The sequence below is a fragment of the Talpa europaea genome, assembly GCF_964194135.1.
Source record: "Talpa europaea genome assembly, chromosome: 1".
NCBI lineage: Eukaryota > Metazoa > Chordata > Mammalia > Eulipotyphla > Talpidae > Talpa > Talpa europaea.
In genome coordinates, this window is record NC_140073.1 from 37,673,687 (window position 1) to 37,962,044 (window position 288,358).

General features: G+C 38.9%; 3 protein-coding genes across 3 annotated transcripts; 2 read left to right on the top strand and 1 right to left on the bottom strand.

Moving 5' to 3' along the window:
* Positions 1–18,130: 18,130 nt before the first annotated feature.
* On the top strand, positions 18,131–134,496 carry PDE3B (phosphodiesterase 3B; the record flags this gene model as incomplete). The annotated part of the gene is given in 17 exon segments (XM_084247483.1): positions 18,131–18,387; positions 18,389–19,154; positions 89,717–89,764; positions 96,883–97,131; positions 99,279–99,421; positions 107,568–107,674; positions 112,893–113,103; positions 113,621–113,697; positions 119,164–119,315; positions 120,087–120,224; positions 121,158–121,269; positions 122,672–122,785; positions 124,832–125,031; positions 127,298–127,501; positions 129,366–129,527; positions 132,884–133,136; positions 134,282–134,496. Coding segments are annotated over 17 exon segments (3,336 nt in total). The 5' UTR covers positions 18,131–18,202.
* Positions 134,497–153,951: 19,455 nt separating this feature from the next.
* Positions 153,952–162,443, bottom strand: CYP2R1 (cytochrome P450 family 2 subfamily R member 1; the record flags this gene model as incomplete). Its single annotated transcript, XM_084245514.1, has 5 exons — positions 153,952–154,127; positions 154,950–155,279; positions 155,868–156,500; positions 159,265–159,406; positions 162,219–162,443. The coding sequence occupies 5 exons, from the start codon at positions 162,441–162,443 to the stop codon at positions 153,952–153,954; spliced, it is 1,506 nt and encodes a 501-aa protein (XP_084101640.1).
* A 47,288-nt stretch (positions 162,444–209,731) lies between these two features.
* Positions 209,732–212,707, top strand: LOC311175180 (calcitonin-like; the record flags this gene model as incomplete). The annotated part of the gene is made up of 4 exons (XM_084240097.1): positions 209,732–209,817; positions 210,554–210,697; positions 211,453–211,647; positions 212,548–212,707. 4 exons carry the CDS (start codon positions 209,732–209,734, stop codon positions 212,705–212,707), a joined length of 585 nt encoding a protein of 194 aa, XP_084096223.1.
* Between the last annotated feature and the right edge of the window lie 75,651 nt (positions 212,708–288,358).

Below are 288,358 nucleotides of genomic sequence, written 5' to 3' on the forward strand. Positions count from 1 at the left end.
TGTAATATGGAAATGATACATCTGAGATTGAACCTGAACAGGGAAGAAGACAAATTGCATGTGCAGGTAGCCCAGACCCACATGTCACTCACTACATTTCCTTCCTCAGCTTGTTTCCCCGGGAGGTGCCCTATGTTCAGCTGAAGATGGAAAAGCCAGGTTTGATTTATAGATGGGTCTGTATGTGGGAATAAGTTGAAAAACGGATGATGGCTGCATTATCGTCACTTTCATAGAAAACTTTGAAAGATAGTGGAAAGAAAAAAATCCTTCCAGTGGGTGGAGATGTGAACAGAGCACCTAGTCATAGACTTTTTGTAGAATGAGAAGTGGCTCAGTGTATACAGCATGAGAAGTGGCCTAGAAAGAAAAGAATTAGAACATGGGAGATAAGAAGATAGAGGCATGTAGATGAACATAAAGAGTCTTGCATCACACATTACAGCCTAACAGAAAGCATTACCATAGAAGAAGAGCTGGATAAGTAAGTAGATACAATAACCAGACCAGTACACATAAGCATGCCTTTGAAATCAACCACCCTAGAACGTAATGTGATGGGCACATGAACAAAGTGGCCATGGTCATGGTGGCAGAGTTAGGACATGTTTCATTCCAATAAAATAGACTTTTCACCAGAACTGGTTTTATATCTAGTTTCTGATGCTTCTAAATGTCCAACCTGTCAGCAACAGAAACTAAATGCGATCCCATAATTTCTTGATGAATTCAACTCACCACTCAATATAGTCAGCTGCAAGAGATGGTGGTTTGTCTTCACAAGCTATGTTCCTCTCCTGAGAACAGCCTTTGGTGATTGTAATACCTCAGTCAATACCACAGTTCAGGGGCTTACAGGATGTCCCATTCATGGGTAATGAATCCCATACAACAAACATCTGAACATGACCACTAGGATTGGACTCATGACTGTGCAAATCTATATCCATGGATCAGTCTGTAAGTATACTAGCCATATCATTTACTGCACCATTTAGAAGTATCCAACTTCAGAGAACTCTGTAGTAGCCTTCTAAAGGTACAGTTGCTGTCTGAAAGCATGTGGTGCCATCCTTTTCAGAGAAAAGTGCAGACTTGTTTGTTACTTTTCCTTCTGCTGATCATATAGGAACCTTCTCCCCCTTATCCCATAGAGCCATATGTATGATCTGAGAGAAAGGAGCTGTTGGAATTGTGGTGGATGCTGTGGGCTAAATCATAGATCTCTATGGTACCATGACATGCCATGTCCTAATAGGAAGAATGCAAAGATAAATGCAAAGAATGCAAAGAAAAATCCACACCAAGGGGTGGAATCAGGGATAGCCCCATTTACAACCTCTCCCAATAACCCACAGGAGCATCTTAAGTTTTCTGTACCTATAAGTCTGAGCTCTGCATGGCTGGAGGTTCTGATCCCCAGGAGTGCACTCTTGTCATAGGACAGAGCAAGTATCTCAGTGAACTACATGCTAAAGATATTCTCAGGGCACTTTGAGCCACTTGTGTCCAGAAATCAGCAGGTAAAAAGAGAAGTGACCGTCTTGGAAGAGGTACTCAACCCTGATCATCAAGAGGAAGTCATGATGTTTTACAGAACAGGCATAGGAATGTATAGAACTCAGGTGATCTTCTTGGAAGCCTCCTGGTAATCTTGGTCCATGTAACTGTGAATGGACATGAGCAGCAACCCTAACTTGAAAAAGGTATGATTCCAAAGAACTAAAACCTATCAGGAATGAAAGTTTGGGTTACACATAGGTTAGCTACCAAGAGTTGCCAAGGTAGTAAATGAGAGTGATGGGAATTTGGAATGGACAATACAGAAGGGAGTGGATACACACCAGTTTCAACCCCAAGACCAAGTGCAGCACTGTGGGCTCTGGTTCATCTCACTCACTTCCTGCTTCTGAGTTTTTTGCAGGAGAAAAGGCCCACAAATGCCATGGAGAAGCTGTTCTCTAAATGTGCCACTCAGTTCTGCAGTAGGGAGCATGATTGACTATTGAACCCAACCTTTCCCTGCTTGATCCACCCCTGTTTTTGCACTGAGCCTTAGGCTTCCTTTGGGAGTCTTCTAGCCAAGGATACCATGATAGGAATATTAACATAGACCCATTTCTGTGAGACCAGTACTCCTTTAACAGATGAATGTGGATTGATGATTCCCCATCGGCCTGGTTGAAGCTTTCTTAGAATTGTATTGTAACGTAAGGCTCTTTTTACCTAATCTTCTTTTCTTCCCCCTCTCTTTCACTGGTGTCAGAGTTGCATCACAATCTGAAGGCTCTCCCCACCTTCTTTGGCTTTCTCTTTTTTATTCTTCACAGTCATTTCCCCCAATAAATCTCATGCATGTCTATTTCCATCTTGGTGTATACAAACTGGCATAGTTCTACTGGGGAAATGAGACCTTAACTTACAAAAATATGGTACAGTATGAAGAAAACAGACTCTACCTTACTGAACTTGTGCTCTAGAAATTGCACATGCAAATGTATACATTGAGGATTGGCCATTAGGAAACTTGTGTAGTATTCTGATCTCATCCTTGCTATTGTTTGGGCATACCTCTTGAATTTTTAAAAATCATACCTTACTTAACTAGAAAATTGGGGTAAAAGAATTTACTCCCTAGAACTAAAGAAAGACATTTCTTCAGAGTATTTTGGTGTGTGTGTGATGTAGGAAAAGTAATCTTAAGATTTGTGTCAGACGAACAGAGCTCAACACAACTTAAAAGAGATTTTGGCAAGTCTCATGGCTTTACTAAGTCTTCCTTACCTCACAGGCTATTGTAAAGTTCAAGCATAACAGAGCATGTGAAAAGTCTTTGTAATTTATAAAATGCCATGCTTACATCTGTAAGCATCTATGATAGTGATGATGATTAAGGATCTTCTTGGCATAGGTCCTGATATTTGGCAGATGACATCTTGAGAAGCAGGAAGTTAATTTCGTTGACTGTTTTAGTCTACTAGAGCTGCCATAACAAAAAAAAAACCACAGAGTGGATGGCTTAAACAACAGAAATTTGTTCTTTCATAGTTCTGGATGCTGGAAATCCAAGATCAAGGTGCTGGCCAAGTTAGTTTCTCCTGAGACCTCTCTCCTTGACTTGCAAACAGCCATCTTCTTGCTGTGTCCTCACATGGCCTTTTCTCTGTGTGGGCACATCCCACATGTCTCTTCCTCTTCTTCTAAGGACATCAATCAAATTGTATTAGGACCGCACCCTTATGACCTCATTTAACTTTGATTACCTTTGTAAGGGCCCTATCTTCAAATATAGTCATATTGGGAGTTAGGGCTTCATCATATGAATGGGGGTGAGGGGGTTGGGAGCAGAGGAAGAGACATAGTTCAGTATATAATGCCCATCATTAAGTTGTTCAAGGTCATTCTAAGTTCTATTTAATACCACTCTGATCTGTATCTTGGGATAATGTGCTTTCTAGAGCTTCTGCATCAGGATCACTTTGAGGTACTTGAGAGAGATACAGATTCTTAGGTTTATTGAATAAGAATCTTTGGGACATTATTTTTTTTTTCCTTTGGGACATTATTACCAAATGGATTAAAGTCATCTGGATGATTTTTGTGTACCAAATTTTAATAATTTCTGAGACATATATATAAATACATAGAAGTTTCGAGTAATACTGCCCAGGCTTGAATACTGGTTCTCCCAAATACTAGATGTGTAATCTTTCCCAGTTCACTTAATTTCTCTGTGTCTCAATATCCCAATATATAAAATAAGTTTTATTGTTACTACCTTCAGGTTGTTGTGAGGATTTGAGATTGCAGGATTAGAGGACCCGGCCTGCTATAGGTGCCTTATAATTTGTTAATTTTTATAATTTTAAAATTTAAGAACTTTAAATTAAAAATTAAGTTAAATTAGAATTTTAGTTTTCTAATTTTAATTTTCATCATTCTTCAGCTTTGTTTGGTAAAACAGTGCTCCCTGATGCTTTTTTCACTTAGGCCTTTTTCTTCCTTAAAATGTCATCTCTTACCTCTGAATCCTATTCTTCCTTTATCTCAGACTTGAAATCCCACTGACTTCATGTTTCCTTTCCCAATCTCCATTGCAATCTGACCATCTCTTATCATTCCATTTTGCACTATAGTTACTTGTGATTGTCTTGTTGCCCATTAACTATTGAGAACTGATCCAATCCCAAAGCACATACACACACGCAACACACACATACAATACATTCCTTGAGGACACCTAGAACTGGGTTTAGATTGATAGATGTTTGCTGAGTGGAATTACAGGGACTCATTTGTTTCTTTCAAGCTGAAGAATGGCACAATTCTTTGTATGATGGTCTTTGTATTCTGTGCTCATGATGTTACAAGACATAGCTCATGATTTAGGGGCTGCTCCTAAACAGGAAAATGGGAAGTAGAATTTTGACAAATGCAAATGTGTGTGGGGAATGCAGCTAACATTTTTCTCCTTCTCACATTCCTGTAATTGAACAGAAGTGGACCCTTTATGTCTTGTTATGAATATGTGGCCAGAGAAACTGTTTGTGATGTATACAGCTCTGAAAGAGTAAAGAGCTTGATACCAAAGTTGATGAAGGATGAAGGAATTTTGATTGTTAGGGAAACTTGGAGCCTACAGTTTATTTTGAAACTATTTTTGGTAAAGATTTAGTTAGGTTCATTCCTATGAAGGTTTGAAAATGTCTGGTCTACTTTATAGCACAATAAAACCTCATGGTTTCCTGGTTGGCTGGTATTTGTTTAAAGAGAGCGGGTTGCTGGTCAGGACAACATTTGAGAGGTTATAATGAGAGGAAATCTGATGTAAACCTTTTCACCTGTAAAAAGGAGGGGTCGCTAAGGATGAAAACTGGCCATGCCCATGAGGTTTTCTGGCTGAAAGCCATAGTGATTTGTTTAAAGTCTTGTCCATATTAGCAGGGATGTTAGTCATCCTTTCAAACATGGTTACACATCCCCAAAAGACAGCATTTAAACCTTGAATTTATATAAGGGTTCTTGTTATTTTTCACAGTTTGCACTTACATTTAATATAGTTACCAAAGCACCAAACCATGCTAGAGAGTTGTAACTGGGAACAGTCCAAGCATAATTCTAGTGACGACTGATGTTAACAGGAGTTCTGCAGTTAGTAATCCTGGTTGCTTAGCAGAACGTTAAATATGCATGTTGTTGTTTTTTTTTTCCTGAATTACCTGACAAGATTATTTTTCAAATTTCTCTATATGTACATCTTGCTTTTTATTAATAGATCTGGTTGCTTGTTTACTATTTCCAGAACTGGTGAAAATATTTTAATGTTAAACAGCAAATATTGAACAAGACCATTTAAATGAGCTCACGGAGTCTTAAAAAATGATTTCTCACTGACTTCAAAGGGATATGAGAAAAAAAGGTCAGACTAAGATGTGTTGCTCACTGAAACTGAATAATAACTACTTAGTTTTTTTTTTAATATTAAATTTTATTTTTATATTCCCCCATACAATTGCAAACGCCCCATTCTGACCCCAATCCTTCCCCTCCCGCCCCCCACCCCTCAAAAAGTGTCTCTGGTTCATAGTTTTTTGTTGATTTTGATTTTCACTTTCTTATATTCATTTTCCTGGTCCCTTATTTAAGTTTTCTAGATTCCTGCTATGAGTAAGACCATCCGGTATTTTTCTTTTTCTTTTTGGCTTATTTCGCTGAGCATGCTCCCTTCCAGCGCCATCCATGTTGCTGCAAATTGCATGTGTTTATCTTTTTTGAATGCTGAGTAATATTCCATGGTATATATGTACCACATCTTCTTGATCCAGTCATCTATTTTTGGGCATTTGGGTTGTTTCCAAAGCTTAGCTATTGTAAACAGTGCTGCTATAAACATAGGGGTGCAGGTGCTCTTTGGAATTGATGTTTCTGTGTCCTTTGGGTAAATACCTAGGAGTGGAATTGCTGGATCATATGGAAGCTCTATGTTTAGTAGGTCCAGAAATCTCCACACAGCTCTCCATAGTGGTTGGACCAGTTTGCACTCCCACCAACAGTGCAGAAGAGTTCCTTTTTCTCCGCACCCTCGCCAACATTTGTTGTTGCTAGTTTTTTTAATATGTGCCATTCTCACTGGTGTGAGATGGTATCTCATGGTAGTTTTGATTTGCATTTCCCTGATGACAAGTGATGTTGAACATTTTTTCATATGTCTGTTGGCCATTTGCATTTCCTCTTCAGAGAAGTTTCTTTTTAGCTCTTCTGCCCATTTTTTGACTGGATTATTTTCTTTGTTGTTGCTGAGTCTCATCAGCTCTTTGCAGATTTTTGTGATCAGTCCTTTATCATTAGTGTTGGGTGCAAAAATGTTCTCCCAGTTGGTGGGGTTTCTCTTTGTTTTTGTTATTGTCTCTTTTGCTGTGCAGAAGCTCTTTAATTTGATGTAGTCCCAGCTGTTTATCTTTGTCTTCACTATCACTGCTTTGGGTGATGTGTCTGTAAAGATGTCTTTGATGTGCAAATCCCGTAGTGTTTCGCCTATATTTCCTTCTATGTATTTTATGGTTTCAGGTCTTATGTCTAGTTCTTTAATCCATTTTGAGTTGATTTTTGTGTATGGTGTGAGGTAGTGGTCAAGCTTCATTCTTTTGCATGTGGCGACCCAGTTTTCCCAGCACCATTTATTGAACAACTTAGTTTTTTTTTTTAATACATTCTTGGAGCTATGTTAGATGTTTCTGTTTTTGTGTTATATAGAATCTGTAACCTCACTATCATATTTTTAATTCTTTTACTTGTAGGATACCACTACAAGAACAAAATAAATGCTAGTTTATAACATCTATTTATAGGGAACACTGTAGGCATACTATTAAGGAAAATATGTTATTATTTTTTATACTCATGTTTATATGAGAAAATGTTTGTATGTGTGGTCTTTTCATTATGTCAGACAACTATTTAAATTATGTTTTTTAGCTAAAACTAACATATATAATGAAACTAAAGGCAAAGTTTTGTTTGTTTGTTTGTTTTCCAAGCTAAACTTCCTAAAATGAAACCTTTTCTGAATATCAACATAAGTATTAATTCATTCCTCAGTCCACCGATTCTGGCTTTTGCTCCCATCATGGAATCTGTTTCATGTAAGACTGACAATAATTTCCCATGGATACTTTCCTGTCCTCTTTTTAGAATGTGTCATTTTATGTTTTTGTCCCCCTTCTTGAAACTTCCTTATTTTGGTACACGATATCACTCTTGCCTGATTCTCTTTTAATTTCGTCACTTCCTTTTCAGTCACCCTTCCAAGTTCTTCTTTTGCTTCATGGCCCTTATTGTGCTGCTATTCTCAGAGTTCAGACATATTCTCATACTGTATACTCTCACGGGAAGTCCCATTCTCTTTCCAGTGTTCCATTCTTTTTCTTTTCTTTTCTTTTTTTTTTTTTACAGATTTATTTATTTATGCATGCAAGAACTGGGGTATAGGCCACAGATACGGAGGGTGAGAGGATTCACCAGAGACAGAGCGGGGAACAGAACTGGCAGACTGACTGAAATACACTGCTGAGGGGAGTAGCCAGCGAGACAGGAGAGGTCTGCTGCATCATGTAGGTAGCTCCCTGGTGGGGGATCGAACTTGTGCTGCAGTGGCTGCGGATAGCTTCATAGGTTGCATCTTGTGCCACCAGGGGAGGTCCTCCAGTGTTCCATTTCTGTCTACATTTTACAGACTTCCAAAATGTACCTCTAGTTCACACTGCTTCTTGAGCTTTAGACTTACATCTCCAACTGCCATAGATAGGTTCACTTTCGACTTGAATTCAATCTGTTCAAAAACCCATAATTTTTACTCTCGATTCTTCCTCTGGCACTTCATATCCTAGTCAGTGACTTCAAGATATCCTAGTGACCTAAGCTAACCTGGGGAGCCTTCTTCACATTCTCCATTCTCCTCTATGAAATTTGACCAAGAAGTTCTGTAGTTGTTAAATGTTAATTCAATTCTTCCCTTTCCAATTTACTGCCACTACCTTACAAAAAGTTATCTTCCATTTGGCCTATTTTAACAGTTTCTTAAATGATTTTCCTGACTTTGGTCTCACTTTCTTCTAAACTATTCTTTATGTAGTACCTACATAGAAATTTGAATGCACAATTAAAATTTGTTATGCCTAAACCAAAACGAAAACCCAATTTTACCTGCTGCCTGCTTTAAAATGTTTATCAGTTTCTTTTCACCTACAGAGTGAATTCCACCTATAGAAAAAAGATAGCCTGTAGGGCTTCCATTTATTTGACTTCCCTCCATCTATCCAGCCTCATTTCATCTTGCCCACCTTCCCTCTGTTCTGAATCATATCAACTTGACCACCGTTCCAGAAATCCCATGTTTTACATGCCTCCCCGTCTTTGCACATACCGTTCTGTGTCAGGAATGCTCTAATTTCTCCTCTACTACTTGGGAAATTCCTATCAATTCTTTGATACCCACGCTAGTATCACTTCATCCATGTGGTCCTTTTTGTCTCACTGCTGTACTTGTTAAGAACTAAATTAGAGCATTTCATATTGTGTTGCTCTTGTTTACGTCTTTTATATTCCACCAAATTGAGGGCAGGGACTATATCTTATTCATATTTGTACTTTTAGTATCTAGGGCAATGCCTGGCACATGCTGAATGAATGAATAAACTTTTATGAACATAAATGTTTTCTTGTCTGCACTGTGTTTAATACTATTTGGATGAAATTGATTCTTAAGGCTTATTCTTTCCCCCTGTTTCTCAATGTTACCACATATAGGCCCTAAATCAACATCTTTTCAGCAGAATGAAATCTAAGATATATAGGCCCACAACATTATGAAAATAATATGTAGTCACTCTGTTAAAATTCATCTATTAAAAATTTTTTTTGCAGTTATAGAACACAATTAGAATAGCACATTAAAATCTCTGTAGCATTTGCCTTGAGATGAAAGAGAGCTGCTAATTGATCCATTTGATTGCATAGTTAGAAAGACTAATGACTTAGTTGAATAAAATGGCATTGAAGTTAAATCTTGAAAATTGGTTGGACGGATGATAGACTCTGGGGATCTTCTTGGAAAAACTCAGGATGGATAGATCCTAGAAAGTCCCGAAGGGATGGGAAAGGAAGAGGAAGAGGATACAAGAAAAAATGAATTTAAATTTATGAGCGGGCCTCCCTGGTGGCACAGGCAGTTGAACGCAGCACTGTGAAGCTGTCGGCAGCCTCTGCAGAGCTGGTTCGATCCCAGCCAGCCGGCTAGAATCCCACATGGCACAGCAGACCTCTCCTGTCTCGCCCGCTGCTCCCCTCAGAAGTGTGTTTCGTCAGTCTGCCTGTTCTGTTCCCCGCTCTGTCTCTGGTGTATCCTCTCACCCTCTCGCACATCTGGCCTGTACCCCAGTTCTTGTATAAATAAATAAATCTTTTAAAAAATAATAAATAAATTTACTGAGCATTTAGCCATTGTTAGTCATCTTACATGTAAAGTTAATTCCTAACAATGATCTTGTGGCATGAATACTGTTATCCCCATTCCAAGGATGAAGTAGGTAACATGATACATTAAATAGTGTCCAAGGTCTTGGCAGCTACACAGTGTAAGCATATTTGACTGACGCTAACGATACCTTCCTTCATGGCATGCTTCCCCACCTTTCAAATAGAACTCCCAGAGCTACTGTGTGCAATTTAGTAACACACACAAAGCCATGTTATTTGTTCCTATTTGAAATGATCTTATATAGGTGTTTCATTTATTAGTTAACAGTAATATAACTATAATTTAATTTCTAATTCCAATGCCTGTTTTTTTTAAAGAGTTCACTGATGAAAATAGTAGTCTCATATTTATTGATGATGCTAGATAGTGAATCAGCTGAATGTTTTTGAGCTTTTCCTGCAAACCAAGGTGAATGTATTTTTAGTTGATTTAGTGAAGAGCACATACATATAAACTTTTCTTTGGTGTGCTCTGCTGCTGGCTCCATTTGAAATCCAGAAACAACTGCTGTCTGGGGGAAAAAGCAGTTTGCTCTTGCTGCCTCCTGTATATTGCTTGCCCTGGCAGTTTGTCACTCTCCTGGGCAAGAATCCAGCTTGTGGTAGTGAGGTGGTTTTGTGGCAGAACTCCACAATTAACCACAAGTTCAGTGTCAACGGTAGGCTGCCACCGTCGTGGCTGTGATCCTTCAGATCTGCTAGTGTAGCCAGAGCTGAAGAAACTACTGCTTGTCTAAGGAGGGAACAGGAAAACTTGGAAAGAGTTTGCATTGCTGTTTATTGTTCAAGGTTCAAGTTTTAGGCTTAATAAAAAAATGTGGAAATTAAAGATTACTAGTTATAGACTTAATACTTTTTACTAGTAGCTTTTTTGTAAAGGTATGATAGATTTGTGTCATAGATATAATAGTTGCTCTGAAGATCAGAAATAGAAAAATGAAAATTCTGAAAGTACTAGAATATACTCTTTCATAGCAAAAGAAATCCAGGCACCATCACTTGAATTAAAAAAACACACACACACACACACATTCTCTTAAACATTTCCGTTGGAAACTAAATAACACATGTACAATGCTTTCCATAAATTTAAGAGGAATAGATTTTTTTTTTTACTGATTTTGTGCAAATGGATATTAAGTAAATTACTTTTCAAAAACAATATTTTGGGGCAAACTTGTTTGTATCATATACTAAGAATTTCTATTGAGATACATTGGCTAATAAAGCAAAAGAAGTAAAAAGACATGCAACTAAAATCTGATTAACAATTTTTGAGAAATACAAATGCACTTCAGGGCCTCCCTGGTGGCGCAGCGATTGAGTGCTGGGTTGTGAAGTTGCCTGCAGCCTCTGCAGTGCCTGTTCGATCCCCGGCCGCTGGGCAAGGGTCCCACATGGTGTGCGGACCTCTCCTGCCACTCGCTGCTCCCCTCAGCAGTGTACTTCGTCAGTCTGCCTCCTCTGCTCTCCACTCTGACTCTGGTGAATTCTCTCACCCTCCCGCACATCTGACTGTACCCAGTGTTTGTATAAATAAATAAATAAATCTTAAAAACAAAAAACAAAAAAACAAATGCACTTCAAAGTTTTTTTGCACATATACTGAATAGTGTAGGTGATTGAGCTGAGCTCAAATAAGAGAATTCTTCTGTTTGAAGAGCACATTGAAGAGGTAGCCATGTAAATAAACAAATATTGTAATAGAACATAAACCTTTATATAGCAAATACTAACAATAAACTCTAGTTGCATATTAGTGCCACAGCATCACTCTAAGCCTCCTCATACTTGACACTTTTGTTCTTTGTCCTCTCAAAGTTGATATTCCAGCCATAGTATTCTTGAAATTATCTAAGGGTACCATAGCTGCATTCTTCCAGATTTTTATTCTTGCTTGCTTCCTTTGTCCAAATTATCTTTTCTTTTTACTTTATTTAGGCATCCTTTACTCATCTTTCAATAACAAGCCCAAAAATCCCTTCCCTGCTTCTACCTGGTTGGGTTTAGGTATCCTTCCTCTTAGTACTCAGAATACCCTGAGCTTACTTACCTCTGTATCACAGCTCCTAATTACATTGGGCTCTCATAGTCTTTTCACTTTTCTTACTCCCACTATGAACACTTAAGGGTAGGAACCACACCTTTCATCATGTATCCTGTCATCAAGCATCAAGCACAGTGCCCAGCACAATGCCGGGCCCTAACAAATATTGAATGAATCCCATCACCACCTCTCTCTCCCCAATGGAATGAAATCAAGTAAGCAACTGGAAAGTGACCCAACAAAAACACAATCTGACCAGGGCCACACAAGCACATAGGAGTAAGATAAGACAGGATATTTTAGGTCCTACTGAGTCTATGGAGCGGCTTTAGAACAGTAGCAGGAAAGACAGGATAAAGGCTATGATGTGCAGATCAGGTTCAAGAAACTACTGCAAGTGCTACAGCTGGACCAAGGACACACCAAATGTGGCACATTTGGGAAAGAAGGTACAAAGAACCAGGCATGATGCTGGCCAAGGGTGGTCTAGGATATAATAGTGGAATTCCTGAGACTGTGGACATGGATTGAAGACCAAAGTGGGCACTTTGCCCTGAGAAACAAGACAAGAAACAGCACCAGAATGTAGCCTAAGATTGAAGCGTGATGCTAAGAGATAAAGAATGAGCCTAATCATTGATGAGGGATGCCTCAGATGAGCTAGACTGGCAGTAAGACTCTTCAAGCAAGAAAAGGAGTTCTCTCAGGTTTTAAAACAAATTTGTATCTGATGTCTTAAACAGGGAAACAGTGAGCTCATTAAATTTGTCTTGGCCTACTCTGGTTCTGCTCTTAGCACTGATGTTTACTAACTGGGTAACCTAGAGCAAGTTTTTGGGATTTTTTTTTTTTTTTAAAAGCTCACTAAGGGAGGGAGATTAAATGTTGGTGTTGGGGGTGGTATATTGAACTGAGAAAGTAAAAGAAGTGAGGCAATAACATACAGAGGTGAAGGAGGGGGTGGATGGGAAGGAGAGAGAGTTAAGAAGACAGCCATCCAGACATACCCAAGGGAGAGAACTGGACCCCTTAGAGAAGGAAGAAACGAACTATGAAAATAAGCTGAGAAAATACATTGAGGACACTCTGGAAAAGGAGGATTCTTTTCTTTTTTTTAATAGCTCTGAAACACTGTTCCCTATAATAATCTCTGCATGGGCCTTATCTCCCACATAAAGCTGCAGCCTGAAGAAGCATCTAACGAACTTTATAGTTTTTAAATGTTCTAAACTGCATTTAATACAGTGCTCTGCATATAATGGGTATTCAATAAATGCCTGTTGCGATGAATGAGTTGAAGTGAGGTTCAGATTCTGAGATGAGTTTTAGCTGAGATGAGGGAAATAGGTATGTTAGCATGCTTAGATAACAGAATTACCTGCACACACTGAAAGCAGAATGATGATCTTTCTAGACCAGAGGAAAGCCAGTATGCTTTTTCGGGTGTTACTTCAAAATTTTAACGTTTCCAAAAACTTTGCAGGCTTTCATGTATCTTAAGGAATAGCTCTTTAGGAATTTGGCATCTGAAGGATAATGATTTATATATTGGTTACTCCTAAAAATTTTATATTTTAAAAATTGAAATTTTGAAGTTAAAATAAACTTTAATTAAAAATTGTCATTATCCTTGAGAAATTAAGGCTGCCTCATTACTGAATTCTGAAAAGATGACATTTTAGAAAAAGTACATGGTTCTAAGTGTTTTGCCAAATCCAATTCAAATCTTTCAGAGGTTTAAAATCTCTTTTTCTCTTTGTTTCCTTTCATTCTTTTTTTACCCCAAAGTTTCCAAAAAGGGGTTTCAGGTCAGAGTAGGACTTGTCAGTTGTCAGGTACTGGGCCAATCACCCCATTTCAAAAGAGCATTCAGCTTTTATTTGCGTGGTGCTTCTATTGAAAAATGTTTGAAAACCATGTTTGAGAGGTGACAGTGCAGAATGGGAACAGTAATAAATAAAAAGCTCATCAAGAACTGGTAACCAGGCCTCCCTGGTGGTGCAGCGGTTGAGCGCTGGGTTGCAAAGCTGTCCGCAGCCTCTGCAGCGCTGGTTCGGTCCCCGGCCACCTGGCGAGGGTCCCACATGGCACGCAGACCTCTCCTGCCGCCTGCTGCTCCCCTCAGCAGCGTACTTTTTCTGTCTGCCTATTCTGTTCCCCGCTTTGGCTCTGGTGAATTCTCTCACCCTCCCGCGCTTCTGACTGTACCCAGTGCTTGTATAAATAAATAAATCTTAAAAAAAAAAAAGAACTGGTAACCATGATCCACTGCTTTTCAGCTGCTCTTAGCAAATCTTTAGAGGGTGCTCCATAAATCATCCTGAGGAGTCAGATACTGAGGAGTCACGGGATTCCTCATCATGGAACAGTAAAACTGACTGAACAGAGTCCTAGCTCTCACCCAAACACCTATATCATCACATCCTACCTATATTCCAAGATAATATAACAGAGTAATCAGTAAGAGTAGCTGCTAAGATCCATGGAAAAATATTTAGTTTTGCAAGGGAATTTCTGGGAATATTGCTCTAGAAAAGGATTTTGTTTATATCTGGATTTTAGTTAGGAAATAATCACATCTTCTTTAAAAATGATTGAAGGTATAGGTATTAAGGACATAGACTCATACTTACCAGAAAATGGACAAATAGGGAGGAAAGAAGGCCCTATACGAGGACCCCTTGTTATTGAAATTTCAATGCCAAACCAAAGGTATTCACAGAGAGGAATTTTCATTTTTATTTTTTTTCAAAGATTTATTTATTTATGCATACAAGAGTTGGGGAACAGGCCAGAGATGTGGGGGTGGGTGTGTGTGTGAGAGAGGATTCACCAGAGACAGAGTGGGAAACAGAACAGGCAGACTGACTGAAGTACACTGCTGAGGGGAGCAGCGGGCAAGTCAGGAGAGGTCTGCTTCCCCATGTGGGTTGCTCCCTGGCCAGCTGGGGATCGAACTGCAGAGGCTGCGGATTGCTTCATAGTGCAGTGCTTAACCCCTTGCGCCACCAGGGAGGCCCAGAGAGGAATTTTTAATTCAGCAGTGATGAGCACCAGAGGGCCCAGATGAAAAGTGTGTGTTCTAACAGCTGGGCTGAACCCAGTTGGGACATTTCAACTGCTACTTGTATGGTTAGAAAGGTAGGCAGGCAGTGGCATCTAGGTCCGTCAACAGGCTCCTTAGGCACTAGACTCATGTTTAGGGGTGTTTTTGGCCCTGAGTCTGGAAATACCTAGGCTGGGTTTTCTTCCATACTTAACTGGGGTATTGGCAATTTATTGGTGTGGGTACTTAAGTTAGAGAAAAAACCCCAAAATTCGCATCCTTCAAACTGGGGCACATAGGGAAACTGGGTCTTTGGAGCAGAAGGGCAAGTACCCATTTTCAGACTAGAGGAATATACAGGGGGTTGCATTGCACCAGAATGTCAGGAGTTGGGCGGTAAGCACTAGGATTCCATGTCATGGATTATCAAACTGGGAGGATGATTCTAGTGGAGATCTAATGGGTAATGATGTGAGGGGGGCAAAGTCAGATAAAATGAAACTGGGGTAGAGAGTACTGAGCAAAGTCAATGGTATGCTGTGACTCTAGGTTATTTCACAAAAGATAATGGTCATATGTTCTTTAATCTAGAGATAAGAGCTAAGTCATTCTATTGGATGTTTAAATCTTGCAAAAAAAATTAAATAATTTGAATTCTAAGAAATGCAGCCTACTAATAATCGTTGACAAGGACTATAAACAGAGAAGGGAGTTGCTATAAACATAGCTAGCTCATTCCTTTTGTGCATATTTTTAGTTAAGTAAACTGACTGTCTTTGGTCATGTCCTTACATTTTATTTCAGAATTCTCTCAGGTGCTGGAGTGGTACACTCTTATTACAAGTAATTGAAAGAGCTGGACTTCTGGTCTCATGAAAACCTGGGAAGACAGCTGAAAGAAAGCCAACACAGAACTGGGAAGAAGGATATTTGATTGTTATTTTCTGGGTGTTGGTCCTTTGATAAAAATTCTTTTATTTTTGTCACGACTAAGAATTTGCTTTAGTGCGATGGTACAAATCATTCAAAGACAGCTCTTGGTAATCTGAAACACGAATCCCATGGATGCCTATAAATTTCTGGCAAACTGAAATCAGAGATTTATCAGAGTGGAAGGGACTTTAAAGGTCATCTAAATTAAATTGATTCACTTTATAACTGAGAAGAATGAGACCTGTAAAAGCCATAAGACTTGCTTAATGCCAAACTATGAATGGCTGGACCAGGAAGGGAATCTATTAAACTGTATTTCTAATCTACTACTATTTCCATAACCATACCCACCCTACCTTAGGTGACAACTTCAGGTTAAAAAAATAACAACATGGGGCCTCCCTGGTGCCACAGGGGTTAAGTGTGAGCACTATGAAGCTATCCACAGGCACTGCAGCACGAGTTTGATCCCCGGCCAGGGAGATGACCCACATGGTGCAACAGACCTCTTCTGTCTCACCCACTGCTCCCCTCCTCAGCAGTGTATTTCAGTAGATCTGCCTGTTCTGCTCCCCACTCTGCCTGGTGAATCCTCTCACCCCTGCACCTCCGGCCTGCACCCCAGCTCTTGTATGCATAAATAAATCTTCAAAGAAATAAACAGCAACAACAAAACTTTAATCTGCATTTTTCTAATCTCATTTCAAAAGAACTCAGCAAACATTTTACAATTGATATGCACAATCACTACCAATCAAAGAAAAAAACTTAATGGATACATTCTGAGCTTGTGCAGAAGCAGATGACAAAACTAGCACCAGCATTACTGCAAATGCCCATTACATGTCCTCATAGGAAAAATAAACTATTTGTTTGCTGAGTTCTTTTGAAATGAGATTAGAAAAAAATCAATTGTTATAGTGGGGGAAAAAAAGACCCCATAATTTTTTATCTTTTAGGGCAAGCATTTGCCGAAGGGATCCTAAAACTCTTAATCCTTTTTCTTTATCCAAGAAATAGAAAAAGAAAGGGATTTCTGGTCCTTTTTCATCCTTGTGCTTATTTCTTAGTGATTTCTGCTATGTATGTGAACGATGACCATATAAGAAAATGGTCTGTTTTAGGTCATGGGCTGTGGGCAGAGATTAATTGGTGAAAAATGGGCCTGTTTGTGGGATTTACCACACAGTAAGGTTTCTCATCTCCCTGGAAAAATGTGGAATTAGCTCTTTGAGAAATGTAGGCCTCTCAGGAGCTTGAAGGGAGAGTTTCGGTGGAGGGAAACACAGTTCACTCTCTAAGGCAGTTATGATTGGTTAGATTCCAGAGCAGTCCCTTTGGTATAAGCAAAGTTCTCCCGGCTTTCAAGTCAGCATTTCCTACGTGTTGCTAGTTTCACCCGTAATTCACAGATAGCATCTTATTTGGCTTCTTTCTTGGCCAGCCCATCCAAGCTGGGAACCTGATCCTCCCCTCCCCCTCTGGACAACTTGCCGCTGTTACAGGGGAAAGGCTTCCCTGTGGAAAGAACTGCAACAGCAGATTTTCTGTGCTTGTTGGAGGGAGACACAAGATGTGACCCAGTGGGTATGCATGGCAAGGGTGAGCAGCAGAGGACGGGATGCTAGCTCCTCGCCTAGGAAGATGTTCTTGAGGACGATATTGACTTGGATACTCTCAGAGAGCACTCCACGTGCATGCTCCTTCCTGGGCGTCACCGCGGGGATCCTGGCCCTGCTCACAGCCCAAGAATCCTCCTTGAGGGGTGACCTAGCCCCAGCGATTAGGGTTTCTTCGCCGGACTCACGGTGGTGGCAGGTCCTCACCGGGTCACAGCTTGGCTGGGACAGCCCAAGGGCCCACTCTGAACTCGGATGAGGTTGGGGCAGGACCTGCCACCTCCTTCCCGTCTCAACTTGTTTCCCTACCAGGTCGTCTTCTTGGGTACCACGACGCCCTCTCCCCCTAGACTCCAGCGGAGAGAGATCTGTCGGACCCTGGCCGGGGGAGTCTAACTTACCCCGAAAGGCAACCTGCGCATCTGGGGTCCGGGGAAGGCGGACTTGCCATCCGAAGAGGCCCCGGTTCACCTCCCCCAAAGGCGGCGGGGGCGAGGGCGTCCGCCCCCGGGGGCGGCCCGCTCCGGCGGCGGGTTCGCGGGTTCGCATCCGCCCCTAGGCGGGTTGCGCGGCGGCTCCGGGACGGGGCGCGGGCGCGCGCGCGAGCTGCGGGCGGGGCGCGCGCCCGGCCGGGGCAGCGGCGGGGGAGGAGCGCCCGCCCGCCCTCAGCTCGCGCGCCCAACGGACCAGCCCGGGGCCGTGAGGTAACTGTTGCAGCCCGCGGGAGCTGGGAGGCGACGCCGAGTCTCCAGTCCCGAGAGGCGGCCGCAGCACAAGGAGCCCCTCCCGCTCTCCCCGCAGCCGGCATGTCGCGGACCCTGCCGCTGCCCCGTCCGCGCGGCGGGGACCCCGGGCCGCGGCGCCGGGCACAGCCCTGACGCGCCGCGGAGGCGGGGGGCCCCGGAACGCCGGGGCAGGGGCCGAGCGAGCGCGTCCGGCCGCGGCGCCCCGCGCGGGGCGAGCTGTGTCCCGCGGCCCCCCGGGTCCCGGCCATGAGGAGGGAACGAGCGAGACGCCAAAGCCATGCGGTGCCCGCCGCCGCCGGACGGGGCCGCCTCGCCCCCCGAGAGCCTGCGGAACGGCTACGTGAAGAGCTGCGTGAGCCCCCTGCGGCAGGACCCGCCGCGCGGCTTCTTCTTTCACCTCTGCCGCTTCTGCAACGTGGAGCTGCTGCTGCCGCCGCCGGCCTCCCCCGCGGCAGCCGCGCCGCGGCTCCCCCTGTTCCCGGGCGCGCCTCTTGCTGGGCGCCCTGGCCGCCTTTGTCCTCGCCCTGCTGCTCGCCTCGGGGCGCGAGGGCTGGGCTGCCCGGGCCGCCGCGCTGCGGACCCTGCTGCGCGTCTGCTCGCACAGCCTCAGCCCGCTCTTCAGCATCGCCTGTGCCTTCTTCTTCCTCACCTGCGTCCTCGCCCGGACCCCGCGGGGCCCCGGGCCGGGCCGGGGCGGCGGCGGCGACTCCTGGTGGCTCCTGGCGCTGCCCGTCTGCTGTTACCTGGGGGACCTGTTGGTGTGGCCGTGGTGGTCCTGGCCCGAGGGGGACGGACGCGCCGGGGCCCCCGCGCCCCCTTCGCCCACGGCGGTGGCGGGCAGGTTGTTCTTGGTGCTGAGCCTCGTGGGCTTGCTGATGCTCGCGTGGCCCGGGAGGCTCCAGCACAGCTCCGTGGTGCTGCTCTTCTCCAGCTTCGTCTGGTGGGTCTCCTTCACCAGCCTCGGGGCGCTGCCCGCTGCCCTCCGGCCGCTGCTCTCCTGCCTGGTCGGGGGCGCCGGCTGCCTGCTGGCCCTGGGGTTGGATCACTTCTTTCACCTCAGGGAAGCGCCTCATCATCCTCGGCTGTCCGCAGCCGGGGAGGAAAAAGTGCCTGTGATCAGACCCCGCAGGAGGTCGAGCTGCGTGTCGTTCGGAGAAAGTTCAGCCAGTTACTCTGGAGGTTGCAAAATGTTCAGGAGACCTTCGCTGCCTTGCATTTCCAGAGAGCAGGTAGGTCGCCAGAAAGCAAGGTTTGTAGCGAAGCGAGCGCGGTTTTATGGCTTCAAGCCCCCAGTTGAATTGGCATACTTGAAAGCATGTTAATTTCCAGGGTGAAAAAAAGTTTTATTCTGGAAAGAACGCCTAAGTACAAGAAGCCTTTTTTTTTTTTTTAAAGAAGAGTGCACTGTCCTTTATCTTTACTAGAAATGAAATAGGCTAATCATATTGCACCTTTAAAAGACTTTGTGCAACACACGAGTTCTCAGATGCGAACTTAGTTTGCGATTTAATATTGATAGAGTGACTGCTCCCACGCGGGCATACTCTGATGGGGTTCTCTTTGGTGCCACTTATCTCTTGCCTTGGTAATGCTGATGTCTCCCCAAAGATAACATACAGCTATTAGAATGAGTGACTGTGTATATGAATTTTAATCAGTGTGGTTTCATTATTTTTGGTAGTTGAGAGGAGGTTTCTGAGCTCTCACAATGATCAGCATTGGAACTGAGACTTGCTAATTAAGATGAGAAGACTTTTGGAAGTAATTTTTAAGAGGTTTCTCTTCTCTCACCGCCACCCCCCCCCCCGAATTTTAGCCATATAGGCTAATACAGTGTTTTACAGACTAACTCATGTCTTGTGTATTTGTTGCATAATTAGGAGAATGTTGTAATAATTTAACCTTTAAACTTGGTAATGTTTGGAAAGTTACCAAAAGCATTTCCATTTCTCCCTGTAGATTTGTATGTTTTTGTTTTTAAGAAATTGAAATCATCCTCAGGGGATGAGTTTGTACCTTTATATAGCCTAGCAAATGTTACCTGTTCTGCATCACCCAGAAACTCAATAACTACTATTCATTGAACATTTACTCAATGCAAAACACTTTGTATATATTGTCTTCATACTTACAAACCCCTGTATGGTGCATGACATTAACTTCAATTTAGAGATGAGCAAATTAAAGCTAATAGAGATCACCCAACTTCACACCTCTAGTAAGCGGAAGCATTGGGATTTGAACGTAGAAGTTTCAGCTTTCAGTGCTGTAGTCTGAGCAGCTAGAAGGGTGAATGAAGGTAGAGGTTTTGTTTGAGAGCAGTCGTCTATGTATATACTCTTGGTTTTCAAACTTTCTGAATAACACGATGTTTTACACTGGGACCCCCTAAGTATATTTGAAAGAAAAGTTTCTTTTACGTCTGAGGCTCCCTTATTTTTCCCCTTCTCTTCAAATAATCTACAAAATGCTTAACGTTGCTGCATAGTGCTCCACTGAGGCAGCACTTTGCTTCCTGAAAAGTGTTTTGAGTAGCTGTTTTGTGGTCTCTAGTCATTTGGCCACATGCTTGAAAAACTGTTCAAAAGTGGTAAGTCTTTTGTTTTCTCAGTCTGCTGCTACTGCTAATAGACAGTACTTAGAAAAACATGTATCAGGAGAAAGATTGCTTTGAAAGCATTCACTGTGGAGCAAAGTAGTATCAGCTATTTTCGTAGATTAGAATAGCATTTCATGATTGACTCTGTGTAAAGAGATTGCATTTCTTAATGCTGGAAAATCATCTTAGCAGTTTTATCGCATTTGGGACAGTTTTCCTGAACTTCACGGCACTATAGTTTAACATATTTTAATTGAATGTTGTGTAGTCAGTTATGACTGTTGCCTTGTAAATTGAAAATTCCTGGTCTTAATCCTAGTCTGATGCTCTTTCTATCACAACCTTTAACTAGATGCAGTGTTGTTACGCTAGCTATCTTTTTATTAGTTGTATTAGAGGAAAATAAAAGTTGTACTTTTGAAAGGGGCGTATTTTCCTAGTGGAGAAAACTCTTATTTACATTCAACTATGAATAGGAGCATTTTGATTGTCTTAAACATATAATAGTTCAAGGTTTTAGAATGGCTACCTAATGATCAGTGTCATGCTATTTTTGTATTACTAGAAGTTACTAGATACTTTTAATTTAACAGTGATTATAATAATACTTTCTACTTATTCATGTTCCTGAAGTTTAACCATGGATCTGTGGTTTTTGTTTGCATGTATTTTATATTAAAAGAAATTGAGAGGAAACTGGCACTTTTATGGAAGTGCTCTGTTTTGTCTATCACATTGTAAGATCACTTTCTTGTTTCAGAAAGTGAAGGAGCACAAAAAGGTTGTGGATAGAACTTGATATAGGGGGAAATGCTCTGGGTTCATAGGCAGCAGTTCGAGGGTAAAAGTCTTGGTTTTACTCTGTAATCTTGGAAAAGTCAATGTTTCTGAGTGTCCGTATTGTGTCAAATCAGGGTATCTCAGTAGATGAATTCTATGATAGCTTCCAGATTTAGAATTTACTTCTTTTAGTTTGTTTACACTTTTTGTGAAGTATAAATAAAACATTACAAGTTAGTAGTTCTTGTAGATTTACTTATCTGTGATGTTGACACTGCTGGCCTTTAATTTTTTAAGGTGTAATAACTGGAAAAGATAAGCAAATATTTTGTATTTTTGTAGTAGAGAGAAATATTCATTTTTGGATCGATAACACAATTATTACACTTTACTTTCTGTAAGGGTTTAAACATTTTTATTAACATCTAATGTAATTCTTAACTCTTGGGGTATTATGTTAGGCTCTGTGTTGAAAATTAATGGTATATGTTTGTAAAATATTTGATTTTTGTAATTAGATTTATCTTATTTGCTGTCAATGCTATATATGTGTCTATTCTTAACTATTTTTTTTTTTCTTAGCAAAGAGTGTAAGGGATTTAAATTTTAAATCTGGTTACTATTGACTATGTTCCGTCTTGGTGGAATGGAAAGAGGCACTAAGTTTGTAGTATATGGAGACAGATGAGACTAGTAGGAAGTTATAAAAACCTGTTGTCTATTACATAGAAGCTTGACTAGAATTTAGCAATTTATCAGGAGGTAGATGAAACTAATAGGACATTATAAAAACCTGTTCTCTACATAGAAGTTTGACTCAGAACTTAACAAACTACTTGTCTATACCATTTTAATTGTCTATTCTACAATGTAGTTTTCAGCTTTTCATCCAGATTATTTTGTATGTAATAGGCTAGGTAAATAGCCTAGGTAAATGAGGTTTTGAAAGGTGTAACTTAGCCTGTGAGATATTTTTCTATACAGAAAATGCTAAGTGTTTTATAAATGGTTAGGTAAATATTTTAAAATTCTGTGGCCTTAAGGACCATAAATATAATTTAAAGTGTTAATTTTATTTGAAAAAAAATATACATACACATGTAGTGTGAAGACTTAAAAAAAGATTTTAAAGTTTAGGTGATTATTTATTTCCCTAAGGAATTTGCAAGGCATACCCTACTGTTCATTTCTCTAAGAATACTGTGGTCTTTGTGAAATTTATTTTATGATTTCAAATGAGTGTTTTATTCTAATTTTATATTAGTATTTTGTAGTGAAATACAGCCAAGGTAAGAATATGCTCTGTTTTGTAAATATTGTAGGTACTCTGCCATCAGTTATCCTTCAGAAACACAGATTTGGTCAAAAGACTCACTCTTTTAAAAATCTCTTACGGCTTTTGGTTGTTCACAGGGTCAAATTTATGCCTTGTTTGCCATGTCCTACTTAACTTGCTTTTAGCTCTTTTTTGTTTTTTGTTTTTTCCTTAGTTTTCTGGATGTGGGAAAGACAGTTCTTTTTTTTTTTTTTTTAAGATTTTATTTATTTATTTATACAAGCACTGGGTACAGTCAGAAGTGCGGGAGGGTGAGAGAATTCACCAGAGCTGGAGCAGGGAGCAAAGCAGGCAGAAGGACCGAAGTACACTGCTGAGGAGAGCAGCGGGCAGCAGGAGAGGTCTGCGCACCATGGGGACCCTCGCCTGGTGGCGGGGGATTGAACCTGCGCTGCAGAGGCTGCAGGCAGCTTCGCAGTCCAGCGCTCAACCACTGCACCACCGGGGAGGTCCTGTTTTGTTTTTTAAAAGCCACCTATGATTATGGAACACTCCCTCCCTTCCTCCATCCTTGGTTCTAGTTCTCTATTTGAGGACTGCTTATTTTCAACTTATATGTCTTTTTTTTTCCCCTTCTGCTTTTATCATTTACCTGGTCGAAATCTCCTTTAAGGAACAAATAAGATGGCATTTAGACAGCAGTGTGATATTTAAATTAATGTGTAAGTTGAGAACCAAACACCTTATAGTACAGTTGACCATATATACAAATATAAGTTGACAAATGATATGAAGCAGTGATGCTGTGCAATAGAGTATTTTCATTATATCACCAAAATAGTAACATGTCCACAGTTTATGTTTCTCAGTCTGCGTGGAAGGCAGACAGGGCCAGCTATACGTGAAACTGTGAAACTCGTCCTCAGACTTTTCCTCTTCCTCAGTGGCAGGCCCGTCTCTGATTCTCTTTCCTTCCCCTCTTTCAGTTATTCAGTAAGCTTGTGTTCCTAGAACATTCCCATGCCTTCTGGACTCCATCCCAAGCAGGATGAATCTATATTTGCTGAAAAAAAGTTTATTTTAAAATCAACATAACTGTTTGCATAGATATAAAAGAGATTAAGAGTTTATTTAATTGAACTATGCTCATTGTATAGGAAGAAATTCAACTCCAGTGAGACAAAAACACCGTTTCCAGGTTAAGCAAGGAGGCGTTGGAACACAGGGACGAGAATATAGGTTTGACTCCTAGTCCATTTGTGCTTTCACTAAATAGCTTATGTACCTGTAGGCACAGTTTTCTAAGACAGTTCCTAGGTGGCGAATGATGTGCCTCATTATAGGAGGTTGTAGTTATCTCAGGGTGACTTGAAGGGTGCAGCCGGCTCAAGCTCAAGCACCTTAGAGGTGAGGAAGAAGGGGAGAGGGTAAGAAGAATGGAAGCGAATTGACTATTCCCTACTTACAGGCAACATAAACAAAACAAAAGAAACATAAAACATAAACAAAAGAAACCAAACAATTGTGTTAGCCACGCAAAACTTTAGGAGAGCTGAGTTCTGTCTGTGTGTAATTCCTGACGGTTTACAACATTGGATTTTTTTAATAAGCTGATTCATGTATATTTGAGTGATTGTTAGAAGCCTGTTGTTGAACTTGGTGCAGAGGAATGTATTTTTCTTTTTTCTTTTTTCATTTTGAACCTAGAATTTTCTCTCCAGTATTGATTCATCTAGCAGGTATCTTATTTTTATAGATTTTTCCCTCCTCTACCATCTACAGCATATTGTTTGACTTAAATTTACATAGTATTTACATTTTAATGAGAATTGTCGTATATAAAAGTCTGTACACAGGTATACTTTTATATGGCTTACAGAAGAAAATAGAACAAAAAAAGAAAGTTATGTATTCTCAGCTCATTTCCTTTGAATTCTTGTAACCTCTTTTACATTCCTTTCTTTCTGCCCCAGAGATAATGGTTCTATCATCATTATTTTTTGTTATTCATTCCCTTATTCATTTTTATAATTATAACCCCCATGAATGTACTTCTAAATAACGTTGTTAGTATTGCTTGCTTTTGATCTTTAAATCGAATCATATGTGAATTTTTTTCTAACTTTTTTTTGCTTGATGTCTCCTGAGATTCCATATTGAAATGGATACTAGTAGTTTTTTTTCCTTTTTTCTTTGTTTTTTAATAATTTATTTATTTATGCATACAAGAACTGGGGTACAGGCCAGAGGTGTGGGGGGTGAGAGGATTCCCCAGAGACAGAGTGGGGAGCAGAACAGGCAGATTGACTGAAATACACTGTTAAGGGGAGCAGCAGGTGAGACAGGAGAGGTCTCCTGTGTCATGTGAGTAGCTCCCTGGCCAGGGATTGAATGTGCTACAGTGGCTGCAGATAGCTTCGTAGGTTGCGCCTTAACCCCTTGCACCACCAGGGAGGCCCTGTTGTTTTTATTTTTTCAATACCATATAATAGTTCACTGTATAATGATAGTAAAATTTATCCATTCCACTGTTCATGGACCATTGAGTGATTTTCATTTCTTTTGCCTATTATGTGCAGTGCTACTATGAAAATTATTGTAAATGTCTCTTGGTGTATGTGTGCATCTAGAGGTAGAATTGTTGAGTTGCAAGGTATGCTCATATTCAAAACTAGGATACTATGAAAAGTTGAATTGCTGTTAAATATGGTTGCAGCATTTTTGCTTTTGCTATAGCAGTCTATAAAAATGGTCTCAAACAAATGATTCCTATTTTCTGACTTTAATTTTTGTTAGACTAGTAGTTATGAAATGGTATTTCTTTTTTCCTTTTTTAAAGATTTATTTATTTATTTATGCAAGCACTGGGTACAGTCAGAAGCGCGGGAGGGTGAGAGAATTCACCAGAGCCAGAGCGGGGAGCAGAGCAGGCAGAAGGACCGAAGTACACTGCTGAGGGGAGCAGCAGGCGACAGGAGAGGTCTGCACGCCATGTGGGACCCTCCTCCTGTGGCCGGGGAGCAGCCGGGGATTGAACGAGCTGCGGCAGATTCGCAACCCAGCGCTCAACCGCTGCGCCACCGGGGAGGCCTATGAAATGGTATTTCTTTTTAAAGTTTTGCCTTTCAAGTGCTTTTTGACCATATAGCATTGGGTTATATGTGTGACAGAATGTAGAGATACAGTCTCATTTTTTTATCCATATGGATAAATGGCAATACAATTTTTTTTAAAGATTTATTAATTTATACAAGCACTGGGGCACAGACCAGAGGTGAGGGAGGGCAAGAGAATTCACCAGAGACAGAGCAGGGAGCAGAACAGGCAGACGGACTGAAGTACACTGCTGAGGGGAGCAGCGGGCAAGCAGGATTGGTCTGCCTCGCCATGTGGGAATCTCCCTGGCCAGGGATTGAACTCACGCTGCTTGTTTCCTATTTTATTTATGTTGGCTGAAATATAGGTTAGTATTTCTTTGAGTTTACTTTCTTGTTATTTTCCTGGCTTTGTATTTGGGAAACTAAAGCATTAATTTTTAGCTTTTTCATTGTATGCTTTTAAGATTATACTTTCCTCTCTAAATATTGTTTTAGTTGAATCTCTCGAGATTTTGTTTTATTTTTTTAAAGATTTATTTACTTATGCATACAAGAACTAGGGTATAGCCCAGAGGTGCGGTGGGGGTGGGGGGTAGGTGAGAGGATTCATCAGAGAGAGTGGGGAGCAGAATAAGTGGATCTACTGAAATATACTGATGTAGGGAATAGCAGGCAAGACAGGAGAGGTCTGCTGCACTATGTGGGTAGCCCTCTGGCCAGCCGGGGATTGAACTCATGCTGCAGAGGCTTCAGAGAGCTTCACAGTGCTGTGCTTAACCCCTTGCGCCACCAGGGAGACCCTGAATCTCACAAGTTTTAATGTGTTGTATTGTTATGGTTCAGTCCTAAGCACTTTCTAATTTTAATTTTCCCTTTTAACTAACATGTTGTGCTTAGAAATAAAAAACAAAATGCTAATCATCTGCAGATTTTCTAGTTATTTCATGGTGTTGATTTCTTATTCAATTACCTGTGGCCAAGAAATGTGGCCTAGCATGGTTTTAATAAATATATTATGTGCTTGAAAATGACATGTATTTTTCAATTGTTAGGCACAATATTTGTTAGCTGGAAGACTGTAGGTAAAAGGTGGTAAAATGGGGCCTCCCCGGTGGCGCAGCGGTTGAGCGCTGGGTTGCGAAGCTGCCCGCGGCCTCTGCGGCGCCGGTTCGATCCCCGGCTGCTCCCCGGCCACCAGAGGAGGGTCCCACATGGCGTGCAGACCTCTCCTGCCGCCCGCTGCTTCCCTCAGCAGTGTACTTCGGTCCTTCTGCCTGCTCTGCTCCCCGCTCTGGCTCTGGTGAATTCTCTCACCCTCCCGCGCTTCTGACTGTACCCAGTGCATGTATAAACAAAACAAACAAACCAGCAAACAAATAAATAAAGCATGCCTCTATAAAAAAAAAAAAAAAAAAAAAGGTGGTAAAATGGTCTCGTCATGTCTTCATTGTCCTTATTGATTTTTGTATCTTTCTGACCCATCAGTAACTAGAGAGAGTGCTAAAAATTTCACTTTGCTGGTGGATTTGTCAATTTCACATGTATGGAGAATAGAACATTTTGAATTGGATGGAATTACTTATTAAAGGAACAACAAAAAGGTGTATGAGAGCAATTTCAAATGTCTAAAGAGTTACGGGTAGGAAATAATGAAAAATTAGCTTATTCCAAGTTCATATATATTTATAAATTGTGTCTTACATATGCCAGATCTCAGAAATACTAAAATGATAAATAATTTGTAAATATATGTTAACTCTGATCAAACTAAAACCATATTCAGGGCCTCCCTGGTGGCATAAGGATTAAAGTCTCAGCGCTATCAAGCTATAGCCAGCCATTGCAGCATGTGTTCGATCCTCAGCCAGGAGCTACCTTACATGATATGGTGCCTGTAGGGGAGACCTCTCCTGTCTCCCCTGCTGCTCCCCTCAGTATTTCAGTAGATCCGCCTGTTCTGCTTCCCACTCTGTCCTCTTACCCTCTGCACCTCTGGCCTGTACCCCAGTTCTTCTATGCATAAATAAATTTAAAAAATCTTTAAAAAAATAAAAATATACTCAAAGATGTGATCAAAACAGGAAGCTTTTATACCTTGTAGACTAAGAAACAATAAATTCGTGAAGAATTGACAAAAGAAAGGGTTTGGGCTGTACATCCTACAAAGACAGCAGTATAGTTAAGATTGTATTCTTTCCATTTGGCATCTTCTTTTAATATTGTTTGTAAGATTCAGCCATGTGACTGTAAATACCTCCTTATCTTGTCCTGTAGGCTGTAGTATTCTATTTCATGAACACTATCAATTGATTTATCCACTGTGCTGTAATAAATATTTAGATTGTTTCAAATTTTGACTATTAAAAATAATGCTACATGGGGGAAAAACTCTATGGATAAATGAGATGTTCACCATAATGGTTCAACATGAGCAATCAGATATAGATACACTGTACATCCTGTAAAGTGAAGATATATTAAGTCTGTAGATATTCTGTTTCTATAAATTTGATGACTTTAGATTTTCATATAGATGGAACCATCTAGTATTTTACCTTCACATTTGTATATGCACATATAACATAACTTTTACATTTGTCTACATACATATAACATTTGTATACACACAAGTAACATGTTATACATTTTTAAATTTGTCTACACACATATAGCATACATTTATATGTATACACACATATAACATAACTCAGTTGAAAATGAGGGACATTTCTTGTACCCCAGTGACTCCCTCATTTTCTCTCCCAGTTGATATCCTGTGTCTGGGAACGTACACAAAGGTTTTGAACAAAACTAAAATTTGCGTTTTATATCATTTTCTGTGTCATGAAGTATTCCCCTTTTGATGTTTCAATGTTATTTTTTCCATTTTTTCATGAAACATTTAGTGCTGTAGGCAAGTAGTTAATGATTTGGGAGATTCTAAGATGAATAAAACCTTTTTCCATCAGAAAACTTGGGGTCTGCTGGCAATTACATTCCTAGGGATCTACCCAAAGGACACAAAACCATTGATTCACCTGTACCCCTATGTTTATTGCAGCACTATTTACAATAGGTAAAATCTGGAAACAACCTAAAGGCCCCAAAATAGATGACTGGATCAAGAAGATGTGGTATATATACACAATGGAATATTATTAAGCAATCAAAAAGATAAACTCATGCCATTCTCAGCAACATGGATGGAGGTAGAAGGAATTATGCTCAGTGAAATAAGCCAGAAGGAAAAAGAAAAATATCGGATGGTTTCACTTATAGCAGGAATATATAAAGGTCCAGTTGACAGGTGCTTTAAGTTTTAGCCTGTGGTAGAGGGACATTGCTAACCAGATAGGACTTTTTGTGAGAGCAGGGGAGTAAATACCTCAAACTCACTCTCTTCCTGCCTTTTATTCTCCTGCCAGTGTCTGCCACTGGCTGACTCTACCTGAAGACAGGCAAAGGATACTTACCTATGATAAGTCTATTCAGTACTGATTCCTGGGACACAGAACAGAGGAAGGAAGAGTGAAAATGGATCTGGAGAGGCAGATGAACTATACCCAGCACAAGTGGCTTTTTGAGGACACAGAAAGACTGTATCAATTTCTGCAGAAGTGAAGAAATGATCACTTAGGAAGAGAGAATAGTGTAAACAGAGGTAGGGGAGTGTTGAAATAGTGTTCAAAAGCTAGAAAGTGTTTCAGATAGTCGGAAGTGTATGCCGAATAAAAAACAATAGGCCATGAAAATGAAAAGATAGGTTAGTATTTGAAGAGAAATGCTAATTTTTACACTGCTTTTCCTTTTATTAAGTGTTGTATTATATCATACTTTTTATAAATGCATAAGAATAAACATCGCCTTCATCTCTAAGTAGAAGATAATGGGTCATGTTTTTTTGCTTTAACATTGTGATGGAGTGATTTACACAGTGACCTAAACTAAATAGCAGAAGGATCCTGAGTCATTTAGAGTGAAGCTTCCAATTCAGGATGTAGACTCTGAGGTGAAGCTGTCTGCCTTTGAAATCTGGCACCACCACTTTCCAGCTTCATGACTTTAGGCAAGTTACCTAATCTAGGCCTCAGTTTTCTCATTTGTAAAGTAAGCCATCTTAGTTGCTTTATCATAGAACTAGAAAAATGATTAAATGAGTGATTCATATAAATTAGATAGCTCAGAGTGCAGCAGACACTCTGAATAAATTTGGCCTTTAAAGAAAAACAAAATTTGCATCAGAAGATATAGCTGTCTTCAAATATTTGAAAGATTGCCACATGAAGTAGGGATTAATTTTCTTATTTTCATGAGCAACTTTGGCATCCAAACTAACACTAATGTGTGTAACAGGTAAACAGGTTTTAGATTAATATGAGAGAGTTGTTTTGATCATGTAAAATTGCTTGAGTTGGAATGGGTTAACTAATGAGATAATGACTTGCATGCCCAGGGAAGTGTTCAAGAAAAGAATGGGGATGTTTGAAAGTAAATTCGTGCCTCAGGTTGGTGAAAATGAGATAAAATTGTATTCCAAATTGCATGCTTTGGTTTATTCCTTTTTATTGTTGAGTAATAGTTCATTGGTTGAACCTACCAGTTTATCCTTCACTTGTTGAAGGATATCTAGGTGGTTTTCCAGTTTTGTTGACTATAAGTAGAATTTATTGGTTGACTATAAATAGAAATTTCCATTTTGTTGATTATACAGTATAGGATTTTTGTGAAAACACAAATTTTTATTCTCTAGGTAAATATCTAAGAATAGGATTGCTGGGTCACGTGGTAAATATATGTTAAACTTTATTGGAAGCTGCCAGATTATTTTCCAGTGGCTGTGCTGTTTTTCAGTCTTACCAGTGAAGTTCCAGTAACTTCACACCCACACCAGTACTTGGGTTTTGTTAGTATTTTATTTTGATCAGTCTAATAGGCATGTAATGGTATCTCATAGTTTTAATTCACATTTCCATATTTGCTAATGATTTTTTGATATCTTTTTATTTTTTTAAAGATTTATTTATTTATTTATACATATAAGCAGGCCTCCCTGGTGGCGCAGCGGTTGAGCACTGGGTTGCGAAGCTGCCCGCAGCCTCTGTAGCGCCGGTTCGATTCCTGGCTGCTCCCCGGCTGCTCCCCAGCCACCAGAGGAGGGTCCCACATGGTGCGCAGACCTCTCCTGCCGCCCGCTGCTCCCCTCAGCAGTGTACTTCGGTCCTTCTGCCTGCTCTGCTCCCTGCTCTGGCTCTGGTGAATTCTCTCACCCTCCCGCGCTTCTGACTGTACCCAGTGCATGTATAAACGAAACAAACGAACAAACAAACAAATAAATAAATAAAACATGCCTCTATAAAAGAAAAAAAAATTATAAAAAAAATAAATGTAAAAATATTTGTATTTATACATACAAGCACTGGGTACAGTCAGAAGCACGGGAGGGTGAGAGAATTCACCAGAGCCAGAGGGGAGAGCAGAGCAGGCAGACTGACGAAGTACACTGCTGAGGGGAGCAGCGGGCTGCAGGAGAGGTCTGCACACCATGTGGGACCCTCCTCCAGTGGCCGGGGAACAGCCGGGGATTGAACCAGCGCTGCAGAGGCTGCAGGCAGCTTCGCAACCCAGCGCTCAACTGCTGTGCCACCGGGGAGGCCCAATTTTTTGATATCTTTTCATGGATTTATTTGCAACTGTATATTCTTTTTGGTGAAGTGTGGATATAAGTCTTCAAATCTTTTGTTGATAATGTGATTTACAAATGTTTTCTCCCCATCAGTAGTGTTTTTCAGAGAGCAGAAGATTGTAATTTTGATAAAGTTGAATTTATTTTTTCTTTTACAGTTTATGCTTTTGATGACATGTTTAAAAAGTCTTTCCCTAACACCAGGCCGTGAAGATCTTCTCATGATTTTTTTAAAAAACCTTTATAGTTTTATGTTTTACCTGTGGATTTATTTTGAGCTGATTTTTGTTTGCAGTGTTAAGTTTAGGTTCATTTTTTCCCTACATAGTTGTTCTAATGTCATTTGTTATAAAAAATCTCCTTTCTTCAATGAATGGCATTAGTATGTTTGTCAGAAAGCATTTTTTCTTCTTTATGTGGATTTGTTTCTGTCCCACTAATAAATGTGTCTTTCTCTTTGCCATAACTACACTGCCTTGATTACTGTAAATTGTGTAATGTGAATCTTCCAACTTTTTTTTTCAAAATCTTTTCTTTTTTAATTTTCTTTTTCTTATTTATTTATGCATACAAGAACTGGGGTGTAAGCCAGAGGTGTGGGGGGTGAGAGGATTCACCGGAGACAGACTAGGGAGCAAAACAGGCAGATCTGCTGAAATACACTGCTGAGGGGAGCAGCAAGTAAGACAGGAGAGGTCTGCTGCGCCATGAGGGTTAGCTACCTGGCCAAGGATCGAACTTGTGCTGCAGTGGCTGGGGAGAGCTTCATAGTGTGAGACTTTAATCCCTATGCCACCAGGGAGGCCCCCAAAATAATTTTTATTCTTTTTCTTCTACATATAAAGAACTTGTTTACAACTATGAAAAACGGCTGTATTTTGATTATCATTTCATTATCATAAGGATCAATTTTTATTTACCTAACAGATTGCTGTTTCCTCTTCTCAGATCCTGTCAATGGCATACAATTCAGTTTGTTAGTAACTAATTGGTTTGCATATAACCTTATGATTATAATTCTAAGGGTAAAATGGATGCTAATTGAAACATTAGGAACTCTCATCACCATTAATTTCCCTTTTTTAACTATGCAAAATAATATAGATTTCTATTATACAGATTCAAAAAGTATTTGGATAGGAAATATTCCCTTTTTACGTTTTTCTTCGAGTATTTGTTCTGTGATAGTAACTTGGAATTATGAAGTTTTCCTTTTCATTTCATGTTATTGAAATTGGTTTTGTTGTTTTTGGTAAAGAAATGAAAACTTTCACTTACATTTGTTTTTTACCATTGGGAAAACATGAATGATTTAAAAAAAAAAACTAGAGGTTTAAATTTAAAACATTTCCCTGTACCGAGCAGTCCATCAATCTTTTAACTATGAAATCTTCATAATTACCAGAGTTGCATGTTTTAAAGCTTAGAGGAAAATGGGCACACTGAATCCTAGCAACTGAAGGCAAATAGATACGTCAGTGCCACGCTTATGTCAGCAGTTTGTCCATTTGCTTGGGAACTCTTTTGTTTTAGTAGTATGTTTTACAATAAGGTCTCTCAGTGGAGCAGCACTGCATGATTGGATATGTACTATGTGTTGTACTTTCTGTATACAGACTTTGACATATGTATGTGTACATACTTATTATCTAGTTATTTGTTACTGACATTTAGTCTTATTTTGTTTCTCAAAAGTGTTTTATTTGCTTATGTCTAATAACTAGCAATAGCCTCTGCATTTCTAATTATGGTGACCTTTATGTAGGGCACTGAGTGTGATTCCAGACAAGTTATTAAAGTTAGATCTGTATGTTGATGAGCCATAGACATTTTTTAAGAGGGAAGCTATTAAATGTGGAATAATGTAGATTTTTCTTGATCAAGGCATATAATTTCATTGTGCCTTAATTTTATTAAAAGTTGCTATAAAGTTTATATACTTGGAGTTTAAAACATCTGCCTTAGTGCTAAAATGAGTACTCCAAGTGTGGTAGGATTTGTATGTATTTTCTGTGGGGCAGAAATTGTCTAGGTGGAAAAGACCAGTAGGGATTGGATGATTGCAGATTTGGAGCATGCAAAGAGAGAATGAGGTCACATACACCTTAGAAGTTAGTCAATATGTTTCCATCAAGGCTTACTATATGCTTCTGAGAACTTAGGCTCTAGAGATAATCAAAACTGATATCTCCTTGGCCATGGAGTTGATAGTCTAGTCACGCATTTCTTTTTTTTTTTTTTTTTAAGATTTATTTAGTTATGCATACAAGAGCTGGGATACAGGCCAGAGGTGAGGAGGTGAGAGGATTCACCAGAGACAGAGTAGGGAACAAACAGGCAGATTGACCAAAGTACACTGCTGAGGGGAGCAGCGGGCGAGACAGGAGAGGTCTGCTATGCCATGTGGGTTGCTCCCTGGCCAGCCAGGGGGATTGAATTTGTGCTGCAGAGGCTGTGGATAGCTTCATAGGTTGCGCCTTAACCCCAGGGAGGCCCATAGTCACACATTTCTAAAGGGAGAAATATTTGCTTAGAATGTCATAATTAAAGCTTGGGAGTGGCGGAGATAGAATTTAGTAAATCAAGGACAAAATGATTCTGTATTGTGCAGGGTTTTAGGAGAAAAGCAAAGATTATGGAAAGTACCTGTATTTAGTCATTGACATGATAAAGAGGAGTCAGTGAAGAAAACAGAGTGGTAGGATGTGAAGGATTTACTATGAAGCTAATTAAACTTAAACTCCAAGGACACTCACTTATATAAATTTCTTCCAAGACTTTGGAAAGAAGGTGTTCACATGACCATCTGTTTCTGTAGAGTTTCTGAAAGTAAGGTATTTTAAGTTAAAATTACTATCACTTTCCTTTCTTGACTCACACTTATGTCATGTAGATATCACTGAAATGACTGCAGGTATTTTGGGGATACCCCTAAGGAAAAGTTGAATTGGGTTTACATTTAGTTTGATTGGATGTATTTGTGTGGTTCATTGTCACTTTGGAACTGTTCTGCTATAGTGATGAAATCTAAGAATACTTTTGGTATTCATTGTATTGACTCAATGTTGTGACAGGAAGATGCAAGGCCAGAGATCTTAGGTGATATGATCATGACCTGCTGATACTAGAAGTATATGGGTAGGAGAAGCCAAACATAATTTGAAATATATAGAACCAGAAACTAGTCTGGAGAAAATTCTCCTAAGCACCCAATGTTGTATTTATAATTTGGCTTTTTATTATTCCCTTAAAAATAAAAATTCAAGCCCAATAAATTCAAGCCCACTGAATCATGGAGGTCAAGAGGAGACAATTTAAACATGGAGGATTCATCTTTAATTTGTTTTATTGTTTTTTTTAAAGATTCATACTTATTTATTTGTGCCTACAAGAACTGAGGTATAGGCCAGAGGTGCAGGGGGTGAGAGGATTCACCAGAGACAGAGTGGGGAACAGAACAGGTAGATCTACTGAAATACACTGCTGAGGGGAGCAGTGGGCCAAACAGTAGAGGTCTGCTGTGCCATGTGGATCAGCTCCCTGGCCAGGGATCAAACTCAGGCTGCAGTGGCTGGAGATAGCTTGATAGCGCAGAGACCTTAACCCCTGAGGTAGCTAAGGAAGGCAGTTTGATTTGGTGGTGGTAATTTTTGATGATCTGTAGGAATGAATATGAACTTGGGAGTTGAGGTAGAATAAGTCAAAGAGGAATATTTTTTGGGGAAATCAGGGTCCAGGAAAGGTGTTTGCACACATATACATATGTACACACACTCACACGCTTGTGCTTTCAAGATAGATGCCCTCTAAATATGTTAAAGAGAGAAGGATGATCCATATGGCAAAGATGGAAAAATTAGAGATAATAGCAAGAAAGATTAAAGCAGAGCAGAGATAGTAGTGAGAGCAGGGAGATAAAAGGAAATGGAATCATGACGTAGGAGTGCCCTGACAGTAGAATTCAGTGAAGGGGCAAATATTCACCCCTGCATACTTCAGTGCTGTTCTTAGTCATGATGGTATTAGTCCTTTGTTAATGCTGAATACAGTCATTGGTCTTTATAATGCCAGCCTCAAACAATGATGTTTTTCATGATATAAATGAAAGTTAATTATCTGTGTTAGTTTAACATGGTAAACTCAGTCTTCCAAGTTCTTCTATGACTGTGAAATGGTTACTCAAATCAGTTTAAAGATATATATTAATTCTTTTGCTGGCTGAGTTGTAGAAACTAATTATTGTAAAAGATATAAAATAAGATTATTCTCTCAGTTTTATAGATGTCATACAAAGGATGCAAAACTGAGTACCATGTAAGATAGTAATTATTATTTTTTCTATTTATATTTATTAGGTATCCATTATATGCCAAGCTTGGGGGTTAATGCTGGGGATAGAGCAATGAATAACATGGGCATAGTCTTTGCATTTGTGGAACATTCATTCTAACAACTGTGTCATGAAGAAAAATAAGGAGAGTGAGATTGAAGAGGAATGGAGGAAGATATTTAGATAGCGTGGTTGGAAAACAAGGCTGATATTTACATATCATTTTTGTCAGTGTATTTAGAAAACTACTTTATGCAAACCAAATGTATTTACTAAGGTCAAATCATTTGACAGTGGCAACATTTACTCACCATTATTTTCTCATTTTTGAGATGATTAATAGCTGTTCCTACTCCTTGCATTTGTTGCAGAATTTTATTCATTTTTCGTGATGAAAATATAAATATTTTTTTTTTTATAGAGGCATGCTTTATTTATTTGTTTGCTGGTTTGTTTGTTTGTTTTGTTTATACATGCACTGGGTACAGTCAGAAGCGCGGGAGGGTGAGAGAATTCACCAGAGCCAGAGCGGGGAGCAGAGCAGGCAGAAGGACCGAAGTACACTGCTGAGGGGAGCAGCGGGCGGCAGGAGAGGTCTGCACGCCATGTGGGACCCTCCTCTGGTGGCCAGGGAGCAGCCGGGGATCGAACCGGCGCCGCAGAGGCCGCGTGCAGTTTCGCAACCCAGCGCTCAACCGCTGCGCCACCGGGGAGGCCCAAAATATAAATATTTTTAATTGAGGTTATGTTGCTTTACATCATTGTTTGCATTTTGGGAGTGTAAGAAACTCACTCCCTTTCAAATGTTATTACCATAGTGCTCCCACCACCAAAGCACCCATGGGCCACCTAGTGTTGCAGAATTTTAAGTAAAATGGTGTACAAGTGCACACATGTGTGTGTAAAGGTATATTTTGGCACAGTGAGATAATTTTAACTCCCAGTAAATGTTGATTCTTCCTTTTAGCATGATTGCATTTCCTTTTTTATTATATATGCATTTATGTTTTCCAAATAAGTTTTATTTTAATTTTTATATTCCCCATACAATTGCAACCTCCTGATTTTGACCCCAACCCTCCTATCCCAGCCCCTACCCTGCCCCGCCAAAGTGTGTCTCTGGTTCATAGTTGTTTGTTGATTTTGATTATAGTTATTCTATTTCCTGGTCCCTTATTTAGGTTTTCTAGATTCTTGTTATGAGTGAGACCATTCTTTTTCTTTCTGGCTTATTTCACTGAGCATGATCCCTTCCAGCTCCATCCATGTTGCTGCAAATTGCATGTGTTTATCTTTTTTGAATGCTGAGTAATATTCCATGGTGTATATGTACCACATCTTCTTGATCCAGTCATCTATTTTTGGGCATTTGGGGTGTTTCCAAAGCTTAGCTATTGTAAATAGTGCTGCTATAAACATAGGGGTGCAGGTGCTCTTCGGAATTAATGTTTCTGTGTTCTTTGGGTAAATACCTAGGAGTGGAATTGCTGGATCATATGGAAGCTATCTTTAGTAGGTTGAGGAATCTCCACACAGCTTTCCATAGTGGTTGGATCAGTTTGCACTCCCACCAACAGTGCAGGAGAGTTCCTTTCTCTCCACATCCTTGCCAACATTTGTTGTTGCTAGTTTTTTTTAATATGCGCCATTCTCACTGGTGTGAGATGGTATCTCATTGTAGTTTTGATTTGCATTTCCCTGATTGCAAGTTACGTTGAACATTTTTTCATATGCCTGGTGGCCATTTGTATTTCCTCTTTGGAGAAGTTTCTTTTTAATTCTTCTGACCATTTTTTGACTGGATTATTTTCGTTGTTTTTGCTGAGTCTCATCAGCTCTTTTTAGATTTTTGTGATCAGTCCTTTATCATTAGTGTTGGGTGCAAAAATTTTCTCCCAGTTGGTGGGGTTTCTCTTTGTTTTTGTTATTGTCTCTTTTGCTGTGCAGAGGCTCTTTAATTTGATGTAGTCCCAGCTGTTTATCTTTGCCTTCACTGTCACTGCTTTGGGTGATGTGTCTGTAAAGATGTCTTTGAGGTGCATGTCATGTAGTGTTTTGCCTATATTTCTTTCTATATATTTTATGGTTTCAGGTCTTATGTCTAGTTCTTTAATCCATTTTGAGTTGGTTTTTGTGTATGGTGTGAGGTAGTAGTCAAGCTTCATTCTTTTGCATGTAGCAACCCAGTTTTCCCAGCACCATTTATTGAACAAATTTTCTTTGCTCCAGTGCATATTCTTTGGTCCTTTGTCAAATATTAGTTGACCATAGATCTGTGGGTTTATTTTCTGGGCTTTCTATTCGGTTCCATTGGTCCATGTGTCTGTTCTGGTTCCAACCATGCAGTTTTGAATATTATGGCTTTGTAGTACAGTTTGAAATCTGGGAGAGTGTTGCCTCCATTCTCTTCTTTTTTTTTTTCAGGAGGGTTTTGGCTATTCGGGGTTTTTGGTAGCTCCATATGAATTTCATCAATATTTTTTCTATTTCTTTGAAGAATGACATTGAAATTTTAATTGGAATAGCATTGAATCTGTAGATTGCTTTTGGTAGGATGGCCATTTTGATAATGTTAATTCTTCCGTTCCATGAGCAGGGGATGTCTTTCCATTTCTTTGTGTCTACTTCTATTTCTTTTAACAGTGTTTTATAGTTTTCTTTGTATAGGTCCTTTACTTCTTTTGTTAGGTTTATTCCCAAGTATTTGATTTTTTTTTGTTTCAATAATAAAAGGAATAGTTTTCTTGATTTCTTCTTCTTTTTTTAAATTTAATTTAATTTATTTATTTATACAAGCACTGGGTATAGTCAGAAGCGTGGGAGGGTGAGAGAATTCACCAGAGCCAGAGCAGGGAGCAGAGCAGGCAGAAGGACCGAAGTACACTGTTGAGGGGAGCAGTGGGCGGCAGGAGAGGTCTGTGTGCCATAGGGGACTCTCCTCTGGTGGCCGGGGATCGGCCAGGGAACAGCCGGGGAGCGAACTGGAGCTGCAGAGGCTGCGGGCAGCTTTGCAGCCCAGCGCTCAACCACTGTGTCACCAGGGGAGGCCCTCTTGATTTCTTCTTCTTCAGATTTATTGTTTGTGTATAGGAAGGCTACTGATTTTTGTGTGTTGATTTTGTATCCTGCCACTTTACTAAACTGATTGATGAGTTGAATCAGTTTTTCTGTGGAGTTTTTGGGGTTCTCTATGTATATTATCATATCGTCCACAAATAGTGATAGTTTGATTTCTTCCTTGCCTATTTTTCCAAATAAGTTTTAAGATGACCAACACCTCTACTAAATACCTTCTTTCCCTGCATATGCCTCCAAATTGCATATTGAAGTTTCTGATTTTTTTTATTTAGAGATAAGATTTACTTACTTGAAGCATAATGTACAAATGACAGAGTACACTGATCTTGAATGAACTGCTCAGTGAATATTTTCATAGGTGTATATACATCCAGTTCCAAAATATGACATTCATATCTCACCATAAGAAGTCTTTGTTTATCCTTAGAGATATTACTTCCTTCACATGTAACCACTATTCTACCTACTCTCTCCATCAGTTTGTCTGTTCTTGAATTTCATATAAATTGAATTAGATGATAAATTATCATTACATCTCTTTTCATTTACTGTGAAAATTATGCTTAAAGATTCATCCATGTTATTACATGTACGGCTATTTTGTTCTTTTATTGTTCTGTGTAGTATTCCATAGTAGGAATGTACCACAATTCATTCTTCAGTTTGTGGACATTTTAGTTATTCCCATTTTGAGAAGCAATTGTGAATAAAGCTGTTGTAAACATTATATAAAAACATATGTCAATTTTTGTTGACTATATGCCTAGGACTGTGGTTTACTGAATCATAGGGTAGGTGTATAGCTTTAAGAGAAGAAATTGCCAAGCAGTTTTCCAGAGTTATACTAATTTACACACCCAACACTGGTTGATAAGAGTTACACTTTTTCCAGATTCTAATCAATACCTTTAATGGGTATTTTAGCCTTTTTGTGATGTGTATAATAGTGTCATTGCTTTTATTAGCATTTTGATGCTAACAGTGTTTTGAATGCCTTTATGTATGTATAGTGGCCATTTGGATATTTAATGAAATTCCTATTTAGATCTCTTTTCCATTTAAAACATAGATTGTCTTTTTTATAGTTACACATAGTAGTTATTTATATATATTTTTTAAGTATTCTAGATACAAAGCCTTTGCTGGACTTATATATTAATGATATCTTTTTTTTTAAGATTTATTTATTTATACAAGCACTGGGGTACAGGCCAGAGGAGCAGGAGAGTGAGAGAATTCACCAGAGACAGAACAGGGAGCAGAACAGGCAGAAGCCGAAGTACACTGCTGAGAGGAGCAGAGGGTGAGACAGGAGAGGTCTGCTGCGCCATGTGGGACTCTCCCTTGCTGGCCAGGAATCAAACCCGCAGTGCAGAGGCTGCAGACAGCGTCACAGCGCTGTGCTCAACCTGCTGCACCACCATGGAGGCCCATTAATGATATCTTCTATTGGCTAATGGCTTATCTTTTTGCTCACATAATATATTTTGGGGAATAAAAATTCTTAATTTTAAGAAAGCTGACCTTATCCTTTTTTTTTTTTCATTTTGTAGGTTAGTAGCTATTAATAGGCCAGTTGCTTTAATTTTAAGTTAGCAGTTAATAGCCTTTTAATTATTAATTTAAAAAATCTTTGTTTACACAAAGATCATGAAGGTGTGCTCATATTTTCTTCTAGAAGTTTTATAGTTTTGCCTTTTACTTTTTTGGTTTGTGATTTGTTTTGAGTCAATTCTGTGTTAATGGTGTCAGCATGAGAGCAAGGCTCATTGATTGAAGACTTTTCCTCCATTCTTTCACCATTGTCACACTATCACTTCATAGTAGATCTTGAAGTTTGGGAATATAAGGCTTTCAACTTTGTTCTTCATAAAGATATAACTTGACTGTTCTAGGGTCTTTGCATTTCCACATAATTTTGGATCTGCTTGCCCATTTCCACAAAAAATTTACTGAGACTCTGATTAAGATTGCACTGGATCTGTAGATAATTTGGGGAGAATTTCTACCATAACAATATTGGGTCTCCAACCATGACTCATGGTATGTTTCTCCATTTATTTATATCTCTAAATTTTTTCTCATTATTGTTTTTTAGTTTTTAGTGTAGCTAGCTGTCTTACCTATCTTATAGAAGATTTACTCATTAGTATTTACTTTTTTGTTATTGTATACTGAGTGGTGTTTTATAAATTTCATTTTCCATTTGTTATGATTATATAGAAATGTAGTAGAAAAGTCCTGAACTTCTGTCAGTCGTACTAAATTCACTTAGTCATTGTAGTTCCTTGCAATTAGGTTCCTTTGCATTTTCTGTGTATATAATCATGTTAGCTGTGAGAATGACAGTTTTATTTCTTTTTGATCTTTATACTTTCCCACCCTTTTATTGCCTTATTTTAATTACTAGAACCTCCAATGTTAAGTTGAATAGGAAGGATGATAGTGGACAATCTTGTTTTCTTCCCAACTTTCATGGGAAAGTGTTCAACTTTTAACTATTAAGATTGATGTTATCTGGAGTTGGGGTGTGTGTGTGTATTTTTTTTTTAATAGATACCTTTTATCAGATTAAAGGTATCTATTTGCATATTGCTGAGAGGTTTTTAAAATGATGAGTGGGTGTTAAAGTTTATCAGATACATTTTTTTTGCATCTGTTGAGATGATCCTAGGAGTCTCTTCTTTATTTTGTTGACATGATGAGTTACTTTGGCTTGCATTTGAATGTCAGACCAACGTATTTTTGGAATAAATCCCACTCGGTCATTTCTTTCATACTTTTTATATATTGCTGGGCTTGCCTTGCTAAATAATTATTTTTAGGATTTTTGTCTATATTCATAAGAGATTTTGGCCTATAATTTTCTTTTAATGTCCATGACAGATGGTGTTAGGGTTAAGCTGGTTTCATTCAATGACTTATGAAGTATTTCCTTTTTACTGCTGAAAAATTGTGTAAGCTTGGTTTCTGCTCATTTTAATCCATATGATTATGTTTTTCTCTCTTGTAAGACTTACTATGTAGTCATCAGATGAAGGTATGAGTTGTCTTTTACAGTTGAGGAAACTGAGGCTCAGAGAAGTTAAGCAGGATTAAGCACCTGGTAGTTGGTGTCAAAAAAAAAAAAAAATCTGTCCTATTCAAAGCCTGTGTTAAATAATGGACATGAGGGAAAATGACTCAGCAAGTGGTGCTATGGAGGTGTCAAGAAGCACCAGACGTTGCTTTCTTGAAAGTTTTGAAAACTTACTTTTTGCTGGACTAAGAACCCACACCCCTGACAAATGTTCCTAGTTATTTGTAAGGATTATGACTTAAAGTAGCTAAATTTTATAATTCTCTGTTGTCTGTATCAAATGAAAAATCCATCCATTCCCAAACTGAATAAATCAGTTTATTTCTCTGTGGGAATAAATGGTTACTTGAAATGTGCTGGGATTCCTTTTCCCAAATCCACATAGTCCTGGCAAAAATTCTTTCACTTTGTAGAAGTTAAGATATTTCTAACTTTGACTTTCCCCACCATGTTAAGGTTAAGGAATCAACTCATCTTATATTAAAGACCCAAAGATATGGGGGGACAGCTTAATATACGGAAATATAAGGTGACTTTTAAGATTTTTCTAGTACTTTATTTTTCCCCAACGTCATTCATTCTCACCAGAGAGTCATTCTTATTTAAAAAAAGTTAAATTGTTAGTTCACTGGGAGGCATCTTTTTCTTCGGTTAAGTGATGCAAAATACATGAAAAGTTGTACCTTGTTTATTAATTACTAAGGTTCAGGTTTTAGAACAATTATTTACTGATGACTTCTCATCGTGTGGCTATTTACATTTTTTATTTTATGAGTTTCCAGCAAGCTATAATGTTGTTTAGTCACTAAAATTTGTGCAGTGCCAATAACCTTATTTTTTTTAATTCATGTGGATGCCTTCAATAAGTTTGTGTTATTTACAGTTAGCTTAATTAAAAAATATGGCTCTCTTTGAAATTGCTTCTTGTTTTTAAGCCATAAAACATTATTTAGTGAAACTATGAAAGAATAATGTTAGAAGTAGTACTTTTGAGGGAAAAATGTTCTGTATTAAGAAAAAGCTCAAAATTTCAGAACTGAAATCATTTTAAGAGTTCACTTTATCCTAGTGTCGGATATTGCTATCTTATTAGGATCATATTGTTGATAAATATAGTATTTATTGGTCTCAAAAATTCTTTCTTAATTACTGATATCTCCAACAAAGGAGACATAACTTTAGTTTAAGAGTAAATATTATTTTTAACCATGGTCGCTTTAAAATTGAAGTTAAAGTGTGGTCTGCCTGTCTTTTCCTTCTCTTCTGTTAGGAATAATAGATGTTTATTTTCTTTCTGTTCTATAGATCTAATTGATTAATAGGTGGAATCTAATCAGGTTAATTATTAGCATGAGAATTAAGTATTTCATTTTTGTTTTTTAATAAAGGTAGACGTGAATGGATCTGATAATGTGCCGAATAATAATTTGTTTTAGAGCTTCAGTGTGTTAATGGAATTGGAAATACTTGTTATATATGTTATATTAAAATTCTGAGACAGACAGAGGCAGTTGATTGGCTTTGTTATAATCTGTGAAACAGGAAAAATTTAAAAAATTTCAAGGTTAACTATCAAAAAGAAGTCTTTAGAAGGAATATTTTAACAATCCCATTGCTCATGAACTAACCATTAAACACTGTAATAGAAAAGGCTTGCGAACTTTCCCCATTTTTAGGGTAATATTTTAAAAAAATTACTAAATAATAAAAGGTTACTGAAATTCCAGTTGAAGTTTTCCCTCCAAATGAAGTTTTTCCTTTTGCTGTCTCTGTGTTTTCATTTTCAATGTTCAAGTGATACTGTTGCTGGCAACATTTCTTATAAAGAGTGAATTCATTCTCTTATTGTAGATGTGCTGATGTCATTACATCCTTTTATATATATTTTTTATGGTTTAGTTATTTCATGGGAACCTGACACAGCGAAAGATTGAAAGGTTAGCTGAAAGAGAAAAGAGATGAAACTGAAACTAAAAATGGTTAAATATACACTAGTCAGTTATCAGTTACTACTTACATGTTATCTGTGGTAAAATTTAAATTTGTTCTGACTTTTCCTTATTTCTGTAGTAGCCTGCTTAAAATAAGTATGTTACCATTTTCTGTGAGCATCCATTTCATCCATTGTGCTCAAGTCTTAGCAACCAATTTTAATAGTAATTTTGTAAAACATAGAGCTTAATGTAAATATAGAGCGTAATCTTCCCCATGAATTCTATTTTGTGTAATTTAGTGGCAACAAAATAGATTGATTCATAGACTAGCTTTCTTCCATCAGCATAGATGGTATGTTCTGTATTTGCACTGTGTTAAGCATATTTCCTGTTATCATTTTCTTGTTTTGTTGAGTTAGATGGCTAAAATTAGTAGTAGATAAAATTTGCCCTCCAAATATCTTTGTATTCTAATTTCTTACAATTGATAATCTCTTTATAATTGATAATCAAAACTTGTTTCAAAAGCTTGTAAAATTTTACCATAAAGTTTTTGTTCACTTTTTATATTTTAACGTAATATATGCACATAATTAAAAATTACATTGTGTTAAAAAATTTAAAATGAAAATTAGCTGTTTTCTTTCTAGTTCTTCTCCACACTTAAGTTCTCCCACCATTATGACTCCTAATTTTTTTCACTGTCTCTTATGGTACTTATCTACATAATTTCAAATATTATCTTTTTTTGCCAGTGTCTTGACTTAAACAATTCCTTTATGGTTACTGGGGATTTAGGACTCGTAGAATTCTTTCCTCCTACTCTTCTTCCATTCTCTTGCTAAAGCTATGTCACAATCTTAAAATCTACTTTTGGCATTTTCATTCTTTGGTTATGGAAATACTGCTTGCTATTGAAGTGGTACACTTTCTTTATTTTAAAAAGCATCTTGTGTTACTATTAAAAAGTCCAAAACAATTCTGATTTCTCTCTGAAAACTTTTAGGATTTCTTTATGCTGTTGTGCCTGACTGCATATTTTGTTTTTTTCTTCCTGACTGTGTTAATATTTAATGGGTATTCATATGTAGGATACCAATATTTTAATTTTGAAAACTTTTCCTGTGATTTTTGTAAGTTTCTTTTACTTTCTTTCAGCTTGCTCTTAATGGACAATCTACTTACTGGAAAATGTATTTCCCAGGTTGACATCAGATTTCCTATTTTAATTGCCTAATTTCTAAAATCTTTTTTTTCTGCCGCAAATCCATTTTTTTAGGCTTTTTGTTTTGTTTTCCTAGGTTTTTTTCTTTTCATCTTCCTCTTCTACTGAATTATAATTTTTTGCTACCATAATTTTAATTTCTCAGTGTTTTAATCTTTGTTCCCATTTTAATATACTTTTATTTCATGAAAGCTCTACCTACTCTTAACTCTGAAATTGTTAATGACAGTTGATTGATAATTTCTTCTGTGTCCTTTTCCTCCAGGTTTCTAGTTTTTTTGGTACTCATTTTGGTTTTTGTCTTTCTATTAAAAGCTTTCATTGGATTCTTGAAATCCTTTTTCCTCTAAGATACCTCTATCTCTGGTTAATTTGGGAGATGACTTCCAAAACTAAACTGAGATAATAGGAAAGCGAGAGAGGAAAATTGATAAACTATGTATTGATTGAGTGTGTTGCTCTTGTGGGTAGCTGGAGGGTTCAGTATTTTTGTAGACCCTCAGAGAGACTCTGTAGGAACTACTTTCTTATGCATTTTAGGAAAAAGAATATTAAAACAGAATGTCCATAGCAAACCATAGCCACTACTTAAATAAAATTTAAAATTCTGTTTTTACATATACTAATTATATTTCAAGTACCTAATAACCACTTGTGGGTAGTGGCTATTGCATTAGACAATACAAATATAGAACATACCTCATATTATATACAGTGAAGTCTGAGAAAGTTGGGCTCTTTATCTATTAACATTTATCTTTTAATTTGAAGGTTTTCCTGGAGTTATTAACTCTCTGTCACTTCTTGCTTGCATCTTACAGGAGTTGTGTCAATCTACATCTTACCTCTGTTTTCTACTGACTAGAAATGTAGAGTTTTTCTTCTTCGTTTTCTTGAGAGGTCAAAATTCTGGTCTGTCAATCTGAGAGAAGTAGTCATGCAACAGAAGATAGTGGAGATATACTTATCCTCTTTTAATTATGTAGATTTTCAAACAAACTACTCAGGTTTTAGTGCGAAATGTTACCACCCAAATCTGTGGAAATTGGTATCTTTACATTCTAAGTTTTACTACAAAATAAATTGACTTCTCATTCTTATGCTCATGGGGCATTTAGGTTTCAGTCCTCTCTGATCTTCAAATAACCCCATCTCTTTGGTGCTTAAGAAAAACATGATGTAATATTTCAAATATATGGGGCAGTATAAAGAAAGATATATTTGTAATTCAAGTAATATTCAGATAAACTCAGCAATGCCTTCATTTATTTTCTTTTTTAAAATGGGCCTCCCCGGTGGCGCAGCGGTTGAGCGCTGGATTGCGAAGCTGCCCGCAGCCTCTGCAGCACAGGTTCAATCCCCGGCTGTTCCCCGGCCACCGAAGGAGGGTCCCACATGGCTCGCAGACCTCTCCTGCTGCCTGCTGCTCCCCCTCAGCAGTGTACTTCGGTCCTTCCTCCTGCTCTGCTCCCCACTCTGGCTCTGGTGAATTCGCTCACCATCCCGTGCTTCTGACTGTACCCAGTGCTTGTACACAAACAATAAATCTGAAGAAGAAGAGATCAAAAAAACCATCCCTTTTATTATCAAAACAAAAAAATCAAATACTTGGGAATAAATCTAACAAAAGAGGTAAAGGACCTATACAAAGAAAACTATAAAACACTGTTAAAAGAAATAGAAGAAGACACAAAGAAATGGAAAGACATCCCCTACTCATGGATTGGAAGAATAAACATTATTAAAATGGCCATCCTACCAAAAGCAATCTACAGATTCAATGCTATTCCAATAAAAATTTCAATGTCATTCTTCAAAGAAGTAGAACAATTATTGATGAAATTCATAAGGGATCACCAAAAACCCCGAATAGCCAAAGCTCTCCTGAAAAAAAAAAGAAGGGAATGGAGGCATCACACTCCCAGACTTCAAACTATACTGCAAAGCCGTAATCTTCAAAACTGCATGGTATTGGAACAAGAACAGACACACAGACCAATGGTATCGAATAGAAAACCCAGAAATAAACCCACAGATTTATGGTCAACTAATCTTTGACAAAGGAGCAAAGAATATGCATTGGAGCAAAGAAAATTTGTTCAATAAATGGTGCTGGGAAAACTGGGTCGCTACATGCAAAAGAATGACGCTTCACCACTACCTCACACCATACACAAAAATCAACTCAAAATGGATTAAAGAACTAGACATAAGACCTGAAACCATAAAATACATAGAAGGAAATATAGGCGAAACACTACGTGATAGGCACATCAAAGACATCTTTACAGCTCCCCTCCCCCGCCCACAGAGGCGGCACTCTCTGACCGGCAGAGAGGAGGAAAACAACAAACCAAAACGGCCAACAAGAACAAAGGACGCAGCAAGCGGGACTGTGAGTGGAAAGGAACTATTGCAGCCACCACACCCCGTGAACGGGAGCTGAGGCGAACCCTGCAGGATTCGCCGAGGCGGTGAGCGAACGGCTCCAGGGGCCATTAGAGAAGAACAAAGACCCCAGGAGACGCGCACACAGCCCGGGCTGCCGATGACTCCTGGAGGAACCAGAGGGGAGCAGAGAAGCTCACCCAAGATGCCGGCCAGTCCCAACAACACAGTGTCCCAAAGCATACGGCAAATTAGAAAACAGACAGTAGGGAGAAGAAGAACCACACGCAACCTAGCAACTCTCCAGAGAAAAAGCACACCACAAAAAGAAAACCAGCCCCCAGATTGCAACGACAGTAACTTGGAAGAACTTCTGAGCCTTCCAGAAAGAGAATTTAAAATTGCCGTGATTAAAAAACTGACAGAAGTCATAAAGGAAAACAATGATAAGGGAAAAATAATCAACGATCAGAAGAATGAAATTGAGTCCCTAAAGAGGGAAGTAAAAGAAATGCAGGAGATCAAAGAATTAGTGGAAGAACTAAAGAATTCTGGGAAAAGCAATGAAAGCAGAATTGATGAAATGGAAGAACGAATAAGTGCTCTTGAAGACACAGAAATAAAAAGAACCAAAACAGAAAAGGAAAGAGAAGTACGAAGGAAAAAGAATGAAGAAAGACTTCGGGAACTATCTGACTCCATGAGGAAAGGAAATATAAGAGTTATAGGAATACCAGAAGGAGAGGAGAGAGAAGTAGGAACAGAGAAAATATTCAGAGAGATAATTGAAGAGAACTTCCCAAATGTGAAGAAGGAGCTGAAAATTGATATACAAGAAGCAAGAAGAACACCAAACTTCCACGACGAAAGAAAAAATACAGCAAGACACATAATAGTAAAGCTCCCTAGAATCCAGGACAAGGAAAAAATAATGAAGCTGGCAAGAGGGAAGAAACAGATAACATTCAAAGGAAAGCCAATCAGGCTGACATCAGACTTCTCCGAAGAAACACTACGGGCAAGGAGAGAGTGGAGGGACATAGTCAACAGACTCCAAGAAAACAGATGCCAACCAAGAATACTCTATCCCGCAAAGCTCTCCTTCCTCTTTGAAGAAAGAATATGGACCTTCCCAGACAAACAGAAACTCCGGAATTTCATTGCAACTAAACCCCCACTCCAAAAAATACTACAAGGAGTCCTAAAGCCAGAACCTCAGAGGGACGAATAACAATGAAAGAAGGCCAAAAAAAAAAAAAGTTATTAAAAGAATAAATAAATAAAATCAAAGGAAAGACAAACACAATGGCAAATACAGATGTTAACATATCAATATTAACTCTAAATGTAAATGGACTAAACTCTTCAATAAAAAGACACAGAGTTGCAGCCTGGATTAAGAAACAAAACCCAACCTTTTGCTGTCTCCAGGAAACACATTTAGCTACAAAAGATAAAAATAGGCTCAAAGTTAAAGGATGGAAAACAATCCTACAAGCAAATGGACCAAAAAAGAAAGCAGGAACAGCTATACTTATATCAGATAAAACAGATTTCAAACTCAAAAAGATAAAAAGAGACCCCAATGGTCACTACATTATGATCAAGGGGACAATACTTCAAGAAGAAATAACACTCATTAACATATACTCACCAAACGAAGGAGCACCAAAATATATCAGACAACTGTTGTCCTCTCTGAAAACAGACATCAGAGAAAACACATACGTAGTGGGAGACTTCAACACACCACTATCAACAATGGATAGATCAACAAGACAAAAAATAAGTAAAGAAACCAAAGCTCTAAATAAGGACCTAGAGCAATTGGGCTTAACAGACATCTATAGAACACTAAACCCCAAAAAAACGGAGTACACATTTTTCTCAAGCGCACACGGATCATTCTCCAGGATCGATCACATACTGGGGCACAAGACAAACATCAACAGATACACCAAGATTGAAATCATATCAGCCATCTTTTCTGACCATGAAGGCATCAAACTAGAAATAAACCATAAAAAGAAGGCAAGGAACTTTCCTACCTCATGGAGATTAAAAACCACACTACTGGAAGACCACTGGACTAATGAGGAGATCAAAGAAGAAATTAAAAAATTTTTTGAATTGAACGACAAGGAGGACACCAATATCCTAAATGTATGGGATGCAGCAAAAGCAGTAATAAGAGGAAAATATATAGCAATAGAAGCTCACATCAAGAAACAAGAAAGAACACAAAGAAACAACCTAATCTCGAAGCTCAAAGATCTAGAAAAAGAACAACAAAAAAACCCCAAAACCAGTAGAAGAAAAGAAATAATAAAAACCAAAGCAGAAATAAATGAAATTGAAACTAAAAAAAAATCCAAAAGATCAATGAAACCAAGAGCTGGTTCTTTGAAAAAATCAATAAAATAGACAAACCCCTAGCCAGGCTCACAAAAGAAAAAAGGGAGAAAGCACAAATAAACAGGATCATCAATGAAAGAGGAGAAATCACAACGGACACAGCAGAAATCAAAAGAATAATCAGTAACTACTATGAACAGTTATATGGAAACAAGTTTAACAATCTAGAGGAGATGGACAAATTCCTACAACTCTACAATCACCCAAAGCTAGATAAAGAAGAAATAGAACACCTAAACAGACCAATTACAATTAGCAAAATTAAAATGGTAATCAAAAACCTCCCCAAAAACAAAAGCCCAGGACCTGATGGATTTACAAATGAATTCTACCAAACATTCAGAGACGAATTAGTGCCTATCCTTCACAAACTCTTCCAAAAAATTGAGAAGGAAGGGACAATACCAAACACGTTCTATGAAGCCAACATTACACTAATACCAAAACCGAACAAGGACAACACAAAAAAGGAAAACTACAGGCCAATCTCCCTAATGAACACTGATGCAAAAATCCTCAATAAAATTTTAGCCATCAGAATCCAACAATGTATCCATAAGATAATTCACCACGACCAAGTAGGATTCATTCCAGGGGCACAAGGATGGTTTAACATCCGAAAATCAATCAACGTTATCCAACACATCAACAAAAAGAAATATAAAAACCATATGATAATATCAATAGATGCTGAGAAAGCTTTCGACAAAGTGCAACACCCATTCATGATAAAAGCCCTTGAAATTCTTGGGATACAAGGAACATACCTCAACATCATAAAGGCCATCTATGACAAGCCAACAGCCAGTATCATTCTCAATGGTGAAAAGCTGAAAGCAATTCCATTAAGATCTGGAACAAGACAAGGATGTCCACTCTCACCACTGCTTTTCAATATAATACTGGAAGTCCTAGCCAGGGCAATAAGACAAGAGAAAGACATCCAAGGAATCCAAATAGGAAAAGAAGAAGTCAAACTATCACTATTTGCAGACGATATGATATTATACATAGAGAACCCCAAAAACTCCACAGAAAAGCTAATTCAACTCATCAATCAGTTCAGTAAAGTGGCAGGATACAAAATCAACACGCAAAAGTCAGTAGCCTTCCTATACACAAACAATAAATCTGAAGAAGAAGAAATCAAAAAAACCATCCCTTTTGTTATTGAAACAAAAAAAATCAAATATTTGGGAATAAATCTAACAAAAGAGGTAAAGGACCTATACAAAGAAAACTATAAAACACTGTTAAAAGAAATAGAAGAAGACACAAAGAAATGGAGAGACATCCCCTGCTCGTGGATTGGAAGAATAAACATTATTAAAATGGCCATCCTTCCAAAAGCAATATACAGATTCAATGCTATTCCAATCAAAATTTCAATGTCATTCTTCAAAGAAATAGAACAATTATTGATGAAATTCATATGGAATCACAAAAAACCCTGAATAGCCAAAGCTCTCCTGAAAAAAAAAGAAGGGAATGGAGGCATTACACTCCCAGACTTCAAACTATACTACAAAGCCATAATCATCAAAACTGCATGGTATTGGAACAAGAAAAGACATACAGACCAATGGAATCGAATAGAAAATCCAGAAATAAACCCACAGATTTATGGTCAACTAATCTTTGACAAAGGAGCAAAGACTATGCATTGGAGCAAAGAAAGTTTGTTCAATAAATGGTGCTGGGAAAACTGGGTCGCTACATGCAAAAGAATGAAGCTTGACCACTACCTCACACCATACACAAAAATCAACTCAAAATGGATTAAAGAACTAGACATAAGACCTGAAACCATAAAATATATAGAAGGAAATATAGGCGAAACACTACGTGATTTGCACATCAAAGACATCTTTACAGACACATCACCCAAAGCAGTGATAGTGAAGGCAAAGATAAACAGCTGGGACTACATCAAATTAAAGAGCTTCTGCACAGCAAAAGAGACAATAACAAAAACAAAGAGAAACCCCACCAACTGGGAGAACATTTTTGCACCCAACACTAATGATAAAGGACTGATCACAAAAATCTGCAAAGAGCTGATGAGACTCAACAACAACAAAGAAAATAATCCAGTCAAAAAATGGGCAGAAGAGCTAAAAAGAAACTTCTCTGAAGAGGAAATGCAAATGGCCAACAGGCATATGAAAAAATGTTCAACATCACTTACCATCAGGGAAATGCAAATCAAAACTACCATGAGATACCATCTTACACCAGTGAGAATGGCACATATTAAAAAAACTAGCAACAACAAATGTTGGCGAGGGTGTGGAGAATAAGGAACTCTTCTGCACTGTTGGTGGGAGTGCAAACTGGTCCAACCACTGTGGAAAGCTGTGTGGAGATTTCTGGACCTACTAAACATAGAGCTTCCATATGATCCAGCAATTCCACTCCTAGGTATTTACCCAAAGGACACAGAAACATCAATTCCAAAGAACACCTGCACCCCTATGTTTATAGCAGCACTGTTTACAATAGCTAAGCTTTGGAAACAACCCAAATGCCCAAAAATAGATGACTGGATCAAGAAGATGTGGTACATATACACCATGGAATATTACTCAGCATTCAAAAAAGATAAACACATGCAATTTGCAGCAACATGGACGGCGCTGGAAGGGATCATGCTTAGCGAAATAAGCCAAAAAGAAAAAGAAAAATACCGGATGGTCTCACTCATAGCAGGAATCTAGAAAACTTAAATAAGGGACCAGGAAAATGAATAACTATAAGAAAGTGAAAATCAAAATCAACAAAAAACTATGAACCAGAGACACTTTTAGGGGGGTGGGGGCGGGAGGGGAGGGATTGGGGTCAGAATGGGGGGGCTGCAATTGTATGGGGAATATAACAAAATTTATTATAAAAAAAAAAGAAAAAAAAAAGAAAAAAAAAAGAAAAAAAATATTTGGAAACACTGGAGATTTTTATTCCATTTTTCTCAGATCTCATTAAAATATCTGATTAAGATTAAAAAAAAAAAAAGACATCTTTACAGACACATCACCCAAAGCAGTGATAGTGAAGGCAAAGATAAATAGCTGGGACTACATCAAATTAAAGAGCTTCTGCACAGCAAAAGAGACAATAACCAAAACAAAGAGAAACCCCACCGACTGGGAGAACATTTTTGCACCCAGCACTAATGATAAAGGGCTGATCACAAAAATCTGCAAAGAGCTGATGAGATTCAACAACAACAAGAAAATAATCCTGTCAAAAAATAGGCAGAAGAGCTAAAAAGAAACTTCTCTGAAGAGGAAATGCAAATGGCCAACAGGCATATGAAAAAAAGTTCAACATCAGTTGTAATCAGGGAAATGCAAATCAAAACTACCATGAGATACCATCTTACACCAGTGAGAATGGCACATATTAAAAAAACTAGCAACAACAAATGTTGGCGAGGATGTGGAGAAAACGGAACTCTCCTGCACTGCTGGTGGGAGTGCAAATTGGTCCAACCACTATGGAGAGCTGTGTGGAGATTTCTGGACCTACTAAACATAGAGCTTCCATATGATCCAGCAATTCCACTCCTAGGTATTTACCCAAAGGACACAGAAACATCAATTTCAAAGAGCACCTGCACCCCTATGTTTATAGCAGCACTGTTTACAATAGCTAAGCTTTGGAAACACCCCAAAAGCCCAAAAATAGATGACTGGATCAAGGAGATGTGGTACATATACACCATGGAATATTACTCAGCATTCAAAAAAGATAAACACATGCAATTTCCAGCAACATGGATGGCACTGGAAGGGATCATGCTCAGAGAAATAAGCCAGAAAGAAAAAGAAAAATACCGGATGGTCTCACTCATAGCAGGAATCTAGAAAACTTAAATAAGAGACCAGGAAAATGAATAACTATAAGAAAGTGAAAATCAAAATCAACAAAAAACTATGAACCAGAGACACTCTCTGGGGGGTGTGGGGTGGGGAGGGGAGGGATTGGGGTCAAAATAAGGGGTTGCAATTGTATGGGGAATATAAAAATAAAATTTATTTAAAAAAACATAAAAAATAAATTAAAATAAAAAAATAAATCTTAAAAAAATAAAATGCATGAAATCTTTTATTTAATTAAATTGCATTGATATCAAGGCTGCTGAGATTGTATTGTGTAATTTACCAATATTTTATTGATAATTTTGAGCTTATTTGCAAAAGAGATCTTGTCTTAAAATTTCTTCCTCTTCTAGCCTCTAGCCTCATCTGCCTTTGAAGTCAAGGTAACACTATACTTAAGAAATACATTGATGAGTGTTCCTTATTTTTCTGTTATGTGGAGCAGTCTGTATAAAATTGGATTAATTTCTTCCTAATGCTTGTTTGAATTATTCAGTAAAGGCCTAGTGCTAGGTATGTATGTGTAAGTCACATTCTTTCATTCTGTTTTAATATTCTTTTTCCTAAAATGCATAATAAAGTGGTACTTTTCAGTTTCCCTTTGCTAATGGTAATCTTTTTGTGAATCAGAAAGTTCTTTTTTTTCTTTAATGCTCTCTTGAATGACGGTTTAGCTGGCTATAGAATTCTAACTTGACAGTATTTTCCATATGGCTTTGTCTTCCCCAAATATCTCTTGAAAAACTTCTTTTTAAAGTTTGGCCTAATGACCACGTGGCTCAATATTTAGCCTGAATCTTACTTACGTAGAGTCCTATCAAATAACTAATTTTTAAAATGGATCCCATTTGCCAATTAGTTAATAGGCAAAATTTATAGCAAATGGTACATTATAGTCTCAGTATCTTTAATTATAATGATAAGAGGTTTTTGCAAACAGTTAAGACAACATTTCCAAATCATGGCTTCATAGTAGAACTTGTTGACTTAATTGATTTGAGATGGGAGTTGAAAGCTGTTTAAGAGTTTAAGTTTAAGAAACAAACTGATCTGTACATTCAATGAAAATTTGATACAAAACTAGAAGTCTTTTTTCATTTTTAAAAAGAAATTGATGAAATAATTGTAAAATTTATATGGATAGACAAAAGCCAACATAATTTTAAAAGCGCATTGTTGAACTTATACCATTTAATTTCAAGATTTACTTAAATACAGTGAAATAGTAGTGATAGAATTGACATCATGCATCAATAGAATAGAATTGAATGTCTAGAAATAGACTCACTTAAATAAGGTTGATATTTTTGGTGCCAATTGCAAAGAGGCCAATGCACTTAAAAAAATAGCATTATAATTTTTTCAAAAAATGTACTGGAATAATTACATAATCTATATGGAAATAAAATGAACACTGACTTTTACATCATAGAGCAAAAAGAATTATAAATCAAAATTTGAAAATAAAAAGCTATATAACATCTAGAAAAAATATTGAACATAAAAACACAAACCATAAAAGAAAAAAATCATTAAACTGGAATTTATTAAAATTAAGAACACTGTTCTTTGAAAACTCTCAATAAGGAAATTAAAATCTATCCCCATGCATGGGAAAAGTAATCACAATGCTTATATCTGATAAATTGCTTATACCTAGAACATTTAAACAATACTGCAGCTCAATAAAAGTGAACAAATCCAATTAAATGTTGGCAAAAGATTTGAGCAATCTGCTGGTGAAAATGTAAACTGGTACTCGAAAATGATCTGGCAATTTAGCATGTGATCTTGGAATCCTTTCCTAGGTATTTACTGAAGAGAAATGAAAATATATCCACAGAACAATTTGTTCGTGCATGTTTATAGCACTTTTCTTAAAAATAGCCATAAATTAAAAACAACCCAAATGTTCATCAGAGGTGAATGGGTGAACAAATTGCAGTATATCCCTACAATGGAATATTATTTGCTAATACTAGGGAATGAACTATGAATATGCCCAACACAATGGGTGAATCTTAAAAAATCAACAAAAATATGCTAAATGGAAGAAAGTGAATACAAAGGAATAAGTGATATATAATTCAATTTATATATAATTCTAGAAAAGGAAAACTAGAGTGTTACAAAGTAAATCAATAATTATCTGGGTAGTGGAAGGGGAATCAACTAGAGGAGCACAGGGAAATGTGCGTTGGTGATGTTTGTTTTATATTTTAACAGTTGTGTAATATTTGTGAAAAATCATCAAACTTAGCGTTCTAAGAGTGGATATGTAAATTTTACATCAATAAATTTGATTTTAAGGGGAGGAACTCTGGACTGGAAAAAACTCATGTCTAATTACCACAGTATAGATGTGTCCTTTTTATAAGCTTTTATTATGTATTCATATTACAAGTATGCACTGACAGTCTTTACTATAGAACATCTCTACTCCTACATTCCTAGCCCATGGGAAATTGTAGTTTTATTTTACATGATGCAGAATCAAGCATTCAAGGACACTTTATTATAGGTTTTGCTTTGTGACTTCAAATCCATTTGAATCGTTCAACAATAGTAGGTCTTTGAAAACCACTTTTCATTAAACTTTGTTTCATTGTAGCACTGATAAGAAAAAAATCCAGCTGACTTTGTACATTATTCTAGCACCTGCTTTCATTAATTATTTCACTTAAAGCTATGATTTCCAAGAACTTATCCACTATGTTGAGTGAAAACTTACTCTATATTGTGAGTGGTTGAGTATAGAGTCTTTATGGTTTTTATTCATTTAGAAATAATATGTTTTGACCTTTAATTGAATGTTAACATAGCACAAATATTAAGAATATGTCATGTTACATTATGTTGTGAAGTACCGGGAATATCTTTCATTACTTAGGAAGTAATAAGGTGAAAAAAACTATAGAAAAATATGTGGATATAGCTATTTCAACTCTTTAATGTGAGCCTATTAAAGCAAAAAAAAAAAAAAGGCTAAACATCATTTCAAATGTCAGTGATACTGATAGTAATTAAGTAAGATGCTTAGATATACTGTCATTTACTGTGGATGTGGGATCATTTGAAGAGTTTGACATGTAGTTATTAATATTCAAAACAACCCTTTGAGACAGATATTATTAGTATTCTCAACATAGGATCCAGGGATATGACGTACAAGAATTTTAACTAATTTCCTCAAAAATAAATAATTGATAAATGACTGTCACTGTGTTTGTATAGCTTTTGATGTTAGATGCTATTTTGTCACTACATCAGTGACTATTTTGTCACTATATTAACAAAACAAATTTCTCATCTTTCAGTTATGTTGAATACATATGCCTTTATACCTTTAGCAAATCATTTTGGTAAAGTCAAGAATTTTTTCCCCTTTGTATCTATCATATGGAAGTATGTTTTGGACTGGGTTATTGATAATTCTTTTATTTTTACAATAATTCAATTTCAGAGATAGAGGAGATATTATTTAATTAAATAAAGCCTGGAATAAAATTTAACAATCAGGTAGACCTGTTTTCTCAATTCCATTATTTTCCCTGTGTCTTTTTGTTTTTTAAGACTTTTATTTTTTTTTAAGAGTTATTTATTTATACAAGAACGGGGGTACAGGTCAGAGGTGCAGGAGGGTGAGAGAATTCACCAGAAAGAGTGGGGAGCAGAACAGGCAGACAACCGAAGACACTGCTGAGGGGAGCAGCAGGCGAGACAGGAGAGGTCTGCCGCACCATGTGGGTAGCTCCCTGGCTGGTCAGGAATCGAACCCACACTGCAGAGGCTGCGGACAGCTTCACAGCGCAGTGCTCAACCCACTGCGCCACTGGGGAGGCCCTTCCCTGTGTCTTTTTATGGTCTACTGCTGTTGGCTGTGAACTTTAGTTTTAAATTTATTTATGTCTATGACAAAACCACTATATGTTTCATGAGTAGTTTTAGTAACCTTACAAGGGTTCCCATTTTCAGAATACTAGAGTAGCCATAAATACCTTCTTTTGGATTCATGAATTCCCATTTGACAGTGATAAAAAGCATACTTCTAGGAATCATTGAAAAGGAATGCTAGAACTATTTATGTGATAGTTCCGCATAACATAGAAAGTCAATCTATCAACATACTTAGCTTTTTTTTTTTAAGATTTATTTATTTATGCATACAAGAGCTGGGGTGTAGGCCAGAGGTATGGCGAGTGAGGGTTAGGGAATTCACCAGAGACAGAGTGGGCAGCAGAACCTGCAGACTGACTGAAATACACTGCTGAGGGGAGCAACAGGTGAGACAGGAGAGGTCTGCTATGCCCTGTGGGTTAGCTCCCTGGCTGGGGATCAAACTTGTGCTGTAGTGGCTGCAGATAGCTTCATAGTGCTGAGATTTAACTCCTTGCTCCATCAGGGAGGTCCTACCCAACTCCAATCTTTAACCAGCTTTATGGAGTTGTTCTGGGGCCTTTTTAAGCAGCAATTATTGTGTTAACCATAACAGAATTTCTGTGATACTTAACTTTTTATTCACTTAGCTGTCATAAACATCTGCAGGTCTCTTCAAATATAAATACTGAGTTGCTTAAGTGTCTTATCTATCAGAGTGCTGTGGAATAATTAAAAGTAATTAAAGTATAGATCTGTCAAATGTACATGATCACTGATGTTTTTCCAAAGCTCAGACTGCTTTGATAGTGTATCTCCAGATCATGCCCACTGCCACATTAAAGATACCAATGAACCTCCTCATCTTTACCCCTGCTCAGTTCATTTATCTTCTGTAGGAGTTTCTGAATTATTTCAAATACAATTTCAGGTAAGGGAAAAATTAGACCTTTTTTTGAGATACTATCTCTAGCATTTACCTTGGAATACAACAGTAAACGCACATTATTGACTGATGTGGACAAATAAAGTATTTTAGTCCATTTATTTGATCAGATTCACAGCTCAAGTGTTGAGGAATTTCAAATAAGGTGATAGTAATGTATTAATCTGATGACTCATTTTGAAATTTGAATATACTGAATTTTGTTTATTTTTTTAATTTGCACTTTATAGCATTTCAAAGATCACATTCTACTGATTTCCCTAGTGACCTCTGACCAAAAGCAATAAAGTTCTGTCCTGGGTGGAACTTGATAGTGGTAGTTTCTAAAATTTGTATAATGAGGGATTGTACTTTTGTGAAAACAAGTCATAGTTTTCACTGCCACCTTTGTTTATTTCTGTGTTTTAACCCATATTAGTTGTGGAATTGGCTATTATATAATAAAATACCAGGATTTTATACTTTTTGTATTTTAATTTTCAAGCAAAACGTTTTTCTGAAAGATTTGTTAAGACCAAACTTTTTGAGATAAATATTGATATTGAGAAGTTGAATTTCAGAACTGTACTGATTGTATAAAATATAATTAATCTCCATTGTAAGTACACAAACAAATTGAATTAAATCATAATCTTTTTTTTTTAAAGATTTATTTACGCATACAAGAACTGGGGTACAGGTCAGAGGTGTGGGAGTTGAGAGGATCCACCAGAGACGGAGCGGGGAACAGAACAGGCAGATTGACTGAAATGCACTGCTGAGGGGAGCAGCGTGTGAGAAAACAGAGGTCTGTTGCAACATGTGTGTAGCTCCCCAGCCGGGGATCGAACTTATGCTGCAGTGGCTGCAGACAGCTACATAAGTTGTGTCCTAGCCCCTTGCACCATCAGGGAGGCCCCTAAATCATAATTTAGTTTTTCATTTAGTGGAATGTTTAGATGCCTTGTAATAAAAACATACTGCATGACTGAAATGGTTGAGTAAATTCTCAAATAGGGATATTTATTTTTATGGATTGAGAAAAATTTATTGAGTGATTTCAAATCTAGCAGTGCTTTGAAATTAAATTAAAAATTAATCATAACATTGCCTGTATTCATTTAACAAGTGGTGGTACTCACATGTCCAAGATTACAATTTTTCAATTAAACTACAGATAAGATTTGATATAGAAATACATATATGGGCCTGCAATAATGCTACAGTTATCAGGATCTGGACATCCAGACTGGAAACCTCTTCGTATAAGGAAGGGCATGTAGCTACCACAATTATTATTCTAAACTGTAGAGAGGTTATGTAGCTCAAGAATTTTTAATTAAACATGAGGGAGCCAGAAAAAATTAAGTAACCATCTTTTATTTTCTCAATGTGAAATAGATACATTTATGTCTCATATGCAGTGGGTATGGATATTGGTATTCAAATCATGGATGTCTACTCTTTAATTTATTTACCACAATAAATTAAAATAATAGATCAGTTTGTCCCAGTTCCCAGTGTTTCATGTTTAGAATTTTGTCCGTATTCTAAGTTATTATACCCTGCCACCATCATTTTACACTTGTTTGTTATGTTAATTTTTTTAAAAAAAGATTTATTTATTTATTTATATAAGCACTGGGTACAGTCAGAAGCGTGGGAGGGTGAGAGAATTCACCAGAACCAGAGCAGGGAGTAGAACAGGCAGATTGATGAAGTACATTGTTGAGGGGAGCAGCAGGCACAGCAGGAGAGTTCTGCGCACCATGTGGGACCCTCGCCTGGAGGCCAGGGATCAAACCAGAGCTGCAGAGGCTGCGGGCAGCTTCACAGCCCAGCGCTCAACCACTGTTATGTTAAAGTTTAAAAGCATTTACTTGGATTTTATCCAACACCCCCATATGTCAGCTTTATAGATGTGGAAACTAAGACAAATAGAAGGAAAATCATTTCTTTTAACCGCTAAATACTGATTGTGTGCCTTATTTAAGGATTTTTGTATAAAACAAAATCATAGCATGTTATTTTAATTATTTTTTGATAATGTACTATTGTTTAAATATTATTGCATATGTTTTCTTTTAGTAGAAATGCACTAATATTTGATACTGTTTAGCTATCAGGCTATAATTTTATTCCCACAGATAAAATGCACTCATTGGATTTATATGCTAGTAGAAGGAGACAGAAAAAAAAATTTTTTTTTAAGTCATCTGTTGATAAACAAGTGCTATGGAGAAAAATTAAGGAAGTAAAATGATAAAAGGAAGCTCTGAGGATGGGAGAGAGAAGTTGTAAGTTTAAACTTTACTAGGAAATTGACATCTGAGAGGGGCCTCCCTGGTGGCGCAGCGGTTGAGCGCTGGGTTGCGAAGCTGCCCGCGGCCTTTGCGGCGCCGGTTCGCTCCCTGGCTGCTCCCCGGCCACCTGAGGAGGGTCCCACGTGGCGCGCAGACCTCTCCTGCCACCCGCTGCTCCCCTCAGCAGTGTACTTCGGTCCTTCTGCCTGCTCTGCTCCCTGCTCTGGCTCTGGTGAATTCTCTCACCCTCCCGCGCTTCTGACTGTACCCAGTGCTTGTATAAACAAAACAAACAAATAAAAATAAATAAATTAAAAAAAATGCCTCTCTATAAAAAAAAAAATTAAAAAAAAAAAGTGACATCTGAGAGAAGGACCTAAAGGAGGTATGAAAAGGCGACATGACCTGGAAGGGCGACATCTGTAAGGTAGCTTGAGAATACAACAGGCAGAGAGAAGAACAAGGGCAAAGGCCCTGAGATTAGAGTGTACCTTACATGTTCAAGTCAAGGCAAGGGAGACTGATGTCAAAAGCTGGGGAAGCAGAGAGAAAAGTAAAAGAGATGAGGTAAAAAAAATTTAAAAACTTAAAAAAGTAAACGTGTGCTTTTTTCCCATTGTGTCTAGATTACATGCCGAAATTGTTAATGCTCAATCAGCATTTTGGGGTGGGGTTTGAGCAACTGTATTTTACAACCCTTCAAGATAACTCACTAGGATGATTCATCTGTTTGCCAAATCAGACAGAACAATTAAAAGTGTCAGGTCAGGGACCTCCCTGGTGGCGCAAGAGGTTAAGATGAAACCTATGAAGCTAACCGCAGCCACTGCAGCACAAGTTCGATCCACGAGTTTGATCCCCAGCCAGGGAGCTACCCACATGGCGCAGCAGACCTCTCCTGACTCACCTGCTGCTCCCCTCAGCTGTGTATTTCAGTCAGTCTGCCAGTTCTGTTACCTACTCTGTCTCTGGTGAATCCTTTCACCCCCTACACCTCTGGCCTGTACCCCAGCTCTTGTATGTATAAATAGATAGCTCTTTTAAAAAAAAAAAAAAAGTATCAGGTTAGCTTTCCAGATCTGCTTGTTTTGCCTTGCATAAATGATCTTGAGTTTTGTGTAGTTTCATAAAAACCTAGTGAAATTGTTATTTTAATTCCCATTTAAAAAAAAACCATATCCTTAAGTTTTTAAATGTGCGTTATAAAAAAATGAATTTTGGCAAATTGATATATTTATTTTGGAAATGTGTGTATATTGCTTTACAAAATGATAAAATGAAGAAAATGGCATTCAGATTCCTCATTCTAGGGTGCTTGAACATCTTAGTTTTTACTCATTAAGCTGTAAGTGTCATTAATATTTGTCAATAAGCAGTTACAGTAAGGAATTCATGAGGACTCTATGGAGTGTTAGGTATGTTGAAAGATTAGGAGTGAATTTTTAAAATTTATGATCTAAAAGAAGAGATAGTAAAACTCCAAGTGTGTATTATTTTTTTCTACTTTCTCTCTTGCCTCCTTCCTCTGTTTCCCTATTTTTCTCCCACATTCTCCTTTTGATTTATCTTAATGGGGTCAGAGTGTTTCTGGTATATTATGATGTATGACTTCAGAGAGCTTTGTGAATTCTCAAAATCTCAGTTGTATAGTAATTTTATTTAGGCATGACTTTTAATTGCATTATGTTTCAAACTCGAGAGTGTGAGTGAGCCTAACTGCATTTGCTGCTGTTTTCCTGTTTACGGTAACATTCATGAAGTGAATCAGATTTTTGTACAAGAACATTTTGTGGGAAATGGTCATAAAAGGAAGCCATTGGTCAGGACAAAAGGAAAAAAGCCAAGAAATATCTGACTTTAAGCAAAAAATATAAGTTGAAGAAACATCAAGAAGTGGGGTGTCTTTTTTTTGTAGCCTGCCATTTTACTGACTTACTGTTTCTAATTTATTTTTAGTAGAGTCTTCAGGGATTTCTAGGTATATTATCATGTCATCTGCGAACAGTTATTGTTCTACTTCCTCTTTTCCAATTTGGATTCCTTTTATATCTTTCCTTTGCCTACTTGTTCTCGGTAAGCCTACCAATACTGTGTCGAATAGTAGTATGAAAGTGGGTATCTTTTAGTTGTTGTTGTTGTTGTTGTTGTGTGCCTGATCTTAGAGCAAAAGCTTTCAGGTTCTCAACACTTATTATGAATTCTCAGCAGTGAGTATGAGTTAGCTATGGGTTTGTCCTATATGGTCTTTATTGTTATATGTTCCTTCTATCCCCATTTTTTAAAATCATAAATGGATGTTGAATCTTGTCAAATACTTTCTATGCATCTATTGATAGGACACTTTTGATCTTTCATTGATATGATAAATGACATCGATCAATTTGTGGTGTTGAACCATCCCTGCATCTATGAGATGAGTCCCATTTCATCATGAAATATGATTGTTTTAATGTATTATTGAATTCTAGTTGCTAAGATTTTATTGAGGATTTTTGCGTGTGTGTTCATCAGGAACATTGGTGTGTAGTTTTCTTTTTTTGGTATACCTTTGCTTGTAATTTGTTCAAGTTTTGTATTTTCCTGTTGCCAGAAGTTTTTGCATCAACATTGATTCCTTTACATTTGATACTATTAAATCCTTCATAATGTAAAGGTAGTATAGAATTGTGACTAAGACCACAGATTCTGGAGCCAAATTGCCTAGATTGATATTCAGCTATTATTTTCTTGTTTTGTGACCTTGGTCAAATTACTTAATCCTTCTGTACCTTAGTTTCCCTAGCTTTAAAGTGCAGATGAGAGTAGTAATAGCTACTACCTCAAGGATTGCCAGATTGATTTAAAATTTATAGATCCTTAGAATTGTGCCAGGTCCATAGGGGATAGCAAGCAATAACTTACAGGGCAGTTCTGGCATGTGGCCTGTTCTTGTTATTGCCAGTGAATTAAGAATGTTTAGCATTTGTAAAGGATTGTTGAAAAACAACAAAGTATATGTTTGGCACTAAGTCAATATTACCATATTGCCCTGTACAGGAAAAGTTCACTATCTCTTAACACCTTATATGTTTGGTTGTTTTTAAAAACTTACAGTATAGTTGCAGGAGAATGAGGAAGATAGGTAGAAAGTACTTTTAAATAATTTCAGAAAATATTTTTACCTTTATCCCCAAATTGTTTAACCCCACCTAATCTTTGTTAACCTTTGGTTTTTATAATTGTGATGACACATAAATCACAGACACTTTTGTTTGAAGAAATAATTTTAATACTGTGGAATTATGTTTAGATATTTATTAATTCACTTTTATTTTCTAAGAACTAGAATTTTTCTTTGATACTTCCTTAGTATTTAGGGTAGAGCCAGAAAAGTTGTTTGACTTATGACCTAATTTCTCTTTCTTCTTTGTCTTTCATTACAATTCAAGTGTAACTTGTGATAATTATGACAAGAAAAGTTTAAAATGTAAGTAGGTGGAACTAGTCTTTCAAAGACCTTAAGATTGTGTTTATTTTTAAGTGTACTGGTTAAATAAACCATTACCCAAAAGGATCTCACTGGGAGGTCTATGGAATAAGCTATGGCTGTATAGACTTGGCCCCACAAACCAAGGGAATATAAGAAAAGTTGAGAAAGAAACATGGAAAGGAAGAAAGCGGAATAAAAAAGATTTGGCAATGGTAGTGCATCACCAGGAAGCTGTTTCCAGTGCTATATTCTTGGCTTAAAAATTTTAAGAGATGTGGCAATCAAATCAAATTTTACTCTAGCCGCCTTTGAAAAACCTAGTGACTAATATGCCTCAAATCTACTGTTTTCTGAAATTTGGTGTTCATGCTTGAAATGTGCCATTGTGGAATAAAGTTCATTTCTGACGTAATATATCTGACCTTCCTCAGTTTGTGGCATTTTAGTTTTCTGAAACACGTGTTTGTCATTACTCTGTCTTTTAGAAAGTCTGTAGGCATTCATCCAGGAAAAAAAAACTAACAGCAACCAAATGAATCTATGTTATTGCCTGGGATAAAAAATATTGACTTTTGTAACTGTATCCTGGGACATCTTTTTTTCCCCTTAATCACATTTGGCATTAGAAAATTTTATTACTATGAGACCCTTGTTATTTTTCTAGAAATAACAGTTTTGTCCATCTATAAGCAATTTGGATATACTTTGGACAATCAGAATCAATATTAGACTCAGTAGTGTTCCTATTATTTCTTGCTGAGATCAGTTTTCCTTTGATTGGATTTTAAAATCTACCTTTAGTTCCATCTAACTGGATTCTTAAATTTATAGACTTACAAATTTGTAACAGTGAATTGATTTTCATGTTAAAATTAAATAATTAGTTTGTGTTGCATGGCTGATAAGCTGTAATTTATTGAATTTTAGAAACATAGGATAATTAAGGCATTGCAAATTTGTTTTAACACTTATTGAAAGTCATTAAAATGTATTATATACATACGTTCATTTACTAACATAGTATATTCTACAATGTTCAATTTTTCTTGGTAATAAAGAGCTTTAATGACTAATTAATGTACTAAAACATTAACATGTCCAAGGGATTTCCTACTACTATATTCTCATTTTGCCCCCAAAGCAGCCTACAAATGAGGAAGATAATATATAGAGGTTACACGACTTGCCTAAGTTTGCCTACTTAGTAAACAGCCAAGTTTCTGGGTTTCTCTGAAGTGCCTTTATCTAATATACTATGATTTCTATGCATTCAGAAGGCAAGAAAGTAGATTAACTTCTTCCAATCCTAATATTTCTACACTAGCTATTTTCAGTAAATTCCTAGTATTTACTGTTCTGTAATTGTTCTCACTATCGTAAGCCAGAATGAAGAAAGCACAAATACAAAAATCATAGAGTTTACACTAGATGAGACCGTAGCTTTTTTTAGTGCATTTTCCCTATACCTGGCTACACCCCAGAATCAGCTAAGTAGCAGATTAAAGTGCCGTTTCATTATACTCACTCTCTAGAGATTCTGATTCAGTAGGCATACTATGGAGTCTTGGATTTTTTACCTTTTAAAAGGTTTCCTGAATGATTTTTATGTAGTTTGGGAACCTCTAAACCCAATCCTTCATTTTCTGGACAAGAAAACTAATAAACAAGGTGGAGATAGTGCTAATAAATGGTAAAATAGACTCAAAGGTATTCTTTTAAATCTTAACCCAGTGCTTATTTCCTGTTCTCTATGTCCATATTTCTTTTAACTTCCTAAGTGTTATCTTTTGCTCAAAACACATATGGGTGCTCTGTAAGTAATACAATACTGAAGTAATGACATAATTTTTTTCTCTATTATGAAAATCATCTTGTATTTTAGTGGTATTTCCACTCTGTGTTACTCTAGCCTCCTTTTCACTATCAACCTGCTGTTGTCCCTCACATTCTTATTGTTTTGAAGTAATTTGTGACGGTATCTTTGTTCCCCTCCTTAACGTTGACTTCAAAGATTTAAAATAGTTCTTTAGAAGATATTCCATAAATTGAATGAATACTTTATAACAGAATAAAATTTTCCTAGAAGTTAGAAAGAAGTAATATTTAAATGTTATGATAGATTTTCGTGTAGTTCAACAGTTTGCAATCTGGTGACTGGGGAAACTGTGTTGATTGGTAACCATTGAGATTAATTTGTTGATAAGAACTAAACCATATGTCTGGGCAGAAAGAACATAATAGTTACAGTGAGGCAAATTAAAATGGATATAATTTTTTGAACTCTTAGTATTTGCCAAGCACTGTGTTAAGTGCTTCACAGATATTTTATGTAGTCCTTTGTTATAACTTCTTTTTTTTTTTTTTAAAGAGAGCAGTAGTCTCATCTATTTTTTTTTTTAAGATTTATTTATTTATGTATACAAGCACTGGGTACAGTCAGAAGCGCAGGAGGGTGAGAGAATTCACCAGAGCCGGAGCGGGGAGCAGAGCAGGCAGAAGGACCGAAGTACACTGCTGAGGGGAGCAGCGGGCAGCAGGAGAGGTCTGTGCACCATGTGGGACCCTCTCCTGGTGGCCGGGGAGCAGCCAGGGATCGAACCAGCGCTGCAGAGACTGCGGGCAGCTTTGCAACCCAGCGCTCAACCGCTGCGCCACCAGGGAGGCCCCTAGGTTATAACTTCTGTGTGAAATTTTTTAAAGGTAGTATACATAGAAGAAGTATGCTAATTTTTTAATAAAAGGTATGCATTATTATCTCTGTTTTATAGATTAGAAAACAAAAACTTAGAATGATTAAAATAACTTGCCTGTAGTCATGTATTTATAATAGTAAGTGGCAGAGGACTTGACCTCAGCTCTGACTTCAAAGTCCATGTTAATCACTGTCATTAATTCAGTTTTCTTTAGTAACTTATGGAATTACTACACTGTGCTTAACAAAGTACCAAACCTTAGGTCAGATGTGACTGAATATTTTGCTCTTGAGGTTAGAATAGAGAGTAATGCAGGTAACACTAGTTATTAATGGAGTTCTCCTTTAAATTCCCACACTATCCACGATACTTGGAAGTCTATTGGACTGTTGTACTAATATCCAGAGATTATGTCATTTTTCTTTCTTTGCTAAAAGTAAAGAGCATTTAAATAAATGAAGTCCAAGGGGTCCAGTCCCAGGGAGTAGAGACGTGATGCAAAGGAGGAACATTAGAAGCGTTTGTATTATGGGAGTTTTTAAATGATTACAAGATTTATCCTAAAGAGAGAGCATGTTAGATCTTCTAGTGTGAAGTGAAAGAGTAAGGGGGTTAGTCTCCATAACTGAAACGTGAAAGAAAACTCTGTACTTGCACTGTGTAGAAGAGAGCGATTATATTTGTCCACTGCTGTACCAGCTAGCCACAAATGTCTGTTTATCTTCAATTAAACTAACTGAAATTAAATAAAATTAAAAATCCAGCTTCTCAGTCATACTAGCCACATTTAAAGTGCTCAAGAGCCACATGTGGCTAATGGCAACCATATTAGACAAAAAATTTCCATCATGGAAAAAAGTTTTATTGGACAGTCCTGCCATAGACTTGATGTGGAGGTATGCCTACTTTTAGATTAAATACTCAGAATTTGGCAGAGAGCCACTAAAAATTTTTCCAAATCCTTGATTGTTATACAATCTGGTTGAATCACATGGGGATAAGTGAGAAGGAAAATACTGAAACATCTTTAGAATCCTTAGGAAAAAAGGAATAGGATGAGAATGATAGGGGTGTGCATTGTGTGTGTGGCCTCTTGTTGACACAGTGGGAAAAAGAAGGGAGGCAGAAGACAAATAAGCTATTTTCTCTTATGTTCTCCCTTGCAAGGTAAGGGCTAAGTTTCTGGTCTGAACCTCAGGTTGACCTGAGACTGGGTATTTTTAGGACCCACTCATGACTATGACCATGGAGTATAAGGACCCAAGGTGAGGATGACTTTGGAAGCAAGGAATAGGACACAACCTAATAAACAAAATGATTAATATATGCAGTATCCTCTACAGTACCATCCGCATTGTCACAAGTGACAAGTTTGTCCATTTTTATATCTGAGTAATATTCCATTGTGCATATTGTATATGTATGAATATGTATATAGAATATATGTGTGTGTGTATAATGCACACATAAACACACATTTTTCTGGCCCACACCTCTATACTTAAACACTGTTTTCATAATTTAGCTGTTATACATACTGCTGCAATGAATATAATAGTAGTACATATATCCCTTTGAATTAGGTTTTTTTTTTTTTTCTGGTATTCTTTTGGTCGATACCTTGGAGTGTAATTGCTCTGTCATGGTAGGTCTATTTTAAATATTTTGAGAAACCTTCCTGTTTTCCACAGGGGCTAGTAGAACAGTCTACATTCCCACCAACAGTGTACAAGGGTTACTTTTGCCTCACATTCATGCCAACACTTGGTCTTTTTGATGTGGGCCATTCTCACAGATGTGAGATGGTATCTTATTGTGATTTTGATAAGTCATGAAGATCATTTTTTTTATGACTATCTGTATGTCTTCAGAGAAGTGTCAATTTAGCTTTTCTGCACACTTTGTTGATTGGGGTGATTTCTTTTTGTTGAGTTGCATGATATATTTTGGTTATCAGCCCTTTGTAAGATGTATTATTCGCATATATTTTCTCCCTCTAAGTTATTATCTTTTTGTTTTACTGTTAGTTTCTTTCACTGTGTGCAAACTTTTTAGTCTGATGTAATTCTGTTTGTTTATATTTGCTTTTGCTTCTCTTGCCATTGGAGAGGAATCTCCAAAGATATTTCTAAAGCCAGTGTCAGGGAATGTGTTGTGCCTTTTTTTTCTTTGATGTAATTTGTAGTTTTGGGTCTCTCTAGTTCCATCCACATTGTCACAAATGATAAGTTTGTCCTTTTTATTGCTGAGTAGTATTCCATTGTGCATGTATGAATACAGAATGTATATGTGTATATGTATGCATAATATACATATATACACATTTTTGAGTTAATTTTTGTGTAAGGTGTGAAATGGTGGTCTAGTTTTATTCTTTTGTATGTGGTTGTCCATTTTCCCAACATGAAGAGACTCTCCTCTCCGCATTATACTCTTGGATACTTTGTCATAGATTAACTGTCCATAGACATGTGGATTTATTTCTGGCTGCTCAATTCTATTCGATTGGTCAATGTGTATTTTTGTTCCAGTGCCATATGGTTTTGGTAACTATAAATTTGTAGTATAGTTTGAGGTCTGAGAGCATGATGCTGCCATTCTTCTTCATTTTTGTCAGGGTTATTGTGGCTGCACAGTGTCTTTTGTGGTTTTATATGAACTTCAGTGTTTTTTATTTTATCTTCAAAGAACCCACTGAGGCCTTGCTAGAGATTGTATTGTATTTATATATTGCTTTGGGTAGGATGGCCATTTTAATGGTGTTCTTCCAATCCATCAGCAGGGAATATCTTTTCATTTCTTTGTGTCATTTTTGATTTCCTTTTACAATATCTTATAGTTTCCATTGTATAGGTCCTTCACCTCCTTTATTAAGTTTACTCCAAGGTATTTCATTCTTTTTGTTGCAATTGTGCCTGGTATTATTTTCTTGATTTCTTTCTTTTCTAGCTCATTTGCATGTAGAAACACAATTGATATTTGCAGATTGATTTTGTACCCTGCCACTTTACTGAATTATTTTTATGTCAATTAGTTTTTTATTTCCTTCACCCAACCTTATCCTCAGTGAGAAACACTATACACTTAGTGACTATGGAACCTGTCTGGTGGTCTGTAGATTCATATTTGGAAACCCCATTATTTTATATCACACATGTCATTTGCAGTAATGTTAGTAGAATGTTACAGTAATTAGAATTCTATAGCATCACACTAACTGTGTCTCTCCAAATTCATCTGCAGTATTCTTTAGGTTCAAACAATTATTAATTTAAAACATTGCTATGTTATAATTATACTTCTTCATTTTGAATATTTATTTCAGAAATGAAGAATTTACTTACCTCACTTCTGTGATAGGTGGCATGTAAATCATGTCAAACAGAAAATTATCACTTATTTTTCCAATGAGTTAATATAAATTTCTGATGAGTGTTACTTTACCTAATTTCACATAAAACATCCCTTTAATCCTGTGAGCCATTGATATCAACCTTGTTATTTGGTTGAACTCCTTGAGAAGTCATTTCTGAGACAAGGATATGGTATAGGTAATTTATTTGGGAAGTGATTCCAGAAAGTAGGAGTAAAAAGTGGGGAGAGGAAGACAGAGGAAGAAAAGCAAATATTAGAATGCATAGACTAGACTCGGCTGAATGTCCTGAAAAGTGCTCAGAATGCCTCATAGAATTTCTTCTTTATGGATGGGGAAACTAAAACATTGATCTGTCTTGTCCTTTAACTCTGGTGAAGGGTTGCCCTACCCTCTGAACCTATTTAAATTAACTTGCCCACATTTCCAGGCTGTGCTTGCTCACAGGATGAGTGGGGCTATTATAGTGCTGTTGAAAACCCTGAAAATGGAAAGATGGCAAGTGCCTGCTTGAAGTGACATTCTGTACTGTGAGTTGTATCATCCCAGGGCACTCCACAACAAAAGGGGACCGAAGAGCTATGACATGGGGTTCTAATGGCACCTGTTACAGTCACCTTTTGTATTTTATGGAATCTACCTTTTCCTTCTCTTTTAAAATTCAATTACATTTGTTTATAGGATTATTCAGTGATTACCAATAAGCTCATGTTCTAGTTCTTAGTATCCTATTAACTGAAATTCATTTGACAAGGGAATTGAACTTACCTGTCTTTGGCTTTAGTTCCAGCATTACAGTGTTCAAACCTTTTCAGTCCATGGCTAAATGGAGACAATGTAAGAGTTAAAGAGTTTTGCTTTCTGTTATACTATCTTCTGGGAGAAACCTATTTTTTCCTTTCTTGGTATAATTTAGCAAAAAGAAAATCCCTTTTGTTTTCTCTTACATTTTTGCAAGCCATAGATAATTTTGAGGTTTGGACTTTTTTAATTCACTGGTCAACGTAAAAGGCTTTTTCCTAGTTCTCTTCAATTTCTTCCCTCTTTTGAGTTTAATGCTATGGAATCATGACAATATTTTCTGTGAAAACTTTGAACTGTTTTCTTAAATTTAGAGAGACACATTTGACTATATTCAGATTTTTCCTATGTGACCATTGTGCACTCTGAACTTACCTGGTTACTATTTGCATTTATTCTTGGTTTTGGTTAGCACTACACCTTTTGTTTAATATTTCTGTCTTTGTGCACCAGAGAAGCTTCTCTCATTCTGTCATTCTGCTCTCCTATCCAGTCCTCTCTTCTTTTGCATTATCTGTCTTTCCTTTTTCCAGCAGTAGATCCTTTTCCTAGGATCTACTATGGCCTATTCACATTCTGAACTGTCCCTTTTGTTCTCCTTTATCCATTGCTTGGGATTCTTATTCAGTGAATATAATTAATGTGATGAATTGTTTGGAACTCAAGTATTAGAAATGATAGTGTTTGAAATGGTAATGATACCACTTTGGTGTCTTATCAGGAAGCTTGGATCACCTTTTCTTCATATCCCTGAGACATCAGAGAAAAATACATAAGAGAAAAGTAATTTAGCTTTTTGGAAGGAAAAATATAAAAGCATCAACTCACATAATTTCAAAATGAAGAAAATGTCCGTGTAGTTTTCTTAGATATTTTAAAGCCATTTCATTTTATGGCTAAAGTGAAAATTATAAGGAGAAAGGAAAGCACTGAGTACTACAGTAAAAAATATTTAAGAAGATTAGGGAAAATCGAAGAATGGTATTATGTGGTCATATTAAATAAAAAAGTGAGTTCTCTGTTTAAGGTGAAGTGGAAAAAAAGAGGGAGAGAGAGGCCAGCCTGGGTAACAGCTTTGATAACTAAATGGTGATTATACAAGTGTTTATGTGAGGGCCACATCCATGATTAATTTGGGGATTGCTAGCAAACCACACATGAAAATGTGTGTGTTTTGATTCCTGGTATAAGAGCTCTCACATAAGTTTTCGATAAATGCTTATTAAATTAATTATGGTAAATTGGCATAGATTTAATGATTGTTGTATTGATGTAATAATCTTGGAAAAAAGCTGTAATAGTAATTTGTTGTACACCGGCCTTTTCCTTGTGTGTGGAATGAAATAAGTGCTCCATTACTTTTTGAGAATTTTAACAGCACTATTTAAAAAAATCAAGCAGGGAATTAAATTTAAAAACCAGGCTAATCTCTGGTTATTTCTCTGTAATTTGAACTGGGAGACTTCCAAAATCTGCAAAAATTTCATCTCAAGAGGGTAATGTTTTGTAAACATTTCAACAGGTTGTAGTTTTCTTAGGTTCAGCACTGATAACTGACTTTCATTTTCTTAAATATCTATATAGTATCGGGTCTCCCTGGTGGCACAGGGGTTAGTCTCAGTGCTGTCAAGCTAGCAGCAGCCCCTGCACCTCTTCCCTATACCTCAGTTCTTGTATGCATAAATAAAAAAATTTAAAAATCTATTCCGTATACATTTATTTGAGGGTATTCTATGAATCATGTACTTTATAAGGGATCAAGAAAAAATAGTAATAATAATAATAAATAAAAACCCAAAATTAACAGGCAACTGTAAATCAGAGACATTTTGCAGAGTGGGGGGGAGAGGGATCAAAACAGGGAATGAAGAGCACAAGGCACCATGGTGATGGTACACGGGTGAATTGGTGGTGGGAATTTTATGGGGACTACACCTGAGAGGAGAAAGCAAATATTGTACAAAAATGAACAATGATGTAAAATATATAAAAATAAATAAATTTAAAAAATAAAGAAAATCTTGTCTGTAATAACATTTGATATTTTGATAATTCTTGTGTTTGTAGGTTGAATCATTGGGTTCAACTTACAACTATAAAGAGTTGACATATTATTCTCAAATGCCAATTTTGATTTTCTTAAACTGAAAATTATGATTGCCTGAGTATCCAGTAGCTTTGATTTTCTTAGGTAAATGTTAAGCTAAGCATGCATCCTCTATCTTCTGTATTTTCTATCATACAGAGGATTACTGGGTTTTTGTCTTAGCATAATCAAATAGATTTATAAACATGAAAATAGTCCATAAAATTAACCATAAAATTTCCTCATATTTTGTTTTCCTTAGAAGATAATGAGTACCATAATTTCTACAGTGTTCAATTAAGTATTCAACTATTTTAGTAAAATCTACATATAAAGTCTACGATCATTACTTTTCTGGGAAAACTGAAGCAGGCACTGGAGATTTTTGAAACTCCACTTGATGTTAGATGACTAAATGGTGTTTTGGTTGGAAGCTAAAGAATGAGACTTGTTATAAAAATAGTTTATCCCATACCAACAACATCATCTTGACTTATTCATTTTTATTTTTGAACAAGATAGAGTGATTGTGGAAGCTTGTATTTTAGGAACTTCCTGTTTAGATTGTGTTAAATAACATACAACTTAATATTTTTACAACAGCTTTTATAAACAGATATAAACAAAGTAATATGGGTTGTGAGTTGAGGCTTGACTCAGGCAGAAGCTTCAAGATGCATCTTAAGACAGAGGGATAGTTCTCTTTTTACGAATTATTTGTTCCTTTCTCAGGTGAATGGATGTTTATGGAAACTCAATTTATTTCCTTGATAATTTGACCATCTAATTTTAACTTGTAGTTTTAATGTTCACAGTTCTTTTTTGTAACCTGACACATACATCAAAAGAACTCATTAACATCAATGATACTAATAAATTATAACCTTTATTTAGATCAGTCTCTACAGTAATACGTAAGTCCTTCATGTGTATTATCTCATTTGATCTAACTAATCACTAAGTATGAGTATTATTATCACCATTTTATAGATGACATTTCTCTGTGGTTAATCCCTTGGAAAAATGAACAGCATTTGGGAATGTTAGTAGTTACACTCATTTTGTTTACTTTGTACATGGTTTTTTGGTATATGACAATATTCCTATTAAATTTGCTATTTCTAGATCTCTTCACCCTTAATCATTATTTTTATTATGTCTTGTGTGTCTATTTAGACTTGAACCCTCTATACATACCTTTGATTATATGTCCCTGATCTCTCCTTCTTCACTCCCTCCAAACCAGAACAGTGCAGTTCTGGAATGATAATCTCTGTACTATTTCTACCATTTAAATATTTTTTGAGTTCAGGGTTGAGATTGCAATTTTTTCTAAATGAGAACTACCATGACACTGAACAACTTTGGAAATTAACTTATACTGCAAACCTGATATTTCTTAACAAATTTAGAAATTCATTAGTTTAAAATAACAGTGATAATGCCTAAATTAAAAACTTATACTCTGCTAAACTCATTTTGACAACAATGGATGCTGTTTGACTCACAAATAATGTCAAACTACTTTGTATGCTTCAGTGATGTCAAAAGTTAAACAAAAGTGAGGTCTTCATTGCCATGGACAAATTTGCAGCAGATATATTTCCTAGATTAAAGCACAATGCTAGTGGTTTTTCAGAGCTCCATGCAAGTAAGCAGTTTTCCATATTTCAAAATTCATTTCATTGCATTCAGGGAACTTCCAAATAAAGAGTTAGAATGGATTTTTGGCAATGTAAAGACTTGTAAAAATTCAAATACTGGAAGAATCTTAATCTGTAACTATCGCTCAAGTCATGAAATTTTTTTTTTAAAGATTTATTTATTTATTTATACAAGCACTGGGCACAGTCAGAAGCGCGGGAGGGTGAGAGAATTCACCAGAGCCAGAGCAGGGAGCAGAGCAGGCAGAAGGATCGAAGTACACTGCTGAGGGGAGCAGCGGGCAGCAGGAGAGGTCTGCGTGCCATGTGGGACCCTCTCCTGGTGGCCGGGAGCAGCCCAGGATCAAACCAGTGCTGCAGAGGCTGCAGGCAGCTTCGCAACCCAGCGCTCAACCTCTGAGCCACCAGGGAGGCCCTCAAGTCATGAATTTTATGAACTAAAATCCTGTTTGTGGACTGGCACCAATATTTGGCAGGACTGATCTGTGAAAAGACTTTCAGAGGTGAAATGTGTAATATCTCATTACAGATGAGCACTTATTTTGATGATAGGCTTACCAACTTTGACTCCCAATGAAATGAAATGCTTTCTTCCAGAAAAATTCTTTTCTTTTCATTGGCAGACTTGCATTACAAAAATTTATACTCAGGTATTATTACTGTATTTTGAATTTTGCTAGTTAAGTGTGGAAATATTTGTTTCTTATTTCAAAAGTACCTATATATTTGCCTTGATTTTGTTTCCTGTTCTACAAAGCATAACCCTTTACATAAAACATTTGCCAACCCTGAAGAAAACAATTTTCATTTGTTTGTAAGTGATGCTGTAGGTATCAAAGGCAAAGAAATAAATATTTACTGATGTGGCTTAAAGTATTAGCAAGAAAAAATAATCCTTCATCATACCTTAGACAGACTTTGTATGACTATTTAATCCACCTTTCTTATTTTATAGTTAGGAACCCAAGGTTTAGTAGAAGCTAGTCATTGGTAGAACTGAAAATAGATCTAAGATCAGGATTTTTTTTTAAAATCCTTTCTATTATGCTTTATTTATGTAAGTGTTTATGCTGGGTGCTAAGGATGATAAAAAAGCAATGAGAGTTGGTGTCTGCATAAAGGGACATTGCAGTATGTCAGAGACCCAGGAAGCAAACTAGAGTATACTGAAATGAAGCAAATGAGCACCATATTTAAATGAAAACAACTCTTATTATCAACAAAGTCCTTAAGAGACTGGGGAAACTGTAGAAGCTGTAGGAGAGGGCCCCCAAAAGGAGCTGTAGCTTTTGGTGGAAGAATCTATCCCCTACCAACTTGTGCTGCCTAGGCAGGATCTGACCTCTCATCTATAAACCCAAAATTCAGTATCTTAGGGAACATTGCTATATCGACAGTGATTTTAAAAAGGAAAATGGAGGAAAGGAGCAGCATAAATTATTATATTATACAACAATACATATTAACTTTCTAAGTGTGGGTAATCTAGACAGCTTATATTTTAGATAAGAGCATATCAAAAACATGTTTTAGAGCATTTTTATAGAACTTTACATTTTACCAAGCATATTTTTATTTTAGCATCACAAATTTAAGACTGTGCATTCTTTTCTACACTGGCACCTGGATCAAATGTAACTTAGTTCTTGGTACTTTAAGTTGGTACGTCTCTTATTCCACGACATAAAGTTATCTTTTCTCTAAAGGAGCAAGATGTTGTTTCAAGTGGTTAAGAACTCAGCAAGAGGTCAAGTACTAAAAGGAAAGCAAATAATGGATATTATTATTTGAAAATCATCATTTTCACATTTTTGTAACCTGGTCTTTCCTATAGGATGAAATATGTATTAGAGATGCTTAGTATAATAAATTGTGAACATTCTAGTATATTATCATCATTAAAAATGCTAAGTTTTATAGATATAGGGGACCAAAGTTTAAATTATGACTGCCATGTAAACTTGGGCAAGTTATTGAGTGTCTCTCAGCCATAGTTAACTATAAAAGTGAGGACCACATGAAGTTAATTACAGTCAACATTGATACTTTTATAATTTTCTGTAGTATATATCCCTACTTAAATGTAATGTTCAGTTTTAAAATAAAGTTAGATAAGGGCCTAGTCAATGTATCTGTTAAATATTTTCAAATTTTGTTTATGAAAAAGTAGACTACTGATTACAAGCATATAGTATGAATATTAGTTACTATTAATAGTATTAATAGGCTCTAAAACCAAAATTTCAAATTTATAAAATGTGACAAGTGATATTTATAGGTTAATTCATTCTGTTATGTGCGAGGTATTCATTTTGCTTGATGCTGGGATCTCCGGAACAAATCAGACCTTGTCCTCCTGGAGGTTGAAGGTTATAATTTGCATCTGATTTATATTAATAATTGGGGAATTAGTAAACAGTGTCTATACTGACATACATGTTGCCAGCCTAATGGTTTATTTAGCTATCATTAACTATCAGCATACCAAAAAGACTAGGTTAGTTTATTTTTTAATAGTTTTGTGGTCAGGGATTAGCACAATTTATCACTGTACTAGACTCACTAATCTCAGCAAAGTACTAGATGGTGTGTGTTTGCCTTCTAATGAATGAACAGTTATTAATTTAGGAAAAAGACTAATGAGTTAAAAATAGAAGTTTTTTAAAAAATTGTACTAATCTATTGATCTTTGCCAGATCTTAATATAACTATCTTGTTTCCTTTTCTACACCATTGAAACTACAAATACTAACTCTCATTTGTTCAGCAGTATCAGAAAACTAATATTTGAGGGGGAAAGCCATTCCACACTGAAGTTAGTGGTTACTCTCAGTTTGGATAGGACCTCTAAATGTTACTTGAAGCTTGATTTTGATCAGTCAATTTCTTTAGCTAATCCATCTCACATTATACAGATAATTCATTATAAATAGCTTCTAGATTTTTGTGATTTTATGCATGGAATGTGAATGTTTAGTGGTCTCTTACATAGTAAAGTTTTTCTTAAAATATAACTTGAAATTTATCTCTATATTTAAAATTCACTGAAAAAAGTAATTTTACTTATGTAAAACAAAGCTTTTAGTATGTTTTGTTTCATAATTATAGGTTACTGTGCTGATTTCTTGGGAATTTGATTTTTAAAATAAACTTAAGATTCACAGTTTTCATTTTCAAATCAAGTCACTAAGGAGCTAGTGTCTTTGCTTGCATAAATATTAGTTAATATTTAAATAAGTTCAGTTTCCATGACAGAACTTATTTGTTCAACCAATTCCTTAAGCTTATTATTTAAAAATCATCATTTTCACAGTTTTGTAAACTGATCTTTCCTGCAGGTGAAAGATACTGATGTATTAGAGATGCTAAGTATAGTAAATGTGAAAATTCTAGTATATTATCATTATATTAACTAACATTAATATCAATTACATAATATGCAATATTATATATAAATCATTATATTTATATTTTTCCCAGTGCCTAGCAGTATCAAACAGATAATTAAATGGCAACTTGAATATTTTACTAATAAAGAATGGTAAATTTTTCATTTTATGTGGAAAAGATTAGTTTTTTAATAGTTTTTAAAGTTTCTTTCTTGAGAAGCTGATTAAAATCAACTTCGATACTTTTATAATTTTCTGGTATATATCCCTACTTAAATTTAATGTTCAGTTTTAAAATAAAGGTAGATAAGGGCCTAGTCAATGTAGCTGTTAAATGTTTTTAAGTTTTATTTATCAAAAGCTGTTTAATTTCACAAGTGGTAAGAAAATATTTGTTAATATACCTGTGCTACTTTCCTATGTAGTTCTTTCTGTAAGAAATGTCTTCTTTTCTTTGGAGATGTGACCATTTGGCAGAATCAATTTTTTGTTTATAGTTCTGAAATCTACCATATTGGCCATGTGCTTCTTCATATTTAATAATCTACTTTCTGATTGTTATATTCTGAGTTACTTTACAGTTGCTAGTTTAAAAAAAAAACTTCATTATTGAAAGAATATCTTCCTTGTGTTCATTAGGCAATTCTTCTGTTTTAAGAGATCAGATATACAAATTGAGATTAAGAAATGGGAAGTAGATAACAAGAACAAAGAGAAAAAGGGAGGTTTAAGTAAGATGTAGAAAGTGGTAAGCATATTTTTCTTGTAGATTTCTTACCACCCATATTGGTTTGGAGAAATAATCAGATATGAGTTTGGTTGGAAAGATAAATTGGTACACTTACAAAAGTTGTCAGAGAGATGTTTCTCTTTTCTTTGTACAATGTTTGTCTCACTTAAAACCAAATAGTTCCTTTGTTTTTACTTTACTATCTGCCTACAGGTAGATTTTTTAGTTTAGTGAGGTTAGACATGGAGGTAAGAAAGACAAGGAGAAAAAGTCACTTAATTACTCTGGTCTTTATTTTCTTTATAAAATAAGATTGGAGCTTTGACTTTTAAATTCCCTTAAGCACAAATATACTCTGAATGTTTGTAACAAGAGAGTAAGACAATTCAAATGGCATTGAAGATTGATTTTATTGTAGAATTTGGCTATCATTATGAGAGGGAAATTGGAGACCAGGCTTGCTATGATAAAATATATGAAAAATATGGTGATGATTGAAAATCAGAAGTTTCTATAGTGAATTAGATTGATATGGTGAAGAAAGGATTTTTAGAATGAGTCATTTATTCATTTAAAATGTTACTTTAACTAAGTTCCATTATATGTAAAATTACTGATCTCCCAGGATGAGTATAAAATTTGAATGTATATACTCTGGTGGAGAATATATCTCCCAGCAGAGTACTTAACATAGTGAGCACATGAGTTTTCTTTCTCTTTTTTTTTTGTTGCCTCTGGTTTGTAAGACTTGATGGTGCCTCCCCCTCTTTTAACTAGGTTTTTTTTTTTTTTACTTCTGGTTGCAATGAAACAAAAGTTTGAGAGTACTAAAGGACCGACTAAAGGGGTTTCACCATCATTTTTTCTCTTTCAAAAGCACCCCTCCCCAAATGTAGATTATTACCAACAGTACTTTCACATTCTGTCCCAAGATGGATTGGACATTACCTATGTTACAGATGGGGAACTTCAGTAGTCAGAATAGTTCAGGGTAATAGCTAACACTGATAATTGTAAAGGTTAAAGGCAGGGCAGGGTGGGAATACTTCAGAGGATTATCAAAGCCTGGATCTGAGTCCTTACAGGGAATTTCTAGCTTTTTCCTAGAAGAGTAAGTACTGCTCTTGGGGCAGAGATTACAAGTTGACAATGAAATATACTTACAAACTCTGCCCATGGTGAAATACTATTGGAACTATCCACTGTGTTACTTGGGGATTTACAGGTCCTGTGTCTGTGTAAATATATTACAGAGACCTAGATTTCAAGCATCAAGGAACAGAATCCCTTCAACATAGGGACTTCAGTGGAGAATTTACTTTTTTTTTTTTAATTTTTCCTCAATATATATATGTTAGTTTTTGTAAGTAAGGCTGATGTCTTTGGTTGGATCATTTTTCATAAGTCTAAACTCTAAAAATAAATAACAAAGGTCAATTGAAGAAGAAATATTCTCTATTTGCTTTGTTAAACAGAGGCATATGCCTGTTTAGGATTAGCTAAGTTCTTTTGTTTCACTTGAATGTCATTGCATTTTGAGGATCTCTTTAGTTGTATTAGTTGTATAGAGTAGACTGGGGACAAAAGCAATCCAACCTCCTTCTGCTTGAGTCATGAGAGTACTGGGAGGCACATGGTATAATGTCTGGGTTCTGGCATCAGTCTACCTGAGTTACTGTATATATATAGAGAGAGAGAGATGGGGTGTCCTTAGATTTGGTCATAAGATCATTATTGTAGGTATATCTCAATTTTCCTGGAAGCACCTTGTTATCACCTGTGGTTCTTTCTAGACCTGGAGTCAAGTCTATAGAACCTTCTTCTGGTTATTGAAGTGAGAGAAAAATTTTTCCTTTCGGTCTTGTTCATAAACCATGCTTAGAATTCTAGAATATGTATTAAAGTATTCCTTATGCAATCCTGAATTGTTCAAGTGTTGTATTAGTAAGGACTTTTAAATATTAGCTATTCATCTCTTTGATCTCTTGCATAAATTATACTGACAATTATAATGATAACTTAAAAGGAAAATATTTTATTTTTTGAAGATAAGAGAATAGGAATTATGTCTTTAAAGTTTGGCAATACCAATTTTAACAATTATTTTTGACACTCTTTCCATAGAATATGTTTCTCTTGGTGAAAATGTAGAGTCTATAACAGGGATGGAGATAAAATTTTTATCATCCATAAATAAGAGCAACCAACTGATGCCTGGGCTAAGGTATATATTTAAGAAGACATGGGAAATGTGGAAAAGAAATCAGTAGGTAAAAACTTGAAAAGATCTAGAGAAAGTAAGAGATTAAAAATACTGGTAAATTAAAGGCTATTTCATATACATAAAAAATGGTTTTCTGTGCTTGAATTCCCTAAGCATACTAATTAGACAATGATATGTGATACTATTTTATTATTTCAAAATAGTTTTGAAAATTTTAAGGATAAAATAAAGTAGGTGTTTTACTCATTTTCAGAACACCAACTGATGAAAGCAAGAGTCTCCTAAGAGCTAATGAACAAAAAATTTTACATGCTTAAGTCCACCTATAGTATATAGAGGTTTAAGTAGTTAGTATTTGTATGGGTTAAAGCTCTTAACTATTTCAAACGTTGTGTAACTTCATTACTTTCATATTTTCCTCATTTTTTAAAAAAAAGATTTATTTATTTATGCACACAAGAACTGGGGTACAGGCTGGAGCTGTGGGGGCGGTGAGAGAGGATTCACCAGAGACAGAGTGGGGAGCAGAACAGGCAGAATGACTGAAATACACTGCTGAGGGGAGCAGCGGACGAGTCAGGAGAGGTCTGCTGTGCCATGTGGGAAGCTGACTGGCATGGGGATCGAACTTGTGCTGCAGTGGCTGTGGATAGCTTCATAGCTTCATAGGTTGCATCTTAAACCCTTGTGCCACCAGGGAGGCCCCGTATTTTACTCACTTAACCCCTGTTTATCCTCTGTCCTTTTAAATATCTTGTATCTGGCTTTGAACTATTCACAGGGGAAAATAAAAAAAACAACCAAGGGCTATTTTACAAAAACTGAATTCTTAGCTTTGGAAAAATTATACCTGGTAAGTGTTGTATAATTTATTTCCTTTTGAATTTATTAAGAAAAGGAGGAATTAATTTCACTGAATTTCCATGGCATGTTTACACAGTAACAAATAAATCACTGTAGTTAGATTAGTGTCACCTCAAGACAGAACTACAGGAGAGGAATTAGAAGCCAGGAAACACCACTCTTAAGGAACTTGATGCAACGGGGAGAAAAAAAATGCAATAGTGATAGAGTGGAAGTATGAGAATCTGCAGCATGTTTATAATCTAATGGGAATGATTTAGAAAAGAGAGAAAATGATTTGCTGGTGAAATATGCTTCAGTAGGCAATAAGGCATGGGTATTTGATCTAGTGCATTTATGGAAAAGTTGGCTCTTGACTATAACTCAGAAAATGCATCTAAAGGGGCCTCCCTGGTGGCGCAGGAGTTAAAGACAGCGCTATCAAACTATTGCCAGCCACTGCAGCATGAGTTCCATTCCCTACCAGGGAGGTGACCCACATGGCTCAGCAGACCTCTCTTGACTTGCTCACTGCTCCCCTCAGCAGTGTATTTTAGTAGAACTGCCTGTTCTGCTCCCCACTCTCTCTGGTGAATCCTCGTACCCCCTGCACCTCTGGCCTATACTCCAGTTCTTGTATGCATAAATAAATAAATCTTAAAAAAAAAAGAAAAGAAAATTCATCTATAGTGATTGAATGAAACGTGAGGACTATGGAAAACAGGTATTGGAAAGTAAAATGATGATTCGATAAATAAAAGCAAGGTCTTTTTAGCAAGACGATCTTATAAAAAGCATAATTATAATTTAGCATGGTAGAAGGAAATAAAATTGGAGGGAAGTTTGAGTTCAAATTCTAGCTGTGATTTTCTAAGTGAAACCTGACAGAATTTAGTTGCAACATCATGTATTATTTCGGGGCAGTGGAAGAAACAGAATTCATGGTCGGGTGGTTCAAATAAAAGAATTTTCATGAAGAGTCTACTTTGAAAAAGTGAGCAAGGTTATGAGAATGGACAAGAAGTAGTTAGGAGGGCCTCCCTGGTGGCGCAAGGGGTTGAGCACGGCACTATGAGGCAATCCTCAGCCTCTGCAGCATGAGTTCGATCCCCAGCTGGCCAGGGAGCAACCACATGGCATAGCAGACTTCTCCTGGCTTGCCCACTGTTCCCCTCAGCAGTGTGTTTCGGTCAGTCTGCCTGTTTTGTCCCCCATTCTGTCTCTGGTGAGTCCTCTCACCCTTCGGCATCTCTGGCCTGTACCCCTGCCCTTGTATGCATGGATGGATGAATCTTTAAAAAAGAAAAAGTAGTAGTTAGGCAACTGGACACTAGACACTAACTACTAACTCTGGAAAGCTTTTATTTCACTTGGGCTAAAGGAAAAAGGGTGAAAATGGCATTTTCAGAGTCACAGCTGAATCTGTAAAATGAAGTCCACTGGTGAAAGCTGTGGTCATGGAGGGATACAGCTGTTTCCAGAGACAGGGGTGCATAGGCACTGATGCAGCTGAGTAGGAAAAACCTGACTTCTGGTTCTTCTCACACTCCAATTTCCTGTTGGAGGTGGTGCAGAATTTAGGGGCCAGCCTCTCTTGGGTCAAAAGAAGAGTAAAGAATGGAACTAACAGGCAAATGCAGAAAAATTAATATAAACACTAAGCCTCAACTTTTCCATATATAAAGTGGGGTCACTTGCAAAGTTGCTGCCAAGCACCTGCCACATTGTTAGCACAGAGCAGCATCCAGTAAACAGTAAGTTATAAAATGATATAAAATAATGGTTAAAGATCTATAAAGCTTTCAAATTAAGCAGATCTGAATTTAGTTTCTGTCTCTGCCACGTACTTGTCATGTGACTTTGTACAGATTTCTTCACTTCCCTTAGTCTCCGTAGTGTCATCTGGGGCATAGACTTACCACAGATAATTCTGGTAAAGATTAAAGGAGACATATATTTTAGGTGCCTGACATAACGTTGGTACATATCATGCAGTCTAAATCACCATGACCGTCATCGAACTTTTAAATGAGAATAATATAGCAATAGTAAATGAGATTCATTTCCAAGTGATAATAGTCTCCCAAAGCATACCTTTTTTTCTGCTTCAGGCTTTCTGTTTGGGTCCTTCTTTATCATGCACTAATCAAGTTCCTAACTTTGCACTTTAGACGTTAGCAAATGCAGTTTTAGTTAACTTTTTGCCTATCTGCTAATTTTGTTTGTGGTTTATGTTGAATAAATACAAAGAGTTAAATGGTTTTCTTCATTGAGCCTAAGTTGGAAGGCATAGCAAATAGAAAAAGTTGGTAACACCGAAATTCAATTTTATTAGCAAAGATTTGCACATAGAGCGCAAATGTCATCAATATGAGAACAGAGAATGGCCTAATAGTTAATTCACAGCTGTACCTTAATAAATATTCTTTTTATATTTCACACAAATATAATAGTTCTGTAAGTTTGATTTGAGGACACATATATGTTTTTCTTTTGGGCTGCATAGGGAACAATGAAATAAAACCTCATTGACGTAATTGAACCTGATAACATCTCCTGGTTGTACTGCTAATGTTTCACTGTGGTAATGGTGGTTTTGTAGAGCTCTGTAAAACATGCTGGACTTATAAACATATTCAAACAGAAACTTTTATCAGGATTCAGCTTTTTAACCACAAAGAAAAGCTGAATTTTTATAAAGGCATAGTGTTGGGTTAACTTTTATCAAATGAAATAAGTTTTTTGAGTAGTATGTACTTTATGTTAGTTACCTTAGAGAAAATGCTGTTTTAAAAATTTGTTGTGAACAGTTAACTACAATATGAAAATATGTAATTTCTCATACTATGTATTTGAGCTTAGAAAGAAACAGATATAGTAGTAGAAGCTCCTAAAAACAACAAGTTAAATTTTCATACTTTTATTAAATAATATCTTATAAAAAACAGAACCATGCTTTGAGAACATACCATAGTCACTATAACATTTATTGCCTTCCAAAAGTTAGTTCTTTTATTCTTATATTTAAATCACTTAAAGGACCTACTTTGATATTGGGATTGTAGTTTAAGATGCCAAAAATTTTGCTGATTTGGGGACAGTGTATATCCAGAGTATATATTGTTTACTTGGATGTAAAATTTTAAGAGCTACTACATGCTTTTATATAGGAAGAATGAATGCTCTATTAATTTTCCCTAATAGAGAACCATCTACTAGGTGTTTAGTGTACATGGTATGCACCTAACAATTTTAGTTAAATGTATAAAAATGATTCATATGATTTAATAATTTTTTAAAAAGAAAAAAGTACATTTTCATGTCAGTGAAATGGTTTACAATATTAAAGGTAACTCAGTGATGAGGAAATAGGTCATATTTTGTAGATTCCTTATATCCAATCAAGTTCTTTTATTTCTCTTAAAAAAAATTCCAGGCAAAATTAAAATTTGATAGAAGGCAGTTATGTGTTTTATGACTGTTCATTATGGATACTCAGAATCAATATGAGTCCTAGAATTGTAAAGAGATTTCTCACTCAAGATATTTTCAGGGCTGTGTCAATTGCTAAGTAAATGAACATTATCACACTTAAAAGCTCAAGAAGTAAAAAGCTCTTTACATTTTATGTAAAGATAAACACCATTTACTCACCATTACATTTACAATTAACTTCGTACATTAGCAATAACTTTTGAAGTTCTACGTATGCAACTGCCAGGTCCAGTTTTTTTCTCAGTGATGATCACCACATTGAATCTCTTTATACTTTCCCATACATTGATATTCCTAAAGTGTATTTCAAAATGTATTTTGTTTTACAGGCATGAAATCATAATGCTATTTGGCATTTTTATGGTTCATTCATATAATATGTGACTATACATTTACTTTCACTATTCTATTCCATTGTATGAATATACCAAAATTTTTCCATTTCATTATCATGGTTATTTGGGTTGTATCTAGTTTTCTTTCTTCCCCATCTAGTGCAGTTGTGTGTATTCATTTTATTTTTTTGCCTCCTCGTGTCAAGCTACGTAGCAAAAAAATCAAGCTTCTGACTTTTTCTCCCAATCTGTTGTGTACTGAGGCTCACATAAAATGCAATAAAAATATCTCAAGAATTTCAAATTGCTAAACGATCTGAAATTTCTAGACATTCACACTTAATTTCTGTATTTATCTTATTGTGGATCTTACTTTGAATACCACTATTTTAAAACATACCTGGCTGCCAAACCCCTAGTTCATGAATCTTCTACTTATGTAGACATTTTTTTCCCTCTTATATTCTAGTTCACATTACACAGTAGGCAATCTACTAGCAATTTATGGCTTTCACTTCTATTTATTTTCATTTCCTAATATGCAGGGAATGTCATACTAAGCCCTGCTGCTTTTAGGTAAACACATCTTTACCAAGTTTATTGCTTTTGGCAAATATATCTTTGATCATAGATATTACAAATAAATATGAGCTTAAATATAATACCTCTAACAAAGGGTTAATATCCAAAATATACAAGGAACTCTTAACTCAATAATAATAATAATAAACAACCTTATTAAAAGATGGGCAGTAGGGAGCCTCCCTGGTGGTGCAGGGGTTAAACTCTCAGTGCTATAAAGCTATCGCCAGCCACTGCCTGAGTTCAATCTCTGGCCAGGGAGCTAACCCACATGGCACAGCAGACCTCTTCTATCTTGCCCACTGCTCCCCTCAGCAGTGTATTTCAGTAGATCCACCTGTTCTGCTCCCTACTCTGTCTCGGAAGAATTCTCTTACCCCCTGAACCTCTTGCCAGTTCTTCTTTGCATAAATAAATAAAAATAAATCTAAATTTAAAAAACTTCTTAAATTAAAAAAAAAAAAGATGGGCAGAAGACCTGAATAGACACTTCTCCAAAGAATACATACAGATGGCCAGTGTGCACATGAAAAGATACTATCATCTCTTACTAGAGAATTGTAAATCAAAACAGTAAAATATCACTTCACACATGTAAGAATGGCTATTATCCAAAAGACAAGAAACAACATGAGTTAGAGTGTATGTGGTGAGAATGGAATAATTATACATGGTTGGTGGGAATACAAATTGGTGCATCCATTACTGAAGGTAGTATGCAGCTGCCTCAAAAAAATTAAAAATAGAAATTCCATATAATCCACTTACCCAACTTCTGAGTATTTACCTGAAAAATACAAAAACACTAACTCAAAGAGATATATGTACCCCATCTTTATTGCAGCACTATTTACAAAAATCAAGGACTGGAAACAGCCTAAGTGCTCATGATTGACTAATGGATAAAGATGTGATGTACATATACAATGGAATACAATTCCACCATTAAAAAAAAAGGTGAAATCCTGTCATTTGCAATAATAATGGTTTAGAGGTAATTATGCTTGGTGAAATAAGCCAGACAGAAAAAGATAAAATGTATGATTCCACTCACATATGGTACATAAAGAAAACAAACAGATGAACTAAATAAAGCAAAAACTTTTAGACTATAAGAGCGGGGCGGGGAGGGGGGTAGAATAAATTGGGACAAAGGGTCAATGGTGGGGTGAAGAATGGTGAACGTAATGTAGCAGATATACATGTTGATTCCCCATGATCCCACCTGAAACTTACATTGTAAAGCAATGTTACTTCAGTGAGAAATAAAATAAATAAAACTTAAGAGAATACTTAAGAGTTAATCAAGATCAACCTGGCAAGTACAAGTGAGAGAAAGCTATAATGGGATGAAGGGCCGAGGAGGAGTGAATTCATTAAGAGAGATGGTTTGCAATACAAGATGCCACGGGAGAGAAGCAAAAGAGTAAACAGAGGGGGGGAAATGTACTTAGTGAAGATTTTCGAGATCCCTGAGAATACAGTTACCTCCCATGTAAGCAGCAGCTTCTGAGTAAGCAGCCTAGAAGTGATCTCAAAACATTAGGGAACTTTCTCAGAGTCTGTAAAAGCTAATGTTGCTATTATAAGCAAGAAGCAGCATTACTTTATACCAGTATTTCTGAACCTCCTTTTCATATCACCTCCTTTAGGTGCTTTTTTAGACTCCTACCCTCCCATAATCCCTCCTCTGGAATTTTAATACCACAGATTTAGTGTATCTCTTTACATACCTTCATGCTTGGAGGGTCTCATACCATCTTGTTAATTTTAAGATTTTTTTTTTGCTCCCCTCTCCCCAAGCATTTTCACCTTTTTGGGAGTGATAGGACTCTCATTAAGAACACATGACATGCTGCTGTACCTCCCACCTTAGGCACTCAATTTATATCTGTGGAGGAAACCAGCCATTCTTAGTTTATTTTTTTTCCCCAGTCATTTATAGGTACTGATTTTCTTTTACTTAAATGGTAGTATACTATACACACTGCCCTTCACTTCACTCTTTTCACTTAATAAAATAAGCTGAAGACTTGATATGTAATAAAGCTGCTTCTTATTAGTGGGTGAAAATGTCCCATAGAATAGATATGCCATACGCAGCGGTTGAGCGCTGGGTTGTGAAGTTACCCGCAGCCTCTGCAGCGCCAGTTCGATCCCCGGCTGCTCCCTGGCCACCAGAGGAGGGTCCCGCATGGCGCGCAGACCTCTCCTGCCGCCCGCTGCTCCCCTCAGCAGTGTGCTTCGGTCCTTCTGCCTGCTCTGCTCCCCGCTCTGGCTCTGGTGAATTCTCTCACCCTCCCGCGCTTCTGACTGTACCCAGTGCTTGTATAAATAAATAAATAAATAATCTTAAAAAAAAAAAAAAAAAAAGAATAGATATGCCATAATTTAGTCATCCTGTCCTGTAAGATATTTTGGTTTCAGGCTTTTGTTATTATAAAAATACTGCATTAAAAAGATGAATGCATGAAATGAATATAAAGGCTCTTGTGATTAGACACAAGGACTTTAAGTGCTTTTGACAGAAAAACCTTATTGGTAAGGAAAGAGCACCACCTAGTGGCACTGGCTTAGGAGGGTGAGTAAAGATTCTTTGGAGAGCGGGAAAAGGGAGAAATTTGACTTCTGTTTCTTCTATACTTAGTACCTGAATAGGATGTTCTATGAATACTGTATTTTTAGTCTTAACATTGCTTTTTTTTTTTAAAGATTTGTTTTTATTTATTTATTTACACAAGCACTGGGTACAGTCAGAAGCACGGGAGGGTGAGAGAATTCACCAGAGCCAGAGCGGGGAGCTGAAGAGGCAGACGGATGAAAAACACTGCTGAGGGGAGCAGCGGGCGGCAGGAGAGGTCTGCGCGCCATGCGGGACCCTCCTCCGGTGGCAGGGGAGCAGCCGGGGATCGAACCGGCGCTGCAGAGGGGCAGCTTCACAACCCAGCGCTTAACCACTGCGCCACTGGGGAGGCCCTGTATTTTTATTCTTAAGATAATTATTTTGAAGATTACTGAAGTTCACTGACTTTATTATGACTCTGAATTTCTCAGTCAGGTTGCAAAATTAACGAAATTGTCTTAAGATAATTTTTATTTTCACTTTCTCATACCGCTCCCAAAATTTAACCTATCTTAGATATGTGTAATTTAAAATGATACATTTATATCTTTTTATGCATTTTCTTATTTCTGGATTGTAACTAAATATTTTGTTGTTTGTGTTTTTTTTTTTTTCAGATGATTCTTTGGGATTGGGACTTAAAGCAATGGTATAAGCCTCATCAGGTAAATATAAGTGTTATCACTAATAATAATTTTTTGTAATGAGATTTTTTACATTTAAATTAAAGTTATATTCATAATATTTCTATGCTATAAGATTTTCTTCAATGTAAATAAAATAACTAGCATGTGTTAATAAAATAACTAGTCATATGTTTATTCTATGCTTTACTACTTTCCAAGTTTTCTGAGATTTATATTATTGCACATAGTAATTTATTCATTCTCATTCTTTTTAGTATTTCATTGAATAAATAGGCTGCAATTTTTCATCCTTCCGATAGCAGATGGACATTTGTTTTATTGTCAGTTTTTTGGCTATTGTAAATGATGCTGCTGGAACATTCCTGATTTTGTTTGGGTATATATTTTAGAGTGAATTGTTGGGTCATAGGTTATGCATGCATTTTTTCTGTTTTAGTATGTAGTTCCAAATTGTAGGTTATATCAATTTTTATTCAACAATTAGCAGTGTATGAGTTCCAATTGCTCCACATGCTGACCATCGCTTGATTGTGTCTATTTTAAATCATTTTGGTAGTGGTAGCTATGGAAGTTATCTCATTGTGTTATTAATATTTGCATTTCACTTATGACTTACAGGTTGGGGATCCTTTCATACACTAATTAGCTACTCAGATATCCTAGTTAGGTCTTTTGCTTATTGTTCTGATTTTTTACCCTTTACTTAGCAATTAGTAGGAGTTTTTAAAAAGTATTTTGGACATGAATATGTCTTCTCATAGCCTGTGGGTGATTATTATGTCTTTTAATGAAATACACTTTCACTGTATATGTAATCAACCATTTCCTCTTTGACTACTGATTTTTTTTCTGTCCTATTTAAGAAATTTTTGCTCATCCCCTGTGTTGTGAAGACATTTTTCTGTTACCTCATTGAAATGTTATTATTTTACTTTCCATCTTTAGGTCTGCAATACGTCTGGAATTTATTTTTCTGTATTGTATGTTTTATAGCTTGATACTTTTTTTAAACATATGGATATCCATTGACTTAGTTCCAATTATTGAAAAAAAAATAAGCATTCTTCCTTCTTTGCACTGTAGCGTCACTTTCGTCAACAATCAAGTGATAATTCTGCCTGGTTTGTCCATCTCTTGACCACCACTTACAAATTGGCAGATTCAAACTTACTTCATTGTTCTCTCTGGGATCTTGGTTGGTCTTTAAAATGCTCCCTGACTTAATAATCCTAAATTCCAATTTTGGTCTCCCAATCTTTTGAGAAGACAGAAAGCTTTTACTCTGTTTTCTAGCTTCTTGATTGACCTGTTCTCATTTTCTCAACCCTTGCCAGTGATAAATTAGCATCAAATTTCTTGAGGGAAAAAGTAGTCCAGATTGTGAGTCATTTCAGTCTTTTGACTTAGGTTCTTGTTCTTTCAAGCCCTAAGCCCTGACTGTTTGACTGAGCTCTGATGACTTGAAATGGATACTAGCTTTTCTAAACTACTGCTGGCACTAAGCAGAAGAGTTGTTCTGGTACAAATTAGTTACTCCTAGCTGAGAAATAAGGCCAGCCAGTTAAACACCTCATTTCTAAACTGAGAATAATACTAATTCCCTCAGAGGGCATAACAAATAATATTTTGTGTCTGGAACATAATAGCACTGATAAGAATGGGAGTTAATGTTAATTTCAATAATGATAAATACTAAGCACTTGTGAATTTGTAGTATGAGACAAGAGTTAACCAAATTTCACTCTACATGGTCAAATAGTAAATATTTTGGCATTTACAGGCAGTGTACAGCTGCCACAGCCTCTGTCTCCTGCTTCTCCCCTTCTCTTCCTTTTATTCAGCAACACTTTAAGATGCAGACTGTGTAGACTATTTTTAGTGCTCTTACAAAGACAGGGTTCTGCCAAGTATACGCCAATAGAAAATAAGAATTTAGGGCCTCCCCAGTGGCGCAGGGGTTAGTCGCAGCACAATCAACCTATCAGCAGCTACTGCGGCATGAGTTCATCCCTGGCCGGTAAGGGAGCTGCCCACATGGTGCAGCAGACCTCTCCTGTCTCACCCTCTGCTCCCCTCAGCAGTGTGTTTCAGTCAGTCTGTCTATTCTGTTCCCTGCTCTGTCTCTGGTGAATCCTCTCACCCACCCATACCTCTGACCTATACCCCAGATCTTGGATGCATAAATAAATAAATATTTTTTTAAAAATAAGAATTTAAATTTAAATTTTTTTTTTAAAGATTTATTTATTTATTTATTTATTTATTTATACAAGCACTGGGTACAGTCAGAAGCGCGGGAGGGTGAGAGAATCCACCAGAGCCAGAGCGGGGAGCAGAGCAGGCAGAAGGACCGAAGTACACTGCTGAGGGGAGCAGCGGGCGGCAGGAGAGGTTTGCGCGCCATGCGGGACCCTCCTCCGGTGGCCGGGGAGCAGCCGGGGATCGAACCGGCGCTGCAGAGGCTGCAGGCAGCTTCGCAACCCAGGGCTCAACCACTGCGCCACTGGGGAGGCCCTAAATTTAAATTTTTTAACAAAATATTTGAATATTCTATTTGATCTGGCATAAGTTAAATCATGTCACTCTCTTGCTCTCTACTCTATTTCAGCCAGAATATAAAAATTCTAATCACAGAGTTAAATGACTACAAATACATTCCTTCTTTCTCTCCTCAGGCCTCATGGTCTGATACTTTCCCCTTTATTTTTCTGCTCTAACTGCACTGGCTTCCTTGTGATTTCTCAAATAAGTCAGGCAGGCTTTTGACTCTAGGTTTTCAGAACTTATTTATCTCTGCCTGAAATGTCCTTTCCCCATACTTCTGTTAGATCTCAAGACAAATATTTTCTTCTTACCCTCTCTGAGAGTTCAATGCCCTCCATCATTTGTTCTTTTTCTTTACTTGTTTTATTTGTTTTTACATGCTCAAAATTTATACTTCTCCATTGCCCATCTTCCATAGCCTAGGGTCTGTTGTCCTCAAAACTTTCATACCAACACTCCTCACCACCTTATTTTGCAAGTTTTTTTTTTAATATAGCTTTCTCTTATAATTCATGCTCTCTGTAATCACCATTTTACCACTTTTGTTTCTTTATTTATGCTCTTTACTTCTTGAAGAATGAGGTTTCCCTATACATTTGTTTCATTTTATTGTAAATTATTTTCCTGTAGTCTTTGTAAGTAAAATTCTATAGCTCAAATGGTATTCATTCCATACCATTTCTGTTAACCATTCAGATTAACAGATTATCTAATTTTTAATTATCAGATTAATTCAGATTATATCTCCCTTGCACTCATACCATTTTATCAGTCTTATCTCACTTTCCACAGTAACAATAGTATTTGTTGCACTTTACCTAGCTCTACAGTGCTTTATGTGCATGATACTATACAATGTATCATCACAGTTAGTTCTCCTTGCTCTTCTCTGCTAGGTACAATTATAAACTCTGGAAATAATGTAAAAGGTGACCAAGGGAGAACGCTGCTGAACAGCAAGAGGAGAGAGAACTAGTTAAGGGCCCCAGTAATGGGGGACAACATAATGATAGTGTGCTATCCTAAAACTCCCAACCAACAGCAGATGGTGACCCTAATCCCAGTTCCCAACCTAGCAACAGGATATGATGCAGAGAGACTCACTCTCTTGAAATTGAATGCGAGTCCCACCAACACCTCCAGGTGAGTCAGGTGGCTCCAACAACGGGGAATGATTGGGAACTCCACTTACTAATAGCAGGTGGCCAAGGGGCCCGTTACGGGGGATACCAAAACTACATCTGCTAGTCCACACAGTGTTCTTTGTTCCTATGGTGTGTAGATTCCCTTCCTCACTTGGAGGTACCAGGTGGTCCAAACTGAGGAAGAACTTCTGCCCACTCCCTCTCACCCTCTCTTAGCACCAGCATCGCACCCTCTCAATTGCATCAGCAGGGGAGAGCAAAAGACCTCTGTAAATGGCCTGACAATTAAATTGTCATTAGAACAATAGCCTGAAAAAGCAGACCAGAACCTGATGAGTGCTAAATATAAGCAGGGAGATGACCTCCTATGTGAAAGACTTTTTTAGAACCCAGATAGCACAACATTGGTCCCAGACCACTGCAATAAAACTAGTAGTATCACAGTAAAGTAGGCAGGTCACAGGAATTTTTGGTGTTCCAGTGCAAATAAAAGTTATGTTTATATTGTTATGCAGTCCATTAAATATGCAATAACATTATATATAAAAAAGTTCATAATTTAAAAACTAATGCTAAAAATGCTAACCATCATGAGAAACTTCAATTGTAAAAAATGCAATATAGTGAACATTAATAAAATGATATTCCTATGGCCAAAATTAAAAATCACCTAGCATACCAAGAGCCAGGAAAATTACAGTTTAACTGGGAAAATATAATTAATGCTAATGCCAAGAGGAATCAGATTTGAAATTCTCTGGCAAGGAATTTTTTTAAAATAGTCATAAATATGGTGTATTAATCAATTAAAAATGCTCTTGAAATAAATACGTGAAATAGAACATCTCAGCAAAGAAATAAAAAGTAATAAATTATGGTTCTGAAAAAACAATAATGGCAATTTAAAACTTACTAATATGTTCAAAATAGTGGAGATGACAGAGGGTAAAATCTGTGAGCTTGACGCTAGATCTAAAGAATATATCCCATTTGAACATAGAGAAAATATATGGAAACAACATGAAAAGAACCATATAGACCTAAGGGACAATATTCCTAGCATCTGTGTCTGAGAAAGAAAGAGGGTGGGTTTAAAAGAATATTTGAACATCTGAAGAAGTGTGATCCTATAGCTCTGAATCATAGACAGTGATGTAAATCAATATTAGCTTAATTTACAAAAAAAAACAGTAAATGAATAATGACTGAAAGCTCAAATTTTGCAAAAGATGTTATCCTACAGATTCAAAGTGCTGAACCTAAATAGGATCAAATGCCAGCCCCCTCTGAACAATCTACTCTAAGACATGTCATAATTAAACTTTTGAAAACTAAAGACAAAGAAACTATCCTGAAAGCAACCAAAAAGAAATGACGCATTACTTATTGAGAAACAGCAACTCAAGTGACAGCAGATTTTTCATGTGGGTGTTGGAAAATAGGAGCTATTATATACAATTTGTGGAAGTACAGGGAGGACAGTTTTACAGTAATGATGGACACTTAACATGTTCACTTTGGTTCAGCAATTCAAGTTATGGGAGGCTATTTGTCGGAAGTATGCCTTATTATCTATAGTGACACATACAGAGAGGCATTTGTTAAAATGTCATATATTGTACATAAAGACTACAAGTAGCTCAGCTAGGCCCCAATAATGGAAACTTTTAAAATAAAAACTAATACAAAATAAAACTTAACGAGGGAACTATAGTTCAATGGCTATTTAGGCAATTATTGGTCTATCATAATATCTCAATTCTAAAATGTGTCGCGGATGCTTTAAATAAACAGTAGCATGGCGAATTCATTAGTTTGAATAATTATGAATGCCAGACTCACCCAAATGTTAAGTTTTAAGTACAATAAAATAAACAAATGTAACATTCAGGTCACTGCTATTATCAATGAATGTGCTTATTTCAAATCATGGGATCTTTAGGTGAACTTCATATATAGAGAAAATAAAAACATTTTCATGTGAATACAGTGATTACTCTAAATTTTAAAGTATATTTCCTACCTATTTTTTAGAGCCCAACTTAATATTATCCTTCCCATGATGTTTTCTTTTAACATATCCATCAACTTGTATATTTACTCTTAACAAAATTATTTCTCTACATTCCACATGTAAGTGACACCATCCAGTCTTTGACTAATATGACATATACTACAAATGTTATCTCACTTAACAATATTCTCCAATTCTGCCTATGTTTGTGCAAAAGTTACTGGATCTTTCTACCATGCCTGTTAAGTTGTAGAAATGCTGAGTCTGATATTAATTGCCAGCGATCCCTTTTCAAGAGAGGTAACTGCCTGAAAATAAAATTGGCAAAGAAACAGCTGAGAAATAAGAGGGAATCCTATATATGTTACTTTGTGCCCCTGAAATCAGCTATGTTGAAGCTGGTGTATACAACCCCTGTTTTGTATTTTCAGGTAAATAAGTCAATAAAGTCTTCTTTTCTCTCAATTATTTCTTTAAATGAATTCTGTGTTCCTGTCTCTCCCATTTCTGGAATATCCATGATTTGTATATTGTCTTTTCTCAGGAGTAGAATTAAGTCTCAGAGTGTTTCTTCATTTTTTTTTCCTTCATATTTTCTCTTTTTTCTTTCACTTGGATTCTTTTTGTGTTACTGTCTTCGAGGTCACTGATTCAGTCTTCCACTTGGTCTATTTTGGAAGCTATTCCATACCTTCCTCCATAATTATTTCCTCTAGTCATCATTGTACACACGGCAGCTCCATTATTTTCTTACTTAAGCTTCCATTTCTCTCTTCTGCTCATTAATTTTTTTTCTCAGGACATTCGCTTTTTTTCCCGAGGTGGTTTTTTTATTGGGTGGGGGGGTACCTCTGATAAACTTTCTGTGTTTTCATTCATTTTTTTAAATATCTTTGTCATGATGATTATCTAACTCTGTATCTACCTCCTGAAGTTTTTAGCTTTTCAGTTCAATTAACACTATTTCCTTCTAACTCTGATCAATTTTTCTGTATTTCTTATGTCACCATTTCCTATAATATTTTCGTAATGATTATTTATTTCATTTTAAATACATTTATACTATATATGCACTAAATATATAATTTATATTCTTTATGTGTATTATCAGATTTAATTTTCACATCAGCCTTTAGTGAGATAGATGTTATTATCCCTATTTTACAGTGAAGAGACTAAAAAGTTAAGATGTTAAATAATTCACATACGCTGTTAGGAATAAAGGAAAGTTCACAATATCTGCTATCTACTTCATAAAATGTTTTGTTACATCATTTATGCCATGTCCACATAAATGAAAATTAATGTTTGAGTTAAATTACTTACTTAGATATTCTTGTATGGATGTTGATTTAAACTAGGTTAAATTTTCCTTAAATATTAAGTTTTCTGTGTAACAAATATATGATTTTATTTATTTTTTTCTTTTCTAGAATTCTGGAGGTGGAAGTGGAGTTGATCTTTCTGTTCTAAATGAGGCACGCAATATGGTGTCAGATCTTCTGATTGATCCAAACCTTCCCCCACAAGTCATTTCTTCTCTCCGGAGTATCAGCAGCTTGATGGGTGCTTTCTCAGGTTCCTGTCGGCCAAAGATTAATCCTCTCACACCATTTCCTGGATTTTATCCCTGCTCTGAAATAGAGGACCCAGCTGAGAAAGGAGATCGAAAACTTCACAAGGTCAAAATACAGTAATCAGCCAGCCCTATTTATCACGTTTATTGATGTTTTCAAATTAAAACAGTTCCTTTGAATCTTACATTAAAATAGAACTTATTTTTCAAGGGCCAGCTTCTATTACAGTATGAGTTGCTTGGGACTTTAGAGGCAGTTAAAATCTCAAGTAACCCTAAACAAGTCTTCAGTTATTACTCTAAATAACATGGCTGTAATGAGCAGTTATAACAACTATTTATTGTTAATGTTGCTGTGATTGTTGTCACGAAGTAGAAAACAGGAAGCAAATTTAATTCAGGCTTACACAACAAACAAGGGGTCAAATCATGTCACTATTCTATTTTGTTTTTCAGAATCCAGTAATTGTTCTTGTTGAACCAGAAGAAATGACCAAATTATAACACCCACTTTATGAATTACACTGCACTCTTTTAAACTGATTTTCACATTTCTTTGTAAATCTTTATAAATCTCCAACACCTCTTTTATTCACTCAAGATTGCTATAGCCCAATAGGCATTGATTTTTGTATCCTTAAATATGGGAATAATTTATTTTTAAAAATCAGTGCTTCAAAATAGGATTTCCATTAGAAAATAATAATATCCTAAGTAAGCATACATTATGCTTGTTCAGACTGCCTTTACTTATTTCACTTGATTCTTTTATCAATACCTGTACGTACAAATATATAAAATCATAATTTGGAAACAAAAACATCATACATTCTAGTTTACTTCATTTGATAAAGAAACTAACCCAGAAAAGATGAACTTCAAATCAGCTAATTTTTTTTATTTTAATAGTGTACATAGAGCTTAGAAAAAATTAGTTTTTGGAGGGATTTTGATTATCAGTTATTTTCCTTTTGTTAGTTCTCATTATTAGGGTTTAAAAATGTTGAAAGATTAAGACTGATTAAGACAAAAAAGATTTGAAAATTATTGATCACAAACCTGGATTATAGTTAGATAAGTGATTCTTTCATTTTTAAACAGTATATCCAGTAGAACCTATATTGGTCAAAACCTAATAAACTAAAAAAATTTTAAAAAATCTAATTAAGTATAGTACTTAGTTTTATGGCATTTTAAAGTGTTCTACTACTAAGAATGTAGTTTAATCACAGGCATAAAAAAGGGAGAGTAATATATTCATCAATAAGATAACTGTAGTGTGTACTTGAATTAGTTTTCATTTGATATGTTGCTCTTCCTTTGTATTGTCCATCAATGTTTGATTTTAGAATAATTTTTAAAACAGTATTTAAAAATCTTTATCATAAAAATCAAAGTGACATAGGTATTATATTTATTACTGTTTTACTATGTAGAAAAGTGTACTGGTGCATTTAACAGTTTAATGATATTAAAATAAACAGGATGCCTACATATCTCAACTTTTGAACATTCAGTTAATCAAGTTTATCTTTCATTCTAGAATCTGATAAGAATAAGTCATATAATAAGGAAGTAACCCTTCCTTCTTTTTAAACTTCTCATGAAATTCTAATGTCTAATTCATTCATGCTTTTGGAAAAAAATATAAAAATCCTGATTTAACTCATAAAGGGCTAGAGCATTTATGAAAAAATGTTAGGAAAGGGAGTTAAAACATATAATTTAATGTAAATGTATTATCTATGTTAAGAACTAAGGAATATTAAATGGGCCTAGATTATAACAATAGTTAATGATAAAGGCTCTGAATTTAATCATTAATTCAGAAGATTGCTGAGAATTCTGCAGATTAACTTCTATGTATATTAGCATAACCCTGAAAGTGTAAATGGTTTAGAATGCAGAACTGATCATCCCTAATTCTAAGCTTGTCCTTTGAAATTCTTTTTCAGGGTAAATTTTTCATACCTGCTATAAAATGTCAATTGTCTAGGAGTAAAATGTACAAAGGAAAAATGCAGTTAAATTTTTTGGAATTCAGAAATCATTTTTGTTGAAATAAGATAAATTCAGCAGTATGGAATGTAAAATTTGCAGCAAAGGGTCAGATTTCCAGAATAAAATGTTCTGTTTCTCCTGTACATGTTAAAAAATGTACTTTGTTTTAATATTTTAAATGCCATCTTTTAATGTCACATATACAACATACTGAGGGGTGACAGTTTTAACCAGTTTAAAATTATTCAACAGGGACTAAACAGTAGGAATAGTTTGCAAACTCCACAGCTGAGGAGGAGCTCAGGAACTTCAGGTCTGCCACTTATTGAACAGTCTTCGTCAAGGTGGGAACGCAATAATGGCAGAAGGCCTCAGCAAGAATTTGGCATTTCAAGGTAATTCCCAGAACTTTTTCAAGAAACTCTAATCTAAATGCATCCATTTTGTTTCTGTGAATGAAGTTTGAAATCATTCTAAAAGCACAACTGAGCAGTTCAAGTATTTTAGTATAGGAAAGCATGTGCAGTAATATGGCATAAGAGAGAAACTAATTTTTAATTAAAGCAAATAAACCCTGTCCCCAAAATAAGTAAGTTGGGTTCAAATCAAGCTGGGGCCTTAAAAAAACATGAACCAGGGATGAAGCTGAAGGAAACTGGGATCAATTTAAACAGAGTAGTAGGGAAACTTTTTATTATTTTTTTTTTTATAAATTTTATTGTTATATTCCCCATACAATTGCAGCCCCCCATTCTGACCCCAATCCCTCCCCTCCCGCCCCCGCCCCCCTAAAAGTGTCTCTGGTTCATAGTTTTTTGTTGATTTTGATTTTCACTTTCTTATAGTTATTCATTTTCCTGGTCCCTTATTTAAGTTTTCTAGATTCCTGCTATGAGTGAGACCATCTGGTATTTTTCTTTTTCTTTTTGGCTTATTTCGCTGAGCATGATCCCTTCCAGCGCCATCCATGTTGCAGCAAATTGCATGTGTTTATCTTTTTTGAATGCTGAGTAATATTCCATGGTATATATGTACCACATCTTCTTGATCCAGTCATCTATTTTTGGGCATTTGGGTTGTTTCCAAAGCTTAGCTATTGTAAACAGTGCTGCTATAAACATAGGGGTGCAGGTGTTCTTTGGAATTGATGTTTCTGTGTCCTTTGGGTAAATACCTAGGAGTGGAATTGCTGGATCATATGGAAGCTCTATGTTTAGTAGGTCCAGAAATCTCCACACAGCTTTCCACAGTGGTTGGACCAGTTTGCACTCCCACCAACAGTGCAGAAGAGTTCCTTTTTCTCCACACCCTCGCCAACATTTGTTGTTGCTAGTTTTTTTAATATGTGCCATTCTCACTGGTGTAAGATGGTATCTCATGGTAGTTTTGATTTGCATTTCCCTGATGACAAGTGATGTTGAACATTTTTTCATATGCCTGTTGGCCATTTGCATTTCCTCTTCAGAGAAGTTTCTTTTAAGCTCTTCTGCCCATTTTTTGACTGGATTATTTTCTTTGTTGTTGTTGAGTCTCATCAGCTCTTTGCAGATTTTTGTGATCCTCACTTAGTTGTACTTACTGACAGTCTTTGATTGGTAGGACTACCACTACTTAGTTGCAAGTAAATCCCAACAGTTGCAAGTAAATCTATGGTAGAGAAACCCATTACAGGAGCAGTCACCAGTCCAGTGCATGGTATCTGGAGGTGGGTCATCAGAGTAACTGATAATGAAAGGAAGAGCAAGTTCCCAGGGCTTATGTCAAGTTAGATAGAAGGTAGCAAGATTATTCAAACCCTGTTCCTGCTGGAGGACTAAGACTACTAACACATTCTATACTCTGTTGGGATTTACTTGCAACTAAGTAGTGGTAGTCCTACCAATCAAAGACTGTCAGTAAGTACAACTAAGTGAGGATTGGAAAATGTAAGAACTAAAGTCTTCTGAATGTAAATATACCGTTTTATCCTGATAATCACAAAGGATTTGATACTGCCTTTTAAACCCAGGAAACATCTTTTGTTTGAGTTAAAAGCTCCTATTTAGTCACCTAAAAAAAAAATCAGAAAATTAGTGTAAATTTCCCTTTAATCCACTTTTATTACTCAGCTTCTGTACTTCGGTTAAATTATAGTTACACATTTGAAACAGTAGATGGCAGGATTGGATCACAGTCACTTATTTGATAAAATTTATGTTAACATTTCTATATGAAATAAAATCAGAAAAACGTAATTTCACAGATTATTTTGTGATTGATTTGAATGTCTGTAATACATCTGAGTAGATGAACTCCTATTTTTATAATGAAAAAATTGGTAAAATGATATATAAAACAGGAATGGGTTTAAGTTGAAAAGTATAGTGCAGAAAAATAAGCTTTGGTCCAAAGCTTGTTCAGAGTCTAAACTGATATATGGCAGCAGGAATGATGTTCAAACAGAAAATGTGACTCATATTTCTTAACCATAGGAAATATCATCTTGAATATAGTGTTGGGTTTAAGAAAGAATGATATGAATTATTCTGTTTTTTAACCTCTTTACCACACTGAGGTAAAAGTATGCATTTGCAATTAAAGAAACATTTGATATATTGAGTTAAGGTCATTTTTGTTCTACTGCTTCAGATGATTCGTGTTAAAATAGAAATATGACCCAAAGAAAAGTAATCTTTAACTCTGAAAAGTGTTCATATAAAGGTAAATGTATGCAGATTCAATATATTAACCCTCATTAAAACAAAGCCATGTCTCATAAAAGGTTTAGAAATGTGAAGAATAAAGCAATTATCAAATAACAATTCCTTCAAAGAAATGAGATTAGATGTAATTTTTTCCAGTGTGCAGAAGCTGCAGTTCCTCCATAATAAATTTCCAGGTGTAGATAGGGTAAGATGGGAATATGTAATGTATCTATAGACACTGTTCATTTTGAAATTCAGTCTCTGGATCAGTTCTGCTCAACAGAAATTTCTATTATGGTGGGGATATTTCATGTCTGTACTGTCCAGTACAGTAGTGGATACATGTTGCTATAGATCACTTGAATCATGTCTAATATTGGCTACGGGAGAGAATTTAAATTTGATTTATATTTAATTAATGTATGTGAAGAGGCATGTGATATCATAATATGATAATCATATTAGACATTGTAGCTATGGATCTTTAATGAATGGTGATGCTTGTTCAGGAAGCTATAATAACACAAAACTATATCACTTATGATTCTGGAATCATGAGACATCTTGATTGCATTAGATTTCTCTAGAACTGAGATCTTATAAAATTTTTTAGTCTTGATTTGAATGCAGCTTTGAATTCTGAGCATAGTTTCTCTAACTGATTTTAAATGACCCTATGATTTAAACATCATTCCAATATTGAACCTTTCATTCCTTGAAACTGCTGAAACCAAATTTCTTTTTTTTTTTTTAAGATTTATTTTTTTAATTTATACAATAGCTGGGGTATAGGCCAGAGGCACGGGAGGGTGAGAGGATTCGCCAGAGATAGAGCAGGGAGCAAAACAGGCAGGCGACCAAAAGCACTGCTGAGGGGAGCAGCGGGCGAGACAGGAAAGGTCTGCCGCGCCACGTGGGAATCTCCCTGGCCGTCTGGAATCAAACCAGCGCTGCTGAGGCTGTGGACAGCTTCACAGTGCTAGGCTCAACCCGCTGCACCAGCTGGAGGCCCTGAAACCAAATTTCTCATCTGTTACTGTTGTTCTGGCCCTTCCTGGCATAATGCTGCTATCTTTTAGATTAATGATTACTAACAACATTGATTGACGTAGAAAGCTTGGTGTTACCTTTACCTCTTGTTACCTTCCTCTGAAGCTGTCAATTGTCAAAATTATTTCTGAATCTCTTCTCTGTTCCTTCACATTTATCACTTTGCCTACACTGTTTTCATACGTTACTCCTTACCTGGACAATTAAATTATCCTCTTAATTGGTCTTCCCGTTCCTAATATCCATAATTACCTGATCCATCTTCTACCTTTCCAACAGAAATCTCCATAAACAAAACTTTGACTAGGTTTTTTTAGTCATTATGTTTTTGGACCCTTAGTAATGCCTGTGGGACAGTGCTTAAATTCTTAGGCTGGGATTCAAAACGCTGTTATTCCCTCATGACTAATTGGCATCCTTACTTGGAAAAATTAATCCAATTAAAAGAGATGGGCAATCTTGGCAAAGAGCGAGAATGGACCTGAGGGGAGAAATCAGTTACTGTACAAAAATGAGCAACGATGTAAGAAAATAAATTTTTTGTTTAAAAAAGAAAAAATATATAAGTGAGAATAGAAAAATGACTTGGAAAACTCTCAGGTAAAAATAACAGGCTTGGAACTTGTGTTTGACTTTTCCTTGAGGTTTTCAGATATTTTGTTTTTGATTTAATTCCATTTGAAAATTCAGCTGAGTTATATTCTCCATATTTGTGTCAAGAGTAATGTAGAATTTAATTTTGCTTTTTTTCATGTTTGTTTGGAGAAAAAAATTGTTAAGTATCATAAATAAACCTCATCATAGCTATAAGAGAAATTCAATGGAAGAAAAACACAAGAGAGAAAAGAAATAGTCTGATTTTAATAGCCTGTTTTCCATACCCTTAAGGGCTTATTACCACCTTTCATCTTAGAGGACTTAAGGTTTTAATTAATTATAGGGGGTCATTTCTTTACAATACCAAAAATATTTCTCTAACATCATTTCTCTATCTGAAACGACCATCAAGATTAACTATATGAGTCACGACGTTTCACTTATAGCAGGAATACAGGGGAGCCAAATAAGAACATCAGTGTAAAAAAATAATAACAGTACAAAACACAACAAAGCAAAAACAGACAACAATAAATCAGAGACATCCTGCAGGGGAGGAGGAGGGAGAGGGATCAGACAGAGGGAGGGAGGAGCACGGGGGACTGAGGTGATGGTGCATGGGTACATTGGTGAAGGAAACTCTATGGGGACTACACCTGAGTGGGTGGGGGGAAGCAAATTTTGTGTAAAAAATAATTTTAAAAGAAACAAAATAATCTGTTAGCAGTTAACATGTTTTGGTAATTACCTCTTTGTGTGTACATAATGAAAATGGCATCAAGCAGGTTTGTAAAAAAAAAGATTAACTCTTGATATCCCCTCTATCTGTCCACTGCAGTACCCCCACCTCTTTCATTGTGCTATCTGCAGTAGATCTTCTCAACCTCATTTTTGTTTATCTTTGAAGACTGGGCTCAGATTTCATCTTCTTAAGAATAACACCCTGACATCCTTCTCCCGTGGGCCCTAGGGAAAAGTAATGTTTCACCTCTGAATTTTCTTAACATCTCTTTACCTATTTTTGGCATAATTTTCTACCTTGTATTAGACCACACTTAAGAAATCTGCTTGATTACTGTAAACAGTTTGGACTTAAATGAAATTGTATTTTGAAGATTAAAAGCTGCCTAACAAATATCCTGCAGGAGTATCAGTCCATATTAGACTGTAACAGTTGTTGCTGTCTTTTGCCTAAGTTTAACCTAGGATGAGTTTCTCTTGTCAGGAGTTCCAGGAAAGGTTAAATAATACTTTATTGGATTATCTGACAATTGAATTATCCATCTTTGAGTTGTAGTATTAGAGCTTATGGTTAAAAGGAATGATTTAAACTGTTATCTTGGACTACTTGCTACGACCCCAATCCTCCCTGAGGACAGATTCATCTTTCATAGTTCACTCCCTTTGAACAGACTTTCCCTGGGAAGGGAGGGCAGGTTAGGCAAATTACCCCCCAAACTCAAGTCTAAAGAGACTTGCTTTTAACCTATTCTCTGATTCATCTTCAGAGGTGCTTTGTAAATTGATCTAGTAACTTGTTGCTTGGCAAGATGACTTCCCCTAAATAATGTACATGGTGACCAGCATTTCAGTAGTATGTCTTATAATTTATCAGAGATTTTTACCAATGCCTGCATGCTGTTTGCATTGCAGAAATTCAAGGGGGCTAATGGTATCATTCCACTCAGTTTCTTAAGAGAATAACCCTATAAATCTAGACTTCATGCATCCAACATATTTATGCAACTCTTAAAAATATGAATGAGGTGACACAAACTTTTTCGAGGTGATTTTTGATTTGTCTAGAAGTTGACTCAGTATATCATTTAACTGGTCACATATCTTTGGACATCTGTTGTAATGTTTGCTCATTTAGATTTTAAGATTGATTCCCAAGTCTAACTTCAATTACCTGCCGACCAACTATAATCACTGAGAATTCCCCGTTTTGTTGTCTTCTTTCTCTAATACTGTTTTGTGTAATCTCATTGGGGTGTACATTTATCCAGTCTTGTGGATAGAAATTAATGAGATGATTGGGGCCTCCCTGGTGGCGCAGCGGTTGAGCACTGGGTTGCGAATCTGCCCACGGCCTCTGCGGCGCTGGTTCGATCCCCGGCTGCTCCCCAGCCACCGGAGGAGGGTCCCACATGGCGCGCAAACCTCTCCTGCCGCCCGCTGCTCCCCTCAGCAGTGTACCTCGATCCTTCTGCCTGTTCTGCTCCCAGCTCTGGCTCTGGTGAATTCTCTCACCCTCCCGCGCTTCTGACTGTACCCAGTGCTTGTATAAACAAACAAACAAACAAAAAAAAACAAATAAATAAATAAATAACATGCCTCTATTAAAAAAAAAAAGAAATTAATGAGATGATTTTGGAACTGAACTGAAAAATTATAATTTGATTTGTCCCTCTCAATTCTAAACAACTAATTGATGTTTGGCATATTTCAATTATTAGAAGACACTGTGCAAAAGCAGAATATTATGGAACAGTGCTGTGGGTCTAGTTTATAAAAGAGAAATCTCAATCTTTGTTTTGAATATTAATCAGTGAATAGACTTTAATACAGTACATAGATTTCTCAGTTTTAATATTGCCGTAGCTGGTATTGTTACTCTTCTTTCCCAGTCTCTCCCATTCCATATGTAGACCACAAATACACAAATGATTGAACAGAATGATTGAACACTGGCAGGAAGAAGAGTTTTTTGGGTGGTATTATCTGCATATTGCTTCTTTTTGTAACATTGTCAACAAATTATTACTACTACTTTGGATGTTGAATTTTAACTCTGCCATTGTGAATTTTAACTGTGAATTTTGGGACATAAGTTAGCCTCTTGAAACCTCGGTTTCAAAACTGCTATTATAATTTTTGTTAATGTCAATAAAGCAGTTTTAATCAAGTGACTACCAACTGGTTTTACGAGCTTGCCTTTTTAATACAGAACTTTTTCTCCCATGGGGATATAGGACAGTTAGATTTCTAGAAAATGGCCTTGGGAGAACCTCAAAGCAAGAGTTAAAGTGAAAGAAAAAAAAATTACATTCATTCAAAATTGGGGTACAAAAAATGTTCTCTACCATAGAAAAATTAGGAATTAAAAGAAAGGATGATTCATTTATTCCACAAACATCAGCCAAACACTTGTATCGGGTGCTGTGCTATGTCCACTGTGAATATAGAGATGTATCTTGTAGCCCCAAAGGAATTCACAAACTTGTGAGGGAAAAGAACCTGTAAGCAGTGAAATTATAACATACTATGCGTACAAGTTATAATAAAGAAACATGAAGAATATCCACTTAGATCATAAAAACAGATCTGACCTGAGTAATGGGGTATAAGAGTACAGAAAAGATGAAGGAATTGGGGAAGAATTTATTGAGAAGCTAGCCTACATTGAAAAATATTGAGCAAAAAATAGGAGAATCTATATTTGTCCTTGAGTCTGTCGAAAGTGTCCACATCAGGTGTTTAAGTAAATAGGCTAGTGAATAGCTGAGAAGGAAGGTAATATTTTTTTATGTATTTGGTATATGCATGCCACTGGGCCCAAACCTTCTTAAACTGTATTTTATGTATCATTCTGTATACTATGTTTGCCGACCTATATTTAATTTCTTCATAAGAACTCTAAAATCCATAATAAATATTTCACATATAGGAAATGGCTGATTTAACAGGTAATCAATAATTATGAAGACCAGGAACAGAAAACTGTCTATTTAGGGAAATGATTTTCAGTGAGATCCCTGGACCCAGTACAAGTAGGAACATCTGAAAATGTGTTTTCTGACTCTACGCCAGACTTACTGAATCAGAATTTCTGGGGTGGGAATAGCAATCTGGGTTGTAGTAATGACAACCTGTTTCATGCCTGGGTTCATCAAACTACTCTTTGGACTGGATGTGGGTAATTTGCTTTTATAAATAAAATTATATTGCTGCACAGTTATACTTTGTTTTATTGTTTACAGCTACTTTCTTACTACAATGGCAGAGCTGAGTGATTGTAACAGAGACCTTATGGCCTGCACTATTTGGATCTTTAGGGAAAAAGTTTGCTGACTTTAGACCATAGACACTATAGTGATGTCTAAACTCTAAATATATAAAGAGATATTTACTAATTAAATTGAAGACTGTGAAAAAAAATAGGAATTTGCCATGATTTTAATTTTTTAACCTGTTCTTTCCCTTGTAGTCAAGGATGCTATCTAAATGGGCCTTTCAGTTCAAATCTACTGACAATCCCGAAGCAAAGGTCATCTTCTGTATCGCTTTCTCACCATATAGGTCTCAGAAGAGCTGGTAAGAAAACAGTCTTTATGATATAAATATGGGAGGTCTCAAACTGCATAGTAGTGCAAATTTTTGTCATTACAGTTTTTAGCTAATTTTGAAAACCATTTGATGTTGTAAGTTAATGTAAGTAACAAATTTGGGCTCGCTATTAGTTATTTGACCATTTGCTCATTAACATTTTTGAACTATCTACCATGTTCTTTGTTAGGCACTAGGAAGTCACAGTTAAATGTAGAACTACTTAACCTAAATAGTTGAAGATCTAGAGTCACCTACCATCAAGGGAAAAAAATCTCAGGAAAGGGGATTCTTTCATATATGGTATATGGAAAGAATCTTTATATGAGTGGAAAAAACCCTGACTATATACTAGTAAAGCTATTATAGAAATGTTGACAAACTTTTGGATGAAAGATATTTTATAGGTACAATAGAGTTATGGTAAAACAACACCGATATGCTGATTTTAATATATATGCTGTCTGCCTAAACAGAGGCAACATGATACACATTCACAAAATTCTTTTATATGTGTTTGTCATACAAGAAAAATTATAAAACTTAGAGAGACAGAAAAATATTATTAATAAACAAGAAAAACAGACACTGTAAGGAACTCTCTATGACACTGATGTTAGGTCTAACAAAAACTTTAATAATGTCTTAAAAGAAATAGAAGGAAAGCAGATCAAAATGGATGGATAATTTTAACGGAGAATGGAAGACAGAGAAAAGAAACAATGGGGAGCCTAGAACTGTGAAAATTCAATTGTTTAGATTAAAAGCTTATTGGATGGTTTAAGAGCAGATGGAACACAGGAAAAAACAGGAATTGTGAACTTGAAGACAATAAAATACTCAAATGAAGCACCGAGAAGTGAAAATAAGACTTTTCCATTTCTGTGGGTAAGAAGATTGGAAGTCACATTCATCCTATAAACCAGTAAAAAAACTGAACTGACTGATAACTCAAAAACTCTTCCAGGATTTGTAACAGAGGTGAGGACCTAAAGGTCAAACATTGTCCCCCAAGTTGGAAAAACAGACATGTAAACCTAGTGCAGACTCACAAGGGAAAACCCCATCAGGAACAAGGATCTGGAACCAGTGGTGGGGTAGAAAAATCTCAACCATAACTGATATACTGCTGTATCTCAGTGTGGACAACTCAATATTGCAGGAAGACCCAGCCATAGGGGACCCCACAGTTCTGTGAGATTCACCTCTAAGAGCTTGACCAGGTTTCATGAGCAAATATCAAAGAAAAATCCCCTCATGTTTCTGGCAGGAGGGGAAAAGGAACCATTTTGAAATATACCAGAACATTATGTTCTTCAGAGGGCCTGCCCACAGAAGAAATTAGTTAACTAAAGCCTAACTCACTGAGTTATCACTGGGAAAAGGGAAATATTTAACTCTAGTCCATTCTAGCTTTTCTCTTCAACCTAAGGGAAGTTGAAAAAGAACCTAGAAACACAGGTGATGTTCACAGTCCAGAGACCTATATAGACTCACTAAAAGACTAAAGTCTAATGATAGAGCTATAGGATATTTCCACTCCCCCTGTCCCTCATCACCACTTTGCTAAAAGCCTAGCTTCTTTGTAGAATTGTCAAACTGATCCTAAAGTTCATATTGAAATTCAAAGGGCCCAGAAAGGCAAGTGGAGGACTCGCCCTTCCAAGTTTTAAAACCTACTGACAGGGTATAGTTAATCAAGACAGTATAGTACTGGCACAACTCAATGGCATAGAATTGACCATTCAGGGCCTCCCCAGTGGCGCAGCGGGTTGAATGCCATGCTGTGAAGCTGTCCGCAGCCTCTGCAGTGCTGGTTTGATTTCCATCTGGCCAGGGAGAAACCCACATGGCGCAGCAGACCTCTCCTTCCTTGCCCACTGCTCCCCTCAGCAGTGTATTTCAGTCAGTCTGCCTGTTCTGTTCCCCGCTCTGTCTCTGGTGAATTCTCTCACCCTCCCGCGCCTCTGGCCTGCACCCCAGCTCTTGTATAAAAATAAATCTTTAAAAAAAAAATTGACCATTCAAAAGTAAGCCCTTCACATGGTCAAATGTTTTTCAAAAAGGGTGCCAAGATTAATTCATTACGAAAGGAATAATGTTTTTAACAAATGAGAGGATAACTAGATACATTATATGAAAAAGGATGAATTTGGAACTCACCTGTCATCATACTCAACAAACCTTATGGACACAAATGTAATACGTAAACCCTAAAACTTGTAAAAAAAAAAAAACAATAACAACATAGTAGAAAGCCTATAACTTTGGGTGTTGAATAAAATGGACAGAGATGTCCTACAAATCAGTAACAAAAAGTTAAGTGCCCTCATTTAAAAAAGGGCATAAGATACAAATAGATGTTTCTCCAAAGATGTATAAGTTGGCTGTAATGACATGAAAAGACACTTAGTATCATTAATCATTAGTCAAATACAAATTCAAACCACTGTAATTGAAAATCAGACAATAGTAAGTGTTGGTAAAAATGTTGAGAAGTGGGAACACTCATACTGATGATGGGAAAGTAAAATGTTTCAGCCACTTGGAAGACACTTCGGCAGCTCAGTACTTGAATAGAGGAACAAAATTGCTGTATTCATACAAACAAGTTTATATGGCATTGGAAATGAGTGCAAGAGTCATATGCAACTGCATGGAAGTATTTAAATGTTGAGTAAAGTAAATGAGACATAGCAGCAATATATAGACCATTTGACTCAGTTCACAAAGTTAAAAAAAAAGGGCAAAATTAGCTTAAATTGTGAGGAGATGCACAAATATGTAATATAAATATTTTTAAAAGCCAGAAAATAGTGCCACAAGTTAAAACAATAATTTCCATAGCTTAGCTATTGTAAATAGTGCTGCTATAAATGGAAACAATGCACATGCCCAAAAATAGATGACTGGATCAAGAAGATATGGTTCATATACACAATGGAATATTACTCAGCAATCAAAAAAGATAAACTCATGCAATTTGCAGCAACATGGATGGAGCTGGAAGGGATCATGCTCAGCGAAATAAGCCAGAAAGAAAAAGAAAAATACCGGATGGTCTCACTCATAGCAGGAATTTGGAAAACCTAAATAAGGGACCAGGAAAAAGACTAATTATAATAAAGTCAAAATCAACTAGCAACTATAAACCAGAGACACACTATGGGGAGGAGGGGAGGAAGGGGTAGGGTCAAAATAGGGGGGGCAGGAATTGTATGGGGAATATAATCAAGATGAAAATGCAAAAATGATAGAAGTGCAAAATGATGAAGTGCAAAAATGAAAAATGATGTAAAAATATATAAAATAAAATAAAATAAAAACAATAATTTCCTTTAATGAAATGGGAGAGAATTTCTGTTTTATGTCTTAGCTTGAATGATGAGCATTTCTGTTGTAACTTTTCTATGTACATGTTAATTAAATTTCACAAGTAAAAATAGGTTTAAAATAAAATGATGAATTCATAGTCTAGAAAGTCTTTTTTAAGGGTTATTGGCTTTTTCCTACCATTTTTCCCTCTCCTCAAAGCTTTTCAGTATTAATTAAATTTCTATCCCAAGATTATTTACCTTTATCCTTCTCAGCTTGTTTGTCAGGATTGTGTGTGTGTGTGTATAGCTTTGTATTATATATATAATGCACATATTGCTGAAAATTGGAACTTTTGCCTCTAGTTTGTAACTAATTACTGTTATGACTTTGACAAGCAGACCACTTCTCATTTTTAGCTTCCCTTTTCCTCTTCTGAAACATAAAACATTTGACTTGAATATTTATAAAATCCTGTCAACCCTAACATATGAATTTATAGAAATCAATCTGATTAAATAGCAGTGGCAGCCTAGAAAGGGTAAGGTATCAATGTTAACTAACTCAAGTTTCTTGTATTTTTTTTGGTCACATGTTAAATGAAAATGCTATTAATCATAGGGTTAATTGTGAGGATTAAATAAAATAACACATTGTGGTAGCCAGGGTTTTCCAGAGAAACAAAATTTATCAGATGTGCCTATGCATATACATGCATACAGACAGACAAATAGACACAGACAGGGAAGGGAGTTAGAAAGATGAATTAATTTGACAGAATTATTTCAAGCAGTTGACTCACAAAGTCTGAAAATTTTAGGGAATGTTTCCAGGCTATAATTTGTAGCAGGAGTTGATGTTTGAGTTTAGATTCGGAAGACAGTCTGGAGGCAAATATTTTCCTTTTCAGAGGACATCATATTTTCTCTTAAAACCTTCAACTAATTGGATAAAGCCAACCCGCATTAGAGAAGTAAATCAGCTTTACTCAGTCTGCTGTTACTCACATCTGAAAAATATATGCATAGCAAAATTTAAACTGGTGTTTGACCAAACGACTGGATACCACAGCCTAGTTAGGTGGAGATATAAAGTTAACAATAACACCTGTCTGTTAAGTGTTTGCCATTATGCTATTATTTACTTATTGTAAGTTCTTAATAACTCTTAATTGCTTTTCTTCCGATTCACACTTTGATTCCCCCCTCACCTTAGTTCTATTCTCCACTAGACTCTAGGTTTATTGAGTTGGAAAGATGGTATCTTTTTCTCTGTTGTAAAATCCAGCACATTTTCCAGTATATAATAGTCTCTCCAATATGTGTTGAATGAATGAATGAGCTGGGTAGATTTGGATATATTTTTTAAAGAAATCTGCAGTTGTGTTATACAGTTTTATCACATGCTCAACTTGCTTAATGCTTTTGGGAACTTTGGTTTTTCAATAAAGATGGATTTTATTGTATTGAAAATATTCAAAAATATTTATTTATTCATGTAAATTCATGAATTATTCACATGAGTAATCATGTGAATCATGATTACATGTGAGTAATCATGTGAATAATCGAACTGGTAGGGACACAAAATGTGAAAAATGAAGTTCAATATGAATTAGGAAATTTGTGCCACATAGTATGTACATTTTAGTTAAGCTCTTAATGTTTACCTGCCATGTGCCATCCTCCTCCTACAGGGTATTTATTCCAGCCACTGATGATGAAAAATATGGTCTGTATTTTGCTTAAATTCCTAAATGAAGATAGCTCCACCTAGAAATCTGTTTTATCATTTAATTGTGAACATTTTGCTTTCTTTACAGGAGGAAAATGTTCTATATAAATATACAAACACATAAATTCATATTTGTCTCTTCTCTTAATTTTTAAAGGTGCTTTTTCCAGCCTAAGTCCTGTGAATTCTCCCAGTTATGGACCGGTGTCTGCTGGTTCTCTAACTAATCGATCACCTATAGAATTTCCGGATACTGCTGATTTTCTTACTAAGCCAAGAGCTATTTTACAGAAATCTCTGGGCAGTGCACCCAGTTCACCAGATTTTTATCAACAACTTAAAAATTCTGATAGCAACTTGTGTAACAAGTAAGTTACCTAAACATTTATTATTTGTTTCGAAATGTAGGTTTAACAAAATATCAGTTATTTTGTTTATATTATCACTAGATAATGGGTTAAGACTATCATCTTCTTTATTTACTTTATAGTTTTTATTCTAAATAAACTTTCTCATTTCACTGCTATTATTCATTTTCCAATTTAAGTGAAATGTAGTGCTATTCTACTTATCATAGAATATCAATAATTGCACAATGTTGATTTTAGTCTTTATAGATTTTAATGTCTATATCTATCTAGTGCCCAGTTCATGTGTTTATTCTTATTTCTGCTTTGGAAGTAATTAGTATTTACCTCTGACCTCTGGCTTTCAAAATATGTTAACACAGAAACTTTCTAGGACAATCCTGTTAAGTAGAGAGAGACTAAAATATTTGTATATTTTGCAGTTGAGATCTTGGTTAAAAATTAAGCAGATATTCCAATTCTACTTAAGTAAAAAAAAATTATTTATCATATGTGTTTATCTGTTTTATTCCATAAGTTGTGGACATCAGATACTGAAATATGTTTCAACTTCTGAATCAGAGTCTGGTACAGATTGCCACAGTGGAAAATCAGGTAAGACTGTGCAAAAAAATCTAGGTATTTGAATTTAAGAGCAATTTCTAATTTTTTTAATGAATGAATGAATGGCATCTTTAAAATAAAAATTATAGTGTATTTATCTATTATATAGGAGTCATTAGGGACAAATTATAAATAGGTGGTGAGAGTATTTTTAAGAGTAAAAATGAACCATCATAAGCAGTGAAATTAATTATAATAACATTGAAATTTATATAATACAATTTAAGCCCAAAAGGGTTAGCACATGTTTTTCTCAGGCATAGAGGAATTCTTTTAAGATTTGATTATAACATTCTGAAAGATTTTATATTTTCAAATAAGAAATATTGTTGGCAAAATTGTAAAACTGTAGTTGTTTCATAACTTTAAAAAATATATGATTCAAGTGTCCAATAGTAATTAACTAGGTAACTCACACCATCATTCCTCCTGAAGGTAGCTAGAGGAAAGCTGGAAAAATTATTAACAACAACAAAATCTGCTTGAAGCTATTGAAGTACTAACAAGCTCTTTAAATTGCTCAGAGTTACCAGTATAATATCTAGGTGGATGAGGATGATAGAAATGCAAAAAAGTGAACCTGGAGTGTGGGGCCATCCAAAAGGGTATTTGCTGTTTCCAGGGGGATCAGTGATTGATAGAATGCGAATGATGTTTTACAAAACTCCATGGGAGTAGAAGGATAGAGACTGGAGTTGAAGGATTGCCATGGTAGGGATTACTTGGTAAACTCAGCAGTGCTGCACCCTAGGACTAAAGGTAAACCAGAAATAGATTAAGCCCTTTCATAGATTATAGACTCATATCAATCCCTTCACATATCATAAAATTCACCCTTTTATAGTATATAGTTCAATAGTTTTGAAAGGGTTGTTTAGCAAACAAAGAAAGCAATCCTTCATAAACATTTCCCAAAAAATGGAAGAGTGAAAACTTCCCTACTTATTCTGTAAGACCAGTATTACCCTGATACCATGACCAAACAAGACCAAAACTTAGTCTTGCAGACAAGAAAACTACGGAAAAATATCTTTTATGTTCATGGATACGAAAACCCTAAACAAAACACCAGCATACTGAATCTAGGAGCACAATACAGGGTTACGCATGACAAATGATATTCATCTCAGGAATTCAAGGGTCGTTTAAAATTTGAAAACCAATCCATTTAATATATTACATTAATAGAATAAAGGGGGTAAAAACCACATGATATTCTAAATACATGCAGAAAAGGCAAAAGACAAAATCCCATACTTTTTCTTGATAAAAACGTTAAAATTACTAATTGCAGGGACATTCCTTAACCTGATAAACGGCATCTTTAAAAAACACATGACTAATATTCTTAATGCAGAAAGACTGATGTGTTGCCCCTGGGATTAGTTGTAAGGTAAGGACATGCTTTCAGAATCTCCAGTATTGTACTGGAGATTCTAGCCAAGACAATTAGAAAGAAAATGAAATAAAGGTATCCTGAATGGAATAAAAGGAAACAAACTGTCCTATTCACAGATAATATACTTTATGTAGAAAATCCCAAAGAAAGCAGACACATGTTACTACTAGAACTCATAAACAAGTTGAGCAGTCACAAGATAGAAGTTCAGTCTACAAAATCAGTTGTATTTCTGTATGTCAGCAATCACAAGTTGAAATTAAGAGGGCATTTCCATTCACAATAGTATCAAAAAGAATCTAGTTAGAACAAAGTTAACAAAAGGAAGCGGGAGATTTATAAACTGAAAACTATAAAACATTGCTAATAGTAAAGAAAAAGAGCCCTGAGCATTGTCAACAGGGCTGGCTGTTCTCCCAAGTTTTTCCATAAATTCAGTGCAATCCTTATCAGTTTCAGCATGACTTTGGTAGAAAATGTCAAGTTGGTCTTAATATTGAAAACACAGATGACCTACAATAGCCAAACTAGTTGGAAAAGGAAAAATTTGGAGGACTAATACATCTGATTTCAAAACTTAAAAAAATCACTATAAATAAGACAATATGATATTCATAAAGGATGAACTGATAGAACAATGAAACCAAATTGCTAGTCCAAAAATAAATTTTTACATTTATGAGCTACTGATTTTTTGACATAGATACCAAGACAATTGAAAAGAAAAAGGACATTTTGTCCCCAATAAATGGGATCGGGACAATTGGATACCTGCCAAAAAGGAGTTTTGGGCCCCCTTATCTCACCATACACACACTAAGTGACTCAAAATAGTTCATAAGCCTAAGTATAAGAGTTAAAAGCATGAAACTTGTAGAAGAAAATAAAGGACTGAGTTTCATGATCTTGAATGAGTAAAGTGTTCTTTGGTAGAATAACAAAAGCACAGTCCATGAGAGAAAATTGAGCTTATGCACATCAAAAGTCACTAATAAGAAAATGAAATGACACATCAGATTGGGAAAAATATTTGCAAAGTATACATCTGATGAAGGTCTTAATATCTGTGATACATAAAGAACTCTTACAACTTAGTATTTTTTAAAGTCACATAATTAAACTAAAAAAATCAGCAAAAGATCTCAGATATTTTAGCGAAAATCACTTGGTGAAGGATATAAATGAATATAAATATAAGAAAAAAATGATGAACATCCTTAGTTGCATCCTTAAGGAAATGCAAATTCATCCTACAATAAGACATAACACATACTAACTAGAATAGTTAAAATTAAAAAGACAGGCAATACCAAGTGTTGGCAAATATTCAGAGACATTGGAACTCTTGTGCATTGCAGATGAGAAAGTGATACAATCATTTTGGAAAACATTTTGACACGTTGTTAAAAAATTACACATAAATTTCCCATAAACCCAGCAATAACACTGCTAAGAATTTACTTTTTTTTTTTTTTTTGTGGGACCCTTGCTGGCGGCCAGGGAAGGAGCTGGTGCTGCAGAGGCTGCGGGCAGCCTCTCGCAGCCCAGCGCTCAACCACTGCGCCACCAGGGGAGGCCCCGCTAAGAATTTACACCAGAGAAAACATGAGCACTGAAAGACAGGATTGTGAATGCCTATGACATCATTATTATTGACAATAGTGCAAAACTGGAAATGATTCAAATGTCTATGAACCTTTGAATATATAAATATCATGTGGAATATCCATAGGATGTAATTTAATTCATCAGTCTAAGAAATGAACTCTTGCACATTCTACTACATGGATGAACTTCAAGACATTATTCTAAATGAAAAGCCAGACTCAAAAGATTACATTTGATGATTACATGTATATGAATTTTTAGAAAAGACAAATTTATATAATTACAAGTGACTACAGTAAAAATAGAAAATAAATATAAATGGGCATAAAGGAATATGGGTGATGAGATTATTCTAAAACTGATTGTTACAAAATGGTTGTACAGCTCTGTAAATTTACTAAAATTGTTGAAATATACACTTAAAATTGTTGGGTTTTTTTGGTATGCACTTATACTCAATAAAGCTTAAAAACAAACCAATAGTTCAGTAATTCTCTAAGTCCTTTGTATTAGTTATTATCAACTGGAACATTCTCAGTTGGGGGCTCTTCTGTGATTACTGTCAGATATTGGCAAGGGTAAATATCTGAAGGATTGACTGGGGTAAATTTCCAGGATGAATAACCCATCGAAATATGCCATTCTTCCAACTGTTATTTGGATTCCACTGAAAGGAAGAGATGGAAGCTGCCAGTCTAGTTAATGGCTCAACCCAGAACAAAGTATCACTACGGCCATATTCTGTTTCAGAACAGTCATGTGGCCTGTCCAGATTCCAAGGCCTTGGAAAATGCTCTTGAAGGAGAATACATTTCAAAAGAGTGTTGTGGACATTTATGGAAAAGAAACTGACACATTGTACTGTTTTTAGGAGTTTAGATGATTAATTTTAGGAGTTTAGATTATTAAAATACAAAGCATATACTTCATAATAGCAACAATTTTTATATTGATGACTTTTACATTATTACTGTAATTGCTACCTTTATTCACCAAGGTACCAATAGTTGAATATTCTAAATTTCATTTCTTAAAATAACTCTTTTTCATTTGTGGGCCTTCCCGGTGGTGCAGCAGGTTGAGCACAGTGCTGTGAATCTGTCCGCAGCCTCTGCAGCGCGGCTTTGATTCCTGGCCGGCCAGGGAGATACCCACAAGGTGTGGCAGACCTCTCCTGTCTTGCCTGCTGCTCCCCTCAGCAGTGCTTTCAGTCGGTCTGCCTGTTTTGCTCCCCGCTCTGTCTCTGGTGAATCCTCTCACCCTTCCACGCCTCTGGCCTATACCCCAGCTGTTGTATAAATAAATAAATCTTTAAAAAATATATTTTTCATTTGAAGGGTACAGCACATCCCAATCATCATAGTTATTTTTGTAATGCATTCCATATGGTAAGGTTCAGATTTGGCCTTTATTAATCACCTGTTATATATAATAAATAGTAAGATAGGTGTTATCCATATTTTACAGGGGAAAAAGCTTGTCATTAAATGCAAATTCAGAATTTAAATCTAGTTCTCCTGAAACTCTCCTACACTGAGTACTCTTAAAAATGTTTACTTTACAAAACACCCTACATTTTGAAAATTAATTTATAGCTTGAAAATTTTCATACACAATAAACCTGTGTAATCAGTACCTCAGACTTTCCCCTCATCCTTTCTTCCAGGTACATTCTCCAAAGATAATGTCCATCCTGTCTTTCAATACTCTTGTGTATAAGTTTTGACATGTTTTTGAACTTTTCATAAGAGAATCAGAGTACGTACCTTTGTGTCTGGCTTCCTTCACTCAACATTAGATTCCTAAGAATCATCCATGTTATTGCATGTGATCGTTGTTCATTCTCTTTGCTCTGTAGTGTTCTATTGTGTGTATATACTGCAGTTTATTCTGTTGATGGGTTTTGGGAAGGTTTCCTGTGTAGGATATTGCAAACAAAATGAATATGAATGAATGCCATTTAGTTGCTAATGCTACCTCTGTCCCATGTGATTTGGGATAAACATTAATCACATTGGTAGAGAATTTACAATTCATGATATTGTTTTAAATTTTAGGTGTACCTTAATTTCATTCATATGTAACTGCAAATTTAGTTGTCAATTTAAAATTCAATTTCAGATGCTGAAAATTTTTTATATCAAATTGGTTTTTAAAAAGTTCCTATTGTTAGGAACTGATTTTTTTTCTGTTTCTCACTTTTATAAAGAATATGCAGCCATCTCTTTCATCCAGGAATGAGTAAAGCAGGTGAAATGTTTGTGTTGCCTGAACATAAGGTACTGAGGCCAAATAATGCAATACAGCAAGATGCAAAATAACGGTGCATTCCAATTGAACACCTTAGTTCACTTTACCTGAGTATTTTTTACAAATAATTTTCCTTATAAAACTAGCCAAATAGGGAAAGTTTTATTCTTATTTATCACTTTGTTTTACTTTTTTGAAAGGTGATGAAGACAACACCATTTTATCAAGAGAATCATTCAACCTTGCAGAAGCTCAACAAAAAGAAGAAACTGAAAAGAGAGACTGTAGAAAATTGTTTTTGGAAGGTGATAATCACCTAACAGAAGCAACACAGAATGAACAGCAACTGAATGTAAAAGATAAACTTTCAGTGTGATTTTGTTATGTGAAATATATTAGTACTAGTTTTGTGTTCTTTTTGCCTAGAACAAGGTTTTTAATATAATGACATTTTAAAATTTTTACTGAGAAGTCACTATAACACTAAACAACACTTTGGATTAAATATAATTATTTGTAAGCTCATCATTCTACAGCAAAGTATTCATTTTTAAATAAATGCATTTTATAATTTTATAGTAGGTATATTTCTATATTGATATTTTCTTTATTGTTAAAATATGAAGAATATTTGCATAGCCATTAAAAACAATGAAGATGATCTATTTATTTGAAATAGTAATATTTCTTTTGTTCTTAAAGTTTAAAATATAAGTTTCTTAGGGAAAAAACCCACCCATTTCTCTTGGGATCTTATCTTAGTAAAAAATGCCAACATAAGGATATGAGTTTCTTTCTGCTATCCTTGATACTTATAAATTCTAAAATGAAAGTGACATTTTAGATTTGTGTTTTGGAAATGGAGTATTTTTAATTTGTGAAAGAAATACAAAGATTAATAAGTCTTTTGATGCCTAGAAGATATGTTTATAGTTGTATGGAGATACATACTACAAAGAGAATAGGAACTACAGGTTATGTTTGAGAATAACCATTACAGAAAATAGTACTTGTCATTTTATAATATTCAGTTTTAAGTGTTCTCTTAAAAATGTGGATTTAACAATGTTTATAAAAGGCAAGATTAAGTTACTTTGGGTGTTTTTCCCCCCTACTTGTATAGATTGAACAGGAATCACCACTGGACCTGATTTTAATAGAAGATTTTGACTCATTAATAGAAAAGATGAGCAATTGGAATTTTCAAATTTTTGAAGTTGTACAAAAGATGGGGGAAAAGTCAGGAAGGATCCTCAGTCAGGTTTGTTTCTATTCTCTAACATTTATTATAAATTAATTTTTCTTATATCTTGATAAAAAGCAAAATTAAAAAATGTATAATGGTTTAAGTACAAGGTCAACATTGTTCATTGAATTTTTTTCACAAATGACATTTTTAGTAGAAAATTAGAAAAGATAAACCTATATTTAAATTTGAAAAGAGAAACTGACATACATATATGGAGAGAGAGAGATCTATAGACAAAGAATAGTTTATTTGCCTATATTATTGGGATTTAATTTAGCCTGAAGGAGTAATAAAAATTTACTTTTTTATTAAGTCTTGAGATGAAGAAGGACATGAAACATGATCTAACTCTAACTGAAATATATACTTTTTTTTTTCACTTGCCCTCTGTATACTTTATCCTTTTCATGGTAGAAAACTGTAATAACACTTCCATTTATTTCAGAGTTTTCCCTGATGGGTCCACACTACAGCATGGGATTTAAGCTTCCCAACAAGTATCATTCTCATCAATTCCAAAGTATTACTTAATCCATACAGGAACATAAAGATAAATTATATGGAAAGCTTGTAAGTTCATCATTGAGGCCTTGAAGGACAAAAATATGATAATCATGTTCTGACTTCTTTTAACATCTAGGGCTAGAAAAGAATAGAATTCTTATGCCCGCAATAAATTATGGATAAAAAGCTAAAGAGAAGATTGTACAATTTTAAATTTGGGTCATGCTGTGGTAATTATTCTTTGGTTTTCAAAGGTTCTAGAGTGATATCTTCAAGTTTTCTTGTTTTGGAAAAAATTCATTGTGGGGAAGTTTTTAATAAATTATTAAAGATATATAAACAGTTAATAAAATTTCTAAATGCTAACCATAAAAATGTTATACTCAACTATTATTAGGAATTCTGATTTTTAAAGTGAACTTTATTTTAATTGATATTTAGGTCATGTATACGTTGTTTCAAGACACTGGTTTATTGGAAATATTTAAAATTCCCACTTCACAATTCATGAACTATTTTTGTGCATTAGAAAATGGCTATCGAGACATTCCTTGTAAGTATTAATGTCTTAGTATTTATGTTCAAATAATATTGGTTTTGAAATTATTATTTTCCCTTCTGGTAATTCCTTAAACACTTTTAAAATTACATGTTTAGAAAAGTTTTCAACAGGGATTTAAAAATAAAGTCTGTATCAACCTAGAGTTAACTGACTAAACATTTTGGTTTGTATTCTTCAATTTTTTTCTTATATGTTTATTATTTTAATGAATCATAATATTGACTCCTATTTAATCCTGCTTTTTTACTTAATTGTTATGTTTAAAATATTTCTATATTAATAATTATTATTTGAGTACCTTATCTTTTACAATGTTGGCAATACTAAGCCAAAAGTTTCAGAAAATTCTTGACTTTAAAATGTTTACTATTTTGATTTTAAAATGTTTACTATTCGCTGGTGGTATAGGGGTTAAAGACACAGTGCTATCAAGCTGTCCTGCAGCAGGAGTTCAATCCCAGCAGGCCAAAGGAACTAAGGAGCTAACCCACATGGCACAGCAGACTGTGCCTGTCTCACCTGCTGCTCCCCTCAGCAGTGTATTTCAATAGATCTGCCTGTTCTGCTCCCAACTCTGTCTATTGTGAATCCTCTCACCCAATGTCCCCCAACCCCTGCACCTCTGGCCTACACCCCAGTTCTTGTATGCATAAATAAATAAATCTTTTTAAAAAATAAAATGTTTACCTTTTACCCATTGCATTTTTTAACTATGTCCCCACGTACAGAATTTTTTTTTTTAATAGAGGCATGTTTATTTATTTATTTATTTGTTTGTTTGTTTGTTTTGTTTATACATGCACTGGGTACAGTCAGAAGCACGGGAGGGTGAGAGAATTCACCAGAGCCAGAGCGGGGAGCAGAGCAGGGAGAAGGACCGAAGTACACTGCTGAGGGGAGCAGCGGGCGGCAGGAGAGGTCTGCGCGCCATGTGGGACCCTCCTCCGGTGGCCGGGGAGCAGCTGGGGATCGAACTGGCGCCACAGAGGCCGCGGGCAGCTTCGCAACCCAGCGCTCAAACGCTGCGCCACCAGGGAGGCCCTGTACAGAATTTTTAATGGCTATTTGATTTTATGATAAAATTTAATTTTATTTCTTATTAGCAAAAGATAGTTTTCCTTTTGTGAACACAGTCTAAGTTTCCCTCCATATGGACACATTTTAGGAAAATTTTATAAATAGCCAATTATTCTTAAATTGGCATAACCCTTTGCTAATGATTCTTTTTTGTTTTTGCTAATGATTCTTAACATAATTTTTTTTTAAATAATAAATTTTATTTTTATATTCCCCCATACAATTGCAAACGCCCCATTCTGACCCCAATCCCTCCCTTCCCGCCCCCCACCCCCCGATTCTTAACATAATTTTTAAAACATTTTGGTGATTTTAGATCACAATCGTATACATGCCACAGATGTCCTTCATGCAGTTTGGTATCTGACAACACGGCCAATTCCTGGCTTACAGCAGATCCACAATGATCAAGGAACAGGAAATGAAACAGGTACTACCTTCTATGCCTAAAATCTTTTAATTACTTGATAAGGAATAATAGCTTTTTTATTTCATTACCTCTCTTCTTTTAAAATTTTAATTAGTGACCTTTGGTACATCTAAAGAATTGTTTAGATTTTTATTCATAATAACAACACGCAAATTAGGAAATCTACCCATTTCAAGAACTAGGTTAAGATCCAACATTGCTAGGCCCACCATGTTTCTTTTTTTTGTCCCTGAATATCCTGACTATCATAATGAGCTCTTTAATATTTCTTTCAGTTCTTGGTTTTTCATTTTAGCTCCGTAATGTAAATTTAAAATATATGACATTCTCAATGAAATATGTTTAAAAAGCTCACATAAGTATTTAAATGATGATATTAAAGAAAAAAAACTTTGTTAACACTCCAGTTTCACCTCCAAAGAAGTTAATCCTCATCACCAATTCATACAAATAGAATGACCTAAAACATTTATGGTATTCTTATTCTAGCTTATAAAAAGGGAGAAATAGTCCCAGACAGAATTTTCAGCTATAAATGTCTGAAAAATATTACCATACTAATCAGCGTAAATGTCATAGACTAAGCCACTGTTTTATCTTCTTGGTAGTTATGTCTAAAACACTGCCATTATTGGCTTGATGAATTTAAATTACGTCTCTTGTTTATTTTTGGTTGCCATCCATATTTACTGTTTGCTAGTGTTTTTCATTTCTGCTAATTTATATTGGTGGAAACCCGAGGAATATATGTGGGAATGGAATATTTTTCTTTTTCCTTCTGGCTTATTTCACTAAGCTTAATCCCTTCGAGCTCCATCCATGTTGCTGCAAATGGCATGAGTTTTTCTTTTTTGATTGCTGAATAGTATTCCGTTTGTGTATATGTACCACACGTTTTTGACCTGTCCTCTATATTTGGGCGTTTGGATGGTTTTCAACCCTCATTTATTATAAATAGTGCTGCATTAAACATAAAGATGCAGGTATTGTTTTGAATTCATGTTTTTGTGTTCTTTGGGTTGATCCCTTCACTAGTGTTTATAAAAGCCAATATGTCAAAAAAGGGATGGCAAATATTGAGTGAAGTGAGTTATAATGAAAATCATTTTGGACTTTGACAAATTAGGGCATTATTCCTTGATTCCTCTGATGAACACAATCTATAAAATTTTGTATCTCTTTAGCTTGTAGCTTTTTTTTTATATACTTAAATTATGTTTTTTTTTCTCTTATACTTTCAGATACTTTTAACAAAAATAATACAGTGACCATATAAATAAAGCTACCAAAATACAAAAAAAAAAAAGAGTAAGAAATGGTTAAGACATTAGGATGCCAAAAGCACAGTGCTGATAGTGAAAAGTATTGTTTCTAATTAGAGGATAATGAATTATGTTGACTGAAACATTACTCACTTTTCTATGCCTTTTCATTTTTCAGTTTTTCTTTCATTCTTTTGTAAAGGGCTTTGTGGAAAGAAAAATAAGGGAAAGAGTGGTTATAGTCAGGGTTACAAATGAAACAATCTTTCTTGAATACACTGAAAAGTTTAGTTTGTTAATATATTAAAACCCTACATCTGTTTTAATGAATTTTTTTTTGTGTGTGGGACCCTCGCCGGCGGCCGGGGAATGACGGTGCTGCAGAGGCTGCGGGCAGCCTCAACCGCTGTGCCACCAGGGGAGGCCCTGTTTTAATGAAATTTTATTCTCTAGATGGTTTCTTCCTGTCAGTTCTTATACCCTGCCATTATATCCAAACCTTAAATAACAAATGTTTAGAAATCAGAGATTTAAAAAAATTATCATTTGCCTGAGTTAGAGTCATGAGAATCATGTCCTATAAAGTAAGCAGTCTTGACTTTGCTCATGTTTGACATGGTTCTTCTCTGTCAGCATGTATGTTGGAAATAATATACGTTAAGTCCATGCTTATAGTCTATTTCTTAGGTGAGCCAACAAATAAGTTAATCTTATGGGGAATCCCCTCCTTGCCCCATTGTGAGGAAGTTATATGTAATGCTGGTTTAATTTGCTTGTTCCTCAGATTCTGATGATAGAATTAACCCTGAGCGAATTGCCTACATTTCTTCAAGGAGCTGCTCTATTCCAGATGAGAGCTACGGTTGCCTCTCTTCAAACATTCCTGCATTAGAATTGATGGCTTTATATGTGGCAGCAGCCATGCATGATTATGATCACCCAGGGCGGACAAATGCATTTCTGGTGGCAACAAATGCCCCTCAGGTAAGAAATAATATCAGAAAATATAGTGATTCTGAAATCATACAACCACTCTGTATATCCTGTTGTAAGCCACTCCTCAACTGAGTCATATGAAGATTTCATCTACATCACAATAATTGGATAACACATGGCATTGACACGTGTGCTAAATAATTACCAGAAAAATTGTCAACTAGAAAATAACCTGTTGATGAAAGAATAATTCAATATTTTCTGAAATTCTAGAGTCCTTGCTTTCAGTACTTTTGCCTTTGATCAGATTGCTAAGACTGAATAGATGTAAGACTTACTCTTCCTTCTGGCAGGAACCTTAGTATGATCTAGTCAGACTAATGATAATGATTAAGAATTATTATTTTTGTCATTGTCCACTTTTCCCCATAAGACATACCGTAATACTCTTAGCTCTGAATAAATTTGTATATGTAAGCATTCCTGTACTACCAAATTTCTTTTTTTTTTTTTTCTATCCAGTACAGTTTGTAAGATGCAATATCCCTTTTAAGGTCATAATTTGCTTAAGAGGCAGAAGTTTTTAACAGATGAATACTATAATTATAATAGCTTTAAACACAAGAACTTAGAAATACTTGATTTTGAGTAGAATTTAGTGTGGTTGTAGATGTTTGTTTAGGGTGGTGATTCCTGAAATGTCATCTTTATATGTCTAATGTATGCCCTACAAAGACTACAATGAATCAGTCTTCTTCTCTGTTACACTATGTTTAAACTTCAGGTCTGATTCTTTTTTCTTCTATAGCCATTTTGTCTTTATTCCCCCCACCCTCATTTCTTTTTCTTTTACATACTCTAAAATATAGAATACAGGAGAGGGGCCTCCCTGGTGGCGCAGGGGTTAAAGTATCAATGCTATAAAGTTATAAGCCAGCCACTGCAGCATGAGTTCGATCCCCAGCAGCCAGGTAGCTAAGGAGCTAACCTGCATGGCACAGCAGATCTCTCCTGTCATCGCCTGCTGCTCCCCTTAGATCTGCCTAGACCTAAGTTCTTATGTGCATAAATAATTAAAAATTAATCTTTAACAAAATAAAATATAGGAGATAGATTCTCTAACCAACAAAGGTGTAGGATTGAGGGAAAAAATGGGCAAAGAGAGAGAAGAGAAATAGAATCAAAGGACTAGAAAGAAAACAGGAAGAACAGGGAGTGATGGTATAGAAATATTATTTTCTAATTAAAGTTCTTTATCCCTCTATGTTGCCATTGAATGTTAAGAGATTCTCAGCTATGCAAAGATCCTAAAAACCATGTTTTATTCATCCTATCTCTGAAAGTTGCCTAAAAATGTGGGGTTTTTTGTTTTTTTGTTTTTTGTTTTTTGTGGGACCCTTGCCGGTGGCCGGGGATAGAACTGGCGCTGCAGAGGCTGCGGGCAGCCTCGCAACCTAGCGCTCGATCGCTGCACCACCAGGGGAGGCCCTAAAAATATGTTTTAATAAAACAAGGATAGTAACTAACAAATAATCTTGAAAGATATGGGATTACCAGAAATTTCAAAACTCAGAACTTCAGGGTGAAGGAATCCCAAGACAGCTGTGTATCAAGACTATTTCTTTACGGAAAAGCATCTTTTTATTCTTATTGTTATTGCTAGCTGCTTTGCTTTCTGTAGCACTTGCTTTACTACTTCTGATTTTTTCAAAATGAGCATTTTTTTTCTAAGTGGAAATCACTTGAACCAGAGAATTTGTGTTTTCACACGTTTCACCCTTATTTCTTACTCCCATGTGCTTTGTTGGAATGGGAGTACAAACTATGACCTTTCAGACACCTAGGTGTCTGACTCACCTTGAACAGTATTCCTGCTTCCCTCTTCTTCATGCACTACTACTCCGGACTCCATATACTGGCTAAAGTGCAGAAATGTATCCCTAAACCTATTCTATATTCCTCATGACTATTATTAACAGAAGCTTTATCTGAGTTTTACTGAATTAGTAAACCTTAAATATTAACTTTATCATCTCTTGGGATGCAGCATAGTGCCTACAAAGAGGATGAACTTTGGACACAGATGATCCTTTCATTTCCTGGCTGTGGATGTTGGAGAAGTGTAGTTATCCTCTTTGCACTTAAAAATCTCATTTATAAAATTATTACCACCCTTCTTTGCAGGTATTAAAATATCTGGCAAAATATCTGGCTTTAGTAGGTGCTCATTGATTGTATTCCAGCCTGATCCTAACTCTGTTCGTTGTTGAAGTTTTTAATTTTGAGATGCCTATCTCATTTTTCTTATTTTTAGGCAGTTTTATACAACGACAGATCTGTTCTGGAAAATCATCATGCTGCGTCAGCTTGGAACCTGTATCTTTCTCGCCCAGAATACCACTTCCTTCTTAATCTTGATCATGTGGAATTCAAGCGCTTTCGTTTTTTAGTCATTGAAGCAATCCTTGCCACAGATCTTAAAAAGCATTTTGACTTCCTTGCTGAATTCAATGCTAAGGTTTGTTATGCAAACTGTTTTAAAAAATGTAAATTATTTTTTCAGTGTTACTGATAAAAGGCAAATGTTTTTAATGTTAATTTAATGTTAACTCAGAAAGTTATAATCTCCGATGTAAGACAATATGTAACAATATTTAAAAAAAAATTTTTATTATGGTAACATGTCCTAAATTGCTCTTGTTTGCTGCATGTCCTGACACATCAACCTATAATGTTGACCTTCCTTCACAGAGTGAAAACCAATTAATTATGTCAAAAGCCGTTAGGGGCATATTTGAGAAAATGTGCACAGTGCCAAGTATGGAATTATAAGAAATTAAAGATGTTTTCTATGAAACCAGTTATGCCTACTCTGCCATATCTGGCACAGTTCATGTTCGTGATGCTTTAACTGGTGGTATGAAGAGAAGTATGCTTTCCTCTTCTATTTGAGAATAATACACATTGAACAACTATGTTTTGGATTGCGCACATGTACAGTCACTGTGCTAGTAAAAAATAAGGAAAGAACAGGGCAAAATCCCTGCTCTCAGACAGCTCACATTCACTACGGAATCGAGAATCGCTGCCCTTGTGTGACTGTGGTATTGACGGGACTGTGTTACATCACTCAGACATTGGGGGTGAAAAAATAAAGAACTACTCTTTAGTTTCCTAAATGAAAGATGCCCCCTTCTTTTGCCAGCAGGAAGTTGTTTTGTCTTGATTATATTTGTGACCTAAAGGAAGTAGGTAGACTTCAGGGCAGAGAAACAGGTAACAAAGGGGTACTAGTTTCAATGCCCTGGAAAGAGATGCGAGCTATGTTGTTATTATGATATTAACATAATGCTTATTAAAATCAGCAAGAAATCACCATGCCTTTTAAATTATTCCAGAGTTGTAAAGCTCTGTTACCATTAACTTTAATATAAATTCATTTATGTGCTTACATTAGAGTTACAGAAGTTTTTACAGATGAAAGTTGTCCAACCCAATAGTTTTGAATCTGTGTGTTCCACACACTTCAATTCTGTAGTCTCTCAGGGAAATACCATCAGACTGGGGCTCTAGAAGTCCAACAGTTTCAATCAGAAGAGTTCTCCTTTTAGGTGTTCTCTACAGTGATGTTCTATATAAATTTTCCTTAGACAGAAAGGTTTGGTGTCAAAAAGACTACCTCCACATTAAAAGTTCAAAAGACATTGATCTGGTCACTTCACTTCATTTTTTATAAGAGGAAATTTGAGCTCCTGAATGGCATAATAATTTGCTGAATTAATAATGATAATTATCTTTTATTTAAATGACAATGTCATTTAGCACTAATTTAGCATTTACTGTTAACTCTGGGGCATTTCTCATTATTAATCTCATGATAATATGGCTAGATTAGCATTACTTTTTCTATTTATTGATAGTTAGACTAAAAGATTATTTTTCCAGTGTTACCAATCATTCTGAATCAGGATTTAAAACCATAAGGATCGACACCTAAGACTTGTGTTTTACCTTTAACGGCTATAACCAGCCTCTCCTTAGATCCTTAAGTATTCTTTCCTACGGTAGAAATTGGTTTTTATTTGATTTGATATTTTCCACACTGTTTTGCATATATACTTATATATGTTACATACACACGCAAATTATAATTCTCTGTGGTAATCACAAATATTGAAATGTATGGTTTCTTATCTTTTCTAGTACTCTGCTTCAAAGGAAAATTTAACCCATAAATGCCCATTTTATGGCACAAACTGATTAATGAAAGCATTTACTGAAATTTCCTCCTATCATTTTGATAGTAAACAGTATTTTTTAACTTGGTTTTAAAAAAGTCCTTTGCTCTCAGAACCTAACTCAATTCTGTTTTTCCAAAATAGGCCAATGATGTAAATAGTAATGGTATAGAATGGAATAATGAAAATGACCGCCTCTTAGTGTGCCAGGTGTGCATCAAACTGGCAGATATAAATGGCCCAGCAAAAGCTCGTGACTTGCATTTGAAATGGACAGAAGGCATTGTCAATGAATTTTATGAGCAGGTAAACTGAAACATGAGTTTGGTGGAATTGACACTACTCTTTAGGATTTAGATAGCTTTGTTATGTTTGAAATATGAGTTACTTTGATCAAAAAGGTTAGAAATTCTTGTATTTGTTCTGGTCTTTGTATTTCCTAAACTCATTTTGCCTTTGCTACTGAAATTTTAAAACAGCAAGAAATAACTGCCCATCTCAAGTGGGATGAATGTTCTTGAGTTAGAGGTAAGAATAGCATACATAATGATTCCCTTTCAACCCTGAGAGCCTATAACCTAGGATAATTTATTTCCAAATGAAGTAGTTTTTAATTCATTCAGAGTATGCTTAGTTTATATTTAAAGAATAGCAGTTTCAACTGTTACTGAAAGAATGCCTTAGAAACATCAACAACTTAATAAAAGTATGGCAGAGAAAAATTGAGGACTAGAAATGTAGTACTCTATAGTTTTCAAGGATTCAGATAGAGCAACATACAATTTTCTCATGTTTTAAAATCTTGGCCTTAGACACACTACAGGGGGTTGGGGGTAGGAGCGATTATGATCAAAATAAGGGGGGTGGGAATTGTATGGGGACTATAACCAAGATGAAAAAGCATACATTGTGCAAAAATGAAAAATGATGTAAAATATATATATAAAATAAAAAAATATACATAAAAATAAAATATTAAAAAAATAAAATCTTGGCTTTACTGCATTGCAGAATATGCAATGCATATTGGGGGGTCCAAGTTTGAGGCTCTCTACAATATAGAAGTATACTGATTTCTCCACAAGCCTATCAGTTCATTATTTCCAAAATATCAAATATATCTTTTTGGCTTTGGAATTGTATTCCTTGGATATCCTTATTCAGGAATAATCAAGGAATGATCTAATGAGGAATGATCAAGTAAAACCTTGTGACAGAACTGTTTTTACTTTGAGTTGCTACTCCAGTAGGAGTAATTAAGTGAGTTCATGAGCCATGCATGCTAAATCCATTATACCTATCACCCCAGACTGTCCTGAATGACTAGTAGTTATGCAATATTTGTCACCCTCTACCTAAGCTAAACATCCCAAAACATACTAGTATATACTCTGCTACCTATAAGTTACAAAATACCATATAGTTTAATTAAGGAAATGAGTGTTCAAGATCAATATTTTATTATTGTGACACAGTGCAATGGAATTATAGGTAATTTTTAGGTAATAGTTATAAATATTTAATTTGTAGATTGCAAGATATAGTCTACATTTCCCATCCTCATTCTCAAAGATAATTGAAGCCTGCCTCAGAGTTCTCCAGTGGACTTCATGTTCAAAATTTTGTATTAAGGAAAATTAACCATTGTTATACTATCTGTACAAACAGAGGAAATAAAAAAGTAGTAATGTATGATTGCCAATTTTAGAAAATCTACTGATTTGTAAAATAACATTAGAAAAGTTCATTTAGACCCAATTTATAATGTAATACTTTGAAATATATAAATTAATGTGTATTAAATAAGCCTGAGATTGAATCCTGGCTCTTCTTCCTTACCAGCAATTAGACATTGAGCAAGTTACTTAACCTCTCTGTGCTTCCTTTCACTTGTTAGTATAATAGGTATGATGATGGTACTTACCTCATAAGGTTGCTGTGAAGGCTAAGAAGATATGCAATTTCAGGGCCTCCCCTGGTGGCGCAGCGGTTGAGCGCTGGGCTGTGGCTGCCCGCAGCCTCTGCAGCGCCAGTTCATTCCCCGGCCGCCGGTGAGGATCCCACAAAAAAAAAACAACAAAAAAGAATATATGCAATTTCAGACTGTTTCATTTAATCTTTCTAGGTTTCATATGTCAAAGGAGAAAAATGTCATCAAAGACCCTACCAGGATGGCCCATGACAGTTGAATGTATTAATCTGTTCGTATTTGAAAGTCCTAGTCACTGCTCATCAGAGCTATTAAACTTCCTTCAGATATGAATACAAAATTCTATTCTTCCCTTATTTTTTCTTTCTTTTTGTTATCCTAATTAAACTATCTTTATTATTTTTTTAAAAAGATTTGTTTTTATTTATTTATGCATAGAAAAACTGGTGTGTAGACCAGAGGTGGTGAGGAGGTGAGAGAATTCACCAGAGACAGAGTGGGGAGCAGAACAGGTGAATCTACTGAAATACGTTGCTGAGGGGAGCAGCGGACAAGACAGGAGAGGTCTGCTACACCGTGTGGATAGCTCCCTGGCTGGAGTTCGAACTCAAACTGCATTGGCTGGTGATAGCTTGATAGCACTCAGATTTTAACCCCTATGCCACCAGGGAGGCCCCCCCTTAAACTATTTTCATACCCCTCTGGCCAGTTAAGTGTCATAGAACAGACTTCAACAGGGGAATAAAAAAACTTTTATGAAGTTGTAGAGCAATTGTTTTTGTTTTTGTTTTTTTTCTCTTTTTGAAAAATGATAGTCTTCTTCCTCATAAAAGAAAAAGTCATAGATTTTTAATCATGGATAGACAGTTAATCACTGGGACCATTTCTAGTTTCCTTGGAGCTGTGTCAGCTCATCACAGATGGACACTGCTTGCCTGCAGACTTTGCACATCGTGGGATATCATCCCCAAGGCATTGGAACACTGGGAACTTGGGGACTGTGCAGCCCCGTGCTAAACACTTACATAATGTTGCTTCTCATTCTCAGCAACCCTGTAAGGTAGATTATTCAAATTTTAAACATTCATTGGGTGAAGTGCTTGCTCAATACCACAGGGGTAAACAGGTGACAAAAGTAGGTTTTAAAACCACACCTGATGTGAAATGATTCTCCAGAACCCTAGAGCCACAGTGACAGAATATCGGGGCAGGGAGTGGAGGCTCTGGGCCCAGAATCCTCACTTCAGAAAGTATTAATATATGGGTTTTCTGATTTGGATCCCTTAACGGGTCCTGCAAAAAGGAGGGGATTAGAAAAAAAATTGCAAAACTCAAATTTGTACATTTGAGGTACAACTACAACACCAAAGTATTTCCATTATACCATCTCTCCCAGAAGAGGATATTTGACATTATAGAATGTTTCAGGTAGTTAGTAAATATGTTTATATTTATTTTAAAAGATGTATTTCTCTCTCAACAGAATATCAACCATTATGGGTTGACTGGTGGGAAGAGTGTGAGAATAAAGTCTTCCTTAGGATTTCACAAATATTAGAGAAATTCTTACAGTTGAAATGATAAAATAATTAGATTCATTAATGCTTCTCTGTAACCTAATGTAGACAGTGCTTTTTTAAAAATGTCAAGAATTTTAAAGCAAAGCTATTAAAGGTTGTTACGGTTGTTTTTTCAGCAGTCAAAAATGTACTTTTCTTTCTAAAATGATCAGGGAGATGAAGAAGCAAATCTTGGTCTACCCATCAGTCCCTTCATGGATCGTTCTTCTCCTCAACTGGCAAAACTCCAAGAATCGTTTATCACCCACATAGTGGGACCCCTGTGTAACTCCTATGATGCTGCTGGTTTGCTACCTGGGCAGTGGATAGAAGCAGAAGAGGATGATGATACTGAAAGTTGTTTCGATGAAGAAGATGGTGAAGAGTTAGATACAGATGAAGAAATAGAAGATAACCTAAGTCCTAGTAAGAATATAGGGAAACCATGACTTCTTTAATGTTGTTAAGGTTCATTTAATGTGGATTTGGATCTTTTATATCTAAAGGTATTCAGTGGTCATACCTTGAGTAAAGTAACTATTCTAAATAGCACCATGCTAATGCCATCACACAAGCGTTCTTAGTTAAAGCAGCATCTTTACCTGTGCATGCATGATGAAAAGCAGTCAGCACCTCTGAATGTATATGAGGCAGGAGAGTCCTAGTGGCTAGCCTTCACCTCTCCTCTCCTCACACCACCCTCTCACCGACCCACCAGATAGCCGAAGAGCACGTCTTCTGAAGCAGTAGCCTGATAATCTGCCCTTCACCTACATTTAGGCAAAAGGTCAATATAAGTGGGAAGGAGGAAAATATACACTGACCCTAAGAGGAGAACCAAGTTTTGTGGCATTATGAATTTGAATTACCCAATTGTAAGGACACTTTTCTATATAAGGCAGTAAGTATAAGAGAAAGAAAAACTTTTGTCACCTTTGTAAGTGTAAATTGAATCAGTTATTTACTCTTTTAAATAGAATTTAAATTACATCTAATTTTTTGTTTTGTTTTGTTTTCCAAGCTTGCTGTAAATCAGAGCAGATAACTTACCAAAAACCTACCCCTTCCCTACCATGCTGTGTTCAGGATTAGCAGAGTGAAGAGTAATCTTAGGTGACTGCCATCAGAGTGTCAATTTAGGAAAGTTGACTGGCTTCTAAAAATTATTTATGGTCACTAGACTGTTGACAATTGCGATGAATTCAATACATTAAAAATATTTGTTTTTAACTGTGCATTATTAATCATTTGACATTTCAATACTATCCTCCCCTCTCTTCCACTCTCAGTATTTCACCCTAATCCCCTTCTCTGCTTTATTTTCACCCGTAATAGTGAACACCATCTAGCATACTTACGTTTCATTTTTGTATTTGATTGCCTAGGTCTCTCCCACTGGAACGTGAGCTCCATACTGCAGGAATTATTTTTATCTTACTGTTTACTACTATAACCCCAGTGCTCAGAATCGTGCTTGGGATATACTAGGCACTTAGATACTTGTTGAGTGAATGAATAAATAAATGAATCATATTACAATGATTGGAATATATTTGTTTTACATTTCACAGAACCACAAAGGCGGAAAAGTAGACGGCGAATATTTTGTCAGCTAATGCATCACCTCACAGAAAACCACAAGATATGGAAGGAGATCATAGAAGAAGAAGAAAAATGTAAAACTGACGGGACTAAACTGCAGGTGGAAAATTCTTCCTTACCTCAGGCAGATGAGATTCAGGTCATTGAAGAAGCCGATGAAGAGGAAGAGAGACAGTCGGAATAGAGGACAGGGCGGGCTGGAGAAGCCCCAGGGCGGAATTTAGCGTCAGAAACCCTCGCCTAGTGTTCACCGCTCGACGTTCAGCTGACCATTCCTATATGACCGAGCCTTAATGCTGGGAGAGGATCCTCGCTGTGCTGGCCTTTCCCCTACTACTGTGCACTTTCACCACATGGACTCGAAGATTATTTGTAGAACTTGACTTCAGTTGACTCACGTTGAAAAGCCCTCACTTACTGCCGTCACTGGTGTATACATATTTTGTCACGATACCGCTTTGCTGGGTAGTAAGCTTTTCAGGAGGGGTAGCCATAGCTGAAAGCTCAAGTGACTGACTTCAGATTCCAGAGTGGCCAAAACTTTTTGTTTTCATGAAACAGATTCATATTGTATATTTCCAAATGTGTCTTTTGTCTTTGAATGTCTGTGGGGGGAAAAAAATAAGTCTGTGCCTATCTCAAAAGGAATCCAGTGTTGCCTTTCTGAGGGATCTGTTCAATGCAATACACTGTTTAGTGCTGTCCTCCCAGGTGGGTTTATCCATGAAGGACTGAGTGACCTTTGTTATATTTAACAAAATCCAGGTGCATCAATTTCTGATGCTTTTTACTGTTATGTATTATCTACTATGTTGTGTTTGATTTCTTTTCAGAGTATTCAGGTTTGTCATGGATATCAGAAGTCTGAATTCCAGCCTTACTGACTTTATATTTTATGGTTGAATTTTAAACTGTTTGGGTTTAACAATGAAGGGTTTCATTCTTTAGTCAAAACTTCTTATTTTTACTCTTGCTCAGGATTAGTATTTTTAACCTTAGTTTAATACAAACACAGCATAGATTTGTCATAGATTTGTCATAAGAAAAAATTTTGTCCTAATATTGATGTTGACCTCTTAAGAAATGAACATTATTTTCTCTCTTCCTAGATAGATTTGGGATTCATTAAAGCCAAAGGAAAGGAGATGCCTGTCTTTTGCCTTAACGCAAAATCAAATAAAACTAATCCTATTAAGATAAAGAATAAAAAAAATAGTGTGAGCTCTAAAGGACACATGCATTGAATAAATAATTGGAATGTGTGCTTATCTTTAGATCCTTATCTTAGTTCTCATAGGTAAGTTATTGTAAAACTGATGTTCATCAATCTATTAATTACCTTCTGTCTCAAGCTACATGACAGAAATGACCTATGACTACTTTTTGAGCCCATCTGCAAATCTAATTTCTAAGGCCAAGTAAATAGTGGGAATACTTAATAAATTTTATATAACAAATCTAAATATTTTGGTAAATCATTTCACCCAAAAGCATCTTACTAAATAAACACATTAAGGTAATGCAAAGAAAGTTGATCATATTTACAATGTCTTTAGGGTTCAGATATGTAACATATTTACAAAAAATATTTGAACTATAAAGAACAGCTAAAATTGAAAATGGTAAGACTGAGTTTCCATTATTGTTGAAATATTTATTATATCTTATATGTTGGATTTGTGCAGCTTTTGTAGACAGTGAAATAAATTTTCAAAGTTACTCCTTTAAAGTATGATGTCAGCAGGTACTTTCTTACCTGTCAGCAACTTCTTACCTACCTAAAGAATTTGGCTTATCTGAAACATATCAATTACAGATCTATTCAAGTATTAGAAGTTTTGATCCTGCATAATATTTAATGAATCACCAAGTTTTATTTATTAGACAATGTTAAATGCTGATTTCCTTCCTGCTTTTGCTACTATTGCCACATCATTTGTAAACTGGTCCCACATGACTAATAAAATTTTAACTAATTTATTTAGTCTGCACAAATAATGCGTATATCCTGTGCTTCTATTTCTCTAGGTCACTATTTGCATCCTGTATAAGTACTCAGCTATTGCTTTCTCTCCTGCAAAATACAAATAGGTATAGGTGTATAAATTCACATATGTATGTGTATGCATCAAATTTCCATACTTTTATTAAAGTTTTGTATTGGGGTTATTTAGTGTGTATTTTCTCAAAAGGAGCATGCTTTAATTCCTTTAAAGATACTATTACTGAGAACTCATTTTAAAATAACCCTTCAATTATTTAAGCTTTACTAAATAATTGACATACAGTAAAATATCCCAAACACTAAAGTATCCTTGCTGAAACTTAAATTCATAAATTGTAAGAAAGGAGCATGAGGACACGTTAAGTATATATAAATGCTATTAGATGGAATCTTATGCACACTGCTGTAAACCAGATTGTTTTTGGTTATTATTAAGTAATATTTTATTATAATAATTTTCATCATGAATTTGCTGTTTTAAGTCATTACCCTTAAATACATTGTAGGACTAAATGATTATTTCTGCCATTGCTTAGTCAGAAATTTACCCTCTTCCTAGATTGCATCAACTCAGATGCATCATCTTATACAAACTTCATACACACACAAAAAAATGGACAGTGCTCACTCTGGTTTCTTTAGTTTCCAGACTAATCTGATTGGCTCTAGAGGGCGTTCGAGAGAGCAATTGGCATGTAGAGCAAGGAGGAACAGCTTAGAGGCAGGTGACTTTTATGCTGAGAACTGAAGGATTACAAGATAGCTCGGAGATGACTGCCTGGGGAGGGAAAAGATCAGTATGTGTAGAGACCAGGGGAAGAGATAGATGCCACAGTCTCCACACTGAAGGAGCCAAAGGAGATTAGTAGTGACTGGAACAGAGAACAGGAGGAAGTGGTAGAGAATGGTGAGAGTGAAGGATTTGCAAAGAAAGTATCACATGGGCCTCCCTAAGTGGTGCAGGTGGTTGAGTGCAGCCCTGTGAAACTGTACACAGCCTCTGCAGTACGGGTTCTATCCCCAGCCAGGGAGCTACCCACATGGCTCAGCAGACCTCTCCGGTCTCACCTGATGCTCCCCTCAGCGGTGTATTTCGGTTAGTCTGCCTGTTCTGCTCCCTGCTCTGTCTCTGGCGAATCCTCTCATCCTCCCGCATATCTAGCCTGTACCCCAGTTCTTGTATGCATAAATAAATCTTAAAAAAAAAAGAAAGCATCACATGCCACTTAATTTTTATTCCTAAAGGAAATGGGGAACAATTGAATTTTAATCCAGAAGCGATGTTCACATTTTAAGAGGATCATACAAATAACATACTATGTGCTCACTTTAGGTAGCACAAATTGGAATGATGCAGAGAGGTTAGTATGTCCCCTGCGTAAGGAGAACATGCAAATTCATAAAGCATCCCATCTCTTCTGGATGGAAATGGAGATTATGCTAAGCAAAATAGATCAAAATCAGAAAGACAAATACTGGATGATTTTACTCATGTGGCATATAAAGAAATATAAGCAAAGAACATAAACAAAACAGACCAAAAAAATCCAAAACAAATCCTTGAACTCTGACTGCAGAACTGAAGCTGCCAGAAAGTGTGGGAATGTCAATGGACTATGGTAGAGGACTATGCCTTGGTGGTGGGTGTGGTGTGATAATGTGTTGCAGAGGCGTGACCCTGTGCTGTGACACATATAGTATTGTAAACCTATAGTATCTCAACAAACATAATTTTTAAAAAGTAGTATGTTAAATGGAGGATTAGGCATAGTAAGACCTCAGGGCAAATAGCTACTGACATACTCATTGGTAGGTCTTTTTCACTCTCTTATGTCACCGTAGTATCACCATGTGACCCATCTGACTTCTCTAAAATTTTCTAAATGCTTTCTAAAATATTCAAGCACATACAGGTACCTGATGATCCATGTGTTGGAAGGGTGGGTGCATTCATACATGGGAAGCAAAGGCAGTCGGTGTCAAACAATGATTTAATGTTTCATGGGATAGCCATGTTAACAGAACAATCCATTTCTGACTGTCTCCTGCAGGCAGAGAAAGGGCATTCAGATGCCTCCATGCCCCAGCTCCCCACAGGCAGAGCAGGTCCCCTGGAGGTCCCCCACAGCGGGGTGGGGGGGGGAAACTTCAGCGATCCTGGTGGCTGAGGGATGGCTCGCTAAAGGGCAGGAGTCCCTTGCTCATTTCCACCCAGGGGTGCTGCTTGAGGCTCTCTAGGGTGCTGCGTCTCCGGGGGTCCAGTGCCAGAATTTTGCTGAGCAGGTCGCGGCACTGGACCGAGAGGTAGAAGGGCGGGTACAGGAGCCCGTCCAGGACGTGCTGCCTGATCTCCGCGACGCTGGTCCCCTTGAAGGGCAGTGTCCCGGTGACCATCTGGTCGTGCACGACGCCCAGGCACCACACGTCCACCCTGGGGCCGATGTACCACTGGTGGAGCGAGAGCTCCGGGGCCCTGTACTCTGCACGGCCGCAGTAGGTGCTCAGCGTGTCGTTGAAGCACCGCATGCTGAGCCCGAAGTCCGCCAGCTTTATGTGCTGCTCTCGGTCCAGCAGAACGTTCTCCGGCTTCGCATTCCAGTGGGCGATGCCTTGGGCATGGCAGTAGCTGAGGGCCGAGAGGATCTGCCTAAATATCTGGCAGGCCTCGCTCTCAGGGAGGCGCTCCCGCTAGCTCAGGTAGGCCTGCAGGTCGCCCCTCTCTGTACTTCATCACGAGCTGCAGCTCCTCCCTGGTGTCCACCACCTGGAATAATAGCTCGATGGTGTTCGGGTGGTGAAGCGCCTGCAGTCACCCCACCTCATGAGCCAGGAGCCGGAGGTCGCGCAGTTTGGCCTTCGGGATGGTTTTGATGGCCACCTCCGAGCCCGTGATCGCAAGCAGCGCCAGCCTCACCTTGGCGTGGGCGCCTCCCGCAGCGTCCCGAGCGCCAGGTAGGATTTTACTGGACGTCCCTGGGGAGTGCGACGCTTAAGCATAGCGAGTATGGATTTGGACTGTGCTGACTACACTCACAGCCCTGACTGTGCTCACAGCCCTTGCTACCTTGCTAACAACTAACTCTCCTACGATATTAACAAATGTACTATTAATCTAATTTTAATAGTACTCAAAAAGTATTCACTAAGCTCACTAAATACTAGCAGTGCTAACTTAACTACCAGCAATACTAACTTCACTAACCTTACTAGTAATACTAATACTGAGTAACTACACAAAAAATAAATGAAAATACACAAACAAAAAATTAGAAATGAGATAAAAATGTAAAAATATGATAAAAACAAACCAGTTACAAACTAACCACTAAATATAAGAATAAAACATACAACAACAAATAGAACAAACAACAGAACAAACAACTAGAAACTAAAAACTAAAAAAAAAAAAAAAACAACAACAACAAAGGGGAAAAAAGAAACAATGAAACAACAACAGTAAGGAAAATGGGGGAGTGCACACAAAAAAGAAAAATCAAAAAACTAAAAACTGAAATAAAAAAATTAAAATAAGAAAAAAACAAAAATTAAAAAATATAAGCAAATAATAAAACAATAAAGGAAAATAAAAAACAAAGAAATAAAAAGAAAAATAGAAAAAATATAAGCAAATAAAAAAACAATAAAGGAAAATAAGAAAAAAACAACAAAATGAAAATAAGATAAAATAAATAGCTAAAACAAATAACTAAATAAGTAAGAAAATAAATAAACCAAAAGAAAACCAAATACAGTAAAACACGAATCTCTCTCTCTCTCTGTCCGAGTCCACAGGTCACTATCCCAAAGCTTTCTGGCTCCTAAGGACACAGCAGCAGTCCGGGCAGGGCTTATATAGGCTCTGCGGGTGCCATCACAGTGGCTCTTTATGAAGTCAGAGGCAGAGGCCACAGCCATGGGCAGAGAGAAATCCCAGTGGTTTTTCAGCTTTAAAAAAAAAAGCTCCTGCCAAGAGGTGTGTTTATAGGACTTACTAGAGATTGACAATACCTAGGATAGACTGTAAAGCAACAGGAAAGAGAATGGACTCCATATTTAAGAGACTCAATTTGTACTAGAGAATAACTGGGTATGGTGGTGAGAAAGAGATGATGGTGACTTTCAGATTTTTGACTTATACAACCGTCAGTATCATTTACTGAGACAGGGTATACCAGAGAAGGAGATTTTGTATGTGGATGGAGAGTGAGGGGTGTATATATATCTCACCTTAAATGCCATTGATCTCTCTGAAGGGCCCTGACCGATAAAAAGCACCAAATACAAGGAACAATCATAAGTGAGAACAGCAGAAATATATAGACTCTGCACTGCATTTTCCAAAACAATATAACTAGGTATGAAATATTTAAGGAAATATGGAGTGGCAAAAAGTGAGCAAGCAGTAAGAAATAATAAAACATCACCAGGAAGGAATAACTATAAGGCTGATAATAAACTTATTATCAACAATGGAAGCCAGAAGATACTACATTATCTTTTAAGTTCTGAGAGGAAAAAACTGTCCACTTACAGTTAATCAGTACAACTACGGAAAATGAGGGTAAAATACATTTTTAGATAAACAGTGAGCTGCTCCCATCAGTAAATGTATCTTAACAGAATTGTTAATGCAGTGCTTCTAAAGTTTGCTTATAATGTGCATATAAATAATTTGGTGATCTGGTTAAAATGCATATTGTGTTTACTAGGTCTTGAGTAGGTTGCAAGAGTCTAGTTCTTAAAAAGTAGGTCCCTTAAGGGTGAGACTTTCTTAACAGCTCTCAGGTGGCATAATACTGATAGTGACCTGTTAACCATTCTTAAAAATATTAACAGAGTAATTAAGCTACTTAGGGGTCTTGTATCATTTAGGAAAAATATTACAATACTGACATTAGTAAAAATAAATATGAAAATAAATATGCTTTTAAAATGGGCAGGGAATCTGAACAGACTTTTTTTTCCAAAGGCATATAGATGGTTAATAGGTACATAAAAAGGTGCTTAGCATGACTAATCAACTGGGAATAAACCACAATGAGGTATTATTTCACACATGTTAGAATGAATGTCTGTTATCAAAAACACAAGAAATAAGTTTTGACAAGGACGTAGAGAAAAGAGAACCTATGTTTACTGTTGGTAGGAATGTAAACTAGTACGGGCCACTGTGGAAAATATGAAGGTTCCTCAAAAACTTAAATATTAATTACCATATGACCCGGCAATTCCATTTCTGGGCATTTATTTGAAGACAGCAACACCAACTCAAAAAGATATGTATATTCCTATGTTCACTGCAGCATTATTCTCAATAGCCAAAGCATGGAAACAAACTGTCATTTGCTAGATGCATTGATAAATAAAACACAGTATCTGCAGCCAATGGAATACTGTTCAGACATTTTAAAAAAAAGGAAACCTATGCCAAGTTAAGTCAGAGAAAGACAAAAACTGTATGGCCTCCCTGGTGACCTAGAAATTAAGTATCATCACTACAGCCTGAGTTCAATCCCCGGCCAGGGACCTAACCCACATATGGTGCAGCAGAACTCTCCTGTCTCAACCACTGCTCCCCTTAGCACTGTATTTCAGCACACCTACCTGTTGTGATCCCCACTCTGTCTCTGATGTATTCTCTTCCCCCTCTCTTCTCTACCCCCCCCCCAACTCTGGCCTATACCCCAGTTCTTCTATGCATAAATAAATAAGTCTTTAAAAAAAAAACTGACCTGGCTAGCACCTGACCTAAGGCTTCCAAGGGCCTGAACTGTGAAAAAACAAGCTTCTGTTGTGTATTTTATGTATACATACATAGGTATATTTTATGTACACATACAAAGGTATATTTGCTATACAGATGTACATATTTATTTTTATATATGATACAGAACATAGGAAAAACAGAATAAGAAAATAAGGACATATAAGACAAAACAAAAATCTCAACAAACACAAGCTACAACAAAACTAAGACAAAACTGGTGTAATTGTTTAAGGGGAAAAAAGTTCAAATATTAGTATTAGGAATGAGAAAGGTATAGATTAGGATGACAAAAGCTGCTTAACAATTTTATTCTAATAAACTCAAAAACTTAGACAAAGGGAAAACTCCCAGAAAAACATAAATTACCAAAAATCAATCAAAAAGTTAGAAAACCAAAGTAAGATTATAAACAGTAAAGAAATTATATCGGTTAAAAATCTTCCCATAAAAAAATCCAACCAGGTCAAGATGCTCTTACTAGAAAATTATACAAACTCAAGGAACTGAATATATCCATTTTATACAAAATATTCCTGCTTATATACAAGGATGGAATACCATCTGACCCAATCTACAAGCTGTTATTTTGATATTGAACCTGAGTATAAGAAAAAATTACAGACCAATCTCATTCCTAACTGTAGGGTAAGGTTAAAAAGTGTCAGGCTTTTCTGCCCTCCCACCATCAGGATAGATGACGGAATCCTGCGGTCCTGAATGCATGCCTGATGGCGGGCACCTGGAGTAGGGTGTGGGCATAGGTAGATGAGATTCACCTGGGCTGAGACTGGGCTTTTAGGGGCGGCGTCACGAGGACGCCAGCAGAAGCAGAGAAGCAGAAGAGAAGGAACAGGAGAGCAGAGAAGCAGAACCGTGAGAGAACGCTGGAGAGCCCAGACAGAGTGAAGACTTGCTGGGGGCTGGGAGGCCTGCCAGCGTCCAGGCCCCCCAGTACCCCTGCCTGCTTGTACCTGGTAAATCCCAATAAAAGCCTGCAGAAGCCACTGAGGACTCTGATTCTTCCTTTACCGGGTCTGCTGGATCAGAAAACCTACTCAGTGCCCCTTCCTGCCCTTACACTAACTCAGATGCAAAATTCCTAGATCAAATCTGCAAGTTAGTTTTATCCAAGGAATGCAAGGGTGAACTACCATTGGAAATTGATGAAAGTAATTAAACATTAGCCAATTAAATGGGGGGGAAAGGATGATAATATCAGTAGATGTAATAAATGATGTCACCCTTCCATCATTTAAAAGAGAAAGAAAACTGGAAGGGAAATGAGGGAGGAAGATAAAGAGGCAAACCTAGAATAAGAAGAATTTTAAGTTTTGGGGTACAAGCAAAACCAAAGTAGAGTAAAGGTCATTTAATGATGAAACGTTAGAATCGTTTCTTTAAGCAGACAAGAATGCTATCACTTCATTAGCAGTCTGGGGGCTCTCACCAGAGTATTAAGAAAAATAAAAGCCACAGTAATGGTCAAGGAAGAAACAAATCTGTCATTACAGTTGAATGTAATAATAGAACATCTCAAGGAATTCCAAGAAAGGATAAAATTAGAGTTAATAGAAAGGCTAGCACTATTGTCCTATACTGTCAGTTTACAATTTTCAACTATATCTTTATAGAATAGCAACAAATTCTGTTCTTACCAATTTTAGTTTGGAAATGGCCCCAAGTGCAGGGTCCCTTACTCACTTTATTCTCCTCAAGAAGCTTCTCACCTAGTAAAAATTCCTAGTTGAGGGTGACACAGCAATGAAGGACTTACCTCTCTGTTCCACCAGAGAGGTAAGTTCTGCCATTTCCTTTATTTACTTTCTAGGCTTTTTTTTTTTTCTTTTTATTTATATATTTTTTACATCAGTATTCATTTGTAAACAATGTTTGCTTCCTCCCTCCCCCGCCCCCAGGTGTAGTCCTCATAGAATTTCCTTCACCAATGCACCCTCCATCTAGGCTTAACATTGTTTTCTTACATCCCAAGGGAAAAGGGCATCCCTAGGAAGGTAACACCTGAATTGCTGGCCACCAGGTGACAGTGAAAGCAAGCTGGTGTTGGGCCTCCCCTGGTGGTGCAGCGGTTGAGCGCTGGGCTGTGAGGCTGCCCCGCAGCCTATGCAGAGCCCGTTCGTTTCCCCGCCGCCAGCGAGGGTCCCGCCAAAAAAAAAAAAAGAGAGACAGAGGATAATGTAAATAAAATTTAAAAAAAAAAAAGCAAGCTGGTGTCAACTGAAACCTCCAGATGTTTTGTTATAGGGCAGCCCCGATATAAAATAAAACGGGTTGCCTGGCTGTGGGTCCTCACCCACGCGCTTATTAATACTCCACTACAGGCACACACAAAAGGTTAATAAAAGGTTTATTTACAAGGGAAAGGGAATTAAGGAAATGTACAACTCAGGGAGAAAATAGGGAAATAAAGTCTTTAATGCGTCCTACCTGATCCGCTGACCTGGAAACCCAAGGGCATTCTCAGAGCTGGCGGGATGCTGCGAGCTGGCGGAGAGCCAAAATGGGGGGACATCCTCTCCAGAGCCCACTTGTCTGGCTTTATGCCAACTTGGCTGCTTAACCCCACCCTCAGGTCCCAGCCACCTTCCCTTTGGTGGTGATGGGATTTGGAGTTCCCAGTGTCTTTTGGTTTTGGCCTGGAGTGGGGGCGGAGTCCACAAAGCCTCTATGGAATTAGCTTTAGGACATCCTTTTCCCCCTAACAGTTTGTGCTGCAAGCGTGGACATGCTGACCCTTGTCCTCTCCGCCCTTACTCCCTTGTAACACTGGACAAATACTCCTGTCCTCTGCCGGAGAGCAGGGCCATGGTCTTCCAGACATGAGTTGGCTGCCCTCAATTTGTCAGCAAATTAAACTGCCTTACTTCTCCTCTAACTCTGTTTCCTTATATTGGCTAAGGGAAACGGAGGCCAGCATTTGGTTTCAAGGGTTTCCTGTTTTTTAAAGGAAAAATTTTTTTTAAAGTTTATTTTATTTATTTATTTTTTTTATAGAGGCATGTTTTATTTATTTGTTTGTTTATACATGCACTGGGTACAGTCAGAAGCGCGGGAGGGTGAGAGAATTCAGCAGAGCCAGAGCGGGGAGCAGAGCAGGCAGAAGGACCGAAGCACACTGCTGAGGGGAGCAGCGGGCGGCAGGAGAGGTCTAGCGCGCCATGCGGGACCCTCCTCCGGTGGCCGGGGAGCAGCCGGGGATCGAACCGGCGCCGCAGAGGCCGCGGGCAGCTTCGCAACCCAGCGCTCAACCGCTGCGCCACCGGGGAGGCCCTTAAAGGAAAATTTTTAAAGAGAGCATTCACAATTAATTTCACTGGAAAGTTTGTCAAGTAGGGATCTAGTTGCTAAAGCTTTGTCTCAGTCTATTTTCCCTAATAGCTGTTTCAATATAATCAGTCTGAATGAACACACAGAAAGACTCAAAAAGAAATGAAAAATCCACCATTAAAAAGATGCAATCTAAAAAGAGTAAAATATGCTGTTAAGTTCAAATAACTGATTTCAGTAAAGGGTAAATGGAGAAAGGCTGGTTTAATAGGAACTCTAATGATACCAAGTCCTGGGAGCTGTTGCCAATTACCTACAAGACTGTTTTTCTTGTTAAAAAAAAAAAAAGAAAGAAAAAAGGCAGAGGGTGGCGTACATTGTATTCTAAAAATACACCGTCTGCATCCACTCCATTCTGAAATATTCAGATTGTTACAGGGCAGGGAGAGGGGAACTTCCCCCCTTCCTGGGCACCACCCTGTCACAAGATGAAAATGTTTTAAAAGGAGCATGGTGGTAGATTAAAAGAGACCCAGAGAGTGTTAAGAACCAAATCATATAAAGAACCTAGACTATTTAGCCTGTAGTAGCAAAGATTGACAGGGGAAGCCAAGGGAGAGTTTTCTTCAAACATTCAAAGGGCAGGGTCACATATTTAAATACCTACAACTAGACAGATAAAAATTGTAAATAATGATGTGTTCTTGGTGTAGTGCATGCATATCTATGATGTAAAAAGCCAGAATTCAACTCCAATATTTTGTTACTCAAAATGCCATTTTAATATTGATATACCTTCATATTTCTCCAAGAAAACTAACAATAAAGATTTTTATAGGAATCTCAATCTTTTTGATATTTACTGGTTTTATTTTTATTTTTTTAAAGATTTATTTATGCATACAAGAGCTGGGGTGCGGGCCAGAAATGCAGGAAGGTGAGAGGATTCACAGGAGACAGAGTGGGGAGCAGAACAGGCAGACCCACTGAAATACACTGAGGGATACAGCGGGTGAGACAGGAGAGGTCTGAGGTGCCATGTGGGTCACCTCCCTGGCCAGGATCGAATTTATGCTGCAGTGGCTACGGATAGCCTCACAGTGCTTCATCTCAACCCCCTGCACCACCAGGGGGGCCCCTGAAGTTTTATTTTTCATGTGCTCTTGTTTTTCTTAATTTTTAATTTTTTTAATTTTATATATTTTTACATCATTTTTCATTTTTGCACAATATATGCATTTTCATCTTGGTTATAGTTCCCGTAAAAGTCCCGTTCCCGCTCCTTGTTTTGTTAAACTCATGCAATTTGCAGCAACATGGATGGAGCTGGAAGGGATCATGCTCAGCGAAATAAGCCAGAAAGAAAAATAAAAATACCAGATGGTCTCATTCATAGCAGGAATTTAGAAAACCTAAATAAGGGACCAGGAAAAAGATTAATTATAATAAAGTAAAAATCAAAATCACAAGCAACTATAAACCAGAGACACACTATGGGGTGGGGGGAGGCAGTAGGACCTGAAGTTGTATTTTTAAAAGTAAACCTGCAGGGGCTCCTTGGTGGCTCAGGGGTTAAGGTCTCAGTGCTATCAAGCTATTGCCAGCCAGTGAGGCATAAGCTCAATTCTTGGCTAAGTTGCTGACTACATGGCGCAGCAGACCTCTCCTGTCTCGCCCGCTGCTCCCCTCAGCAGTGTATTTCAGTAGATCTGCCTGTTCTGCTCCCCACTCTGTCTCTGGTGAATCCTCCCACCCCCTGTACCTCTGGCCTACACCCCAGTTCTTGATGCATAAATAAATTAATTAAATTTAAAAAATAATTAAACCTGTGGATTCTGGTACTAATTTCAATGTGGGTGTATGGTTTCTTCACACCACCACCACCAATTGATTCTGATACCAGGTGGGTATCTCAACAATTAACATAATCTGACCCTCCCTACCTGAAGATAGCAACAGATTTCATGAGTTATGGGCTCAGTCCTACAAGATTGTCCTCTATTTCAGATGCCAGTCACTGACCAAAAGCTTACAGATCGGAGGTTTCCCCCCAGCCATGACCTCCTCTCTTTGGACTTCAGGTGCTGTAACAGGGTGGTGCCCAGGAAAAGGGGGGGTTCCAGTTTCCTGGCCCACCCAAAGGAGGGTGGAGCTGAGGAGAGAGAAGAAGCTGGAGAGGAAAGTGAAGATGGAAGGAAGCAGGATGGAGAGAAAGGAGACCTGGACGAGGCACACGGAGCCAAGAGACACGTGAAGAAACTGTTTGCCTTTTGGTCGTGGACTGGTTGACACAGATGTGGGTGAGACCTGTGGGGAGGTGACAATGGCAGCTTTTATCTTGATTTTGATTTTGCTCTTTTCCTCTCAGACTTGCCTGACAGTTTCCAACCCCATTCTATGGGTCCCCGCCAGAAGGTGCTTTAAACTTGGGGCAGGCTTCAGGGTCTTGTTCTGGGTCAATCCTGTTTGGGTGGACTTTTACCCATGAGGGGATGGGTAATTTTGGGCATGGGTAGCTTTTCTGGATTGCACACTAATTGTGTTGAAGTTCCTTTCCATTGAAGGTCTATATGTTTTGTCTTGATGCGGCAGATGGCAGAATCTATTTAGAGCAGGCAGGTGTGGAGGTTCTGGGGTGCCCTTCTCCCTGCCCTGTAACAGTGCCAGTGGTGAGTCCAGGTGGTTGACTACACTGTTGACCAACCAACTATTAGCCAGAGGCTCCTACACACCCCTTCCCCCTTTGGATTCTAATTTGTTAAGAGTTGCTCACAGAGCTCAGGAAATCCATATATTCACTAGATTACTGGTTTATTACAAAGAGTATTAGAGGATATGAACCAACGTGGAGACACAGTGCAGGTCTGGAACAAAGGAGCGTGTCCTCATGGAATTTGGGGCCTTGCATGGTGACACATGGCAAGCATTCTAGCTCACCAACCTGGAAGGGAAGCTGTCCTAGCACCCACCCTCCTTTTGGGTTTTTATCGAGGCTAAATTATACAGGCATGATTGATTAAATAATTAGGCATTGGTGATCGATTGAACTATTGAACTTCCAGTCCCTTTCCCTCCTCCCAAATCAGGGGGTGGGACTGAAAGTTCCAACACCATTGTAGGGTAGGTAAAAGGTATCAGGCTTTTCTGCCCTCCTGCCATTAGGATGGATGATGGAACCGTGCAGTCCTGAGTGCATGCCTGATGGCGGGCACCTGGAGTAGGGTGTGGGCATGCGTAGGTCGGTACACCTGGGCTAAGAAACTGGTTTATAAGGGTGGCGCAGCAGTGTGCGGTGTGGTGGTGGTGCGGTGTCACGGGTGGAGGAGTGCAGTGGAGTGTACGGAGGAGTACGGCGACTGCAAACAATGGCAAAGAGCATGTGGCTGCTAGAACCATTAATAAACCTACCCGGAATGGGTTGGTTGCGTTACACCCCTGTTCCAGGGTTATTTGTCAAAGCTATCGCCTTCCCCCTCCAGCTTAGGTACTTTCCAAAAATTATCTCATTAACAAAAGCCCAGTTGAGGGCCTCCCCTGGTGGCGCAGCCGTTGAGTGCTGGGCTGCAAGGCTGCCCGCAGCCTCTGCAGCACCAGTTTGTTCCCTGGCTGCTGGGCGAGGGTCCCACAAAAAGCCCAGTTGTGGTGGAAAGGAGCTTGTTATGAATAACAAGACACTCATTTCACTTTCGTGGCTTAGAAGTGTTTTCTGGAATGGATGACTTGAGAATAAATCTCATAACCAAGGATGTTCCCATGGCTCTTATCCCTCAGGAAATTCCCAAGTGTTTGGGAACCTTGAGCGAGGATCCATGAACTAAAGCTAAATATATGTGAGAAGTATATTTTGGTCATCTGAATAAGTAAATGTATTTCTAATGAATCATAGTATCACATACTTTTCATTAATCGTTACTACACACAGTATTTGAAAAGTACTCAGTATTCATGCAATAGAGGCTCATCAGCTTTAGATCATTTGTAAATGAATTATTTTTAAATTAAAAATTAGTACAATGGGTAAAGACTTTAATATCTGTGAAATATACATGGAAATATACGCAGCAAAATAGAATATTATAAATACCGCTATATGGTAAACACTGCTAGCTCCCTAGAGGCCCTCACAATCCTCTCTTCCCTCTGCAAAATACAGCCACTTAGCTGACTTCTTGTCTGAAATGTCTTTTCCTTCTGGCGAGTGATTGTCAAAGTTATCAACGCGGAGTGTTATATACTAGGTTAACTACTGTCTTTTAGCATTTAAAGACATCATGTCTTTTTCTTCTGTCTTGCCGTGGTCTCCATTGTGAAATTAGCTATCAGTCATTGTTATTGGAACTTCTTCCTACTCACCCCTGTATGGCATTCACAAGGCTTCTTGAATCTCTGGATTCCTGATCTTACAGTTTTGGAAAATTCCCAGGCATTAGATTATCAAATATTATTTCTGTTCCATTCTTTCATTTCTCCCTTTCTGGGTTCTCAGTTACACATCATATTCCCTATATTGCTCACAATATATATTTTTCGTATTTTTCATCCCTTTTTTCTCTATTTCTTTTCTCTTTGCTTAATTGTAAGTTGTTCCGCCACTACATTTTAGCTGTCTTCAATCTGTTATAAAATCCACCACTAAGGTTTTATTTTATTTTTTAAAGATTTATTTATTTATGCATACAAGAGCTGGGGTACAGGCCAGAGATGCAGGGGATGAGAGGATTCACCAGAGACAGAGCAGGGAGCACAACAGGCAGATGGACCAAAGACACTGCTGAGGGGAGTAGTGGGCGAGGCAGGAGAGGTCTGCCACACTACGTGGGTTTCTTCCTGGCTGGCCAGGAATCGAACCTGCGCTGCAGAGGCTGCGGACAGCTTCACAGCATGGTGCTCAACCCGCTGTGCCACCGGGGAGGCCTTGTGTCTAACTTCTGAGTCTCTCAGTTGCCTCTTTTAGCATAGTCACAACGCTAGGGAGAAAATAAATGTGCCAGTCCATGTTCATTTCTCTGGAGTTCCTCCTTCCTTTAGATCCTCGCCATGTAATTCATTATTAGCTTGTTATGGGTTCACCTGTATCCCACTAATTGCTCTAGCTCTAGCTAGCACTTGCAAGTAGTATGTTGAATAGTAGTGAAGTGGAAATCCTCATAGTGTACCTGAACTTAGAGGGAAAGCTATCAATTTATCACCAGTGAGCATGATACTAGCTGTGGGTTTGTCATACATGACCATTATAGTATTGAGATATGTGCCTTCTATTGCCAAGAATTTTTATCATAAATGAATGCTGAGTCTTAACAATGCCTTTTCTGCATCTATGATATGATCATATGATTTTTATCTTTCTGTTAGTGGATATAGTGAATTATATTAGCTGATTTGCATATGCTGAACCATCCTTGCATCCCAGGAATAAATTCCACTTCATGATATAAAACTTTAGGTTCAAAGTCAGATCAAATTAAGGGTCTGCCAATCTAGGATACCAATTCCTATGGAGGTGCACCACTATCTCATAAGCACAGTACTCTATTTCAATTTCTACTTCAGCGCTGGGACCCATGTTCAACAGCTGCACAGAGAAGAAGAAAGAGTGGGAATAGGGCAAACTGGTCAGATGTTTATACCCAAGATTTAATCGATCAGCTTGATTACTTTCCAGTTTTTCTCTCCTTATCTACTGCTCTCCTTATTTACTGATTGTATTCATAGCCATCTTGTGAAGAGGCTCTTCTCTCTAGAAGGTCTATGCATGAGTAATCTTGCATAGGCAATTCTGTCGAGTATATCATTAATCTTCCACATTTTAGAACATGAAAGTCTCTGATTCACTCATTCTCAATGTGTTTATCCCATTTTCTATTCTCATGGTTATTGGTTATTTCATTGCCTTTTGAGGAGAATTATGTATGCTCAGTTACCCTCATACATCTCAAGTTAGATTTCCAACAATCTAAGCAGTAGATCACCATTGACTGGTGAGAAAGAAAGTATTCTCAGTGCAGTAGATTTAATACTGTCTGTTCCTATGTGGTTATATATGTATATATATATATATTTTCCCATCATGGACTACTTACTAGTTCATGTTAATTTGTATTTTTTCAAAAGTGCAATATTTTATTTTTACTGTAGTCAATTGGTTCCATAAATTCAAGAGTTGGCAATATTTGAAAAACAACCCTGTAAACTGTAAAGCATAGTGTAAATTATTAGGTGTAAGAAGAAAGTGGGATGAAAAGGATCCTGCTACTGCTGTGAACTAGAGAAATCACTTCCCCTGTCAGGACCCCTATTTCCTTGGTTATAAAATAAGCATATTATATAAGATTAAACTCTTCTACATCTTTCATAATTTTTGCCATGCTGGCATTAACTTAAGGAAAAAAGTAAACATTTTCTTAATATAAGGTAAAGGAAATAAAGAACATATTCCGCACTCTATATAGGCTTATGGAATTCTTAACCATGCTAGAAGTAATCGTGTTACTAATATTCAAGAGTTAAATAAAGATTCCCATTTTTGCTTATAATTTACTCCAATTAACTAAGTTGTTTTCCTCACGAATCCTCCAGAACCCAGTCTGTTGAGTTCAACTTAGGCACTTGTAGGAGATATGATAGTAAGCAGGAAGGACATGAATGAGAGATTTTCTGTCTCTAAGGAAGAGCAAATATCAAGGAACAACATGAATGAGTTCATTTGTCAAGAGTCAGGGAGGTAGCTTGAAAAGTTTCTTGGCTGAGCAGGTGGTCAGAGGACAGAGGCAGATATTGTAACTGGTCTCCTTGTCAGGACTTCCTCTTTTCTTCATAGCTATCCTTTTTTTTTTGCTTACATGTTTATAACTTTCCCCCAACTTGGAAGTCAGTTCCATCATGGGCTCTAGTAGTCAGGCCTAAATGAATCAAAATTTCAATCACAAGACATAGCTTTAATGAATGGGTATATAGCTAAGGGAACTCTGGGACACAAAGAGCAGTTTTGGAGGTCTATCTGAAAAGCTCCCTTACTCTTCTAGAAACAGTCCAAGCTCATTCTATTTACATGAAGGTGGGAAAAGCACATGTGCTTCTATGCTGGACTTAAGATAAAGTGGGTATAATCTGAAAGGCAAAATTGAGGAATGGGAAGAAACAGGATCTTTGATACAGCATGATACATCTAGTTCATACCAACTCTAAAACTGCCACCCTACTTGTAAATCTCTTCTTTATTATTTAAGTAAATTGGCACAAGATTTTTTCCCCTTGCAACTGGAAAATTTTAATATATCAAAGATGTAAAGAATACTGATTTCTTATACAGAAATGTGAAAATATTCAACAGATGATGTCAAATTAAGGTCAAATCCATTATGTGCATTTACTCTGAGGCAGAAATTATTCATGATCTAAGTTATAAGAGTATGAACCCTTAATTTACAACTTTAGGTAAAATAACTATAAATGGGTGAATATAATACCACTTTGTTAAGGACAGTCACGGTTTGTACTTATTTCCCTGGCATAATGATTAATAGCACCCTCTCACTTTAAAGTGCCCCAATTTATATAGTTACCCTGGCTCTAAAGCACGTTCTTTAGATCTGAATATTATTTTTTAAAAAAATAAAATAAAACAGTACTCCAAGGAAATACCTAGAGATCTCTAAAAGATAAAAGAATTTACTTTTTAATACCTATGACTAGTTTTGGGAAAAAGTGATACTGGTGGAAATAACTGTGCCTTTAAAGAATTAATAGACATGTGTCATTTTAAGTAAATTATTGTAATTTCTAATCTACAGAACTGCTATGAGAATGGATACTCAAGAGGTTATAAGGACCCTTTTTATAGAAAAAATGGCATAATTCTTATGATGACATATCAGGAAACCAGATCTAAAAGCTCTGACAGGCTCTACATTAAATATATAGATATTTCTGCCATTTATCACCATGAATAAAGTGCATCAGTAGTCCAAACTCATTTTGTCCAAACTTATTTTGGTTTCTAATTTCTTTAGTCTGTTACTAAACCAAACGAGTACCACAAAATCTATTAATGACAACACCTGCATCTGGAAGCAAAGCCTCCCTGGACAGGGGCAAGATGTAGTCAAGGACTAAGGGATACCTGATGCTCAACAACTGGCTAAAAAGTCAGGACCCCCTTAGGGCATCCACGGCTCTTAAGATAAGATTTATTAATTTATGCATACAAGAATTGGTGTACAGGCCAGAGGTGTGGGGTGGTGAAAGGATTCACCAGAGATAGAGTGGGGAACAGAATAGGCAGATTGACTGAAATACACTGCTGAGGGGAGCAGTGGGCAAGACAGGAGAGGTCTGCTGCACCATGTGGGTCACCTCCCTGGCTGGGGCTGCGCATAGCTTCATAGTGCTGTGTCTTAACCCCTTGCACCACCAGGGAGGCCCCTGACTTAATATGTTTTTAAAGACACACTGTTTTAATTTAGTTATGATGCTGTGAGTTTTGTCTGAACATACTTATTAGATTATAATATACCTATTAGATTAAATAAGGTTCAGGGGTAAGGTAAACACATCACCTTGTTCCACAAGACATTCATGCACTTTCAGCGTCTTTCTGCACAAATGAGGTAGGGCTGAGGTTGCAACGTCATTCCCAACCTGGGTTTCAAATTTGGAGCCAGTTCATGAGGGAAATGCAAGTAAAACCGCTGAAGCAATGCTGTAAAAAACAGGAACATTTCCATCCGAGCCAGCTGTTCTCCAAGACAATGTCTTCTCCCTAAATAGAAAAAGCAGACATCATAGTTTCTACAAGTCCACAATATTTATCAAAATTAATGTCTAATCGGATTCCATTCATGAAATCTGGAATTTAAAGAAAGTTAGAAGCTATGTATATTACAGGATTTTCTTAAACCCCAAAGAATAGAAACTATCACTGCAGCTCCCAGACCCATTTCTTTACCTTCTTCTGTCAGTCAAGTCATGGACTTTTGTTAAGCTTTATAGTCCCATCCTCCAATTCCCTTACATATTGCCACAATGCCCAAGATATGTCATGAAAGATCTAATTTGAGGTGTGACTTTTTTTCTATAGATCCAGGAGAAGCTTATTTCAATGAACTAAATGTGTATCATCCAGTGAAAGAAGAAGAACTCATGTTCCATAAGTTCCTGTGATCTGTGTACTTTTTCATAGCAGATGCAACATTTTTGCAGCCAAAGTGAAATAAAGTGTGAGAACTATAGACTCTAGTTTTACTTAAAATTACATGTCACTCTCCTCTCTGGGAATTGATAATGTTATTGTTACTGACTTTGAGTTCTATCAGTTTTGATTACAAGTTAAAAATCCCCAAGCAAAAAAGCTTTAGATGAAGCCAGAGCTTCTTAACAGTTTCTCTTTAGTTGATAAGTTCTTACTTTGAGTTGATACAAGTAGTAACTCTAACTAAGTCATTCTCTCTTAAAAGAATCAAAACTATGTTTTCAGAGTTGGATTATTTAATTCTACAGCACAAATGCTTAAGATTAAGATGTTATACATGATGAATCAACATTATACTTTGTCCTTATATTATGCTCTGGAAATTTCTCTTACCTAGAGAAAAAGGAACCAAAGCTTCCTTCTTGGCAAAATATCCACTGCTGTCCAGAAATCGCTCAGGATAGAATATTTCTGGATTTCTCCAGTATTTTTCATCAAAGTGTACAGAATAAAGATTTGTAATTACTGTTGTGCCTTTAGGAATGGTATAACCACGTACAACTGCATCTTCAGAGGTTGCATGGAAAATCCCTAATGGCACAATATTACAGAATCTTAAAACTTCGTGCAAAACTGCCTCAGTGAAAGGCATTTTGCATTTGTCGTCCCAAGAAGGCTTCCCACTTGGGCCCATAATTAAATCAATCTCTTTCTGAACTTGTCCTGTCAGAGAAAAAGTGCTCAAGTTATTATGCAATTCTTAGAATTATATCTAAAGTAATTTCTCTTTGGAATAAAACAGGATAATCTACAGTAAGTCAACAGGGTATGCATACACACAGATTCAGATTTTTCATTATCTGGGAATTCCATTTAAATATATGCCATATATCTTGTACTACCAGTACCTCAATGCTCTGAGTAACTTTGTTGTAAAAAACACATTAAAAATTACAAAAGTAGGGCCTCACTGGTGGCACAAGGGATTAAGCACTGCACTATGAAGCAATCTGCCTCTGCAGCATAAGTTCAATCCCCGGCCAGCCAGGGATAAACCCCCATGGTGAGGCAGACTTCTCCTGTCTCCCCCGCTACTCCCCTCAGTAGTGTATTTCAGTCAGTCTGCCTGTTTTGTTCCCTGCTCTGTCTCTGGTGAATCCTCTCACCCCCTACATCTCTGGCCTGTACCGCAGCTCTTGTATGTATAAACAAATAAATCTTTAAAAAAAAATTCTGTACTTGGTCAAAGACAGTAAAATATGTGTGAGCTCTACATGTAAAGACAGACGTTGAGGTCAAAGAAGTCCTCACCTTGAATGTTAGGGTAAAGGGCCATAAAAAGAATCGCCCACCGTAGCACATTGGTTGTAGTTTCGGTTCCAGCAATGATGAGTTCACCCACAGAGAAAATAAGGTTTTCTTTGGAGAAAGTAGATGATGGGTCATTTTTACCTTGATCCATCTCATCTAAATAAGCATCAACAAAATGCTGAGGTAACTGAGGCTGTCTGTTCACAGAAGCTTTTTCAATAAGTCCGGAGAGAAAATCATAGATCACAGCTGCATTTCTAAACAGCTGTTGATGTTTTCCAAAAGGTAAGATGCCAATCCACGGAAAGGCATTATACAGGAAGACCGAGGCACTGGCAGCTAGTTCCACATTTTCACTAAATAACTCAATCATGTGCTGAAAATCAGTGTCTTCATAAGTGAATCGTTCTCCAAAAATGATCAGATTGGTTATGTTTGAAACAGCATTTGTTGTTAACTGTTTAAGGTCAAAAGGTCTACCATTGTATGTTTCAATGGCATCGATGAAAAATTTGGTTTCTTCTAAGATTTTAGATTCAAAAGACTTTTGGCCACATCCAAAATAGCGAAAGCTGTTTACAGCCAACCTTCTGTGATCAACCCATCCTCGGCCATATCTGGAATTGAGTAAGCCTGGAGAAAAAGAGGTATTAAAAATATTTTATCATTCCTACATCTCCATATCTATAACTAAAAAACTGTGGGGTAAAAAAAAATAAGCATGTTTAGTCACTCTTTTCCAAATTTTCTTTCCATAAAATTAATACTGGACCTGTTGGGTTAAGCTTTATTCTTAATCTTGTTCTACCTGCTACTCATCAGCAATAGAATATTATGAACAAATAAAGTTTATCTACTTCTCATTTTAGACATCCAGAAAAGACCTGAAATACTTCCATCACAAGAAACCTCAACAACTTTGTGTAATCCAACCTGGGTGAACTACGCCCAGGTGACTTTCTAATCCCATTTTTATTATAAACCTACTTTACAGAAGACAAATGACTGCACATTCTATGGTCAATATTTTATCTTGGACTAAACACCTAAAAAATCATCATCCTAGGATTAGAAATTTTCTGCTTTTAAGAGAAGATTTAAGTGAACAGATGCCCTCTTATTAAAGGCATGCAAGCATGGCCTGAAAGAGGTATCAATGTAATGGAAATACTCAAGCCAAAAGGAGTAAACTATGAACTGAATGTTTGTGTCCCCACACAATCCATATGTTGACGTCTAATTCCCTATATGATGGTATTAGGAGGTGAAGCCTTTAAGATGTAGTTAGTTCTTAAGGATAGGGCCATCATGAATGGGATTAGTGCCCTTATAAGCAGAGATGGAGAAAAGTGATGCTCTCAGTCACAAAAGAACATGGGGTGAAGGTAGCTCTCTATAAGCCAAGAAGCAGGCTCTCCCCAGACACTAGATCTGCTAGCACCTTAATCTTGGTTTTCTCAGACTCCAATACTGTGGGCATTGTATGTTATTTAAGCCACTTAGTTTGTGGTTTTTTTCTTTGGTTTGTGGTATTTTTAAAGTAGCAGCAGCTCAAGGTAAGACAAAGGGCAAACATGCAGCTCAAACTTCTAGTGTTAATACTGCTTGTCTTAAATTTCAGAGTCTTCATAGTATATACTCTGCTGTTCTGATGTGGCTACCATGGAATATTTTCTTTTCCATTAACTATCAGGCAGAAGACACCATCTTAGGACATATATTTTACATAACATGTACTTCACCTGAAATTTCATTGATAGCTGGCACATAGATTTAACTTTGATGACAAATGCCATGTATTCTTGTTTATATCAGGTACCTATGTAATTTCTTCCAAAAATTTTTATGCAACAATGCTTTAGTACGGAGTTGGTTGAAAAGTTAACCATATATAAGGTGGTCTTTAGAGGTATGTAGTAATCTCATATGCTACGCTCTTATAGTCTACACTCTTTTCTACGCCCCAAGATGATCATTCGCTCAACAATACTCATTCAGCATTAATTCAGGAAGTAGCTTCTACAATCTAGGCAGTGCTCAAGTGTCAAGGATATATCAGCGAACAAAAGAGGCCCTACTCTCATGGACCTTACACAGCAGTAAAGAGATACCAACACATTATATAGTAAGGAAGGAGATATAGGGTGATCAGGGAACACCTCACTGAGAAGGTACCAAAATGAGGGTGTAAGTCAAACAGCTATCCAGGGAAGGATCACTGTTGATGGAAGTTAATGCAAAGGTACTGAGAAGAGAATAAATCCCAGAGAAATCTATGCTAGTGCATTACATGTACAACAAAGTATAGCGGAGCCTTGTGATAACCCTACTCTGGCTAAACTATATTATGGTTAGGCTAAGCCCAATACGTGGGTTGAATCACCCAAAGGGCAACTTTTTCCCATTCAAATAGTGGGTTGATGGTGGCCCAGATTTCTATTTTCCTAATTTCTTTAAAGGTCTTATATTACAATTGTGGTATAATTACTTTGCCTAATTACTATTAAATTAGAAGAATAGTTAAGAGTTTGGATTTGTTTTTTACTTTGTATCACTGCTTTCAAGCATGATTATACACTGGTCTAAGAATTTGACCTTTAAAACTGGTGTTTTCTATGTGTTAGTTGGTTTGCTTTGTGAGTTGATATTTGGTTAATTTTAGTTATATTTCTTTTCAATCAATGTCTTTATTTTTAGTCTATGTAAGCAAAATATTAGTTTTTCTTGAAAATTAAGTGTGAGTCTCTCACAAAATTGAAGAATTTTAGACATCATTATTGTAAAAACTCTTATGCTATTAAGTTTTAAAAGCACTGTATCTGACTTCAATTATCTATTAGCCTTTCTGCTGCTGTTTTCTTCTCACCAATTTTGTTGGCTTTTAGCCTTTCTCTCTTGTTGAATATAGAATCATCTGACATTGATCAATATTAAACCATAAAGAATCCTAGTTCTTTATACAAACCCCACATTATTTACATTTTATTGATTAGTAGTTAAGAAAGGGGTACTTTAAGATCTACAAGCTTATAAGCAAAACGATAGTAAAAATTTCACCAAATACTCAAGAGTGATTTCAAAAGACACTTTTTATTCAATTGTGTGTTCACTTAAGTCTACTCCTAACTTGTTTCACAAAACTTACAAATATATTAAATGCTAATTCTCTGAAACATTATTTATAGTGTTAAATAGGACAAAAATAGTATTAGCATATAGAAGTTGAAAATATGACCGCAGTTCATTCTGGAAGTTCCTCAAATATTAAGTTCTATAATCTTAATTCCTATTAATCAGTATAGCAGAACTCAAACAATATGTACTAAGGTATTCATAAAATAGGGAATGTGATTGAAAATGACTTAGTAAATCATGAAACAGGTGAAAATAAACATACCTCCCATTTTTGTCATCTTCATGAATAAAGGAAGGCATGGTCTATCTGCAAAAATTTCACTTTGATGAACAAGGCATTCCTTTACTACATCATAGCCATTTAGAACCACAGTTGATATGCCTCCAAGATCTAAACTGAAGATCTTTGAAAAGAAAAGATAAACAAGGTTAAATGGAAAAATGTATGAAGAAATATCATCTTGTTAAGGAAGAAACCCATAGTGTGGGCACAAAGTACAAATGGTAAGACATCTCTAAAACTACAAGATGCCATGCAAGAATACCTGCAAAAGATGAAGCTCTCAACGGACCTCCATGGTGGTGCAGGGGTCAAAGTTGCAGCGCTATCAAGCTATCACCAGCCACTGGGCATAAGTTCAAACCCCAGCGAGGGAGCTAACCCACATGACACAGCAGACCTCTCCTGTTTCACCCACTGTTCCCCTCAGCAGTGTATTTCAGTGGATCCATCTGTTCTGCTCCCCACTCTTTCTCTGGTGAATCCTCTCATCCCCTGCACCTCTGGCCTATACCCCAGTTCTTGTATGAATAAATAAGATAAAAACTCTTTATAAAAAGAGATGAAGCTCTCAGTGCTAGAGGAGGTAGTAGTGTCACCTAGAACACAGAAGTAAACCCAGAGAATCAGGAAAAAATGGGGCTTAGAAGTACCTTAAATGAAATAGCCAAACAAAACTGGAAAAAGAGCCTAAAGAAACAGAGATAAACAACTACTTGAGGACGAGTTCAAAATAATGGTTAACCAGTGATTTTGGGAGAAGAATGGGTAAACTAGAAGAATCAAGGAAACTCCAGACAGAAGTCATAGAACTGAAGAATATAATAATAGAACTAAAAAATGCAATAAAGGTATTCAAGAGTAAACTGGATAACTCAGGAACAAATTAAGTGAGTTGGGGAGAAAAAAAAGTAATAAAAATCACCTAGACAGAGCAGCAAAATGACAAAGAGTCGGGAAAAAAAAATGAAGACACCCTCAGAGACGTCTGGGAAACATCAAAAGGAACATTATTCACATTATAGGGGTTCCAGAAGAAGAGAAAGGGCCAGAAAATTATATTTGAGGGCCTCCCTGGTGGCACAAGGGGTTGGGACACAACCTATGAATCTATCTGCAGCCACTGCAGCACGAGTTCTATCCCCGGCTGGCCAGGGAGCAACCCACATAGCGCAGCAGACCTCTCCTGTCTCGCCTGCTGCTCCCCTCAGCAGTGTGTTTCAGTTAGTCTGCCTGTTCTGTTCCCCACTGTTTCTGGTGAATCCTCTCACCCCCCGACACCTCTGGCTTGTACCCCAGCTCTTGTACGCATAAATAAATAAATCTTAAAAAAGTGAACTTTAAATATATATATATGGAAATAATTACTGAAAATTACCCTAATATGAAGAAGAAAGCAAACATCCAAGTATAAGAAGCCCAGGGAGTTCTTGCACAGAGACAAAGAGACATCCTTACCATGAGAGACAAGAACCGGAAACTGTAAACAAACTCGGCTGAGTTCACTAAATTGTTATCCAAACCAAAACTTTCAAGAATTTCTTTGTCCTGTCTATTCCTCACAGAATTATTGCTCCTTTGTCTAAAAGCGAGATAAACAGGCTGTTTTGGCCATTCCCTATATTCCATATCTTATGGATCTCTCTGCACAAGAAATTAAATTTGTGTTTTCTCTTGCTTATCTCTCTCATGTCAATTTATTATTGGACCACTGAAAGGGACCAAAGGAGATGAGGGAGCGATCTGAAAACTGCTTGCGGCAGGCAGTGGTATAAGTCAAAAGTGGCAATGAAAGTTTTAGTACAAAGAGAGTGACTACTAGCTGAGCAAAGATGGGACGCTTTCATTTTTCATAGTAGTAGTGGAGGGCCTCCCTGGAGCCACAAGGGGTTAAGACACAAACTATGAAGCTGTCTGCAGCCACTGCAGCACAAGTTCAATCCCCAGCCAGGGAGCTACCCACATGGCACGGCAGACCTCTCCTGTCTCGCCCTCTGCTCCCCTCAGCAGTGTATTTCAGTCAGTTTGTCCTGTTCCCTACTCTGTCTCTGGTGAATCCTCTCACCCCCCACACCTCTGGCTTGTATCCCAGCTCTTGTATGCATAGATAAATAACTTTTTAAAAACAAATAGAGTCACATGTGATGGGGTGCGCGGCCCACAGTAGGCGTATGGACAGCGTTCACTGTGAAGGACTCTCCTGCCAGCAAGGACGACATTGCTCCCTCAGCAATGTAGGCCTCCATACCAACTTTTAGTTACTAATTCATTCTCTTTCACCATCATTTCCCAGAGCCCACTCTTGGGGTCATCACCTGGGTTTCTAATCCTCACAGCAAACGCTAGACCAGCATTCCTCAAATGCAAACATCTAAGCAAGTCCTAGGGACCATTAACTAGATCCTGTATTCGGACCTCATTTTCCTGAGGAACCGCCCGCGTTGGAACCTACCCCCCAAACCACATGGAGCCCCGCAAAGCTGAGAGCCGGGTACTCTTCCTTCAGAGTAGGCTCATGGGGGCCTGGGTCCCACTGCGCAGGCGCAGGAGCGCTCTTAGGCGTTGGGGCCTACCCCACTCAATGCCCCTGGAAGCACGATCTGGGCTTGGGGCTCCCGGCTGGGGGAGCAGGGGAGGGGGGGGGAGGGGGTGGACGGGGGGGGGGGGGAGGAGAGGGGACGGAGGGGACGGGGGAGGGGGTGGACGGGGGTGGGGTGACGGGGGCGGGGTGGCGGGGGCGGGGAGGTGGACGGGGGCAGGGCTATTCCCCTGGGGCGCGGCGTCTGGTTCTTCTCCCAGCCTGAGGGGGGCGGGTTCCCGGCAGCCCGCCGGCGCAGGGAGGGGCGTCCTAGCCTCTCGAGCAGGGCCGGTAGTCAGCCCCCCCCCCCCCCCCCCGACGGCCCGGCCCTCCCAGCCTGCGGCCCGCCGGGCGGTACCTCGCCGTACACCTGGCTCTGCTTTCTCATGTAGACGTGGGGGAGCTCGGCTGAGGCGGCCAGTGAGTAGATGTTGCCGAGAAGTGGCAGCCCCGACGGCCCCGGGGGGAAGCCCGCCGGGCGCCGCTGCTTCAGCAGCTGGCGGACCAGCAGCGCGAAGAGCAGCAGGGAGAACGCGCCGCCGAGCGCCCAGAGGCAGGCTTCAGCCCCGCGAGGGGCCCGCATGGCCTGGGGCGCCGAGACCCCAACGCCCTGCGCCTCGGATCGCTCAACGGCCAGCCGAGCCCCGCGCTCTCCGGCCGCTTGTCCAGAGGTCCCGCCCCGTTCCTTGGCCTTTGGCTGAGCGCTGGGCTCTTGGCCTCCTGGAACTGCCTCCGGACTTTGGCTCACAGCCCCTGTGAGGAGGCGGTTGCCCTCTTTTAGGGCTGGGCTCAGCTTTAGGAAAGCGCCAGCCTGGCTGGGCACCAAGCTCAGAGCCCTCTTCAAAGGGGTTGACATCAGGGGTTAGGCAGATCTTGCCCCTCTGCGGTCCCCGGCCTCCCCCCGCACCCCTTCCAAGATTGTGTTTTTAGGAATCAGATCTGCTTGTTTTATTTTATTTTTTTAAGAATTATTTATTTATGCATACAAGAGCCTGAGTACAGGTCAGAGATATGGGGGGTAAGGGTGAGGGGCGTGAGAGGATTCACCGGAGACAGAGTGGGGAACAGAACAGGCAGACTGACTGAAGTACACTGCTGAGGGGAGCAGAGGCAAGTCAGGAGAGGTCTGCTGCGCCATGTGGGTAGCTCCCTGGCGGGGATCAAACTCGAGCTGCAGTGGCTGCGATTGCTTCGTGGGTTGCATCTTTTTTTTTTTTTTTTAATAGAGGCATGTTTTATTTATTTATTTGTTTGTTTTGTTTTGTTTTGTTTATACATGCACTGGGTACAGTCAGAAGCGCGGGAGGGTGAGAGAATTCACCAGAGCCAGAGCGGGGAGCAGATCTAGCAGAAGGACCGAGGTACACTGCTGAGGGGAGCAGCGGGCGGCAGGAGAGGTCTGCGCGCCATGTGGGACCCTCCTCTGGTGGCCGGGGAGCAGCCGGGGATTGAACCGGCGCTGCAGAGGCCGCGGGCAGCTTCGCGACCCAGCGCTCAAGCGCTGCGCCACCAGGGAGGCCCCGTGGGTTGCATCTTAACCCTTGCGCCACCAAGGAGGCCCAGATCTGCTTATTTTAGATAGGAAAACTGGAGAGATAATCGGGTGCTGCAAGCTTCAGCTGTACCTGATAACTTACAGAATCACCATTAGAGAATTGACACCCCCCCCCCCAACTAAAAAGAAAATCTTACTATTTTGTTCTGTTTTACTCATTTGTTCTTTCCTTCTTAAGGCTCTTTTGGCGTGGGATCCCTTAAGAATTGTGATTACACAATATTTTGGCAACCTGAGTTATCAACCTATCTTCACTCCTCTCTGGTCTTCTCCAAGTGGTTACCACATGGCCGTCCCAGGTATGTAGGTGTTATTAATACTTTCTGCCCCCACTATCTAGAATTAAGCAACTGATTGCTTATTTGGAAATTCCCATTTGCTGTTTGTTTCTACTCCTGTTTGCTATTGGGTAATTCCTTGCAACACAGGCTTCTTGGCCATGGGGTCTTTTAACAGCTGCCCTCCAATTATGATTCCGCAGGAGCAAGTGTTATGGTCCTCATTAGCTTAGGGCTCATTTCTATAACAAATATTTATTGAATGCCTACCAAGTAGACACTGGTGATAACACTGGTGAATAAGACATGTTCCTGCCCTCCTAGAATTTACATTATTGTGAGGGAGAAGAGGGCTAAACACATACATAAAATTTTAGATAATCATAACAAGATGAAAATAAAAAATGACATTCAGAGAATGCCTAGGGGTGGGGAGATACTTTTAGCAGGTGAGGGGTGTCATGAAACCCTTTCCCCACGGGTTATCCTCACCACACTACCATCTCCAACAAATCAGTGTCATCATGCCTCCCATTCTGTCCTGCCTCTGAGCAAATGTTGGGATAAACTCATTCATGTGTAATTACCATTTTAGCAAGTTCCTATCCTTTGAACACTCCTGCCATCAGGATTGGCATTTTCCAACTCATTCTACTTTGATGAAGTTTAACTCTATAAATTAATTGGTAAAGACTGAACTTCAGGCGAGGGAGGGGGACCTCTTTTATTGTGGTCACTAGGAACAAGATAAGAACATTTTAATAAGCCAAGATCAGTATTGTTCATTTTTCTTTTGCCTTATGCTCCCAGCTACGTTCGTTGTTGTCAGCAACCTGCCTCCTCCACCTCACTGCTCTTGGGCTCGGTGTTAGTGGGATTCTTAGGACTCACTGAAAGTCTTTCAGAACACAGATCCTTCTCTGTAACCATTTGATATGTTATCTCTGCTCTGCGAAGAGATATAGCTCCCTATGTTCCTCCTCCTTGTATTACCCCTAGAGTGATAGGAAACAATAATATTCGTCTATGGATTTTATTATGACAGGGATGTTGGTGGAACAGGAAATGAAGGACTTCACTGTTTCGTGGCAAGGATCCTGTCTTCATTATGCAGGTTGGAATGTTTCCCTGGAGAAATGTGAAAGCCTATATGTGGGTCTGATATTCCTATGTACAAGACAGTGACGTTTTCAACAAAGGACAAATGGTTGCTGTGTTGGAGCAATGGTCTCTTGGCCTTTGGGAACTGTCCCTACAGGACTCATCCTGAGGGTCAGTGTCAGGTGACAAAGTGTCTTAAGGACTCTCTGCCAGTTCTTAAATAGCTATGATCCTGACCTGAGCCATCAATGTTAGTCTAACTGTCCTTCTCTGGCACAGAGTTGATGCAACCAGCACAAATTTGCCTCCTTCGTGCATTCCATTATAGATCCTCATAGCTGCATTTCCTCAGAGTGGCAGAAAATAAATGTCAAGGTAGTGTCAATGGTAGAGCTATATTGGTTTCAATAAAGGGATGTAGAAGAGAAAGCAGGGTTTAATGAGAAGTGTCTTTCCTTTCACAATTTTTCCAAAGACTTTATGGCCGTTAAGTTCACATTTCTTCAGGAGTCATTCCTGTGACTTCCTGGAGATGCTTAGTAGAACACCTCTGCCGTGGCATCCCTACATTAGTTCTCTACTGGATCAGTTCTAATCTGACATTCCTGGCATTTAAATCAATTTGAAGTCTAAAGTGGAAAAGCGTTTTGTGACTGTCTTGTTGAAAAACTGCTCCTCAATGTGATATCTAAGAATCAGAGACTGTATGAAGTTCTGTCCAAGGTCACACAAGACAGCATCAGTAGAACCAGAAATGAAGGCTCTGGCTATGCTACGTGTTCCTTCAGTTAATCATGACCAAATTATTGGGCACCCACTATACTAGTTAGTTTCAGGGAATGTAATGGTGAACGAATCCAGTCGTGGCTCCCACTTTCATGGGGCTTATAGCCCCATTAGGGAATGCAAACATCAATTAAATTATCACAAATAGATGCACTACTACAATCAGTAGTCTTTTCTGATGTAAAGAACAGCTCTGTAAGTATGTATGACACAAGAAATGCGGTCAGTGCCAACACTGGTTCAGAAAGTTCACTCTGGTTATACTTATCTTCCCCAGAATCATGTTCACTACAAGTTTTGTTGAAATTGTTCCTCAAGCTACTGGTCTTCTATAAGACATTGAGTTCCAAGTTGGAAGGAAAAGGAAAATGGATGTACCAAAATCACTTTTTTTTTTTGCATGTTTTTATTTATTTATTTGTTTGTTTGTTTGTTTTTTGTTTATACATGCACTGGGTACAGTCAGAAGCGCGGGAGGGTGAGAGAATTCACCAGAGCCAGAGCGGGGAGCAGAGCAGACAGAAGGACCAAAGTACACTGCTGAGGGGAGCAGCGGGCGGCAGGAGAGGTCTGCGCGCCATGTGGGACCCTCCTCTGGTGGCCGGGGAGCAGCTGGGGATCAAACCAGCGCCGCAGAGGCTGCAGGCAGCTTCACAACCCAGCGCTCAACCGCTGCGCCACCGGGGAGGCCCCCAAAATCACTTTTTAAAGCTTGGCAATATCATCCAGAAATCCACTTCAGTCCTAATATAAGTCTCTTACTCTTGCTTTGCACTGATTTTCATAAATATTCCCAACATGTGCTTCTGAAAATGTAATTTAAAGAAGCAAACAGTACATTGAATGGATTTAACATTCTTATCAAAGAAGATTAAAATTAAAAATATTCTAAATTATTCTTAGAGTGCAGGGCTAGTGTGTAATGTATTTTGAGAAGATTTGGCTAAATAGCTATTGTGATTCTGGAACCCAGTTCCATTGTGGGTGCATGGGGGTGGTTTACCATCACACCACAAAGAAATTCTTGAGCTACCAGCTGGGTGTCCTACAATTCAACTTAATTCCGACTTAGTCCACCTGGAAATATCACATTCTATACACTAAGGGCCCAGTCCCACAGGACCACCCACTGCTTCAGAAGTCAAACCCAGACTGTTACCTGTGCTTAAGACCAATTGGCTATAAATGAAAGGTCCCCTCCACCCCACTTTGGGCTTGATTAACTTGATAGAGCAGCTCATAGATCGCAGGAAATCACTTACTCACTCGGTTACCAGTTTATTACAAAGGATATTAAAGCATACAAACCAACAGCCAGATGAATAGATAGATAGGTCCAGGTCGTGGCATGTGGAAGGCATTTTGGTTCATCATCCTAGACTCCTGAAGTCCCTCTTTTTGGGTTTTTATGGAGATGTCACTAGACAGGCTTGATTGATTAAATCATTAGCTGTTGGTGATTTATTCACCCACTAGCCCTCTTTCCCTAACCCAGAGGGTGTCTCTGAAAGCCCCAACACACTAGACAAGGTTGATTATCCCTCTTAACCAGCTCCCATCTTTCGATGTTTTCCAAAACACCATAACATAAACTCAGTTATTGAAAGGGTCTGGTTAAAACAAGGTAATAACAAGACATTCATTTCACCTTTAAGACTCGCTGAAGCATTTTTAGGAACTGAGGACAAGAGAATGAGTATTATAATAAAAGATGTTCCTATTGCTCTTATCACTCAGGAAATTGCAGGGGTTTTGGTGGTTGAGAGTCAATAACTGTGGATGAAATCACAAACAAATCTGTTTGGTCCTGAAAGAACCAGCTATTAATATATTTTGAGCATATCCATTGCCCTAGAGAACCAGGTATCTTAGCAAGTATGCCAGAAATAAGTCTGTGGTTGAATTGCATAAATGTTGATCTTTAGATTTAGACAAATTTTGACTATTACTGATAAATGTAAGTTTCACAGTTCATAAACCTAAGATTCTCATTTCTGGTCTCAGATTTTAGTTTGGGAACTCTGTGTGTAGGGGTGTATGTGTGTGTGTGTGTGTGTGTGTGTGTGTGTTTTGCTATCTTTAGAACAAAAACTAACAAATAGATGCATAGTCAAACTTTCAAAATGTCCCTGTGTTTACTTGTGTTAAAGCTATAATGAACATTTTCCTTCATACAGGATTCTTTGTCTTTGGGATAATTTACTTGGTATAGATTTCCAAATGTAGTAGTATTATATATACATTATAGTGCTTGTTCTCCAAGGAAATGGAAAAATAGGATGTAGACATAGATATAGAAAAACTATCGATAAAAACACAGATAGGAGGAGACTTATTATGGGGATTGACTCACATGATCAGGGAGGCTGAGAAGACCCGTGATCTACCATCTGCTAAATAGTCAGGGAAGCCAGTGGTGTAATTCAGCCTAAGTCCAAAGGCCTGAAAAACAGGGGAGCTGATGGTGTAAGTCTGGGTCCAAAGGCTCAGAAGCCAGGAGTGTCAATGTCTGAGGGCAGCAGCTGCAGTTGTGGTCATCACCTGCTTAAATTCATCATAATCCACGGTTATGCTCCAAAATCCACCTGCATTTTGCACAGGTCAAATAGGAGTGTCGAATAGGGATGTGTGGGCATCACCACCACTGCATCTTTCAGGGGCTTAATGGAGACACTAATCCCTTTAAGTCCTCCAGGCATGTGTTATTTCTTCATTTACCATTTTTCTAGGTAAAGGCTGTTTTTAATGACTTTTCCTTGGCCTTTCTCACCATATTAGCTATCATTCCACAAGTCAGGGAACCAGTGTGGGGGCTTTGCCAGTTAAATATGCCTGTTCCAGTTATGAATTTGGGAACTGGGGAAATAACCATAGGATTGGTTCAGAGACTCACTGGACTCACTGCAAGATGGACCTGGGCTAAAAATCCATTCATGTTCTAACCTCCACAGCCCCTATTCTGATTCAAGAGCCACAATGGTGTTTCAGGTCTCCTGGAATTAGTGTCAGTTCAGACCCATCGTCCAGTGATCCCTGAAAGATCTGATTATTTCCTTTTCCCCAGTGCATAGTTATCGTTGTAAAAGCTATGTCTTTGAGAAGGCAAAGAGAAAGGTTAACAGTATAATTTTTGGGTAGTACACAGAAGTCCAGTCTCCCCTTCATTTAAAAAGTTCTGGCCTGTGAATTGGTTCATGTCTGCAAATTGAGGGGCCACGATTCTTGATTTTTATGATTCAAGTTAGATTTTTTTGACTTGACCTAGAGTTTTTCTATTTATATGCATCAAGTGAAAATTTAATAGACTTCCTATTTAATTTCTAGGAATGCCATGATTAACTAGCCAGTGCTGTAGTTCTGCACAAGTCATTACTCCTTTGACTCTACTGTCTATTAAAGTGACCATGCCCACCTTGCCTTTGACATTTGAGTTTCACCTTAGCCCCTGAACACCCCCTTGTAACTACTCCCATTGTGCTTAGGTTTTTCCTATCAGTGGTTCCAACTATGACATCTGATTTATAGAAAAGAGTGGTGGCAGAGTTCTTCAAGGATGCCAGGGCTCCCTACACAAATTTATTTCTAAGAGTATGGTAAAAGAGGGGCTCTCTGGCAGCGCAAGGGGTTAAGACACAACCTATGAAGCTAGCCACAGCCACTGCAGCATGAGTTCGATCCCCGGCCAAGGAGCTACCCACATGGCACAGCAGACCTCTCCTGTCTCACCCGCTGTTCCCCTCAGCAGTGTATTTCAGTCAGTCTGCCTGTTCTGTTCCCCACTGTCTCTGGTCAGTCCTCTCACCACCCCCATCTCTGGCCTGAACTCCAGCTCTTCAATGAATAAATAAATAAATCTTAAAAAAAAAAAAAAGAGTATGGTAAAAGATATGTCACCCGTACCCTCCCAGTGTGGATGAGAAGGTCTTAAGTGACACATGCACTCTAACATTCCATTCTTCTTAAGCCTCTTAATCTGTTCCTCTACATTAAAGGAAGTTGAGCATTCCCAGCTCACTTAATGGTGACCATCTTTTGGCTTATGTTTCAGCCAACCATTCAAATTAGTAGAGCCTTTTCTAGCTATCTGAATTGCAACGTTAAATGAAGACCCTCTGCTTGGCGAGTCTATAATCAATAAATTTGGCCTAATCCAACTTTATCCTTACACTATTATTTCTTCTCTCCAGTCCCACACATATACCCAGATTTCTTGTATAAATTAGAAAACTCAAGTAGTTCTTTTGGAGTATAGAGCACCTCCTCTTAAGTCACACTTTACCTTTAGTAAGCCTGCTGGGATTTGAGTCTAATGATAACTCTAGAGGCAAAGAGGGATTGTGGGTTTGGATCCTAAGGAGAATCAGCATTGTCTTGCATGGAAAATGCCCAGCAGTGGGGGTATTATTGTTTTCTCCTTCAGAAATGCAATCCCCTCAAATGGAGTTGGGTAAGATGATACCACTGTGGGTGGGAAGGCTACAACTGATGTGGTGGAGATGCTGCTGCCACTGGAATTGTGAAAGGCACACTACTGGAAGTAGACAGACATATTCTCCTGGCAAGGAAGACTCATCAGAATGTCAAGGTTCGGGCCTCCCTGGTGGCGCAGCGGTTGAGTGCTGGGTTGCGAAGTTGCCCGTGGCCTCTGCGGCGCCGGTTCGATCCCCGGCTGCTCCCCGGCCACCTGAGGAGGGTCCCACATGGCGCGCAGACCTCTCCTGCCGCCCGCTGCTCCCCTCAGCAGTGTGCTTCGGTCCTTCTGCCTGCTCTGCTCCCTGCTCTGGCTCTGGTGAATTCTCTCACCCTCCTGCGCTTCTGACTGTACCCAGTGCTTGTATAAACAAAACAAACAAAAAAAAAAATAAAAAAAAATGCCTCTATTAAAAAAAAAAAAACTAAACTAAAAAAAACAAACAACAGAATGTAAAGGTTCAATGGCCCCAGCCCCAGCTTCATCAGTCTTCCTACTTGTCCCTATCCCAGATTAGAGGATCCCTTAACAATAGACACCCTGAGAAGTGTCTGAGACTTCAGACTTGCGTTGTAATTCAGCCAGTTGCAGTAGAAAGGAAGGGCCTGTATTTAAGTTTTCAGCAGTTTTATCCCTATGACTATAGGAAATAAGATGTCTCCTTCAGCACATATATAGAAGCATTTATGCGGAGCTTGAGCTGAGAATTTCAATCCCTGAGTCCATCCTTTCTTTCCCTACTAATGCCCAACCATCATCATTAAATTACCTAGTTTTCCAAAAATGTTCAAAAGTATATATTGAGTCACTTATCTCCAAGGTTTTTATAAATGGTTGATTATCCAGTGGTTTTATAGGTGGTTGAATATCCAGTGCAGGTATTTTGTGTAACTATATAAATATTCACACTATGGGCTATTAGTGATGACTTTACTACTGAAATAGTGTCATTAGCATCCTGCAGTATATTAGTCAATTCCAGAAACAACAGAAATAATCCAGAAAACCCATGCGTAGAATTCTGTTCCTCTAGAACCACTCATTACCAAAATCTGCATTACTCATAATTCTTCAGAGTAACAGAACCAATTGGATGTTGTTGGGGCACATGGGAAAATTCTTCCATCCTTCTAGGTTCTTCTCAGGCTGGACAAGCAAACAAATTAACATCAGACATATTAGTAGATGTGGAGAATTAGTACATGTGGAGAATTAGTACATATTAGTACATGTGGAGAATTTACATGGCTGTAAATTCTGAATTAGAGCTAACTGGGGGTTTATATGCTATGCTAAGGAATGGGATAGAGGCCTGGGATAAAAGCACATGATAAGAAAGGAATTCTTATCCATATGTAAAAGGGGAACTGATATGAAGAAACTCAGGCAAAATTCCAGTTCAAACTGGTTTGTGCCCAACTAGCATGAATGAATGAACAAAAGTTAACAACCTGGAGTAAATGTAGACTCATTAACATCCATTAGCACATTAAACATCTCACTCCAGAGGCTGTAACACTACCATTTTCTCATAATATAATGTATGTAGAGGTATAATCCCTTCATGTAACTGATCGGCACCTGCCACTCAACAGTGTCCCAGAATAACACCAAGTTGTCCTCTATTATGTTCTGGTCTTCTAAGAAGTTGGGGAGATAGACCTTTTAGCCCTAGCTCCCTGTCTCCTTACTTGAATTAAATGATAAACTCTACCATAGTCAATCATCTTGTTTGATATATTGATGGATTCACACCAAGCAACAAACCCCTTGAGTTTGGTAACAAGATAACAAGATATAATACCTTGCCTCTATATGTTTGCCTCCTTGCAGATAGGTTTATCCATTATTTTTTGGAGATGTCTCTAAATCTAAGTAATCTTCATTCTTTAATGTTATGGCAATAGTTTCTCCCAAGACCCAGAAGGGCTTGATTGACCTTAGCTCTACATACCAGTGTGACATGTATTGGAAAAAGCCTGTCTAAACTTTTTGTGAAGACCAATCCTATAATATCTAATAACATAGATAGATAGATAGATAGATAGATAGATAGATAGATAGATAGATAGATAGATGAGGTTTATTATAGAAATTGCCTCACGTAACTATGGAAGCTGAAAAGTGGCACAACTTGCCTCCTGCAAATTGGAAAACCAGGAAAGCTAGTGGTGTAAATCCAACCTCAGTCTTCTGAAGGCCTGAGAATTGGGGGTCATGAGCCAGTAGTCTACGTTGTGATCTGAGTCAGAAGGCTGGAGAACCAGGAGTGTCAGTGTCCAAGGGCAGCTGAAGATGGATGTCTTAGCTCAAGCAGACAGAGCAAATCTGCCCTTCTTTCTGCCCTTTTGTTCTTTTCGGGCCCTCATCAAATTGAATGATGCCCACTCACATTGGTGACGACCAATTTCTTTTTCTTTTCTTTTTTTTTTAATTCGCTAGATCACTGATTTATTGCAAAGGATATAAATCAGCAGCAGTCAGATGGAAAAGATGCATAGGATAAGGTATGCGGAAAGAGCGTAGAGCTTCTATGACACTTCTACATATGCCATTCTCCCCAAATCTCCACATATTCACCAACATGGAAACTGGGGCTGGGGGATTTCCTTATTCATTCTACTGCTAGTCTTTCCAGAGACACACCTAAAAATAATGTCTTGTGCCTCCCTGGTAGCACGGGGGTTAAAGACAGTGCTATCAAGCTACTGCCAGCCACTGCAGCATGAGTTTGATCCCCTGCCAGCCAGGAAGCTAACAGACATGGCGCAGTAGACCTCTCCTGTCTCACCCGCTGCTCCCCTCAGCAGTGCATTTTGGTCAGTCTGCCTGTTCTGCTCTGTCTCTTGTGAATCCTCTCATCCTCCCGTTACATTTGGGGTATACCCTGGTTCTTGTATGTATGAATAAATAAATCTTTAAAAAAAAAAAAGAAAGCATCACATGCCACTTAATTTTTATTCCTAAAGGAAATGGGGAACAATTGAAAGAATTTTAATCCAGAAGCATGTTCACATTTTAAGAGGATCATACAAATAACATACTATGTGCTCACTTTAGGTAGCACAAATTGGAATGATGCAGAGAGGTTAGCATGTCTCCTGCGTAAGGAGAACATGCAAATTCATAAAGCATCCCATCTCTTCTGGATGGAAGTGGAGATTATGCTAAGCAAAACAGATCAAAATCAGAAAGACAGATACTAGATGATTTTACTCATGTGGCATATAAAGAAATATAAGCAAAGAACATAAACAAAACAGACAAAAAAAAATCCAAAACAAATCCTTGAACTCTGACTGCAGAACTGAGGCTGCCAGAAAGGGAGGGAATGTCAATGGACTATGGTAGAGGATTATGCCTTGGTGGTGGGTGTGGTGTAATCATGTGTTATAGAGGCGTGACCCTGTGCTGTGACACATATAGTATTGTAAACCAATAGTATCTCAACAAACATAATTTTTAAAAAGTAGTATGTTAAATGAAGGATTAGGCATAGTAAGACCTCAGTGCAAATAGCTACTGACATACTCATTGGTAGGTCTGTTTCACTCTCTTATGTCACCGTGGTATCACCATGTGACCCATCTGACTTCTCTAAAATTTTCTAAATGCTTTCTAAAATTTTCAAGCACATACAGGTACCTGATGATCCATGTGTTGGAAGGGTGGGTGCATTCATACATGGGAAGCAAAGGCAGTCGGTGTCAAACAATGATTTAATGTTTCATGGGATAGCCATGTTAACAGAACAATCTATTTCTGACTGTCTCCTGCAGGCAGAGAAAGGGCATTCAGATGCCTCCATGCCCCAGCTCCCCGCAGGCAGAGCAGGTCCCCTGGAGGTGCCCCCTGCAGTGGGGAGCCAGTCTGTCCATCAGCAGCTGCCAGTCAGTCCATCAGCATCTGCCTCCTTGCGCCATCGGGGACCTGCATGGAAGAGAAAAGCCAATAAAGCCCAAGCACAGAGTTACCTGTTTAGGAAGCTCTTTTGCCTGCGAGATCCCCTGGGGAGTGCTGCACAGACCTGATTTTACAAGGCTCAGAAGGAAACCAGGAGGCCCTAGGAGCCGCCACTAGCTGGCGGGTGAGCGATTCTCCAACTTGGAATTTCAGTTTTAAAAGGTGCCAAATCCAGGGGGACTTGCTACCATGGATGTCAGTCAGTGACAATGCTACTCAGACAGAAGAGCTCCTGCATTCTCTGCGCCATCCGTGTGCCCAGGGGTCAACAGCAGGGCTCTCCCAGCAAGGGGGCGGGGTGGCCCTCCTGTGACAGAGCCTAAGATGGGGAAGGGAGGCCCCGGGTTCCCCACCTCTGGCCTTGGAGCCTCTGGAGGCTCTGCTCAACAGCCACCCCCCGCCCCGGGGCCCTGCACCTGCTCAGCTCTCCCCAACCCCTCCACGCCCCTCCTTCACCTGCTCTGCTTCCCTCCAGGTGCTTCACCAGTTCCATTGCCCCCCTGGCCCTTCACCTGCTCTGCTCCAGGGACATCTGTGCTCCAGGGACATCGGTGCTGCCCAGACTTCTGTGCAGCAGTCCTGTGTGTCTCATGCTGCTCCTGGCCCCTCTGACTGGGCCCAGCCCCTGAGCCCTCTCCAGAGCCTTGCCCTCCCCTGGTGTGCTCCTGTTCACCATGGCCACTGGGTGGCTGCGCTTTCGGTGTGGGGGGGTGGGAGGAGGAGGGGGATTTTTGCTGCATGTGGCGCTAGATGTTCTTAGTCTCTCTTGTTGTGGGGTCCTAATGGTGTACAGCAGCAGCAAAATTTCAGGATGATATTTAGGATCCTCCTCGCTCTGGCCCTCCCACCTTGGCTGCCATTTTTTTCCTGGCTGGTTCCTTCTAATGGAGCCACTGCATTGTTATGGCGCTGGAGGCGCCAGCCACATCTTGAGGGAAATCTTAGGGTAGTGCTGGAGGGCTGGGGGCTTGACAGATGGTGTTGATCCTGCATTCCTTGTCCCCCTCTGGCTGGGGGCCTGGCACAGTGGTGGTGCTGTTTTCCCAGACATCCTCCAGCTGGGGGTCTGTCACAGAGGTGCTGCTGTCCTCACAGACGTCCTCCAGCTGGGGGCCTGGCATGGAGGTGCTGCTGTCCTCCTAGGCGTCCTCCACAAGTGGGCCTAGCAAGGAGTGTCGGCTGTTCTCCAGGGCATCCTCCAGCTGGGGCCTGGTTCAGAAGTGCTGCTATCCTCCCAGGCATCCTCTAGCATGGGGCCTAGTGAGGAGGGTCTGCTGTTCTCCAGGGCGTCCTCCAACTGGGGACCTGGCACTGGAGTGCTGCTCTGCTCCTGGGGGTCATCCAGCAGGGGCCCTGGCATGCAGGTCGTGCTGTTTTCTGGGGGAATCCTCCAGCAGGGGGCCTGACCCGGAGGTGGTGGTATGCTCCTGGGTGGAACCTGGTATTGCAGGCCTTTGAGTATTCCTGGAAAGCTCAGGCTGCGGGGCACATTCCTCGGAATCCCGGTCACCAGGGGCCGGGGGCAGGGGTAACAGCGTGAGGGAAGGGCTTGCAGAAGGTGACATGCCTCAGCCGCTCCTCCTTCTCATAGTCCTCCTCCTCCTCCTTCCTGGACCGTAGGATCCCTGGACGTCATTGTATTTTTTCCTCTTCAATGGCCCTGCGAATTTCATGTCTCTGGTATCCAAGGCGTTCCATGGTTTTCGTTATGGCCAGGTCTGGTGGCTGAGGGACAGCTCACTGAAGGGCAGGAGTCCCTTACTCATTTCCACCCAGGGGTGCTGCTTGAGGCTCTCTAGGGTGCTGTGTCTCCGGGAGTCCAGTGCCAGCATTTTGTTCAGCAGGTCGTGGCACTGGAACGAGAGGTAGACGGGCAGGTACAGGAACCCGCCCAGGACGCATTCCCTGATCTCCCTGATGCTGGTCCCCCTGAAGGGCAGTGTCCCGGTGACCATTTGATATAGGATGATGCCCAAGCTCCACACGTCCACCTTGGGGCTGATATACCGCTAGTAGAGGAAGAGCTCCAGGGCCCTGTACTCTGCGCGGCAGCAGTAAGTGTTCAGCGTGTTGTTGAAGCACCAGACGCTAAACCCGAAGTCCGGTTGGTCCAAGCTGTAATTTGAAGTTTAGAGTCTTTAGCCCTTCTTCCTCCCTACTTCTCCAGGGATAAGAGAGGTAGAATTAATACTTGATCATATGTACATGAAGAAACTTGCATAAAAATCTCAATAGCAAGGGGTTTAGAAAGTTTCCAGGTGGGTGAACACATCCAAATATTGGGAAGGTTGGTGTACCCCAATTCCACAGCAGAAGCTCCTCTACTCTGGATGCTCCCAGAACTCCTGTGTTATCTCCATCTGACTGTTCGTTTGTACACTTTATCATATCCTTTATAACCTGGTAAATGTAATTGTTTCCCTGAGATCAGTGAGCAACTAGCAAATTAATAGAACTTGGCAAGGGGTCTGGAAACCTCCCACTTGTAACTAACAAGTTACAGGTAACTTGGACAGAAGTTACAGGTAACCTTAGGACCTACCACGTACAATTGACATCTGAAGTGGGACAGGAACACTTACCCTGGGGGATTCGACATTATCTCCAGGTAGATAGTGTCAGAATTGAATTAAATTATAGGATACCCTTCTTGTGTCCCAAAGACATGTTTCGTAGAAGAAACTCCCCACACATTCTGTGTCAAAAATTTGGTAGCTTGGGAGTAGTGGGAGTAGAGGAGGCACACAAGAAAAGAACTGTTTTTTTTTTCTAATATACTGTCAAATCACTGAGCAGAATTCCCATTTGGGTACTCTGATACATGAATTTGTTAGCTCCCCAAGGAAAAGTACCATAGTTTTCTTTGTTAATATTTTAATATATGACAGACTAGCAACCATTTCATTTTCTTTCTAATTTCTTTCTCAGTAGCCCCTTTGATAAAAGGTTTTTGGCGCTCTCCTTCAAAAACTATAATGTCTGAACAGTTTGGAACACTCCAGTTAATTAGGTATCTTCAAATCCTGCCAAAATTGAGGGAGGGCCAGGCTTGAAAAATACTGTCTTGCTCACATATGGATTGTTTCAAAGCAGTATTTTAACCTAAGCTCTGAAATACAGTTTTTCAGTAACTGTTATCCCTAGAGAAATGAAAACTTTGGAAAAATGCATTTTAGCTGCTAGATATGACTCAACTTCACAACTTCATAATAAACTTCCAGCTACAAATGTAGTGATTGCCTAGAACTTACACATGAATTTAAAATCAAATTTAAATCACTTGTTTTGTCTCTTTAAAATTTTGTATGCATACACGTGTGTGTACGTGTGTGTGTTCTCCAGGGGTATTAAATTTCCAAAGAGAACAAAAATTTGTTTTAAATACATTCAGTTTATCCATTCAGATCATTTTAGAACATAATATAAAATAGAACCTCTATTTTGTGGCTCAAGTTTGAAAATTGGTCATCACTGCCTAAATGAAAGTTTATGAAAATAGTTAAATACCAAAGTACAAGTAAGATAATTATGGCCATAACACGTTTGCTGTTGAAAAAAGCTCTAAAATGTATTGAAAAGCATTTGAAATACCAAGGAATTATTAAACAAAGGGCATGAATAACTATATAACTCATTAGAGAGGAACTACAATGTAGGCTAGGCCGCTCTAAAATGTTCGGATAGGCCTCCCCAGGATGTCCAGAATAGTCCTTCAAAAACGTGTCACCTTGACTTGTAGATTATTTTGAGTGAAGGTCAATTGAGGCCTGTGGACTTCAAGAGAAATTGTTTACCATTACCTCTCCAACCTAAGAGAAGGAAGACGAAGGCCATTATCCGTATGTAGGGACAGCTCCAGAAATAGCTTTTGGTGAAAAGCTATTGGTGAAACCTGTCTTCTAGCAGAGCAAACATTTGGTTATAGGCCATCTGGTTTCATCATTTGAGTCACCATCATGTGAGTCCCCCTACTTTCTCCTTGATACCCCCAGCTCTGTGTGATTAATTCAAGGATAAAAAACCTTAATATGTCCTGTTTACTCTAAAATTTGCAGTCATTTTGATTCTCTATACACACGTAACTAAATTTTTTTTTCATACTAATCTGTCTGATGTTAATTTGATTGTCCCACCAGTCAGAGAAGAACTTCAAAGGAATAGGGAATTTCCTCTATGACCCCACAACAATGATTTGACAATTAAACTCCACTCAGGAACACACACAAGGAGCCAGTAGCAGAGTGCTGGGAGGTGTGGGTTTAGTACTTGCCAACATGAGGGTGTTTCCATACCCCCCTCCATGTTGGTACTTCCAGAGGATAGTTGGTTTTTAATTCTATTATTCAATTAAATATGATTTTATGTTCGAGAGTAGTCCCACTCTCTTACCAGTTGTATTCTCTGGAAGGTGGGTAAGAAATTTATAAAATCTCCAAATCTCCAATAACATTAACTGAAAGAAACTAATGACCAAAAGGCAAAAACCAAACAACCATCAAAACCAGTGAGAAACACAGACCAACTCTAATTACATGCAAATCCAATCAATAAATATACATAGAGCACCCACTCTGTGGCATTTGCAATGCTACGGTCTAGGGATGGAGAAGCTAGCAAGAAAGGCATGGCTTTGCCCTCAGGAAGCTTCAGTTGGGTGTGAAGAGCATTATAGAGAGTGCAGAGAGCAAGAGGGCACAAGGCCAAGGGACTGAGCCCTCCTGGGGCTCAGAAAAGCTTCGAGGAAGTAACACTCAGCTGAGGGTTGAAGGAAGAGCGGGAACTAGGGAAGAGAAGAAAGCAGGATGTGGGTGCCAGCTGTGCTACATCTTTTGATCAGTTTAAATCTCCCAATGCTCATTTCTCCTCCCAGTTTTGTGGTTTCTCCATTAATCCCTTTACTCCCAATCTTGCACCTGAATAGGATCCTACACCCTGACTACCCTCAATATCCCTGCATCCATTCCTTCAGTCGCTCAACATTTAAGGAAAAGTGTTCTGGTGGAGAGTGGCTGTGGGGGGCCAGCATGTGGAAGAGGGCATGGTGTGAGCTCAAGGCACAAAGAGGTGGATCACACCTGCAGATAAAGAGCAGGAGTGGTGAGAATTGAGACTGCGGATTTGGGAATGCAGGTCCCACAGCTCCTCAAAGTCAGTCGAGGGTGTAGGACATTATTGCAAGGCCAGTGGAGAGTCGTGGAAGATTGTCAGGCCAGTGACATTTGACCGGGTTGCCTGCCTGCTCTGAGGAGGGTGGGTGTGAAGAGTGTGTGGCATCAATCTCCAGAAGACTTAGTAAGGCCTAGTGTTGTGCCTGGATTGGGGTGAGGACTACATAAGGGCAGTCACACAGAACCTGGAATGATGTTTGGTGCACACTGGGCATCAGGAGATGCCAGCACCTTCTCCGGCCCAACAACTCAGATTTGTTTCCCCTAAGTTCATTTGTGTCTTTATTCTCCTGCCGGTATTTTGGGCTCAAAGTGATCTTTAAGAAGTTTTTGCTGCAACTCAAACTGATTACTGTGCTAAACACAGTGAACACACATGAGTAAGACCTGGCTCTTCCCTTAAGACACAGGGACAACGAGCCATAACATGGTGTCACGTGAACTACACAGGTGACAGAGCCAAAGCTTGCACGGGTTGGGGTGCTCCTCTGTCCTGACCTCAGGTGGATATTTTTTTTTAAGATTTTTAAATTTTTATTTATTTACACAAGTACTGGGTACAGTCAGAAGCGCGGGAGGGTGAGAGAATTCACCAGAGCCAGAGCGGGGAGCAGAGCAGGCAGATGGACGAAGTACACTGCTGAGGGGAGCAGCGGGCGGCAGGAGAGGTCTGCGCGCCATGTGGGACCCTTGCCCAGCGGCCGGGGATCGAACTGGCGCTGCAGAGGCTGCGGGCAGCTTCGCAACTCAGCGCTCAACCACTGCGCAACTGGGGAGGCCCTCAGGTGGATATTGATTGGCACACAGGACTTCACACAGACTTCTTGACCAAATGATGGATGCCCCAGGAGCTAAAGAAAGCCTCAGAGCAGGAGGCTTGCACACAATGAATTTTAACCTCTTAGGATTTCAGTCAGGCTTGTTGAGAACTGTGGATATCTTTTGTTGAGATTGTTATTATGCTTTTTATTTTAATTTTTAACTTACTCAAAAGTCTCTTCAGTGATTTATTACATTTTCACATTTTCAAAGTAAAACCTCCTGTCATAAAGCACACTGAAATAATATGAAAACATCAAATTCATTCTAAATGTGTGGTTTCATGATATTAAATCCTAGTTATCTAGGGTGTTGCCCTATGAGTCATAGATCACGTAAAGCACTATTATTGACTTATTCTTCCACCTACCTACATCCTACTCACCTAATCTAACCCCTAGTTGATATGTGTTTAGAAAATCATTGTAATTTTAGCTTTTACTGGAGAGCAATTTACCAGAATTCTGTCAGGCAAAGTAAATGATGGCGTGTCATAACGAACACTGCTCTCTCTATTAACAGGAGTAGTTCTCTTCGTGTCTGTGCTAATGTATTTTATTTTTGCGGCAAGTTGAGAAATGAGGTAAGTTAGCATGTCGGTTGAGGGAACACTTAGCATTGTTATAGGAAATTTAAAGGTAAAACTTTTATTCCCCTTGTTTATGTTGTTCATATTTTTATGGTGGAATTGAACTTGGTCAAACTGATTACTTTTTCTTTAGAGTTTCACTGTTCCAGATGAAAGCCAAGGCCGCTGTCCTTAAACACTCTGGAGCTGGAGGCTGTGTGTGTGAGCTCTGTGCACCAATGTGACCACCAGGGAGGACAAACGCAGTTCTAATAGTGCAGATCTCCTTTAGGTATGCTTTTAAAAGAAAACTGGAAGAGAAATCCTAATACTTTGTAGCTAATCTGTGCGCTTTAGATGCATTTAATGTATTTTTTGTTATCAAACCCAAAGTCAAAGGAAGAAATTTAAAAGTACAAGTATAGAAGAATGTAGAGAAGAAAATTTAAGTTCTCATTTCCCAAATCACTTCCACAATCTTATATCGAAGAGGTATGCTTCTTAACGATGATATCGGTCTCTTTTTAGAAATCTTTTTCTTTATACATTAGATAAATGAAGTGTCCATGATACATTTTATCATAAATGGAATCACCCAATATACAACTTTGAATTTTTTAATTTATGATTAGTTAGGTTCTTTTAGATCTTTGTCTTCTTTTTACTGTCTGTAATATGTATTACTATATATAATACATATAAACTATATATTAACTCTTCATATATAGATCTGCCATAATGTATTTTACTTATTAATGATCATTTACTTTCTTTTTTTTTTTTTTAAAGATTTATTTATTTATTTATGCAAGCACTGGGTGCAGTCAGAAGCGCGGGAGGGTGAGAGAATTCACCAGAGCCAGAGCGGGGAGCAGAGCAGGCAGAAGGACCGAAGTACACTGCTGAGGGGAGCAGCGGGCGGCAGGAGAGGTCTGCGCGCCATGTGGGACCCTCACTCGGTGGCCGGGAATCGAACCGGTGCTGCAGAGGCTGCGGGCAGCTTTGCAACCCAGCGCTCAACCGCTGAGCCACCGGGGAGGCCCATGATCATTTACTTTCTTTGCTTTTTTTGCATTCTTTTACATACATTTTTTGGGTCAAACTTAAGCAAATACTCCTGTTATATAAATTCCAAGTAGGAATCCTGGCACCACTTTGAATAACATTCTTCGGTTGAATTGGATACTCAGTTACGTCATCCTATTAATTCACAGGGTAATTAAAGAAATGTTGATATCTAGTGCTTATGTACCTTGTCTAAGAAAATAGGTATTGTTCTATTCTGGTAATCAATTGTTATATATCTGTCCACTTCAAAACTTAGTGACATAGGGCCTCCCCGGTGGTGCAGCGGTTGAGCGCTGGGTTGCGAAGCTGCCCCAGCCTCTGCGGTGCCGGTTCAATCCCCGGCTGCTCCCCGGCCACCAAAGGAGGGTCCCACATGGCGTGCAGACCTCTCCTGCCGCCCGCTGCTCCCCTCAGCAGTGTACTTCGGTCCTTCTGCCTGCTCTGCTCTCGCTCTGGCTCTGGTGAATTCTCTCACCCTCCCGCGCTTCTGACTGTACCCAGTGCATGTATAAACAAACAAACAAACAAACAAGTAAATAAATAAATAAAACATGCCTCTATTTAAAAAAAAATAAAAAAAAACCTTAGTGACATAAAACAAAAAACAATACATTTAGCTCAGAAATCTGGCATTAGAGTAGGGCTGAGAAGGAAAGCTTGTGTCTGGTATGAACAGCATCAGCAGGGGTAGCTTGACTGAGGGCTAGAAGGGCCATTTCTAAGATGGATCACTCAACTGGTTGGTAGTAGTTGCTGATTGGTAGCTCAGCTGGGACTGAAAGTTGAGAAGCCTGGGTTTTTCGCCCATGTGAACTGGGCTTCTCCATGGCTTGATGCCAGGGTATCAAGAGCAGGAATCTTGAAGGACAGAGCTGTGCAGAAGCTGTACTGCCTACAGGACTAAGCCTGAGTAGTCTCCTAGTGTCCTCTCTGCTGTACTATATTCGTAGTGCTAATTACAAAGCTCCTTCCAGATTTAAGAGGAAGGGACACAAACTCCTCTCTCTATAGGAATATGACAAAATTTAAAAAACCTATGCGATGAAAATACTGTAGTTATCACTTCGAAAATACATTCTGCTACATCAAACTATATCTTCTTCAACTCCAGATGGATAGTTCATAATATAATGGCATGGTTGGTCTTTTAATCAAGTCTATCCAATTTTTTTTTCTTTGATTTAAATCTAAACTTTTTTTTATTTTTTTTACTAGAACCATCACAGTGGTGGTTTATTACTCATGGTAGTCCCTGTTTTGACTAAAAGCTGCCACCAATATTCCTTTCATGGATAAGAAACTATTTTGCTTTACCTTTCACCTTCCATTTAGCACTCCATTCAGTTGTTTTTAGCTATTTTTCTTCTTATTCTATATGAGATATTGTATTTTTTCACTCTACTTTTGAGAGAAGCTAGATGTGGAAAGGTAAAGCAACCTTTGTAAAGTCACATTTATGTTGTAGCTGGAATTTGATCCTAGATCTAGGTTCTTACTGTTACAGTCTGCCTAAAGAATTACATGTCAGGAAGAAAATACTTATTCTTGGCTCAGTCTCACTGAGCTGTGATACCCTGACAGAAAACTCTATCTCTAGATCTTACATGCCAGGTTGTAGGTTACATACAGATTTGCATTGAATATAACTGTGACTGTGGTTCTAAGAGAATACTAGAGCTACTATAACAGAGCAGGAACGAAAGATCCAGTATGGTGAGAACTAAAATATTGTGTGTCTTCTCCATTCTTCTGTTCTTCGACCAACTCAATTTCATGGTTCTGTAAAATAACATACTCTGATTAAATGAGTTAATAGATCAAAGGTAACACAGAAATTTTGCTAGGAGGTAAGAGAAGTCACGAGAAAGCCTCTTGCAGGAAACTAACCTTGATAAAGGGAAAGAAAGATTTGTTGTCAAGACCCTGACAGTTTAGAGTTACTTCCCCAAACTGGCTGTACATCAAAATCACCTGGGGAGTGTAGTAACTATTCAGTGCTCAGACTTGACCCCTGGAGATTCAGATTAATTTAGCAGAGTGGGACCTGGGATTACATGTCTTTATCAATACCTAGATGTGCTGATGTAATAAACCTTCAGAAGTTATTTTGAAAAAATAGGTTTAGGGCATAGTTTAAAAAGTATATATTGTTAAAACTTCAATCTCCAGGTCTTTTAAAAGTTTTGATGTCATTCTCTCATGTCATCAGATTGTTTTTCTGACTTTCTTTTTTTGAAACACCCACAAGGTAATGTCTTTTCTATAATAGAAAGCAAGGTTCTGACTCATTCTTTTGCTATTATATTAGATTACTGTAATATCTCTTGTGTTGAATCAGATGGAACTCTGTTTTCTTGTACCACTGGAACAAAAATGGAATATAACTTCTAAGTATTTGATTATGGGCTATTAGATATTAATATTTACAGTTCCTTTAAATATTCAAGTTGATTGCCACTAAATTACACTAGTAGCCTTTGGTTGAAACTTCCTTTTTAGTACAGAAATGACTGCCTTCTAGAATCAGATTTTGTTTTTTTAATCCAATAATATTTGAATTTAGTTATACATATATAAAGAACCAGTGTTCTTTCTTTCAGTGTTTGCTACAACCATGAAAAGTAGATAAATACTCCAGTGACTTAACAAAAGAATGATTTCTCCAAGGAGTCTACTGTTATTATTTGGCATTCATCAGAACTTCCTGAAAACCTCTGGAAATCTTTCTACTCCTTCCTTCTCCAATCCTATAATGTACTAAGGAAATATCCCTACAATTCTATTATTGAGGATTTTTATATTGGGCCTCTTATATTCTTCATTCTCAGTAGCAAATTCATTTGCTCATTCAGTAGTTTTTTTGAGCATATACTATAATCTAGAAATTAAGTGGTGAACAAGATAGGCACCACTCCTGTTTTAGTGGTATTTACAGTGTGATGTGAAAGAAAATAGATGATATAATATAATTTGGTATTGTAATTGTATCAGGGAGTGTTCCACCAGTGAACTAGAAGAAGTACCAGTTGAAGATTTATATATACTTATACATGTCTGTCTCGGTATGTATATATCTACCATTATTATCATCTATCATCTCTCTAGATATTAATTGCAAAAAAAGTAGCTTATGCAACTAGGGACTGGCCAGTCAACTCCAAAGTTCCTTGGGCAGGTATTCAGGAAAGGAAGCTTGAAAATTCTCAGGGACAAACTGACATTAGTTCACAGGGGATTTTCTTATTGTTCAGATAAATTTCCATTCTGCTTTTTTTTTTTTTTTAAGATTTATTTATTTATACAAGCACTGGGTACAGTCAGAGGCACGGGAGGGTGAGAGAATTCACCAGAGCCAGACCAGGGAACAGAACAGGCAGAGTGATGAAATACACTGCTGAGGGGAGCAGAGGGCGGCAGGAGAGGTCTGCGCACCATGTGGGACCCTTTCCAGGGTGGGGATCGAACCGGCTCTGCAGAGGCTGCAGGCAGCTTGCAACCCAGCGCTCAACCGCTGCGCCACTGGGGAGGCCCATCCATTCTGCTTTTAAAGCCTTTCAGCTACTTGAAGTAGGTTCGCCATGATTATGGAGGATAATCTCCTTTACATAGTTAACTGACTATAGATGCTGACTGCCCCTAAAAACTTCTTCCACAGCAACATCTTGTTTAGGGTTTGATAAAGTGAGTCAGCTTAGCTGACGTCATACATAAAACTGACCCTAACAGAAATGTTTGGAAAATGGTACAGAAAGTGCAATATGCCAAGGACATGGCAGCATCTATCATATTCTGTCATCTTCTAAGAAGAATAAGATGTTTTTCTTAAAAAGGTAACAATTAAGGGAAGCCCTGAGAGAAGATCAGGTATTAGACAGATAAAGAGGTAGATAGAGAATATTCTGGATGTGGAAATAGTGTCAGTAAATGTCCAGAAACTATAGAGAGAGCACTAGAGATATTATTCTCTCTTACTTAAAAAAAAAAAAAACTCATTGAAGTAACACTGCATTATAACATTATATAAGTTTCAGTTGTGCATTATTATGTATCAGCATCCATATATACATCTTTAAGCTCATCACTAAAAGTCCATTTCTATCCTTCACTATACAATTGACCCACTTTTTGTGATTTACCCACCTCTTTTTTTCCATTTCCCTTCTGATAACCACTAACTTGGCATTATGGTCTAAAGGTTTATTTTTTATTTATTTATTCATTGTCTTTTTATCATGATGAGTAAAATCACAGTGTCTTTTCCCACCTAACTTCTTTCACTAAGCATAATACTCTCTAGGCTTAGCCACGTAGTTACAAATGTCAAGATTTAATCTTTTTTCCCCCCACATAGCTGAGTAGTGTTCTGCTGTGCACATATCCTCATCTTCTTTATCCAATAATCTGTCCATGGACACTTGGGTTGTTTCCAATTCTTGCCTATTGTGAATATGCTACAGTAAACATGGGGGTATATGTATCTCTACAAATTAGTGTTTTTTATATTCTTCAAGTAAATGTCCAGAAATGAGTAATTCCCTCTTCTTAGTGATTTTTCTGGCTTCCTTTATTCTGAATACATATGGGGTGAAGGTTATTCTAATAGAGACTATGATTTAATTCTCTTTGTTGGTAATTATTTTATTAGGTTGTTGTAATGTCTTTAGCGCTGACTCAGATAAAACTCTATTTCATGTTTTAATTTTCATTTCCAATAACCATTGAGATGAAGCAAGTTTTCATGTTTATTTGACATTCAGATTTCCTCCTCTGCAGATTGATTGCCTGTTTGTAACCTCTGCACATTATTCTCTTGGGTAGTTTTCTTCTCATTGTGGGTTATATATGACTTGGATATTGCTAGAAATAATTTTTATTTATATGCATTGCAGATATATACCCCAGAGAACATAAGTCCAAATTGGGAGTAACTTTGTACACTACAGTTTTACGTGAAAGCAAGGGACCCCACTAAGAGAGTTCTGGGATGCTGGAGAGTCTGGGGCTATCTCAATTCAGAATTCTAGCCTCCTTCTAGAACAGAAACCCCATATTAAGTAAGAATAACGGGCAAAGGAAGAAAAAGAGGAAAAGAGCACGACTCACTAAGCACAGAATTTTTCACACTTCAAAGAAATGACAGAAGAGGGAGCTCTAGAGCCATGAAGCCAGAGTAAAGGTAGGCGGACTGCCTTCCTGCTAGTGCAGGCTCACATCCTGCTGAAATAAAATCAATAGAAAAGAAAAATAGTTAAACCTATTCAAAATGATTATCTGAAAATAAAAAAGGAAAAATATTTGCAGAATAACATTCTTTAATACAACAAAACAACCTAGAAAGACATGCTGCCACATAAAGGAAAACTATATTCTATTATTTTGAACAAGCTAAGAGAATTAAGAAAATTAGAGAAATTACTAAAGAACAACTTAAATTAGAATTAAAATAACTCAGTAATAATATTATTGAAGAGCAGAAAGCAGGGATATTTGAAAGCAGAGCTTACAAAAACAAGGAGAGTAACAGAAATAAAAGAATGTTTTAGAAATCAAGACTGAACTAGAAGCAACACATTGGTTAATAAATACTATGGATTAGACATAAAGAAAAACAGAAAGTGGAAAGAAGGAAAGTTTTAAATTAAAATTATAAAATAGGGCCTCCCCGGTGGCGCAACGGTTGAGCGCTGGGTTGAGAAGCTTCCCGCGGCCTCTGCAGCGCCGGTTCGATCCCCGGCTGCTCCCCGGCCACCAGAGGAGGGTCCCACATGGCACGCAGACCTCTCCTGCCGCCCGCTGCTCCCCTCAGCAGTGTACTTCGGTCCTTCTGCCTGCTCTGCTCCCCACTCTGGCTCAGTGAGTTCTCTCGCCCTCCCGCGCTTCTGGCTGTGCCCAGTGCTTGTATAAACAAAAACAAACAAACAAACAAACAAACAAATAAATAAAATATGCCTCTATACAAAATAAAAAAAAATTTTAAAAAATTATAAAATAAATAAAAATGGATTTCAGAGAAAGTGATACAAAACATCAGCAAAATGTGTGTTGTGTATAGATGGTGTGTTTATGTAAATTCCTGAAGAAGAAAACCAAAGCAACTGAATATTACAGAATACAAAAAAAACAGTCATTGAAGAAAACTATTCTGATATAAAAGGCAATTTGATATATAAAAAAATACACTGTGTATCCTGGAAAATCAACCCAGAATGACTGACACCAACGCATATTCTAGTAAAATAACTAGAACTTAATGTAAAATAAACTAAATAAAAAAAGATATTTCATAACAAAAATTTAAAGAAGCTTCAGCTACAAATTTTAAAAAATCAGGCTCCAGCACTCATTCTGATTAAAAGCTTCAGCTGAGAGTGTCTTGTGGGCTCCTGGAAATTTTTGCATGGCTGTGGCCCTGGTCTGAGCCCTGGATACTTACCCAGGACAAAGCGATGTGCTCTCTAAGGACAGAATAATGTGACCAGTACAAATTTGTTCCCTTCGTACATTCTATTCTGTGCACTCATGAATCTGTCTCATCAGAAGAGAGAGAAGTGGGGGCCTGAGATGGGACAATCTAATTCATAATCTCAGTGATAAAATTATACAAGAGAATATATTGCATCCCACGGCAGGAAGAAATGGAAGATTGTGTCAGAGTTTTGCCTAATCATAATCACAAGGCATCAGTAGACCAAAGGGAAGATCTGAAGTGTCCTCTCATCACTAAAAAATAGAATAGTGTTTCTCAATGATGGATGAAGTTCTATTGTTAGACATTCATGCCTTTGGCTTAAATCTTATCTGGACCCACTGGAAATATTCAAAACACTTGACTATTCTGGTAGAAATGGTTTTTGCACCCTCAGAATCCTTTTAACCCTCTTAGCTGAAAAATTAAAGCATAACTCTTCCCATATTTGCTTAAAGCTACGTGACTAGTTGATGTCTTAATATGAGAATTGCAAGGCAAAGTGAGACAATTCTATCTTCATGATCTTCTATTTTCTCTGGGAGAACAGTCAAGAAACTAAGGGTTCTACAGATGCCTTCTAGGGCCCAGCATTTGGTGGGCTTTAGAAAGTAATTGTGTCAAACCTCCCTGGTGGCACAAGGGGTTAAGTCTCAGCACTATAAAGCTATCAGCAGGCTGGTTAGGGAGCTGACCCACATGGCACAGCAGACCTCTGTCTCTCCTGCTGCTCCCCTCAGCAGTGTGTTTCAGTAGATCTTCCTGTTCTGCTCCCCACTCTGTCTCTGGTGAATCCTGCCACCCCTTCTCCCTCCCTCATCTCTGGCCTGCACCCCAGCTCTTGTATACATAAACACATAAAATAAATCTTAAAAAAAAAAAAAGTAGTTGTGTTAACACCAGGGGAAGTTTTGTGACCCCTGGATCACAGCCTCCCTGGGATTTTCTTGGTGCCCACAGTTCTGTGTGGTCGCCTCAGCTCCACCTTTGTGATTATGGTAAATATAACATCTCTTAGAATGACACACAGTTTTTTAATATCTAAATCCCCATATAAAAAATTCAGTTCTGCTTTTAAAAAATCTAGAGTGGTATCTATTTCTGAAAGTGAACAGGATTGTCATAGATGTGAGTAAGCATGCTACCTAGGGAGAATGGATGAAGCAATGTCGTGGAATAAAATTCCTTATGAGGGCATGGGCTCTAAAAAAATGGAGAGAAAACAAAGTTCTCGAGAAAACCAGTTCCATTTCATATTTGACTGAAAGATAACTTTCTTGAAGTCTGCTTCTTCCAGAAGAGTTTACCAGCAACTCAGTCTGGTCTTCTTCACAAAAATACAATAATCATCATCAGTGTCTCCTAGGAAACTTCCAAGTAAATCTCATTGCCATAATACAATGTCCTTTATATGTCTATTTTGTCTTCTTCCTTGTTATGTCTATTGGGTCTTCTTCTACATCCACTCTTTTCATTCACCTCCCTATTTTAATAAAATAAAAGTATAAGATTGGAACAAAATTGCTGGTTGCAATAAACAGTTCTACAATAAACAAAAATCATGCAAAGGGGGTAATTATCACCTTAAGCACATTATAGAAATATCTCAAATAACAGACTAACGTTGTAACAACTTAAGAAACTAGAAAAAGAAGAATAAATAAACTCAACTCTATCCAAGAGATATCCAAAAGTTAGGCAGGGCTGAATGATAATGTTCACCTCTGATTTGAGGCACTCCTTCAAAACTGGGAGAGGTGATTATTTCATCTAATGCCTAGAAACCAATGCAGAGAGTGAAGTAATTTGAATAGAGGAAATGTGTTCCCAACAAAAGAACAAAATAGTCACAGAGGAAAAACTTTAATGGAGAGAAGTCACTTACCTGATAGAGAGCTTAAAGCAATTATCATTGTGACCCACTAAAGTTGTGAGAAGAAATCAACAGTGAGAACTTCAACAAAAAGATAGAAAATAGGGCCTCCCTGGTAGCAAAGGGGTTAAAGTCTCAGCTCTGTCAAGCTATCCCCAGCCACCACAGCATGAGTTCCTTTGATCACCCGGCCAGGGAGCTAACTCACGTGGTACAGCAGACCTCTCCTGTCTCACCCGCAGCTCCCCTCAGCAGTGTACTTCAGTAGTAGATCTGCCTGTTCTGCTCCCCACTCTCTCTCTCTCTCTGGTGAATCCTCTCACCCCCCTGCACCTCTGGCCTAGATGCCAATTCTTGTATGCATTAAAAAAAAAAAAAGAAAAGAAAAGTACCAAATAAAACTCATAGAGCTGAAGACTATAATTAGTGACCTAAAAAATGTACTAAGGGGGTTCAACAGCAGCCTACATTAAGCACAAGAAAGGATCAATGAATTCAAAGAGAGGGCAGTGGAATGCACCCAATCAGAAGTGCAAAAAGAAAAAAAGTAAAGATAAGGGATTTGGGGGCAACATCAAGTGACTGTCATTCACATTATAGGAGTCCCATAAGGACACTAGAGAGAAAAAGGGGTAGAAAATTTATTTGAGGAAATGACTGAAAACTTTCCTAATCTGGAGAAGGACACCGAAATCCAGATCAAGAAGTTCTAAAAATTTCTAATAGGTATGTTCTTTTTTTTTTTTTAATAGAGGCATGTTTTATTTATTTATTTATTTATATGTTTGTTTGTTCGTTTTGTTTATACATGCACTTGGTACAGTCAGAAGTGCGGGAGGGTGAGAGAATTCACCAGAGCCAGAGCAGGGACCAGAGCAGGCAGAGGGACCGAAGTACACTGCTGAGGGGAGCAGCCGGGGATCGAACCGGCGCTGCAGAGGCTGCGGGCAGCTTCGCAACCCAGCGCTCAACCGCTGCGCCACCAGGGAGGCCCCCAATAGGTATGTTCTAAAAAGAAATAAAAAGAGAAATTGAAAAATACCTTGAGACAAATGAAAATGGAAATATAATATGCTAAAATTTATGGGATATAGCAAAAGCTGTTGTAGAGGAACATTCATAGTGACAAATGCACGCATTAAAAAATAAGAAAACGCAAACAACATAACATAATAACTCAAGGGAATAAAAAAAGGAAAAATGAGTTAAAGAAGGAAATAACAAAAATCAGAACAGAAATAAAATAGAGGCTTTAGAAAAGGTGATTGGAACTAAGAATTTATTCTTTGGAAAGACAGGAAAATTTGCAATCTTTATCTAGACTCACCATGAACAAAAGTGAAAGGACTCAAAATAAGAAATGAATGAGGAGATGTTACAACTGATACCACAGAAATATAAAGGATCATAAGATACTACTATGAACAATAATACACAGACAGATATGATAACCTGGAAAAAACAGATAAGTTCCTAGAAATATACAATCTACCAAGACTGAATCATGAAGAAATAGAAAGTTTGAACAAACTGATTACTAGTAAGGAGATTGACTTATAATCAAAAACTTCTAATAGAAAAAAAGGCCAGAACAGATGATTTCACAGGTGAATTCTACTAAACATTCTAAGAAGAGTTAAAGTTAATTTTAATTTGCAAACTTTTCCAAAATAATTGGAGTGGAGGAAGCACTTCCAAACTCCTTTACAAGGCCAAAAACTAGACTAGTACCAAAAGTAGACTAGGATGCCACAAGAAAATTACAGGCCTATATCCCTGATGAACGCTGATGTAAAAATCCTCAATAAAGATATTAGCAAACTGAATTATATGAAACATTAAAAGGATCATACAGTATCATCAAGTGGGATTTATTCTAAGGATGCAAGGACAGTTCAACATCACAAATTGATCAATGTCATAAACTACAGTAACAAAATGAACGGTAAAAGTTATATGACCATTTTGCCAGTTGCAGAAGACATTTTACTAAATTCAGCATCCATTTCCGATAAAAACTCTCAACAAAGTGGGGAGAGTTGGAAAGTTCCTCAACATAATAAAGACCATATATATCAAAACCCACGGCCAACATCATTTCACTCAATGGTGAAAAGTTGAAAGTTATTCCTCTAAGATCAAGAACAAAACAAGGATGCTGATCTCACTGCTTTTATTCAACGTATTGGAAGCCCTAACCAGAGCATTTAGTCAAGAAAGAGAAATAAGAGGCACCCGCATTAGAAAGGATGTAGTAAAATTGTCACTATCAGAAGATGACATGATATTATAAAATAGAAAACCATGAAGACACCACTAACACACTGTTGGAATAAACATATTCAATAAAGTTGCTGACTACAAAGGCAATATACAAAAATCTGTTACACTTTTATGCATCTTATAATGAAGTATCAGAAAGAGAAAATAAGAAAACTATCCCATTTACATCAAAGAATAAAATACCTAGGAATAAATTTATCCAGTGAAGTGAAAGAACAGTATACCAAAATCTATAAGACACTGATGAAATAAATTGAAGGTACAAATGAATGGAAAGATATTGTAAGCTCAATGATTAGAAGAATAAATGTTGTTAAAGGCCTGTACTTTCAAAATAATCTACAGATTCAGCGCAATCCCTATCAAAATTACAATGACTTTTTTTTATTTTCTTTTTTTATAGAGGCATGTTTTATTTATTTATTTGTTTGTTTGTTTGTTTGTTTTGTTTATACAAGCACTGGGTACAGTCAGAAGTGCGGGAGGGTGAGAGAATTCACCAGAGCCGGGGAGGGGGGTGGGGGAAGCAGGCAGAAGGACCGAAGTACACTGCTGAGGGGAGCAGCGGGCGGCAGGAGAGGTCTGCGCGCCATGTGGGACCCACCTCCGGTGGCCGGGGAGCAGCCGGGGATCGAACCGGCGCTGCAGAGGCTGCGGGCAGCTTCTCAACCCAGCGCTCAACCGCTGCGCCACCGGGGAGGCCCTACAATGACTTTTTTTTTTACAGAAACAGAAAAGTAACCCTAAAATTTTTTTTTACTCTCAACCAATTTTTAATTGCATAGCAGTGCAGTATTGTTAACTAGAGATTCTGTACATTTCTGAAAATAATTCATCTTGCACAATCGAAACTTCTACCCATTTAACAGCTTCCCATTTTTTTTCCTCCCTTCTCCCAGCCACTGGCAACCACAGATTACTCTCTGCTTCTAAATTTGATTATTTTAGAAATTTTGTGTAAGTGGAGTAATACAGTGTTTGCCCTTTTGTGACTGACTTACTTCACTTAACAATTATGTCCTCCAGGTTCACCCATGTAGCTGCAAGTGGCTAAAATTCTTTTTTTTTTTTTTTTGAGGCTGAATAATATTGCATTATGTGATTATACCACATATTCTGTATGCAGTCATTTGTCAATGGCATTTAGGGCAACCCTAAAATTTTTATGGAAAATGAAAGACATGGAGTAACCTAAGTGATTTTACAAAGAAAGAACAAAGCTAGAAGCATCACACTCCTGCATTTTCACCAGAGTAAGGTGCTTTCATTGATGAGTTATCACCAGAAACCAAAAAACTGTATTTTGGTCACTCTCCCATCTCCAGGATCTCACATCCTCCATCTGGGGAGATAATTGAAAATGCTTCTTGGTTTTTCAAAACCTGAGTCTTTCCCTTCCTTTTGTAGAATAACATAGATATTCTAACACTTTTTAGCAATGCCTGTTACTGTTACTTAGTAACAGTTAAGGGTGAAGGGGTGTTGGAGGTAGCAGTTAGATGAGTAAGAAGATTGATGCACAGGGAAATAAGATCCATAATTTATCAAAAGTCTCTCTGTTCTTCCTCAGTGAGTTGATCTTTCACTGGTTACTTTTTTTTATACTGTATCATTGAATTCTGAATCAGATTAGAGATTTCAACTGCCAGCCATGGACCAGCCCCAGAGTCTTGAGATGAGCTACTTCCTGACCCAAAAAAATCTTTAAGTGATTAGTCAGATATGTTTTGCTACCTTTGAACATGTTTTGCTACCTTTGCTGTTTTTCCATCCAGGTCAGAGACTGCAATTTCTGGAGCAGTAGTTGAATATATAATAAGAATGTCAAACTCATTTTTAAGGAGATCATGGACATACCAACATTTTCCAAACCACCAAATCCCTTCCTTGATGGACTCTACTCAGAACAAATCATTGTCTATATTCTTATTGTCTACCACTTACCAGATGACAGAATACTCTTCCTTGAGTTGCTGCACTCTTAACTTTCAATTACAACATCTGGCATTAGTCTTCAGCAGTGGAATCTCAGATCCTACACACTTAAGTGTCCTGTCTATCAACTAAAGTAATCAAAACAGTGTGCTACTGGCATATGGACAGATAGATCATGGTGTAGAATAGAGCCCAGAAATATTCCCGTGTATGTGTTGAGTTTTAGAGGCTCTCTATATATTCTGGATTTTTTTTTGTTTGTTTTTTGTTTTTTTGACAAGGATGCAAAGACCAGGTCTCTGACAAGGATGCAAAGACCTTACAACTGGGAAAGAATAGTCTTTTCAACAAAAGGTACTGGAAAAACTGGATATCCACATGCAAAAATATGAAGGTGGGCCTCTGCCTAACAAAGTTAACTAAAAATGGATCAAAGACATAAATGTAAAACCCACAGCAATATCACTCTTAGAAGAAAAACCAAAGACAAAAACTTTACAGTTTTGGATTTAGTAAATATTTCTCAGATACTACACAAAAGGCACAGGTAATAGAGGAAAAAATGGACAAATTTTACTTAGTGAACATTTTTAAAAAAAAGTACATCCATAGAAACTATCAACAGAGTAAAAAGGCAATCTTTAGAGAAACTATTTATAAATCAGCTTGATATGACAAAAAATATCCGGAATATATAGAGAGCCTCTAAATCTCAACAAGAAGAACAAATATTCTGATTCGGCGTCAAGTCCTCTGACCGAAGGACTTGAATAGACATTCTCCAGAGATTTAAAATGGCTAATAAGAACACGAAAGATGCCCAAACTCTTGAATCATTAGAGAAATGCATAGCTAACATACGAAGAGATACCAACTTAACCATTTAGGATGACTACAATTAAAAAAAAAAACAAGAAAATAACAAATTTTGGCAAAAATTTGGAGAAACTGGAACCTGTGTGCTGTTCTGGCACACAATGTAAAATGTAAATGAATGTATAGTCACTATATATAACCAGAATAAAAAAGGTGGCATCATTGTAAAAAACAGCATGACAGTTCCTAAAATATTTTTAAAAGAATTATCATATAATACAACAGTTCTTCTGGATATGTAAGCAAAAGCATTGAAAACATCTTCCTTGAAGATAAAATTGTACACTCATGTGTGTTGCAGTATTATTCACAAAAGCTAAATATAGGGGTAAACTAAGTGTCCACTGATTGATGAGTGGATAAACAAAATGTTTTATAGACATAAATGGAATATTATTCAGCCTTTAAAAGTAAGGAGGGAACAAAATCGGGGTATGTGGGAGAGCACAGTGGACTATGACGGAGAACTATGGGTGTTTTGGTGTTGGGAGAGCTGTGGTGTCCACACCTGAGGGTAGAAATCCTATAGTATCAAAATATTCACGAGGATGCAGAACAATGGTACTTCATTATAGATGTAAGTTAATTTTAAAAAATGAAAGAAAGGGGATTCTGACAGATGCTACAAATGGTGGGACTTTGAGGATATTATGTTGAGTGAAGGATGTCAGCAAAAAGGAAAAGTAGTATATGATTTCACTTATATGAGATACCTAAAGTTCTCATAATCATGAGAAAGAAAGTAGAATGGTGATGCCAGCACTGAAGGGGCAGGGAGAATGGGGAGTTAATATTATGTGGGTAGAGTTTTAGTTGTGTATCATGAAGAGAATTATGTAGATGGGGGAGGTGAGGATTGCACACTAGAAATGCTTATAATATCACTGACTTTACACTGAAAAATGACTAAGATGGTAAATTTTATATTGTGTATTTTATCTTAATAAAAACAATATTTGTGGGGGAAAAACCTGCCAAACTGTAAGCACGAGTGGACTTGCGCACAGGTGCGTACACACACACACACACACACGAAATTCCTCATTATTACTCCTATGTGCTCAGTTGGGATCCATTTATTCTCTTTGCACATAATTCTGACAAGCTTTGTCTCGTCCCTACACAATATTAATTGTGCAGGAGACCCCAAAGACCCTTTTTAGAGTTCTTGACCAATATTTGCAATTTCTCAATTTCTATAGGCTCTTTGTTTCCATATCATCATACAAAGTTTGGTTTTTGTTGCTTTTGTTTTATCGTTTGTTTGTTTCATTGCATACCAAATGAAAATGCAAGTGAATGGATTGTTGCTAAGGACAGTTACAATGACAGCAGTAAGAAGTGATTGTTGACAACCTGGTAGAAAGAAATGAAATAGAATAACCATAAAATTACGTAGATATTCAACATCAAAGAGAACAGACAGCATGATATCAACTAATATGGGGTCACTGGTCCTGCTATTCTTAGGAATAGTACTGTATTCATGCCAACACATTAAGTATTATTGTTATGATAGTGTCATTGAATTTTTGAGAAAGGATTTATAATATATTCAGTTTATTGTTTGGGGAAAGGTAAAGGAACATGTAATGCATTTCACCTAGTTTTCCATACAAGTTGAAATAAGTGGCACTGTAAGGATAAGCTTTTGTTAGTGGTAAACAACAAAAAACAAAGAACATTCACCACTCTTGAGGGCCTGCTCCCTGCTAATCAATGTGCTGGGTGTTTGACATAAATTGTCATTTCTCCTGTTGGACAATGATGCTGTAACCTGGCCAGGCATGTAGCTGAGAAGTTTTGGGGAAGGCAGATTCATTCTGTGGTGGCTTTTGCAAATAATTTATTTTTGAGCATTCAAGATTAAATTCTCAAAATTAAATATTGCTTCTTAAAAAGTAGAGGAATGTACATTAATTTCAATTCACAGTATTGAGTTGACACAGTTAGAGAAAATTTTGTTGTAATAATAGCCAAGCACTCTGTTTGATCTTTAGCAGAAAATCTTCTTTCCTCTCAGGTAGTTATTATCCCTATTTTACACGTTGAGTAACTGTGGCTCAGAGATATTATCATCTGTCAAGGGTAAAAATAACTGGTAAAGGCAGGACACAAGTCCAGTTTGTAAGATCCGCCAGAGCTGCTTTCTTCCCAGTCCCAGGTGACTCCACTTAGAAGAAATCTCTTTAAATGCACCTTGTTGTTCCTGCAGTGTCCTGAGGGAGTCATCTCTCTGTGGAGCTTGTTGGTACAGTGGGAAGGGTCCTATTTCTATCCCTCTTCTACATGGAACACTGTTCTCAGACATGGAGAGGAAATACATTCTGAGTGCTATGTCTCTGAATGAAGGAGAATATTACTAATCTAAGTGGAACCACCTAGAGTATTCCTTGGTGTCACCTGCTGCTTCCAGCTACCTCTCAGAGTGATCAGCCTAGCCCTTCACCACACTCAGGTCTTTCTCTGGCACCTGAGGGCAAAATAGTTTCAAGATCTTGGAAGGATTTTTTTTTTTTTTTTTTTTTTAGTGTGTATAGCAAGGAATGTGTCTGTGGGATTGGAAAGCAGCCGCCCAGGCAAGTCAAGTTTACTCTGGAGGAAAGTCAGCTCGACCTGCTCAAAATGAGACTACCCAACTATACTTAAATATCTTAGTCCTTCTTTCCGCCATTAATACCTTTCTCATTTCTTGCCTACTCTGAAATCCAATGAAGTATGTCCTTGGTTCTATTAGATGCTTATCTTTTGTAAATAAAACTTTAATCCCAAGGATTCTCAGAAAACATTACAAATGGTAGTATGAAAAAAAATCTTACACAGCAACTCAAAAGTCTAGGTTTACAATGTGCCCTTATACTGACAGATACTGGAATCTTGAATGGCCTCAAATTACCAAATAAAGAATGTGAGGAAGAGCTATGTATTAATATATAGCAATCACATAAGGAACATATGATCTAAAGCAAAAGTAAACTAATTTTCTTGACATTTCTTAAATCCTCCACCTACTGGGGCATCCTCTGCCCAGTGTGAAGACTGGCTAGACTTTTTTAACCTGTAATTCAATGAAGCAGCTTTTATTTTACTTACTGGCTTGTGTTCACAGCATCTTTTAAAGATTGCTTATTCAACTAGAGCTATATGGTATCAGTTATGGAAAAGGTAAAAGTCTCAGTTCAATTTTGCCAATTCTGTTTCCACAGTATTAAGCACCATACTTCAGCTGGGTAGAATTTAAAGGTCTATTATCAGTCTATGTAAGAGTAAATAAAGTTCAAAGCAAAGGATTTTGCTTTGAGAGCATTGTAAAGTAAGTTTTTGATATTACGTGGCTTATATAATCCATTTCAAACCATAGAGAATTACATCTTTATGTGTCACTGCTCTGAAAGACAAATGTCAATAGCTCCAACAATCTTAAAAGTGTTTCATGTTTGTGAAGTCTCAAACAAAAGTTGAATTTTCTGTTCACACTTCTATCGAATGAAGTTATTTCTTATACACCATTTCTTTTACAAACGGGTCCTCTATTTCCTTTCATTTGACCTAGATTGGCTAGAGAAGGATGGGGGTGGTGTGTTATTTCTCTCCTGAGACAGTGATCGCTCTTCTATCTCTAGAAAGAAATGTTTTCAGGCTGTAGGAGTGACTTCTTGGGCTTGGTGATCTGTAAAGAGGTGGAGAACTTCTCTAACAATCATCCCAAGTGAGATTGTCCCCTAAAGAGAAGGGACATATTTTTATTTCTCCTTTTTCCATTCTGTAGTTTCATTTTTTTAAAAGATTTATTTATGCATACCATAACTGGGGTATAGGCCAGACTTGTGGGGGGGGGGTGTGTGTGAAAGGACTCATCAGAGACGGAGTGGGGAACAGAACAGGCAGATAGACTGAAATACACTGCTGAGGGGAGCAGCGGGTGAGACAGGTGAGGTCTGCTGCACCATGTGGGTAGTTCCCTGGCTGGGATCGAACTCATGCTGCAGTGGCTGCCGCGAGCTTCATAAGTTGCGTCTTTACCCCTTGTGCCACCAGAGAGGCCCTGTCATTTCATTCTTACATGGCAGTCACATAATATTCTCCTTACATGGCAGTCACATAATATTCTCCTATCTGGCTCTTCGACAGCACTGACTGCATCTTGGGAGGCCTTTAAATTCAACAAAAGAAAAGCTGGGAGGGGTTCTAGCAACCCACCCACTTCAGGGTGATCAATAATAGCCAAAAGCTCCTTCAATTCAATGTAGTTCTCATTGTTTCCAAGATTACCTACATGAACCTTACAGTCTGAAGTACAGGAATCATGATATATTTCCAGATCTTGGGATAAAAATGCAGAGGATCAAATTGTTCACCATCAAAGGGGTCTTCCTTCTTCCTCATGCTCTACAACAGCAGGTGCTCTCACTGACTTCACCTCCATGAAGGGCCATGGTTCTATTAGGTTGTTGATGCCAGTTGGAAGGTGAGAGCTGCCTGTAGTTAGGTAGTTCTGTGTCCCAGGTTGCTGACCATGGTAATATACCAGCAAATTAGGCTATCATTAACTGGTTTCTCCTGAAAGTAGGCATTCTTAAGAATAGAGTGCTCTTGTTTATTTCAAAATGGTTCCTTTTGGGCTCCCCTGGTGGCGCAGTGGTTGAGCACTGGGCTGCGAAGCTGCCTGCAGCCTCTGCAGTGCCAGTTCGATCCCCACCCTGGAGAGGGTCCCACATGGCACGCAGACCTCTCCTGCCGCCTGCTGTTCCCCTCAGCAGTGTATTTCATCAGTCTGCCTGTTCTGTTCCTCGCTCTGGCTCTGGTGAATTCTCTCACCCTCCCATGCCAACTGTACCCAGTGCTTGTATAAATAAAGAAATCTTTAAAAAAAAAAAAAAAGAAAATGCCTTACAAAACAAAACAAAATGGTTCCTTTCTCCCCCATGTCTGCAAGAAAAAGAGGATTTTTCTGCTTTATTTATTGCAATTACCAGGTGTGGCTCCAGAAGGCCAATTCCATCAGGATTTTTTTTCTCTCCTTTTGAGATATACTGTGAGAGCCTGGTCAAACTCCAGGAAGTAAAACTCAATGCAATTGTGTTAACTCTGAGTTAACACCCAGCCTCCAGCAGTAAATCAGGTTTGGTACCCCAGCACTGGTTCCAGGCACTGGTTCCCATGGAGATTAGCCCTTAGGAGTCTCTGTTCCAGTAAACCATTACTCGCTATATTCCCATCTCTCCAATTTGGGACTAAGGGGTTTGCCCTGTGTTTACATCTCTTGAAGATCCTACAATTGTTTTCTTTAGTCTATTAAACTTTTTGTGTTGTGAAGACAGCATGGTGACTTCCAAGCTCCTTACATGCGGAAGCCAGAACAATAAATTTTCAGTTGAAATTATCCAGTTTATTTGAAGCTTTGAATTTCCCCAAGGTTAAAATGAATGGGTCTTTATCATATATAAACTTTATAGAATTAGAGGAGTAAGCTTTTAGATATACTTTTAATTGCTTGGGAACTCACACAAGAATTTTCAAGCAGACATGGGTCTTTGGCACACTCTAATTTCATCTTTAAAAAAAATTTTAAATCAATCAATACAAAAATCTAATTTAAAAAAATGGAAATAAACACTATCGTTAGACTTTATCAGTTATTGTAAAACATTTCCCCCCAAACTAGATTGTTTACAAATGACTATGATTTCTATGTTTAAGTTGAAAGAATATTGTAATTCAAGGGCCAAATAGTCAAATGACTATCTTAAAATCATTATTTGTCATGCTGATTTTCACAAAAGCATGCTCTTTTTGGTCTTGATTTCAGAGAAGATTCAATAATAGTTGGCACAATCCAAGCCATCAGTACAGGTGAAGATCTAAACTCCTTTGCATTCCCTCAGTAAATCAGATATGGACTCAGAGGTTTTGTATTTCATTAAGGAGACCCTAGTCTTTAGGAAATACCCTTTGGAAGCCCTTACATTCCTGGAAACTTCTATCCAAAACCCACTCTAGGCACCAAATGAAATGGTTTGAAAGTTCCCTTTTCGCTAGTTCTTGCCAGCAGTTGTTTTTTCTCTCTCTTTTTTTGATAGTAGCCATTCTTACAGGTGTGAGGTGATATCTTATTGTAGTTTTGATTTGCATTTCCTTGGTTATCAGTGATACTGAGAACATTTTCATATCCCTGTTGGCTCTGTGTCTTCTTTGGAAAAACAGCTCCATCCATTTTTAAAAATATACATGATTTTATTACAAAATTTAAAAAAATCCAAAGTAACATTCTATTGATAAAAAGCTCAAAATTTATTATGAATACTAATTTCTATACATTTGCTGTGCTGCCATCCACAGGTCCAGAAATTTAAGAAATCATGAACTATTTAGAAATATTCAATATAAGCTTTAAAAATCTAACTGTATGTAGTAGCCACTCAAAAGCTACAACCTGCATTTTATAAAAATACTTTCTTCAAAGAATCTGTTCTGATATGCAAATATCTGTACAGTACTAGCTGCACCTGAATTCACAACCTTAGGAAAACAATTGCTTGAACACTCAGGCACATTCCACACACACACACACCATTAAGATAGTCACTTGACCACATTTTCTAGTTCATTTTTCTTCTTTTAGCCTGTTGGCCTGCCAGGGCCCTTCTTTCTGGCTTCATTTTTGCCCCTGGCACATTACGCAGCAATATCCTTTTCCTATTTCTCCTTGAGCTTAGCTGCTTTCTGGTCACGGGGCTGTTTGTACTTGGCTGATCAGACCACATTTCATCCATTTTCTTTGCAGGCTCCCCGGAGGATCGGCCAGGGTGTTCTCTTTTGATCTTCTGGAGAAGGCAGATGGAAGCCTTTTAGGAGCATTGGGATCCTTTTTCTTTCTTTTCTTGTCACCTTTTGGAGGAACATAATTTTTCACTCCCTGTCAGAGGGAGCTTTGTCACTTTTTGCCACATCTTCAAACTTTGACTTATCCTTGGCAAACATGGTTTTCCATCCCTCATAACATTTCTTGGAGAATTCAACTAAGTTGACAGAAGAATATGGGTGTTTCTTCTTGTGCTTTTGGAGGCAGGTCTGCGTGAAGGCATACAAGGACCTCTTGTCTCCTGGCTAACTGGGTCTCATTCCCCATGCTAACACAACAGCTGGCATCTGGTCACAGATTTTCCTTAATGTCCCACCACTAACATCCAACTGAGAAGGTTCTGCAGGTAGGCTTTTATATGAAGTGCTTTCTCTCTGCCCATTTTTAAGTAGGATTTTTTTTTCCATTTGGATTTAGTTTTGTTTTAGGTTTGTTTGCTTGCTTTTGAGCTGCATGAGTTCTTTATATATTTTGGATTTAAAGACTTTATCAGATATTTGATTTGCAAATATTTTCTGCCACTTGGTAGGTGGCTTTTTTGTTTTGCTGATCATTTCCTTTGCTGTATAGAAGCATTTTTAGTTGGGATGTATTCTGATGTGGTTATTTTTACTTTTGCTGCCTTTGCTATTAGTGTCAAATCCAAAACATTTTCTCCAAGCCCAATGTCAAGGAGTTTATTATAAGTTTTCTTCCAGGAGTCTCATGGTTTCTGGTTTTATGTTCGGTCATTTTTTTTTTTTTTCTTGGGGTGGGGGAGGTATGTGTGGAGGTAGATACTGGGAAAATAACACCTTTTAAATTTTTTCCTACTATCCCTTCTCTTTGATGCTTTCTCACCTCCCCCCAACTCACACTTAATCTCAGACACCTCACTTAATTTGTGTTCCCTAAGTCTTATAAGTATTTTGCTTTGTCAAATCATCCACTGTGTAAATGTCCAGTATTTATCTGTGTCATTCTGACTTGTTTCACTACTCATAATTCCTTCAAACGCCTTCCATTTTGCTATAAATGACATTCTATCTTTCCTTGTGTGCATATACCAAATTTTGGTGCTATAATCCTCTGCTGGTGGGAGATTACATTGTTTCCATACCCTAGCTGTTGTAAATAATTGTGTGATAAACATTGTAAAGCATATAGGGCCTCCCTGGTGGTGCAAGGGGTTAAGACACAACCTAGCTGCAGCCACTGCAGCACAAGTTCGATCCCCGGCCAGGGCAATACCCACATGGTGCAGCAGACCTCTCCTGACTCGTCTGCTGTTTCCCTCAGCAGTGTATTTCAGCCAATCTGCCTGTTCTGTTCCCCACTCTGTCTCTGGTGAATCCTCTCACCCCCCCCCACACCTCTGGCCTGTATCCCAGTTCTTATATGCATAAATAAATCTTAAAAAAAATTGTAAAGCACATAATTTTTTGACTTGATGGCTTCATGTTCTTTGGATATACCCAGATTGGTATTCACGGGTCATATGGTATTTCTATTTTCAGGTTTTTATTTTTTGTTTGTTTGTTTTTTGTGGGACCCTCGCCTGCAGCGGGGGAACAAACCGGCGCTGCAGTGGCTGCGGGCAGCCTCGCAGCCCAGCGCTCAGCCGCTGCACCACCAGGGGAGGCCCTATTTTCAGTTTTTTAAGATTAAAAAATGTAGATCACCTCTAAAATGACTGTACCAGTTTACTATATTGATTGCTATTGTAGTTCCTTTGAATCTGGAAGAGTAATACCTCCATTCTTTTTTTGTCAGAATTTCTTTGGTTATTTGGGTTATTTTTTGGTTCTGTACAAATTTCAGTAATACTTATTTCACTTCCTTGAAGAAAGCTAAGGTCATTTTGATAGGAATTGCATTCAATCTGTATATTGCTTTGGGTGCATTCAATCTATAGTCCATTTTTGAGTTATTTTTGTATGTGGAATAACAGAGTGGCCCAGTTTCATTCTTTGGCTCATGGCTGTCCAGTCTTCTCAACACCATTTACTGAAGATACTGAAGTCTTTTCATAAAGTCCATTGTTTTTTAAAAATGAAATATTTTTTGAGGTAACATTGGTTTCCACTACTATACATGATCAGGTGTATGGGTTCACACCTCTTTTGATGTAAGTTCCCATTCCACACCCACCACCGAGGCACCCATAGTCCTCTCCTGAGTCCATTATGCCCCCTGCCTCCTTACTCCCTACTCTTCCTTCCTCGCTGGTAGCCTTAATTCTACAGTCAGATTTCTAGGGATTCTTTGGTTTAGTTCTATTTGTTGCTTTGTTTCCCTTCTTTGTATTCCACATATAAGTGAATGCATGCCATTATTTGTCTTCCTCCTTCTGATTATTACACTTAGTATAATCCCCTCCGGTTCCATCACATTGTTGCAAATTGCAAGGTTTCTTCTTGTTTTCATAGCTAAGTAGTATTGCATTGTGTTTTGTACAATGCACCTTCTCTTATTCACTCATCTGTTGGGCACTTAGATTATCTCCATAACTTGATTATTGTAAATGGTGCTGCAGTGAGCTTAGGGCTGCATATATCTTTTCAAATTAGTGTTTTTGTATATTTTTGGGTCAACAGATCATATACAGATCTATTTTTAATATTTTGAGATACTGGGGCTGGACCAGTCTCTAATCCCACCAATAGTACATGAGAATTACTTTTTGTTCCCATCCTCACTAGTACTAGTTGCTTCTGGTCTTTTTGAGGCAGGCCATTCTTACAGGTTTGAGATAGTATTTCATCGTGGTTTTGATTTGCATTTCCCAGATATAAAGATGATGAACATTTCTTCATATCCTTGTTGGCCATCTGCATGTCTTCTTTGGAGAAATGTTTATTTAGCTCTTTTATCTTTTATTTAGCTCTTTTAGCTCTTTTGTTTTCCACATTTGTAGCATTTCTTTTTTGTATCTTGGATATCAGCCCCCTGTCAAAGGGATATAATTTGTTTTCTCCTATTTGGCTGGGTGATGCAGGAGTATTTTGCCTAAGTTTTAGTCTTTGTATTTTATATTTTCACCCTTACATCTACATCTGATTTTTTTCTTTTTAATTTTGTACATTTTAAAAGGACAGGTTTCTTAGGACAAGGAGAAAGAAAAAGAGGCACCTTCATATTCACAGAGATGTAGGAGAGCAGTCTTAAGTCTTGATCAATTTGGGATTGATTTTGTGCATCACGTGAGATAATGGTCTACTTCCATGCTTTTGTATGTGTATGTCTATCCAGTTTCCAAAACTATTTGTTGAAGAGACTTTCCTTTGTCATGTATATTCTTAGTTCATTTGTAGATAAACTGTTCATATAAGCATGCAATTAATTCTGGGCTCTCAATTCCATTGGTCTGTTAATCAGTTTTTATTTCAATACCATACTGTTTTGATTATGATAGATTATATTATAGTTTGAAGATACTGGTGAATATTTTTCACTCATTTTATATAAAAAATTAAGCACAAATAAGTGGGTTTATTACTGGGTACAGTAAATTGAACATGAGTTTTGTATCTGAAATTGGTCTTTGATTTAAATTGGCCCTGATTTCCAGGTTTAAAAATTATAAAATGAAAACTTACCAGGCTAATGGTGAATTGACTTTTTAAAATCAGTATTTTCTTAGTGGCTTTTACTTGATCACACTGTATTTAGTCATAAAGTTGAGAGAAGTAGCTGACACAATCCAAGCACCTGGAAAGTAGAAGGTCTAAGCTTCCTTAAGTTCACTAGGTAAATCAGGAAAGATGATTTTACATTCCATGTAAGAGAACCTTTATAGACTTCAGGGAGAAGCCTCATAGTAACCCATATCCTTTTCTCATTCCAGGAAAATTCCTATAGGAAACTGACTCTATGTTCCAAATAAAATGGGAGAAAACTAACTGCAATGGGTATGCTTACAATTTAGGAAGCCATGCACCATTCTGCCCTTTCTAACTAGGTCTGAATAATCTACAGGCTGGGATTACTAATGAGAGAGTGGTGAATTTGCCAATATGAATTTTCATTCATTCAACAAACATTGATTGAGTGACTACAGGTGTGCCAGACTTAGTGTTATGTGCCAAAGAAAGGATTTTTTTTAAACCTGGGCCCCAAGCCAAATGTTTCTTACAAGCTCAGAGTGTGCTTTAGTGATGAGACCATCTCAGTCCCTCCCCATCCTGAGATACTGACCCTTAAGATAAAGTTTGAATTGCAGAAGACTGCTCTAGCACCCTCTAGGTGCAGAACCTGATTCCGGAGCCACAGCGCCCACCCGTGGTTTGTATCACCAAAGAACAGAGTGAGAAATAGAGGTTGGCGCTGAAAGCTTAAGGCACACATGGCAGCCAGGGATAGCGTTCTGAACCCACAGAGTGACATGGCAAGTGACTGCCTCTGGGAGTGGTGATGACTTAACCCCTTTTTCAGTCATTACCGCACTGGGAAAAGCTGTGGATCGCTCATTAGGAAAATGCAATCCACAGCCACACATACTTAAAATGACTTTGGAAAGTTTATATGTTAGAAAGCTCAGGTCTTGGGAGAAGAAGTGATTTCTGCACAAGCACTTGGCAGCTGAGAGTAGAGTCACCTACCACCACTCAAGAAGCAGCGCCATGGAAACACAGCATCCGCGATGCCGAGTTTATCAATGCACCTGCACCTCCAGGTGGAGAGCCTCGCCCAGGGCTCCACCCAAACTACTGAGCTCCAAAATCCTGGCGGGGGTCTAGGTAGCAGCTGGGGCTTGTACGCTGCAGGGCGCACGGAGCTCGGTTCAGTGATCGCGAGCTCGGTCTTATTCCCCGCGCCTTTCACTGCTCTGCCTGACAGGAACCCGGGTCCCAAAGACCAGTCTTCCATTCCCAGCTTTCCCCACCCCGCTCCCTGCCCGCCTGGAGGGGAGAGCAAGTTTCAGGACTGGTACCAGGATTCCCAGCCTTGGGCTTTTTTTCCTTTGTGGCAGTGCCGCCAGAGAATTTAAGGAACAAAGTTTAAAAGAACATCATGGAAATTACCTGTCCCAAATAGGAAGCTTACCTACCAGAAGGGAAAAATATCTGATACCGGGGAGGTATGTTGTAGGAAATGCTGAGGTTTCTAGCATTGAGGATTGGGGTGAGGACCCACAGTTTGGCTCACTCTTTGAACACCCCGGTTGATTTCTGCTCCGCCTGGGTTTATCGTCTAGCTGGGGTCTTTGCTGGCAGACCGTGCACCCCGTTGCTGCCACGGTTTGCCGCGCCAGGATGTTCGTTACTATTGACTGCAGATCCAGCGCTCTGAGCTCACCCTGATATCCTGGGCACAGACAGGTCTTTTCTAGATTAAATCCGCTTCGGGCAAGAAGTCAGAATATCGGACCTTCCAGGGAGGTTGGAAGGGGTGCGCTCAGGCTGAGGGATCCAGGACCCGGGTTGTGCCAGGAGAGGTGCTGCCTAACTGGGTGTTAGGAGCCGCGCACGTTCTCCCGCAGGTAGAGGCGATCAGGTCATTCATGCGTGCAGGTGATCACACCAGAAACTCGGGCAAAAGTTCAGGGTTCTTTTGAGACTGAATCCCTGGGGATACTCCCTGCCCGCGGTCTTTCTGTGCCGTTGGAGAATGCACCGTGTTGGTAGACAGTAATGAGCCTGTGTGTGTGTGTGGAAGAGCACAGTTGGCGGTGAGTGTGAATGTTAGAATCTGCAAGGACTCGGCACCGTCAAGCCAGCCCTCCTCTCCAGTGAGGACTCAAGTGGGGGTGCGGGTGCAGACCTGGGATCACATGCCACTGGGAGCAAACAGCAGCCGGAAGCAAGGGCAGCTGGACAAATGATCAGGTGGGCGGATGAACTACAAGTGATGGATGGCTGCATAAGAAGGGGGAGGGGTAGAGCTATGCCTGGAGGGGAGGGAAGCTTCCTGCTTTAAACTCCCTCTTTTGGACCCTGCAGGGCACAGGTCCCTCCCTAATCACATATTGGACCACCCTGCTCCACCTGAGATTGAGGCTATTGCACAAGGTTGGGGAACTGCACTGTTTGAGTGTTATCCTATAGAATACCCTAGTGGGCCAGGAAGCTCCTCCAGATCTCTCACTAGCAAGGGGACAGTCCCATGCAAACCGTGACAATATCCCTTCATGTCGGTAATACCGTGTCCATTTCAAAGATGGGTATACTGACACACTCTGAGGATATTTAGCCCTAATGCGAACGCCTGGATTCGTGCATCTGGAAGGGAGTTCAGGTCTTGCTCCCTCCTCCACCTCTTGCTTCCCAGCAGCCCTCCTGCTGCCTGCATCGGACACCCCACTAGGGCCAGAATCAACCCCAAAGCATTAACCCTCCAAGGGGCAGCTTAGACCTGTGGGGCCAGGACCCCTGCAGCCCTGGATCTTGCTCGCTGAAACTTCACAACTGGGAAGGAGTGCGGCGCACGTCAAAACCTGTGGAAATAGACGTGTGAAATTTACCCAAAGGACAAACCCTCCAAAAGTTCCTGCTCACGAAAAGTTTATTCTCATCGGTCCCCCACCAGCCCCCTCCTTGCACAATGACCTCAATGCAAATACAAGTGCGATGGTCTTCCTGCGTGCTCCGTGCGCAAGTGGGTGACACAAGTGCTCTGCGCGGGAGCCCTTCCCTCATTGGCTGCCCGGATCTCCTGGACCACCCCAAACCCAGAGCGGCGGGAATAAGAGCTGCTGCCGGTGCTGGGAGGCTTTGGAGCCACTACCCAGCTCACAGTCGCTGCGGCTTCCAGTGACAACACAGCTGAGGCTCTCACCACCTCCACTGCGAGCTACCTGCTGCCAGGTGAGCCCTGAGATTCCTACCCTGCAATTCTAACCTATTTCTCTCTCCTTCTCTCGCCCGCTCTCTCTCTCCAGCAGCATTTCTCTAGGTTGAGCTCCTTGCCTGTTCGAGTCTCTGTCCACCTCTGTGTGGCTCTACGGGACACACCTCAGGTACGCCGCGCTCCGTCAGGGTCCTGCACAGGTAACACGGGACAGTCTCCGTGCGGGGACTCGAGCTGCGGTCTTCGCGGGCTGAGGCGGACTCTGGTCTCCACACTTCGGCTGCACTGGGTCTTAGTCCAGTCTCGGGACCCTGGAGCCCCCCACTCGCCCCGGAGGCAGAGCGGGAGCCCCTCGCTCGCCCCGCGGGCAGAGCGGGGTGCAGGCGTAGCTCTCTGCAGACTGTGAGTTTAGGGCTCGCATCTTGGGCTAGTGGTCACGGGGAAATTCGTTTGGAACCTGGGCTAGTGCAAGTGGGTAGAATTAGGTGCCACAATTGCATATAATGGAAGTTTTTTCCCCCGAGTTTAAGTTGAGGGTCTCAACTGGAAAGCGTACTAAACTTTCATTCATACAGTGCCTCTCCTGACTTAGCGCTAGAATTTCCATCTCTGGTTTCCCTCCTTACTATCTGGGTAAAAGCACCAAACAGGGACCCAGCTCTGTTTGTGTGTTAGGGGAACAACAATGTAGCCGGTTGCCTGAGACTGTCTTTAACAGAATTTTTTTATCAACAGATACAGGGGAGACAGCATGGGGAGGGGGAGAGGAGCTGTGGACGGGACCTCCTCTCCTGTTTCCCCTCTAGCTTTGCTCCTCTAGCTCCCCTAAAAATTATGAGCGCTACAGGTTCCCTGGATCTTCCAGCAGTCTCTTCAAGGATGAGGACTCAAAAAGTGAAGGAAATGACACGAGGAGCTTGAGGCCAGGATGCCAGGGACTTACAGTGCAGCGCCGGAGCGCAGGTCTGTGGGCTCGTGAAGGTTTGAACTGGGGAGGTGGTGACCTTATTCTTTCCTTGCAGGGAGGCACCATGGGCTTCTGGAAGCTCCCCACCTTCCTGGCTCTCAGCATCCTGGTGCTGTACCAGGCTGGCCTCCTGCAGGCAGTGCCTATCAGGTAAGTGAGCCCTGCCAGGAGCACACTTCTCCCCACTGCCCCTGAGATCAGAGAATTCGGAGCTCTGAAGTGTGGTGGACTGAATGATTAACAACTCTCTGAGGGAGGGTTTGGTAGGGGGGAGATGTCATGTATGGTTTTCTGACTTAAGGATCTGTAACACATAGCTGACAAATCATAATATCAATGTTCTTTATTTTAAATTTCATTGTGTCTCATAAAGTATATGTCTTGCTTTTTAACATTTTTTTTTCTCTGTAGCCTGACCATTTATCTAACTAAATCATGACCTGTGAAATGAATTGCATCTTAATTTGCTACCTATTTTGCCAAAACATTTGTGGTCATTTAATCTGAAATGTGACCTGTAATCTATTTCTTATCTTTACGTACATATTTATTAAACTCTAACCTTTTCAGTTTCAGCACTAATTGTAAGCTTTATCATTTAATTTTTAATGCCTGTTTAAATCTAGGCTGACAAAATTTCTGAAAACTGAATCTTTAAAGCACCTGCAAGACACACATCCATCATCATGCTACTGCTTAGAGGTCACACTGGTGCTGGGCTACTGATAATAAGTGTCCTTAGAGAAAACTGGCCCTCTGCTCTGTCCCCTGGGTGAGGGAGTAGAGGGTCACATCATTAAGAGAAGCCCTGGAACCAGGAAGCCCGGCTGCCACTTCTGGCAGTCTGTGGCTCAGAGCTAGAAATGTGTTTGCTTCTCTTCTTCAGGGCTGCCTTGGAGAGCCCCCCATACCTTGCCTCACTTCCTGAGGAGGATCGCCGCCTCTTACTGATTGAACTGGTGAAGGCCTACATGCAGATGAAGGCCGATGAGATGGAGCTGGAGCAGGAGAGAGAGACTCGGGAATCCAGGTGAGGTTCTCTATCCCACCTAGGACCGGATATCCCTTCCCCTTCCTCCTGGCATAATAGGAAGGTGTATCCTAAGAGGTAGGAGAAAAATTGGTCTGGCAGTCCTGAGGAGACCTTCCAGCACTGGAGGAGATGGAACTGGTAAGACTGGTAAGTGTAAAGCCAGTTGATTGACCCCATAGCCTTAGAAGATTTTAGAAAATATGGTTCCACCTTGTTCACCTACGCACAATATTCTTACACACCGATTAGACCCTTCTTTACACATTTGCAAGGTGAAGCCATAGGCCGTGCAGGGGGTGGGCTCAGGGAGAGCAGTGTCTGAGGTAGGTATGGGGACCTTTGGCTGTGCAGGACGCTGCAGATGTGCATGTTGCCACGGTGCTGAGGGAACACCCTTGCCCAATTCTACCTCCCTGAGCACCCTGAGCTTGGAGCACATCCCAGCCCCTGGCCTGGCCCCAGCAGTGTCTGGGCAGTGGAACTTGTTGCACCTGCATCCACCCTGAGAACCTCTCTGCAGAGCACAAAGGACTGAGCAGCATGAGGAAGGCCAGAAAAGGCCACCCCTCCCCACCGCAGCCCACCCACCCTGCCCTGGCTCTGCATGCCTCCCAGTTCTCCCCATGGAGGAGGTGTGAGCTGCCCTCCTGCCTGCCCCTCCTGTCCCTGCTGGAAGTGACTCCTCCCTGGCTTAACCTCTGTGAAAATGCCCATGGAAGCATGTCACCATTTAGCATGTTTTCTCCCCGCAGTCTGGACGGCTCCAAAGCTAAGCGGTGCAGTAATCTGAGTACCTGTGTGCTGGGCGCATACACGCAGGACCTCAACAAGTATCGCACGTTCCCTCAAACTGCAGTTGGGGTTGGAGCACCTGGCAAGAAGAGGGTCATGGCTGGCGGCGTGGAGCGAGACCACGGCCCTCATGTTGACATGCCCCGGGACACCTAGTAAATCCCTCCCTCTCCTAATTCCGTCTTGTTCCTTCCATAACTTGGCATGAGGTCCCCTCTGATTTCTTTTGGGTTGGTGTCAGTGGCTTTCTCTGTGGCAGTGGATGTCTGGAATCTGAGGTGGGAGGAGAGAGAGCAGGACCTAGGACCTACAGTCCACAAAAGAATAGACCAGAGAGGGCAGCCTAAGGACTTCATAGCAGAGCCCTCTGAGTGTGCATGTCAGGGGGGAATAAAAGTGCATTTCTAAGATACACGAGCTGTGGTGATTATTGCTCTGACCCACATCCCAGGCCTCATGGATTCAGGGACCTGTGCTTAGAAGTAGCCTTAGCACTGAGGTAGCTGGACACAAGGAATGGTGGGTGGTCCCTGTGACCAACCTCAAGTAGCAAGAACAGTGCACCCAGGCCCAGGCACAGGTAAGCACATTTGGGACAGAGGCTATATACTCTCTTCCTCTTTCAGGTGAGTCTGGGGGTATTGTTAAGAAGGGACGCTTGGTGATTATGAGTGGGATGCGGCTTCCAGACAATCCTGGAGAAGGGGGTAGAGTGTGGCTTCACTATTCTTTCTAGTCTGATAAGCCTTGGTTAATTTTCAGGTTACTTATATAAAAAAGATTGGCTGTGACAGCTTTGTGTTCCATGACCAGCCACCCAGAGACTCCTTTAGGTTTCTGACACCCCTGGAGATATCCATGGGGAGTGAGCATGGCATTTCCACTAATGGCCCTGTGATTTTCTCCTCGTGTAAGTGTGCTTAGGAGAGACACTTAAGGGTAATTGATGCCTCTCAGAATGGTAATTTTGCCATGATGGTCCTGTGGGCCGGCGCTTCCCCCTATACAACTTCTTACTGACAGGTCTTCTCTTTTTCTCTATCCTGTAAAATCAGCGTCAGTGCCCAGAAGAGAGCCTGCTACACTGCCACCTGCCTGACTCACCATCTGGCCGGCTTGCTGAGCTCATCCAGAAACAGGGCAAGGAACAACCTGCTGCCCATGAACATGGGCTACAGAGCCAATGGCCGTCGCCGCATGAACTTCAGAAACTAAACAGCAAACCGACTCTGGCAATCAGGTGACTGCCCCCATGCTGGCCCGTGGAGGGTGGAGGGTGGAGGGCTGGGGTTACAAGGGTCTCTACACTCTGAGCCTCCTGGGCTCATGTCATCAAAAAAGGCCTACGGGAAATGGCTTCCACTCAGTGTCTAGAGTACAGTAGGTCCAATTGACAAAACCCCTAGAATTTGGGTTTGTTTCTCTGTTTCTCAGTCTCTGAAGAGTTAATGAGATAATAGATGTCAATAGCTTCATAATTAATAAGTAATTAAATTCTTCATGTTGTTTTTTTCCTCCTAGATCACCATGACGCTGAACTCGACTTCCTTCAATTTGACGACTTAGAAAAAAACAAACATGGAAAATATCCATGTATGCATGCTCCCCAATATAAAAATCATTCTTCCTCCTTCAAAATAAATCTAAATGCATGATAAACGCATTGCAAGTGAATTTGTGTGATTCTTTTCTATACTTGACTCAGTGGTCAGTGAGTGTGACTGTGCGTCTCTCGGGTTGACCTCCCAGCAGATCTGGGGCCCCGGCAGGCAGCCGAACTCTTTGATGTTGGTGGCTCTGCTTGAACCTCAGGGGGCTGGGAAATTGCTGCCTTCGGGTTGAGAGGGGACACATAGTAATACTGGACCTCGGCAGAACTCTTTAAGAAAATGCCAATATAGGGGGGTGGAGGGCGGGAGGGGAGGGATTGGGTCAGAATGGGGGGCTTGCAATTGTATGGGGAATATAAAAATAAAATTTATTATATAAAAAAAAAGTTACTTGAAAAAAAAAAAAAGAAAATGCCAATATTGTCATTTTAAACTTCATCACGATAAAACAAATAATTCTGGTACACTTGAGAAAAAGTCCCTGCTGCTGTTTCTGCTGTCTGTCCCTTGAGAGCATCACGGACCTGTGAACACTTGGTTGAGCAGGTTGACTCAAAGCAGGCAAAGCCAACATAACTGGGAAGGGTTCTCCGTGTCCTGCACCTTCGGTTTCTAGGGAAACATTCCTCCTTGGAATTAGGATCCCCTGCATCTCAGGGACAATATGGTCGTCTCCAGAGTGCCCTTGTCCCCAACCCTAAGGATTATCCGTGCACTTCCCCTAGACCAAGGTTTGCCCTTGGCTATTCCTGCCTTTCCTCCCCATAAGCAGTCCCTAGTCTGCAAAGCCCCTTAGAAACAATTGCTGAGTCTGAAATGGGATCACAGATGGGCAGACCTGGAGAGGTCACAAGAGGCTCCAGTGCAACTTCTTTATTCTCTGAGGTACAGAGAAGTACCTTGATCAAGGTCCTGCAGTAAGTTTCACAGACATTTATACACTTAACAAAAACTTATTGTGACCCGCTGATGGCTAAGCACTAGTCCAGGCACAGAATATAGCAGTGAACAGAACAGACTAATCTCCCTACATCCTGCAGCTTCTAGTCTAAGTGGGGGGTATCGAAGTGATACATGCTGTGGGATCATAGACACTCAGTTTTGGAAGAAATCTGGAGGTCATAGGGTCCAAAGCTGTATTCCATGTAGGAATTTCACAGCAGCAGCATCTGCTGGTCCTGCAGAGGACGAGTGGCTGACTAACTCCCAAGGGTGACTGGGCATCAGTTTTACTGGTACACAAATAATTGGGGTTATTTCGTTAGAGAAGTCACCCCTTCTCCCCACTGACTGTAGTTATTTTTTTAGGAGCACACAGAATTATGACCCTTGGTCCATCAGCCTGTACAGTAGCCGAACTTCACTGTAACAGGGTATTGAGACCATATCTGCCTTATGCCCTAGCACGCCACTGAATCCCCATTTCAGGGGGTAAACACTTGAGGGGTTACAATGACCTACAAGTTGCGTTTCTCTTCCTCTCCTGTCACCACCATTTCCATTACCTGCCTAGTCTCAGTTCCTAGTTCTCTCTCCCACAATGGTGTTCTTACGATTCCCCCAGCACCCAGCCCTCTCAACTGTGCTCACTAACACTGCTGTGCAGAGTGCTCTGACCTCTAGATCTTTACTGAAATGTCACCTTCCCTGCCTATCTTTCCTGACATTGTACCTCACCACCCTGCCAATATAGCCTGACCCTCGTCTTCTTTTTTTCTTTGACACTTTTATCCTCTATCATATTTAGTTTATTGTTTGTGCCCCATGCCAAAATAATGTAAATTCTACAAGGACAGGGATATAGGTATTTTGTCAATTGCTGCATGCCCTACACACAAAGCAGTGTGTGTGGCACAAGACAGCACTCAAATATTTATTGAGTGATAAAGGAATAAATGAAATTAGGTCTTCTTCCCTTTTATGCATGCGGTCTTGGTTTTCTTCAGGCTTAATTTCTGAGAGGGCTTAATCTTTAGCAATGATATTGCATGGATCATGAATCCCTCAGACTCTGATGGTGGTGGGTGTAGTGTGATAACATGCATTTGTAGAGATGTATACTAGCGCATACACAGTGTTGTAAATCAATGTTATCTCATAAACATTACTAAAAAAAAAAAAACCCACCTGTATCACAAAGCTACAGTAATGATCACATAAAAGGGGGCAGATAGATCACTGGAACAAAATAGACTCTAGAAAGGGTTCCCTTATATACCGTCAACTAATTTTTGACCAAGATGCCAGGAATACAATGGGCATAAGGTTCTGCAGGCTGGATGTCCACACGCAAAAGAATGACACGAACTCATCTATTATAATATACACACAAAAATCAACTCAACATGCATTCAAGACTTAAGCTTAAGACCTGAAACCACAAAATTCCTGGAAGAATACTTAGGAAAACTTTTGACATCGTCATAGTGGGACACCAAAAATACAGTCAACAAGGGCAAAAATAAGTAAGTAGGAACATACAAAACTAAAGGGCTTCTAGGGAATGATCAGCTAAATGAGAAGGCCACCTACAGAATGGGAGAAAATATTCACAAACTGGGCATTCAATAAGGGGTTAATATCCAAAACTCCTAAGGAACCCTTACAACTAAAAAGCAAAATAAAACAAAATACCTGATTAAAAAAATAAGCACAGGATCTGAACATTTTCCAAAGAAGACATACAAACGAGTAAGGTATGTGAAAATATGCTCAAGCTCACTGATAATCAGTGAAATGCAAATCAAAACCACAATGCCACACTACTTCACTCCTGCTAGGACAGCTACTATCAGAAAGTGAAAAGAGAACAGGTGTTGGTGAGGATGTAAAGAAAAGGGAACTCTAGTGCATTGTTTTTGGAAATGTCAATTGATGTCACTAGGAAAAAAGTATAGAGGTTCTTCAAAAATTAAAAGTAGAACTACCATATCATTCAGGAACCCCATATTGGATATATATCCAAAGGGAATAAAATTTCTATCTGAAAGAGAGATCTGCATTCTCTTGTTCACTGTAGAATTATTCACAATAGCCAAGATATGGAAACAACCTAAAAGTCTGTCAACAGATGAAAGGATAAAGAAAATGTGGAGAGAAATATTTATCTATGTATATATGTGACTATTATTCATCCTCACAAGATAAGCAAATCTTGCCATTTGCATGCATGCATGAATGAGCCTAGAGCATGTTATGCTGAGTGAAATAAAGCAGACACAGAAAGACAAACACTGCGTGATGCCACTTGCATGTGGAACCTAAAAAAAAAGCTGAATTGTAGTAACAGAGTAAAACAGTGATTTTCAGAGAATGGGTTATGAGGGAAAGAAGGAGAAATATTTTGAAAGGCAAGAAAATAAGAGAATTGTCAGTGACTGGAGTAGGGGGTCATAGAGAGTTATTGTTTAATGAGTACAGAGTTTCAGTTTTGCAAAAAGAAGGGTGCTGGACATGGATGGAAGGAACAATACCACAATACCAGTGCACTTAGTATCATCCTACAGCATACTAACAATTAAAGATGAAAATTTTATGCTATAAGTGTTTTACCAATAAAACATTTGGAATAAAAAAGAAACAATTTTTTGCTCCCTGGTGGTGCAAGGGATTAAGATGCAACCTATGAAGCTATCCGCAGCCTCTGCAGCACGAGTTCAATCCCCGGCCGGCCAGGGAGCATCCCACATGGTGCAGCATGTCTCTCCCACTGCTCCCCTCAGCCCTGTATTTCAGTCGGTCTGCCCGTTCTGTTCCGTACTCTGTCTCTGGTGAATCCTCTCACCCCCCCACACCTCTGGCCTGTACCCCAGTTCTTGTATGCATAAATAAATAAATCTTTAAAAAAAATAAAGTCACTCGTTATCCTAACATTGAGGGCTATAAAGCTATTGCCACTTTAGAATACCAGATCAGGAGAAGGCAGGGAAACTAGCCATTGCCCTAAAGCGCTGGTTTACAACCTTCTGCTGGGACAATGTTGCTCACAGGAGTGTGTGTTCCACTCTCACGGAGAGTGTTTATTATAATAAACTGAGGGGTTCTGAAGTTCATTTGGAAAATAAGTGGTCTAGAGTCCTAAAAGTAAGAACTCTGGGGTGTAGATCAGGTCTAGCAACTATTAGAACATGTTAAAAACAATAATTGTTAAAATAATGTGATTCTGATACGAATAGAAATGTGTTACCTGAGAAGCCAAAAGAAATGGTAATATTAGACCCAATTATTTAAATATATGATAGTTAGATGATGGAGAGAGTTAATTAGTGCTAAGAGGAGGCCTTAGGAGAGGGGTGACTCATCCATTAGACACAATAGGTATACAGATTAGGGGCATACAAAAGTATTTCAACTTTAAATTAAAAAGTTTAAAGAATAAAAAAAGAATATGATAATAATAAACATATGGTAATGAATCTAGCTTGCATTATATTTACCTTTATAATGAGGTAGCTGTAAGGAATAACTTTCTTGTGTATTTTTATGGAATAAATCCACCAGTGAAAGTGCCTGAACATATGAAAATCATACAGGAGTGCTGGTAGGGGGAAGTTTAGCCTTCTTTTCTCTATTCACAATCTCTGTTGTGGTCCCCACCATCACAAAGCTACCACAGCACTTGCAGTATCAGTACAAATGCTGTGTTTGCTATAGAAATGCAGTTTCGAGTCAAGGAGCTTGAACTTCCTTTTAACAAGATTGTTCCCAATGTCCCTGACATATGGGCACTAAGCAGTTTATGAATTACCAGTTTGGGGAAAAATTAAGCTCCACAAAACATTTATCTTTAAACATTTATTAAGCAATTTAATGTGAATAACCACAAAATAAATTTGAGGGTTTTTTTTTGTTTTTTAGAGGACAGTGTTTATACTTTGAATTTTACAAAGAATTCATGAAGGATGATCTCAATAGATAATACCTGTATAAGAAGGACAAATTAGGGCCTCCCTGGTGGCACAAGGGGTTAAGCACAGCACTATGAAGCAATCCACAGCCTCTGCAGCACAAGTTCGATCCCTGGCCAGCCAGGGAGCAACCACAAGGCAAAGCAGACATCTCCTGACTCACCCTATGCTCCCCGTATCAGTGTATTTCATTCAATCCTCCTGTTCTGTTCCCCTTTCTGTCTCTGGTGAATCCTCTCTCACACACACACCCGTGTGCCCCCGCCCCCCCTCCCAGCTGCACCTCTGGCCTGTACCCCAGCTCTTGTATGCATAAATAAGTAAATCTTAAAAAAAAAAAAAAAAAAAAAAAGGAGGGCCTCTCTGGTGGCACAAGTGGATGAGCGCCGCACTGTGAAGCTGTCCGCAGCCTCTGCAGCATGGGTTCGATCCCGGCCGGCCGGCGAGAATCCCACATGGCAAAGCAGACCTTTCCTGTCATGCCCACTGCTCCACTATTTCAGTCTGCCTGTTCTGTTCCCTGCTCTGTCTCTGGTGAATCCTTTCACCCTCCTGCGCATCTGGCCTGTGCACAGTTCTTGTATAAAAATAAATAAAATCTTGAAAAAGAAAAAAATGGACAAATTAAAGTGAAATAAAAACAGCAGGAAAAATACTTGTGTCAAAGTTGAGAGAAATGGATTATTAATTATATTACACAAAGTTTATTCTAAATATAAATATCACAAAAGCTCAACTTAATAGCAAATGGCATCAACAAAATGAAGGGAAGGGGAGTAATGTTCAGTCGGCAACAAATTCAAATTATACACAAAGTGTGTTTTACACTGCAAGGAAGATGTGATAATACTGCCAGGGTTTACAGTGAAATTGATGAGTATCTTTCTGACAGTGGATATAAAGTAGGGACATTGCAGTGTGTGTTGAAAACCATACACATGCTCAGTCCCTCTGACGTGGTAATTTCACTCACTGTCATTTCGAGGCGATTATTCAAAAGGAAGACAAATCCCCAAGAATGAAAAACCCCTATGTTTTCCTTGCAGCATTTTATAAAAGATATTGAAAACACACTAAAAATTCAACATTAAGGACAGTGTAAACAGATGAAGTAAATTGTACTATGTTAACTGGATGGAATATTTTGCAGCTCTCACAATAATAATTACAAAAAGGATGAAATAGGATAAGGAGTTGTTTTAAGATACCATTTTGAAAAGAAAAATCCAATTATGTAGATGTTTTCATTATAGCTATGCAAGCCACACCAGGATGTAGACAAGAACTCTAAAGGAAGACAGAGAAATAGATTGTACTTGTTTCTGCTCCTTCTCTTTGAAACATGAAGTGGGTAAAATTTCTTTAGTAACTTTGGTAAAACCCCTCTACTGGCATTTTCCCCCTCTTTTTCATTGCTCTTTCTTATTTTTTATTTTTTTAAGATTTATTTATTTATTTATTTATTTATTTATTTATTTATTTATTTATTTATGCAAGAACCAGGGTACAGGTCAGATGCACGGGAGGGTAAGAGGATTCACCAGAGACAGAATGGGGAGCAGAACAGGCAGACTGACTGAAATACACTGCTGAGGGGAGCAGCGGGCGAGGCAGGAGAGGTCTGCTGCGCCATGTGGGACCCTAAAGGCTGCGGACCGCTTCACAGTGCGATGCTCAACCGCCTGCACCCCCAGGGGAGGCCCGCTCCTTATTTATTGGGTGGATTCATGGTGCTGGAGGGCACCCATGCTACTTAGTCAACAAATAAATTTTTTATTAATTATGGAGTCCTTATTTTGTATTTAACACTGTGATACAAAAATGGTTAGAATCTGGGCCGTCCCTGGTGGTGCAGGGGTTAAATCTCAGCACTATCAAGCTATCACCAGCCACTGTAGCACGAGTTAGATCTCTGGCCAGGGACCTACCCATATGGCGCAGCAGACCTCTCCTGTCTGGCCCGCTGCTCCCCTCAGCAGCATATTTCAGTAGATCAAACTGTTCTGCTCCCCACTCTGTCTCTGGTGAATCCTCTCATCCCCACACCTCTGGCCTACATCCCAGTTCTTGTATGCATAAATAAATAAAAATAAAATTTTTAAAAATGGTTAGAATCTCTTCTTTCTGAACATTGAACTTGTAGTTTACACTCAGATGGATAAAGAGATATTTGCAATAGTGGATAGAAGTTCATAAAGTGATAGTAAAAAAGGGAGGTAAGTGGAAAGCAGAACCCTTAGGGGTCAAATATGTCACCTCTTTACATGGGATATTGCATTGAAAAGGAGCTCAAGAAAGTTGCCTTCTTTAGTTTCCACCTCATCATGTTTTTCCCTTTTTTACTTACCCCGCAGAGACTTAAAATGCTTAAGTTTCTTCTGTAGGGAATAAAATAAAATTTTTGACTCCTCTCCCCTCTCATTTTGTTCTATAATTCTCCTTCCTCCTTAGTCACTGTAGGATAAGTGAATGAATCAGGCTTTTTGTACCACTAGCCTCTGAGGCTATCACCTGCGGCCTTGACTGTGCTGATGCAGAAGGTGCTTGGGAGCGTGCGCTCAGGGCGTATATGCCTGATGATGGACACCTGAGCATGGGTGTGGGCATGCGTAAGTGTGCGCACCTGAGCCTAGAGGCCAGGCATATAAGGGTGGCGTCACTCAGACGGAAGATAGCTACCAGGACAGCAACGAGTGGACGAGCGTGGTGACTAGAAGCGAGACCACAAGAGAACGCCAGGGAGAGCCCAGGTAGAAGCCTGTGGGCTTGCCACAATTCCATACTTGTGTTTCTGATTCCACACTGATCAGTGACTGTTTAGCTTCATGCAATTCAAGTTAGCTGTGATTGGGGCCTCCCTGGTGGTGCAAGGGTTAAGACGCAACCTAGGGCCTCCCCGGTGGCACAGCGGTTGAGCGCAGGGTTGCGAAGCTGCCCGCAGCCTCTGCAGCTCCGGTTCAATCCCCGGCCACAGGGCGAGGGTCCCGCATGGCGCGCAGAACTCTCCTGCCGCCCACTGCTCCCCTCAGCAGTGTACTTTGGTCCTTCTGCCTGCTCTGCTCTCTGCTCTGGCTCTGGTGAATTCTCTCACCCTCCCGCGCTTCTGACTGTACCCAGTGCATGTATAAATAAATAAATAAATCTTTAAAAAAAAAATCATGTCATTTGCAATTAAAAAAAAAAACAAAAAAAAGAAATGACAGTCTTTCTATTTCCTTCAGCCTCCTCACCTGGGGCGCTTCCTAACTCTGATGCCCAGGCCAAAGTCCAGACCAATATAATCAGAATGTGGAGAAAGGAGTGGAGCCAGTTATCAGCATCCTGTAAAGGTCCCAGCAGATTCCAGTGAGCAACCAAGGCTGAGAAGCACAGCAGGCAAGGGAGGCACAGCCAAAGGCCCTATAGGATTTTCATTTAGGAAGGACCCTCGAGAGGTGAGGTAGGGGTTCCCTCATTGCTCTCTTCCTATACTCCTCTTTCCCTTCTCCTCAGCCCTCTCCCCGCCCCTCACTTCTGCTCTCCCCTAGTCTCCCAAAGGACTCCTTGGAACTTTAGTTTTGTGTACAGTTTAAGAGAGAAGTTTCTCATTCACCCTAACTTCCTCTGGGCTCTGTCCTGCACCAGTGTTGGGGATATGAGATTATGGCACGGTCACTGGCAACTTCCGGAATCGAGGACTTGCTTGTATGTATGTATGTATCAATCAATCAATAAATAAATCTTTAAAAAAAAAAAAAAGAGTAGAAGGGAGGCATCCACCAGGGAACATTTCCTGTGTCCTTAAAATTTTCCTTCTAGAGGATTGTTCCACAGTGTTATCTTATTTATCCATTATTAATTCACTACTAAATGGATATTTATTTCTACTACAAACAAGGTAAATCCTCTTCTACAAGTTGTGGCAACCCAGAAGCAGAGATTATTATGTGCATGTGGTGGGACACTCGCAGCAGCTCAGATGACACAGATATCACCCTCCTCCTCAGTGTGCTCGAGTTCATGTTCATTTGGTCACTGGAGACCCCACCACTTGCAGTATACTTGGAGGTGACTTTTGGGAAGAAGGAAAATTGGACTGTGGCTATTCCCTGGGTAATGTCCAAGCACATTGGGTGGGATCTTGTCTTGGTCAAGATCAGAAAGCAAGAAAAACCCATGGCAGTGAGATGGTGTGGGAGAACCCAGGGGAGCACCAGGTCCCAAAGACCTGGCCATCAGCGAGAATGTTCATTCTGGGAACAATGTGCTGCTGGATCCAGGAAAATTCTAAGTTAGCAGCACAGGTGCAGGCAAATGAAGGAGGGCATGTGTGCAGGTAACTACAGCTGTTATGGGAGCACCTCAAGACTGAAACTCACGACAGAAAACTTCCCTTTCATTTAGAAACAGGACACAAGGGGTTCAGCATTACGGGAACTGTGGTTACAGCTAAAGCAGACCCACTCCCCGAGAGGCAGGAGCAGATAGCAACCTAGGAAACATTACTCACGCTCGATCTCCAGGTTGAGAAAAACAGCCGTGATGACTCACTTTTAAATCAGGTTTGCTAATGAGAAGGCGTCAGAATCATTCATTATGTTGTCGTAGAAAACATGCGGAGAATCACAAGCTTAAAAGACAAAGTCCACCTACAAGACACACATAGCCCCTCACAATGACTTAACCAACCTCTTAGCCTCTTCTCCACCTCTCCAGTTTGCTCTCTGCTGTCCATTCTGATCAAGAGCTATGTGGTTTGGGTGAGTTGGCCCCCATCTCCCTGCTATGAGTAAGGAGTTGATAGATTTTAAACCACCACAAATTCTTACAGACCCTTCCATCAATACATGGGGACTTAGTTTGGTTGATACAACTTAGTTATTGAAGACACTTGACTTGGTTTTTTTGTTGTTTGCAAGTGTAAGTGTCCAACGAGCCATACTCAAAAATGTACCTGTGGTTTCCAGCATCTTTTCACCAACAAATCCCACTTTTCAAACAAAATCTTAACCAGAAAAATGAAAAAAAAAAAAAAAAAAAAACAAAACCAACAATGGGACAGCTCCAAATCCTAACAGCAAAGTTGAAACTCCCTTTACTAGATTCCTAAGGCTGCTATTAAAAAAATTGCCACTAACCAATGACTTAGGACTACAGAAATATACTGTCTCATAGTTCTGGAGACTAGAACTCAGAAATCCAAGTGTCAACAGAGCCATGCTACCTCTGAAATCTTTAGGGGATCCCGCCTTGCTTCTTTCTACTTTGGGCTGGTTTCCTGACATCTTGGTGTTTCTTGGCTTACAGATGTACTACTCCAGTATTCATATCATGTAATATTCTCTGTGTCTCTGCCCATTGTTTTCACTCCATGCATGTCCTCCTGTCCATGCGTTTTTAATAAGGACACTTGTCATCAGACCAGGGTCCCCACCAAGGATCTCAGTTTAACTTAATTCCTTCTGTAAAGACCATATTCCCAAATAATGTCACATTCTGAGATGGTGGTGGGTTATGACTTCATCATGTGTTTTTGTATGCACAAGATTTTGTATGTGATTTTGTATGCACCATGTGTTTCGTATGCACAAGCTGGGGTGTAAGCCAGAGGTACGGGAGGTGAGAGGACCCACTAGAGACAGAGTGGGGAGCAGAACAGGCAGATGTACTGAAATATACTGCTGATGGGAGCAGCGGGTGAGACAGGATAAGTTTGCTGTGCCATGTGGGCCACCTCCCTGCTCAGGGATTGACAGTGCTGACACTTAAGCCCCTGTGCCACCAGGGAGGCCCCAATATAATTCTTTAAGATTTTTATTTATGCATACAAGAACTGGGGTACAGGCCAGAGGTGCAAGGGATGAGCGGATTCACTAGAGACAGAGTGGGGAGCAGAACTACTGAAATAACTGCTGAAGGGAGCAGCAGGTAAGACAGGAGATGTCTGCTGAGCCACATGGGTTAGCAACCTGGCAAGGGCTTGAATTCATGCTGCAGTGGCTGGCAATAGCTTGATAGTACTGAGACTTTAACCCCTGCACCACCAGGGGTTAAAGTGGCTATTTTTACACTGGACTGTGTGACCTCGATGGAAAGATTGTCACTTGTACCTAGCTTCATGCCTGACATGCGATACATAGTAAGTGTTGAATAAAATTAGGTACTATAACTTGTATTAATTGTTGGAAGGCATTATTTATTGAATTGAGAATAAGGGATAATCACTTGGCAAAAACTCAGGATTTAGGGCTCCAATCTGACATCAAAATGGAACTGGAAATGTATGAGAGGAAAGATTTGAATACTGACTGCAAGACACTCTGGTTCCAGATTTTCCCACCATTAGTTTTTCCTTGATGCTAGCAAATTCATCATTAATATACCCAGACACCAAGTATACAATAGTGTGACTTTCATTGGTCTTTTGGGGTTTATAATTATGTTCACTGGTGCTTCCCTAATATTCATGTTATGGTTAGGTAGAATAGCAAAATCCCAACTAACAAACATTCAGTGTATAAACCTGTGAAGCTGCCTCTGCACTTGTGTCTATGCTGGGGGAAGGCAAAGGGACAACATTTACGTGTGACACAGGGGACGTAATCCTGAGTGTGAGTCCAAGGGGATGAGGGGTTTGGGGAGGTAGAAGGACATGCACACTAAAAGTTTCTTCTAACTAAGCCAAGACTCTCCTGTGCATTGGCTGCTCGGGACCAGATGTGCATCTTGCTGAGCAGCACTAGGAAATATCTCTAGGTCCTTCTTCATGTTTAACAAAGGCCTTATCTAGATCTCATATCTTTGCTGCTCTCCAGCCACTAATTGAACTGTTTTATATGGTAACCACAGCCATGCCCAAACAGGTATGTGATTGGTACACATGCATTCATTTAGAAATTATTCATAATATCTGTATTATAAGTACTCTGAGGACTAATGATATATTTTAAGAATTGGTCCATAATAAGTTTTCAATGCATGGTGGATATGAGATTGGATTATTATTTCCAATTCTTCACTGTACCTTGCTTAAGATTTATATATCTAAGGCATTTGTCATGTGACTTTTCAGTATCTTATTTAAATAGATAATGGGCCAACCCCAATACACTGAACTTGGCCATAAGACTTACGATGGACAATGGAATATGAGTGGAATTAACATATGCCACGTCAAAGATTTTAAATACACTTAAATGTTTTGCTCTAACCACTTAGAGCTTCTACCCTGTGCCATGGGAATAATTTGTCCCAACTGCTCTTTGCTCTTTCAGTCTGGATACAGGAGTAGTCTCATGTGGAACAACCTGTACCCAAACTGATGTCTGGAATTCAGCCTGGTCAACCAATTCCAGCTGAAATCAGACAAACTACAACTTATCCCCAACTCATTAACAGGAAGATTAATGCTGTTTTAAGCCACTGTGAGCTTCGTATGTTTGTTATGCAGCTTTGTTGCAACTATTGCTGACTTCTAATGCAAATATGATTATTGTCTTTGCTCTAAGAAAAATTTCAAACTTTGGACTCCCCTGCAGGAAAAAGGGCAGAATAGTAGAATTAGGAAGAAAACACCTGGACTCAGATTGTTATACTTCATCCCATATCAAGAACTGATATCCAGAGATCAGAAATAGTGGCCCAAAGTCTCACGCTTATTCACTGACAGAACTGCAGCAGGCATATATACACCTTGATGGTAGAGCAAGCACACATCTCAGTTTATCCAGAATAGTCCCTGATCACACCTGCTGCCCCCATGTAATGATAATAGCTGCTCCCCCTTACTCTCTCAAAATGGCCCTGATTTGAACCATTAAATGTATTGTTACCCTAGTCACTGGCTAATTTTGATAAGTTAGTTTGCAAGTTGTTGTAAATACAAGAAAAAACGATTTAAACTAAGTAAAAAAGGGATTTATTAGTGCATGAGATAGGTGGGGACATCAAAGGTTTGGTTTATTTCCACCTGTCTGATCAACATGTCACTTTCTCCAATGGGTCATGTGATTACCTGCCACCTGCTTCCCTGTCCATACCCCAGTGCTACACATTTCTGCATTCAAGTCCCAAGATGGAAAGGATTCTCTTCTTCTGATTTTTTTCTGAAAATCTACTCAGAAAAGCAGAGACATTCCTCAGAGGCACCCAGCAAAGAATCAAGCTCCTTGACCCAATTTTGCTTGCTTGCATATCCCTTCACTAAAGCCTGGAGGGAAGGAACAAACAGGGCATACTGGTCTGAACATACATGTCGTGCCCTAAGTGCCAGGAGTAGAGCCAGCATCCCCCTGTGTGCTGGGCAGGTCTGGCGCTAATACCCAACAAACACCAGGGTTATTACCAAGAATACTGTAGCTGGGCAATCAGCCACTTGTCCCTTTACTCTAGCAATTGTCCTCCAAAGGCAAATGGGATTTGCTGCCTTTAAGAATGAATGTTTCGGGCCTCCCCGGTGGCGCAGCAGTTGAGCACTGGGTTGCGAAGCTGCCCGCGGTCTCTGCGGCGCTGGTTCGATCCCCGGCTGCTCCCTGGCCACGGGAGGAGGGTCCCACATGGCGTGCAGACCTCTCCTGCCGCCCGCTGCTCCCCTCAGCAGTGTACTTCGGTCCTTCTGCCTGCTCTGCTCCCCGCTCTGGCTCTGGTGAATTCTCTCACCCTCCCGTGCTCCTGACTGTACCCAGTGCTTGTATAAATAAATAAATGAATAAATGAATAAATAAATGAATAAATGAATAAATAAATAAATAAATAAATAAATAAATAAATAAATAAATAAAAAAGAATGAATGTTTCACAGCGCCATCCAAGAGAAGTATGCCAGTTTGGGCAGGAAACCCCAATAGGTAGGATGGTTAAAGTGCACAGTGGGCCTGAGGGGGCATTTCCTATGTACCTACTAGTTAGGGCTGGAAAGGGGTTGGGTCAGAGGTTCAGATACACCTGGATTGGAGTGCTACACACTTCTACATTCAAGTCCCAAGATGGAAAAGATTCTCTTCTCTTCAGCTGTATTACTACATAATTGGGACTGTTGATCTCTCTCTCCAAAATCTCTCTCTATTTTAGATATCTATAAGATGTCACATTTCTACATGTAATCTGTGGGCAATAATGCCTACTTCATTAAAGAGAATTAAAAACAAATTATTTTAATGATCTAGCACAGCGCTAACTAGATAGGTAATCAATAGAAAGGTCCTCTCTTTATGTGTGAGCTACTTGTTGGGAGAGAAGAGAATCAGGAAAAGGGAATTAAAATAGCATGAGTCATTATCTCTACCAATAAGAAGACTGGTCAAGTTTATGAGGCAGAATTTGGGCCTGCATCTCCCTGGCTTCTGCTGCAAGCACACTAACAAGTTCATGGTGCTTGCCTATGCAGCTTCTGAACTTGGAGGACACCTCTGAGATTCTTCCCTTATAGTGATAATTAATGGTTTCACAGTCTTCTTTCAGACAGGTTTCTTTCAAAGTCCCCACCTCCATTGGAGAGTCATGGTAGATTGTTAGGCCAATGACATTTGACCGGGTCGCCTGCCTGCTCTGTGGGTGCGAAGAGTGTGTGGCATCAACCTCCGGAAGACTTAGTAAGGCCTAGTGTTGTCCCTGGATTGGGGTGAGGAAGGCAGTCACAAGGGCAGTCACACAGAACCTGGAGTGATGTTTGGTGCCCCCTACGCATCAGGAAATGTCAGCACCTTCTCCAGCCCAAAAATCAGATTTGTTTCCCCTAAGTTCATTTGCCTCATTATTCTCCTGCCTGTATTTTGGACAGAAAGTGATCTGGATTTCATTCAGGCTTGTTAAGAACTGTGGATGTCTTATGTTTTGTTGGGGTTGTTAGTATGCTTTTTGTTTTAATTTTAAGTTATTCAAAAGTCTCTTCAGTGATTGTTTCACTATATTTTCAAATCAAAAATCCTATCATGAAACTATATAATATGAAAACATTAAATCTATACTGAGGCGCGGGGATGGATGATATTAAAGCCTAATTACCGAGGATGTTGCCGTCTGAGTCACGAATCATATGAGGCAAATTTCATTCATTATCGCTTACTTTCTCTTTAACTACCTGCTCGGTCCTCACCTAATCTAACGCCCACTGATGTGTGTTTAGGAAATCAGAGTAATTTTAGCCTCAGCCTGAGCAATTCATCAGTGAACTAGTGTGCGAAACCTGCAATGTCAGGTAAAGTGAATGACAATAAGGTTATAAGTAACACTGTTTTCTCTATTAACGTGTAGTTTCTATGCTCATGCATTTCGTTTCTGAGGCAAGTTGACAAATGAGGAAAACAATCACGTCGACTGAGGGAACACTTAGCATTACTGTGGAAAAGTGAAAAGCAAGGGTTGTTTCATTCTTGTATTATGTTTCTCCATAGTCTTATGGTGGACTCAAACTTGGTCAACTTGCTTACTTTTTCTGGAAGAGTTTACTATTCTAGATGAAAGCCAAGGCTGCTGTCTTTCTACACACTGGAGCTGGAGTCTGTGTGTGTGTGTGTGAGCTCTCATGCACCAACATAACCGCCCAGGGAGGACAAATTGCAGTTCTAATAGTGCAAAAGCCGTTCTGCTAAGAAATATTATTATAAAAAAACTTAAAAGATAATTCAGATACTTAATACTAGAAGAACTACACTATTTTTATGCATTTGAAGGTATTTTTATTATAAAACCCAAACTCAAAGCAAGAAATTTAAAAGTATAAAGGATGTGGAAAGGGAAATACAAGTTCCCATAAACAATTCAATCCCACAATCTCATATCCCAGAGGTGCCATGTTAAATTTCTGGTTCTCCTTCCAGAAATCTTCCTCCTTATACAACTAGATAAATGAAGAATCTATTTTATATTTTTACACACATAGACTCATCCTCTACACAGTTCTGTAATATTTACTTTTTGCTTATAATTATTTAGGTACATTTAGATTTGTATCTTCTTTTTTGTACCTGTATAATATTACATATATAGATATACCATTACACCATAATTAATTTTACCTATTAATCATTATATTGTTTCCTCTTCTTTTTTTGCTATTAGAAGTAGCCCTATAGAGGACAACTTTCAACATACATTTTTTTTCACACTTAAGCTAATTTACCCACTATATGAATTCCTAGAAGGAATCCTTACACTTCATTGAGTAACATTCTTCAGAATTAGATGCTCAAATACTTCATCATAACACCCTACAGGGTAATTTAAGTGACATGTAGTATTAATATAACCAGGTCAGTGAAATAAGGCAAGGTTCTGGTAATCTATTATTCTATAACAGACTATTCCAAAACTTAGTGGTTTAAGACAAAAACAATTATTTAACTCAGAGTTCTGCAACTAGTTCAGGACTGGGCAGGAAAGGCTTCTGTCTGTTCCAAGCAGTTGGAGTGGCTTGACTGAAGGTTAATGGACATATTACTATGAGGACACAGCCGTTTGGAGCTTGCTTGCTGGGTCTGAGGGCTGGGAGCTCTCGATTTCTCTCTGTATGGACCATGTGACCTTGACCTGGGCTTTCTTGTGGCACAATATTTGGAATATAAGGATGGTTTCCTAAAGGAGAAAGCTAGGCAATACCCTATTGCTTATTGTGACCTAGTTTTAGAAGCTCCCAAGTGTCCTACCTGTTGTACTGTACTCACTGAGCTAGTTGCAAAGGCCTTTCTAGGTATAAGGAGGGAACAGAAACTCATTTCTTGATAGAATATGAAAAAAAAAAAAGGAAAGTGAGTGGGAAATAGTATTTAGTCTCTGCTAGAAAAACACCATCTGCTACAGGCAAAAGATATCTTCTCTAACTCTAGATAAAGTTAAAAATATTATAATACATTGATTTTTGAAACTGAACACTCAAGGTTTAATGTTTTTCCTTTGCTCTGGTTCTGAAAAAATATTTTAGTGGAACCATCAGTTTTATTTTCTTTTTGGCACTGTAATACTCATGCTAGTTGTATTATGACTAAAAGCTGTGAAAGTTGAACCATTACCAATTTTTCTTTAATTGAAGAGAAAATATTTTGATTTTCTATTGCCCTGTGTTAAGTATAGCAATGAAAATAGTAATAACTATTATTATTATTACATATGAGATATTGTATTTTTAGCCACTGATAAGAAAATCTCAATGTGTAAAGGTGAAGCAACTTTTCAAAGTCACATCTGTGTTGCAGCTGGCATTTGAACCTAAATTTGTTATAAGCCTAGGACCTTACCGTTAGTCTGTCTAAAGGTTTCGGTCAAGAATTGCATGTCATGCTTATCAGTGAGAACAGACTTAGTCACAGTTCAATCCAAGTAAGCTCTGATACCCTCAGAGAAAACTGTGCCCTCGTATCTTTCAAGATAGAGTTGTGGGTTACATATGGATTTGCATTTGAATATTACTATGTCTGTTGTTTGGTCTGAGAAAATACTTGAAGCAATATAACAAAGAAGCATATAAAGATCCTATAAACTATGTATTACTTCTTCATTTTACCAACTCAATTTCATGGTTGTATAAAATAACACAGTCTGATTAATTGCCACATTAAAATAAAGGGTTAGTAGATATAAAGAAGCACAGGACATTGCTAGAAGGTAAAAGAAATCACAGAAAGTTTCTGCAAAAAGTTGATCTTGTGGTCAACTTGACCTTAATTAGTGAGATGAAGGAAAATCAAGTATGTTGTAAACCCCTGACTGTTGGGAGTTAGTTCCCCAAACTGGTGGTGCATCGGAATCACCTAGAGAATGTAGTAACTATTCAAAGCTCAGACTTGACCCTTGGAGGTTCAGATTCATCTGGCAAAGAACAGAGCTTGGGTATACATGTTTTGTTTATGCATACAAGAGCTGGGGTACAGGCCAGAGATGGGGGGGAGCTGAGAGGATTCACCAGAGACAGAGTGGGGAACAGAACAGAAAGATTGACTGAAGTACACTGCTGAGGGGAGCACAGGAGAGGTCTGCTTCACCATGTGGGTTGCTCCCTGGCCAGCTGGGGATCGAGCTCATGCTGCAGAGGCTGTAGATTGCTTCATAATGCAGTGTTAACCCCTTGTGCCACCAGGGAGGCCCCTGGGAATACATGTTTTTAACAATACTCAAATGATGCAGATATAATAAGACTTCTTGTTTTTAGCATTAAAAAAGTTTTGATATCTTGTCATCTGGTACTTTTTTGTTTTCTTTTTATTATTTTGGAATATCTACAGAGTAATGTCTATTCTTTATTAGAAGCCAAGATTCTGACTCAGTCATTTGCTGCTCTAATGTTAGTTTATCATAATATCTTCTGTGCTAAACCAGATGAAGCTCAATTTTCACCAGATGAATTTAAATGGATAAGATGCCTAGATTGAGTTTATGTGCTTCCTGATCTATAACACTACACTGACTTATTAAAACTTTTTTTCCCCCCCAAGGAGTGAATAGTTACTATTTGGTGTTCATCTGAGCTTCCTAGATGCTTCTAGAAAGCTGTTAATCCCGTTTTAATCTGATCCTATAGTGTGCTAAGTAGGATTCTCCACAGGTATGTTGCAGATTTTCATACTGCTACTCATATTCTGCAACACCTGTTAACTACTTGTATAAGGTCCACCCAGATTATAGGGATAATCTGTTACATGAAATGAAGTGATTGCCGATGTTAATATTACCTACAATATACCTTCACGACAATGCCTGGATTAATGATTGATTAATAATTGGACATATAAAACTATCAAATGTAATGTTCAGAAAATACAATGGTCAGGAAATATAAAGTGCCAAGGACCCATATCTTAGGGGCATCTTTCTTACTAAAAAGGTAGTCAAGTATTTCCTAAAAGAGATGATAATTAACATAAGACCTGAAGGATCAATAGGAGTTAGGTAGATAAAGAACTGAATGGACAATATTCTAGACTGTGGAAACAGTATAAGCAAAGGCCAGAGAGAGAAAATACTAAGATCTCGTCTCATCAGATTCTTTTTCTGGCTTTCTTTTTTTCAGAAGACCTATGAGGTGATTTTTTTCTTTAACAAAAGTCAAAGTGTGTGGGTTTTTTTTTGTAGTTATAATCATTTTATTAGCTTATTTTAATATCTTTGGTGTGGAATCAGATGAAATTATTCAGGTTTAATTATCATTCCCAATTAACTGGTGTGATAATGCATCTTTTTCAATGTTTACTTGACATTCAGGATTCCTCTGCTATAGTCTGTTTATAATCTGTGCACATTATCCTATTGAGGAGTTTTCTTTTCCTTATTGATTACATATGATTTGGATATTACTAGAAATTCTTTGTCTTTCTATGAATTGTAGATATTTCTCTCAGGGAACATCAGTTCAAATTGGGAGTAACTTTATAGATAACAGTTTGCAAGTGAGGGTAAAAGATAATTTGAGTGCAGGGGGCATTTTAGGGCTTGGGTCTCCTTGTAGGAATGACCCCTTCCCCCATATGAAGCAAAAACAATGGGGGCAAGAAAAAAAAGGGGAGACAGCCCATTGCACAAAGCACAGATTCTTTTACATTTCATGTAAATGATAGAAGATGGACACAAGAATCTTAAGCCAGGAAGCTGTAGAGGCTATTTTCCACTTTACAACAGGTTAAGTCATCTTGCTGAAATATAAGCAACAGGAGAGAAAAGCTGTGAAATTAATTCAAAATGATTACCAGAATAAAAGAAAATTTGGAGCAGAACACAAAGCTATCAAGCAATGAAATTAAGCAGAAAGGTAGACATAGACACGCCCAATAAAGGTAGACTGTATTATGATATTTTTAACAAACAAGCTAAAAGAAATTAAGAAAATAGAAGTCATAAAGGATTAAACTAATTTAGAATAAAAATAACTCTGAAATGATGTTGTTTGAGAAACAAAAAGAATAAGATTTGAAAAGAGTTTATAAAACCAAGAAATTTTTAGAAATAAAAGAAAAAATAGAAATGGAAACTAAATAAAAGTAATAACAGTGAATACACACTGGATGTTGTACATAGAGAGAAACGGAAAATGGACAGTATGAAAATTTTAAATTAGAAAAAAAGGACTTTGAAAACATTTAACAGAATGATACAGAACATCAGCGAAAGTATGTACTTTGCTGAAAGAAATTAAAGATCTAAATGAAAACACATCTATATGTTTGGATTGGAGATCTTAATAGTGAAAGGAAGTCAGTACAACCCAAACAATTTACAGATTCAGTGCAATTTTTATCAAAATCTCTATTTTATTTTTGTTTTTTCAGAAATGAAAACCCCATTCTAAAATTCATGTAGAATTTCAAGGGACCCTGCATAGCCAATCAGTCTTGAAAAATAAGAGCAAAGCTTTAGGTCTCACACTTCCCATTTTCAAAAACTTACTACAATGCTACAGAAATTAAAAAAAAAAAAAAGATACATACAGTAAATATAGACATAGACCATATAGAAAATTCAGAAATGAGGGAACTCCCTGGTGGCACAAGGGGTTAAGATGCAACGTATGAAGCTGTCCACAGCCTCTGCAGCATGGGTTCTATCCCCCAGCTGACCAGGGAGCAACCCACATGGCGCAGCAGACCTCTCCTGACTTACCTGCTGCTCCCCTCAGGAGTGTACTTTGGTCAATCTGGCTGTTCTGTTCCCTACTCCGTCTCTGGTGAATCCTCTCACCCCCCACACCTCTGGCCTGTACCCCAGCTCTTGTATGCATAAATAAATAAATCTTTAAAAAAAAGAAAGAAAGAAAGAAAAAGAAACCTCAGAAATGATTTGTCATGCCTACAGTCAAATGAGTTTTGACAAGAGTTTGAAGACTATTCAAAAGGGAGGAGATGGTGCTGAGAAAATTGAATGCCTGCTTGCAGAGGAGTTAAGTTAAATCTTTACCTGATACCATAGATAAAATTAAGTAAAAAGGATCACAGACCCAAAGAGAAGACCTAAACCATAAAATCCTTAGATAAATACCCAGGGACAAAGCATCACAGCAATGGATTTGACAGTGATTTCTTGCATATGACACCAAAGGCACAAAGCAATAAAAAAAAGACAAACTGGACTTAATGGGAATTGAACATTTTTTTTTTGTTCATCAAAAGACACGATCAACAGAGTAAAAAAGGCAACCTACCAAATTGGAGAAAATACTTGCAAATCACATATCTGATTAAGGGCTAATATCAATAATATATAGAGAATATCTAAAAACCGAACAATAAAAAAAAACCTGAATCAAAAATGGACAAAGAATCTGAATAGACATTTCTTTATAGATAAACAAATGGTCAATAAGTGCGGGAAAAGATGCTCATAATTAATCATTAGGAAAACGCACCAAAAACTACAATATCACCTCACACCCCTTAGTATGTCAAATATCAAGCTTGCCCGCACCCAGAAAATGACAGTATTGATGAAGATAAAGAGAAATGTCAACACTTGTGTACGGTTGGTAGACATATAAACTGGTATAGCCACTGTGGAAAATAGTACAATTCCACTACTGTTACACTGATACACACTAACACTGAAACCAGGGCCAAAGAGAGATGTTTGTACAACTATATTCACAATTCACAATAGCTAAAATGTGGCAGAAGTGAACATGTTCAATGGATGAATAGATAAGCAAAACATGGTATACATATACAATAGGATATTGTTTAGGCTTTAAAAGAAACTTGTGATATATACTACCACATGGATAAAGATGAAATTTGAGAATATTATGTAAGGGAAATAACCTAGGCTGTGTCTTTTTTTGGTCTTTTCTGAAGAAAGCGGCTATGAATTTCACAGGTGTTGTATTTTGCATTTATTATTATGAGCAAGGTTTTGCATCTGATGCAATTCATTTCTCAGATCATGGTTGAATTAGACAAATAGGCTACATATTAGACAAATTAAACTAAAGGTAGAGAAGTGTGATAAAAACCAACAAAAATATTCTGTGAGACTCAATAAGTTATATGTAATTTACAATAAAACATTTTACTATTTATATGCTAAACATCTTTGTACCAGAAAAAAATACATGAACCCTCTGCACTCCTTAGCGGGTTGTTAATCATTCAGTCCACCACAATTCAGAGCTCCGAATTTTCCGATCTCAGGGCAGTGGGGAGGAGCGTGCTCCCAGCAGGGCTCACTTACCTGATAGGTGCTGCCTGGAGGAGGCCTCCCAGGTACAGCACAAGGATGCTGAGAGCCAGGAAGGGGAGGAAGTTCCAGAAGCCTGTGGTGCCTCCCTGCAAGGAAAGAATAAGGTCACCACCTGCCCCAGTTCAAAGCTTCATGAGCCCACAGACCTGCACTCCGGCGCTGCACTGTAAGTCCCTGGCATCCTGACCTCAAGCTCTTCGTGTCATTTCCTTCACTTTTTGAGTCCTCATCCTTGAAGAGACTGCTGGAAGATCCAGGGAACCTGTAGCGCTCATGGTTTAGTGCAGCTAGAGGAGCAAAGCTAGAGGGGGAAACAGGGGAAGAGGTCCTGTCCACAACTCCCACCCACCTTGGCCACACTCAGTCAGGTATATCTGTTGACAAAGTCTCCATTAAACGCAGTCTCAAGCAATTGGTTACATTGTTGTTCCCCAAACACAACCCAGAGCTGGCTCCCCTTTTGGCACTTTTACCACATCTGGCAGTGTGCGTGAGAAGACAGGAAAGAGGTGAAATCTCTGTGGTTATAATGTCTGATAAACCAAAGATGGAAATTCTAATGCCAAGGTGCTCTGCATGTTGGGAGAGTTGCTGCATCAGGGAAGTTTAGCACACTTTTCAGTTGGGACTCTGGACTTAAACTAGGAAAAAAACTCCCAGAATACACAACTGTGGCCCGATCCCTGAGCCTGCAGAGAGCTACACCTGCATCCCCTTTGCTTTTGGAGATAGTTGGGGGGGGGGGGGAGGAATCTAATGTCCGAAGACTGGAATAAGGCAAGTGCAACAGGAGCACTGGGAGTTAGAGGGGGGGACTGGAATTTGCCTCAGCAGAGGAAGAGTGAGTCAGGGGTCCCTGGACTGAGACTGTCCAGTGCTACCTGCGCAGGACCCTGAGATACACTGTCACAGAGAAGTGTGGTGACAAAACCACACAGAGGTGGACAGAATTAAGGCTGGCAAGGAGATCAACCAAGAAGTATGTCAATGAAGAGAGAGGAAGGGAAAGAGGAGAGATACACTGAAGCAGGAATATCAGGGCTCACCTGGTAGCAGGTAGCTTAGAGCAGAGGTGGTGACAGCAGCAGCAGCATCAGTATCACTGGAAGCATCAGTGAATGAGAGCCTGACCTCCCAGATCCAGTCACTCTGGGTTTGGGGTGGTCCAGGAGATCTGGCAACCAATGGGGGAAGGGATCCCGCACCAGATCAATTGTCACCCACTTGTGCAAGGAAGCTGGAGCACGCAGGCAGACCATCGCACTTGTATAAACTTAATGTGAGCAGGACTTGTGCAGGATTTCTCCTTTGGGTAAATTTCACACGTCTATTTCCACAGGTTTTGACGTGCGCCACACTCCTTCCCAGTTGTGAAGTTTCAGCGAGCAAGATCCAGGGCTGCAGGGGTCCTGGCTCCACAGGTCTAAGCTGCCCCTTGGAGGGTTAATGCTTTGGGGTTGATTCTGGCCCTAGTGGGGTGTCCGATGCAGGCAGCAGGAGGGCTGCTGGGAAGCAAGAGGTGGAGGAGGGAGCAAGACCTGAACTCCCTTCCAGATGCACGAATCCAGGCGTTCGCATTAGGGCTAAATATCCTCAGAGTGTGTCAGTATACCCATCTTTGAAATGGACATGGTATTACCGACATGAAGGGATATTGTCACGGTTTGCATGGGACTGTCCCCTTGCTAGTGAGAGATCTGGAGGAGCTTCCTGGCCCACTAGGGTGTTCTATAGGATAACACTCAAACAGTGCAGTTCCCAACCTTGTGCAATAGCCTCAATCTCAGGTGGAGCAGGGTGGTCCAATATGTGATTAGGGAGGGACCTGTGCCCTGCAGGGTCCAAAAGAGGGAGTTTAAAGCAGGAAGCTTCCCTCCCCTCCAGGCATAGCTCTACCCCTCCCCCTTCTTATGCAGCCATCCATCACTTGTAGTTCATCCGCCCACCTGATCATTTGTCCAGCTGCCCTTGCTTCCGGCTGCTGTTTGCTCCCAGTGGCATGTGATCCCAGGTCTGCACCCGCACCCCCACTTGAGTCCTCACTGGAGAGGAAGGCTGGCTTGACAGTGCCGAGTCCTTGCAGATTCTAACACTCACACTCACCGCCAACTGTGCTCTTCCACACACACACACAGGCTCATTACTGTCTACCAACACGGTGCATTCTCCAAAGGCACAGAAAGACCGCGGGCAGGGAGTATCCCCGGGGATTCAGTCCCAAAAGAACCCTGAACTTTTGCCCGAGTTTCTGGTGTGATCACCTGCACGCATGAATGACCTGATCGCCTCTACCTGCGGGAGAACGTGCGCGGCTCCTAACAGGGCGGCACCTCTCCTGGCACAACCTGGGTCCTGGATCCCTCAGCCTGAGCGCACCCCTTCCAACCTCCCTGGAAGGTCCGATGTTCTGACTTCGTGCCCGAAGCGGGTTTAATCTAAAAAAGACCTGTCTGTGCCCAGGATATCGGGGTGAGCTCATAGGCCTGGACCCGCAGTCAACAGTAACAAACATCCCAGCGCGGCAAACACAATGGCGGCACCAGAGCACATGGGCGGCCATAAAGGACCCCAGCTAGACGATAGACCGAGACTCAGCAGAAATGGGTGATGAGGGAGGGATCCAGACTGTAGGACTGTAACACCCCAGTGCGCAACCCTACAAGCCTCAGCATTTCCTTGAACATACCTCATTTGCATCAGACTTTTCCCCCTTTTGCTTGGTCGCCTCTTGCTTCGGGCCGGTAAGTTCCATGATGCCCTTACTCAACTTTGCTCCTTCCATCCTCTGGCGGCACGGCCACAGGGAAGAAAAAGCTCATGACTGGGAACCCCACTCTCTGAAACTTTCTCTCCCCAGGCGGCGGACAGGGAGCGTGATGGGGGATCCTGGAGATCGAAGACTGGTCTTTGGGATCCAGGTTCCTGTGAGGCACAGAGCAGAGAAAGGCGAGAGGAATAGGACGCAGAGCTCACGATCGCTGGGTGTGTCCTGCTGCGCAGAAGCACCAGCAGCTACTGAGACCCCCGCCAGGGCTGTGGAGCTCAGTGGTTTGGGTGGAACCTTGGGCGAGGCTCGCCACCTGGAGGTGCAGGTGAGTTGGCAAACTCCGTGAGGACGCTGTGCTTCCCTAGCTGCCACTTGAGTAGTGTAGGTGACTCTTTGCTCTTAGGTGCCATGTGCTGCGGCAGAAATCACGTCCATTCCCAAGACCCCAGCTTTCTACCAAACTTTCTCAAGTAATTTTAAGTATGTTAAATAGGACTGTGGAGTGGGATGAAACCTGTATATCTAAGAGAAACTTGAATATTTTTCAGTAATTTAAGCATATTTAAGATTATGTCTATATGTTTATACCCTTTTTTAAAAAAAAGATTTATTGGGCCTCCCCGGTGGCCCAGCGGTTGAGCGCTGGGCTGCAAAACTGCCCACAGCCTCTGCAGTGCCAGTTCGATCCCCGGCTGCTCCCCGGGCACCGGAGGAGGGTCCCACATGGCGTGCAGACCTCTCCTGCCGCCCGCTGCTCCCCTCAGCAGTGTATTTCGGTCCTTCTGCCTGCTCTGCTCCCTGCTCTGGCTCTGGTGAATTCTCTCACCCTCCTGTACTTCTGGCTGTACCCAGTGCTTGTATAAATAAATAAATAAATCTTTAAAAAAAAAAAAAAGAGTGAAAAAAAATAATATGGTTACATTTTAAATTTTGGATAAGGAAAATTAGTCAAATGAAGACTTGGAAAATATGATTCTTTAAAAAATAATTTGCTTAGAACCATTAAATTTAGGTCTAAAATCACTTCTAATATGTGAATGTTATTTATTGTTGGACTGTTTTGAATTATGTAATTTGAATTATAGAAGTTTATAATAATTGTGTTGACATAATTGCAATTAGAGAAATCTTGGGGTGTTGTAAAAACTAGAACTTTGTTTTTAAGCAAATATCAGTGGCTTCCTTTTGAAATAATCAATGGAAGCCCTACTCATTTAATTGAAGGACCTATAAGCCAGTCCTCAAAAGTGGTGTCATCCATTATTGCCAGGAACTTATTAAGATTCTCATTAACAACACCAAATTAGTAAGTTTTCATTCTCAGTTAACTCCCAGGAGAGCCCTTAGACTCTGCCAAGAATAGAATTTATCTTTTACTAATAGAGTAGTCCTAGATATCATGACCTTATAAACATCATGACCTCCAACCTGGCAACTCTGGTTTTTGAAAACTACACCAGCTCAAGGACTCCCACCCACCCCATTAGAAAGAAGCATTTCAGATATGTATAACCAACCCACATTTCCTATTTTAAGAAGTCCTCCTCCTAACTGGACTTCTCAGATGATAACTCACCTACAGTTGAAAGTCCATTGCAACCCAGCCTCAGTTGCCCAGCCAGGATGAGAAGCAGATACCTGTAGATAAAGCAAGAAGTAGATGACTCTGCCCAACAACAAAGTGTATTTTATAACTGAAGTTTTTTTTTAGTATTTTTTTAAGATTTATTTATTTATGCATATAAGAACTGGGGTACAAGCCAGAGGTGTGGGGGGGTGAGTGGATTCACCAGATATAGAGTGGGGAGCAGAACAGGCAGATCTACTTAAATACACTGCTGAGGGGAGCAGCAGGTGCGACAGGAGAGGTCTACTGCGCCATGTGGGTAGTTCCCTGGCCTGCCAGGGGATTGAACTCCTGCTGCAGAGGCTGCAGATTGCTTCATATTGCAGTGCTTAACCCCTTGCGCTACCAGGGAGGCCCTTATAATTGAGTTTTTACACATGACTTTGATCGCAAATTTCTTGGGGTTCTGTCTACCTGAACCAACATTTACTTTTAACCCAAAATTATATTCCAGCAAGCCAGCCAAGCAGCTATTTATAGGAAATAAACCCATCATTCCACACAAGGGATTTGCTGAAATTATTTTATATAATGAATATGACAGTACTCTTTTAGTCATCTGTATGTCTTCTTTGGAAAAAATGTCTCCCATTGTTTTAATTGGATTATTTTAGTGGATTATTTATTTATTTTGGTTTATTTAGTTTTACTATTGAGTTGAATGAGTTCTTTATATATCTTGGATAAATATATATGATTTGCAAATATCTCCTGCCATTCAGTAGGCTCCTATTTCATTTTGTTGATGGTTCCTTTTGCTGAGTGAAGCTTTTTAGTTTGATAGTCTCATATGGTTATTTTTGCTTTTGTTGCCTTTTCTATTGATGTCAAATCAAAAAAAAAAAATGATGATGATCCAAGATCATTAAGAAACTTATACTAGTCTTATTCCATGAGTTTTATGGTTTCAGGTTTTGCATTCAGTTTTTTTTTTGGGGGGGGAGATATGGAAATTACTTAATTTTTTCCCACCATCATCCCTTATATCCTTTTATCCCTTTCTCCCTCTGAACCTCAGACTCTTGTGTTTACTTATTAGTGTCTGCTAGTTTTAAAAAATATTTTGGGGACCTCCCTGGTGGCACAGGGGTTAAAGACAGTGCTATCAAGCTATGCCGGCCACTGCAGCATGAGTGGCCACTGCAGCATGACTTTGATTCCCATTGGGCCAGGGAGCAACCCACATGGTGCAGCAGACCTCTCCTGTCCCGCCTGCTGCTCCCCTCAGCAGTGTGTTTTGGTCAGTCTGCCTGTTCTGTTCCCCACTCTGTCTCTGGTGAATCCTCTCACCTACCCTGCAACTCTGGCCTGGACCCCAGCTCTTGTATGCATAAATAAATCTTTAAAAGAAAAGAAAAAGAAAAAGACCGCAGGGACTGGGCCAGAGCTACCCACCCCCAACGGGGCCCCTTGTTCACTTAGACTTTGGCCAAAATTTTTATACTTGTCTGTAGTCTCTCCCCTGAGAGCATTAACTGTTCAAACAAGGAAAGAGCACAGCAGCCAGGGCCCTGCACTCCTCAAGTGTGTGTGCAAGTAAGGCACATGCCTTGCCATCTAGCCTCTGCCCTGTTAATGTGGCCTAAGTCTCAGTGCTAACACCACAATGTCTCAGTGCTACCACCACAATGGCCCACCTTGAGGCCCTGGGCCAGGGAGCTACCCACATGGTGCAGCAGACCTTTCTTGTCTCACCCACTGCTCTCTCAGTGGTGTATTTCAGTCAGTCTGCCTGTTCTTCCCCCCACTCTGTCTCTGGTGAATTCTCTCATGCCCTGCATTTCTGGCCTGCATCCCAGTTCTATGGAAAAATAAATAAATAAAATCTTTAAAAATAAAAAACTAGTCTCTTTTAAAAAAAAGTGGGCAGAGTTACTTTTCCAAAGACTACATACAGATGGCCAACATGTATAGAAAGATGTGTTCAACATCACTAGTCATTATGGAAATGCAAATCAAAACCACAATGAGATCTCACACCTGCTAGAATGGCTAGTATCAAAAGGACTAACGGGCCTGGCGGTGCAAGGGGTTAAGCACCTCACTATGAAGAAATCTGCAGCCTCTGCAAGCATGAGTTTGATCCCAGATGGCCAGGGAGAAACCCACATGGCATAGCAGACCTCTCCTATCTCGCCTACTGTTCCCCTCAGTAGTGTATTTCGGTGAATCTGCCTGTTCTGTTCCCCACTCTGTCTCTTGTGAATCCTCTCACCTGGCACATATCTGGCCTATACCCCAGTTCTTCTATGCATAAATAAATAAATCTTTAAAAAAAAAAACAAAAAAAAGGATTAACAATAACTAAGTGTTGGTGAGGATGTGGAGAGAATGTAGCCCTCCCACACTGGTAATGCCATTTGGTATGCAAAATAGTTTTTTTTTTTTAGATTTATTTGTTTATGCATACAACAGCTGGGGTACAGGCCAGAAATCCGGGAGGTGAGAGGATTCACCAGAAACAGAGTGGGGAACAGGACAGACTGACTGAAACACACTGCTGAGAGGAGCAGCGGGCGAGGCAGGAGAGGACTGCTTCACCATGTGGGTTGCTCCCTGGCCGGCCGGGGATCAAACTCATGCTGCAGAGGCTGCGGATTTCTTCATAGTGCAGTGCTTAACCCCTTGCGCCACCAGGGAGGCCCCAGAATCGTTTTCTTGATAGTAGTTTCTAGGAGCAAGAGAGGGAAGTAAAGTTTTTCCAAAGATTAGGATCACCTAAGTGAAATACAAAATACCTTTATCTTCTGAGCCCATCCATAATTTACTGAGTTAACTCAAGGAAATTTAGAACTTCTCCTGTGCCTATTGCTTAGCTTGGGCCAGCTATTCCCAAAACTTCTCTGAAGTTCATAACTAACAGAGCATGGCAGCAAAAGTCTTCAACTTCCCTAGTATTCCCTCTCTTCCCAAAGAGAGACAAGGACCCCAAGATACTGGAAAGATAGATAAATAGGGAGCACTGGCTTACTGAATAGAGATCCACAAAGGGAAACTCAGTGAGATCTAGTGTTTGGAACTAGTGCTGGGGCAGGATCACTGTAACTGTAACTGATGACTTGCTGGACAATTCCTTTTTTTTTTTTTTTAACTTTTTTAAAAAAAATATTTATTTATGCATACAAGAACTGGGGTACAGACCTGCAGTGCAGGGGGTGAGAAGATTCACCAGAGACAGAGTGGGGAACAGAACAGGCAGATAGACTGAAATACACTGCTGAGAGGAGCAGCGGGCGAGATAGGAGAGGTCTGTCTTGCCACGTGGGTAGCTCCCTGGCAGGCCAGGGATCGAACTCGTGCTACAGAGGCTGCAGAGCTTCACAGTGCTGTGCTTAACCTCTTGCACCACCAGAGAGACCCTTGATGGGCAATTCTGAGAGCTTAAAATCATAGGGCAACCATGAGGGGTATTTCATAATTTTGTGAGATTTACATTCAGGAGCACAAGCAATACCTATCAAAGAACTCCCCCTTGGCTTTCTGCATGACAGGGAGAGGAACCATTTCAAAATACACCAGAACTTAATATTCTTAATGAATTATGCCCTCAGCAGAAACTAGTTAACCAGATAATAACTGCTGAGGTATTAGCAGAGCCTAATTGAACAGAGGGAAGAGAAATACCCAACTCCTGTCATCTGTAGCTTTCCATATGGGAGAGGGGAAACACCCAACTTCAAATGATTCTAAGGCTAAAACTGAGAACCTTGTATGAGGCTCACAGTTCAGAAGTACAGATTTGCTAACCACCATAGAGGCCCTTACCATAGGACCATAGGATGTCTCCCTGCTGCCTGTATTTACAATTGCCAATACTTGGAAGCAATCAAAGATGTCCTTTTGTAGGTGAATAAAGAAATAAAATTGGTATATCCAGATATGGAATTATTCAGTGGTAAAAAGAAAATGGGCTAATAAGACAATAAAATAAGAAGACAATAAAAATATCAAAGGTTAATAGGGGCTGGGGGTGAGGGGGACAAATAGGACTTTTAGTACAGTTTCATATATGAAACAGTAATGATGAATATATATTATTATCTCTTTGTACAGACCCACAGCTCAACTATGGATTTGGGCGATTAGGATGCCTGTCAATGGAGTTCACCAGTTGTAACAACGTACAAGTCTGGTAGGGTCTGGTAGGGGCTGTTGCTGATGGGAGAGGCTATGCGTATGTGGGCAGGGGTTATGCTGAAATCTCTAGCTTCCTCTCCTTTTCGCTAAGTCTAAAATGAAAAACCATTTGGACCTCCATTTCCATATTTGCCGATGAGTCTATTAGAATGAAAGATTTCGAGTTCCCTTTTCACTGTGACATTCTACAAATGGGCGCTGTAAACTTCATGCTGTCTTCATAGTACCTTTCTACACCACCAAGATGCTATTTGACTTTCTCCATCTTACTCTGGCAGGCACTTTTGTCTTCTGAGAGAACAGATGAAATGGTCAACATAATAGGTCATGTTCTAATGAGTGATACAATCAGAAAAGGCTTCTTCTACCCACTGTTAAGTAAGGAGAATAAGGGATTTTCAAAATACATAGGAGGATGAAGGAAACAGATGTCCACATCCTTGTATCCCTGACACCAAAATGTCTAATAGTGCCCTCTGAAAGGGAAGAGTCTGGCAGCTTCTTATTTCTCTCTTCTTAATAAAATTAGATCACAGCTAATTCCTGACCCCTGCCTGGATACCATTCTTTGTACAAATTTCAAAAGACACTTTACAATGTGTCTGCTTGGTGAGTTTATCTAGAGCCTAAAGCAGGTATCAAATTGAGCCTGAAAAAGAAAGAGGGAATGAATAGGACCAATCTACTAAGAATGTGTCTGGTCTGTTAAGTAGATAATACACAAATGAAATAATTAAAGAATAATAAAAGATATGGCAAAATGTATTTGTTTTCTATTCTGCTATAGCAAATTATCATTACTTTAGTAACATAAAACAATGCAGGTTTATTAACTTACACTTCTGTGGCACAGATCTCACTGTGTTAAAATGTTGTAAATCTGTGTCCTTTTTGGAGGTTCTAAAGGAGAGTCAATTTCCTTCCCATCTCCAGGGTCTAGTGGCTACCCATGATCCGTGGCATGTGGCCTATTTCCTCCATATTAAAAACCAGCAATGACAATTTAAGCCCTTCTCACATTATATCATCTGACCTCTTCTTCTACCCCCCTTTTCCTCCTGGAAGGGCATGTGATTTTATTGGGTTCACCTGGATATTCCAGGCTAATTTCTCTATCTCAGTGTAGGTTCATCATTTTCCCTAAATTTAATCACATTTTCAAAATTTCTTTTGCTCTTGTACCATACTTGCACTTTCCAAAAGTTAGGATGTGGACATCTGTGTGTGTTGTCATTATTCTGTCTACCATAGTAAGTTAACAATGGGTTAATTGGCAAGGACTGCAAATGCTGGGTGCTTGGAGAAAGTTAAGTTTGCTATGACCTAGAGCACTGGGGAAGCTTCCACGAGGTGGGCCAGAGCCAGAAAATGGTTAAATAGAGGGAGGTAAGAAAGTCCCTGGCAAAGGAATGTACCTACTGGAATATGGGCCAGAGGGTAAGGGGACAAGACACCTCCTTTTTATATCAAGTGCCATCCTCTGGGACTGTTCTGTAGGGAAGGGGCCACTCCTCAGTAGGTCCTTGTTTGGTGCTGACTTCAGCCTAAAAATAACCAGTGTTGTGTCTGGACCAGTCCTTGTGGTTCTTACTATGATTCCATGATGACTTTCAGCAATAACATTAAGGAAACTTTGAAAGAAATAAAAGTTTATTATTTATATGACCTGAAATTATATAGCACACCTGGGGCCACACAGTGAAGTTTTAAGGGAGGGAAAGGAGAGAGAGAGGATTTAGCATGAGAGAGAGGGGTAAAGCCAGGGTATGGAGGAAGAGAGAGGAAAGAGAAATAAGCAAATTGTGGGGGTTGGGGTCCTGCCTTTACTGTGACTAAGGGTTGGGGGGTCTAGGGTTTCAAAGCACTAACTCTTTATTGGTAAATTTAAAACATAAGAACACTAATTTAATTTAATGATCAGAAAAAAAAAGAAAAAAAACCTACAAGTGGTCCCAAACGGCTAGTTATCTAATCAACCAGGATCTATAAAACAAAGGTGATTGTTGGCTAGGCCAACCTGACTCTGATCTAGTGCTGTATAACAATGCAATCCCATATGAAGGGGACGTTCCAGGATCTCTGCCCCACCAAAGGAAGGGTGGAGCTGAGCAGCTAGGAGAAACCAGCGAGACTTGGGAGAGAAGGCTGGAAGGAAGAATTTCTGGAGGTGGTACAAGGAATAGTGAGACACGTGAAGAAGCTATGTTTGCTTCTCGTCCTGGGACCTGTACCAGAGACTTGAGGGACATAGTAGGAGACCCTTGAAAGAGACGTGGGTAAGAGACCTGTGGGGAGGCTGACAATGGCAGCTGTTATCTGGTACTTTGATTTTGCTATTTTTCTTCCAGACTTGCCTGGTCCCTTCTGCCTCTTTCTTAAGGTTCCCCACCAGAAGGTGCCTTAGTCTTGTGACAGGCTTTCAGGCCTCAATGGCCCTGCTTTGGGCCACGCCTGTTTGGCTGGGCACTTACCCACGAAGGGGTGGGTAACTGTGGCTATGTCGTTTGGTGACTATATGCTTACTCTTCTAGTACACACTAATTCTGTTAAAGTTCTTTGACATTGAAGGTCTTAGGTACTAAGAGTATGATTTTTCTTCATGTGGCAGATAGCAGAACCCCTTTATAATGTGCAAGGCTTGGGGGGGTCTCCCGTACCTGTACCTTTCATTAACACTGTGTCCCGCCATGCATTTATTCTAGTTAACCCTCTCTAAAGAGGTTGCTTTCACACCAAAGCTTAAGTAAGGCACTTGCATTATAAACAGAAAAGTCAACTGTCATGCTCACACTAAGCTTCTGTCGGATATCTGCTTTCACTCCCAGGCAGGTTGTCTAGAAATCATGAAATCCCCAGAATAATGGGTTCCCCTCTTAGCAACTTCTAATTTGTTCTGTGTCATTTATTATTCAAAACCACATAAAGTATAGAAAACAGGAGCTAGTCAGCAAATTGCTGCCAACTTGGTGCAGCTCCAGTAGAGGTGGGAAAGGGGATGCTTTGATGTTACAGGACTCTAGGTGCCCAAAGATTATGTTGATGCTTCTATTTTTTTTTAAAGATTTATTTATTTATGCATACGAGAGCTGGGGTACAGGCTAGAGGTGTGGGGGGTGAGAGGATTCACCAGAGACAGAGTAGGGAACAGAACAGGCAGACTGACTGAAGTACGCTGCTGAGGGGAGCAGCAGGCGAGACAGGAGAGGTCTGCTGTGCCAAGTGGGTTGCGCCCTGGCCAGCTGGGGATCGAATTCCTGCTTCAGAGGCTGCAGATTGCTTCACAGTGCAGTGCTTAACCCCTTGGTCACCAGGGAGGCCTATGTTGATGCTTCTAAACCCTCACGTTGGGTTTGGACTTAGAGCTCCATGCCACAGGTACTAAACTTTTTAAATAATCTTCACTGAAAAATAAAGTCTCAAAAATAGTTAGATGAAGAGTTTATTAGATAATCAAAGCGAGGATTTGAACCTGAATTCTGGAAGAAACCCATCAAATTTTACTCTGAGAACTGTTCTGAATAAGAATAAAGTTTGAATTAAGTTTGCATTTCCAGAAACAACGAGTCATTGACATTAAGAAAGTAACTATTCTTGGGCCTCCCTGGTGGCGCAGCGGTTGAGCACTGGGTTGCGAAGCTGCCCGCGGCCTCTGTGGCCCCGGTTCGATCCCCGGCTGCTCCCCGGCCACCGGAGGAGGGTCCCACATGGCGTGCAGACCTCTCCTGCCGCCCGCTGCTCCCCTCAGCAGTGTACTTCGGTCCTTCTGCCTGCTCTGGCTCTGGTGAATTCTCTCACCCTCCCGTACTTCTGACTGTACCCAGTGCATGTATAAACAAAAACAAACAAACAAATAAATGAATAAATAAATAAAACATGCCTCTATTAAAAAAAAATTTTTAAAAATTAAAAAAAAAAAAAAAGAAAGTAACTATTCTTGATGGGAGGGGTGACTGGGTCTAAAATGTCCTGAACCAAAGATATGTTGATGCTGGAAGGAAAAGCAGGATCCGATTTCCTCCCCCAAAGAAAACCCTGCTGAGATGCAAATGCTTTACTCCCATTGTTAAATCTTTTTTATCTGGAAGACTGACTTACACCTTCAGGCAGTAGAGTTTTGCATAGAAAATGGAGCCTGTGGAGGTTTGTTAGTTTGCCACCAGCCCAGGGATTGGGTTCCCCAGAAAATTTTATATTATATTTATAATAGTCAAACAGCGGGATTTTAATTATTGAGCACTGGTTTAGAATTCACCTGAAAAAATACATTTAAAATAACTGCATCCTGTGTTTAGACTGCACTGAGTTTGAGTAGGCAATGGGGAATTGTTTGAACGTGGAATGTGCACTTGAACGAGGCATGTTCCACTAACCAAGCTTGGAGAAACTTTGAAGAGCCCCTCCTCCCTAGAGAGAATGTGACCATTTACCCGCAGACCTCAGGCCTTTCCAAATTTGCCAACCCCCTAGTCCCTCACCAATTGGGGCACGTAAACTGCCATTAGAGCCTAAATTTAAGGACATTACTGTTACCGAACGCTGGTCTCTGTTTCCCTTGGCCAATAAAAGGAAACAGAGTTGAGGAGAAGGAAGGTAGTTTAATTTGCCCACAAACTGAGGAAGATGGACTCGTGCCTGAAAGACCAGGGCCCTGACGTTTTGGAGAGTGCAGGGGTATTTATACAAAGGAGTAGAAGGGGGTGATGGGCAAGAGTCATTATGTCCTTTTGATGCAGGCATTTGGAGATTACTGGGGAGCCTTTGCTAAAGCCTGGTGTTTTCCATTTATCTTCTTAGGAATGTTCTTTTCAAGAAGACAAAGTTGTTAAACAAGGAGGGTAAATAAATGAAATAGGACTGCTTAGCTGGTGGGGCAGGAAGAGAGACTTGGTTTTTTTTTTTTTTTTTATCACTGTGTCATTACAGCAGTGGATATTACCATAGACAAGGAATAAGAATGTCATTTGTGGCATAAGGAAGAAATGGGATTGTGTCTGTGGGTTGTCTTTGCCTCTCAGTCTTGGAAATGAGAGGATCTTGTTATGGATACATCTCTGAAGGGGAGGTGCCATTTTTCCTCACCCCCACTTTCATGCAATATGCTATAAATTGGATTTGTTGAGCACTGGTGCTCCTGGGAGCTAGGGGTTGTGCTGAGTAGGCTGTAGAATGTGGAAGGCAGGTGGGCTTGCTCGCTAGCTTCTGCAGCCTGGCTTGTTCCATATTGCTGGGATGGACACATGGGGAGGATAGACCTTTAGAGATGCTTAGAAGAGAGAACTTGGAAGATACATGTTGGTGAGAGACATTTGGGGAGGCTTCTCCGGGGCCTTGGCAGAAACAATAGCAGCTGTTGTCCTGACTTCATGGTGAATTATTTGGTACGTTTTGAATTTTGAATCTTTCCTTTGGGTCAAGCTCTTTGGGGACTGCTGAGCCCCTTTCTTGTGGCCCCTCAACAGGAGGTGACTTACACTGGCAGCAAAATTTTGGGCCTCCGACACCCTGCTTTGGGCTGGCTGGGCTTTTTTTTTTTTTAAAGATTATTTATTTATTTTAATTTATTTGTTTATACAAGCACTGGGTACAATCAGAAGCGCACTAGGGTGAGAGAATTCACCAGAGCCAGAGCGGGGAGCAGAGCAGGCAAAAGGACCGAAGTACACTGCTGAGGGGAGCAGAGAGCAGCCGGAGATCAAACCAGTGCTGCAGAAGCTGCGGGCAGCTTCGCAACCCAGCGCTCAACCGCTGCGCCACCGGGGAGGCCCTGGCTGGGCATTTGACTGGGCATTTGACTGGGCATTTATCCAGAAGGGGATGGGTAACTTTGGTGGGTGGGGGGATTGTTGCAAAGTTTATTAGGAATATCTTTTTTTCTCTTTTTATTCATACCATTTCTATTAAAAGCTCTTTCCCACTTAAGAGTCTGCTTCTTTTGCCTTTGTGTGCGGAAGACTGGACTCGTTTTCGAGAATGTACCCCGTAACAGTTTGAAATCTCTGTTGTATGCTAAACATTTTTTAAAGATTTCTTTATGCATACAAGAAATGAGGTACAGGCCAGAGGTGTGGGGGTGAGAGGACTCACCAGAGACAGAGTGGGGAACAGATCAGGTATGGGGAGCAGCGGGTGTTAATTGTTAATTAACAATAATTAAATATGATAAGGACAAAAGCGTGAGTCAGGGGAGCGGGCAGGAGAGGTCTGCTGTGTCATGTGCACCACCTCCCTGGCCAGGGATTGAAGTCGTGCTGCAGTGGCTGCTGATAGCTTTATAGTGCTGTGTCTTCACCCCTGGAAACATCTAATTTCAAAAGTTGTGGCAGTTATTGAAAGGAAGGAAGCAGATTCTAGGAGTAGATATTTCTGTACTAGAAAGTTTAAGTACTACTGCTGTAGTTCAGTGACAGTCAACTTTGATATTTGAAGGAAATAAATATTAATAGATAAATATAAATATTAATATAAATATTAGTATACCATAGTATAAATAAATATTAATATATCAAGTACTCCATAATGTACTTGAGGAGTCTTATCCATTTTTTAATTCCAGTGAAAACATGGAAATGAAGTCCATCTGATTCAGCCCAAAAGGTAAAACAATAATTAAATATGATAAGGACAAAAGCGTGAGTCAGAATCCTTGACTTCTACTTAAAAACATTACTCAAAGGCATTCCAAAAGAAAAAAAAAAGTCAGGAAAAAAATTTGACAAGAGGGAATGACATCAAAACTTTTTTTAAAAAGCTAAAAACTGAATTAGAATAATCTCTTGAATTTTGCACTAAAGCTGTATTTTCCAAAGAAAAGTCTAAAAGTTTATTATATCAGCATCATTTGGTATTGATAAAGACATATCCCAGGCCATACTATATGCCAAATGTCTCTGAATCTCCAAGGGTTATAGCTGTACATTAAGAAGTTACCATGTTTCCTAGGTGATTTTGATGCATAGTCAGTTTGGGAAAATAACTAAACTTTCAAAGTCTTCCTAGCTAATCTTTCATTTCCTTCATTTCACTGGCTATGATCATCTTCCTGCAGGAAGCTTTCTGTGATTTCTTTTAACTTCTAGCAATTTTCTGTGTTTCATTTTATCTACTAACTCCTTATCTTAAAATGACATTTAATCAGATTGTGTTATAGAACCATGAAATTGAATTGGTTGGTAGATGAATAGAGAAGCAACATTACATTTTAGTGCTCTCCATATTGGATCTTTGGATCCTGTTCTGTTGTATTATTTCAAGTATTCTCTCAGACAGAACAGACATAGTAGTATTCAAATGCAAATCTGCATGTAACTCACAACTGTCATGAAAGAGCTAAGGATACAGCTTTCTGGGAGGCTTTCCCAACTCGTTTTGATTGAACCATGACTAAATATTTTCCTACTGACCGACTTGACATGTAAATCTTGACACAAAGTTTTAGATAGATTTATTAGTGGTAAGAACCTATATTTAGAACAAATTTCTAGATTCAAATTTTAGCTGCAACATTTGTGATTTTTCAAAAAAAATTGCTAATTTTTTTGTATTTAATTAATTGTGATTTACAGAAGTTACTTCACCTTTCCACATCTAGATTTCATAATTAAGCAAAGATTCAAAATCTTATATGGAACAATAATAATAATAATGGCTCATAATCATTAGGTGCTGTATTAGATGGTAGGTGAATAGGACAACATCAAATTGTTTCTCTTCCTTTTCTAAACAAATAGTCTATATATTTGCTTATAATTGAAAAAATGTATATGGAAGGATACTTATGACAGTCCTTTTCAAATAGAAAAAAGCTAACCTAAAGATCATTAATAAGTATAAAATGAATGATGATTCATTTGTCTATGGAATGCTAGACAGGCACTAAAAGAAGAATAAGACCAAGTGCACTGATCTGATGTAATGTGAAGGGATAAACACACAAAACTGTATGTGTTAACATATTTAATAGATACCCCATTTATAAAGTTCTAGAAGGAGAAAGATTTAGGGAAGGAAGCCCAAGAAACCATTAAGATGACACATTTGGGGTATAGCATTAAGGAAATTAGTTGGAGAGAGGACCTTATGTTTTCTTTTCTGCAATCTCAGTTTCTAAAATTTCTTATTTTGAGGTTGAGTTTTACATAAACTCAACTTTAAGTGCATAAAGCAGTAAAGTTTTGTAATGAGATGTCAGAATTCCTTTTTGAGTGTTCTTGTAATGGTATTTCTTACTTGAAGGGCACTTGCACTATCAGAACTGCATTTGTCCTCCCTGGGTGGTCATTTTGGTGTATGAGCATGCACACGCACATGCACACGCACATGCACAGCTTCCACCTCCAGAGTGTAGGACAGGCAGCCTTGGCTTTAATCTGGAACAGTGAACTCCTCCAGAAAAAATAAGCAATTTGACCAAGTTTGATTCCACCAGAAGATTGTGGAGAAACATAACACAAGATTGAAACAACTTTGCCTTTAAGTTTTCCACAACAATACTAGGTATTCCCACAGCCTATATGATTAGTTAGAAAATTTTTCAAGTTGCCTCAGAAATAAAATGCATTAGCATAGAAACTGGGAGAACTACATATCATAATAGAGGGAAAGTATTAGTTTAGACCCCATTGTCATTCACTTTACCTGACTTTACAGGTTTCTTATACTGGTTTCACTGATGAATTGCACAGGTTGAAGCTAAAATTATTCTGATTTCCTAAACACACGTCAGCAGGAGTTAGGTTAGGTAATTAGAGAGCAAGTAGTTAAAGAGAAAGTGGTAGTGAATGAAATTTTCCTTATATGATTTGTGCCTCAGATGGCAACATCCTAAGTAATTAAGCTTTAATATCATCAAACCCAGCATCTCAATATAGATTTGACATTCTTATGTAATTATATAGTGTTTGGTGATACGAGTTTTGACTTGAAAATGTGATGAAACAATTTCTGAGAAAAATGTTTAAGAAAAAGAAAAATCCCAAACAATGTCAACAAAATACACATAAGATAACATAGTTCTCAATAGGCCTGAGTGAAATCCTAAGAGGTCAAGATTCATTGCGTCCAAGCCTCCTGCTTGACTCTCTGAGCTCCCGGAGCATCCATCATTTGGTCAAGAAGTCTGTGTTGAAGTCCTCTGTGCCAATATCTGCCTGACGTCAGGAGAGAGAGAGGCGCCCCATGCCCAGTGCGAGCTTTGGCTCTGTCACCAGAGTAGTTCATGTGACACCATGTTACAGCTCGTTGTCCCTCTGTTTTAAGGGAAGAGCCAGGTCTTATTCATGGTGTTCACTGTGTTTAGCACAGTAATCAGTTTGAGTTGCAGCAAAAACTTTTCAAAGATCACTTTGTGCCCAAAATACAGGCAGGAGAATAAAGACACAAATGAACTTAGAGGAAACGAATCTGAGTTGTTGGGCCGGAGAAGGTGCTGGCATCTCCTGATGCTCAGTGTGCACCAAAACATCACTCCAGGTTCTGTGTGACTGCCCTTATGTAGTCCTCACCCCAATCCAGGGACAACACTAGGCCTTACTAAGTCTTCCGGAGATTGATGCCACACACTCCACACCCACCCTCCTCAGAGCAGGCAAGCGATCCGGTCAAATGTCACTGGCCTGACAATCTTCCACAACTCTCCAATGGCCTTGGAATAATGTCCCATACTCTTGACTGACTTTGAGGAGCTGCGGGACCAGCATTCCCAAGTCCCCAATCTTAGTTCTCACAATTCCTGCTCTTTCTCTGGAGGTGTGATGCACCCCTTGGTGCCTTGAGCTCAAACCATGCCCTTTTCCACATGCTGGCCCCCCACAGCCACTCTCCACCAGTCCACTTTTCCTTAAATGTTGAGTGACTGAAGGAATGGATGCAGGGATACTGAGGACAGTCAGGGTGTAGCCTCCTGTTCAGGGGCATGGTTGGGAGCAAGAGGATTGATTGATTTCAGGTCCAAGAAATCTTGACCTTCTCGAAATACATATACTGCTACCCTTCTCTGCATACTATTTTTAACTTCTTTCTGATTGAAGTGTAATGACAACCAACATTATTTTGGCTTCAGGCACACAGCATTGTGATCTGACACTTACATTCATTGCAAAATGAATATCACAGTGCAGTCTACTAACAATCTTTTCTTCGTAACTTACAAATTTGCAATGCCAAATTTTCAATTGTAGATTATAGCTGTATATTACATGTCCTCACTTTATTTTGCAATCCTTGTTTTCAATTTTATGAAAGGATTTCATACCCTTAACTCATCTGGCCTGTAGGGTAAGTGAAAAAAGTATCAGGATTTCCCCCCCTCCCGCCATTAGCATTAATGATGGATCCCTATGGTCCTAAATTCATGCCTGATAGCAGGCATCTGGAGTAGGGTGTGGGCATACATAGGTGGGCACTGGGCTTATAAGGGCGGCATCACGGGGACACCAGCGGGGAAGCCGAGATAGAGTAGCAGAACGAGAGAGAATGAGAGCAAGAGGAGAACCAGCAGAGAAGCAGAGACCACGAGAGAACACCAGAGAGCCCAGAAAGAGTGAAGACTTGCCGGGGGCTGGGAGGCCTACTAGCTTCCTGATCCCCCAGTCCCTCAGCCCCTGTGCCTTGTAAAAAGCTCAGTAAAAGCCTGAAAAAGCCACTGAGGGCTCCAGGAGTCTCCTTTACCTGTCTGTTTAGATCATAGAGATCCTGCTCCGTCCCTTCCTTCCTCTACATGGTCCTTTCTATCAATGGGGAGGGCAGACAGGAAGTGCCCAAGTCCATGGGGAAGTCTAGTGAGCTTCTCCTGGATCGTAGGACAACATGAGTAGAATTAACACATGTCAGGCCGAAGACTTGAATGTTTTGTTCTAGCTTCCTGGAGTCTCTACCCTGTTTGACAAGAAGAACCTGCTGGGGTGCTCATTACTCTTTCAGCCTGGACACAGGAATGGACTCATGTGGAGCAATCTAAACCCACGTCAACGGCTAGTTCAGCCTGGTCAACCGATCCCAATAGATCCACCAAACCACAAAATGTCCACAGACTCATTGGCAGAAAAATTAATGTTCTAAGCCCCCGTGATCTTTGTGGTTGTGCATTTAGTATCACTTGACAACTTAGCTCAGGGCTGGCTGGTCCTAATTCTGCCAGGCACACATCTGCTGGTAACATGAGTTCCGGGTGCTTTTTCGTGTGTCCTTTCCAGAGAGCCCTCTAGACTTCTAAATATAAGTCCCGTGAGTTGTAATTTGTCATGTTTTTATCAGTTAAAGCAAGTCCCCATCTATTGATGAAAAGGCCTGTAAGAATTTTTTTTAAATATTTACTTTTATTTATTTATGCATACAAAAATAAATGGCCTGGGGTGTAGTCCAGAGATGTGTGTGAGGGGGGTGGGTGAAAGGATTCACCAGATAGACTAGGTGGGGAGTAAAACAAACAGATCTACTGAAATACACTGCTGAGGGGAGCAGCAGGAAAGACAGGAGAGGTCTGCTGCACCATGTGGCTTAGCTCCTTGGCCCGGGATTGAACACAGTCTGCAGTGGCTGATAATAGCTTGATAGTGCTGAGACTTTAACCCCCGTGCCACCAGGGAGGCCCCCGGTCTGTAAGAATTTGTGGTAGTTTAAAATCTATCAACCTCATCCTTACAGCAGGGAGATGGGGGCAACTCACCCAAACCACATAGCTCCTGATCAGAATGGACAGCAGAGAGCAAACTGGAGAGGTGGAGAAGAGGCTAAGAGGTTGGTTAAGTCATTGTGAGGGGCTATGTGTGTCTTGTAGGTGGACTTTGTCTTTTAAGCTTGTGATTCTCCGCATGTTTTCTACGACAACATAATGAATGATTCTGACGCCTTCTCATTAGCAAACCTGATTTAAAAGTGAGTCACCACGGCTGTTTTTCTCAACCTGGAGATCGAGCGTGAGTAATGTTTCCTAGGTTGCTATCTGCTCCTGCCTCTCGGGGAGTGGGTCTGCTTTAGCTGTTACCACAGTTCCCGTAATGCCGAACCCCATGTGTCCTGTTTCTAAATGAAAGGGAGTTTTTCTGTCATGAGGTTCGGTCCTGAGGTGCTCCCATAACAGCTGTGGTTACCCGCACACATGCCCTCCTTCATTTGCCTGCACCTGTGCTGCTAACTTAGAATTTTCCTGGTTCCAGCAGCACATTGTTCCCAGAAGCAACATTCTCGCTGATGGCCAGGTCTTTGGGACCTGGTGCTCCCCTGGGTGCTCCCACACCATCTCACTACTGTGGCTTTTTCTTTCTCTTTTTATTGTTTTTAAGGATTTATTTATGCATACAAGAGCCAGGGTACAGGCCAGAGATGTGGGGGGCAGGGTGAGAGGATTCCCCAGAGACAGAGTGGGGAACAGAACAGTCGGACTGACTGAAATACACTGCAAAGGGGAGGAGTGGGCGAGTCAGGAGAGGTCAGCTGCACCATCTGAGTCACCTCCCTGGCTGGGGATCGAACTCACATTGCAGTGGTTGCAGACAGCTTCACAGTGCTGTGTCTTAACCCCTTGCACCACCAGGGAGGCCCTGCCATGGGTTTTTCTTGCTTTCTGATCTTGGACATCACCCATGGAATAACCAAGGTCCAATTTCCCTTCTTCCCAAAAGTCACCTCCAAGCATACTGCAAATGGTGGGGTCTCCAGTGACCAAATGAACATGAACACTGAGGAGGAGGGTGAGATCAGAGCTGAACTAGTTTCAGTTGAAAACTTGCTTCACTAAGATATTCAGAAATTACAATACTTTTCCCTCCATAGGAATTTATTAAATCTCTTTCTCCAATATTAAAGCTATAAACCAATTTATATCTTGCTGGTTGGGGCTTTACAAACTGACAAGAAATAAGAAACAAAATGGAGTCATTTGAGACTGGATAACTAAAACAGAGTTGGGATGCTATTGAGAATTAGGTCTCAGGCACGTCCAGGGATATCCAGGTACATCCATTTCCTAGAATGGAGCTGAGACACAGCCCACCCACTGCTTCCTGGATCAAACAAAGACAGACTGACAGACCACCCACAGACTCAAACTTGAGCCAATCAGGACTTGTCCAAGATTTTGGGGAAGTTGCATATTGCTGCACCCATCACAATGCTCGACCAAGTTTTTACCTAATTTATCTATTACTGATTGACATGTTACAAGTTTTCCCCTGACTTACATAGTGGACCTGAATGAAAACTAACTTGCTTTTTCTTTGTGATTATAAACCCTACCCGCCTCCACAGGCAACTTGGAACACAATTTGAGACTTTGAGTATGTCTTTGGGGTTGCAGTCCTAACAAAACCCCAAATAAATTATTATAATTTGCCTTAACTTTGTATAAGTCATTCTTGCATAACAGCAACAAAAACAACCCCACAACAGTCAAACTCTATTGATATAACTTTTCTTTCTTTCTTTCTTTCTTTTTTAAAGATTTATTTATTTATGCATACAGGAACTGGGGTACAGGCCAGATGTGCGGAGGGCGAGAGGATTCACCAGAGACAGTGGGGAGCAGAACAGGCAGATGGACTGAAATACACTGCTGAGGGGAGCAGCAGGTGAGACAGCAGAGTTCTGCTGGGCCATATGGGTTGCTCCCTGGCCAGCCAGGGGATTGAACTCGTGCTGCAGAGGCTGCGGATTGCTTCATAGTGCGGCGCTTAACCCCTTGTGCCACCGGAGAGGCCCTGATGTGACTTTTCAGTCACTCACAGGAGAGATTTCCAGGTTACTCCATCTTGAGGCCTGTGATGCTTTGAGTCATTTTTCCCTTATATCTCTGCATAGATAATGCCACAGTCATCCTCCCTTTTACCACCCCTATAGTTAAGAGCTGGATGAGGAGTGGATAATAAAGCTTCCACAATTTATTACTCAAGGAAGGAGAAGTCCTGTTGGAGAACAAGTCTCCAGAGTTTTGGCAGCTGGCCCAAGTTACTGCTTCTTGGCATCAAAGAATAGCAACTGGTTTCTAGACGAGGCCTGGGCATGATACCAATAAGACAAAAGGGAGGGGGAGTTTACCCGGGAGCAAAGGGAAATAAAAGACATGTTGTCCCTAGGTCAGAGGGAAAGCATGGCGTGCAGGTGTCCAAGGAGATATGAATTGAAGGGTATCAGGCTGACTAATTGCTGCCCAACATCTCCTGCTGTTAGAGGAGGTGACACTGGTGATCTCAACCAATGAGTGACACCACTGACCTAGGTCCTCCCTGGTGGCACAAGGGGGTCTCAGCACTATGAAGCTACGACCACCCACTGCAACATGAGCACCTTCCCGGCCTGGGAGCTACACAGCAGACCTCTCCTGTCTTGCCCGCTGCTCCCCTCAGCAGTGTTTTTCGGTAAATCCGCCTGTTCTGCTCCCCACTCTGTCTGGTGAATCCTCTCACTCCCCACACCTCTTGCCTACACCCCAGTTCCTGTATGCCTAAATACATAAAATCTTAAAAAAAAAAAAAAAAGAAAGAAAGAACTCACTGACCTCTCATTATAATTCCCAGCATGCCTTGAACTGGACTTCCTGAATGGGGATGTTGCTGGGCAGTAGGAAGGAGTGAGGTGGCCATTGGATAGAATGGGGGAGGAACAGGAAGACACGCAGGCAAGACTGCTTTTGGTCTTTGCTCTTTGTGGTGTTAGTGCTTTGAATCAAGCTCTATTCAGAGTCAGTAGTAGCCATGATCTTGGCCCTTTGGTAGATTCCGCTTTTACAATATTTTTGGAACTCTGGCGCTCTGCTTTCCCAGCTCTTTGAGCTCTGCCTGGCTTTCCTGCTGCTGTGTGCCTTGGGCTCATTCTCCTGGCAGTTTTGCCCTTGGGCCATGACTGCTTAGCTCTGGGTCCTGCCTGTTGGGTTTGGTGGGGCATTTGCTCCCTAGGGGATGGGTGACATCAGAGTTTGAAAAGGAGTCTGCATTTTGAAATTTTTTCCATCTCTCCCTCTGTAGAACTTCTTCTTCTTTTTTTTTTTTTTTTTTTTTTTTTTTTGTGGGACCCTTGCCAGTGGCTGGGGATCGAACTGGCGCTGCAGAGGCTGCAGGCAGCCTTGCAACCCAGCGCTCAACCGCTACACCACCAGGGGAGGCCCATCCTCTGTAGAACTTCTTACCAATTAAAAAATCTTTGAGCCCATTAATATCTGGTTACTTTGCTTTTTGTGTGTGAGTAGCACAGACCCCACAATGGGCAACATGGGTTTTTTTCCCCTGAACAGTTTGGGGTCCTTGGGCACCCCATGGTTTCACCTGGTATCATTACCCTCATTTGATGCTACTCACGCTCCCCTATGCATTAGGACTTTATTCCTCTGCATTTCTTGTTTGACATATCAACTATGCAGGAAAAATCCTAGTGCTGAAAATACAAAGTAAAGTAGAACAAAGATTCTGACCTCATGGATCTTCTGGCTTGGTTTGGAATATGATTGTATGGGGATGAAGGTGAGATTTTCCCTTATCTAGATAGAGTCTTCTCTAGCTGGTCAAACAAATTAACATTGGACAGATTAATAGGGGGAAAAGGATAAATTTAATTATCCTTATACACACATGGATAATTTACATGATTTTAAATTATAGAGTAAATAGAACAGATTGAGGTTTTTTTGTTCTTGAGCTTATGAATGGAATAAGAGTCTGGGGTGTCAAGGTGATGAGTGCACCCCACATGACAAGGAGAGGGTAGCTTATAAAAACCACAGATGCTCTGTAACTAGATATTTGCCCTGCTATAAAGATGGGTTTCTCCAACAGAAAAGTTATTTCTGGAGATAACCCTAAATCTGGGTAATCTTCATTCTTCTGGGTAGTTAAGGAAATGATAAACATTTTTTTTTTTTTTAAATGCTGAGGGCCTGGATTGACCTTAGTTTACATGCAAGTTGACATGTAAGAAAATGTCTGTTCTGGACCTTTTGGAGAAGCTTATCTGCACAATTTTGGGGAGATCTACCCTTCACTAGAACTGATTAGCTGTGGGGCTAAATCATAAAATTATAGTCTTCCAAGATTCTGGCTTAGAAACTGGGTGTATGCTTTGGTGTTGCTTTCATACTATTATAGGACTCAATAGGTTTGACACACCCAAATAGACCAGACTCACATTTTTGTTGGAGGAAGAGAAATTTATCTGCAGATAATGCAGATAGAGAGTGTGAATTTCTTTATAGACTCTCTGAGGGTAAGGGCTATCTATGACTGATCTTTAAGGAGAAGGACAGTAAAAGGGAGATGAAGGAGTTTTTGATGATTGGATGTTGGAGGTACTGTAAAGCTGAACAATTTGCGGGGAATTGACTTGGTTCATGGGTCCTCACCTGCACACTTACAACTGCTGACATGACCCCAAAAGCAGGCACAGTGTGAAATGACAGTAACAGGATTTCTTTACACTGGGAGTGAGGAGAGAGAGAGAGAGTTTACAGATTGGCATATGGCCAGTTGCAATCTGTCCCATGCCAGGTAGTGTCTGCTGAGTGTATTCTGGGGTCCAAGTGAAAGCTGTATGTGGCAAGCTGGAGGCTTCTCCACAGACAGCCCTTTGCACCAGCAGTTTAACAGCCCAAAATTTCCAGCAATTTTTAATACTGTCTCAAACCCTCCTCCTTTTAATGCTCCACAGAGGGGGATTTAACTTTGGGAAGTTAAACTACCCAAAGTCTCAGATCTGCCCTTTTTCCCATCAGCCCCCATTCAGGGGGTGGAGTTAGAAGCACCACTTTCTATAGCTGAGTTGACATTAGGGGTTGGCATTTAGAAAGCTCCACCTTCTACCAACAAGTTGGCAAGAACACCACCCACTGGCTTGGCGGGCATTCCTTACTCTTTCTCTTAAAATTGGGCACAGCTGGTCATCTGAGCATGCTCAGGAGGGGTTCATGCTACCTCATATGTGTTCAGAAAATGGTGACTCAACTCCAACCCTAGGTAGAGATTTTAGTATTATAATGAAAATGGTGTGAATTTTGGGTACAACTGGAAGAGCTGTGCCTTCTCTGTATTCTCTGTATTCTTTGGCAGCCAGCTCAACCTGCATGAGGGTGGTTGGAATCTATTGAGATGGACTATAGATGGAATTTAGATGAAATAAATGGTTTAGTTAAACATTTTTGCTTCTGAGGAAGTCAAATGGAGATAGTTAGTGACATTTTCTTCCTTAAGTAAATCAGGTAGGGACTCCAAATTGCCTTGGAACAGTCGTTTTAATATAACTTAGTGAAAAAAAAAGTAGCTCTCAATAAATCCAAACTGTCCTGTTGTGAGGTAACAATTGGGGACCTTAACTCTTTGTTTCTCAGGATTTGGAAGTCCAGGAATTATCTGTGGTAGCCATTTGTTCCCCATCTTCTGAGGTTCTGGTTTGACAATACTCATTACAAGGAAGTGGCCTCACTCACTTCTTTCAAAAGTCACCCTCTCTATATTCTGCCATGTCCTGTCCTCTTATTTTTCTTTCTTGCATCAATTCCCCCCTTTCCACTATATCATTCCAGCCAGTACACGAACATGTCAAGCCCTCCTTGACTTCTCACTTTACTTAGCTGTTTTATAGAAAAGTTGTCCGCAGTTACTTTTTCTACTTCCTCACCTTCTGTTCTCTCTCTAATCCACTCCAATCAGTCCAGTGCAACAGCCCTTTAAAAGGTTACTAATACTTTCTTGTTGCCAAATCTAGGGGTTACACTTCTGGACTCATCTTACTTGATATCTCTAGGACTTTTGACATAGCTGACCATTCCCCTTTTTATTAAAACTTCTTATCATGCCTTTTATTATTCCATCTTCACCTCAATTTCCTCCCACCTCCAAGGCCACCTTTTCTTAATTTCCTCTCCTGTTTCCTCTTTCTTTTGTAGACTTCTAAATTTTAAAGAGCCCGACTCTTTAAGGTTTTTCTTCTCTGCAATTTTCTTTAAGTGAGCATCTCTGCTGCTGTGGTTTTAAGGGTGTTGATGACTCCTAAACTTGAGTTTAGATATGTATATTGAATTGCTAATTTGACATTTCCACTAGCACTTGGCATAACAAAAAGAGAAATTGATTTCTACTCCTGTGGGCAAAATGGTTAACACAATTATCTTTCTTTCTGCTCAAGAACCCGACCTCACACTATGTATTTCTGTTCTCCTAATGACCTGAAGAGGTTAAGAATGTCAACTATGTTGTCAGGCTCCATTGATGATAGCAAAAATGACCCATGTTTGATAGTCTAAGTCTGGAGTGGGAGGGATTATAAAAGAACCATAAGGACCTGGTAGGAAAGTATACTCTGGGGCTTCCCCAAGTGTGATTCTTGTAATTCTTGTAATACGCCTTCTTGGGAAATGGAAGCTGTGCACTTAGACTTGTTACAGAGACACTGGCTCCTTTAGGTAAAGAGGCTGTTCATCCAGGGAAGTTCCTGTACATGAATGATGTAGATCTGGGATCCTTGCATCTGGGTCACTACCTGGTAAGAAGGTGGTTTCTGGAAAATGAAATGCATTGTTATTGTACTGCTTTGTGTGGAATGTGGGGCTGAGATTACCTCTTCCCTTCTTGCTTTGTTCTGGGCTGGAAAATAAACAAATTTAATCATACAGATGAAATAATCCTTATGCCAAAATGACATCGTATTTTGGTGGCAGATTTTATTTCTTGACAGTTCCAAGGACCCCAACACAGGAGAACCAACGATGTGCCCTGCTGGGAACCTGGAGTTTCTCTCCTTTATCCTTCTAAGAAGATGTATGCCATGTGTAGTTGATGGTAGATTTGCAAGTTTCAATTTTTAGTGGTACCCTAAGAAGATCCCCTCATCAAACCAATTTCTAATCTGGTATTATGCATTTTAGTAAATTGCACAAGCATTTGAAACCATGGCTGATCCTGTCCTGTCTGTAGGAACAGTTGGGTATGGTTAACTATCTACTGAGTTTGTTTTTACAGAAGCAACAAGGAAGGGTGCTCGGCTATGAGTTATTCAGACAAAACCAAGAAACCACTAGCACAGAACCAAAAAGAAAACGAACCATGTAGACCACATTCAGAAGCAAGGGGCTCACCCACCAAGAAGATCTGGTCGTTTGAGAAGGACCTTTATCTGTGTGGACTGATTTGTAACTATCTAGCTATAAAATAAAGTTGACTTCTGCCATTTCAAAAAACATGGATGGGTCAGTGGGAAGTTTGCTTCGTGAATCAAATCCTACAGAAAAAGACAAATACTGTGACTTCATATCTGGTATATAGAGAAAACAAAGAAACAGATGAACTCAAAACAAAACGAACTTTTTTTCTCATGGCAATAATAACCACAGTTTGATATTGTGATTTTTTTTTTTAGTGAGAACACACATTTATTGACAAAGTCACCATCTCCTATGGGTGAGGTTTGTGGTACCTTCCAAACTATTACAACAGTAAGATAAAGATCAGTGTATCACAGATCGCCATAACATGTACTAATAATGAAAAAGTTTGTAATATTGAAAAAAATTACCATAATGGTAACACAGAGATGTGAAGTGAACTCATGTTAGAAAAATGAAACCAATAAACTTGCTTGACCCAAGTCATAAAACAAACTTGAACTAGAAGGCCAATTAGTATTACCAGAAAGGAATAGGCAAGTGGTGGAAAACTGTAAAAAAGGGGACAATGACATGGTAAATGATAGATTTGGACTCTAAGCACTGAACTCAATGTAGTATATATACAAGTTGGCTTTCAGCAATGAACACCTGACACTTACAGAATGTTATAACGCAATGTTACTTCAGGGGAAAAAAAAATCTTTACCAACTTCTTGTTCTGAAAAAAAGGAGCAGGAGCAAACATAACCTATTTTTCTCTTCACCTTACAGTCCTACGTATGTTTTACGTAGCTATAATCAAAGCATCTACATAATTGGTTATTTTTTCTTCCAAAACATTGTTTTGAACGACTCCTTACTCTATCTCATATGCTTCATAATTAGTATTATGACAGCTGCACATTTTCCATTCGGTTCATGTACTGCAATTTGCTTCACTGTTTACACTTCCCTGTGGTTGAACATTTAGGTTGTTATCAGTTTCTGCCACTTTAAAGGATGCTACAATGAAGAGCCTCATATATAGGAATTTGCCTTCCTTTTGAATTCTCTTTAGTCTACATTACAATGAATAAAATTACTAGATCAAAGGGTATGAGCATATGTATGGTTCTTTATACCTACCGCGTTTCTATTTTTTATCCAGTGTCAGAAAGGTATTTATCAATTTCTCTGTAAACAGTGATGCTGGTATTAGTACATCTCCCTCGCCGAGGTAATAGATGTAAAAACATACCTCATTGTTTAATTTGAATTTTGTTGATACCTGAACAGGGATTTTCCTCTCTTTGCTAACTATCCATATTTTGCTCTATGTCATCATTAAGGGGGCATTGGTAATATTTATATATATTGCAATAAGTCTTTTATATATTGTACACAGCAATCCATTTCTCTTAACAATTGAGACAAAAACTTCTTCTGCTGTTTTAATTTTCACTGTGATAAGTTCTTATCCTGAAGTTAAATATTGATCTTTTAAAAAACACAAACTTTAAAACTGCTATTTTCATTGAGGTAACATTGGTTTACAACATGATATATGACTTGTGGGAACAGGTTCACACTTCTTCAAATCCATGTTGCAACACCACATCCACTACCAACGTCCCAATAACCTTCATCACAGTCCATTAGGCACCTTTGCCCTTGTGTTCCCCACCCCAACCTCAATTCTGCAGTCAAACTTCTAGAGTTCACTTTGGTTCAGTTTTGGTTCTTTCTTTTTTTTTTTTTAATTTATTTTTTTTTAATTTTATTTGTTTGTTTGTTTATACATGCACTGGGTACAGTCAGAAGCGCGGGAGGGTGAGAGAATTCACCAGAGCCAGAGCGGGGAGCAGAGCAGGCAGAAGGACCGAGGTACACTGCTGAGGGGAGCAGCGGGCGGCAGGAGAGGTCTGTGCGCCATGTGGGACCCTCCTCTGGTGTCCGGGGAGCAGCCGGGGATCGAACCGGCGCCGCAGAGGCCGCGGGCAGCTTCGCAACCCAGCGCTCAACCGCTGCGCCACCGGGGAGGCCCAGGTTCTTTCTATTCTACATATGAGTGAAATCATCTGGTATTTGTCTTTCTCCTGTCTTTTTTTTTTTTTTAAAGATTTTATTTATGCATACAAGAGCTGGGGTCTAGGCTAGAGGTGGGGGGTGGGGGGTGAGAAAATTCACCAGAGAGAGTGGGGAGCAGAACAGGTGGATTGACAGAAATACACTGCTGAGAGGAGCAGTGAGCGAAACAGGAGAGGTCTGCTGCACCATGTGGGTAGCTCCCAGGCTGGGGATCAAACTCATGCTGCGGTGACACTGATATAGCTTCATAATGCTGCTACTTAACCTCTGTGCCACCAGGAAGGCCCTTTCTCCTTCTGTCTTATTTTGCTTAACATTACCCCCTTCAGCTCCATCCAAGTTGCAAATGACCAGAGCTCATCTTTTTTCATAGGTATGTAGTATTTCATTGTGTGTATGTCTTTTCCTTTATCAATTTCTTTCAAAGATCATCTAAATAACTTCTCATCTAAATAAACACATAAAAATTCTATCATACAATTTATGACCATTAAGTTATTGAATAAATTTGTGGTTTTCGAGCATAACTTTTATATGTAACTTGATGTTTCCTCAAACTGGTAATTTAGTGGCAACTTCCTATATGGGAGACATGAGAAGCAATCTTGTTAAAGAGGAGGAAAATGCATCTTGTTCTGAAGATGCATTTTTACAGCAAGTACATTGATTTCACTGATAGTGCATCTTAAATAGCTTTATGACCATGGTGACCTAGATGAGATTATGGATAGAGGAAGAGTAAGGCTCCATTCTGCTTTAATTTGGATTTTAGGAACTTTTGTCTTCATGGGCTACTTCTGCTTATAAAAAAAGAACAATTATACTTTACAACTGTTTTGTTATAAAGGTAAATTTTTAATCGAGGCTGGATTCATGATACATATTATATGATCATCTTACTACTAAGTCTTGCTTTTGTTATCTTTAAACATTTTTGTGCACCCCTAAACTCTTCCTATAATGTCTATTGAATCCCAAAGCCACCTCTTAACACTAACTCTATGTATCATTTATACATTGTCTAAATACTTGAATCTACTTCTTGTCTTTTTTTTTTTTAAGATTTATTTATTCATGCATACAAGAGCTGAGATGCAGAGGGTGAGAGAATTCACCAGAGTGGGGAGCAGAACAGGCAGATCCACTGAAATACACTGCTGAGGGGAGTGGCAGACAAGACAGGAGAGGTCTGCTGCACCATGTGGGTCAGCTTCCTGGCCAGCCAGGGATAGAACTCATGCTGCAGTGGCTGCGGATTGCTTTGCTGTTTTGCATCTTAACCCCTTGCACCACCAGGGAGCCCTACTTCTTTTCATTAAGTTTCTCATACACATTTCTGTCTACGCCAGAATCACACCATTCTAACAATTACTGTTTTTAGTGTGTTCTAATAGTTGCTGGACCTGATCTACACCCAGAGTTCTTACTTTCAGGACTGTAGTCCACTTATTTTTCAAATGAACTTTAGAACCCCTTTGTTTATTATTATAAACCTGTTGACTGTTGCATTGGAGTTTTAAGTCATCTCAAGAGATATGGAATCTTTATGAAGATACAAGAGTCTGACACTCTGTTCCAGAGTGGGAACACCATGACCTTGCCACAAAGACAGTTCAAGACGAGTGGAGACAGAGTCAGGAAGTAGGATACAGAAGAACGGGTGCTCTGTTAGGGTGAGCTCCCAGTCAAGGGGCTCTGTGAGAGAGGAATACACCCTCCTGTGAGCAACACTCCCTGCAGTGAGTCCTAAGCCGGTGCTGTAGGGCAAGAGCTAGTTTTCCTTCTCCTAAAGTGGCAATAGCTTGATAGCTCGCAATGTCATATTATTTATGAGTGACTTTAAATGGGAAGTTTTGTTTTTCCTGCAGTTACTCTGAAGACCAATAGGTCAGTAGAGGAAAGAATGGAGAGAAGAGATTAGAGAATAAAGGATGGTGTCCTTTATGGGTCATAACTGTTGAGTGACTTAAAGAGAAATATTTCTATATCCTTACAATTTTGCCTCTGTGAGATAAGTATTTTATGTATACTTATTTTCTACATTTTCATACTTTTTAAATATGAGAGACAGGATATTTTAGGATAGACTTGCAAAATTTAGAACCCTTCCCCCTTAAGTCCAAGTCTTTAATGATGGAAATGAATAAGCACTATACTTAAAGCTAATGGCATACAGGTGTTGTCTGCTGTGACTAGTGCCACTCTAATACAAGGGCTAGTAAAACAAATTGAAGAACTTTAATGTAAAGAGAGTTTGGATGTATATTATGTTTCATAAATCATATGCCTAGAGTATACTTGGGCAGAGTTTTTCCCTTTATGAATCACTAAAAGGACCTACACTGGGAATAGGTGAGAGGTGGTTGACCTGAAGCTTCAAACTTTCAAACACTTAAATGTTTTACTTCAATTTTAATGGATTTCTCAACAGCAACAGTGAAATTGCTTGGTAGGACAGTATCTTCAAAGTGTAGAAGAAAAATAAAACATAAATCTGTGTGTGTGTTCAGACAAAATAAAATTCTTTTTTTTTTTTTTTTTGTGGGACCCTCACTGGTGGCCAGGGAACAAACTGGTGCTGCAGAGGCTGCAGGCAGCCTCAACTGCTGTGCCACCAGGGGAGGCCCAATAAAAATGTTTTTTAAAAAATAAAACTGATAATATTTGTCATAATAGACCTCCATTAAAATATTTTAAATCATTTTTTAAATTACAGAAACCCCAGTTTTTATATGCATAAATAAAATTAAAATATATCTTTAAGAAAATAAATTACAGAGCCTGATCAATTAAGGGGCAGTGAAATCGATTCATTGTGTTATTACTTTTAAAATTCTTATGCATTCTCTTGGCATATTTTCCATGTCATCTGTATGACTTGTCCTTATTACTTTTAAATACCATTTTAAATTCTACTTGTATATTACAAATTATTCAGCCAGTTCCCTGTCCATGGACACTTAGGGTTTCCTCCTATCCTTTCATTACTATCGGCAATATTGAATGATCCTGGAAGCTTATATATGATACTGTCCTAGGGGTGGAACTGTTAGACAAGTAGATGTGGATGTGCATCCTAAATTTTGTCAGAAACTAAGTTTTCTTTCAAAATAGCAGCACATTGGGCCTCCCCGGTGGTGCAGCGGTTGAGCGCTGGGCTGCGAAGCTGCCCGCAGCCTCTGCAGCGCCGGTTCGATCCCCGGCTGCTCCCTGACCACCGGAGGAGGGTCCCAGATGGCACGCAGACCTTTCCTGCCGCCCGCTGCTCCCCTCAGCAGTGTACTTTGGTCCTTCTGCCTGCTCTGCTCCCTGCTCTGGCTCTGGTGAATTCTCTCACCCTCCCGCGCTTCTGACTGTACCCAGTGCTTATATAAATAAATGAATAGATCTTTTAAAAAAAAAAATAGCAGCACTGTATATTATTAATCTTTTAAATACTTGCCAGGCTCAGGTTACACCAAGTGCTTCACCCAAAGTCAGGTCCATGAATATTCCCATGTGCCCACCCAGACATGATGCAACTCTTTGACTGCTCACCATGAATTGTGAGCCACACAGAAAGGGACACTAGTTTCTGTTCTTGGTGTTTAAGTGGGTTGGTGACTCAGCAACTTGTGCCAGATTAGTGACTCCAGAGATGTCTTTGGGGGTCACAGAATCTCAATTTCCCTCCTTTGGACATTTGCCTGCCTCCTGACTTGATTCTCTAGAAGCTTCTTGATCTTGCCTCTTTTATGACTCTTAATATAGGAATGATCCAAGGACCCCTTTTCTTGATCCTGATGCTTCTTGATTCCTGATATCCTGTCCTTCCAACGCAGTGCACGATTCCCTACTTTCTCCTCACTGTGCAATCTCGAAACAGGTACACTTAATTCTAACATCTTATACAAGGGATCTGTGCATCGCTCTTAGGTAAAACTCAGGTAATTAAGTTCTTAGCATCACTAAGTGCTGCATGCTGTGTGATGAAAAAGAAAAAAAAGTTAAGCAAGTGCTGCCTCTAAGATACTTACAATATAAGGGAGGAATAGAGGTATTCATCAGCCATACTATCCTGTAATCAGCTCTATAAACAAAGTGCTGTAAACTTTGTTATTCTAAGTGTGGTCTTCAAACCAGCATCATAGGCATCATCAGGAAGTTTGTAAGAATTGCAGAATCTCTGGTCCTGACCCAGATCTATTGAATTTAATCCATAATTTAACATAATGTGCACATGAGTCAGTGGGGAGATTAAGGCTCCTGGTACATGAACCTAACTTTGAGACATGAAGCTGTAGAGCACAAAGAAAAGACAAGTCAGCCTAGCTGAGCAGAGGGTGAATGCGTCACTTGTGTATCACAAAGGGGCATTATAAGCTCTAGGCCGATGTTTGGCCTAGAGCCATTGGCCTAGGCTCTGTGGCTATCACCTGCAACCTTGATCTTGCTTATGTAGAAGTCACGAGGGTGTGGGTCACATGTGCCTGATATGGACAACTGAGCATGGGTGTGTGCGCATGTGCAAATGTTCACAACTGAGCCTAGGAGGGAAGGAATATAAGGATGGTGGAACGGCCATGAGAAAACGTCAGAGAAAACTTAGAGAAAAGAGTGTGTAGAGATTTGTAGAAGCCCAGGTTGCTTTCTCCCTGCTGGCTTATTTCCCCTGCTTGCCATTAGAACCTGTGAAAATGATACCAAGAGCTCCAAAATTCTCCTTTGAGTGGCTAGAACCAATGGTGAACCTGCCTGGCCTGGAATGGTTGCAAAACAGCCAGGAAGGATGAAGAAGACTTAGCTAAGCATGGGGCGGTGGGGTAAGGGTGGTGGTGGTGGGTGAAGATAGGTAGCTGAGCAGTCCAGACAGTGGATAACCCCACCAAAAGACAGGGGCATATCAATATGTTTGGAGCATAGTGAGTACTAGTTCTGTCAGAAAAATGCACAGAGAAGTTGAAAATTTAGGCTGGACCCTATTGTGAGAAATCTTAATACTACGTCAAAGACAATAGGGATTTCTTAAGAAGTTCTTTGAGTAGAGGAGCAATGAAATCATATCTGTTATTTAATTGAAGATGGTAGACTGACTGGGAGGAAAAAGATCACAGCAAGTAACCAGGATGTTACTGCAAAATCCAGGCATGAAATGATTAAGGGCTAGAATGAAAGCAATGGTTATGGGAATGTATATGCCTTTAAACTGCTGTGTTCATGCTGATTTGTTATGCAGAAATAGATAATAACCCAGATTTTAGTACCTGTAAGTGGGGTCATTCTGAACAAATAACTAAAACTGGGGGAGCAGTTGAGGAACCAGAGAGTAGACAGTGGCTGAAAGAGTTTTGAAAAGTGTACACAAGAAAGTTCAAATGGCCATAAATGGATATTAGTAGAAAGCTTGGCTTTACTATGTTGCTGGTGAGAACTTGGAAGGAAGTGGGGGATAATTATTGGAAACTGGGGAAAGGAAATCCTCATTTTGTAAAGACAGTAACTTAGCAAAATTGTCTCTTGCAGTTATGTGAAAGGATAAATTGTAAGTGATTAACTCTCCTTGTAGAGGTAAAGAGATTACCAAGTACCACCTGATTTCTTGTCATTTTTGAAAATGGGAGAGGAGAGAGAAATTGAGAGAAGAATAAAATGGAAACAAGACCTAATCATTTTGAAAGTTTTCGGTCTCTCTAGATGATAAAAGATGTTAAAATTAAGAGATTTCACTGTTGGGATAGCATGCTCTAGGGAAAGGACTGAGTTCATTACACACATTTTGCTAAAACGTCAGAAAGATCAGAATATCTGAGCATTCGGTCACACTAAGGGCCCTTTCAAGCTATTCTGGGGATGCCTCACAGATTGTTTTAATCAAGTCAGAGCATTCTTAGGAGACTCAGGAGCATTGCCTCAGTTATTTTAGCTGGAGCCAAGGATAGAAAAGGATCTGAAAAAGATTTGTAAAGGATCCAAAAAGATTTGTGGGTGTACCTTTTGTCTAATGGAACAAATTCCTGTGAAATCCATGGAAGACCTACAAGGTTCTTGGAAAAAATGGTGTCAGCTGAAATACTGCCAGTTTAGGTTAAAAGGCACAGGGAAATTGTAAAATGAAGAGGTATTAGGTCCTCAACATTAATAGTTGTTAATAGGCTTATAAAACCGTTCAGTTATAAAAATGTGTTATCTTTCATGAAAAAGGAAGGATGACTCACAGGGCAAAGCTGAGAGCTAGAGAGGATTATTCTGAGACCTTGAATCCTAATCAAGAGACATTTGCTCAGTAGATTTCAGAGCTACCAAAGACCAATTCCTTTTTACTTTCCATGCCCTGTCCCTATTGAACTTCAGTGTCGAGAGCTGGCTGTTATCTATATCTGTCCTTTCATTCCATGTTGAGTGTGTTGGGGGCTGTCTCTTTAGTTTCATAGGTCCATAAGTTGAAGAGTAATTGCTCTAGAAATTGTGTTTATTTTTAATTTTTTTTAAAGATTTACATATCTATGCACACAAGAACTGGGGTACAGGCCAGAGGTGCAGGGTGAGAGGATTCACCAGAGACAGAGTGGGGAGCAGAACAGGTAGATTGACTGAAATACACTGTTGAGGGTTGCAGTGGGCGAGTCAGGAAAGGCCTGCTGCTCCATGTGGGTCACCTCCCTGGCCCGGGATCAAACCTGCGCTGCATTGGCTGCAGACAGCCCCATAGGCTGTGCCCCAATCCCCATTCCACCAGGGAGGCCCCAGAAATTGTGTTTAATGGCTTATATCAGTAGCCTCATCTACATCTGGCACTTAGATGAAAGTTTTGACTTTGATGTAATCAAACTTTTGGGAACCTTTAGAAGGCAATTATTGTGACTTATTGGGTAGACTGCTACATTAGAGGGTGACTCTGCTAACCAAATTCTAAGATGGTCCCCAAGATTCTACCATCTGGTGTATACTGACTGCAAATCCCCTGTACCTGACAATGGGTGCAACATGTGAATATAATGGATGCACCCCTGTGATTAGCTTATTTAGATAGCAAAAATGAAGGGATTTGGTATATATAATTGAATCCTAAATTTATTGATTTGAACTAATGAAAAATATATTATGTGTATATTTGACTTAATTATATGATAGTCCTTAATAGAAGAAAGGGATCACTTTTGAAGAAAGCTGTTCCCTTGTCGGCCTTAAAGAAGCAAGCCACCATTTGGGAAAATAAATACTGCTAACAACCACATGAGCTTAGAAAAGGCATGGAAACCTAGGTAAGACTGCAGCCCTGGTCAAGACCTTGAACATTGCTTTGTGAGATCCTGTGCATAGAACGGAGTTGAGCACAACCTGGACTTTTTTTTTTTTTAATAGAGGCATGTTTTTATTTATTTATTTATTTATTTATTTTATTTGTTTGTTTGTTTTGTTTATACATGCACTGGGTACAGTCAGGAGCGCGGGAGGGTGAGAGAATTCACCAGAGCCAGAGCGGGGAGCAGAACAGGCAGAAGGATCGAGGTACACTGCTGAGGGGAGCAGCGGGCGGCAGGAGAGGTCTGCGCACCATGTGGGATCCTCCTCTGGTGGCTGGGGAGCAGCTGGGGATCGAACTGGCCCCGCAGAGGCCGCGGGCAGCTTGGCAACCCAGCGCTCAACCGCTGCGCCACCGGGGAGGCCCCACAACCTGGACTTTTGACCCAGAGAAAATGTGAAAAATAAATTCTGTAATAAATAAATGTGTAGTGTCTCAAGTCACAAAGCATGTGCTAATTCACAGTCATAAATAAGCAGCATTACTGGAATCAAGGCAATGACTATGGGATTTGAAAAGGGAGACAGACTCACAGAAAACATCAATGAAATATGACATGGCTTTTAATTGGATGGGGACTGAGTGTGAGGGAGGGGAAAAGTCAAGGATGACCTCTTGCTTCTAATGTGGGCAACTGATCGGTTGGTGATATCATTAAGGGGAATGTAAATATGGAAATTTGTGAGCATAGGTTTTGATTTTAGAATCAGACAGTGTGTCCAATTTCCAGCTTTGCCACTTCTTGTGTTACTTTTATGATGCTGTTACTTCATCTGTAAAAACACCTTCACAAATGCTTACATGGATTCAATGAGCATTAAGTAAGCGGAAGTAATAATGAGTTATTATTAGGAATAATAAGACAATCAGGAACTCTAGAGGAGTAGAAATCAAATAAAGGATTAGACTTTGGAATTTAAGGGACTACTGCATGTGGAAACTGAGAAAATAAAGATAGTTATAGCAAGCTCTTTATTTAAAGTACCTGGTTGTGATTTAAAAAGAAAGAGTCTTCAATGACTAAAGTGTGTAGCATATAATAAATGGTTTTAAAAAATAGAACAACAATTATTATGAGGACAGAAATATGACAGTATTTTCCAATGGAGGGAGAAGGGCAGGGTTGGGGAGAGGTATGCATGAATGCATGTATGTATGTATTTTGTGTGTGTTGGGGGTTGACTTAGATATTTCATCGTCTGAAGAAGGAGCCAATTAAAGATATCTAATGGAGGATGTTCATGAGTGAAATAGGAGAACAAAATTAAAAATTTAGTGGTGGATGAGAAGTTGGATCTCTTACACTAAGAAATGAAATACAAGATATGCATGAATGTATAAATGCTTTTGGTAGTGGAAAGAATTTAATGGAGGTTACACACAATCTTGAATCCCAGTTCTGTAACTCATTAGCCAAGTCACTTTCCTTACCTGGCAATGGAGATAAAATATTCCCATAAAATATACCCACTCCCAAGGGTAAGGAGTGAAGGTAAATGAATCTACCGATTTATTGTCCAAGTTCTGCCAGATGTGTCTACTTGCTGGTGACATCACTTAGATTTCTTATAGGCACCAATGAACTCAGAATGTCCACAATTTCCAATGGCTCTGCCATCTTCTCAAGCTCCCATAGAGTCTGAATCTTTCCTGACTCCATGTCTACTTCTCTAGGCAATTACTAAGTTCTGGCAATATTGTCCTCTAACAGCTCTTGATTGTACCCAAATTTCAAAGTTCTAATCATCATTACAGCCTCTCCTGCATGGCCTATATAGCTAAACAGACTCTGTCACGGTGTACCTCCCCTCTGATCCTCTTTCTACAAGCAATTAAAATGAGTTTCCACAATACATATCTAACCCTCTCATTCCCTGTGAACCTTTCTGCAGTGAGGTAGGCTTGACTAAGCTTTCCTGCCTCCAAAGTTTCTGATGAAAAATCTGTTAATTTTATTGAGGATCTCTTGTATGACAAGTTGATTGTCTTTCTGCTTTTAAAATTCTCTCTGAATTAAAATTGTCTGAATTTAACAAGTTTGATTCCAATATGTCTTGGTATGTGTCTCTTTAAGAGAGACTTGTAGTTTGTTGAGCTTCTTGGATATCTATATTCATAACTTTTATCAAATTTGGGAAGTTTTTAGCCATTATTATTCCAAATATTGTCTCTGCCCCTTTCTTTTTCTTTCCCAGACCTACAAGGTATTTGTTGGCCTACTTAATGGCTTCCCATGTGTTCCTTAGGCTTTGTTCATTTTCTCTTCATTACTTTATCTTTCTATTCATCAGATTCAATAATTTCCATTGTTTTATCTCCAAATTCACTGATTCTTTCCTTGGTCTACTCAGATATGCTTTTGAACCTATTTGGTGAATTTTTATCTTAAATGATTGTACTTCTTGGCTTCTAAATTTCCATCTGGTTTCTTTTTAGGTTATCTCTTTACTGATAGTCCCATTTTGTTCATACATCATTATATTGAGTTTTCCCATACGATGATTGTGTTCCTAGTCTGTGTGCCTGGATGACCTTTAATTTTCTTCAACTCCCATCACTGCCTTGATCTTTAGATCTCTAATTAAGGAGAAGACTCTGACAAGGACACTAATACCTTTGGGTCTTATCCTCATGACCTCCTTTAAATGTAATTGCCCAAAGGCAACATCTATACATCTACATATACCATCAAATTGGGTTTTAGAACTTCAAAACATGAATTTGGATGTGGCCAAATTATTTGATCGTTTTTGGGAATGATCAATTAGGTTTAACACCATCTCAGCTGATTCCATATCACACCATAGCCAGGCTCAGCATTCCTTGGGAAAGTACATGACGCTAACTTCTATTTTCTTTAGGGTTCTGTGGGGTTATCTTTGCATTCCTGGGTCCTGCCTTACCTTCAAGAGACTGAAGGATAAATAGTCTTTTTTTTTTTTTTTTCTAGTGGACAAAAATAATTTATTTATTTATTTTTTTTTTAATAAATTTTATTGTTATATTCCCCATACAATTGCAGCCCCCCATTCTGACCCCAATCCCTCCCCTCCCGCCCCCGCCCCCCTAAAAGTGTCTCTGGTTCATAGTTTTTTGTTGATTTTGATTTTCACTTTCTTATAGTTATTCATTTTCCTGGTCCCTTATTTAAGTTTTCTAGATTCCTGCTATGAGTGAGACCATCCGGTATTTTTCTTTTTCTTTTTGGCTTATTTCGCTGAGCATGATCCTGAAGGATAAATAGTCTTTTTTTTTTTTTTTTTTAATAGACGCATGTTTTATTTATTTATTTGTTTGTTTGGTTGTTCTGTTTACACATGCACTGGGTACAGTCAGAAGTGCGGGAGGGTGAGAGAATTCACCAGAGCCAGAGCGGGGAGCAGAGCAGGCAGAAGGACCGAAGTACACTGCTGAGGGGAGCAGCGGGCGGCAGGAGAGGTCTGCGCGCCATGTGGGACCCTCCTCTGGTGGCCGGGGAGCAGCCGGGGATCGAACCGGCGCCGCAGAGGCCGCGGGCAGCTTCGCAACCCAGCGCTCAACCGCTGCGCCACCGGGGAGGCCCTGAAGGATAAATAGTCTTAATGAGCCAATGATTTGGCATCACCTTTTCTTTTGGAGTCCTCAGTTCTGACCCCTAGGATATCCTGCAATATCTAGAAATCCAGTCATCCATGATCAAGCATGCAGCTCCTTATCAGGCCTATTTTTCTCAGTGAAGCTTGGGACAGTATCTGGCTTTCTCCCAGAGCTCTGAGGTATCCAAGTGTCATCTTACAAACTCATTTCTCATTCAGTTTAAAATCTGCCCCTATCCTTCATGGGATTTGCAGTAACTTCCTGTATCTGGCTATTTGCAGAGGAGAGATACTTGACATGACCTGGATGCAATGACTGATAGGTTCATTTAGGCTTTTGTTATTTCTTACTTCCCCAGTTGCTTTGTTTACCTGCCATAATCCTGTTCGCTTTTAGAAATGTGGTATGTTATCACATTCCCAGGAAAACTTTTCTATCTGGAATATGTTAGAATATAGCCTCAAAGGTTACCATTTGTCCCGTGGGTTCTAATGTTTCTTTCCTTCATGCCACAAAATCTTACTATAGCTGACACTATGTTAAGTGTTACAATGGAGAACAAAATGGTTGTAGTTACTGTGTGAATGCAACTTTCATTCCAAAAGAGAGAACACATTAACCAAATATCATACTAAACTAAAATTGAGCTAAAAGAAAGTGTACCCACTGTTTAAAATAAAATAAGAAAGAAATATATCCTTGACATAAGAATGGCAGTCTGAGAAGGCTTCCCTGAGGACACAAAGTTTATCTGAAACATGAAATATAAGTAAGAGTTAAATGGGAACAGAGAATAAGGGAAGACCACAGTGGCTCTGTGGTAAGAAGAAAATGTGGATTCTAACAAACTGAAAGAACACCAGTATCTTTGGAGCTCAGAAGGGAGGTAGAGCATGGTAAGAAATGAGTTGGAACAAAAGCCAGCTGTCATATCCTATGTAAATTTTGGACTATATTAAAATTTTTGTACAGTGCCGGTGCAACACTGGCTATCTTTAATAGGCAAGAAAGAATTCCTGCAATCTTCCTAGATATACAATGAGCCAAGCTCTCCAGGAAGTTTTTAGAGAACTAATCATTAATCTTACCATTCTGCCAAGCCTGAATAAAAGAGATTAGGCCCAGGTTTATAGCTCATAGTTCAGGGCCTACCAGAGACAAGGGAAGATACTTGTGAGTTCTACCCATCACTTCTGTGCAGCGGCTGTTTCAGGAATACCCAGAAAAGTGTAATCAAGAACAGAAATATGTGAGGATTCAATCAATGAAAGAATCTTCTCCCATATCAGGGATACATTCTTGAGAATCAATAGGTAATTGTCTAGGATGTATCCAGTTAAAGAGATGGTTGGGGAAGAGGACCAGGGGGGACCTCCTTAGCTCTACCACTGTGACAGCCCACTGTGGCGGCCTGAGTTAGAGCCCCAGCCAGGGAACTAACCCATATGGTGCCGCAGACCTCGCCTGTCTCACCCACTGCTCCCTTCAGCAGTGTATTTCAGTAGATCTGCCTGTTCTGCTCCCCACTCTGTCTCTGGTGGATCCTCTCACCCCCCCATACCTCTGGCTATACCCAGTACTTCTACACAAGTTCTTAGAAATCCAAGTCCTGCTAGAAACTTCACAGTAAAAAAAACGTAGTTTATTTTAAATCCCCACAAGTAACAATAATTAACAGTTCTAGTTTAGCAGTTTGGTCTCAGTCACAGCCAATTCTCCATGAGAATCTGCCCATGATTGAATCAAATGAAGTAAGGGAACAGAGAAAGAATTCAGAAAGTGAATTCTTCTCATTATTGAAGGAATTTTCTGAGTCATAGTCATCCAAAGAAAAAATGAGCTGCCTCCAAAGATAGTAATATCAAATTTTCAAACATTAGCTGGAAGACCACTTGGAAGCATATTATAGGGGAAACAGTTGGTCAACATGGCCTTAGTTGCCTCTTCCCACTATGAAAATCTAAAAGGCAGAAGGTATGATGTAAAATAGGAGCTACAGAAAGGAGAGCCAGAAAATTTAGAGAGAGAAAGAAGGGGCTCATAAACAGCTGTCAATAATGAGGAACAATCAAAGGATTTAATTTACTTTGGAGTAGAAGTAGCTTATGGCACTGAAGCTAATCTGATCTGGGCATGGGAACCAGAGGAAAATATCTGGCAATGCATCGTTTCTGGGAACTGTGGTTTCCAACTTGAACTCAGGGCTACACGTATCGCTAATTCCACTGAAAATGCATTCCAGTTTTGGGGCTTGAGTAGAGTTATCATGGTTTTAATGCATATCAATTATTTATTGCTGTGTTATTTATCTATCTCAAAATCTATCTTACACTGCTTCTGGGAGTGTGCGATCTGGGAGAGGCTCAGATGGGTGGTTCTGGTTCACGGTCTCTCCTGAGGATGTCATCCAGCTCGGTTGGGTCCAAAGTCATCCCCAGGCTCACATGGGGGCAGAAAGTCCAGTTCTAATCACACTCATTTGGTTGTTGACAGTCTTCTATCCTCAGGGGCTATTGCCCAGAGATGTCTATTCCATGTCTCACGGACCCTTCCATAGCCAGTTGGAATGGTTTTATGACATGGCATCTGCCTTCCCACAGAAGTTACCAAGAAGGGGAGAAATGTGAATGGTGTGTAAAATAGTGCTCAAAGGGAAACAGAATTCATATCCAGAATATATTAAGGGCCTCCCCTGGTGGCGCAGGCTGTTGAGCGCCGCGTTGTGAATCTGTCCACAGCCTCTGCAGCACCAGTTCGATCCCGGTCGGCCGGCGAGGGTCCCACATGGCACGTCAGACCTCTCCTGTCTCGCCCGCTGCTCCCCTCAGCAGTGTATTTTGTCAGTCTGCCTGTTCTGTTCCCCACTCTGTCTCTGGTGAATCCTCTCACCCTCCCGCACATATGGCCTGGCTCTTGTATAAATAAATAAATAAATAAATAAATAAATAACTAAATAAATAAATAAATAAATATCTTAAAAAAAAGAATATATTAAGATCTCTTTCAACTCATTTATAAGAAGATAATGTATACAATTTAAAAAGGGCAGTATAGCAGAATAGGAACTTTATAAAAGAAGGTAAACAAATGACAGATAAGCACATGAGAAGATATACAATTACCACTAATCATTACAGAAATAAAAGTTAAAATCTATAATGAGGTACTGCTATAGTATTGAAGAATGACTGAAATTAAAAAGACTGAAAATATGAAGCATTGTCAAGGATGTGTAGAGCAAGGTGAATGATGATGAATTTCTGCTGGGAGTGTAAAATGGCATAGTCATATGAAAACTGACATAGTCAATTTAGTTATACAGTCATTTAGCATAAAATATCCAGCTATTTTTCCAAGTGAGATTATTTCAGTTGTTCACAGGAAACTTGCACATGAATATTCATGAAAGTATCATTTGTAATAACTAGAACTGGAAAAAATATATGTGTATATCCAGCAAATTTTGGTATACTATGGAATACTAATTAACTCTTTCTTTCCAATTATTCAGAATAAAATCTTATATAATGCCTCAAATAATTATATATGGATATATATAACAACATAAATCTTCTAAATACTATACTGAGGGCCTCCCCAGTGGCGCAGCGGTTGAGCGCTGGGTTGCGAAGCTGCCCGCGGCCTCTGCGGCGCCGGTTCGATCCCCGGCTGCTCCCCGGCCACCAGAGGAGGGTCCCACATGGCGCACAAACCTCTCCTGCCGCCCGCTGCTCCCCTCAGCATTGTACTTCGGTCCTTCTGCCTGCTCTGCTCTCCGCTCTGGCTCTGGTGAATTCTCTCACCCTCCCACGCTTCTGACTGTACCCAGTGCATGTATAAACAAAAACAAAGAAAGAAAGAAAGAAAACATGCTTCTATAAAAAAAAAAATTAAAAAAAATAAAAAAATTAAAAAAAATACTATACTGAGTGAAAGAAGCTAGATATAAGAGAATACATATCAATGGAAACACGAATCCACAATAATAGAAATCACTTCAGTAAATGTATATGGCAGGAGTTTGGAGGCTATTGATTTCAGAGTGGCATGAGGAATATTCTAGAATAATGGGAATATCCTATATCTTTTTATTTGTGGTAATGGTCACATAGGTTTTATGCAGTACGTCTGGTAGCTCTCCTGGAGCTATAACTCAAAATGTAATGCTATATTCTATATTTTATGCCTCATAAAGATAAACTTTTAAAGAAAGAAACTATAAAATGTAAACTAAAAATTTTAAAATATGAAAAATTCACAGAATCAAAATAATACTTAGAAACTTTCTTGCCCTTAGTCTTTGTAAGATCAGTTACCCAGTCAAAAACTAATACATAAGAATAATACAGTTAATTATTTTAATTACATATTCACACATATTCAGGCTTTTTTGCATTGAGGTTGACAAAGTGATCTCTATAATTTTTTGTGAGAAGTTTTCAATGAGGTTTATTAGGTAATCCTTTTCTACCAGTTTTAAAGATAATAGAAATTAAGGTATTTTCCCTGAGGTTAAAACTTTTATATTGCTATCTGTTGATCTATCTACGTATGTGTGAATATGTAATGTGTGAATATGTATGTGTGAATATGTGTGAATATGTATGTGTGAATATGTAATTAAAATATGTGTGAATATGTATGTGTGAATATGTAATTAAAATAATTAACTGTATTATTCTTATGTATTCGTTTTTGACTGGGTAACTGATCTTACAAAGACTAAGGGCAAGAAAGTTTCTAAGTATTACATAAGACAAAATTTGTGTAAATGAGTGATGTTTCAGCAGAGGTTTGAAGGAAAGGAGGAGTCAATCATGCAGACATTGGGGGAAAATCATTCTAGTCAGAGAAAGTAGTAAGTCCAAAGGCCCTGAGGAAGGTGGAAGCAGAGCTCTGTGTTGGTTGACATGACAGGTCAGAGAAAAGATATGGAGTCAGATAACACATTATCTCTTTGACTACTTAAGGACTTTTACTCTGTGTGGGGGGGAGGCACAGAAAATATTTAGAGCATAGACATGATAGGACAAGCTTTGAGAGGATCATTCCAGAATTATCTAAAAAGGTACAAACAATATGAACTTGGACTTTGTTGTTGCAACAGTTCAGGCAAAACATGATGGAATCTTAGATCAGAATAGAAGCAGTAGAGAGAGGGAGAAGTGATAGATATAAGTATTCAAGAAAAAGAGACTACAGGCAATTCAGTTTGATGATTCAGAAATCTAGACAGAGACCAGCTAAACAAATTTTCAGAATGAAATTAAATGGACAGGAAAGAAATTAGTGAATTAGAAACAAGAAAGACAGTAGAATTGAAAAATATTAAAACTTATTCTTTGAAATATCCAATAAAATAGAAATTCTTAGTAAACAAGGTAAAGAAAAAGGGAAAATACAGATACATCTAGTATAAAAAAAGAGGACATTACCTCAAATATAAAGACTGAAACTGTAGTAAAAAAAGTACGACATGAATGCATGAAACAGTCTTTCAAATGAATAAGTTTTATATTAAGTGCCCACTACATTCTGCCTTCAAGATTGCATTTCATTTATAAAAGTAAAAAAAAAAAAATGCACAAAAATATCAAATAACAAGTGCATTAAACATATATATGGGGCCTCCCTGGTGGCGCAAGGGGTTAAGACACAACCTATGAAGCTACCCACAGTCACTGCAGCACAAGTTCGATCCCCGGCTGGGGAGCTACCCACATGGCACGGCCGACCTCTCCTGCCTCGCCCGCTGCTCCCCTCAGCAGTGTATCTCAGTCAGTCTGCCTGTTCTGCTCCCCGCTCTGTCTCTGGTGAATCCTCTTACCCCCAGCATGTCTAGCCTGTACCCCAGTTCTTGTATGCTTAAATAAATAAATCTTAAAAAAAAACCACATATATATGGAGTCATTCTGATTTCTCTCTCACTAACTGGAAGATTTGTGTATTTTGTGATTTGTGTATTTACCACTAGAAAATAATTTTAAATACACTAGAGAATCCTCTTTGATATCTTTTGCTAAACTCAGTGTTTGTTTAGTTTAACATTATTTTGACAGGATGCAACTTCTATTGACCATAACTAAAATATTAAAGCTTTATAACTGAGATCCCAACCATTTTTGAATTTATGTAAGCTTAAGGCTTAGTTTGAAATTAAAATGTCAATCTCAAGTTATTTTTTTTTAAATAAACTTCAGAGCCAGATAGAACGTGGCTATTGCAGAAACTAACTGCAACCAACTATTATCCACAATAAGAAAATTATAAGTAAAAAACTAAAATAATTTAAAAATTTTAGAAATATACCCAAGACAAGAATAGCTAGAATAAAATAAACAGAACAATAGAGTAGAATAATCATGGTAGAAATTGAAAAACACATTGAGAACTATATGAAATGGTCTGTGAGAAGGTTGCAGGTGAATTTCATCAAGGTTAAGCCACACAGAGTTTTCAACTTCTTTGATAACACTGGCATAGCCCTAACACTAAACTTAACAAAGGTAGTAAAAATCCCCCAAAAATCATTAGCAAATTAAATTTGAAAGTATATTTTGATACCAATCCTCTGGCCAGGTAAATTTAGCAAGAAGGTAAATAGTGATTTAAGAGAGCAGAGTTAGAGCTGTGGAGCTAGGATCAGATTTGCATGTTGAGATGGATCTAATAGGTGTATGACTGATCAATTTATTTAATCTCTCTGTGCCTCAGTTCCCTTTCCCGTAAAATGAAGCTTATGATAGTATGTACTTAATACAGTTATTGTAAAGATGAAATGAGTTTCTCTTTGTAAAACCCTGATTACAGTGCTTAGCATGTACTAAGTACTCAAAAGTACTATTGCCAATTTCTGTATTTGAAAATTTATCACTCATAGGTCAAAGGAGAAAAACCATGAGACAATTTTGTTAAATATCAAAAGATATTTTGATAAACTTTCAAATTCATTTATGATTTAAAAAGTCTCTTAGTACACGTAAGACAAAAGATGCTTTCTTAAGATGATAAAGAATCTCCTTCTGAAATTAGCAGCCTTTGTCATCAAAAATGCCTGCTATCATCATTTTTATCTCACCATTGTTCAAGAAGTTCCAGTTGGTTTAAGAACAGAAATATGAAAATCATTACTATTATTTATACATGATACCATTGTCTGATTATCAATGCAAATAGAAATTGACAATTATCCTAACTTATTTCTGGAAAACAAATGTGTGAAAATTGTCAATAGTATTTTGAAAAAGAGCAATGTAAAGGTGCTTTTACCTTATAATACCTTACAATATTTACAATATTACCTTACAATATTTATTAAATATTGTTACTGGTACATAGACCTAACAATAGCTAAGAAAAAAAAAAATCCAGAAGAATAGCCTATCATAGGATGGTGTTGAAAATCAATGCAGGATTTGTTCATTTATTAATTATTATTTGATATTGGGATAAACAGACATCTGAGCACTAATAAAATATGGTTACTTGGAATCATGCAATGGGGGAGTGATTGATTAACAACAATTCTTGATTTATGTATTTTCCCTGTGGTTCTGTTAGTTGTTATTTTACATAATTTGAGGCCATGTTGTTGGGTCCATGTGCATTTAGGATAAATGTATTTCTTTGTTCTCCATTATTCCATTTTTGAGTACACATCTTCTTTTCCATTTCCATAAAGTATTTCATGACATGAATTCTATTTTGACCTTAAGAAGCTGTGTCAGAGCCTCCCTGACAGCGCAAGGGGTTAAGCACTGCACTATGAAGCAATCTGCAGCCTCTGCAGTATGAATTCGATCCCCGGCCAGCCAGGGAGAACCCACATGGCACAGCAGACCTCTCCTGTCTCGCCCGCTGCTCCCCTCAGCAGTGTGTTTTGGTCAGTCTGCCTGTTCTGTTCCCCACTCTGTCTTTGGTGAGTCCTTTCATCCTCCCACATCTCTGGCCTGTACCCCAGCTCTTGTATGCATAAAATAAATAAATCTTAAAAAAAAAAAAAAAGAAGTTGTGTCAATTTAGCTCATTTTTGTCCTGTGTATCTTTTACTACCCCTCTACTTTGATTCATTTTGAATCCTTTTGTTTTTAATGTTCCTCATGTACGAAAGAAATTGCTGGATCTTTTTAAAAGTGCAATCAGATTACTTTCATCTTTATTTTTCTTTTACTTTTCTCCTTTACTTGGTGATTTTAACTAATATACAATGATTTTAAGGCTATGTAAGCATTGCTTGTGTTACCTTTTCCACATGGCACATTTCCTAATGGATTTTTGTGATTTTTCCTACTTTCCATTGACTAGATAGATTCTCTTTTGCTAGTTTAAAAGCTGTGCATTCTTTTCAAAGTTGCATTGTTATTGTCTTAAAAAAAAACCCTATATTTACATGCAGTTATTTCTGGTAAACATGAGTATATCAAATACCCCTATGTACTATCTACTCATTTAGAAAATAAAACCTAGGAGACAAAAATCTTGGTAGAAGTCACCTGTGTGTCCCTCTTCATGACTTCTCCTTTCTTCAACATTAGTCACTCTTTGAATCTGAACTTATGAATCTGATGTTTATCATCCTTACACATGATTGTGTAGATTTTCTGTATGTGTATAGATACGTACATTATCTATCTATCTATCTAGAGAGAATTTAGAGTGAGCCTTAGTTGGGAGTTTAAAGAATTTTTTTTCCTGCTATAACCCATGATTGTGAGTGGTAAAGAGTGAAGCTACAGCTGAGCCAAAAGTCTTTCTGTCTCTACATTGTGTTTTGAGTGTCTTCAGCAATTTTTTTTAAAGATTTGTTTATTTATACATATAAGAACAGGGGTACAGGCCAGAGGTGTGGGGGGTGAGAGGATTCACCAGAGACAGAGTGGGGAACAGAACAGGCAGACGGACCAAAACACCCTGCTGAGGGGAGCAGCAGGTGAGTCAGGAGAGGTCTGCTGTGCCATGTAGGTCGCTCCCTGGCCGGGGATCGAACTTGTGCTTCAGTGGCTGCGGAGTGCCTCATAGATTGCCTCTCAACCTCTTGCGCCACCAGGGAGGCCCTGTCTTCAGCATTCTTTATGGCTACCCTTAGAGATCCGAGATGGTGCTTCATATGACATGGTTTGAGGTTGAAATTAATCACACTCTTTCATTTGACAGACTCTGACTCAATTGAGATATAGCTACAAGTGAGAATTCAAATATGCTGATGGGATTCAGCATAGCATTAGCTCAATTATTGGTGCATATGCCTTGGACCCCAGACTAAAATTGTCTTCATGGCATTTCCCTTCCTGATTCGAACTTTCCTACCTGGTTGTAGGTATCATTCTTCTCACAGAAGCAGCCAGCCCAAATGCTCTATTTACTGCATGGAAAGAAAACATGCTGGTCAGATTAATCCAAGGGAAAAGAAAGGTAGGATGAGAAGTAGGAGATGAGGCCAGGCAGATAATGGGGATAGTTAAGACAAAAGAAGGAAGCTCAACTTATAAGTCATTGCAATCCCCCAAGTGTTTACTCCATGGGGTAATGGGGATTCAATGGCATACTAGGGCATAAGGCATATATGGTCTCATCACCCTGTTACAGTGAAGTTGGGTTACTGTACAGGCTGATGGACCAAGGGTCATAATTCTGTGTGCTCCTAAAAAAATAACTACAGTCAGTGGGGAGAAGAGGTGACTTCTCTAACAAAATAACCCCAATTATTCGTGTACCGGTAAAACTGATGCCCAGTCACCTTGGGAGTTAGTCAGCCACTCGTCCTCTGCAGGATCAGCAGATGCTGCTGCTGTGAAATTCCTACATGGAATTTCGGCTTTGGATCCTATGACCTCCAGATTTCTTCCAAAACTGAGTGTCTATGATGCCACAGCATGTATTGCCCCGATACCCCCCACTTAGACTAGAAGCTATGGAATATAGGGACATTTGTCTGTTCTGTTCATTGCTGTGTTCTCAGTGCCTGGACTAGTGCTTAGCCGGCAGCAGGCCACAATAAGTATTTTTTTTAAAGATTTATTTATTTATGCATTCAAGAGTTGGGGTGTAGGCCAGAGGTGTGTGGGGGCATGAGGGGATTCACCAGAGACAGAGTGGTGAGCAGCTCAGGCACCTGTACTGAAATACACTGCTGAGGGGAGTAGTGGGTGAGACAGAAGAGGTTTGCTGCGTCATATGTGGGTAGCTCCCTGGCCAGGGATGCAACGCATGCTGCAGTGGCTGCGGATAACTTCATAGTGCTGAGACTTAACCCCTTGCACCACCAGAGAAGTCCCCCAATAAGTATTTGTTAAGTGTATAAATGTCTGTGAAACTTACTGCAGGACCTCGATCAAGGTACTTCTCTGTACCTCAGAGAATAAAGAAGTTGCACTGGAGCCTCTTGTGACCTCTCCGGGTCGGCCCATCTCTGATCCCATTTCAGACTCAGCAATTGTTTCTAAGGGGCTTTGCAGACTAGGGACTGCTTATGGGGAGGAAAGGCAGGAATAGCCAAGGGCAAACCATGGTCTAGGGGAAGTGCACAGATAATCCTTAGGGTTGGGGACAAGGGCACTCTGGAGATGACCATATTGTCCCTGAGATGCAGGGGATCCTAATTCCAAGGAGGAATGTTTCCCTAGAAACCGAAGGTGCAGGACACGGAGAACCCTTCCCAATTATGTTGGCTTTGCCTGCTTTGAGTCAACCTGCTCAACCAAGTGTTCACAGGTCCGTGATGCTCTCAAGGGACAGACAGCAGAAACAGCAGCAGGGACTTTTTCTCAAGTGTACCAGAATTATTTGTTTTATTGTGATGAAGTTTAAAATGACAATATTGGCATTTTCTTAAAGAGTTCTGCCGAGGTCCGGTATTACTCTGTGTCCCCCCTCATCCCCACGGCAGCAATTTCCCAGCCCCCTGAGGTTCAAGCAGAGCCATCAACATCAGAGAGTTCGGCTGCCGAACCCGAGAGACGCACAGTCACACTCACTGACCACTGAGTCAAGTATAGAAAAGAATCACACAAATTCACTTGCAATGCGTTTATCATGCATTTAGATTTATTTTGAAGGAGGAAGAATGATTTTTTTATTAGGGAGCATGCATACATGGATATTTTCCATGTTTGTTTTTTTCTAAGTCGTTGTCAAATTGAAGGAAGTCGAGTTCAGCGTCATGGTGATCTAGGAGGAAAAAAATGTAGAATTTAGTTTCTTATTAATTATGAAACTATTGACATCTACTGTCTCATTTATTCTTTATATTAATACTAGCTAGTAGATAGTTGCCTTTGATTTGGGGGAAGTGAGTTTCACTGGAGGGAACAGTGTCTAAATAGAAAATATGTTTTTTGGCAGATGATCTCAGTTTCACAGGGAGAAACTGAGAAACAGAGTAATGAACCCAGACACTGGAGTGGGTATTGTACCCTGTGTGCCTTTTGTACTACATGGGCACAGGAGGTTCGGACTGTGGAGACCTGGTAGAACCCAATCCTCCATCCTCCACTGGCCAGCACAGGGGCGGTCACCTGATAGCCGGGTCATGTTGCTGTTCAGGCCTTAACGGTCTCAGGGGGCTGTCCATTGGCATTGTTGTCCGCATTGGTGGGCACAGAATCCTTCTTCACCACATCATCAGTCAGGCTCAGCAAGTCGAGCAGCTCACGAGTCAGGCAGGCGGTAGTGTTGCAGCCTTTCTTATCGGCAGTGGCACTGATTAAGAGGATGGAGAAAAAGAGACCTATCAGTAAGAAGTTGCAAAGGGGAAGGGCAGAATTACTGTTCTGAGAGGCAACAATTAGCAGTAAATGTTTCTCCTAAACACAATTATCACCACAGAAAATCATAGGTCATTAGGGAAAATCCCATTTTCACGCCGATGTATATTCCCAGGGGTGTCAGAAAACCCACCAGGTGCTCATGGAGTACATAGAGGTAGTATCTGTCCCTAAGGTGTTTACCTGTCTCTGGGTGTACTGTTCTTGCTACAGGGACCACCTACCATAGCTGTGTCCGGCTACCTCAGAGCTAAAGCTTCGTGTTCTGCAGAGAGGTTCTCAGGGTGGATTTAGGTGCAACAAGTGCCTCTGCCTGGGTACTGCTGGGGACAGGCCAGGGGCTAGGATGTGCTCCAAGCTCAGGGTGCTCCGGGAGGTGGAGATAGGGAGGGATGCTGGGTGGGGTAGGGAGTCTTACTTGGCGCCCTCAATCTCTTTCTCCAGGTCCAGTTCACTGGCATCGATCTGATCAAAGCCCTGCACCACAGCAACCAGCACGAATTCTGATTCCTCCTCAATTATGGGAGATGAGCAGTTGTTTGCAGCGAATCTAGAAAAGAAATGCAAACCCATTATTAACTCTGAGCTAATGTCTACCCTTTCTCCAGGGTAAGCAACCAAGCTCCTCAATTTTATGGATAAGGCTATCCCAGCTCCAGTGACAGGGCATACATGATGCCATTTTGTTATAAAAGTGCTGTTTCACCAGGAGTCAGGTGCTGATGTGACCCCAACAAAGTGGTGTGCTGGACTGGATTATAGAGGCTTGTGAAAGAAAATTGCTAGATTTTCAGGATACTTATGAGCTTAGTGTTATACAAGCATTATTAAAAATTACATGATAAAACAGTTTGAAATGAAAAGATGTTTTACTTAAAGGTAATTTGCATGAGGGTGAAAATTAGTTGAATAGATTTCATATC